The sequence below is a fragment of the Phalacrocorax carbo genome, chromosome 7 (genome assembly GCF_963921805.1).
Source record: "Phalacrocorax carbo chromosome 7, bPhaCar2.1, whole genome shotgun sequence".
Classification (NCBI taxonomy): domain Eukaryota; kingdom Metazoa; phylum Chordata; class Aves; order Suliformes; family Phalacrocoracidae; genus Phalacrocorax; species Phalacrocorax carbo.
Genome location: NC_087519.1, coordinates 20,847,275 through 21,091,067, shown reverse-complemented (window position 1 = coordinate 21,091,067; position 243,793 = coordinate 20,847,275). Strand labels below are relative to the sequence as shown.

The 243,793-nt window shown below is 39.7% G+C and overlaps 5 protein-coding genes across 17 annotated transcripts; 2 read left to right on the top strand and 3 right to left on the bottom strand.

The window, feature by feature from the left end:
* Window positions 1-844: 844 nt before the first annotated feature.
* ETFA (electron transfer flavoprotein subunit alpha) lies at window positions 845-33,717 on the top strand. Its single transcript, XM_064456753.1, has 12 exons — window positions 845-919; window positions 8,064-8,213; window positions 10,001-10,082; window positions 10,183-10,265; window positions 11,752-11,851; window positions 13,070-13,180; window positions 14,389-14,490; window positions 15,288-15,356; window positions 16,401-16,483; window positions 29,039-29,104; window positions 32,691-32,771; window positions 33,613-33,717. The coding sequence occupies exons 1-12, from the start codon at window positions 878-880 to the stop codon at window positions 33,649-33,651; spliced, it is 1,008 nt and encodes a 335-aa protein (XP_064312823.1). The 5' UTR covers window positions 845-877; the 3' UTR covers window positions 33,652-33,717.
* A 129-nt stretch (window positions 33,718-33,846) lies between these two features.
* Window positions 33,847-121,513, bottom strand: TMEM266 (transmembrane protein 266). 7 transcript variants are annotated; one of them, XM_064456742.1, is made up of 13 exons: window positions 121,313-121,513; window positions 97,041-97,070; window positions 95,672-95,764; window positions 94,497-94,602; window positions 92,059-92,247; window positions 82,347-82,501; window positions 76,781-76,854; window positions 66,491-66,547; window positions 64,620-64,758; window positions 62,988-63,103; window positions 53,181-53,367; window positions 40,467-40,517; window positions 33,847-34,936 (listed from the first exon to the last, which is right to left on the bottom strand). In XM_064456742.1, exons 4-13 carry the CDS (start codon window positions 94,508-94,510, stop codon window positions 34,341-34,343), a joined length of 1,578 nt encoding a protein of 525 aa, XP_064312812.1. In that variant the 5' UTR covers window positions 94,511-94,602; window positions 95,672-95,764; window positions 97,041-97,070; window positions 121,313-121,513; the 3' UTR covers window positions 33,847-34,340. The 7 variants fall into 7 exon arrangements, with proteins under 7 accessions (XP_064312812.1, XP_064312811.1, XP_064312815.1 ...); XM_064456741.1 differs by lacking the exons at window positions 97,041-97,070; window positions 121,313-121,513 and adding an exon at window positions 96,923-97,013; XM_064456745.1 differs by lacking the exons at window positions 82,347-82,501; window positions 97,041-97,070; window positions 121,313-121,513 and adding exons at window positions 71,914-71,969; window positions 96,923-97,013.
* Window positions 97,034-150,708, top strand: NRG4 (neuregulin 4). Of its 5 annotated transcripts, none has more exons than XM_064456754.1 (7): window positions 97,034-97,143; window positions 121,915-122,058; window positions 127,502-127,567; window positions 131,631-131,724; window positions 139,087-139,236; window positions 143,957-144,036; window positions 144,124-150,708. In XM_064456754.1, exons 3-7 carry the CDS (start codon window positions 127,558-127,560, stop codon window positions 144,138-144,140), a joined length of 351 nt encoding a protein of 116 aa, XP_064312824.1. In that variant the 5' UTR covers window positions 97,034-97,143; window positions 121,915-122,058; window positions 127,502-127,557; the 3' UTR covers window positions 144,141-150,708. The 5 variants fall into 5 exon arrangements, with proteins under 5 accessions (XP_064312824.1, XP_064312826.1, XP_064312825.1 ...); XM_064456756.1 differs by lacking the exon at window positions 97,034-97,143 and adding an exon at window positions 121,594-121,677; XM_064456755.1 differs by lacking the exon at window positions 97,034-97,143 and adding an exon at window positions 121,680-121,741.
* A 467-nt stretch (window positions 150,709-151,175) lies between these two features.
* On the bottom strand, window positions 151,176-158,417 carry FBXO22 (F-box protein 22). Of its 2 annotated transcripts, none has more exons than XM_064456750.1 (7): window positions 158,238-158,417; window positions 158,003-158,135; window positions 157,676-157,763; window positions 157,205-157,300; window positions 156,037-156,201; window positions 154,917-155,082; window positions 151,176-153,812 (listed from the first exon to the last, which is right to left on the bottom strand). In XM_064456750.1, exons 1-7 carry the CDS (start codon window positions 158,357-158,359, stop codon window positions 153,386-153,388), a joined length of 1,197 nt encoding a protein of 398 aa, XP_064312820.1. In that variant the 5' UTR covers window positions 158,360-158,417; the 3' UTR covers window positions 151,176-153,385. The 2 variants fall into 2 exon arrangements, with proteins under 2 accessions (XP_064312820.1, XP_064312819.1); XM_064456749.1 differs by having other exon boundaries at window positions 151,176-153,815; window positions 158,238-158,416.
* Window positions 158,418-159,194: 777 nt separating this feature from the next.
* On the bottom strand, window positions 159,195-208,540 carry UBE2Q2 (ubiquitin conjugating enzyme E2 Q2). 2 transcript variants are annotated; one of them, XM_064456751.1, is made up of 13 exons: window positions 208,072-208,539; window positions 191,695-191,799; window positions 185,109-185,213; window positions 183,396-183,452; window positions 181,163-181,303; window positions 172,975-173,059; window positions 167,644-167,704; window positions 165,492-165,582; window positions 165,113-165,171; window positions 164,014-164,062; window positions 163,011-163,106; window positions 161,955-162,021; window positions 159,195-160,221 (listed from the first exon to the last, which is right to left on the bottom strand). In XM_064456751.1, exons 1-13 carry the CDS (start codon window positions 208,255-208,257, stop codon window positions 160,190-160,192), a joined length of 1,134 nt encoding a protein of 377 aa, XP_064312821.1. In that variant the 5' UTR covers window positions 208,258-208,539; the 3' UTR covers window positions 159,195-160,189. The 2 variants fall into 2 exon arrangements, with proteins under 2 accessions (XP_064312821.1, XP_064312822.1); XM_064456752.1 differs by lacking the exon at window positions 191,695-191,799 and having other exon boundaries at window positions 208,072-208,540.
* Between the last annotated feature and the right edge of the window lie 35,253 nt (window positions 208,541-243,793).

Genomic DNA, 243,793 nt, shown 5'->3' with positions numbered 1-243,793 from the left:
CTGGCGTTACCTGACTGGTCTTTGAAGCTGTCAGACTGTTTGGACAACTGGTGGGTTGTGACATTTGGAAAGCACCGCCGTGACATCTGGCCTCCCCCATGCACCACAGGCTCCGTCCCCATGTTATCTCCTTTGCTCTCACTGTGTGTTTTAATGTTGGGGGGATCTGGCAGTGCATTGGCAGCCCCAGGCCTGGGCATGCCCCAGGGTCGGGCTGGCAGCCTGCCTGTGCTGGTCGTGGCCTCCCAGGCTTCTGCTGGCTCCACAGCCACAAATGAAGACTTTTCCCTTCTTTTTCTTCACGAGGCACATTTTTATTGGCTTGGGATAAGATTTGGTCTGGAGTGTAGGCATTTGCACGCGTAACTCCACTTCCTGTTGTTTTCTTCTCTGTAAAGGGCTTTAACTCTTCGCAGAAGCAGCGCAGGGGTAGAAGAAAAAGGAGGCCGGAGAGGTCCGGCGGGTCAGTCCGGGCGGACAGGCGCACGTCCTGCGGGAGGGCCCGGTGCTCCTCGAGCTGCTCCGCCGGCGCCCTACGTGCACCCTCACGGCGGCAGCGGTTTTGCTCTGCCCTCCGGTGCCGCCCGCGCAGCGAGGGCCCGGTGCCAGGGCCGGGTTGGGGGGCGGCCGGGTGTGCGTGGAGGGCCACGCGCAGCTGGGGGGGGCAGCGGGGCGGGTGGGTCATAGAGCGGCCCGTAAGCCCTGGCTCTCCGCTGCCCGCAACACGCACCCGCTAGGCAGGGCGAGGGGGGCGGGCGTGCGCTCCCACCATCCCGCTGCCCCATTGGCCCACCGCTCCATCCAATGAGGGGGCGGGGTGGGGCGCTGCGCGGCTCTCGCGAGAGTGGGGGCGGGGTCAGGCCGGGGCGGTGGAACCATGTTGCGGGTGGCGGCGGTAGCGTGGCGCGTGCGGCGGGCGGTGAGTGCGGGCGCGGAGGGTGGGAAGCGCGCGCGCCCCTTCAGCCGCGGGCCGGCCTCTTCCGCCTCACCGCTCAGCTCCGCTCCGGTGCCGGACATCCTTCTCCCCCCCCCCTCCCCCCCCCCCCGACCGTGTGGGGTAGACGGGGAGCGGGGCCGAGCTCCGCCGTCGGCCCGCCCGGCAGCGGTGGGCGAGGGGGGGTGCGCGGGGGCGAACGACAGGCGCCGCCGGGGCCCGGCCCCGTCGCTGGACTCCGCTTGTCTTTCGCACCGTGGCTGCTTAAAAATAAAAGTTTCTGAGCGGATGCCGGGTGTTTAACAAGCTCTTTCCAGTGCTCGCTGCAGGCGAGGGTCGAGGATTGTTGTCCTGTATGAGGGGCTAACGTAGCTATAAGGGAAGTCTGAAGTTTCTCAGAGTGCTCGCTCTCATCCACCCCCGTACAGGACTAACTGAGGAACGGTGCTTCCCTTACAGTTGCGAAAGACTCTTGGAGTTTGTTATTGCGAACTCTAACAACGTTAGAAAGACATTTCTAACTCGAGAAGCTTTCTGGGGTTTTGAGAGGTTAATACAGTGTTTCTCAGTCACATGAACTCAGCTGTGCAGAAGCGTGATTGCGTTAACCCTCACAATCTGTGGACCGAAGCTAATGGGAAACACTTGTTTCTTTTCCATATTGACCTTCATGTCGCTCAGCTGGGAGGGGTGCTGGACTTTTGGAGGCTGTTTGCTGCTTGATGTGTCGTGGTGGCTATGTTACCAAATTTAACGACTAGGTGAACTCAAGGTTAGTTGGAGTAGATGATTCATGAAATGTCCCTGAATGTCTGTTCGATCTTGTAATGCGCACTAGGAGACACTCCCTCTACTAGGACTGTGTGTAAATAGCTCTCTAAAAGAGCTTTAGATATCACAAATGTCTTTTTGACCTCTACAAGGCTTTTACAAGTATTACAGTTCTGTACAGCTCTAAAATAGGAATTATGGGTATATTAGTTTCAGGTACTAGGAAGGGCTTAAAAGAAGAGCAAAGGTAGATTAGGACGTACATGATTTGGTTAATCTAAAATGTATAACTTATAATCATGGACATCTCAGTTATTGTTAGCTGTAGGCTTCTGAGGGCAAAGGTCCTGATGGTCTCTGGACCTCCTGGTACTGCTGTGTAAATAATACTTTAGGGATCACTGCACAATTCAGTTTCATGTCCCGGGAACATGAGGTTTTCCAGCCATATGCATCGAAACTCATAAATTTATGAAATTTATACGCTTATAAAATAAAGCCAGTAAAACACTGTGTGCATCTTCAGTGTGCGGGTAACAATGTAGTCTGCAAGAGAAGCAAAGCAAGCTCCAGTTCAGCACTGCTAATGCTCATGCAGTTCAGGAGTGAATAGCGTCTAGGGAAAAATGGGATGCGAGACACCTGTAAAGTACGAGCAACAAGGAGAGGTTGGAGTTGCATAACTTGAAGATGGGAGGATTGAGGAGGAGTGTGAAACTGCAAGTACACAAAAAAACTGGTGCAGAGGTGGGAATAAGCCATTTCACTGGTCTGTGGGTGATAAAAGAGTAACAGTTGGCTTAAATTGCAAGAAGGCTCTTTATGATAACCACAAAGAGCTAAGACAGGCACTAAGAAATGCTTTCTAGTTGAAAGGATAGTAAGTTTTTGGAATAGGTTGCCTAGGAGTCTTCATTATTGAAACACGCTAACAAGAAACTAGACAGATATGTTGGAGATAACATAGACATGCTTGCTTAGCATCTGATGGAGGATAGCTTTGTATGAGCTCTTGAGGTCCCTTCCAAACCTGTAATGGTAGGAAATTGTGATCATCAGGATTGTCTTATAGACTTTTAGTTAAGGGGCATTTTGAGGTCACACATCCCTACCTTTCTAAAACAACAGATAATGCATTCCCTTAACATTCTCCTTTATCGTTTTTATCAGCTAAGCAAGTGTCTGCCTATTTGCTATGCTTACACAGTGGTCTGGGGCCAAGTAAGCTGTAGGTGGATGTAATACCAATGCCTTTAATTTTGTGTCCAGTTGTCATTCAACCTGTGTTGAAGTTAGAATTTATCCTAAGGAGATTCATGAAGGGTAAGCAGTGCTAGTCTTGACTATTTCAAGTCATAAACGAAGCTCTTGGTCTCCCTCACTTCTACTTCCACACTCCCTCAAAAAACCCCCAGTGATAGAGTGAAAGAATGGAGGACGTTGTGTCTCTCTGTTTGCTTTGTGTAATATTTCAGGGCTCAGCTGTTGTTTTAAAGCTCCAGATAGAATAAAAGTTGCATTTGCTTCTGCAATATGTGTTTTTGGAGGCAAGAGACGCTTTAGAGTTGGCGTGCACAAAGTAATAGGCATGTTCTTGTGAACCTGTTGGGGATCTTCAGGTGAAAGTGGTCAGGTTTTCTTTCTCAGTTGGTAGTGTAGTATATAATAGCTTTTGAATAAAGTGAAATGTCAGTTGCTTAATTTTAGTGATATTGAGTGGTACTCTTGTTTTGTCTTTACAGTGTTTTGCAGCACCCAGTTTTCACAGCTGTTGAGTCTTTGAGTTCCTGTTGATCTGTTCAGAGCTTTCTATTTCCTGGAGTTTCTGAAAATGGTGGATTTTATTTGTCATATATCTCATTATGCTTGTGTGGGTTCCTTTATGGTGTTTCACCCTGAGATAGTTCAGATAAATAGGTTTAATAGCTTGAAGCACACCTCACTCAGAAAGTAGTGGGCTACATTTGTAGCCTTAGGGAATACTTTGTATATATCCGTCAAATGTCATTGATAATATCAGGCATTTAACTTTTTAAATATATTCATTTATCTTGAGTTCACTTTTAGTAGTGTTGTCTGCATTTCAAAACAGCTTTGCTTTGATTTTTATTAATGGTTTGCATGGGATATATCTGGAAAAGTTTCTTCTGTATTACATCTTTCTATTGCTGCTTCTATTCCCTTTTAATTTGAAGTCTTTATTTTGATTCCTAAATGAAAACTTTTTACAAGTGTTTTATTTCTTTTGCTGTTCTTTCCTGCAGTTATAGCTCCTTTTCAGTTCAGGTGCCTTTAGTATTGTCTTTCTAGTTAGCGTTTCCTGGAGTTAAATAGCTATTGCTCAGACCTCTTCTGTAGCCAGATCTGTGGTTCTAGAAGAAGCATAAGCTTTATTGCTAGAGCTCTCCCCTCTCCCTGAGCTTCCCAAATATTTTTTCTTTTTTTTTTTTTGTTTTGCAGCTACAAGACTGTCTATTAATAGAATTAGGCATTGTTTTGTTGTATAGGAACATAGCCATTATCTTTAGTAATACCCCAATTCCTAGTTCCTTGAGTCAGTTCTTGGGAATTTTGCCCAGTGGTAATGGGTCTGTACAAGATACATAATTCCTACCAAGCAGTTTTAAAATTTTAATTTCTGGCTGGTTTGCTTTCACAGCTAGGAAAATCAGCTCTAGAGATACCTTTGCAGATCCAGTTGTTAGGTGCTTTTTCCTTGTGGATTTCCATTTTGGTTTAGTTTCCAAAACTTCCAGTGGTTCCTCTGAAGAGGTTGGGAGGCAAACTTCAGTTTCCTGGGTGAAGTTTCTAACAGCCTGTTTTACATGCATGCATATTTGGAGTGTGGGGCTATGTGGAATACATCTGCTGGAGCTTTTGCATTTCTGGAAAGACATTTTGGCTGTCCCATCATCTGTTACTGTGCCTGCCACGTGTGTTACTTCCAGAGCCAGTTTCATAACTCCTGCATTACAACAGCGTCCTTGGAGCAGGCTGCAGGCAGTTAGCTGTTGACTGTTGAAGCTATTGATACCTGTACGCTCACCAGTCTCACCAAACAGCAAGCAAAGATTTACCATGCTTTTGTCTGCGGTTTTACAGCTGTTAATGTATGTGTTTGGTAGCATATAAGCAACAAATCCATGTTTAAGAACTGCTGGGCCTGCTTGTGTGCTGTTCAGGTGACCTGTCTGTGTGCTGAAAGATCAATATATGTTCAGTTTGCTTTGGTGTTGCTGTGAAGAGCAGATCACCTGTGCGAAATGAATGAGTACTTTAGCTGTATGGGGTGTTGGCCTTAAGTGTGGGTTTATCTGTGTACATGTTCTGGGCAAGTCCAGGTTTCTAACATTTGGCTGGGACAGTAGCAGTGAGCAGTCTCAGTTATTTTGTCTGAAGTCTAGAAATTCAGATATTATTCTTAGGTTTTCACATTCTGCTTGGAAAATGTTGCTGGGTTTCTCAAGTGGGGAACAAAAAGATGCTTTGGGAAAACTTGAGATGATAGATTCAGAGAATCCTTTGGTACTTTGCAAGTGGCTTAATTGATGTGTACTGCGCATCTATGTTAAGCTTACCAACTTCTAGATATCTGGAAGTCAGAGGCCAGGTTTGCTCTATAGTGAATGGCAGGGGGTGGGAAGTTGGAAACTCCAGATCATTTTCTTTCATAAATGTTTGTTTTAGTACAAACTGAAACACTGTCTGGAGTTTACACCAGAGAGGAAATGTAGATGCTTCTGCTATAGAGGGAACATAGGTGCCCAGCTTTGATTTCTATCTAAACCTAGGTGAAATACATTTCCAGTTTTACTAGTTGCTGGCAGATGTGGTCATAAACTCCTGGCATGCCTGTGAAGCCACTCAGTTGCCCAAGTTTGTAGGATGTTTAACTGTAATTGATTTCTTTGGATAGCCTGATTTTCCAGAGCTTGGTTTTCACCAGGAACCTTCTGTGACACAAGCACTGAGTGCTGTCCCTTCTCAAGGCATTGATTTCAATAGTTTGATTATTCTGTGTGTCATGTGCTTTTTATCCTTGCTGTCAGCTGGTTAGGTTTATACTCAACCTTCCTATTTTATCTAGGCTTGAAACTAGACATCCTGCCCAAGTACAGGTGGAGTAACTATGTTGGTGAAATACTGGGCTGTTCTCGCACACATGCAGCTGGACAAGTTACTTCATCAAAATAACTGCTTGTCCTCTTCATTGACTCATTGCAGATTCTGATTTTTCAGGGTCATATGTGACTGGCTAAACTACACTTTGGTTTCACTGCAGAATCTTTGTCATAACAAAAAAAAAAGTCAGTTTGTTTTGGTTTTGTTTGCTAAAAAAAAATTATATGTGTTACTGTGTTAAAATTCAGACTCACATAGGAATCTTATTTGTCATCCAGGATTTTCACCCAAGATCTAGAATGCGATTTTTAATTTATTTTAAATCTGGTCTTGTCTTTGTGTTAAGAAATGTCATGCATGTAGGCGTAAAGTGACTTGTTGGTGTGCAGTTCCCACAAATAAAAAATGTGGGATTATCAGTTTAGAAATAATAGCTAGTTAATGCTGTAATATCCCGTCTGCTCAAGCAACGTTGATTGCTCTTATTCTTTTTAGCTAAAAAAAAAATAAAAAATATTATTTCTCAGCTTGTTCTAGAATAATTTGACAGAATGATACAGAGCTCCTTTGGAGGCGCAGTACTTACTTAGGGAAAAGATCATAATGTAGTCAGAATTAAGTGCATGTTTAAAATGCATGTGGCTCCCTTTGGAAAATTGAAAACTTCAGGATCTTTCAGGAGCATGGTCCACTTTACCCTGCAACATGACTATAAATCATTGGAAAAGTGGGCTTTTTGCCACTTAGGCATGGATTTATTCTTCAAACGGTGACTAAAATCTCATAACTTTTATTGCAAATGATGTATGAAACATAATCAAAAATATGGTGTATGATCTATATTGGCAATAAATATTTTGTTACTGGCAATTGGCTTCAAACAATCTTAGAATCTTTAATCATAACAAGTAACCTGAAGCAGAAAAGATGAAATGCAGAGCACTTTTATAAGAATCCTTAGTGTGTTAATCAAAATTATAAATTAGGATCCTGATTCTGCAAACACTTATCTTTGTATTTATATTTTTACACTGCGATTAGCTTCAGGGAAGTCCTTGGGATTTGCTTTCTCTGTGTGAAGTTTAGTATGTTGGTAGGTTCTGTGTGGTTAAAGCCCACGTACAAATGTTAACCTCTTAGATTTTCTGAAGCTTTTTCTTTCTAGTTTAAGTGATGGGTAAGTGCATATTTGGTGTGAGGGGAGATGGTGTCAGAATATAGGTTTTAAAAAATAGTATTTGTCTGTGCAGTTTTTAGCATTGTGTTAGTATTTGTGCCTTGGTGATATGAATGAATATATTTCATTTTCCATGTTTTCCATATTACATTGATCATAACTCGAGTCTCAGTTTAGGCTTTATGTAGGATAAAAAAAGACTGGAAGGATAATATTCCCATTCCTACCCTAAACCCCTTCCCTACCCTAGTATTAGTGTTGGAGGAATAATGCTTTTTCCAGGTTCACCTAAAAATCAGAGAGGAAAGTCTCAGAGCTTGGAATATTTTGGTTTGGTTTCATGGCAATTCTTTGTGTCCCCCCTTTCATTTTTGCTTTAGAAGCTGAAGTCTATGTGTGGATGGTGAATTGGTAAAAATTATTATTCAAGGACCATTCAATTGTGGTGGTAGACTAAGTGGTCAAGTGTCAAATGCTTTAAAGGAAAATAGAAAAAAATGAACCTGATGCTTATCAACAGTTCTATTAGTGTGTTTTCAAGCTGTGAGCCTTTGCTGCTTAGTTGTCATCCTGCCACTGCGTGCAACTTTGCCTTTATACATAACTAATTTAAAAAGTGTGAACTGTAGCTAGATTTTTGGCTAAAACTTATATTAAAAAAAAAAACCCAAACCAACAACCCCAAAAACTGACAACCAAATACTTATTTGCTACCCTTGATTTTCTCGTGTCTTAGTCTTCGCTCTTTAAGGTACTTAGTTAAGTTGATCAGCTGAGCTTGAATGTAATGTATTAAAATGTTTTTCTTAATATTGTTCGGTATCTTCCTGTGTAGGTTTTAGTTTAACACAGCATGTTACAGATATGCTGAAATCAAGCAAGTTTATGCCTTTTTTTTAACACCCTATGTATTCTGCCTACTTAAGAAAAATTATCCAGATTTAGCCTTTTTTTTTTTTTTTTGACAGGATAACTTTCTGAAAAGCATTGGATGCTCCTAGGAACAGTTTTTTACTTAAATGCTAAGTATCAAACTCCTCTCTCTCTCTTTCTTTAAAGGCATCGCTGCTCCAGAGGTTTCAGAGTACATTAGTCATAGCAGAACACAACAATGAGACTCTTACACCCATTACACTAAATACTATTACCGCGGCAAAGCGTCTTGGAGGTGAAGTTTCTTGTTTAGTAGCTGGTACCAGCTGTGACAAGGTAGGAAATGCTGTTTTCATATGAATGATATAATGAATGCGGTGAAACAATACTGGCTAGCATCTTGGTCAGCCTGAAAAATAATCTGTAGTGAAGAGGAATGGTGCCAGGAATTGTTAATCTGCCAGAAATGTCCTGCACTTGAACTGCTGCTCTTCTGAAGTGAAAATATGGGTGTAGATTTCATTTTACATGGGAAAATATCAATATCAGTTGTTATAAGCTTAAGCAAGCAGTTTTTTATAGGACTAAAGGACAATTAACACAATTAACTTTTAAACCAATATTTCCTTGTAAAGTTTGAAAGACAAAAATCGCAGTGGAAAGAAGCTTGCACTTGTTCGAATGGAAACCAGCAGAAGTGAAACAGCATGGTGACAACTAGGGCTTCTAAGCATCTTGCTTTTACTAGTCAAGTACAGAGTGTGTTTGCAACCTAAAATTCTGAAATTAGTGCTTCTTGAATTTATCATATAGCTCACATCTGAAAAAGTTTCTAGTATGTTAGCTGTTGTATTTAGTCTAATTTTTATGTGCAAAATCTAGAGACAATATAGTTAATACATTAGCGACACTTTTATTCCAGCATGATGTACCTTTGTGTGAACAGTAAAAGTACAAATAATTATGCCCAATATTTTTCATACTAGGCTGTTGTTTATGAATTGTTATTCTGGAAGCAATATGTAGTATCTCATGCAGGAGGCACGAGATTCTCCACAAATAGGTGGAGAAACCTCAGTGGCTATTCTAAACTGACACCCTGGTGTTCGAGGTGGAGACCTGGCAGCAAATATTTATCTAGATCAAGAAAATGGAAAAAAAAAATTAATTTTGCCTGATATGTCTGCCTTTGAGTTTCCTTATTCTTTGGCACTTGCACAGTAGAAAAATGATTGTGAATGTTTTGTTTGTTTTTTCATACTGAGTGTATGGTGTCTATTTGACAATGTATGTCATGCTGAGAAAAAGTACTTTACAAAAAATGGCGGTTTGGGGCTTTTTAAAGTTTCTTTGTAATAATCTGCATTGCTAGGACAAAAGAGCCAGTTACTCAAACAGATATTCTGTAGCAGCTATTAGGGAATTTTTGTTTATTTCCTCTTCTTAATTTTTGAGGGTAAACTGATACTCAGCAAATTCAGTAAAACTATGCAAGTTCTGGGATGATGCATGTGGTCTCCAGACACTGCTGTCGGTCCTCTTCTGTCTGATGTGCAACAACCCTTTTATCATTTAAACTTCACTTCTGCAAATTTAAAGGAAAAAATGCATAAATATATAATTGAAAATATACATCACATCAGTAGGCAGAAAGTCAGCTGCAAACAATAGATTGCTCTTAAAATTTGGAGAAAGATCATAATATCGCTGTACGTTTGTATTGGCATTGTATGCTTGTGCCGTAGATATTGACCAATTTAAAAGAAAATAGGATTGGTTTCTTAATGAATACTGAGCAATAATCCTCAAGTGTGATAGTTATTGGCAGCTGTAATAAATCATGAGATCGTTCTGTAATCCTGCATACAGGAGGCAAACTTTCCTGTGTGATTTGCTTTGTAGTTTTCTTATTCACAGAATTAATTTTCATTATCCCATAAGGCACTATGCCATGAGTCAGAAGATCTGCATTTTGTTCCATCAGGTTCATCCAGATTTTTTAATTCACATACTTTTGTGTTCCAGTTTTAACTAATCTATAGGCTGTGAGCTCCTTGCAGCAGTGACTCTCTTGTTTGTGATCCCTGTTATACAAACTAATAATAATTCATTTGTAATCATAGGTAGCGCAAGAACTCAGCAAAGTGCAGGGTGTTGCAAAAGTTCTAGTGGCTCAGCACGATGTATACAAGGGATTTCTAGCAGGTGAGGGTTGTTCTTACCTATTCACAAAAGAAATGGTATTTATATTTGTGATTGAAAATGAGGTAGTTGTAAATTTTGAGTAATATATTTTTATCCTCAGAGGAGCTGACTCCCTTGATTTTGGAAACTCATAAAAAATTTAATTACACCCACATTTGTGCTGGAGCATCTGCCTTTGGGAAGGTAAGTACATCAAAAATTTCTTGCAGGAAAGAGACAGACATTGTTGTAGGTGAGGGTGTGAATCAAATGCCTGAGAGAGGTCAGCCACGGACAGTTTTGAGTTTTCAAAAAATGTTAAAGTACTTTGCTTAAGAGGTCATTAGTTACAAACACTGATTCATGGCTGAGTTTTATTGTGGGCTGGCTTGGGCAAAGGAGCAGTGTAGAAGAAATATTTAGTGGTAGCCAGCTGGTTCTATGTACAGAAGGCAAAATGTATAATAACACAAAATAGATTAACTGATCTGAAAGCATTAAGAAAATTGTAAGGAAAAGTACAGTAAATTGAGATGAAAAATGTATGATTTGCATGGTGAAATGAAAGTGTGCAGACCTATTAGAAGCACATTTTTTTGGAGGGGGGAATTGCATCTGTGGAACTGTATCTGTGGTGTAAGTCATGGAAACTCAAATGTCTGTAAATATATATAAATAACACAGATCCAAGTCCTAGCCAAGATGCTTTTAATGAAAACAGTTTTTCAAAACTTGTTTTTTAAGGAGTGTTTTTTTAAGTATGCAGAGAGCCTCAGTACTAACAATCTGGTCAATGCTGTGGTGCAGCTAAATTAGAGAAAAAGGGTACTTCAGAAATCTTGCCAATGTGCGGTGAATAATGACATCAGCTTTCCATCTGACTACTTTCACTTCCAATCAATACGAATCCATATACTTGTAATTTTGCTAAGAGAAATCTTTGAATACCTTGTCTTATGTTTTTTATTTTTTTCTTTTCATCTGCAATGCCTCAGTAAAGGTTAATAGCTTTTGTTTTAAAGCTTATGCCTCCACTTTTGAGTGCTTAATGTGAGTAAAGATTTCAGAACTGGCTGCTTTGTGTTGTACCATATTAGGAGGGGGACAAAAAGCAAGCAAAGCCCTTGCTATCGTTAATTTCTTCATGATTTGTGTTGCTCTTTTTATCCTCCTTTCCATTCCTAAAGGTGCTAAGGAATACTTTAGAGTCAATTTCAGAGCAGGAGAATATGTATTTTAATACTAATTTTTAAAATAATAATTTTTTGGCTTTTGTGGGGGGTGTGCCGGTTTTTTTTTTTCCCAATTGACTCTGGTAACTAGCTTCCAAAAATGCTTTTTTGCCCTTGAAGTGCCAAGAGCTCAGCAATCCATAATTGTCAATTTTCTGAATAAATTGCATCTATATTCAGTTTTAAACTATCGAAGAAAATAAGCCTCCTAATTTAAGATATTGAATTAAGGGTTTACTTACGGTAAGTCTCATAAAATGTCTAATGTTATTACAGTAATGGGATTTTATTTGGCTGCTAAAGCTACATGAGTAGTCCTACAAAAATCTTGCATTTGTATGTTCCTTTTTACTTACAGACAGCATTATGTGAAGTTAAAATCGGGACAGGAGGCGTCCTTTACTGACCATGTGCGTTTTACTTATTTACTTTGCTAACTTTTCATCTTTAACTTCTAGAATCTTATTCCCAGAGTGGCTGGCAAACTTGATGTTGCCCCTGTTTCTGACATTATTGAAATTCAGTCACCAGACACTTTTGTGAGAACTATCTACGCAGGTGGGTAATCACAAAAGGGGTGTGGTATAAGCATAATAAAGGACCCAACACTGATAACTTTTCTACGTAATCCTGTTAGTACCTTGGAATATGACAGGAATTTTCACTTTACAATCTGAATTGCTGTGGTTCATAAAAATGAAACCTGGGGATGGACACAATGCTCCATGTGTGAGAAAGGAAGTAATTCCAACAACTTTGGTACAATCAGTTAGAAACCATGTCTATCACTTTAATAGAATTTGGTAATTTTTATAGGTACTGCGTTACTCTGTTAATGTACTTCTGATCAGATTTTGTAAAATGTAAGACATTACGTTAATTGTCCAGCTTTATTTAATATGACTAGCATTAGTTCTGATTTAAGATACCACAAGGTTATTTTTCCTAATTATGAAGACACTGACCTAATTATTTAAAATATTTAATTGACTTAATTTGCAATTCTTTTTTTCAGTCTTGTTTCTCTAATGCTTGTCTGACACTGTGTTTTAATTTAGATATGAGCTCATTAGCTTGTGTTTTTTAATTTTACTGTACAAGATTGTACCACAGGTACCAATGTGGTATTACGTTTGAGTTACATTACCAGAATGTGCTTTTGTGTTGCACTTTAACTTTTTAAGTTGCTTCCCAGTAATTCACAGTTTCAAGATGACTTTGTTTATGAATAGATGGTGTTGCAGCATTTTTCTCTTTTAGTGTTCTCTGCAGCCTCCAGTGTGGAGTAAATACCTTATATTGTACATTCTTGAGAGAAACGCGATCCCACAGATACTCTGGGCAGGTGTCATTGTCCTCTGTTCTGGATGAATTCATGCAACAGGATAAAAGACTACTTCAAGTTATAGACAATCTTTATGTTTAAGAATGACACTTTAAAAGTTGGGGTTTTTTCTTTCCCCTTCCGAAATTTAAAAGCTCATTCATGAGAGATGATTTGAATGCTCTGTATCATTTAAAAATAGAGGATTTGTAATCATACTTCAGAAACATGGAACTAAAAAGTAAATTAAAATATTTGCAATGTATGTTTATTAAGTGCCTAGTTTTCAAGTTTTGGTCATGTAAAACTGGAGTTCTGGGAAGTAACTTTCTGAATATTTCCTTTTCTAGTAGAACTGCTAATGTGTTTCTGATATTCATTTCCTATATTCTTGAAAAAGCATAGGACGTTGGATATTATCTTCAAAAATATAGTGTGACCCTTTCTTCCAGGAAATATTCTTTGCACTGTGCAATGTGATGAAGCGATTAAAGTATTTACTGTACGGGGAACTTCTTTTGAGGCTGCACCGACAAGTGGTGGTAGTGCCAGTTTAGAAAAGTGTGAGTATCTGGTGTTTTGCCGTTTCATGTAATGAAGTTGGTTTTGCTTGCTGAGTGGTGATGTTTTACGGAAGTATTTGTCAAAGCAAACTGTCATAATCTTAGCTTTATGCTTTTAATACGGGTACTTGCGCTTTTGTGATGTCTGGTAAGGGAAGATATGGATTATCTGCTCACTTACTACTTTGACCAGAAATTGAGATTATTTGTGCCTCTTTCACTCACTGCTTAAACCTCTGCCACTGCAATCTTGAAACTTCTCCTTATTTAAAGTTACAGCTGTTTGAATAGCCAGACTGGTTTTCAAAGCAAGATTGAGCAAAAATAAAAGTGGCTGTCTATCCACAGTTTTGGTTTAAACAGTGGTATTTCAATTGAGAGGTCATTACAGTGTCTAGGTAAATTAGTAGCAGTTTGAACTGATTTGAGAACACCCAGTTGTTTTAGATCAGTTTTAATTAAATCAGTTTAAATCATTATTTTTATGAAGCCAGTGTAGCTTTGATAATAGAGAATTCCAGTCACAGAATCACAAAATAGATGAGGTTGGAAGGGACCTCATCTAGTCTGACCCCCTTGAGCAGGCCGCCCAGGACTGTGTCCAGTCAGGCTTTGAGTATCTCCACAGAAGGAGACTTCACAACTGTTCTGGGCAACCTGCTCGGTGTTTGATCACCTCTGCTGTTTTTTTCACTGTGGACCTTTTTATAACTGTGCAGTAAATCCAGCAGAGGCAATCATTAGTAACGTGCTGCATGTGTGTGTTTGTCCTAGGCCTCATGTTGTTCTGGGTGGCCTAGTACCTGCCCCTGAACCATCCTGTATTTCCTAATGTCTGTGAATGTTAGGAAACAAATGCTACTTGATACTTAAGATTAGGATATTGCACTGTTATTGCACTACTTAATTGGCTTGTATGCCTGTCCTAATCAGAACAACACTTACTATGCTGGGTTGATGTCAGTGTATTACTTACACAACAAACCTTCGTTTTAGTGCAGCTTGTACTGTAGGTTACTTAAACACAACTAATGAAAGACACTTGTAACTTTGAGCCAAAGAGCAATTACTGAAAGTAGTTAAAAGCTTGTGGAAGAATTGGTTATAGAATGAACTTTTACATTAAGTTTAAGCTGAAATTTAAAAGGTTGAAAATACTCGCTTCATCCTTTTTCTTGAGGATATTTTTCTTCATCTGATGAATGCAGTAACCCCCCCACCGCCTGTTGGTCTGTCTGAATGGATTGAGCAGAAGCTGACAAAAACTGATCGACCAGAGCTTACTAGTGCAAAAGTGGTTGTATCGGGTGGTAAGTAGATAATATTAAAACTGTGTTATGTTGCATTTAAGAGGTGGTACATCCTCATTAAATAATATCTGTAGCAGAATACTATAATGTGACATATTTGAAAAAATGTATTATCATGTAATTCTGAAATATGGCATAGGGGCCAGTGGGAATGCACCCAATGTATGTTTCATGAAGAAGCAAAACATGAGTTTAACATATGCTAGTAGGCTCTTTAAGAGCATTGTCATATTTGGTGAGTCCCTTTAAAATTATACCGCTATGAAGTGGTTTTAGATCCAAATCTGTCATGTTAAACATTATTGCTAATCGTTACAGGCAGTCCAAACATTATTATATAACGGCTTTAATGATTTTTAAAAACACTGTTTGTATTCTGCTCCTCAGGCATAAAATGATGAACTATGATTTTTACTGTATGCCTGCGGCTAAAAAATGATTCCTTGGTTATCCCACTACAGAGTTTTGTCCCTGAAGCCAGCAGAGGGAGCACAAATTAGTAAAAAAATCCTGTTCCTCTGATTTCAGAGAATGATCTTGATGGTGCTGTGTGCAGGAAGTAAACTAGACTGAGTGATGTTGGTTATACATATGAAATAATATTAATTACAAAGATGAAAGCTAAATCTCCAAATATTAAATACTATTTAGTAATAAATCCAAAAAGACCCTATGCAAGCGTATATTTGTGCCTTTGCAAATACAAATACTCATACAGAAGGCAATAAAAAGGCAATAAAAAAATCCTAAAGCATATTGTGTTCTTTCTTTACCTCTTTTTGTTCTTAACTTTTAAGGGAGAGGCTTGAAGAGTGGTGAAAATTTTAAGTTGTTATATGATCTTGCAGATCAATTGCATGCTGCAGGTAAACTTGTTTTCCTCCTTTTTTTTTTTAACCCTGGTTATTGTATTTTAAAAGGTTCCATTAAAAACAATGTTCATCTTAAGTCTTTTATGTCTCTATCAAAAAAAGTCTTAAAATCCTGTTAGTTTAGTCCTAGATAAAGTTTTGTCTTGTCCTTGTGGTCAATGTGTATTTAAATGCCCATGTATGAAGCAAAATACTGAACTGTAATATTCCCTGTCCTTCTCGAATGTCCAGAACACAAGCTCACAAACGAAAAGTGAAATTGTATAAATTAAAAAATGGTCTTAGTTCACTTTGAAGAGCTGATATTTTCTTCATATGCCCTTATACTACTCCTTTACAGAATCCTTTTCCCATTTCCTGTAGTTTGAGTGGCTCTGTCTTTTTGCTGGGCTTTTGTATTACCAGGAGAAAACTGGCCACGTTCAGTGTTTCAGCAAAATATTTTAAGTGAAGGTTGGGGGATGAGGAGGAACTGTTTGCATTAACATTTTAACTACATTAGTTTTAGATTTCACATGTAATAATAAATTTATAGTTTTACATGAAAGGCTTTGTTTTTAAATTGGTGGCTTCTCTAACTAAATGTCCACGTGGCATTTTCAAGTTTACTTTGATATTTTTCTTTACTATGTCTGACTTTTATGCTCCACAGCAATATAAGATGGCACATGTGTTCTGTTCAAAACTCGGAGGAACATTTTGGGAAGGCATTTATGGGAAAATCCTCTTTTGACAAAGCAACAAGAGAAAATAATGGAAATATGCCAGACTGAAATCCTCGGTTTTAAATGTATGGCCCTTTGGTGCTGGGAGTAAGGATTTCCTGTTGCTTATGAAGTGCATTAGCACTTAGTATTTGGAAGTTTCAGCCAGTGGTACAGAGAGGGATTACTATAAGAGCTTTTAAGAGGGAAGTTTCTTAATACATGCCCTTAGAGTGTGGGACTCTTCAGTAAAATACATGTGCTTTTATGGTGATAGAAATTTGGCTCGCTAATATTTTAAAAGAAAACACTGGAAATATTTTCTTTCAACTAGTTGGAGCTTCCCGTGCAGCTGTTGATGCTGGCTTTGTTCCTAATGACATGCAAGTTGGACAGACGGGCAAAATAGTAGCACCAGTAAGTATGGAAATATCTTTCATAAAAGAGCTGTGATGTTTTCAAGCATGCATTTTCCTTCAAAGCAAATGCTTAGAAATGAGCTAAGTCTTAATACTGAGCCTAACAGGAAAATCGTAGTGTGCCTATTGTGATATTGTCACTTGACCATGCATTTGCAAAACTACAGCAGCAAGCTGTGATGTAAATCTCTACTTTGGGTCTATTGGAAGTGTTCTGCAGACAGTTTTGTCAGAGGTTTTGCATGCTGGTTTTTTTCACAGTCACCCATGCTGAACCTTTCTTAGTTTTCTAACAGCCATCATTGATATGCTAAAAGATGTCATTGCCAACATAAACTTGAAATTATATTGATATGCAGCTTGATCTCTGGGAATGTGTTTTTTGGGTTTTTTGTGTTGGTTTTTTTTTCAGGTGATGATTTTTTTAGTTTTGGTAACTGTAACTGGATTTTTGTATTACATTCTAAGCAGAATTTTTTGTAAGAGATGAAAGTGTAAGAAATTTAAGAGATAAATAATCTACAGATTGGCTGTGGTAGAGTGAAATACCAAGAAGGGCATACTGTAATAAGTGCTTAACGTTGGGAAATAACCTGCTGTGCATCTTTTCTGTTACACATCCTGGTATCACAGGGGACTGATTTCTGTCTCTGTCTTTTTGGATCGGGGTGGGGGGCTTTCTCTCATGTAGAAGTCTGAGACTACTTTCCCCAGGAACAGTAAGGAACAATGAAAGTGGTAGATCGATAAAGCACACTCGAACATTTGTAAGTAAGAAGGTACAAATGTGGCTCATCTCAGAGTGGGATAGAATGTGCGCTAGCACGTACTGAGATGCGATGGTCACGGACTTGAGTAGGGAATTGTGACTAAGAACATGGACATGTATCTGTCAGATGTATGCTCTGAGCTACATAACTGAGTAAACAGCCTTTCAGTAAGCAGTTCTCTCTAATGAGTGTGTATGGCAACAGAAGGCACCAAAAAGCAGCTTGTTGCTTGTTAATGGTTTAATGAGACCAGAAAGGGAGAGTGAGCTGGAACATAGTAGAGAAACTTTGTCATATTTCAAATGCTGCATTTACCAAATGACAATAATTTAAATAATACTAAAAAGCTGTACATGTCCAGAACCTTGGTAGGATCTGAAATATTTTGCCTTTGTACCATTAAGATCTGCAAATGCGAGAACTTCAAACTGTGACCATTATTTTTCCAGTAATACGTCCAGCAGGGAAGAGCAGTGCTTGAAGGTATCAAAGACAGGAACTTGTGATTTCTGGAGTCTGTTGTTAGTTCTGCCTGCTGAGTTTTCTTGAACCAAGATACTTTGTGCTTCTGAGTTCTTCTGTCTTGAAATGTGGGTAGAGATGTTTGCTGCTTTTTTTTTTTTTAAGTCCTCATTAGAGGCCTTCTGATGATAACCCTGTAGGGATAAGTGGAGTTTTTTCTAGGCACACTAATGTTTAACCTGTAAATTTATATGATAACCAACTGCTGGAAAAAACAGCTTCTGAAAAATAGACCTATTGATAAGACTTAAGGTCCATCTGAGGAGAAGTATAAGATCATGCACCTGGGAAAACATAATCCGGGAGTGCAGCACAGACTGGGATCCACCTGGCTGGAGAGCAGCTCTGTGGAAAGGGACCTGGGGGTCCTGGTGGGCAGAAAGCTCAACGTGAGCGAACAGTGTGCTGCTGCGGCCAAGAAGGCCAACAGGATGCTGGGTTGCTTCAAAAAGGGCATCGCCAGCAGAGAGAAAGAAGTCATCATCCCACTCTACTCAGCGCTCGTCAGGCCACACCTGGAGTACTGTGTACAGTTCTGGTCTCCCCTATACAAAAAGGATGTGGACAGGCTGGAAGGGGTCTGGAGAAGGGCCTCCAAGATGATCAAAGGACTGGGAAGCCTGCCATATGAGGATAGGCTGGGAGAAGTGGGTTTGTTCAGCCTTGAGAAAAGGAGGCTTAGAGGGAATCTCATCACCATGTACCAGTACTTAAGGGGTAGTTACAAAGAAGATGGAGACTCCCTTTTTACACGGAGTCACATGGAGAGGACAAGGGGGAATGGACACAAGTTGCTCTTGGGGAGATTCCGATTGGACACTGGGGGGAAATTTTTCACACTGAGGACAGTCACCATTGGAATAATCTCCCCAGGGAAGTGGTTGACTCGGCCACATTGGACACCTTTAAGAGTCGTCTGGACAGGGTGCTGGGCCATCTTGTTTAGACTCTGCTCTTCCCAGAAAGGTTGGACTAGATGATCCCTGAGGTCCCTTCCAACCTGTGATTCTGTGATAATGCACTTTTTTGATCACACAGTAGTCATAAGGTCCAATGTATTGCAGCTATAAGTGTCAGCAAGCTAATCAACACTAATCTGGTAAGTGCAACTGCAATATAAATGGAAATTGCAGGTTCCAAAGAGGGCAGAGTTGGTTGTCATAGGGAGGCAATCTTTTGTTGGTTTGGCATACCCAAACCTTAAAAACCAGGGAGGAAGCTGAGTGTCCTTTAACTGTGTATTTTGAAAGGGCATGAGATCAGGCTGACCATCCTTAGTTCTTCAGTACCCAAATATCCATTAATGAAGTGGAAGACAGCTCAGCTCTGGTTTGTGTTTCTCGAGGCTCAACAATGAACATTCTTTCCAGAGTCAAGGGCATATAAATAATTACACTGAAACGAAAAATAGCCTTTTTTTGATGAAGATACAGTGCTATAACTGGCCACAGATGGCTCATAGCAACATGTGAAAGTCTTAAGAACATACAGCCACATCATAGGATCACACCACTCTCATCATTGTCATCTTCTAGAGGATTGTAAATAGCCATTAGACAGTCAGGACTGACTAATGAATGTTTAACTGTTGTGTGAATAAAGGATCCCAACTGGCACAATTGCATGGCAATACATCTTCTTGTCAGCAGGTCGATGTGTTTCTCTCCCATCTCCCTTCTTAGCAAATATTTATTTAGTGGGTTATGCAGAGTACTGAATATAATTTTATGCCCCTTCTTTCAAAATGTTCAGATATTTTTATCTGGATCTTAAAATACATGCAAGGACAGCATACACTGGCTGAGAAGATCAGAAAATATTTTCTGTTAATTGTAAAGAAAGTGCAAGTTAAGTTGATACTGAGTCCTCAGGGTTGCTGACTAGAGGAATTAACTGTTCAATGGGCTAGGTAGCTATCTTAAATATGAGGCTGTTTAAAGCTGCAAGTTCTTGGCTTCACATTCCTAATTCTGCTTGACCGTCTTGTTGGTGCTTTAGCTAGAAAATTATTCTGTGCAGTGGAGGAGAGTTCACTTAAAGAAGGAGTAGAACTGAACTTTCTTGACTGGATCAAGATTATACTGGCTATTTTAACAATCCTCTAGAAGATGACTGCTTTCTCTTCCTATGAGGTATGCTTCATATCACTAGCTCAGGGAGAGCTCATGACATTTTATCTGGAAAATTACAAGGAAAATTACAAAGGAGCTTTGTACATTGGTTAGTTATGTTAGCTGAGTCCTGAGACAAAAAAACTGTGTTTAGTTTTGAACTCCAGTTGACATGGTGCATGCCCTCCTGGGCGTGTGGGTTTTAAACAGGGGAAGAATCTTGGATACAAGAAACTGTTGAAGTTTTGAGACATACTTGCTCTCCTGTGCAGCTGTTAGTTTCTGATGGGAAAGTATCTTAGCGTATGCTCTTACTCTTCTATTAATAGTCTCTTGCCCAGTCTCAGTGGAGGATCGGAATGCATTGTTTTTAAAGGGCTCTGGAATTGGGTCATTTTTGAGACTACAGTGCGAGAAGAGTTAGTTGCAAGCTCAGGAAGAGGGGAGGTGCTTCTCCTGCTGCTTTTTCTGTATGCCTGGGGAGTGTTTCTGTGGTGATCATTGGGTAAGACAGTAGTAATCTAAAAGATCGGCTTATTTCTTCCCTTGTGCTTTTGATTGTGGATTTGGTGAAGGAAGGGTAATTTTGGTCATTGGTCCTTCAGTAATTCTCTGGCTTGCTTTAGTTGTTAAGAGTGCAACCCAGACAGTGCCATCACAGGACACGAGAGCCTCACAGCCCCAGCAGCTTTCCTGAAATGCTGATGTATTAATACATGAACAAATTGCCAGTCAAGAAACAATTGTAGTTCATTTTGCTTAAGCAATGAAAGAATGCAGTTAATTAAGGAATACAAATTTCACCTTTCTGTTTGAGAATTAGTTCTATTCAGTACATCTATGCTTCCAAAACAGCCTTGGATCTCTAAACTTCAAGCTTGTGTTATAATATATGCATTTTATTGTGGTTTTTTTTGACTGGATCTTTGGTAATTTTATTCCAGTTAAAATGTTTGGTGTATTATTTTTGTTTCTGTTGGTAGCATTTTTTTGCCCATTGATTTCAGGTGATTGCAGCTTCTGTTTGAACATTCTGTCTTATGAAAGAGAAGGCTGATTTGTATTATTTGATGAGATGGAAGGAAGGAAATTTTTAGGCATAAGTGGATATATTAAAATATAAAATGTTACCTTCCTAATTAAAAAAGTAATTTAATATATTCAATGTGTTTAATGGGTGACAACCATTTTAGGAGTGTATTTTTTTAAAATTAGAAGCCAGTTGTTTTCCACTGTTCCTTATATGCAGGTGTTCTGCAGAAAAATGAAATTCAGTTCTCACATTAAGCACTGTATGTGGTTTCTGTTTAAGAAAAAAAAGCCCTAGTAAGAATATTCAAAATAGTTGGTTTTGGATAAAAATATCCTTCCCATATCCTCCCAACAGAGTGCCTACTGTTAAGTATTAGTTAAGGACATCCAGTTAGGAAATACTAAATTCCCTGCACAAATCAAACCTCCCACCACCACCCCAGAGTAACTGCTATTTTTAGATAAGAAATTTCAAATAATCAAGGGTGTTAGTTTTCACAGTAAAAATCTTCCCACTTCTTTTTGTCTTGTTCATACACACACACAAAAAAGAAACAAGAACAAAAGGGGGGATGAGAAGAAAGGAGGTAAATAATGTTTTTTAGTTATTTAAAACTTTTATAAATGGAACATGAATGCTTCATTTACTAGTTCATTATTAGCTTCCTTACCCTAGGTATAATTGGCAACATTTCTAACATACAAAGTAGTATGTAATCTTTCTCATGAACTTGTGTGATTTGCCTAATATTTAAACAAAAATATTTCGACTGTTGTGAGAAAAGGAAAGCAACTGCTCTAAGCCTTAAGTAGCTTCGGTTAGTTTCTGAACTGTGACCTTTGCAGTACAGATTTGCAAGGAAGGGGGCATATAGGGGAATGGTCAAATGCCTACAAATAGGTGTCTAATGCCATTTTAGCCATCTGGGGTATAAAAAGTACATTCACAGGGCTGGTAGTCACCGTGTGGGACCTGGAGACTTCCTTCTGGAGCAGCATCCATGATTCAGGTGGGAAGTCCTACAGTGCCACTAGGCACCTGTGTTTGGATACCCACATTGTTCCCATGGTCTCCCAAGTGTTCCCTTGTGTCTTACTCTAATTATATTCTTCCTTTGGCTTTTGAAAGAAGATGGGGTTGTATGGAGGTTATCTTGTTTTCAGCTTCTTCCCCCTGAAAACAAATAGAACCTCAGTGGTGCTGTTAGCTGCTTTTTTCCCAGAAAGTATGTGTCATTTTAGGCTGTTTATTTTGTTATCCTCTGACCTTGTGAAGGATCTGCTGCTGCCTGAAAGGCATCCTTCTAGTTTAATCTCTTCAGAGTTTAAATGTTCACTTCATTCTTTTTTAATTTACTTTATTTTCCCCTGTTGAAGTCTGTGTCCTTTCAGGGTCCAGTCCTATAACCACTTTAGCTTTCTTTGTAGGTTTGCCTAGCTGGCAATAGGGAAGATGTGGCCAGACCAGTATTTCACAACTGTAGGACTCAAGGTGTCCATCTGGAGTTAGCCGTCAGTGGACCACGGCTAGAAAGCTTCACCTTCACCACCTCAGACTTTATCTTGAGGTTTTCTTCTTGAAGAGGGTACAGTACAGAGGGTCCATCGAGCAGGGAAAGCGCAGCAAGGCATAACTCCTGGTTTTTAGGTGTTCAATTGCTGTTGTCTTATTTCTTTGAACACTGGGCACAAAATACTCACAGGTGACAAGAAACAGATGGAAAACTCAGGAAGGCAGAAGTTAGGAAATATATGATGTAGTAGTAATTCACACTGGATTAGATGATTGTGCTAGAAATGTGATATGATTGCACAGAAGGCAGATGCGTGTGGATATTGCATGTGCTGAGAAACCTCAGGTGGGGAAGGCAGAGGGGAATTCAGTGTAGTTCTGATACAATCGCCCCAAGTAAACTTGCTGACCTGCTTAGCTTCAGTGCTTAAGCTTCGATTTCATACCAGAGGGTCTCTCTGGATGTCAATGGATTGCAGCAGCTTCAAAAGGGAGGCAGATTTACAACTGTCAGGAGTTGACAGTAATAATGAGGGGAAAAGAGGTATGTTAAAGAAGTGCAGCTTCAATTGAGATGCTGAAAAGCTAGATGTTAGTTCAGTTGAAAGGCACCAAAGCTATGGAAGAACAGGAACAACTTAAGGCATTATATTGGGTAGAAAATGCAGGAGTGGGATGAAATTAGAAGCAGGAAAAGGAAAGCTGAATGGCAAGGAAGCACGTCCTGGCAGAGAGATACATGAAGGTGCAGAATGATTTCTGCAAAGCGGTGGAATTCCTATTGCTCCACTTCTTTTACAAGAGGATGGGACGCTTTCTGAGCTTGTATATGCCCCAGTATTTTACTAGGCAGTCCCTTTCACTGCAGTGAGTGGCTTTTTCGCACTTAGTAGTCATCGTCTTGCTTTGGGAGTAGGAGGAAGGGAGACAGACAGTATCACGTTATTGACACTATTCCTATATTTCTTTGTATTCAGTTGCAAAGCAATCAAATACTTCACCTAGCCTGGTTTTGTCTTCTCTAAAGTGCACCAGTAACTCTTCTTCAGTGTTACTTCCCACCTCTTTCTTAGGGATCATTTGCTTGCTCAGGTTAGCACATCTGTTAAATCTTGTTTCCCTCACTCTCTTGTGGGGAAGTGTAGGGAAAGTGAAACAGGACATATTTTATTCCAGTATTTCTGTTCCTTTTTGCTCTCTGGCTCTTACCTAAAATTACCAACAACAGAATGAACTAATTAATTCCCTTAGCTTCGTGAGAAGTGTCACTCCTGTCCTCTTGATTTTACTCACTTTAAAAATGTTCTGCTCCTTGCTTAGCAATGATAAGATCTTCATTACTTCCTAAATTGTTACACAACCAAGAGAATATTGAGATACTAAAGTTTCTCTATTCAAACACATGGTACATTACTTAATTTCTCCTATATTCAGCTAGCTTCTTTGTAGGAATGTGTTATTTGTACATTACGTTTGTGGGTTTTATTAACAGACCAGCAGGTGCACTTCTCATTGTATAAATGATTGAGGCTGTTAGGTAGCTAGCAGATGGGAATAGCGTTGGGAAAACTGACCGAGCTTGGGAAATTGTTTTTGGAATATCTCCTCTGATAATTCACTGTTGTTGAAAAGTAGCTCTATAGTGGCAAACTTCAGAGAGCTGTTTGTATGCAGCTGGGACCGAATTTACAGTCTACCTTTCTCTGACTTGCTAAAAAGCTAAGGATTGACAACCCCTTTCATCCTGCATTATCCAGTGTAGCTTTTAACTCCAAGAAAACTATGTTCACAAATTGATGCTCTGCTCCTTTGGGGTTGGTGCAGAAACATTAAATTGTACTAAAATATTCATATGTGAGTGCATTTAGCTGAAAGCAATTGATGTGCTTTTCCCTAGAGAGAGAGAGAGAAAAAAATTGCTGTATGGCCCTGCACTCCCGCAGACACCCTAACCATGCTTAAGAGTAATTACACAGTTTGGCTGATCAAAGGTTCTTGAAGTGAAAAAGAATCTGTAGTTGGGATATGGTTTAATAACGTGTGCTTCTTGAATGGAACATATTGAACTGCATCAAAGCAGTACGTACTGGATAGTTGTTTGTTACAGAGTGTAATACATACGAACTAGTGTCAAACCAGAAAATGTTTTGTTGGGTTAATAGCTTCTAATTGGAAGGAATCTCTTGTATGAAGCAATTTTCATTACAAAGATTCCTTTGTAATTTCATTGTCCTTTCACTCTTGCAAAGAAAATAAAATATCTGAGCTGCCTTTAAAAAGAGTACGTGTGCCAAAGTGGTTTATTAAAGTAGCCTGTTTAAAAGCATGCCACTGGTAGGATGATAAATTGATGTACACTGAAGGTTTTCAGCGTAATTCAAAAATTGGCATAAAAATCGATAGTAGCTGACGGCATGCTTGCAAAGTAACTACCTCATCTCATGTTACACCTGTGGAAGCACAGTAGTCTCTTATAGCAGCATTCAAAGACACTGTAAGTTGCAACTGAAAACTCTTCTTGTTGCTCTCTTAAGCAAATATACCTTATTAACTGCCCCGAGGCAGCCTAAGGCATTTTAAAATATTCTCTTAAATGAAAATGAAGTAATATTATATATGCCACAAATTCTTTTGTAAATAATTGCAAGAGTCAGTACACACAGGAAAATAACTGTGTTGGTATATTGGTATTTACAGTCATCCACATGCAGCACTCTTGTGACATTTATCCAAACGGCGTGTAACTGGCTATATGGATTCAGGAGCCAGCTGTGCAAATTCATGCATGTGAAGTCTCATGGACTTGCTGTAGATGCTAATATGTAAGTTGGGTACATTTAAAGCAGAAATGGGAGTTTAGGTGCTATGGGGAATTTTTTCATTTTAATGATTAGCATAAAATGACACTCTCTACAAGACATACCAGGGTCATGTTTGTTGAAAAACAATACAAGGCTAGATTAATACTTTAAAGAGCAAATGATAAGTTGGATTCCTGACTTGGAATCTTGCCTTTGAATAGGATAGATCTGGCACTTGGAGGTTTTTTCATTTTAGGGTTGTTGCGATGCAAATCTGTGCCTACAAACCTTGAGGTCTCTGTCAGGGTCCTGGCTCCTACTGGAGTCTTGTGGGATATTGTGTGGCAGGGCAAATTAAAATACTCTTAAAACAAAGAATCAGCTTTGGCTGCTGCTGTAGCCCTTGTGAGAAGCCTAATGGGTATGTTAACGTGCTGATGCTCCCACCTTCACGTGTTCCTGTTACTGATGTACCAAGCCCTTTCTGCAATAGCACATCTTTAAGTTCTTCCTGATTGTGCCTCCCTGCCCTCTGCCTCATATGCTCTTAGGCTATGCGGTCCGTGCAACTTCCTGTGCTGTGTGTTTCCTCCATTGTGCTCGCTCTTGCCATTAGCACTCTTACCTGGTGTCCCCCTTCGCTGATGTCTGCTATCCACTTCATAAAAAAATAAAGGTTTGTGGCATGGCTGTGCCGTATGTACAGTAGTTATTTCCTGTGGGAAATTAAGCTACCGTGAGGCAAGACAATTGTCTAATCTGATGCCATGCCCTTACACCACCAAAACTTTCACTTTCCTTGACTTTAATTGCTTTTGGACTTCATTTGTATCAGACAGTGTGGTAAGCCCCTTGGTACAGAATCTGAGATGTTTTGTTAGGCCATTCTCATGTGGCAAACTGCTGGCAGCAGCCCTTCAGTGAAAACCTGCCTGTGCACAAGCACCAGGGAGTTGATAAATGCCACTCCATGTCGTGGACTTTGACGTAAGTGCCTGTAATTGTAGACTGTGGATCAGCCACCTGACAGCAGTAATTAGAGCAGCTTCCAGGGACCCAGAAAGCAAGAACTTGAAGTCAATGTAAAGCCATCTTTGTTGGCACCTGAGAGGTGCCATCCAGACTCTGATTCATGCTGTTTTGTGCCTTGGCATGGATCTCCTGTGTAGATGAGCTCCAAAGAACTGAGATCTCCTTCCAGACCTTAATGTGCTCTCTGCTGTGATGGCAGGCATGTCATGTTGCATGACGCATTTGGAAGCGATGCTGCTCTGTGGTACTGGTCCGCTTTCTGTTTTTCCTCCCTCACTTACTTTGTAGTGCTTGGAGCTAGAGTCCTGACTTGGGACTTTGAATGTTAACACAGTAGAAATGATGGGGCTCAGCATGATAGAAGGTAATGATTTTAGGGAAAACATCAAAACAATCCTGAAAAGAACATAGAGATCCAAATTTCTGAGTCTCTTATGACCTCTCTGGATGACCAGTTGAATTTTTTCCTTGGAGAGCACTTGGACAGTCCTGCATCTTTATCATTCAGACCTTGTGGGTCCTTTTTTTCCCTCCTACTAAATTGTAGAACAGATTTAACGTAAGATTTAGGCAGTCAAATCTATTTTCCAATATGGAACTATTTATAGGAAACATGCTGTCCTGTGTGTTGTTTGTATGAAAATGTTACTGGGGTGGTGATCTGCCGTGTTACAGCCTACTGAATGGACCCACTATCGTAGCCGGAGAGCCAAAAGCACGTAATCTGTAAGGTCATGGCTTAGATGCATGGTAAAGGCTTTTTAGGCAAGCCTGGTGATTTAGAAATGCCCTTTTAATGCAACAGCCTTGTCTTTCCTAGATATTTTAATAGCATATATAGATAGGCATCTGGCTCCTGGTTAGCTGGATTCTTTCCAAAGACTGAACTTTGCAATGGTAAACAGACTGATAAGAGTATCTGGTAGTCTGGAAGACTGGCACTTAATGAATTGCTCTTAAAAAAATCAAATTACAGTAATGTATTTTTAAAAAGAGCTTGTATTAAAGACGATATGATGTTAGAATAATTTTTCCTGTAACATCTGTTCTTTTATTTGGTATAATTAAAATACTGCATTCTTACCATGAGTTCTTACACGGACATATTATATTACATTGCAGCTGTGGTTAAAATGGATTGACCTCCAATCGTAATCTACTCAGTAAAAAGCTATTGAGGCTAAGAAATTTCTGAGTGTCTTCAACAGCTGCGTGAGTTTGTGGAAATACGTAGACTAGATTCTGTGTTTCAATTTCAAAGCAAGCCTTTTTAATAGAAAATACTTTGTTCCTGCTCCATTTTCCCTCCCCTTCAATTTTTACAGGAGATAGCTTTTGTAGAAAAGTGTAGAAAAGCTTCATAAATTTTATTTATCTATTCCTATTTAAAACCCAATGTAATAGGTGAAATCTGTAGCTGTAGAAACATCAGAAAGCAACCAGATTTTTCCCTTTAATTGATACAATGACTATCAGGCCTATATGGAAAAAGCAGTCTGCGTGGTCTCTGTAGTTGAACACCTGCATTTGCCAGCCTCTTCTGTAGGTCCATGCCTGTTCCACAGCTGTGCTTTGTGCTGTCATGTTAAAAGCCACTTAACTGTAATGCACATCTTCAGTTGCACAGGGATAAGGTTTTTTGACCCTCTTACCCTGCCTGGCCCCAAAAATAATTTCTTGAATTAGATTTGTATGTTCTTAAATATGGACTAACCATGGTATTTTTTAAAAAGAAATTCTGTTAGTATTTGAGATTGCATCTTTTCTAAGCGTGTATAAATATCACCTTCTAACTGGTTTTGACAGATGATCCCCTAACTACTTTTGTGTGCTACAGTTTCCTCTTATTGAATGAGTTGGTGGAGAATTCTTTCTTTGTTTTTCTTCTGTATAATCTGGTAGCATAATAAGGACAGGTTTGACTGCTGCTTGGACTTGTGGTGGTGGGAAAACTGTCATGGAGCTGAAAATGTACTTGGTTTTGCATAGATTATAGCCTGGAGGACTTTCAGCCTGAGAGAAAAATACTTTTCTGCTGTGAATTAAAACTATTGATATCAATCTATTTGCCCATAAATTTTAATCTACTTTGAATATGTGTCTCTTCAGAGATGCTAGATTGGAAGCCCCAAAGTGCAAAGACCTACTACATGTTGGTGCCTACCTGGGCAGCACTTCTTTATTTGTCCTGTGTAGGACTTGATAGTGAACAGGGGAAGAAAGGCTTTAGGGCATGTGCACATTGAGGGTTGGAGTAAGTAATAGAAACTGTCGCTACAAGTGTGTAGTGCACTAGCCCACTTCAGTATCTGAAATGTTCTATCCTGCCACATATGAAACTTTTTGAAAGTTTACACACCTGAATTTCAGCTTCATGTGTTCTGTCTTAATTAAAGGATCCTAGAGACTTCAAACAAAAAAGCCTAGGTTTTCTCATTAGGCAACTGCATTATCCATTTGTAGGTTCTCATGCTTAATATTTGCATTGGGAATCTCCAGGGTCACAGGTAACACTGATTGCCCTGAGCTGAGCAGTGTCTTATTTTTGATCTCTCCCCCCATCTGTCTTTGCAAGATGCTCCTTTGGGACTCTCCTTTTACAGTTACATTGCATCCCCTGGTGGGAAAGGGAACCAATCATCAGCTGCCTTTAATATTGAAAACTACTGTAATGTAAAAACTACCACATGTAATGGGTTTTGAGTAAGGTTTGAGAGCTTACTGAAACTATGTCATGGGTACCAAAGATGTCTTGTTTTTGTTTTCTTCTAGGAACTTTATATCGCCGTGGGAATATCTGGAGCAATCCAACACTTGGCTGGGATGAAAGACAGCAAGGTATATAAAGATGGATGTGCTAGAAAAGATTTTTGAGGAATGAAATGAGTTGACTTCCTTGCCTTCACATCAGTACTTTCCAATTTTTTTTTAATGTTAAAATTGCCGGTTTGTCTGCTTCTTTAAAACACGCTCGCCCTCTAAGCCTTGCCAAAAAAAGATACTGTGGGAAGACATCTAACACAGTAGAAAAACCATGGCACCATGACCCAGAGTGGTAAGGAGAAGCTGCTAATTGACTCTATTTAAAAAAAAAAACAACAAACAAACCCAGCACATATGCCTGAATTCTATACAATAGTTCCTTTTGCGTTTATTTCAGAGTATGACATATTAATTCATGCATAACAACATGCAATTTGAATTATGAACTTACTATTCCATAAAGTAAAAGATGTCTCTGACATTCCTGTATTTAGCCATTCAAATGGAAACCTATTATAAAATGGCAGCAAAACTTTAAAAGGTTTAACTCGTTGGTTGCCAAAGGAAGTAATCCGAGATGCGAATTGCCAGTCTGGCCCAGAGTGCAGTGTTTGGAAAGAGGAGCGGAATTACCTGCTGAATCATACTATCAAATGCCAAACATTAAAAACCATAGGTTATCCTGCCTCCCCGCAAGTAATTTTTAGAAAAAGAATATATATATTTTTTTCTATTTCCAGGGAATGAACTTATGCTTTCTGGCACAAACCAGAACCAGAAATTTGAATAGCTTATCAAACTGAGGAAAAGGCAAAACTTCACAGGCAGATCCTCGTGTTTAACCAGTGACAGACTAGTAAGCTTGTGTGACTGGTAATTGTCCTTACAAGCCAGCCTGCGTGGTAGGATGATCTGTGCTTTCTCACAATTTAGTTCTTTTTGCACATATTATTTAAATGTGTTTTTTTGGAAAATCATGTAAGCTGGATATGGGATGCAGCACCCTTTGGGGGGCCTCAGTGTTCTGAAGTCAGGGACTCAAGTGGTGTTAGCGTTAGTCGACACAGTAGAGGAAAACCAACCACAATTAGAAATTGAGGATGATTGATGAGCAGGGATGAAGGTCACTATTGAGAAGTGTTAATAACAGTATCTGTATAGCGTATTCTCACTGGTCTTAGTGGAACAGCATCGCCGTAGTCTCCTCTACTCGCAGTGTGTCAAGAGGGAGACGACAGGGATGGTCGGACAGTGGGAGGGTCTGCGAGAGCAGCACTGGTGCGGTACTACCGTGGTTGTCCTCGGCTCCCCCGGGACTCTACGTGTAGCCGATGGGCCACAGTGTCTTTGTTTTGAGGCGTTTAGTCTCCAGCTGTGCTTTTGGGTGAGGGAGAAGATGGGTGGGTGGGATTAATATCAGCCATTGACCGAGAACTGTGTATTTAAAGATGCTTAAAGCTTGATCTGACCCTGTTTGTGTTTATCTCCTGCTGTATCACAGTTAAGACTACCAGCAATACTGAGAACCTGTTACTTTCAGTGCCAGAATTTCCTTTGATATAAAAATATTGAGCAGCAATATTGTCCTGTAACGTAACAGCAAAACCTCTGCTTTTTTGGCTTTTCCAATGCTGGGTTTGATATTTTGAGATGTTCTTTTACAGGAAATAAGGACAGATGAAATTTGTCAATAGGAGATGCCATTTTACTTCTCCCATATATTGTAGTTTTTCTAGTGTAAACAAATGTCTACTGTAAAATCCAGTTTTACTTACTTATGTTTGAAATATGTTCTGCTTTCCTTTTAGCCAAAGCATATAGGTGGATATATATAGCATATATTTTTCCTTAATGAAAAGATCCAATTTTTACAAATGCAAAGAATTACACAGCCATGGGAACTCTCTGGAGCGTCCCCTGTCTTCCCTCAGCACTGTGAATTACTGGCATTGTGAACTTGTATGCTTCAGGATATGTTTTCCAAAGTAGCCAAATGCTTTCTACCAAGTGAAACATATAATTTATTTGTCCTCTTACAGCAAGGTAGAAAATGCAGCTCTTGAGGAGACCTGGAGTATTGTTGTTGCTTTCTTGTTTTTAATTCCATCACAAGGTAGCTACAGTATCTTTTCTTTCTAAGAGATTTAACTTGCAAAGGTCAGTTGCGAGCAGGGTGATGCTTTTGCTTCTTACCATGGAAAGTGTGATTTAGTGATGAGTTAGAGAACCACATCTTACTAAGAAGTTACTTCAGCCAATGGAGCCAGAGGAAGGACTTAGACCACCAGACTAAAGCTTAAGAGAGTTTTGCAAGCAACTGGTGTTAATTATTTTTGTGACAAGGACAGAGACGGTAGCCCCCAAGGTGCTGGGCTCAGCCAGCCCTCAGTGTTAGCCCCCGCAGCTCATTCCCCTGAGAGCTGTTCTGCAAGCATGGTAGGGCCTCAGAGTACAGTTAGAGAAAGTCTTTGTTGAGCTAATATCCTCGGGTATCGCATCCTGGATTTTGCTTCCTGCACTATAGAAGTGTTGGTGGAGGCTTGCATTTGCAAATGGGGGAACTGGAAGAAAAACAATAGAACTTTGGGAAAAGTATTTCAGGGGAAGCATTACTGGAATGCTTGCAGGTCTTTGCTTATGAGCTGGCAAGAGGGCAGCAGCAGCACTCTGCTGCAGGTACCTCCTCCTTCCATGTGTGACGCGGTCCTCCGTTATAGTGAGTCATGGGATACAAATGACCAGAGAAGAAAAAACATTTCTGTGGGCCTAAAACCACAGGATTTGCAAACATGTTATCTTTGAGTTCTGCTGCTAGGCCTGTGCTGCTGAGCCATTAATTCTGTCGGACAAGAACATTCAGTAGGGGGAATGAACCAGAGTCACAAGAACTGTGGCTCCCTGGGAACGGCAGGTAAGCGTATCAAGTAACTGTTGGGTTAGAGCTGTCCTGAGGAGTTTCGTTGCCCCGAACCAGAGCTCACACTGGTGGACTCTAGGTGGAAGGGCAGTATTGGAGTGCTGTGGTTTAGACCGTGCTTTTGGTGCAGAAGGTTCATTTTATGAGCTGTTGTCTTTTTTTTCCTCCTTCTTCCATCCTTCATGGAGCGCTCCCCAGCTGGTGTAGATTTTGATGTGGACACCTGCACTTATTTTGCTGGAAGCTGTTACAGACACTTACAGAATGATTTACTTGTATGGCAGAGTTTAAACCAAGAAAGACATTTCCTGGACTGTTGTGTTGGGCTTTCGCTCATGTGCATTTTTCTACTGTGTGACAAACTAAATGATAAGTCCCACAGTAAGTACAGAGGCCTTTAGGCATGGCTTTATTGTTTTAAATGCTCCCTCTGATCTATTTCTGTAATGGTATGGCTTACATCTTGCAGGTAAACTTCTGTAGTAATTTTTTTTCCCCTAGACTTTTCAACAGGGAAGGCAAGCCCTGAAATACACAATGAGCAGGGAAAGGAGTTTTTGGGAACAGGGGGTATTTGTATTTGAGGTGGAAAAGAAAAATGTTTGTTAAATGCTGTGATCTGGATCTGCTTCTAGGAGCTTGGAGTGAATTTAGCCCATGTTTTCTAGATAAGACCTGTTTCTGTAACCCGGCCGTAGACATTAATCAATATATAGTCACATGGTGCTTTACTGTTGCTTGCAGACCATTGTTGCTATTAACAAGGACCCAGAAGCTCCAATTTTCCAAGTGGCAGACTATGGACTGGTGGCAGACTTGTTTCAGGTGAGGCTAAACTTGGAGACGCACGGGATAACTGAGAGCTAATGATTGATAGCTTAGCTAATATAAGCCAGTCAGTCTGTATGAGAGTGCTTTGGGAGTTCAAGCATTTGCTTTGATTTATTTTCTTGCATAAAAATTAAATCCCAGGAAGGAGAAGCTGTCCTGTGTTGGGGCGGGGGTGTCGCAGCCTGCCTTCGAGCTAGTTTCCTGAATAGGAACAGTTTTGAGAAATAACTACATGGGTGCTTATGTGTATTTTTAAGCTTCATAAAGTATGAAAGTACAGAGTTGGTGGGAGGAGTTATTTTTGCCTGGGCTTGCTGCCTTACAGTGCCCAGGAGGAACCTGCAGTTCTCACTGGGCAAACTGAGCTGTGAGCTTAGCCCACCGGGGCCCACAGCCCATGTGCGCACACAGCCACACGTGTGACTGGTGGGCGCTTGTAGTGGCTCTGTGGAGAGGCATGGGCAGAAATGCTGCCAGCACTTACTTAATGCCATTCCTGAACTAATGCCCGCTGGCTCAGCGACGAGCGCAGGCCTTTTCGTAAGCCAAAGTCACATTCTGAAGAAACACCATGTAGACAATTTCCTTAATAAATTTTGTACGAATGCATTATTTCCACCTAATGGAAATGTAGTTCTCTTAAATAATTAAGAGGGCTTTATTCAGCAGGAGGGAAGCAGGGGGCGGGTGGTGCTGCGAGCTGGGGTGACCCACAGCCCCTGGAGTGGTGTGCTGGGCAGGAGGGTGGGGGTGTGACTGGGGGTTGGGTGCTGCAGGTGGAGAGTGTGGGGGTGTCAGAGGGAGACACGCACTACCCCAGCACTGGTGTTTGCAGGTGGTGCCTGAGATGACGGAGCTCCTGAAGAAGAAGTGAGTGACGGTGATGGACCCTGCACAGCACCTGGGGTGTGGGGTGGCAAATAAAGGCTTGTACTGGAAAGAGGTGGGGTCACTGTGGTGTTGGGTTTGGGGGGTGGTGTTTTTTTTTTTGTGGGTAACAGGATGGCACATGGCGGGGTGGAAGGAAGGCTGGAAAAGGAATGAGTGGGACAGAAGGGAGGAGGCAGCATGGGTTTGTCAGAGTTTATTCCTGTCCCCACTCCCCGCTCAGCCCCCCAGGTAGGTTCAGGCTGGGGGGCCAGGCTGGGCCCAAGCTGTCCAGCAGCTCTGTCCTGCCCCCAGGCACAGTGGGTCTGTGGCCAGCCCTGTACTGGTGGAAGGTACATGGTGCTCCTGGGTACTGTTGGGCTGGTGGCAGGACAGGTCCATAGTCTGCCTGTCTCACAAGGTGCTGTGGGGCCATGGTGGCCTAGGACTGCTGGAAGGTCCCTTGTGGCCCAGAGGACACCGCCGGTCTCGGCAGGCCCAGGGCTGGTGGTAGGGCAGGTCATCATGCACTGCAGGCACTGGTGAGCAGTGGCGATGCTGGCGTGGCCTCAGGCTGGTGGCTGTTGCAGGAGGTGCCACGGGTTGTCTCCAGCACTGCCCCCTCGCCTGCGGCAGCCTCCAGCCCCAGGGTGGTGAGTACATCCCCACAGCTGTCTGCGGTCTGGTGGGCTGTCCCTATGCCTCAGGAACCCTGCCCAGCCGTGGCTCTGGGGGACCCAGCACCCCATACTTCTCATCAATCATCGGGGCACCCTGTGGGCAGTCGATGAGTGGCTTGAGCTGGAAGACATCAAGGCTCTCCTGGTTCCTGCAGTTGTAGACGCTGAGCCGGTGGCCCAGGTTGGGGCTGGCCCCCGTGGAGCCTGCTGGGCTGGGCAGCTTCAGGTTGACAGGATCAAGCCCCTTCTGTGCCAGGCAGGCCTCTTCTGATAGGGACGAGAGCAGCTCCTGCACCATGGCATGGGCCGCCCGCTGCCGGGTGGGCGCAAGGCCAGCCCGTGGGCCAGCACCGGCCTCTGCAGCAGCATCCTCGCAGGGTGTGCTGCAGTCCGGGGAGGAGCCCAGCGTCTGGCTGCTCTCACTGCAGGCCTGGGTGCCTGAGCTGACGGTCGACCGCGAGGCGCTGCCCGAGGTGATGCTGGCGGATGTCCCGGAGCTGCCCAGGCACATCGGCACCTCCACTGTGAAGAGGTCGGAAGAGATGTTGGGGCGGTGGACGTCGATGGCGGCGGTGGTGACCACGCAGATGGCTGCCTCAGCAACGGCGCTGTCTGCAGGGAACAGAGCAGAGGGGCAGGTGACAGCCCGGGAGGGCCCCGGCAGCTGGGGGCAAACAGTTTCCAAACCTGCTGCGCCTCCCCAGGGTGCGTGTGCGGTGCCCTCAGAGAGCTTTTGATGTAGCTATTTCACAGATAGATACATAAAAGATACTACCCATCCCCCTTTATTTATAGAGCTTTTTTTATAGACACATATATAGATGCGCACATCTTTATGGACAGAGTTAGCTCTGTATAAATAAAATGGGCATATATCAATAACACTATATATAGCCAGATGTGCCTACATATTATATAAAACATGTATATACATATCTATAATTACATATTATCTAAGTTTACACACCCACCCATACCCTCTCTATGTATATTACTCTGTGTGTTTATGGAAAGAGAGAAAGAATATATATAAAATGGCATACATATGTGAAACTACCTATCCACAAACATATCCCTGCAGCTCTCCAAACCCTTTATTTATATAGTTTTTAAAAACTAAGATATATCTCTATGTCTAGATGTACACATCTTTTATGTGTCCACATATATAATCAGGGTGTATAGAGGATGCTATTTATTAATATATAACTAGTATTGCATACATCTAGATATGTATACATATGTATTATATGTGTGTACACACACTCTATATATAGCCTTATCCATAAAGATACAGTGGGGCAGGAGACAGAAAAAGTGTGTCTGTGTAACGCCATATATAATACATGATACCTCTTTTGCTTGTTCACTCTATACACACACACAGAGAGGCATTTCAGGGAGATCTATACACGCGTACACGCTACTACAGGCCCCCCCTTTAAATACATACATATAATTACCTCTCATCAAATAGCGTACACTAACACTGTCCCACCCTGCCTTGGCTTTGTCTGTATATATCTATGCATCTGTGTGTTTGTCTATTTGTGGGGAATGGATACAGACAGCTATACAGACATACTCCTTCCACATATATACGCCCTCCCCCACCCCCTTAGTTATATATTGCTTTTATATATAATGGGACTGTATATAGAGGGATACATAGCTATAAATAATACTGTATATATGTGCACACACAGAGCATATATACTATGTAGATACACACACAGTTGCTCACACAAATAAACTCTATATAGATTTACTCATACGGGGCGTGTGTGTATGTATAAGGACCTGCACATATATCTATAAAATACATTATACCTACCTACATACACACAAGACATTTGGTACAGACACCCTGCTTCCAATGCATGTAATTCTCCACAGTTAAAACAGAATATGAACAGACACACACACAAAAAACCAAAACCTTACTGGGTTTAGCGACAGTGTGTGTAATGTAGATATAAGGATAGACATACATAATACATTATGCCTATATATGGACATCCCCCTTTAATTTTTTATATATACACACACTTTTAAAATATATATATAGTGCCCTATGTATATACTGGGAATGTATATACAGTTGTAAATAATACTGTATACCTATATATGTGCTCATATGTACACATACATTGTATAAACCATGGTCTTCCCCCAACCCCCACACCCCCTTTTATATACACATAATCTTTTTATATATAGTTAGCCATATAGATACAGGGAATATGTGTATGCATTAGAGCCCCATATACAATACATGGCCCCCCCCTTTAAATATATAGACACACACATATCTATGTATATAGCTCGCTGTGTCTGTAAATATATATTTATGGGAGAGGGGTGTGTGTATATATATGTATAAAATATACACATTATACCTATACATGAACACATACATGCATAGCTACATCTTTATATACATCGCCATGTATATAAAGGGGATTAATATAGCGGGATATCAATCTATAAGTAATACCATATATCTATATACATATGCGCACACATTCTATACAATATATACATGTGTGTATACACACTCACACATTTATATACACATATTTACATATTTATATCTAGGGTTATCCATATAGATATGGGGAATATGTAAGAACCCCCCATATATAAATACAGTACATGTACATATATGCACACAGACATTTGATACATATACTATGTAAATACATAGTATACATATGCACACATAGTATACATATTAAAAACCGATAATTATCTAGCTTTAAATAGAATAGACACACACATATTTTTATATATAATTATATATATACACACACACCCCTTTATATATAAATATATTTCTTGCTGTGTGCATACATACATGGGGAAATGTATATATAAGGATATACATATATAATACATTATACCTACACATGAAAACACACGCATATAAAATTATATGTATATACACACACTCATAGCTCCCCCTCCTTTTCATGTATCTTTTTAAACATACATAGACATTTGTATAGATTCATACATCTTTTTTTCTATAGCCATGTATATAATGGGGATGTATATAGAGGCATATACACAAATAATACTGTATGCTATACGTGTACACACATTTTTAATAGATATGTATATTATTTGTGTGTATAGATAGTCTCTCACACATATATACAGATTTTATATACACACATACATATCTTTATACATACATTTATCCATATTTAGATCATATCTGTGTATATATAAGTATCCACATTTATATTACACCTATATATGTAAACAGATTTAATATCTATTATATGCAATATATAATACATGTGTTATATACACTCATATATTTTCTAATAAACTATATATATATATAGACTCCCACATACCCACCCACATATGTCTCTACATATATTTATATATATAAAATAGCTATGTAGCTACACCTATCTTTACATCTGTCTACACACATGTGCACGCACCTGCGTCAATAGCTTTATATACACATAGTTTATATATAAAATATATACATAATTATACAGATTTTACATAATAATATAGCTTATACATAATACAAATGAAAAAGATACGTGTGTATATATATACAGACAGAGTCTCTCTCATCCCCTTTTAAAATATATATAATTACCTATTTCTAAATAAAATAGATACTCACTCATATGTACACCTTTCTTGCTTTTTTCTCTCTCTGTAGGTATATGGGGAATTTATATATAGGGATATAGGCATATAATACATTATACATTATACACACACAGAGCTATATATTAAAAGTATACGTACATACAGTCACACGTTTTATATATATTACATAACAAATCTGAAATACAGTTTATACAGTTTTTCTCACATATATTTATATATAAAGATATAGATATATGTATTTATATATCCCCATGTATATATATGGGGATAGACATATACATTATCCCAATATATGTATACACTTGTATACATACTTTATACATACTATAGAATACACAGAAAATCCATATAAAATCGGTGACCTTATACACACCTTTTAATAGATATTTATTATATACAACCACCTCTCTACATATGCAGTCATACACACATACACCCTTTTATGATCTTTAGATAGACTTACATATGTATACACACAGGCATATCTTTATATATAAATATATATCTAGGTATGTGTATATATATGGATATAGATATATAATACATTATATCTACATATGCTCACACATTTGTATATTTTTATATATAACAAAATATATGTCTAAACACACAATCATCTTCATAGTTATTTACATATAGAGAGGCATATGTAGACATATATTCATATGCGTGTACACGTATACATATATTAATATATAAATATGTATATCTGTGTGTGTATATATGGGGATATACATAAGATGTATATACATTCATACTTTATATAGTACAGAATACATACAAAATATGTATGTATATACAGACACTGCCACACACATCTCACATTTTATATATATACATATCACACATACATAAACACATATAGTTTATATATAAAATATATACATAATACATATTATACATAAGAATACAGCTTTAACTGTTAGATCTTTAATAAGCATATATCTCTCTCCATGTATATCAATGAGGGGTGTACATATATACTACATTATACACAGATATATTTACGACCATACACTTACACACACTTTTATGTATTCTTGTTACATATACATCTGTATGTATGTGTAGGGATATACATAGATAATACATTATACAGATATATTTTTAATGTCTGTAACATATACACATATGTTCAGAAGCCATCTCTCACCCCAACCCCTTTACATATATCTGTGTATACTTCTACATATTTAATATATGTATTTAGATAAAATATCTCTCTATATACACGACATAGCCTCTCACACACATAACTTTACATATAAAGACATACACATGTATCTTCATATATGTATATATATAGCCATACATACCTTTATATGTATATAAAACTTATCATATGCATATATATATGAGGATGTATATATGTTTGGAGATACATATATGATACATTATACACATATATGTATGAACATGTATATATTTTTACTTATGTCTTTTTTATATGTGTATCTGGGTTTCTGTGCATATATGTGGGATATACATATATAATACATCATAGATTTATATGCATACACATATATACACACATTTTATATATATAATGTATACTCAGACACATCCTTATATAGATATATGTATCTTTTTATATATGTCTCTATTTCACTGTGTATGTACACACTATATATAGGGATGTATATATGGGATATATGCATATAATACATTATACTTACATGTGTACACACATACATCCACACCTTCCACATATGATATGCACGTGTATATGCAGACACACATCTTTTTTTATCTATTGCCACATATATACATAGGGATGTATATACTGGGATACGCATATATAATACATTACACCTACACACACGCGCTTTTTTTTTTTTTAAATATATATATGAAGTGTCAGATACATAAGGGGTGGGGGGTGCGGACACCCCACCCGCCCAGCCTCACTTACCATGCCATTTCAAAGCACGCCTGTTCAGCCACCTCCCAGCACTGGCACCTCTGTACCGGGCAGCCTGCGCCCAGCCGCCCGGAGCCCGGCAAGGCCCCCACGCGCTGACAGACGTGCAGAGCGGGGCCTGCCAAGCTCTGACCACTGGCAGAGAGCCCCCGCGGACCTCCATTTGAAGCCTGACCTCAGTTCACAGACGGTGCCTGCCGCTGAGGTTTCTTACTGTTCAGTTTAATCTTTCTGAAAGGTTCCCAGCACGGTGCTGGGCTAAGCTACTTCCCACTTCTCTTCCTTTATTTTGCCCACGCTGTTCCTCCTCACGTCCATTTAAACTGTGCTGCAGACTGGACAGCCTAGCTAGGGGGAATTAACCTCTCCCAGATCTCCAAACTATTACGAGTGCCTCCAGCAGGTGCAAACCTGGGGCCCTTCAACCTTTAGAGAAATACTGCTTCGGCACAAACTTCCATGGAGCGAACCAAGAGATGCCACAGTCGGTTTAATTTCCAGGATGGACCTACACCACTGTCCAGCACACCGCGCAGTGCAAAAAGGCAGTTCACATTGATATTGTCAAGAAAAACTTACCACTGCTAGGCTCACTGCGATATCGACTGATGTAGTTATTCATGTCATCCTCTGAAAGAACAAAAAGGCAGCCATTAGAAGACCATTTCTTTGATTAAATGGTTGAAATTCCACCCTGTGAAAGGCTCTCCTCTGCCCCGTACGCCCAAAGGACCACCTTTTGTGTATTTTTAGGCCAGTAGATTAGGCAACACACTGCGCAACCCCATCCACCCTGTGGCTGCAGCCAAAATAGGGATTATCATTTCTTGCAGATTTTCATGGCACCAGCCTGGGAATGAGGTATTCTAGGTTCCAAAGGAAACCTTTCCAGAGACTGACACAGGGCTGACCAGTTCCCCAGGCCCATCTCCTTGGGGCTGGTAGAGACAAGCATAACGCCGGCCTTTTCCTGGTCGGCAGGGCCCTCCCCTCCCACGTGCGGCACAAGCTTGTGCTTGTCCCAACAGGCTGAACTGAGGGCACCAGCACAGCCAGCCCTACTTCTGCTGTACAGTTACACCACTGAGTTACCTCCTTCTGCACAGTTACTCTTCAGAAAGAGAGGCACTGTGTGTCACTTGTGGCCCCAGCTGCCTCGTCACTCACGTTAACCTTAGTCTCTCCCTGGCTAGACCTGGCACTCCAGAGAGAGCCCAACCCAGCTCCCTACCAGTCTGCAGCCATCCCCTTATTCTGCCAAGGAGTTCTCCAGGTAGGGGCACTGGGAGGGCAGGTTTTATTTCTCCTATAGAGATATGTTTATTTTCTTTCAATATATTTTTCCACATGGCCCAAAACTGCTCCTCATTTTATTTGAAAACCCCTCCTGAGACCTCTGCTGCTGCCATGCTGAACAGCAATGACATAACCATTGCTCCTGAGCCACTTCCCTGTGTTTCTGCACTCCCTCTTTCCTTTTAAGTGTTTCTAACTTGTTCCTGTGAAATGCAGTTGGCTTGAAAAAAGTGAGGAAATGATATCCAGTATGTTTCCAGAAGAACGGCTAGAACTTCCCTTGTTCTACTTTGGATGACATGGCCAATAAAAGCCATGCAACGAGTTTACCAAAACAAGTGGGAATGCCTCTGCAGCTCAGTACAAGTGCTGCTGCTGTGGGAAATGAGAAACACGGCCAGATGAGCCAGCTCTCTAGCAGTTCTAATCCATGTCGTTTTAATGTATAAACCCCTACTTCTAAAATAATGCCTTTTTAAAAATTGAGACTGAATAGAGTTATTTTGTTGTATATTACATATACATATATAAGATACAGCATAATATTAACGTTACATTATCCCTTGGCTTAAAAGATACTATAAAGATTTTTACAGCTCAGGGGTGTAGAACTACGCTTGTAGTACATACATGACAGCAATGCCTGAACTTCAATAATGCTAAGATAAAAATGAAGACACAACCACAAAAGGGCAAGCAGCAGCTATATCCCATATACAGATATTTAGATGCTGCAGATGACAGTGGGATTTCCTGTTATCGTACAGAAAAGCAGAACATTTTACAGTTGCTGAAAAGAGAATAACAAACCCCTCCTGTTGCAATTCTAAGCAGAGCACAAATATTGCTGCTAAGAGAACAGTACTGGCAATCCAGGAAGAATTTCAAGCTTACAAGCAACGTGACCTGCCCAATTTGCGGTGTATCATCTGCTCTAAAAGCATTCTCTCCTTTTAAGTGCTCTTTTTGATACCGTGTTTCAGAAAACCATGCTCATCCCTTTGAGCCAGATTTCCTTCGTCCCCCTGGGTCTCTGTGGCTACAGTCCCGCCTTTTCACAGCACATTGCGGTTTGCAGGTGAAAGAAACCGATGTTTTCTGGGGAACACTTTCTCCACACAACAAGACCCAAACCACTAAGCACTCTGTACCTGAAATAGCCGCACTCATAAGAAGGCAAATCTAACCTGACACTGAAAGGCAACATGGTTGTTTTCCTGGTTTCATTGGATCTTAAAAGCTTTTTTGGCCCTTGTTGATCTTTAAATGCCTGCAGTCAGAGGTGTGCTTTGTGCTAATGTCTGAGTTTAAAAAAGAGGCCTCAGAGTAGCCCAAGGCAATGCCACTGAATTAGGAGTACATTGCAAGGCTTTTCAGCTATCTGCTACTAAAATACATTTCATTTCAATCATGCATGATTTATACTCTATAAATGCCACCAAACCTGCCATCCTGTTAGATCCAGGTTCTTGTTCAGGCATGGAATCTTTATCTACAGTCAGAAAATACCTGCATGTCTGTATTTCTGGTAATGCACTTTCATCATATTTAACTTAGAGTCTAATTCTAAACAGAGAGATGAGCAAAACCACACTACAGTTTGGCCTGGACAAGGGCAAATTCTGCACATGGGGGCCACCCCTCCTCATCATATGGCAAGAGCAGACGGCCACGCTCCATGCAATGAATGGGGGACCGACTCAGCCGTCCCTCAGCTGTCATTAAAGTCTGCCCCAAATGCCAAGACACTTTGCACTGAAGACAGAAAACAACTTTGAGAAGTTTTTCATTTGCTTTTCATGTCTTGTGGCAAGGCTCAGATGGAGCCTTCTTTAGGATTGCATATATTTACTGCCCTGGCCATCTGTCTATCAACTAACAGAATGTACCAGGGCACTAGGTACATTTTCAAACCAAGCGGTTGCTTTCAAACCAATTTAACAAAGAGATACAGGCTACTCTTTATATCAGCACAGGCCAATGCCAAACACCTGAAAAGGGAATCCTGTAATGCACTCACTCAGATCCCTTTGTGCAGTGAGGAAAATCACAGATTGTCCTGGCTGCCTGTGTGACCACTTGCACACAAAACTGGGAGAGCTGCCTCACTGTCTACTTTCATGTTATTATGTGATGGCCTTACTAACATAATTGTTTTAGATGCCTTACCAATCTATAGCAACATATAAATGTATAAATATATACACATGTGCATGTAAAGTATAAAATACATACATATTTACCATGAATAATTTCTTATGAATAAAAAACAATTAAGAAGAATGGAATAACAACAGAATAAATATTTCAAGAACAGATTAAGCTTCTGATTTATTACATTAAAGCAAACTGACAATTAACAAACTCATCTTAGTTGTATTGGGATTCTCAGCTGCTTTGGGCACAAAAGGCTATAAACAATTCCAGTTATCTCTCATGATATTCTACATAGCTGAAAGCAAGATGTTTTAAAAAAAATGCCACAATTATACAACTTGTGCATATAAACCATATACACAGATAAAAAGTATGGCACTGCGCATTACTATGGAACACTGCTTAAGTACTTGGTAGTGATTTACAATGAGATGAAGTCCCCACTGCTCAGCGTGTGCAAACAGGATCAGCAGCACAACTATATTTGCAGCTGGTGCCATGGAGGAAGGTCATATGAGTAAGTAGGGGAAACCAGATTTTGCAAGAGGGGCAGATTGCTTATATTATTTAAATTCTACATAGCGTTTTCTGCTGTCAGTGTATTTTAGTTTCAGCTCCAGAAAGGCAGTTGTCTTAAAAAATACTTCAGTCTCCACTGTTTCCCTGGGTTTTTTAAACTTTTTTTTTTCTTATTTCTGCCACCTTGGAATATTCAGGATCCAGAAGACTTAGTTTTCCTCCTTTCCTAGAAATAAACCCATCTCTTCAAATAGACAGCAATGTTACCCACACTTCCTTTTCCAGAAGATAAACTTTCCATTTAGAAGTCCTTAGCCATAACAATGCCCAAATGGTATTTATAGCAAATGAAGGAACTGGCAGTAAGCAGAAAGAAAAAGCATCTCTCTCTTATTTCCCCTGGAAATGGCAACCTTAGGAAAATGTCTGTGGATGGTGATTGGGATCATCTTGCTAGATGCACCAGGAGGAATCATAGAATTGCTTAGGTTGGAAAAGACCTTTAAGATCATCAAGTCCAACTGTAAACCTAATAAGGCCAAGTCCACCAGTAAACCATGTCCCTAAGTGCCACATCTACACATAACAAATGAAAGCCTTTACCCCCAGGAAATCGGGTGACAAATCTAGTGATGAAGATACAGTAGTTGTGAGGTGAGAAGGGAGAATGGGAAGAGTGAGGCAGCTATTCCCCACCTGAAAACCCATCCTAACCTGTGATAAACAAGGATGGGTCTACAATCTTCCCTGGAAAGCAAGAGTTCTGGGAAGTAGTAAGATATGCAGCAGCACTGTGGAGGAATTCAGCTGAGAGAAGGTTTTGCTTGGCAGAAGGAACGAGCAGAAACAGGCTGTTTTCTGTGGTCCATGAGCATTATTTGCTCAAGTAGTGTGGGGTGTGAATGCCAAAAGAACACGACAAAATGAGACACCTGGATCTGCTTCACCTACTAGTGGAAGACGGCAACTATGTAACTGTACAAGGTGAGGCAGCAGAGTAACGTGGGACCACAAATAGACAGCAGGGCTGACTCCAGCAGGGTCAGGACTTCTCACTAGACAGAAGGGAATGTCTAGTGGGGAAGGTTGCTCAGCCTCCTACCTATCTCGCATAAAAAAACCTGCCTTCCCTGACACTGTAACCAACCACTTCTGCAAGCCTGTAAGTGCAGCCAAGTCAAATCAAGAAGGGGAAATAAGTCTCATCTCTTAGCCTGCTACCCGAATCTCTGTTATTGAAAAAACGAGCAGTTCTTGGTTGGGATCTGTCTGACAGATACCAGATTTTTGACTGATGAAGGTTTTCAAATTATCTGCCTGTTCTTTTCCTGCAAGATTCAGAACACATGCTAAAATGAATCAGGGAATAATAAACTATTTAGAGTACAGTCCCATATAATCTCATCTGACCCAAGAAACAATGTTGTAATCTCTCTCTCCTGGCCCTTTAAAAACCTAATAAATTTGGTGAAACACAAAAATGACATTCCACCCAAGGCAGATGTCTCTTAGTTCTATCATCCCTCAACAGTGACCTTTAATTGTTTCATCAATGACTTTAGTGAAATGAGTCTGCAAACCCCCCGCATACAATAAATACCATTTGCACATCTTTTAGATTACAGGCCTTCAAAAGGGATTTCTTTTTAAATATTTCATTATTAAAGTATTTCACTTCGTATTTTTATTGCCATTGATAGTACTGCCTTCTGTCTCTCAATGCTGAAATTTCTGAACTGGAAGGTTATTTTTTCTGCTGGGTTGCCTCTCACTGAGGATGTGAGTCCTTAGAGTAATGTCTAACCCTGACTTTCCTCCAGAAAGCAATCTTCACTAGGTTTCTAAAGCAGCAGATCTTTCATCTCCATCGCTGCTATCTGACACCTGCGTCTTCTTAAAGTACTGCTACCACTTAGAAGCATTTGGGAAAGTAGGATGAAATACGCTTTGCAATAAAACCCACTAAGATACACTCTGAGCAGGGAGGTTTTTCAAGGCACAAGTTATAAGACCAATTTATTGTCCCCTAAACACTTTCAGAAATAAGAGCGGTGATGACAGCTACGCTGCTCTGACACTAGCCGATAACACTGCCACAACCTGACTTTGCATGAGAATAACGTAGCTTTATTATGACACTGTAGTGCAGTAAGAAAGGAAGACAAAATGTACATTAGAAAAGGACATCTACAGCTGTTTCTGAGAGCACACTGGCAATACATGGGGGAAATTCCCTAATGAAGCTGTAACCTTCCCGGGGAGTTTCCCCCTGCAGATTGCTAGGCAATCCCTGGCATTCCAGATCTGTCTGACCTTGGCCATCTGAACTTCAACATCACCAAACTCTCAGCCAGTCCTAACCTCCTCTTCCCCTCAGCAGTCCAAGTATAGCTCACTGCTCACTTGTAAATTCATTTATTAAGGCATACGCATGCTCCCTAGGCTGTGCTGTGCTGTCTAGTTCACCTTTCTGGTCTTGTGCAAGATGACCTGAGCAGAGTTTTTTCCCCTGTGCTTTGCTGGCCCTAGAAGGTCTCTCTCCCTTTCCCTCTAGAAACATGGAAAGTTTGTGCCAAGAGGAAACATGAACAGCCAGCTGGCCCTTTCCAGGAGTCTTCTCCTGCTTTTCGAATGAAGGCAGATTGCCACATTAGTGCAAGCTGCAGTACTCACAGGACTGTTCCATTCACATGGATATCCACTCCCTGCAGAGGCTGGATAGATGCCTGAGCATGTGGATAATCCACCTTGAGAGGAACTGTCAAAGTTAGCTTGCACAGAAAACAGTGCAACAGATTCAGCCTGGTTCTGAGAAATCAACCTAGATGAAAGTAATCACGCAGAAGGAAATCCTGGGATATGGAACAGGCTCTGTTATCAGCAGATAACCAAAATCCTTAACTGACAACAAATTGGGTTGCTTTGGCCCTCGCTTTAGCAGATCATGCTCCAAGAGGACTGCACGCTGAGCTGAGCATGGCTGAGATGCAGGACGTCTGTCTGTCAGCATGGCTGGTGGCTTTGGGTAGAGGACGGCCTGGGGGACCTCCCAATGCTCTTTCCAGCCTTGTTCTCTATGACTATGGATCAGCAGATCCACATCTGGGTTGGCTTGTTACAGTCAGCCCAAAGCAAACACAGAGGAACTTGGATCTGTCTCTGCAAAATAGCCACATTTGTTGAGTCTAGAAAAAAAAAAGTTGAGAAAGAATATGGCTACCAACAAAACAAAAATTTACTGTGTAAACATCAGGGAAAGAGAATAATAATTTAAGTGAAAGGATTCAAGAACAAATTGTTATGAACCAGCAATGAATAAATGTAGACTTGGAATTAGAAAAAGATTTCTAATCATTTAGAAAAGTGAGATGCTAGAACAGCATCATAATGGTGGTAGATGGCAAAATACATCACTGCTGTCACATGGAGCACGATCTGTTTATGAAAGGAGTTATTATGAAAGGGCTGCATGCTTGGACAGTGGAAAACATTCCAGTTCTGTGTTCCTTTACCCATCGGCAATATCTTCACACCTCTGCACATTAATAATAGGAGACAACTTCAACCTCACACGCGTGACTGTACACTCGCTGCCTCTGGAAGTGAAAAGTTTCTATTCCACCCATTTGGTGAATATGAAATTCAAGAGCCTAACTTCACTAACTACACACACATTTATGTAAGTGTTGCTTAAGGTTTAATTCCTTTGATTCCTGCCTGCATGATCAGTGCACAGAGAACCAGAAAACCTGAAAGAGGCACCTACAGAGAAGCCAAATCCCTACTCTTCCACAGATATATGGAATTTAACCAGGAAGTGGAGTGCACTTAAGATATAACCATTTCCAGGAGCATGCTTCAAAGTAGATACATTTCAACATTTTAAAATAACCATAAACTATTTTTTATCTATTGTTCTGCAGTAACACGCCTCCCTTAGAGCACTAACAGATGATCACCAAAGGAACTGGCTTAGAGATTAAAAGTGTTCAACCAGCTCAGACTGCCTTGCAAGGAACAACTGACAAAATCCTTTCCAGTGCCCTGCTTTGCCTTCTCAGACAGCTTATGAATAATCTCAAGGGAAGCTCTCTGAAGCTCCAGAATTTTTCACTTTCCCCTCTCAACATCCTACTATTTTCACTTACAAAACAGTGGGTACCTATGGGGAGAGTAAGCTTTACTTTACTCCAAGTATGGTCATAAATTGCAGCAGTCCCGCAAAGCAAACCCATAAAAATGGAAATTTGACTTAGAATAGCTAAGTTAAGCTTTCTGTTATGCAAAGTAACAGAGCTAGGAGCTGGTTCTTGCTCAAAGGAATAGGTGGCATATTAATCTTAAACTATGGCAGTACTGTAGAATTCCAAAAACTGAAGTGATATATGCAGGGAAATGAGGAATTTCCACTAGGGACTGTAATTCATATATTATGGGAGAGATTAAAGAATAATAAATTTTGGAAGGAAGTATTAATGGCTATATGGGGCACTGAGGACCTGGCATTCCCTGAAGCCTGGAACTTTGTAAACCAAACACTAAAAATGATTTGTGCAGGAGCAGAAAACATTAGATGTTATTCTGACCATGACCAGTTACAAACTGTAGGAAGTAAGAGCTCAGCAAGACAAAAAACTTTCTTTATAATGTAGAGATGAACAGATAGGATAATATTTGCCATTATGTCAAATGGTAACCATCTCTGGGAAGAAGAAACGGATGACAGCACTTAGGATATTTCCCTTGCTCTTAGAGAAAGGCTGACCACAATGGTCCTGAAAATCATTAGCGATGCTGCTGTGCATTCACATGCAACAGCTTTCACCCTAAGCTCTTTACAAACTGAGGCAGAGAAGCTAAGTGCTCACAGTGCAGCAAATGTCACAGCTTTGCCCCAGGTTTATTGCTCCTAGAGTCCTGCCCTTCTCTTGAGTCCCTCATCTTCCCTGGTGTTGATAATGGCACCCTTTGACTTACATGCTGAAGCCTGTGTTTTAACCTTCATGTTTGTCCTTTCTGGAGATCAATTTTTTGGCAAGACAAATAAAACCTCCATTCAAAGAAAGTTAAAGGTGAAAAAAAAAATCCTGCTTTTCAGCCAAATTAATTAGAAAAGACCATATATCCATAAATTTTCCACAGAGTTATTCCTCCCATGTTAGGGGGTCTCTTGGTGAACTACTCTAGGGAGACAGAAGCATACGAGGCAGCAGCTAGCTCATTATCCAGAGAATTAGCACAGGACTGACCAGACCACAAACAGCTTACAGCTCTACTGCCTCTAGAAGTGGTCCTTCTAGAAGAGGCATGAAATATTAGCTGGGGAGCTATGGGACACTTTCAGAGCCCATTGACCATCTGATCAGAGCTCTTGCCTCTCCCAGTCTCTTACCAGCTGTTAAAGCATTTCAGATAAAAAGAGAAAGAGGTCTGCAGAAAGAAAATCTAGGTAAAAATGTGTACTGAAAGCTACCAAATCTGCCAGGACATACAGTACTCTGCCAGTGCAGGCCACCGTGTGTGTCTCTACACAAATTCCCTGAGGTGCTGTGTGTACCATGTGATGCTGGGATTACCTGACTTACTTCACTGAATGCTGTAGTAAATGGTTGCACAAAATCCAGTGTAAATACCAGAGTACAAGCTACAGCTTCCCCTGAGGAGCTTTAACTTATGCACTATCCCATAAAACTCTCAGGTAGGGAAATGAGTCTGAATGCTTTCTTATTCCATAACCCCTTTGTGGTAAAGTATTCTGCACTGAATGTTTCCATTGTTCAATATAGACGGGGGAAATAAGATTAGCTTGAGATGGAATATCCCATTTTCTCATGCAGTGTGTTCTCTAGCCAACTCAAGCTTGCTGGTTTGGCAGAATTCATGGCTCTCCAAAGACGGTGATTTTTTTGAAGGCTGACAAAGTTAAGTTTGGCACAAACACATGCCTTCCATGCCATACCCTACCCTCAGGTGTTATATGTAGGGCTAATGTCCTGCCAGAGCATAAGAGAACAGCACATCAGAGGCTGTTTTGCCTAACAGCTGAATTGTGGCTTGGAACTGTAGCTCTTCTTTTAACAGTATTAGAAACCTGGCTCCTTATTTCTCCTCCAACTAGTCAGTTTAATAGGCAACTGCAGATATTTTTCAAAGCTCACAAATGCCATGTGGCACACAGAATGATTAACTGCAGTCATAACTCTAGAATCTTTAAGGAGGAAAAACAAAGCTTAGAGAAAAAATGGATACAAAATTATTCCTAATGTGGTCTGACACAGAGGGTAACTTGCAAAAGTCAGGATTTAATACACTGGTGGCTTACAGTTCCAGGCAGAGCAAGTGGTGTGGAAAGCCCTGAAGATAGCATAGCTAGTGTAACTACAGCATGTGAGAAGTGGGAGGATACAGAAATGACCTACAGGAAACTTCTTAATTGTCTGTGCTCTGCAGAGCTAGGTCTCAGGAGTATTTCACATGCCTGAAAAGGTGGGGAGATCCTACACCAACCAGATATATTCTTTCCACACTGTGCAAATAGGCATCTTCAGCTGAAGACATGCTCTTCTTCCATCTAACATATCGCATTTAGATTTTCCTGATATATGTATTGGTCAGAACAGCGGTGATGTAGATGAAAATGTTGGCAGCTTGCTAAAGTGGTAATGGTGAAAGCCGCTGCAGCTCCTAGTGTATTACTGGGAGTGTGAGTTGGTGCTGGGAGAGCTGGAGAAGAAAGACCCAGTTAAGGTGAGGAGGGAGAAGAACCAGGCAGGGCTGGCTCATGAGCTTTCTCCCCTGGGGGTAATGGCCTTCTCAAGCTGTTAGTTCAGGTTTTGAAGTCCTGTAGCTTACACAGAAGCAATCTCTAAGCCAGCATTGTTAGTGCAGGATTCAAAGCCTGGGTAGATTAATACTTATTTCCTTTGCAAAACAATTCAGGAAACTACATGCAAAATCCCCTGCCTTAATTGACTATTCCTGAATTGTGAACTAACACATGGGATGTTATTGCTGGGCTTGTGGTTTCTCATGTAAGCTTAACTTGGTCCCCTTGTCAGTAGTCCACCAGGATGGTAGACTATCATGGGTGGGTGTCCCTTGCTATAAGACCAAAGGAAATATTTTCCGTTCAGCTCCTGACTCATTCAACATCACGGAAAATTGCTTAAATGGAGTCACCCAAATTTAGCCTCTAAGGACAAGCGCTCAAAATAATGCATCTACAAAAGCTTTGTATGTAATATATGATACAATACACAATAAATATTTTCTCCTGGATTTTCAGATGACTTCTGGGAATCAGAAATGAATTCTGAATACTCAGTATGACTGTTTAAATATAACATACCTGCACCTTACCCAATATGTAAAGTAACACGTTTTCTTGTTTGCTGAACATCTTTTTTCAGTGAAAAGCACGAATCTCTCTAATCACGTAACCTAACTAAATGTAGAAATCAGTCCTGAAGATTGTGAGTCTACTTAGTTGCATGTGTGGCCAGCATTTTACAGGGAAAAACAAATAATGAGTACTCGTGTTATCTTGTATGATGGAATGAATACCTCGGACAGAAGAATTTTTAGATTAATCGTCACAGCACTAAAATTTCAGCAAACCTCCTTATAATGTGCACAACACTCTCCAGTTCCAAATGTAACCCTCAAGGAACACATGCATAAATTATAATATATCCACTGGGGAAAATTCTGAAATCCTGTAAAAAAGGGGGAAATGCATTTTAGGGGGCAGTCTGCTCAACTGCCTGCTTTTAAATACAATTTGAAATCAGGAATAATTAATGGCTGAATTGTGGTTAGTGCTTGGCTATTACAAAGAGGAAAAAACAAAAGCAATTTCTACGTGCATTCATTACGGTGTAGAGAATGGAAAGGATTATAATTTGAAAATGTCTGGTGAGCTTCTTCTCTTAAACCTTTTGATAAAAATACTTCTGAGCCTTGAATCCTAAGGAGTTTGACCAAAATAAAAGTATCATGCAAACCTCAAATTCAGATATATTCGTATAGTGTTCATCTATTAAAATAATCAAGCTAAGGTGTCCAAGCAAGACTAACATATCATTAAGGTAGAAAGTGTTGTTTCCTCTGGAATATTATGTTAAATGTTACTGAGATCAGGACACATTCTGCACTTTATTTTAAGGGTTGGGGGACCACAGGAGAAAAAGCTATGTCTTTTCCAAAAATACTTCTGGTCTAGAAACTGTATGAGGAGCACCTAAAGTCACTTGGTTTGTTCAGCCCAGAGAAGAGGAGACAGAGGGGTGACCTCATGGCGGTCTGCAGCTTCCTCACAAGGGGAGGACAAGGGGCAGGTGCTGATCTCTTCTCTCTGGTGACCCATGACAGGACCCGAGGGAATGGCAGGAAGATGTGCCAGGGGAGGTTTAGGTTGGACATTAGAAAAAGGTTCTTCTCCCAGAGGGTGGTGGAGCACTGGAACAGGCTCCCCGGGGAGGCAGTCATGGTGCCAAGCCTAACGATATTCAAGACCACTTGGACAACACCCTCAGACACATGGTGTGAGTTTTGGGGTTGTCCAGTGCAGGGACAGGAGTAGGACTCAATGATCCTTGCAGGTCCCTTCCAACTCAGGACATTCTATGATACCATGATTCTATGACTTGTGTGATAAAAATGGATCCAAGTAAACATAACTGTTGATATTCCCCTGAATCACAGACCTGCCCAACAGACAGCTCACAGATGACAGACTGCTCTTCACCAGTCATGTGTCCCTTAGACATCTGAGCAGGAACTGCCTATACAGTGCATCACTCCTTTTCTGGCACCAGAGCTGCTCTGTCCAAGCACAGCTAGGCTGTCCAGCATTGGCAGTTTTAAGTAACCTGGTGAGAACATAGGCTATAGGCAGGGCCAGCTTCATAGCTGATGCACTGGTCCTCTCTAATCCACAGAAATGCAAGTGGCCAAAGACTGAAATTGTTTTTCAGTATTCTCAATTTCCCTGCTTTTACCTCTGAGTGATTATTGCTTTGCCAATTCTGATTTGGCTGCTGCTTCTTTAATGTTTGATGGATATAATCATGAGGACACTGGGAAGGTACATCACAGTCATTTTCTTCCTGAGTCATTTTATTGGCTCTGCTCAGGATCTGTTCACAAACACAACAGCTCCTGCCACTTCAAAGCAGATGCAGCCTATTTGCAAAATTGGGAAAATAGGGTCTCCGGGGAAAGTAATCAATTCATTGGTAGAGTAAAAGTATTTGTGGCTTCAGTAACTCCGTGCAAGGGACCAGCTGTGCCAGCAGGTACCAGCACTCAGGCAGCACTCACCTCGTGGAGGTCGCAGCTCAGTGATGTTCTCGGTGGCTTCATCATCCGAATCTTCAGTTGCTACCACCTTGTACCTGTTGCTGCTCTGTTTGTTCAGTACATGTGGGACCTGTAGAGCAGCCTCTCTCTCTGCAGCCAGATCCAAATCCTGCTGAGCAAGGTGGGCCCTCAGCTGCCTGATTTCAAACTAGAGGAAAAAACAACACCACATACTGATATCATATAAGCATGGCCAGACGTCTATATTCTACAGTTGGGGACCTATCACTCATTTTATCACTAAACCACTACAAACTGGTGACAGTAAATACAATGTGGTTGAATCAGGATGTGACTCCAAGCCACTGATGCTCTCCCAGGGCCCATGTGAGCTGGACCATTGTTCATATTAATTTAAAAATAATGACTGCCTCATGTTGGTCTTCTATTCTGTACATGTCTTCACCCTGAAGATATTTGACAGCTTCTGGACAATTTTGGACAAAATCCTGAAGATTTTGGACAATTTTTAACATATCTAACTGTGAAATCAATTGAAATCTTTATAGAAGACCACTCTTAACAGGCATCTAGGGATTTAGGTTCATGAAAAACATCCCTAATTTGCTAGACTTTGTAAAGAGGATTTCTGTGGAGGAAGGTTCTGTAAGCAGTACCTAGAATGGTCCTCCCCAACTAACTGGGCAAGGGGGAGGCACACCACAGTCCTCTTCCAGCTTGAAATCTTCTGTACTCAACAGTGTGCAGAAAACCCTGGGGAAGACTGCCACTTTTCTGGCCGCTCCCCTCAAATATATGAGCTGCAGCGGTTAATGACTTTCTGCAATCAGGAGTGTATTTGCCTCATCACTGGTGTTACAAAGCAGACACTGACAAAAAGACAGAAGCTACCAGGTACAATCTGATTGATAGGCACAGCATATTTCTCTTGTGTTTGACAGCCATAAGTCTTCCACAACACAAGAAGGAAAAAAATTTTTCTGGAGAGGCTGCAGAGACCCTTTAAACCCTTAAATAGGCACTACAGGATCCCACTGTCTTTCCCTTCTGCCATCCAGCAGAGCCATGGGATTGTGTGGCACAGAGTTTCTCTTTTTTAAACTCTTTCTAACATCAGTAGTACAGCAATGACCAAGTCATATCTAATTATGGAGAGTCTGATAGGAAAAAGCAAACGAGGCAAGTAATAGGCTAAGGCATTTAAAATTTAGCATTGCTGGGCCTCCTGTAGTTCAAGGCCTGAAAAGCCATAGGAAAGCATGATGCTATGGTGAGCCACACTGCACCTGCCACTCCACATTTACAAGTGAGATGGAATTAGCACCTCAATTCTTGAAAACTGGTGGCTAACAGCATGTAGGATAAATGAACCTAGTTCTGGCTTTTGCCTCTCAGATGCTGACTCAAATTACTTTGTTGTGAGATTTTGGAATCTGTAAGCAGACCTAGTTTGTTCCACTGTGGTCCACATCAGACATGGTGCAAACCCCAGGCATGCTGCAGAGCACCAGCAGTTCCTCCAAGCTGTGTAAGTGACTGGAGGGGAAACAAGACAGAGTTTCCACAGGTTTTAGAATAAGTAAAAGAGGAAAGAAAAAAGGTATTCCAGTTTGCCACATGTGGAGACTATCTGCTTTCCAGAGCATAAGGGAAGGAACTACAGTGACTGGAGGGCCCACTGCAAGACTCAAATCTAGAGCACAAAAGGGCACTACAAGCTTTCCAGATCACATTCAAACCATCTGATATAGGGATCTAACAAAGCACGCAGCTTTTTCTCTGTCTTGAATTGAGTGGAAAGAGGTCTGGCAGCTGCAGACAGCTGGCCACATGAATTGCTCATTGCTCTTAACCAAAGGACCTCTGGCAGTGGCAGTCAGAGGAGTCAGGCAGTATCAGCAAATTTCAAAATATAGCCCTGCTCCTTGATTCCTTCAAGGAAACCTCCATGGCAAATCCCAAATGGTGTTTTTTGTGTTAACCTACCAGCTAGGAAGAAATAGCAAACAGCTAGTGCTAAGACTTTTCCCAGGCAGCCTTGAGCTTCCTGAGGCTTAAGGCACCTGTGCCATGCCAGAGGTACCATGAAAGCACTGTCTGGAGTTCAACTTTACAACACAGAGAATTTCAGGTTTCACCCTTGACTTGAAAATCCCCAAATATCTTACATCTCACCTTTAAAGGGACAAAGGTACCTTTCCAGACACTCCCTTGGTTTAAAGGAAGAAATGCACTCAAACATGACAGACAAAAAATTAATTACTGCCTAACCATGCCTGCTTGCCTAGCTCAAACTAATAGGCAGTAAGAATTAGGCACCATTACTGTTTTTCTACATTTCATATTTCATCCTTCAGAAACTTTCCTGTCTGTCAGAAAAAGAAATATTGCCCCTAAAATGCTTAATTCTGGCCTAGAGGCAGGATATAATTTCTTTTTTCATGGAAAAGAAAAAAACTGGCAGGTGTTTTATAACACAAATAGATAAAACTACCTAGAAGTCAGGTATTTAACCAGCTTAGGCATTTACAAAGATTGGCTGAACCTTGTAACAATCAAAAGCTTGAAGGGAATCACTGCATTTTACAGATGTGAAAAAGGAATCTTACAGTGAGCCTACAGCAAAAATGAGGGAATAGACCAGACTTTCTGGTGCCCACTTACATGTTCCAATCGATAAAGCAAGCATTTCCAAATATTCAGATATTACTGTCAATCTTTAAAACTTCCATGCTCAGTCACCATCCAGTTTTTAATAGATGAGTTCATAAATTTTATTGCTTAATAAGGCTCTGCCAACAGGCGATGAACTACTCAGCCTGGCATGCTGGACAAAGTAGCAGTCTCAAGCCATTGCTTGAGGGGTCACCATGCTGGACAGCTACACTTTGCCCGAACAAGTCTTTATTTCCTATTTACATGGCAAAAATTACTATCTTGGATGAATCCCCACCACACAGACAGCATGAGAAACTGGAAACTACGGCAAAAATGACTACCACAGTTATTCAGGTGAACAGCTACTACTGCTGGTAATGTCAAAACCAGAAGAGGCTTTGCTGCCATCTTACGTTTGAAAGACAGAAATACATGCTTGTGCCTACAGCAGCAGCAGAAGCACCTGCTTAAGAAGATAGCCCAAACATCACATGCTAGCAGAAACCAAAACCTAGACCTGATGTCTTGGCTTGTGCAACACTTCCCTCATCCACTGCTTCAGGATGATAAGTGTATGCAGGACTTGCAACTTTTTAAGTGATATGTGAACCCTCTTCTATTGCTAGCTGCAAATACAATCCACATGCTTGTCTTATTTTCAGCTCTTAACACTGAGCTAGTTCAGCTGGTCTAAAATCCAGAACTGAACATAAGACTCTCAAGCAGATATGAGGATTGGATTCCAAGGCACAGGAAAGCAGCATAGTGCTCTGGACTTCAACAGCACGTGCAAGGTGAATAATAGCACACAGAGATGTTCAGAAAGATAACAGCAGAAACTGATGCTGCCTACAAAACCACGCAGCTGCAGCTGGTTAACACAGGCTCTCCCTTCCACTTTTCTGTTACCTCAGATGATCAGCTTCCAGGTCCCATTCATGTTTGCCCTGAAAGTCTATGTAGTCATTAAAACAGTGGAAAGCTAGAATTAAATACTGTTGTGTGTGTAAATGTCATTTTTTTATTGACAGAGAACAGGGCATTCATTGTATTAATGGTGTCCCGCATTCACTGTTACTGATGCAAACTGATCCATACGTGTTCCACAGAGATGCAGAGAACCACTCTGTTACAAACACAGAGCATAAGACAAAGCCAAAACCCAACTCAATATATTGCTTCCAAATGCAAACCCAAACTCTAAGTCTCTAGCATGTTCAAAAAGGGACTGGGTGGGATGGAAAAATCACCATTTATCATAAGGATTGATTTAGGAAAATGAAAGTACATTCAATAAAATATCTAGGAAAAGTTAAACAAGAAACAGATTTTTTTGCTCACAAAAGGCATGCATCTACTTCAGAGATCAGTTCAGTATTAATTGTTTCCAATTATTACTTCAAAATTATCCCAAGATATTGCAGAAGCTGGAATACAGTTTTGGCCACTAAAAGCAACCCACTAAAAACATAGGTTAAGTCTAAGAGAAGTGGGTGTTCCTTACAGGTGTAATTCAATGAGAAACTATATGAGCAAATTATGTTGTAGGCGCTTATATTTATTGAACATTATATTGAACACTGACCTCAGGCAATTCTAATGTGTAAAAGAGCTAATGAGATTGCTCTGACTGCATGTCATGCAGTCCAGGGAGAGTTAAATAAATCATTAAAAGGTATAAAATATAACAGCGTTTTTAAGTAAAAATTCTGGGCCAAGTTAAACACATGAAATTTCTATTTGCAGTAGGAACTGATGTAGCTATCTGCAGACTTGGGCCTCTCTAATACAGAGTATTGCAGGAGTGCTGTACCAAGAAAATTATTTTTCATATTTTCAGGTGGACCATCCTTCCTTCAGCCTATAAGGAAGGATGCATATTACACATATAATGAGAAAATAAAAAAGAAAAAAAAAGTCATACAAACTTATACTTTGATTTGTTTGAATTAAGACTTACTCACAGGTATCAGCTCTGTGTTAAGCATCTTGTAAATCCCGCAGAAAGCCAGTGGGCAAATAATGCTGTTGGTGTGGAAGATAACTTGATGTGATCGAGGAGATTAAGGCAACCCATCTCCTGACTCAAGATAATTACAAACTGAGCACTGGTCCACTCAAAACAGCTAGTGACATTATTTATCAGGACCTATGATATTATCATTAATTACGTATACTTTGGTAGCTTTTGGTGGGTTCTTTTATCAATAAGTTCCTAACGCACTTTGCAATGAAAAAAATATATTTGAAAACTTCATAGAACTACAGCATATTGCAGGCCGAAATGGAGCTGTGAAGGTCATGTAGTCCAATACCCTGCCTAAAGCAAGTCCATTTAGCTCAGGGTGCTGAAAGCCTGTCCTGTCAAGTTTTGAATATCTCCAGGGTTGTATATACCACAACCTCCCTGGCAATCTGCTCCAGTGCCTGGCCATTCTCCTAGTAAAAATGTTTGCCCCTGTATTTAATAGGAATTTTGCACATTCCAGCTTGTGTACTGTCACCATGCAGCTCTGAGGAGAGCCTGGCTACACCCTCCCATGAGGGAGTTGAAGACAACAATAAAGGTGCAATACACCTCACTAATGTGAAAAAAACACTTACTACCAAGAAAAAGGGAGATACAGACCTTCTCACATAAGAATGAGTAACTAGGTTGTCAGGCATGAAGAGAGTTCATTGATAGTAAATTTATGCTTACTTAGTGTTTTCAAAATTTGTTACGTGTTATCCTCTCATAGCACTAAACTTGGAAATATTTTGCCAGGAAACAAACCAGAAAGAACTATGGGGCACACTTGTGTACTTCCTCGCTTAAAGATTAGGTGATTATTTATAAGCAGGTAAAATGACAGAGACATACCCAGAGCTTCAGATAACATCTCAGTTTAGATGCCTGTTTTATAAAATGTGCCACCCATCCTACCTGATTTTTACAACATGCATGTAAAACTCAAAAAGGGACAGACTTAGCAGTGAATCATATAGTACTTCCCTTTAATGGTCTAGCAACAGAGTACGACTGACAGTTTCAGAGAGATCAATGAACATTTTAGCCAGAAGCTTACTCGTGTCTAATGCAGGAGCAATAACTTTGCTCAATTCTATTAGTGCTGTCTGTACAGAATGCCCTGCCCTAAAACTCATCTGCTGCTGGGATACAATCCAATGTTTATTTCCATTAGTTTAGCCATTGTTGGTAACAATAAAAATCAGGAGACAGTTGCAAACTAATGATTTATGGGAAGAATGAAACACGGGATGACCTTGGCTGCCTTCCATTCATGAAGAAAATGACTGGTAGTTAGAAATAAGTTAAAATTATTGCAAAAGGATAACATAAGTTATTTCTCCGATAGGTAATTTTACCAGCTAAATAGCCCTGTCATTAAACTAGCAGCTGTTTTACAAATTATATTCCAAGATAAAAAAAGAAATTATAGCCTCCATAGTTGTTGCAGCTTTGAGCATGATGAAAAACCCACTTCTATAGGAGCTGACAGAAAAGGAGCTCTTGTGATAAGGCTGAATACATAGTCTTGGCTGGACTGTACTCAGCTGAATAGCTCTTGTGGAAGTTAAGCAGAAAGGATCATGTAAGTAGATGTATTATCAGAAATGGAAATTCCTTTTCAGGTGATGCCAGAGGAAAAAAGCAATCTTCCCTGACTGGAATTTGCATGTTAATGAAACTTTGGAACTTTGTTTTGCAATTTAAGTTTTTCTGATAAAACAATACCCTCAGCAATATACTCTGTTCATATTTTTATAGTAATTGCAGAGGTACTTTTTTACCTTTACCCATTGCTTGAAATCCCTGTTACTGTGATTGTTAATGTTTCTCATGTTTTGTGAAGTCCTGTACAGCCATCTCAGCCCTTTCAGTGTTTTCTGCCTTGACTGCCCTCATATTCCACTCCCTTTAGATAACTTCTTTCTTGGCCAATGGAGAATAAATAAAACAGAAAAGTATTCAAACAGTTTCAGTGGGGCACTACAGAGAACAAAGCGGTGGTCCATGCAACTATAATTTATAAAATATATCCTGGTTTTCAGATGTATGGCTAGCCAAAAATTAACATCTGGAAAAAGTTTTTGTGTTTGCAAAAGTATGTCTCCAATGTCATTCAAGGATGGAAATGTACTTTATAGTTGTGATACCTTATCACTGGCCAAAAGAACATACAACTGACACAAGAAACAGAATTCAGAAAGTAAGATGAAGGGAGGTTGCATCTTTCCTGCTTTTATTTTTTTAAAGCAGGAACTCCATTTTGCCTGTCGTGTGTTGAGTACCAGCTTCAAAACAGGAGGGCATCGGACTTCTCAGAGAACTGGCCACCAATTATTTTTGTTTTAAATCTCAAACAAAACAGGTTATTTTTTTCCCCAATTCTTCTTCAGAAATAATGAATATTTTTTCTGAAACTTTCATAATAATTTCATCTGCAGAAGATGCCAGACCTTGAGGATGTCAATCCCAATTGCCTGACAAGCGGCAAAGCAGTAAGAAACTGAACACAGGGTCTCAGAAAAGGAAGCGCTGGGAAATCTTTCTAACAGGAATGTTTTCAGCCCTGTCTATAATTAGTAAATAAACACAAATCATCAGTGTGGTCACAAAGATACACGCTCAGGATGACTAACTATCTACATCCACTGCTGGGATGTAGACAATCATGGTGGCTTGCCCATTCTTCCCACTTGGGCTGGCACTGGTGAGCCCCAGCGTGTATCTGAGGCAACAGGCCAACCCCTATGGGCAGTTCCCAGCTATCCCATCCACCTGTGCCAGAGGTGGTGCTATACGGACAAGGCAAACTGGGACCCCTCCCTGCCAGTGCTCCAGATTTGAGAGCAGCCAGACCACCATAGGCAACCCTTCATTCAAAAACACACACATGCACACTTAAACTCCACAAAGGACCAATCCTTTAAAAAGGTCAGGAAAGATGATCAAATGAAACAGCAAAAACCTGGCAGAATTTTAGACATTAAATACCATTAGGAGTCATTTGTCCCACCAGATACTGTACACAGTGTTAATGTGGATATTATAATGCTGATGACTTGTTCTCAACTGAATTACGAAGCTATTAATTTACGAAGGAAGGATGCAGTACTTGTGTCAATGTCTTATGTTGCTAACTGTAGCAAATTAGTACATTTACCTCATATTATACAGCTGAGACATTTCTTTGGCAGGAAGTCAGGACAGTAAAATAAGAGGGATTAGTATGCTGTCATTTTTCTGTAGTCCATATTTTTCCATAGCTGGTGACACTTGAAAGCTAGGAGAGAGCCTGCTGTTTTCACGATTTACTCGTCTACCAATGCAGTATCTCTTTGTGCTTGATGCACAGCTAATGCTGTAACCATCAGAACTCATATGAGGGCTACTATACTCACACATTTTGCAAGCCAGGCATGCATATATGGAGTACATGGATCAGAATGGAGAGTGGCAACAGCTGCTCCTGAACCCCACTTGGGAAAACAAACCCATCTTTACTCAAAGACTATGAAATAGTAACACCAAAAATTGTTTAGAGATTGAGAGTTTATCTGGCTGCATAATACATTTACAAAAACGAATGTTTTCAAATTTATGATTGTAAAGAATTTTAGCCTAATAGCATGGTCTGACAGACTACTGCAACAGGACTCAAGAAATCACTGATTTGCCTAATGCGTTTAGTCAATGGATAATCTCTCCCCTGTAAAATGGGGTATATACCATTTCCCCATTTGTTTCACAACTATGACAGAAGCATTAATCACAATATCATTACGCAATGTTGTGATGAAGAGGACTGTACTTTTGCCACTGAAGATACTTACATAGTTGGAAGTAACTCATTTTTGGCAAAAGTCAAACCTAAGGTTTAGAAATTTGTTATGGTTAATACAAGAGACTGTCAAAAACAGCATTATGAAATGGCACACACTGTCAACAGGTCTTCCAAATGTATCCCATAGATGAGGCAACATAATGCCACCAAGACTTCTTTGCAGAATCCTAGGTTGAGATTCAGGAGACCTGGAACTAAATCTAAAAGGCCATTTGGGGACCTAAATACCAATGGTTTCACAAGTATTTTAGGTTCCTCGGTAAAAGATGGGCACCTAAATCCCTGCTTCAGATTATGTACCTTTTGGACAGTTGGTCTGTTCCAGGACAAGTTCCTTCTCCTCCTGTCTGCTCGGTCCTTCAACTTTTTGACCGATTGAGACATTCAGACTTACAGGTCTCCTCATTTTGTATTTGAAAAGCACCTACCACAAGTGGGGAGTTGAAGCTAGAAATCTCCAGGCTTTATTTGGACACCTTATAGTTATCCTTAGAACTGAAACAAGAAGTAAGTCACTTGGGGCATCATTTCATTGTGGCTTGATGGTCACCAGAATGCCCCACTTAGCCTGGGTCTTAACATATATACCTGGTTTCTACTTTAAAGGAGATTATTCAAGAACTCATCTGCATGAAACAAACTTCAAAAACTCCTGGCTCATTGTCCAACCAGTGATTTTACACCTTTTTCATGTAAATATATTCATTTGAGATATTTTAAGCATCACGTTCCCTTACCTCAAGACTGAGTCACTGACATTTCGGGGCCTGGGAAGAATTTTAAATCTTTACTTGCTTCCTGCAACTAGAAGCTTCTATTGCAATACTTTGAGTCTGCCAAAAGAGTCTCTGACTGACCTACAGAGAAGCTGCCTTCTGCATTTAAAGCAGGGAGATTCATTAGCTTTCAACTGCATATACTCTTCCTAGGAATATGGCCGTAATATAACTGCAGCCTCCAACCATGGCAATAACTTTTGCATGTTCTTAATATTATGTTAAGCTATTTGTACTCATTCAATAAATTACATACTGGAAGCGTTCTTCTTCCATTCTTCACATTTGTTTTCTTCCGCTAAAAAACATAAGCACAGCAGCAGAGGGAGACAACTACTGTTTGACAAATAGCATGCTGATAATATCCTGGCTGCAGCTAATACTTCCTTAACTCTGAGACTTGCCACCTTACAGCAGAAGGCCTAGTGATATTTCTCAAACCTTAGCTTGCAGCGAAGTACATGAACTGTTTGATTTGCCATGACAAGCTATGCGTAAATAAAGACATAACTGAACTTTACCCCTTGTTCTTGGCAGATCTGGGTTAGTCTTTCCAGCTGTTCATCTTGAATAACCTTTGCCTTCTCATATTGCTGAATCATCATCTCCATCTCCACTTTCACTGGAAGGACATAGGCTGGAAAACACAAATAAGCACTTAAAGTAACCCAGCTTGATTTTTTTTTTTTTTTTTTAATCAGAGGGAAAGCCTTTACAGACCAGAGAATGTCACCCCTTTCACTTATATCTAGAGAACCAGAGTATTTCTTATAGAAAGAGCACTAGAGTATTTCTTCTGGAGCAGGATTTCTAACATGTGAAATGCAAGTCATCAGCAGGGTCCAGATCTTGTTTGGTCAGATCTCTATTTGCCTGGCCGAGATGAAATGCATTCCACATGCTCTTCCTAGCTTCTGCTCCACTAATACCCATCTTTTCCAGTGTTTACCACAGATTTCCTGAACTGCTGGTAGGATTTTCTGCTTAGAGTTAGGCCCATCCCCTCTAAAACTGAACAGCAGGGCTTCCTTCGGAAAAGAACTATTCCAGAGCCCTAAGCATTTAATTCCTAGACTTTGTGGTAAGAAATAAGTCCTTAATGGAAATAGCAGACTAAGAAGGACATTTTTAAAAAACAAAAAGTCATTTATCTTCTATTGCTTTTCAAGCTACAGCCCAGTTTTCAATAGGTCTTCTGTATGTCTCTGGAAATTTTCCTCTTGTCATAACTATGGCACACTCAGACTGATCAGCAAACCTGTTGAATGCATATTCCAACACTTGGTATTTTCTGAAGCCACGTAAGATCCTGAACTTTTCTTGTACACTTCAATCAGAGGGCTATGAACTTGCCTCAACTCAGAATACAGTGTATTCCTGGGCATTTAAACCCGAAATAACAACTTGACTCTGATCTTTCACACATGAACAAAGTTACCCTTCATTTATTCCTTTTCCACCTCTTTTCCCTGTAACCTGCAATGCCTGAAATCACTGAACACAAAGTAGCCTACACTAAAGTCCTTGCTTCTGGCACAGTCACTGGTTCTGCTGTCTGCAACTTTGACTTGCTGGGGTTTTCTTATCTCCCCTGGTGCTTCCCCACAGAGGTCTGTGCAAAATAGTACCGATACATGCCTCATTATTATGCTGTACAAAATGCCAGCATTGCAGAAAGCACCTTCAGCATGGAATCACCAGGGTAAGAAAATGCTCCTGGGATCAGACATAAAAATTATATTAAGACAAGAACTTGGAAAATAAAGCCCCAGGACAGAGCTAGCTGTATGGAAATGGAGAGGGTACAGCAAATATCAGAAAAGCAGATTAGAAGCAATTATTTTGCAGAATCAAATTACATCTGGTGGCAAAAGACAGGAAGCAGGTCAGGGCATTTACTTTACAGGATGTGAAGGTGTGTAACAGAAAAACAAACAGAACAATTATAAAGGCTTGTAGTAAACAGGAGATACAGCCATGAACTTGAGACTTACTCTCCTCCATGGGAGTCATAACTCTCTTCTGTTCAGTACTTAATTTAAAATGTAAGAGAAAAGAGAACAATAGAAACAGTGGTGGCAGATTTTTAAAAAATCTCTTTTTTCTCAGTCTGCCAGGTAATTCTTGGAGTCACAAACTGAATCACCACTTACCATCAATGATCCTCTTCACTCTCCATATTCGTAGTGTGATAATAAGGCTGATAGCATCCCACGGGCTGCTGGGGCCATTAGCAACTGTTGAGGCCACCATAGGTGCCAAGGACAAGATTATGACAGCACCATCAAACACCTAGAGAGAAATCAGTTTTTCCAAACTCTTCCAAAAGATCATTACCCTGCCATTCCTGCTTGGGGTCTTGAAGGGCTCCCACTTTGCCCAAAAGAAATGCAATTATGGTACTTATTTGGAAGGGATATGAGAGGTGGCCAAGCCCCAGAAAGACTGCATCCTTTTTAGGTAGCCCAACAGAATTCCTTAGTGCATTTTATGAGGTGAGGAGAGACAAACTGTGGTGGGAGGGCAGAGAGAGAGAAAGGTATTTGGAAATGCTGGCCAAAATCCCCAAGCAGAGTGATGGACTAAATACTATTACAGCCAAAGAGTTTTATTATCATTGGTATTTATTACCTGTTACTTGGCATAATGCCATCCCAAAAAAGGATACAGTTCCTGCTCATAGATATTACTGTCTAAATGAAGAGATCAAGAGACAAGTAGAAAAAGATGGAACAAAGAGGCTTGATGGCTCTTGGCCATGTCTTGACTACAACATGTGTGTGGGAACAGCTGTGCATCAAGACAGAAAGACTCCCTGCTCTCACCTTTATTGGGCAGCTAGGTTTTCAAGGGTTTTGACAACTGGGACTATTCAGAATGATTTGTATAACACTGGTTGCATTGTGGATTAGATCAGAAAAGGCCATCGTGCAAAATAATAGACAGAAATGCATGAGTACATTTCAGAGCAAACTGGCAATAGTGTTGTGTCTGTCCTCCACCTGCCTAGCAGGGTAGAACAGAATACCATGTTCTCATTCCTACTGAGACCCGTCCCAGCTGCCAAAGACCACTGATTAATGCCTTGCATAAGGAGGCAGGACATAGATTTTAGCAGCATCACACATTCAGAATTGTGCATAGCAATTCAGTGTATTGCAAAGAAACACTTCTTACTGCCACCATTTGATGGGCAGTGAACAATATCACTCCATTCCAAATTACCAAAATAAATTATCAGAAACTGCTGCATTTAGACTCAGCAAAAAGAATCTCTGGATTGATAATTTAAATTTCACTTCAGTTTTTCAGCAAAACAAGTTAAAAGGTTTATAACTTTATTACAAAAATGTGCAAGCCTGTAGACGCACTTAAGCTCTGAGAAAACCCAAATTTTCTTCTGGTGCATCCTGTGCAGTATTAGTCTACCAGACAGTAACGAGAAGGAGCTTTTAATTTCCCTGATCTCCAGATTTCTGCTCAGATTGCGATTATATGTTACTTACAACACATGCATTTCCTTATCTGTCTCTGTAATAGTATACACATTCTACCTCATTTTTGAGGTACAAATTACAGTGTTTATCATTTTGCCAAACCATTATTTTCTATCAGAAAACTGCATACAATTTTTTAAACCAGTTCTAATTTAAATTTGATTATGGCAATTGGGTTACACAAGTCACATGCCAAATTTTACTCGTATTGCTCGTTATCTCAGGGTAACAGTATCAGCAGTTAGACTAGCACAGCTCTAGCAACAAAATAGACACGTAGAGCAAAGCCCCTGCAATCCCTTCCTTAATAAAGTATTTTCAGATGTTGCACTCCTCTGAGTCTCTTACAGAAAAAGGGACTGCATCATACAGCTATATATACATGCACATAATGAGAAGAACATGCATATTTATCTGAGTTAAAAGCTACTGTATTGCCTCAGGTCTATAACAAATCCACCCAAAGCAGTTCTTAATATTCGTACTGTGTCTGCCTAGAAAACCATACAAAGAGTAAGACTGCTTACCTCTACTTTGTTTTCAATGTAATCCCATATGCCAAGGACCACAATCCTCAAAATAGTCTAGTAAAATAGATCGGGGGTGGGGAGGGAGATGATGAAGGTTATTGTAATTTTAGATATCATTTAGTCCATTATCTATTTAGGGGATCATTTTTTGTCTTATTTAAGCATTACGCATTTCTTCTGAATAATAATGAGGATCTAGAAATAGCTACACTTATGTATTATGAAAGCAAGTATTGCTTTCCAACCACTATATTGACTCAGTGAAACTTCCATGAACAAGTTCCAAGTTCAAGTGTTCATCAGTCTTTTCATCCTCCTAAAATTTCTCTTTTAGACTTGTGATATGTAAATTACCAACCCTCCCTATCCCAGCCCCCTGACCCAAGCCTATAAAAGATCCACTGCAGGGCCCCCTCAGTTCAAATGGGGGAAGATTATCTTTTCTTGCCATCTTTCATGTGCCAGTGCTTATTGTGTTCTAAGAAAAGAGGCACTGCACCCCCTTGATGCCTAAAGATACTGACATTTCATCAGTCTAAAGAGCAAAGGCTCTTTTTCTCCCCCTCTGAAGTACAGGGCTGTTGTCTTACTATAAAATCCCAGAAAGTCATACGATAAGGGAGAAAAATATCCCTGTGATCCTCCTCTATTAAGCAAAACAGCTATAAGTAGCATCAGTAGCTAGAAAAGAGGAATAAAGAAAGAACACAGAATGAACCAATGGTGAATTCCCATTTAAAAAATCCAATGGCATCTTCCCTAGTTTTTAACCTGGCTTTCAGAAGACAATAAAAAAATAAAAATCAATCAACCAATTCATGACTGAATTCACATAAGAGCATAACTGATAGGGATGTTTTCTGCCAATGGCAACATCAAAGTCAGATTTTGACAGACACTACAGTCATGAAGAGTCTAACTGCAGCTGTGTGCCTTGCAAAGATCAAAATGCTACCTTCTCTGTTAAAGAACAGTCCTAATGACAGAGATCTCGTCAGGCCTATGCATGAGGGATGACCATGCCAAGAGCTATGCAGAAAAAATTGACTGTGATGAATATATGTATCTCCTCTTCATTACAAATGCAAACATATTAAATCCCAACCAACTCTGAATTTATGCCAAACATACCGGCACTAACCAATTGCAGAACAACACTGGATTTTTCAGTACTGTTCCTATGTGTGGTTTTGCCAAACCCCATGAGCCCAATTGTCTCACTTGGCCTGGGATGACTATGCTGAGCTCTATCTTGGCACTCCAAACCTGGATAACGGCACTTAATCCTGTTTTGCAGTGGGAGTCATGGTGCTTTCAGAGTCCAGCCTCATACCATCAATGAGCAGGAAAGTGAACCAGCCAATGCTTACTCAGAAATGGCGTATGTGAAGCGTTGGCCAAGTCTGGCTGTGAAAGGGAGTCGCTAGCCAGAAGAGAAAATGCAGCATACTCTTTCCTCTACAAAAAACTATGAGACTCTACATAGACACCAAGAACTGCTAATGCTGCTGGTCTGTACTCCTAAAAAGAACATTTTACTTCCAAAGCATTTACAAATGCAGCATAAGAATAAGGCTATTCACAGTAATTTCCCTATTAACCTATATGCTCAAGGTTTATATGCAGAGGAAGAAATGCACAACAGCAGCTCCTCAAATCCCTTAATGACTCCAAATTCACCAGCATGATGTGATGTAAGCGTAAGGAGTAAGCACACACTCTGCTGTACAACCAAGGCACTCCTGCAGCCTCAACTCAGGCCCTGAGCAGAATACTTTCAGGCAAAATCATCCTATCTCCTCCCTAAGCACCTCCCTCAATCCCCATTGAGAAGCTGCACAAAATGCTTAAGTACAAGTCACTCATGAGCCCACAGGTTCAGCTATACAGGTTAATCTGGGGTCTGCCACAGCAAGTTCCACAACAGGTAACCGTCGGGAAATGCATGAGGAAAAACAGTGCCTGCCCTTCTTTAATGCTTGGGATGTTACTGTTCCTACAGCAACCCTGTAGACAGCATACAGAAATCAGGCTCATTTTCTTCTACAATTAGGCAGCACTTATGAAATCTAGGTCAATGAGCAACTAAAGGATGTCTGAATACTTAACACATTTACAGTAACTGATGGTGAAAATCCTTCTTCCTTTGGACAGGCGTGCACCAAGGTATTTTCACTTAAATAATAAGGCATATCTGCACAAAGAAAATAGAAACACTGTCTCACAACCCTAAATATGATTTAACATGGTGCTGTTGAGGGAACATAAAAAAGATTTCCCTTTCTGCTTTTTCAATTCCTAACTGCAGTGTTTAAATCAGACTGTGCTACAGTCATATTAATGGGTCTGAGCAGTCCCACAGGCTGAAAGCTAGCACAAGTGTTTTCATTTTCAGTCTGCTGGTATGAATTGGCACAAGTCAGCAACGACTGGAAGGCTACTCAGCAGACATTTAATACAGTAATGGTTGTTGGTGCAACCTCTAGAAGATAGGTCTCTTCACAAAAAACGCCTTGATGATTAGCATCTTTGCTCTCAGTTAGAGCAGACACACTGTAGGACGGGAGAGCGTGAGGGCGGAATGAAACCAGAGATGCACTCTCCAGAACAAAGTGGGCACAACTGAGGGTTAAGCTTTAAAAACATTTGTTCTATATTGAAGGTCTTAGAGCTATGCACCACTCATTATCCACCAGCTTACCACTCTTAAGAAAAAACCCACATCACCACTGAAGTTGCAAAAGCCATGTAAGGCTTCCTTGGTGCCCTGAGTGAACCAGGCACCCCAATAAAGTACCATGAGCGAGTCACAGACTGTGTGCATCTGGAGGCACAGATGCTGTATGCTTACTGGCCAATCTTCACCAGTGGCAACTCCAGACTAGGTTTAGCTTTCTCTACTCTCCCTCTGTACAAAGCACAAGATCATATTCACTGCTGCTGCCATAACGCTTACCCAGAGGAGTCTGAACCAAGTAAATTTGGACTTCACTGGGCAAATCTTCCTCACTGTTCAATATAATAAATACTTTGACTGAAATGAAAGTATTGGTGTTACTTATGAACAACATTTTAGTACTTTTACTAAGCAATCAAAAATATATTCTAAACAAATACATATTGTATTTCATTGTGTACTTTCTCTGTACAGAACTTAAAAAATTAGAACCTGTAGCAGAATCTGAAAAAAAAACCAGACGGAAATTAATAATCCAGGGAAATTCCTACATACTGTACATAGACCAAACTGACAAATGTGTATGAATTAAAAGAGAATTTCAACTGTAATATTCATCACAGACAAAACAAATGTTAGTCATGACTCTACCATTTGTAGACACAAGAAACTAAGAAATAGGGGGAAAAAATGGAGCAGCACTGCTGTTTCCTACTGATGTGTAGGCGTCTTTCAGCACCGCAGCAAATGCACACACATAGTTTTGCACTACACTACAGGCATTCTGCTTTTTTGGACACATAGATATGAAAGCAAAATATTAAATATCAGCATGATTATTATTCTGTTAATGGCCATTGCCAGCATGTTTTTTTGTGCTTAAAAAAAACCACTTTAACTTCCCTTGACTGGAAACCTTTTATTTAGAATGTCCTTAACATATTGGTTTTTTAGTTATATTTGAAATATGTTTTTGTTTTCTGAGAAAAAGCTGATTTATTACATAAAAGCCTGTCCACTGCACTAAAAGACAGTACATGACTGAACATATCTGTTAACTTAAGTTGGAGTAAACCCAGATAAAAGTAAAATTTTAAACAATTTTAAGACAGAAATGTAATTTCAAAGCTGACAGCGTCCCTTGGTGATACACAGTTGGTTGCACAACGTTAACTGTCCGCAGTGAAGTTTATGAAGAACTGTGTGATGCTGCAGGTTTTCTCTCTAATTTTGTAGGGAAACCTGGCCAAGTCCTTTGCTGAGACAGCCATGTGAATTCCCACAATCTGCATGAGCTAGCTACATTTGTCAGCTGACTGCAATGTACATTAGGTCATTTTAAATACTTTTTTGCTTGCACAGTTAATATACAATTTACTATTCAGTGACTCGCTGTGCCAACTTAACCTGCAGTGTAAAGAAATCAAAAGGAGGCAGCACAGGAGGTGAAGCTAGCCCACCAGGTTTAGCTAACAACAAAGAAAAACTCTGCCTTTCAAGATGGGGTAGCAATAGATGGGATGGAGTGGCGTGGAAAGAGTGTCTTTAGAAATGTTCTTCCTATCTTCCACTGCCATACAACTAGTCTATCTGTTACAGAGGGTCTTTACCTCTGGGTTGTACAGAAATGCTTGAAGACTAAGCTTCTGTCTTTTGGATATTATCTCACAAGCCCAAATATTTATGGAAATCTTTCCCAGTGTCCCAGTTTTGGCTGGGATAGTTAATTTTCTTCCCAGTAGCTGGCACAGCACTGTGTTTTGGATTTAGTATGAGAATAATGTTCGTAACACACTGATGATTTAGTTGTTGCTATGTATATGTGTATTGGTCAAGGACTTTTCAGCTTCCCATGTTCTACTGGGTGCACAAGAAGTCGGGAGGGGGCACAGCCAGGACAGCTGACCCAATCCGGCCAAAGGGATATTCCACACCATATAATGTCATGCTAGGTATATTAAGTGGGGGGAGTTGGCTGGGGGGCAGCGACTGCTGCTCGGGAACAGGCTGGGCATTGGTTAGCAGGTGGTGAGCAACTGCCTTGTACATCACTTTGTATATTCTTTTATAATCATTATTATTAATATTTTCTCTTCCTCTGCTGTCCTATTAAATTGTCTTTATCTCAACCCATCGGTTTTACTTTATTTTTTTTTAACCCTATTCTCTCCCTCATCCCAACCAGGGAAAGGGGGGAGGACGAGCGAGTGGCTGTGTGGTGCTTAGTTGCCAACTGGGATTAAACCACGACACCCAGAAAGAATACCTTGTACCCAATCTGTAATTTATAACCTCTCCGGTTTGGGCCACAGAGGCCTTAGCTCATTCACTACTTAGAAGAATCTTATTTTTCCATCTTCTGGTGTGCCTGTCCTGACATTCTGCATCAGCTGTTCTAGTGCACGCTACCCCCAGGCCACCAGAGCATGGAGGAACATGTTAGCATCTTTAAACTGAGACATCCTTCTGTTTTGAGTGCATAGGCATCCTCCTCACATGGTTTCTCTTCAGTCAAGGCTCTGAAAGGAAATATGTAACTACTGACCGCACCTCACATATTACCGAGTACAAAGCACTCCCCACGTACTGTACCCTGTAAATGCTGTGGCTCTATTAGCACACGCGGTTACATAGGAATAATTAACTGCAAAAGCCTGGTGATGCTAACAGACATGAACGCAGTACATTGTTTTTCATTGACTACAACTAATACTCCATTATATCATACAGTATCCAAACGCACCTTTGCATAAACACTGCAGTTATATTTGTTCTTACGTTCTCCCATAATATTTGTTCCTAGAGAGAGAATAAGAATGAATCTTAAAATGACAACTCTGGATAGATTTGAAAGGGCTTTTCAGGAATAGAAATGGCTTACTACAGATGCAGTATACTACCATAAGGTGAAAACTAGTCTTAAGCAACCTTGCATCAGAAGTTCCCTCTGGGCATGATTACACTAGTGCTAATTCTTATATTTGAAATGCACCATGTAGAAAGTGCTGGACTGTCAGTAGCAAGAGGTGAAAGCACAGATGAAGCAGCGATAGAGCACACCATGTAAGTCAGGTATATTCTTGGAAATGAAATGGGCAGATTGGCATTCCAAGAAGGTGCCTAGCTAAATTCCTAGACCTCTACAAAACCATTTTCCCTAGCAAATACTCTTTTTTTTTTTGTGAAGCAAGAAAAGTAGTTAGAAAAGAAATTTCACAGTATATTAAATATTTCGGTTTTTGCACACTAGCAAAGACGCTTAAATTTACCTCTATGAATTATATCACCGTATAAAATCCATATGTTTTTTCCTAGATCCCACCGATCAATCCCTTTAAAAACCAAAACAGATGCAGCCAGCAATGCAGTGCATTTATGCACCATGAGAAAATTTTTGTGTACATGAAATGAAAGCAAACATCCAGAAAAGAAGTCACAGCTTATGGAAGATTTATAGAATTAATAAAAAGATTGTTTTCTTTCTGCTTAGCTGTTAGAAGCTCACACACACAAAAAAATGTAACAAAAGTAGCATAACTGATTTCTCTAATGTAAAATTATCAATTTGTTATGAAAAAATACATATGGGAAGGGCATTATTTTCTCTTAGTTCTGTTATTTGGGATGTTTTTCCTTTTTAACAGAACCCTAATAGTAGGGTCTTCCTTAGTAGATTTTATCCCTTTCGAGGATTGCTATTAACAAGGAGTAAAGTATCAGACTACTATGAACACTTCCTTTTAACATATAGGATGAGGAAAGTCTTGGGGTTTTTTTCCCCTCCTAGAAATTAAAATCTAAAATGCACGTCAGCCATAGCTGATGAAACAAATTATCAGCTAGGACCCCAGACTTACTCTACTCACTTTGAGAACTCGTTTCTTGGACACAGACACCAGAAGACTTCATTACTCCCAGGGAAACACTTGAAGTGCTGAAAGCTAGCAGAATGCCTGAGTGCTTGGCTGACTGAAGCACATACAGAGCAATGCAAACAACTTCAATTCTTGCACGCAGTCTCATCAACCTTAGTGGAAAAGCAGAACTGAACAACAGCTACATAATCACATATTTGTGGCAATGTGATAAGACTATTAAAGTACAGGCAGACTCCAATCCACTTACCAAAACACTGTGACATTCCCCATCTTCCTTTTCTCAGCCAACTATTACCAAGGCTGAATTTGCCCTCTTGACAGGGTGTAACCCCGGCCTTGCCTTGCTGTTGGTACTGGGGTTCCCCCCAGTGTCTTTCTCTTCTCTTCTGTCTTAACATCTGGGTAACATTTGGTGCACAGACAAATCATAGTGATGTAGGTAAACAGAGACAAACATACAGAATCATCACCACTAGTAAATCCTGTTCAAATACTTGGAAAAACGCAAAAAGAGCTGATGTGCACTTCACTCAAACACAGATATTTTAATGTGGAAAGTCACAGATCGTGACAGATAATATAAAATTAACAGAGTGCAATAAATTCATTTAAGGCTTGTGGCTATAACACAAGCGTAGAGAGAGCAGGACTATCCTGTGAGAGTAGCTACTTGATTTTGTTGGCAGCTGTTCTGCTGGCATTTGCCAGCCGCTGGCATGCTTGTCGCTTTTGTTTTAACCAAGCACACAGCCAGTGCCTGTTTAACTCCAACATGATAGGACTGTAATTACTTGTAATACCTTTATAGCACTAGCTTTTAATTGTCTGTACTTTTCCAAAACATTCAGATTTTGTGCTGAAAGCTTTCTGGTTTTTAACAACTTTGTATTATTTGTTCTCTAAGTCTGAGCTGAGGCCTTTCTGAAGAATTATGTATCCACGCTCAAAACTAATGCAAACCAAACTACAGAATAAACATCCAAACTTAGGACATGGTAACTGGCTATGGAAACAACTCTTTCTGAACGCCAGAAACCCTGATGCCTTGCTTTGAGGAAAAAGGCACTGACTGAGGGATTAATCAACCCTCAGCAGTTGCCTATTACATCCAAGCAAACTAATTAAACCTGCTCATCTCTGGAAAATCATCTTGGCATGTATAATCACAGACTGCAAAATCTCACTGTAACATGCAACCTTATCAACAAATAATTCCAAACAAAGTCAGCTGACCCATGGTATTGGGATTCAGAGGGCAAAAAGGCACCAAAAGAGTAAGTAAATAAAATTAAAATGGATTTAAAAAATATTTCTGTGATCTGCAATTTTTGCAATATTTCATAACCTCTTGAAAAATCAAAAGTTTTTTATTTGGATGAGAAAAAAATTAAACCTCCTATTTTTCCTCTGATGAGATGCATTTCAATACAAACAGATGTGCTGTTGCTCATTAAACCAACCTGGCACAAGGCCAACCCCAGCAAACCCAGTAAGAAAGGTACACCTTCATTCTTTTACAGATCTGTGGTCTTTGAAGCACATCCCGTTGCTCTGTGGAGCTACCTCTGTTGCTTTAACCAAGTGAAGCACTCTGAGCTGCAAAAGGAATCAATATCCAAAAAATCTACTCCCCTTTTGCGCACCTTATGTGGCTGCCTTGTGGCATCATTTTTCTCTAGTGTAAATTCAAACCATAATCAAATAGGTGAAGGAAGATACTTTGGAAGACAGAAAGAGATGATAAAGTGAGTGGTAAGAAGTTTATTAAAAAAATAAGAACAACAAGTAGACAAAGAAAAGTAGTTCCAAATACCTAATACAGAGAGGAGAAAAGCCAACACAGATCCAAGAGGAGGTACACACCAGTCAGGCAACCAGTTTTGGCTCTGTGAAGTATTTCTATTATTGTTTTCCTGCAAAACACTTCTGAACCAGTCCATCCACCTATGTGGGTACTCTGTCTCAGCAGACCTGAAACAACTAGCTTCTTCCTTGAGACAGATGAGGCCTTGAGGGTCTGTCTGCTCTGCCACAACCAACCAACTAAAAACTGTCAGCCTATGAACTGATGTATGGAAGGCATACAGGAGCAAGGCACTGTGTCCGGGTTTGAAAAGAATGGTTGGTGGTATAAGTGAATGAAAACAGAACCTGAGACTACACCCCAGCAGAAGGAAACCAAGGACCACAGGAGAAGTTTTTTGTGAAACAAGCTCCACAAAGCAGCAAAGACCCTGTGAGCGTGCATGTGCAGCCATGTTGCTAGCAGCAGCGTTACAAACTGATGCTGTTGGGAAGCTCAGGATTACAGGGAGCTCCACGGTGCTAATCCCCACTGAAGAAAGATTCTGGGGGAGAGGGGAAAGTACTTCTTTACAGGGAACAGACTCCATCTAGCAAACCTGTACCTTTGAAAATTAGGATGTGCAATTCACAAAGGAAAGACTGCAAAATTTTTTAGGTGTTTAGATTTTTTTTCAGTCATTTTACATGTATCCTACAAGCCACAATCACCCTCAAAGGATGGGGAAAGTAATCATATCTATTTGTGTAACTGCAGCACCAGAAGACTAGGATGCAAAGCATTCTTGAAACTCCTGACTGTTATCAAGGAATCCTTTAAGAAAGTACTCACTGACAATCTGGCAACACCAACTAGAAAATCCTTGTTATGAGCAAAAATACAAAGTAGAAATGCAAAGTGATGTATGTAAATAAATGTATTTCATTAATAGAAACATTGAAACAAACTGTGGTATAATACGGTGAGTATGAATTCAACACAAGCGATCTATCAATCATTTGCAGATATCAGAGCTTCCTGGGGTTTTTTTTGTTTCTTTGTGGGCTTTCTTTGTTGTTGCTGTAACCTTCACCTAAATTTACCACAGAGTGAACACTTTAACATCTGATCAGATGATAATATCTTCTCCTGTGGAACTAGAAAAAAATATTTTCAAATATTTAAGTCCAAGCTGTCTTCCAATTTAACAAACATGAAATGTTTTTTTGTGACACATTATGACCTGAAAAAAATAGCCTTAAAAATATTTTGGGATATTTCAGAAGTAGTCTAAATGTCTCAATACCAACAGCTTCTATTTGAATAAAGCTGAAAACTATAACAGATTATCCCAATTTGGTCATTTGTTATATCATGACTACAGACTTTTCCAGTGCAGACATTCAAACAAATTTTTGCAAAGAAATTCACCATTTGTTTCATTCTCTTACTGTGTCTATACGCACCAACCTAGAACATCTAAACTACCTACATAAATTGTGAGAGGAGATAATTCCATTCTTAAAACAGATCTTTTTGTAATGAAAATAATGGACCTTTATTCCTGAAGAATATCTTATTCCTATACCTTATACCCAGTGACACCGATAAGATTTCTGTGAGAGCAAATGGATTAAACTAGTCTTGTCCTCTGTCTGTAGTGCTTCAGATAGATTATTTCTTTTTGTAGTTTTCCAATTATAATTTGTGAGACAGTCTCTTCCATGCTTCCTTGCCAATTCTAGGCGACTGACAAACAGTGCTAATCTAAACAAGATTCTTTAGTTTGCTCAGTAGAAGCAGCAACTATTAATTTTTTTCTTTTTTTCTTAAAGTACACTGTGCAACATTTTTTCACAGTCAAATTACTATTAAACTATTGCTAATTCCAGTGACAGCACAAAAATACTTTGCAGTTCTAAATGTGGTGAAAGACTGATTATACATACCTCTGAAAAGAAAACAGACAGGATGACTAGGCTGATCCAGTGAACTATTCCTGCAAACTGTGAAGCACTTGAAACTGCAATTAACACAATACAATGAAGCATCATTATTAGTACTGCTAAAACTTATATATGGGTGAAGCTTTCTTTATTAAATTTTGTAATGGAAGTACCAGAAAGGGGATGGGATGTAATGGGACATAAAACTCCAGCCCTGTCAGCTGCTCACCCTAATTCAGGCCAGCATGTTAGCAGCTGCAGCAGCTGTTTATTGGAGCTTCTACAGATAAGACTGCTGGTAATCACTGACATCCACATTTTAGGTCTTTGATGCTAGGTCACTGCTGCATGCTTTCACTCCATGCACTGCTTTAGTAAGAGATGTGTGACTAAATCCTGTATACCTAAAAATCCAGTTAGAATTCTGTAAGGAAACAGAATGCTCTACTATCCCCCCATCATTCCTTGTATTCAGTCTTTGACAATTTAGCTCAGATGATCAGTAATTATCTGGAAAAGGTGCTTAAAAACTAGTGCTCAAACAGGGCTTCAAAATACGTTTCTATAATCTAACTAAATAACCTAGATAGGTAGACTTTTGCACAGCTCTCCAGATGTGACATGAACAGCCATGACTGGGTCAGAATCCCATTCCTCTCAGAGCCAGATTTGACTCCAGGAAAACCAGAGTGAGAGAAGCAACAGAAAGAACCAACGTCATTGTTAATTGTCAATAAGATCAATTCTTAATAATTTAATTTTAAGGAGTTTGTGAAATGTCAGTAATTCTAATTTGTACAACAAACTTAACTTGACTATTTTTGTACAGTCTATTTCAGGAAACGTGGCTGTCATTTGGACAGCTTTGCCTTTAAGCAAGTTTCTATGAGAACACTCAGGAAAGTTACAGTAAACAAAATAAAATTCCAGTTTAAGTAATTGGACACACAATTTCCTTTGTAAGCACTCTTCAGAAAAACAGTGACCATTCAAATCACTTATGTTCACTTCATTTTAAACTCCTCTATAAAGTCTGTAAAGGGTAAGTTAATAAGGTAATTTATGAAACTCTGGATTCTACATGCTAACTTCCCATATAGGTACTCCAAGCATGCAGATTGTTGAGGTAGTTATTCCACTTTCAAAGTGGAATGACTATAAACAAAAGTCCTTTCAGGAACTGACTCAGGAAAACATATCTGAATTCATTAAAAGTATGATTTTACAGAGTACTAAAGCCTTGCATGGACACTCACTGGCATTAAATCAGGCTTTCATTTGATTCAACTTATTTTGCTTGCAAGTAAAATTAAACAAACTCAGGCAAATTAGTTTGCTGCAAGACTACATAAGAAGCTCTATGATATGGGCTGTCTTTATGGGTTTAAATGAATCTCTTGAAACCTGGAGGATTCCTTAATAAGTAAGTTCAACTGAAATTCTGTGATCAAAGTTTCCTTCATTGCTGACAAAACAAAGCAGAAAGCTAAAAGGGTCCAGTATCTGAACTGCTGGCAACTCGTACTCTGAAGGTCACATGCTCTCAAGTTTGGAATAAGGGAATGAAGAGGAAAAAAAACCTCTTTACTTCAGGGTATTTATCAGTCTACCATCCCTACAGCAGACTTTAAAATAGTCTGTGTGGTCTTGCAGTTTCAGAGAACTACTGTATAAGTTTAAGGCAATCGATGACTGTGTGCATAGAGATTCAAGACTGTGGCAGAAATAACTAAGTTCCAAGAACATATAGGGCAGGCACTAAATAAAGCACCTTATTTTAAAATTAAAACTTATTTAAATGAGAAGGAGAGGTTGTAAGAAGAAATCAGGATATGAAGAAAACTGTTAGTATGGGCTGCCACTGGAACTCTCACAGCTGGGGCTTGATGAGAGAGAGTTTGCTGTGGTGCAGCGAAGGAACTACTTATAGATGAAACAAATGGTCAAAATATGATACCTTTAACATTCCCAAGATACCATCTTTACAGGGTGGCATAAAGAATAAAAAATTGAAACCATTTGTAAGCTATTTTTCAGAGCTGTCGATTGACATACAAGGCTCCAGCTGCCCCTTAGTGGACAAAAAAAGATACAGCAACCACGAATTTGAAAAGAAAACCAATTTCTGACGCTGTACTACCTGTAGCAGAGTGCTGGACACGCTGCCAGACAGTGTGCAATTAAATTGCCAGTAAAACAACGAATTTGAAAAAGCCGTTCAAGCAAGAAGCTTTTGTACGAGAGCTGAATCACTAGCCCATACACTGAATCTGGATATTTGCCTCTTCCAAAACACTTCATTTCAAAAATGCAGTGAAAAACTACAAAAACAGGAGAAGGGTCTTCTCCAAGAGGTGCTCATCCCTGCTCTGTGGTGGTTTGGATACATCACTAGGATTCAGTTTGAGGCAAAGCACCTAAGCTGTTCAGCTTCTACTTTTATCTGGAACAGAATTTCACGTTTGTTGAACTTGTAACCCTTTTTTCCCAAAATTGTAGTTAAAAGCCAAATAGTTCTGCTTTATTTCACGTTTTGCTTGTCTGTTGCTATGGGGAAGAAGTGAGTGCAAATCCAGATGCTTTTTAGTCACAAAGAAGATGCTTCAGTATCAAATATGGAGTACTGCCAACCTCAGACTACCTCCTCCCCCCTTCCCATCTCCTCAAAATCTTCAGGAGGGGTGGGATGAGGAATACATCCTGACAAACTCTGAGTGGCCATTATAGAAGCTTGTACTACCAGCGCTTCCCTTCGGCAGATGTTGTTCTTGGTGATGATTTCCTGGCAGATACAAACTACGCTGCTTCTGCAAGGAGCAGACAGCAGATACTCACTGCATGTTTTAGGCAAGCCCTGAACCCATCCTTACTGAGACACTGCTGCACTGCAACGGGCATTTTCTTTGTACAGCTATGCATGCACTCAGACAGGGCCCTGATCCAGCAACCAAACAGACAGGAGCAGAGCTTTTCAGCTTCACAGTTTTCAGGAAGGCCTGATGCCTTTTACAGACACACCTGCTGTACCTGATTGCAGAGGGAGGACAATACTAATATGATTTCCTGAGTTGCTTTCCCCCAAAACTACTGAACACGAGCAAGGGACAGCATGCTCTATATTTCTGAGGAGTGGGGTTTGGAATCTGCCATGACCCTCTTTTTTTGAAATCAGGTGCAAGTGGGTTAATATACATCTATTTCTGCATTTGCAAAACATCACAACATATTGAAACATTATTTTTTTAATGCATGTGAAGAGCATTGAAGATAGGACTAAAAAAGCTTATAATAAGACAGACATATATAATAAAAGATCTATTATATGCCCCCTGCTTTCTGGGGTTTCTAATTCCAGCATGAATATGCCTTGTGCTAAAACACCATAAAAGGTCTCTGTCCTTTTCATGTGTGTGACCTACACATTTGCAGATATGGTCTCCATCAGTGACACTGACAGTTCTGTGTATGGCAGAAGTGCACAGTACAATGAAAGACTGCACTAAAAATACGAGAGGAAAACTATGCTCTCAAAATGTCACAGCCAAAGAATACACCAGTCTTAAAAAAAAAAAGGAGGCTTCCTAAGCAATTACAGTCTATAACATGGATTAGCAGTTGTTATTATGAACAAAACTGGCAGTGATGTGCCATAACATATCCTAATGAATTGGTTGATTTCACATAGAATAAGGAATAATTTAAAACCATAATTACATTTTTTATAAACAGCCTAATGGCTCTTTAGAACCTTAACGTGTCACACATTCCTCATATTACACAACTGCAATACTTATATCAGCCCCACCAAGATGGCCTTTATCCAACTTAAAAAAAAAATAGAAGGCATTCAGCTTAACAAAGTCAAAAAGCCTGAAGGGTCGATTCATTAGTTAAAATGCAAAGTAGCAACACAGAGTGGAATGGGTCCTTTCTCAGGTGCTGAGAAAAATCCATACAGGAAGGTGCAGCCTCTGACAGTGAAATCACCTGGCTCAACCAAAGATCCATAGATCATGCACAAGGTGTAAGCTGCAGAGCTTTTAGGAGTATCACATGCACTAGACACAGAGCAGGAACGATCCCTAAATAAAGGCTTCTTTAGAAGGTTCTTCAGAAAATAAATGGTAAGAAAGCAGGTACTGCCAGAGAAGAGTCTCCAAAACTGTGTCAAAAATCTAAGAGAAATTAACAGAAACAGTTTTTAAACTCTTTGGCTCTACAGGAAGTAACAATTCTCTACATAAACAGAAAGATGTGGCACCCCAATAAATATGTTGAAAGCTTCTTCTTCATTCAATATTTAAGGACTTACATCCAAAATTAGCATTCCTGACCTTTTTTGAAAAGAGCAGACTTGTCCAAATTCTGGGCTTCGTCATCGAAAATGGTAAGTCACCAGAGACTACAGAAATTAACAACTGTAATGGAGTGGCTATGCTCAGAACAGCACGTACAGTATGGACAGACAGGGGTGTAAAATGGTGGGCAACAGTGTGGAAAGACAGCTTAGTAATTTATTCATTTTACAGGTTTATAAAATGGCTGCAACTATCAATAGTCCCCTAAAGTAATCCTAATATAATTGCAATACCTCTGTCTTTACGGTGAAACCTAAATTCCACTAATTATCAATTGACAAATCACAAAAATAAAAGGATTTCAACAGAATAAAAAGTTCATTTGCTCAGTTTAAAGTTGCCATAGAAGACACCAGACCATGACTCTCATGCTATGTATTCTTGCATTTATGGAATTGTCTGAACCCCATCACTGCCATTTCAACATACCGGAGATTGTATGGAGATGCTAGAGGCTGCTCTTCTACATTTAGCATAGGGAAAAATGTAGCTGCTATATGTGTTCATGTCAGCTTTGTATCATAAAAGAAAAAAAAAAAGAAGAAAAGGGATAATGGAGGAAAAGAGCAGTAGAAAAAAAAAAAGATTAAGAGGCAAAAGAGCAGCATTAGAATTTCCACTGTGGAACCTGCGTAGAGTGAATTCAGGTAAAGCAAAACTTCATTTAAGCTATTATTTGACTCCCAGAGTATTAGCAAAGTAGAATGAAAATCTGTATCATTTCAGTGCATTACAAGATAGAAACCCATAATTTCAACTCCTACCCATCTCAGCAGAAGTAAACTAATAATACAGACAGCACTAAATACCCTAGCAAGTTCACCACTTCTGTCTATCCATATGCTTGTGAAAAGTATCGGAGATTAATGATGCACAAATGATCTTTCTTCTGTGTATGCAGAGGATGTCTGTAAAGGACAGACCTTTTTAAGTACTAATGACAATACGTACAGATCTCTGCATGTACACTCTGCTTGTATCCGTTGAAAGGTTGTCCTATACTGAATTTGGTCAGCAAAATACAGAAGAGACTGACTTCACTATACCAGGTTTCCACAAAAACGCAGTTCTTGCCTAGCCTAGTAATCATTTAAATGGCAGGAAAAAAATCCCCACCATCCTCCCCCTTCAAAAACCACCCAGCAAGTTAAGCCTTTATTTCATTAAAATTATATTTAAAAAAAAATATTAAAAAAAAGACTCCTACTCACACTGGAGAAGCTTTATATCTATCAGGAGCTCCAGAGTCAGAAGAATCACCACCAATACTACACAGGCTACCAGGAAACTGTTGAGACTTGCACTGAGCAAAAATACCTGCCACACAGCTGCTCGTCTCCCACAGCATGGTTTTAGCCAGTTAGATCTAAGGAAATAAAATTAAGAGGAAAAAACAAGAAAAGAAAAGAAGTAGTGAAAAAGGAAAAGAGCTAAAAAGCAGTGAACTCAAAATTACCAGTTCTGCTGTTATGGATACCCTCAGCAATAACATACAAAGACTTTGCAAAACTCACTTTTTTGGTTTCTTTACCAAGAAAATCACTTCACAGAGCACTTCCCCCTGGGGAACTCGTGTGTCTTTTCAACCCTCTGGAGCATGGGTGTTCAAATGCCTTCCAATGCACTGAGTAATGCAACCCTAATTATCATACATACTTTTCTGTTTTCTTCCTATCTCACCCTTTCTCACGTGGGGCTTTTTTTGACATACCCATGTTTTCAAGTTGGTTGTTAAAAAATAATTTTTTTCTTTTGAAAATATTTGTAATGGGAATAACAGTAGCATTGACTTCAGGAGCTAAAAGCCCATCCTGATACCTTTTTTTCCTAACATCCCCCCGTAGTTTCACTTTGATACAGTATGGTATCATTAATACTCTTTTGTAATGTTCTTGCACTAGCCCACCTCTGAAAGTTCTGATGTTTGTCTGACACTTCATATTTTCAAAGCACTGTAAATACACATTAACTAATAAAGAGCTGGCATGATTTATTAACTAGGATTTAAGAAGCTGCAAGCATACAGAAGTGTGGTGCAGTAACTCCACTGTCTGAATTAAAATATCAATACACAGAAATCACAGAATCATTTAGGTTGGAAAAGACCTTTAAGATCACCAAGTCCAACCATCAAATCAATGGTATACAAGAAGATATGATGATACTGATCAATTCCAAATAAACAGCTCTAGACTCAATAACTCCTGTTATAATTGAACACTTGGAAAAACATCACTGAACACTCCTGACATACCCACACTCAAAAATGAGGGAGAAATTGATGCTAAGCGGTGCTCAGAGACTTGACACTTTCAAGTAGCTTCTCAGAATTAAGCATATCAACTAAATACTTGTACTCAGATTGCCTGATTACCTGACCTTAAAAGACTCCCTCAACTGACTCTTAAAACTTCAGAGATTTGACAAGTGTTACTATCGAGAACTTGCCCTTAGTTTAACTTCGTTATGGTTCTAGTCTGAATACAGAATACCCTAGATTTTAAATAGGTATTTTTAAAACATAAGGAAAAAAAGGCAGTGGGATAGGGCCTTTTTGCAAACTTGAGCTGTTAATGGATTTTATTTTACATCATCTCAAAACAGGATAACTTGTCTTTACCGCAACTGTTATTTTGGGGTTTGTTTTTTGAGTTTGGATTTTTTTTTAAACTTTCTAATAATAATGCTAGGGAATAGCCCTGTTTAAATAGAACAGGTTTTAGTTCTATTCTCTTCCTACATTTATCCTCCCTTTTCCCAAAAGACCCGTTTTGCCAACATTTTAATATTGCAGGGCAGATTTTCCTCTTTCTTATTCTCAGAATGATCAGTAGAGGGCCTAAATACATTCCTCTAAAAGCTCTGCATAGTCAAGATTTTCAAATATACCAAATGTACCAGTAAGAATAAATCAACTGTGATAACCAGCACACATTACATATAGTCATAATAATTTTTATTCAAGCTAACTATTACTTAGAGAATGCTAAAGAATGTGGAGTTATTCTGTCTGTGCAATAGTAATATTCCACTGATTCCTAAAAGCTTCTGAACAAAACTATCAGTTTACAATTAGAAAAGCAATCAACTTAAGAGGTCAAGAGCAGATCATCTGCATGTTTACACCTATATATCACTCAAAATATATAAACTTATTTCCAAGACACAAAATTATTTGAAATTTAAGCACTGAAAAACAACATCTAGTTTCACATCCTAATTTATTACACCAAGGTGCATTTGTTCAACACTTGTCCTGTGAACAGACAGTGAGTAGCAGCTTCACATCACTGCCTAACAGACCTCCTCCAAGTCCTCTGAATCCACTGACACTAACAATCACATTGTGCTCTAAAAGGAGCACTGGCTGGTTTCTTTTCTGGGTGCTGCTTAGCTAGTTCATTCCCTGCTACATCTATGCTCCTTATAGTAGAGTCCTGATCTTGTCTTTGGGGGTTGTTCTTTTGGGTTTGGGTTTTTTTTTTTTCACTTCTTACCTCTTGTAAGGATGGATGTAAATAATAAAAGGAACAATAATCCAACTAGAAATATAGAGAAACCTGTTGACATGCTAACCACACTGACTTCTAATACACAAACCCTCCTCATCTTCTTCAATGCTGTAACCTGCCTTAGAAGACTAGTATTTCTCCCTGCTGATGTGTAAGCGCTTGTCCATTCAACAGATGAGAAATCTGGTATTTGAGAAAAAAAATTCCTACCAGAATTAGTGTGGGGTTAAACTTACCTTCCAAATCCTGGGCATTTCCCCTGCAAACCTATGTTAAGTTTAAAGCTCAGATTAGAAACTCGGCTACACAGAGCTTTAAAAAAACCAGTTAACCAAGGCAGCTCATAAATTTATGAAGAGATTACATACTAACCTTATACAAGTAAAACACCTTTTTCCCCTCACTGCAGACCAAAAAAAAAAAAAAAGTGCTCTATGGATGCCATGTTCTATATGGATACAAGTAAAGTATGACTTACATCTTCACTGTGTGACTTCAAACAGGGTCATGAGGTACCTTGGTTTCTCAGTCCCTACAACAGGAATATTATTTACCTTTCTTACAATACCTGGATGAAGTAAATAAATGTACTAGCATAGGAATTTCTTGGTTGATGGTGATTCAGGCTTGTAAAGTTTTGTTATGAGACATTTAAATATATCTAGTGGAATTTTATAAGGGGTAATTCTTTTTAAGGGTATTTTCATACATGGCTTTGTGGAAAACCAATCTGTCATCATTACTGCTGGTTTTGCTAATAAACAGCCTGGAAAAAAGAACACAAGGCAAAACTGGGAAAGGTTTAACATATTTATTTGGTAAGGAACCACTACAAACAATTTGTGTAAGCTGTTAACAGCTGTCACTGTTTGTTTTCTAGTCTTGCAAACAAACACCCCAAAATCTGCATTTTACCTTACCCTGTCTGGTTTGGGTTTTGGTTGGTTTGTTGCTCATTTGTTTGTGGTGGTTTTTTTTTTTTGTTCAGGTTTTTTTTGTGTGTGTGGTTTTTTGTTTGTTTTGTGGTGGTTTTGTTTGGTTGGCTTTTTGGTGTTGGTTTTTTTTTTTGTTTAACAGGAAGTGTTTGCATGTCATGAGATAGCTACGATCAGAAAACAGAAGGATGGATGAGATCCCAAATCACCATCTGAAGGAATAGAAAGGCTGTGGTCAGGAAGTGACAGGATCGCAGAAAGGCTAAAAAACAATACAAAATCTGGATGAGACAAAACAGACAGCAGAGCCTTACAGCAGGCTACAGATAGCAGCTGGAGGCCTTGAGCAGTTCCAAGGAACAGATACAGCTCTGCACCCCTTTCCTGGACTGCTCCCCTAAGCTTAGTTTAACCACAGAAGTTCAACTATTGAGAGCACCCTCATCCTCTTTTTCCCCTAAAAATTTTACTGTTTTGATCCCCATGACATTTCTCAGAGGACTGCTGCAAAACTCTGTTGCTCAAATGGCAAGAAAGATTCCCTCAGTTTTCTGCCTAAACTCACACATGGCTGGTTTATACTAGGGACAGGGACCAGAACCACACTCGTGTTCAAGATATGGGCAAAGCTTCAATATATAGAGAGGCACAATGGCCTCTCTTTTATGTTCTACTCTTTTTCCTAATGAATCCTAATATCTGATCTGCTTTTAGACTGCTGCTCAGCATTTAGCTGACCTCTACATGGACTCTCCTTCCAGACTAATATTCCTCTTTTCCACATTTCTCCTTTGTCCTATTGCTTATCCATCTTTCAATTTTTGCACCAAGCCATATCTTTATCAGCTTAGACAATTAATTCCAGTGTTAAGCAGATAAACTAGATCCATATCACTCCTGCTCTCCAATAAAGATCTTTGCGGGCTACAACTACTACACTTTTACCCCAAAAAATACCTGGGAAAATCAAGTTCTGTTGGAAAAATACAGAAAGTTCTACAAACCAAAAAAGTCTGAAAATCACTCAGCTAGAAAATTAATTCTGTTTTTTACTTATAATAGCGCTCCCTCTATCAATTGGTGTTACTGATAAAAGACATTAGAGAGACACACTCAAAGGATTTAGGTACTAGGATGAACACAGTAATGAGCTATTGTGGAAAACAGTTACAAATACAAACACTTAAAAGAATCTGTACAGAAAAAGAAGTTTCTAAGTCAGTGAATATTCCCGTAACATAGCCCAAAATTTCATGTATTCATTAATGAAGAGCTGGTCACCTCATGGGTTCTGTCATGCTGAATGTTCATTTACTGCTGCAGTGCAGCTCTTAGTTCTGGACCAGAGCACAGAGAGTAGCAGTGATATAGTACTGCACAGAGAACAAATCAGCACTACAGTCTCTTTCCCTGTATTCTGCTGTTAAGATTTTGCACCATCTTTCTGGTTTCAGACTGCGGCTAGCAGCTAAAAATAAATTAAAAGTCACTTTTGTAAATACAAGGAGCTTGCTCACTACATGAAATAGTTCTGCCCTCCAAAACCTTTGCACTTTATTTTGAGCTTGGACCTCATTATTCACATGCTCCAGGATCTGCATGAGGTGCGCAGAACTTTGCTGAAAAGGGACTAGTTTTTAATTATGCTGCCAGATAAAGACACGAAAAGCAGAAAACAAAGAAATGTGAGAACTTTGCCCATTTGAGTTCTTTTAGTTAAAGCACCTTTAAGCTTTTTAGCAAACACAAGTAAAAGACCTCAAAGAGATCAAAATAAAACCTGAAAGATGAATATGAAAACCAGAAATAATGGCATCTACTTGAAGCAATTACAAAGACAGACTGAAGGAACAGACATACTTTTCTCGCAGGATGGGTGAATACATTCATCAGTGAAGGCCTTAAACCAATTCAAAATTAAAAGCTCATGACTCTTTCCTGTGTTAACTTCTGAATCTCTGTACATCTCTGTTTAGTTTTGGCTTCCTTTCCTTCTTATCTCTTTCTATCCCTTCCTATAGCTTTCTTTTTTCAGACATTCCTACTGTTTAATGCACTTTCTAGAGGTGGCTACAAACAGATGATCATAAATTATTAAATTACAATGGCATGACTATTTACCACTAACATCAAGTGGGTCATATTGACTGTATGAACTCCCAACACCTTTACAGCCATTGACATAAAACATAGTATTTGAAAGCACCTGTGTATTTCAAATCTGTTTAACATACAAAAATTCAAGAGCTGCAATCTAAAACAAATACAACAAATACTTTAAAGTCGGTGTATCTCTCTTCTCTTGCTTCCCCCATTAAATAAAGATCTTTATCAAGAGACAGGCTCACTGCCTGACTGCATATTCACACACACAAAAAGTACAGCTTGTTGTGCAACTGTCTGTAAATTCTTTTATAATTATGAACGATACCTCCTAGCTGGAACTTAAGGAAAATACAGGAAGGAGAGCTTTTCCCTATCTCCACCTGTCTTTAGCACACATGTACCACTTTCTGCGCGTTGTCAATTTTCCAGCTATCCCCCATCATTTTTATTGGTCATTGATGCAAAAATAGAAGAGAGTAAGTATTTTTTTGGAAAACAGAATACTTTCTTGGAAAAAAAGACATTAAGAGTGGCACTTAAAGCTAATGTTAACATTTCACAGAATCACAGGTTGGAAGGGACCTCAGGGATCAACTACTCCAACCTTTCTAGGGAAACCACAGTCTAATCAAGATGGCCCAGCACCCTGTCCAGACAACTCTTGAAAGGTGTCCAATGTGGCCGAGTCAACCACTTCCCTGGGGAGATTATTCCAGTGGTTGACTTTTCTCAGTGTGAAAAATTTCCCTCTCATGTCCAATCGGAATCTCCCCAAGAGCAACTTGTGTCCATTCCCCCTTGTCCTCTCCATGTGACTCCATGTAAAAAGGGAGTCTCCATCTTCTTTGTAGCTACCCCTTAAGTACTGGTACATTGTAATGAGATCCCCTCTATGCCTCCTTTTCTCAAGGCTGAACAAACCCACTTCTCCCAGCCTATCCTCATATGGCAGGCTTCCCAGTCCTTTGATCATCTTGGTGGCCCTTCTCTGGACCCATTCCAGCGTGTCCCCATCCTTTTTGTATAGCGGGGACCAGAACTGTGCACAGTACTCCAGGTGTGGCCTGACAAGCGCTGAGTAGAGTGGGATGATGACTTCTTTCTCTCTGCTGGTGATGCCCTTTTTGATGCAACCCAGCATCCTGTTGGCCTTCTTGGCCACAACAGCACACTGTTCGCTCATGTTGAGCTTCCTGTCCACCAGGACCCCCAGGTCCCTTTCCACAGAGCTGCTCTCCAGCCAGGTGGATCCCAGTCTGTGCTGCACTCCCAGATTATGTTTTCCCAGGTGCACGACCTCACACTTCTCCTTGCTGAACTTCATAAGGTTCTTGTAGGCCCAGTCTTCCAGCCTATCCAGATCTTCCCCACTCAATTTGGTGTCATCAGCAAACTTCATGAGGCTACACTTGATCCTGTTACCCAGATCACTTATAAAGATGTTGAATAACATTGGGCCCCATGTCAATCCCTGGGGACTCCACTAGTGACAGGTTGCCACTTCGAAAAGGAGCTATTTATCACCACCCTTTGGGTGCGGCCTGTCAGCCAGTTCCCCACCCACTGCACAGACCACTTGTCTAGGCCATAACGCATTAATTTCTCCAGGAGGAGGCTGTATTTAAAAATCTCCTTAACTTTCTGGGTGCTTAGTCTCCTTAAAGAAACATTTACATATTCTTTTCATGCAAACTGAGTTCAATGCAGACACAGCCACTCCAATAAATTCACAGACACAAAGAAAATCAGCAACTTTGCTGCTGCTTTTTTGTACAAAAGTATATATCTAATCTGTTACAGATATATTAGAAGTGTACATCACATGTTGTTCTTGGCATCCAAGGCATATCGTTTGAATGAGTTTATTTCTCATATACATGTCTCCAGCCTATGCCTCAAGCATTTCTGCAATGTCTAAGCATAAAGTACAGTGCAGAGCAGCGATATCTAAGGATAAGTTGACAGCAGGGCAGAACTCATATCTCATATTGGATCTGAGAACCAAGCTACTGTTTCTTCACAGTGCTACACAGGGTGAAATTAGCAGCATCTTCTGGTATCTCCTGCAACCTGTAGGGCAGCATTGGGGTAACAGAGCCTGATTTCAGCTTTTTATTGCATCAGTTATGAATATGAGTGTGGGCAGAAACTACAGGGAATTAGACATTTTCTGCCACCTCCTGTGCTGCTCATCCCACATCACTCTCTTCAGACATGAGGGAGATGTAGCTGTCAGTTCCTGTACCAAACTGATCTGACCCACCTTATCTCTTTCTTACTCAGGTGGAAGCCAGTCACACATAACAAGACCATGAGAAAGAAATTACACCACATTGATAAAACCAGACATATTCCCAACCAAGCCACGAGGCGGTATAGTAAAAGTATTTTACTTTTACTGCTGGGCTTCTTGAGCTCAGCTCTGCTCCTAAATTTCACTGGGCATCAGTTAGTTGCGATCACTGCTTCTGAAAGGAAGAAGCCGCCATTCCCACAAAGCAGTTACAGTCCTGGGACTCAGCTGAATATGCTCAGCCAAAATGCATTGAGACATACAAACTAAAGCTCTAAATTTTCTTCAGAGAATTCATTCTACAGCTGGGAGGTCTGGATGGCACCTGCTTATTTCCGTTCATACTGATAAAGCCACAAAAGAAGTCTGTGTGAAGGAAGAGATCTCTGCTGAGGAAAAGAATGACAAGTCTATTTCCACGCTTAAGACCGCAAAGCTGCTCAGACAGTTACAATGAGAGATCTGTGCACTTTGGCACAGTGAAGAATTGAGTTCCAGATCATAAAAATCTATAAAAATGCATATTTGAATTAAACCAGTATTTACTCAGCACCAAAATAGCCTGAGGGTTACACCTGCATACGCAAATTAATTTTCAAGTGCCTCTTTTGCTATGCAAGGTATTTTATGTTACAGTTGTACTATACTTATATAACCTACTTGAAATATATTTCCCCTTGTTCAGAGTAACAACTTTCTGGAGATGTCTCATAAAGTCCAATTTGGAAAGAAATTAAAGGCAAGAGCCTTCCCTGCATACTGCTTCCTGACTACCGTACGGAATACCTGCTGAGCAGAGACCAAGCAAGTGTCTCTGCTGATTTCAGAGCACAGGTTTAAACACATTGAGCTGTTAATAAATGGAGGCTTATATAAAGCCTTTTAATGTCTTCATCAATGAGAGCTCTATATGACTTACTGTGAAGTGCTTTTAGATGGATCTTACTGACAGTGGAGTATATATACGTGCAGTGTGACACACAGTGGAACAGTAATCACAGAATCAGAGGGGCTACGCACAAGCACTGACCTAATCTCTGTCCCAAGGGATGTTAAATTATAATGTTATCATTCCTGACAAATGAAGACATTCAGTGATTGCAACTCTATTCCCCTCCTCCCCATACACACTAGTACTTGACCCCAGCACTTTTTTACCCTCATTACTCTCTCTGCTGCAATTCAAGCATTTCCCTTCTTGTCCTAAACATCATGGAGAACGGTAACACACTGTTCTCTTTCTCACTGAAGTCTCTTATAAGCTCCCCTGAAAGTCCCTTCTTCACATGAAACACAAACAGTTATTTCAGTCACTACTCCACCGCAGGTTTTCTGAGCCTCTAATCATTCTCACTGCCTCTGGATTCTCTCCGGCTGACCCAAATCTGTCATAAAAAATTTAGTATAGGAGTCCACCTACAGCGACTTCAAGCCTGAACCAGGCATAAGGATGACTTATAATGTCCTGTAGGACAATAACGCTACATAATCTGACACTCAGTTATGCTTGGGCAAATGTTATGAGCCGGTTAAGATCTTTTATTCCAAAAAAACTGGAACAGTTGTTGTACGAAAACAGGAGTAACATATATATATATTATCAAAGACAGTGTTCTCACATAAGCAAACTACGCAATTCAAATTATTTTGAATTTGTACACAATCTGTCCAGGAATCAGCAGTACTAAGTCTCTCAGTCAGGAGATGTACAACTACGTACAAACATCACAGTAGCCAACTCTGTTATCCTGAACCCTCCTGAAACATGTTTTACAAAGAGCTTTCACCAGGCCATTCTGCTTGTCTGACAGGCTAGGTGCTTGGTCTAGTTTTCCCTGACAGGCAGCTTCCAGACCATGGTCAAATAGCAGTGATGAATCACTTAAAATTACGAAGAGCCCCAAACCACCAGCACAGATTAGTTATATTAGAAAAGTTCACTTCCATCCTGTGACAATGGTTGAATGAGTTTGAGGACAACTGGCTGTACTTCTCCAGCTCAAGGTTTTCTTTTTTGCAGGCCACAAAATTCCTATAACCTAAAACTACAAACCAAAATTCTGTCCTTTGTACTTACCCTTCTCTTTGGTACTCCTCATCCAAGTTTGACAAAAGCTGGGACCCAGCCACAGACAAATCAAGTGCAGCTAAAGGCAGATCTCGATAAGCAAAATTAACAAGCTGTACAGGAGCAATGCTTTTGGTCTCTTCCTCCACTTGTTGTGAAATTATCTCAACTTCTGAAACACCACCTTCTATTGTAGGCCTGAAAATGTAATAAACAAAATAAAAACCCCTCTCTCTCCACACACACATATAAACAAATAAAAATAAATAAATAAGCAAGCAAGTAAAAATAAGTTAGAGACAAGAACTTCACGGTATCCTAAAAACCCAGCAACCTAAAAGGCCTTTGCAAGGTCATTGAGGCAGGTGCACTCACTGATGGGACAGACTAAATCTCTCTAAACTTGACTTTCGTAGATCACACTGCAATCAACAGAAACCTCATGGACAATGGAGAAAAGCATTTTACTCTGCTGAATCTGCTTCAAAAGCACTAAATATAAATGCATGTGTTATAAACAAACAAACAAATACCGAAACAATGCCTGAACCCAAAAGCAGAATATTTGTGCAAAGCAGAAAGAAGGCACGTAACTATGCCAACTAAAAACTTACTGATTTGTAAGTTAGATCAGTGAGCAGTGAATAGCTAAGCTTATTAGTCACAAGATACAAATCAACTGTTAATTAATGGATGCAGTTTGACCCCTCTTCCACTGTGGGTAAATATTCAAATAGGTTTGACAGATGACAACTTTGTTTCATTTAACTAGAAAGGATCATTCTGTTACAAGTTATTTCAAAATAATTCTGAAAGGAGAAAAACGATTCAGAAGAATTACAGACTCCTCAATAAAGATTATCTTAACTACCCTTGAGCACAGCTTCTAAACCTGAGCGTGTATTCTTCTACCACCCCACTAACATTAATGGGAACTCCATGCAGGTAAAACCAGAGTCTATGTACGTGTCTTCCACATTTATAGCAAGATACTACTCATCTAGAAACTCAAACTTTGTCAGCATATTATCTATTGCATGCAAAGGATTACTTCATTGTAGGAGAGAGCTTGCATGTAAAGTCCCAGCAGGGACTGATCCTTGGCAGTGCGCAATCCTTTGCAGTGCCCAGTGAAAGCTGCTTTCTCCATTTGATTCAGAGTTGGTGCAAGCATAAACTTCCCTAGCTTTCATCCAGGGGAGCTTGTTAAATTCTGAAGAAATGTCAGGCTACTTGTCAGAGGTTTTCAACAGCAGGTGTGAAGATACTCTTTTCCTTAGGGATAGTTAAAAAGTGCTTAGCAGCCAACTTTCCTCTGCTATTTGACTGCAAAAGTTGCATTGGTGATTTTGTTTTAAAGAAGCTTATTAAAATCTTCCAGCTATTCAAGAAACCTGAATAACAGGTTTGTTTGTTGGTTGTTTGTGTTTTTTTTAAGAAAGAAATGAATAATTTAGAAGAGTTCTTAAATCATATATATTTTAAGTCTAAGGATGTGGGTGAAGGAATTAAAATTCCATATTAAAGAGAAAAATTCTATTGGTCAGAGCCTCACCATTAGACTAACCCTTTCAAACAGAAAATGTTATTCCTAAATTAAAAGCAGATAACTGCTGCCAGCATTACACAAGAAAGTAATTTTTAAAATCAGAAGATGCTGTTATATCTCAAGTATTTGGCAGGGAAAGGCTGCAATTGTGTCATACTATGGCAGAAAGTAGAGGTAAAAGGAAGTACTATTTGAACAACCTAAAGGCTTGTTTTATTTTTTCCTTTGTCTAACTAATAATGGAAAGTAATGAGATTCATTTCCAACAGAACTGAATTCTTCTGTAAACAATCTGAAAGCAGAAGGCCAGAGGGAGGAGCTAATTTTAGCACAAATTTTCTTTCTTTGATTTTCACCTTTAGTGCCATCCTGTGGACATTTACCTTAACAAGCCCAAGCTGGTTCAGGTCTGCACGGAAGAGCACAGAATGATCCAATCTGCAGTATTATAAAGGAAAAAGGAAACGGGGTGGTGCAGCCTTCCCTCTCCCAACAGTATTTACCTTCTGCATTCTTGGACAGACTAAATGACAGACATTGTCTGATTTGACTGAAAACAAAAAAACCCCAACAGACTAGTGTTGGCAAACAGCTTCAGGACAGGTTTGGTGGCAGGAAAGAGAAAAGGCAAACAGATCTGAAAATAATATGACATACCAGTTTTCATCCACTGGCTGTTAGTAACACATCACACATGCTTACAGCATTCATGGTTTTTCTGCTAATTCATACTCCTTAGACAACTGACCAAATCCTACTACTCCTTCTCAAAATATCAACTTCTCCTTCCAGTAATACTGATAGAACCCTCTTGATGTCACAACATCATTCTCCTACAGGTAGCAACTTGTTCCGTTCTGCTGAAAATAAGCTACAACTATTCTCACATAGTACTTACCGAGGATTGGTCATGTTGGAGGATGCAACCGAATCAGCAGTGGTTCCAGTATTTAACGAATTCCAGCTCCTCGGCGCAGAAGTTCTAGCCTTGCAAGATTAGGTCTCTGCAAGAAGCAAAACAAAGTTATCTAAAATGCCATTGAAAGATCTCCAAAGGGCTGTGTTGACGTTTGTAGTCATGTTGCAAGTTTCCCTAATTATTTTATTTCCCTCATGATTCCTTTTCAAAGTGGTTTTCTTGCAGGTTAATTCCTCCATGTTATGGAAGCTGTAAAGACACCGTGCATTTACTTATATAAAGGGATACCTGCTCACATATATACTTCCATAAGAACACAGGTCCTGCCTTAAACCATTAGATTGTTGAGAAAGATAACCAAGATCAGAGGCAGGGAAGCAGATTTTCAGAGAAAGTTCACGGCTTCAGGAGTGCAAATTCTATTGGAAGCCAATTGTTTAGGTATTTCTGTTTTGTTTGTTTTAAACAATTTAATATACTTTATAGAGATGAGATTAGGTTTGTTAACAGAGTTTGGGGTTTTGTTCTCCATTTTCCAATTTGAACTGTATTCCTGACTCTGCTACTTTAGATAGTCTCTTCCGAGAATTAACTCATGTTGTCAAACATTCTAGATGGGCTGTTATCAAGACACAACTTTGATCAACAAAACCCACTAACACATTTGGAAAAGGTGCCACATTTGTTTGTGGCAAAATCTCCATTTGTATTGTACCTGGACCAGTGCATGGGAACCAGAATGGAAGAGGACAAGCCTGTGGGAATGAAACCTACTGTTACATAGGTTTCGGTAGCTGAAAAAGTATAAACGGAAGAATACCATATAGGAAACAAAAATTCTCAGAAAAAGATATCATGAGAGACTTTGTAAAGCTACTGTCAAGATTATATGCTAAATAATTTTTAAAAGTAACATAAAAACATACTCATTTTAACTAAACAGAATAGTTATTGGTGTTATTCTCCATAATATTCTAATTTGCCAAAAATATTTCATTATATGAAAAATTGCTTTTTATACTAAACTTTATACTAGAGCCACTTTCAGGCTGAATTGTTAGTATCAGTCAAGTATTTACAGCGGAGACATATGAATGTAGCAACAGTATGACCCATAACAATCACTTGATACCAAATAATAAAATTGAACTTACATCTCTTGTAGAGTCAGGATTTATTTCATGTCTTGTACCTTATAATAACGTAAAACGTAGTCAATGTATTCTCAAATTTTCCAGATAATGCATCTGGGTATGCAAAAAGAAAGTGTCTACGCTGTGATCACCCTCCTTGGGTAGATAACTCAGCCAAAAGCAACTTAATTATCCATATGAAGCAAAGAAACACGACCAACTTCAAAACAGAAAAATACACATATTCTAGAACAACACACACACTCCATTTATCTATAACCTTGTAATATTTCTAAAGTCAGAGTAAGAAGCGAACCTTTTTCAGATAAACCTTCCCTGATACAGCAGAGACTTGATTCAACATCTATTTGGTATCAGTGGGAATCTCTTCTCTGGCCTTTGTAGTCCTTGAAATATTTTATTTATTATATCCCTAAGGTAGCAAAATACTAAAACATTTGCCTGAAGTTAGGCATATTTAAATCACACACTGAAGGGATTTGGTGAATCTGTCCCCACAGCAGCTTTATGATAGCAATTGTTATACCTACCAGCACAACAAAACTCAAATATCAGCCTTGTTTTGCGATGTCAGCTCCCTAACACCTCATTTTGGGTTGACATTTTACAACATTAAAAAAAAAAAGTTTAATGCAAAATTTTACCCAAACCAATTGTTCAAATTGTTCTCAGCCTGAGAAAATGGTAAAGGTACTGTGCACCTGTCTTGCGAGACTGAGGAAGTTGAGAATCCTGCTACAACTGCATTTGCAGGCCTCAAAAATAAAAGGTAAATGGGGATACAGCTGATTTATGAAATGGGAATAAAACTGAGGGAAACTGGCCTCAGAGGACAGGCAGACAGATGTAGATATGGGAATTTCTTAACATGATAAAAAACTCACCATTTATTTGGGAGACAGCACAGTGTGAATACTTACAACCTTCCTCCCAAAGGGGGTTTAGAAAACAAACCAATGATGAAAAATGTACAGCTAGATTTTAAAAAATTCTTATTTTTTAAATTAATCTCAAGATTTTGAGGGAACTGAAGTTGTAACAGTGGGGCCAGCAACACACAGGATACAAACCTAAAACATTTACCTCTCCAGAATACAGACTCAGTCTCTTTTTTTAAAGCTGGAAATACATTCACATTCATAGAGAATTTTGTTTTAGTAACTCAAACAGATCTGACCAGTGGCAACACCAATAAACCAGACCTGTTCCCTGTTACTGGAGTTGGCAGCTCTACAGATAAAGTTTGCTCACCACCAGGACTGAAGTAGTAATTTGCAGCTGGGCAGCAAGCTCTTCTGATAGCTCCACAGGGAGCAGAGTCCAACTCGCCTTAGCTGAAGGGGTTGTTACCATGACATAAGGCACTCACAAGGGTGAGACGAGTAACGTGGAAAGAGACCTGAAAAGACATAGAGGGAGTCAAGTCTCCAAAGAACTCAGTGGAGCCTTCCTGAGAAGAAAAGTGGCAAAAAGTGAGTAATTTCTGGTGCAGATGACTAACACATTAGCTTATTTAATGAATTAAAAAGACAAGTAGTTAATATGTACAATAAGAGGGCAGCACAACTTAAACCTTCAAAATGGATGTAATAGGTTGTGTATATCTATATCCTAAAGGGATTACTATGATTCATGTTTCTTTCTAGGCTTTATGCAAGCAATAGAAATATCTTAACGTATACTGAAATTTTGCAGAGACTTATTATTTTCATCCACTGCACCTCATATATCTGTTATGTTCAAAAATTCCTTTTAAAAAAAAAACACAACAAACTTCTGTAGCAGCATGAAACACTTCCAACTTCCATAGGAAATGTCTGTGCAAATGAGTGGTGTTTAAAGGCAACAAGGAACAGCAGGGAGATTTCATTCTTCTGCACTTATCTCTTGCTTGCTTTCCTATAGGACATAGTCTAGGCAAACGGCAACGATGTGGCGCTCCTCCCTACCAACAGACAGGCAGGGGGCAGAGGGCAACCTTTAGGTATTGCATCTACCACCCAAGAGTGGAAATTTTTCCATACAGCCCTTTCCACACCTATCCCACTCAGTGCTCGGTAGACAAAAATGCCTCATCTCTAATGGTCTCATTCGAGGGAATCAGTTTCCAGTTCCAGAGTTGGGGTTTGGTTTTTCACTTCTTAGAACTGAGACCAGACAGCACACAGTGCGTGGTAAGTTGCCATATGAGTACGAGCAATGCCCATTTTGTAACAGTTCAGCAATTCTATTTGTTCTGTGCTATAAGTGTTTTCAAGGTGAGATGGCTATAGGAGCACAGTTTCCCAAGTTAAGCTGAATTAATTTAAAAAGGAGGTATGACAGGAAAGTATTGTCCCAAAAAGTTTCTAGTGCAAGCTTTGAAGGCATGTAAAAACCAGAAGTATTCACTGGACTAAATGACTAAGATACTGTCTTGTATGTACCAAGAGGACAGTGCATCTGATAGGAAGCATATTTCTGCATGTGATTTTCTGTATAGAAAAGTTTGCAGACTAATAGCCTAACTTAAAACGTGCAGGATCACAGTTCAAATCTCAACAAAGCTGACTCAGCTCTTCACCCTCTGCAATAGGTGAAGGAAGGTGCACCCAGTTCACTGAGCTTTTTCTGAGGCAAGACCTTGAAAGTGCTTACGAAGTGCTGTAGTTGCCTTCCAAGCCCTACAGCTTTCCTCTGTTCTTTACATGGGTATTACACATGCCAGTGTTCCTCAAAGATTTTGCAAGGTATCCTTTGCTTCATTATGATTTTTCACCCCCTCCTCTGTGAAGGCACTGGCAAGCAACTGCTTCACAGTTCATGGGTTATGCTCAGAATCATACAGGTTGAGAAGTGGGGTCATGCACTACACTTGAGCAAAGGTTCATGCTGCTGCCCTTGGCCAGCACACATTCTGCCTTAGTTGTTAATGTTTAGATCAACCATCTATTGTCAGTCACCACACCTTGGCTGTAGCTTGCTAATAAGGAGATAAAGTCCAGCTTAAAAAACACAAAGCATAGAACAGTTTGGAAAGCATGTTAAAGCACAGCTGAGAGATAATAGCGTAGTGAGTAACGGGATAGAGGTTTTTGTTTGTGTATATACTCTAGGGTTAAAAAAAAATCTGTACTCCACTTGTGCATGAAAGCCATGACTTTTAGTATTGCTTTAAGCAGAGTCTTGCAAAAAAAGCTGCCACTACGTAGTGTGCCCAACTGGGGGTAGGCAGGTGATTAAGTTTAACCCTTTTGCAACAAAGTCTCTACTAACTTGCACCCTGTAGCTGAGCTGAAGTCAAGATCACCTGGTTCAGAGCAGTTTGTTGTATTTGCTCATGTTCTGAGGAATGTTACCATGAAGCTGTAAGCTCCTGTACAAAATATAGACGCTTAACCGAAACATCTGAGTTTATGTACTTACAAATAGCTACAGAACCAAATTCTGACATGCTCTTCTAACTAAAAATTATTCTACACAAGCCCCCAACAGCAGTTTAAACACGTGAACAGGCTCACAGTTTGCATTCAAAGTAAATACAACATGCCACACTTTAAGGAAACATTGCTGTTAGCTGCAATGCAGATTTTAGGTATTCTTGTCCAGCTCCCGCTCCTTCCTCTGCCCATACCATAGCCATGTTCCTGCACATGGACAGTTATTTTAAGCTGGACCAGGAGACTGATTTGGCATTTCAATCAACAACAACAAAGTTATTTTTCTTTTCCTGCACTTCCCACCCTCCCATCCTCCCCACCAAAAAACCCACAAAACACCCCAGGATGGCTTCTGTGATACAGGTCACAGTACAGTTCCAAAAATAGTTATGTCAGCAAAACTGAGGGGGTAGGGCAGTGCACTGTGGGCACAGCCATAGAAATAAACAGCACAGTGGAGAAAGACTTACGATCAGAAATACTCAAAGATGATGTGTTGAGCCCTCCCGATTGTCAATATTCAACTGGAGTAAGCACCCAGCCTGAAAACACTTAACAGACTGGGGAAGGGGTAGAAATGAAAAGGGCTTCTGTGGGTTTTTTTTTTTTCCTTCTGTGTCACACTGGAGCTTTTTATTCTGTATCTGGCACACATCACACAACAGGAGATGGAATTTTGTTTAATTCACGCAAAGAAGTTACGTCTTATTTCAGTCTATGAATTAAAATTCTTATACAGTCTGAAACTCAAATGCAAATGATGGCTATTAAGATTCCTACTGGGCAGTCCTGAGAAGGTCATGGAGCTATCCAGATAAACAGAGCTAGAGAAATTGAATAATTTGAAATAGGAGTTGGGGAAACACCTAACCAGACATTACACTGAAAACTTTCAAAGAGAAAGAGGAAGTGTGATTTAGGGGTAGGCAACATTTAGCTCTTGTGAATTAGACTAGCCAAACTTCTGTGATTAACACCATTGATATCACCCTGAGGATCAGCATGAACATGATGTCATCCCTCATCTCTATTAGTGCAAGTCACATTTCTTAAGGAACTGAAACTAGGCTCTCTGGGGTCACAACCTGGCAATTCTGACAATTGTTTTTATTTCAACCTCTAAGAATTTTAACCAGCTCCACACATATGCATTTAGAAAGTTTTATTGGTCATGTATGTTAAAACTGTTTCCTTCAGAAATCCAGCAACCAGCACTTTTGAAAGGGAAACCCTGAAAATCTCCTGCAGTAGAGGTCCCAGCACTTCCTTGCTTCAGGTTGAACAAACCTGTTTTTCCTTTTTCCCCTATTTGATACATATTACTTTAACACCACAGATTCCCAATTCCATTCATAGCTTTCATATTCCCATGCAGTATCCAGAAAAAGAAAAAGGTTCAAGAGATAGAGCTTTTTATTTCAAGGCAGAAAGGACATTGAGTTTTGCATCTTTTTTTTATGGAGGGATCTACAGTAAAGTTTAAATACATCATATCAAAAAAAGTAAAAGCCTCCATCACAGGAAAGGTATTTAGATCGGAAAAAATCAGGCATTCAGAAATTAGGAAACAGCAGATTTGAACTTGCTCATGCAGCCGTAATTCTATCCCCTTGTGGGATCATCCTGTATGCTGAAATTAAGCAGAATGCTGTTTGTGGAAAAAAAGAGCATGTAATCATGTAAATAAAGACTGCTTCATTATTTGTTAGTATAGCTCATCCTTTCTAGAGAGAAGTTTAGACAGGTCAAAAAAGAGGAAAAAACATCTTGTGCACAGCCATAATCATGTCTCCACAAATGCATCATGATCATTGGTCGAATCTTGAACTTTTCAGTACTGCAGATCTGGAGTACAGGACAAATAACACTAGCTGGAAGAAAGCCTTCAGAGGATGATTAGACCAATACAAACTCCCAGGAGAGCCCAGTCAAGCCCACCCTCTTCCAGAGAGCTTGCAGATGTGCAGCACATGGTACTTCCAGACAGAAAGAAACAGAAGGAACTGCTCTGTTTGGGATGGTTATGAAGAGATTCCATTCTCCTTCCCTCTGCTACCTCTCCACCTAGAAACTGGGGTGAGAGTCTACAAACAGGGTTCTGTGACATACAGACACTCCAGCATGAATATGCTTTCAATGCATAGCGGTGTTACCCTGACAGCTCCTTTGGGCTCTCGTTTAGTTCATGCTACACAATGCGATACTGGCACTGCTGAAAGTCAGTTGTTCTGATACACCACCACCATCTTCCAGAAAAGGCACGTGTCTAGCAGGTACTGCAGCAATCCACGATGTAGCTAGTTCTGAAGATGTCATGAGCAAAGAAAAGGTACTTATCTGAACTGACAGCCTCCTGCTTGCCAAATTTTAACACACTGTGGCAAACAATGGGAGCAATAGGGCATCTCAAAAATCTGGAAGAATTGAGTAACTGTCAAGGCTATCCAAACAGAAGGTTTGCTCTTAGCTCCTTAATAAAGAGCATGCATTCATTCAGCAAGAAGATTACTCATTTGATCTCTTACTCTGGAGTAACTCTCTAAGCTTGCCATCTACCTTACTTTTACAAACTGTCCCCATTTAGCTGTAATAAATTGGTGATCCCAACAGTTGTCCTCTATAGCTTCACCATGCAGTTAAAGTGGAAGAAATAGCCCCCTACACTAGAGCCCTTGAGTCTAGAGAACAAACAAAAGAGAGCAATCACATTTAAAAGGTCCCTTTACATATTTGTCTAGTTTTCAAAGTTTGGACCTGCTTAATAAGCAGGGAAATCAAAAGCATGTCACGAGCATTAGGCACAAGGCAGCATCACTTCGACCAGACGTGGCTCCTAGTGAGATGATCTCTCTTTATAGCTGAGCACAAGGACACTAACAGGGACCACGGGCTTGGATAAATAGCTCTGGCAGGATGCTCTGTTGATACTGCTTCTGGGCTCACAGTTGGAAAACTCAGTATTAGTTAGCTTTTTGTAATGTGCCACTGCACATGTTGATAGGAACGAGCCTGGCATCAACAGCTCCACTGGACTGAAAACATCTGGTTTTTTCCAGTCTGGGAACTAAATGCACTGGGCTCAGCCACCACATGGTTAGAAGATCATTTGGACACATTTTGTAACACAGACATCCCACCCCAACCTAACAAAGGTTGAGTGTGCCACAAATCCTGGTCTCAAGAAAAAAAACCCAAACCCCTCCAATATCCCTTGGATTAAATATTAAATTTGAAACCCAAACTTGGGTTTATATTTGCTTGGCTAACAACAATTCCATTTCTGCATTTACATGTTTGGGGATGACACTAACCTAGCTGAGTCATATGAAGCCAAATTATTAGTATTAGAAGCAAATCAAGTACCAATTTATTTTCAAAGTTTGGTTTGCTTGTGTCTGTCAAGAGTCAGCTCTTGGATTTTGCTTCCAGTTCTCTTTCTTACTCCTGGGAACTGCCCTGAAAAGCCACTAGAGACCTGGAGCCATATCCTTAGTTTTCAAGCCAAGCAAGATAGGTCCAGCCACTCTTTAGAATAGTAAAGAAAATACACATACCCTTTTCAACGTACTAGAATGAATGTTTTAGTTCTAAATAGATCCCTGGCATGTATTCTGTGATTAGAGTTGATCACACATACACTTAATTTTTGCAGTCTGCTAATGTTTTTTGAGGTAAAAATACAAGTCCATTTGAATCCAACAGCAAAATTTATTGGGACAGAGCTGGAATTTCAGTCAGGCTTTGAACATTAGCAACAGAGTAACACAAATACTTGAGTCAGCCTGCTTTGAGATGTCCCTCAGTACAATGTGCATCTCAATTCAGGGGAGTGACGCTTTCAATCCTTCTTAGGGGAGACTTAGTCATGTGAAAACACAAGGGTCACCCTGTCTGCCACAAAAATGTTAAAATTCACTACATTTTGATTTCCATCCACAACATCTGCTGCTCATCTTACTTGGAGGTTAACCTTCTAACAAATACAAGCTTGAGTATCTGCCCAGACCCTTAGATTAATGTAACTTGAAGACTGCCTTTCAGCCATTATACTTCAAGCTCAAGACTTTTCCTCAAACTATTAATTCTTATATTCTTTAGAATCCTAGGCCTAACAGATTCACATTGTAATGCCTTTAGAAAATTTCAGAAGTATTCTCTAATTTTCTAGAGGAGCTAATGTCAACCAAAATACAGAAGATTCACAACACTACAATAAGAATGGGGGAAGTACGGAGGAAACATGATGAGAAATTCTTGGCATTTATTTATTCTCTTGAAGCTGAGGCTTTCAATGCATCTTACCAATTATGGCTCTGTGAGGCCTGTAAATATTATAATCCTATATAAGAAGGAGACTGAAAGAATTGATCTGAAGAACTTCTTTATGTCTCCAATAATCAGCAGTACAGAATCAAAACAAACCCAAGCAGACTGGTACTAAACCCAGCCAATCTATTAGATAAGTCAAAACCAGCATCTGGAAGTAAAGATTTTATTATAAGCACCAACTATTCTACAAATATATTTGAGAAATGTCTAGGTTCTGTCATTCTTTATAAGTATTATGGGTAACATCCCAGAGAAAATGTAAAAAATATGAATTTATGGCTTTACTGTGTATCTTAAAAGCAGATATATAATAATTAGCCCACTGATGTGAAATACATTGCTCTTCTCCCAGACAGTGCTATGCTTTGTAGTTCAGCTTTTGGAAACAAGTAGCCCAGCTGTTTTGATTGCAAATTTATGAATAGCTGCAATATATAATCCTGGTGATACATACAGGGTAAACCTCACTCTGCAAGATCAGACAGCTAACAAAATTCTTGAGTTCACATCCTGTCTAGTACTTTAGAGGGAAGTTATTTCAGACAGTGCATGTGGACACAACAGCTGTACTGTTTGTGGCTGGGAAAAATCTTTCCTGACCACTGGGAGCCTAAAATGCACGCTTTAATTGCCTTAGCATAGCATACCGATAGTTACTATTTTGATATACAGCTAGTACATTTAACTGTACAACCCTGGCTCCCTCAGCAGGTGATGGGATGCACTTACTACATATTATAGACCAAGTTTCTGACATAAAATACTGATGGTGAGGGACTCAGTCCAAGCTGTAAGCAAGCAGGCCCAGCACTGACAGTCGTACATACGATCTGGAGAAAGCAGCCCTCCCAGTGCAGCCATGTCAACTGGCCAGTAATTTCCACATTCAGTAGCCAAGCCTGCACCTTCCCCCCTCACTTTTAATTGAGGACTGGAAGACAACATCACAGAGGAGAGACACATGGTTAGCGTATGTTTGGAGTCTGCCTAGACTGTCCGCTGCAAACTGCGTAGGTAAGAGAACAATTTTTCCCACTGGACCTGGAAACAGGATGGGAAGTGTTTGCTCTTTGTCCTGCACCAAAAAGTAACTACAGTGCCAGGGCTAGCATAATTTCCCTGATACTACCAAGTATAAAGGGGAAAGAAAAAGCAGAAACTTGAACAATCTCTGCAAAAGTTCATCTAGTTGAAGATGTCCCTGATCACTGCAAGAGTGTTGGACTAGATGACCCTTAAATTTCTCTTCCAACACAAATCATTCTATGATAAGCAGCACAGCAACAAAACTCAGAGAGAGAAGGGACAGGATCATGTTTGACACCTGTTACAGCCAAATCCCAGGATGTGGCCTGGTGAAGAATTCATACAGCAAACAGCCAACACCCCCAAGGTCTGATTCAATATACAACTACAAGTTATATGCCTCATGAACAGTTACACTTTTACTTCTACCTCACACTGTGCATTTAAAGTAGATATTTTTGGGCTTAGAAAATAGTATGTTCATTTTCAAATAATTTCAGGCACTATCTGTACCTAAATATATGCTTTGGAACTTTGAAGCTTTAGTTTTTCTACTTGGGAAAAAGAAAATTCTATTTTTTTTGGTAGAACTTCAAGTATTAGATTTTCAGATCTTTTTTAGTAGAGGTAATTGATTCATTAGTTATTTTTTATAGAATACAAGACAGATCAGTGAGGTATGCAAAAGGAGTAGGTTCTGAAAATGTTGAAAAGTATTTGCTCTGCACAGGCACACAGAATTTATCCTGCAGGATGAGGTTATTTGCTTATTCATATAAATACATATTAGAATGCATTCAGCTACTGGTCATGTAACACACCACATATGAAAAGGAAAAGCACTAAACTGATCTTTTTCCCCCTTCAAGAATACCTAACTAGCATCCTCATCCCTGTCCTCATTTCTTTTAAACCCTGCAAGAACAGAAAGGACTAATACTCTTGTCACATGAGTAAATGGAGGGTACCACAAGCTACTGAATAAATTCCGAAGAAGAGTGCAGAAACAGCCACCCATGAACTCCCTTTGTTTCAAAGTGGAGAACTGTCAGTTTGTGCTCTTCCATTGATAGCATCAGTATCACAGAGAAACTCATCATTAAATTCTCAATTGCTAAGGGCTCACAAAGTTTACTCTTCAATAGAAAGTTAATCTTACTATGACTTAACACTGTGAGCAGAGAACCAGTTGTCGCTGTGGCACACTAATTCAGGACTATTGCTAACATCCTAAGAAATCCATGTTGCAAAGCAATGAGAATGGTACTCTCGGATTTAGATTTAAAATCTACTTCTGTAGTCCCTCACAGGCTTCTGTAATGCACTTTGAATCAGGGCCTTAAAGACACACAGTAAAACTGAGCACCATCACAGCTGACCATGCTAATCAATTAAGAGCCCAGCAGAACATTAGTGAGAGGCACTGAGCAATAAGAACAATATTTCAATATGTTAGAGGCAGATAAAATTCATGCTGCTGTTCAAAGGAAGTGTTAACACTGTGATGCTGCTTCAGCTGTTTGGACTTTGGTGCCTGCATGCCACTTTAGGTGTCCAACTGCTTTAATAAGACTAAACCATGACTTCCTGAACCACAGTTCTCCCTTCAAAGAAGGGGAGTACAGGGGTGGAAAGAGTACTTCCCTGCCTTGGACAAGCTGTAATCAAACTTGAAGACAGCACAGTGATAAGATACAATGATAAGGGAAATCAACCGATGAATCTATCAAAAAATGCAGAGGACCCTCACCTTGGAGCTGGTCTTCCTGAAGTGGCCCCAAGAACCCCAGAGGTGCTGCAGAGCACAGTGAGGCTTCTGCTGTCACTGACAACACAGCAAGGAAGTACAGGAGACATTGCATGGATAGGGACCTGGGTTCAGCTTCTCTGGCAATTCCAAAAGTAAGTTTTTCAGGAATTGCTCTACTCAATACTTAGCAAATCATATCAAAATGGGAAGAAACAAATAGCATATAAAATACATGTCGTTTCAACTAAAAGTAACATATGTTAATTCCTAGGCCGCTCTTTAAATATAAAGCCGTAGTTATTTATTTACAGATTTAAAAAAGTTGGGGAGATGAACTGATTGAGAAAAGTTATTTAAAATGCCTGGCACTAACTCTGATTCAGAAAACAGTTGCTTTTGCCTGTGTATTAAATTATAACAAATATTTATTAAAGCAGATACAGTAACTTTCTGTGAACACTTACCTCACACATGACCACATCTGCTAGAGAAATGTAGTATAATGGACAAGTTTATGCAACAGACTGCTACCATGGAGTTCAGTCCAGGGAGTATGCAAAGGCAGATGTATTTGAAAAAGCTTTGTTTGGTCACTATTTTCTTTAAAACAGAAGATCATGAAGAAAACAGGACAATGCAACCACAGCGGCCCACAGAAAAATGTTGTTTTTCAACGTTCTGTGCTGTTGCTCCTAAGCATCGACCAGAGCAATAACCAAATGCAAAGTCCAGGACCACATAGCAAACAGGTGCCAGGGTCTGGATTTGAACTCATGTTTCTGACTTTTGGTCTGTCACTCAGTTGGGGAAAAATGCCATTTCCCAATAGAAAAAAAGCCTCCAGTATTATAAGTGTAGGTTGTAGGGGTTTTTTGTTTTTTGTTTTTTTTTTTTTTTTTTTACACACACACATATTAGATCTTCCAAAAATATTAACTTTGTTTTCATGTCTTGTTTGATTCAGAAATACAAAAGACTGCAAAATTAATATAAATTTTCCAATAGAACAAGAATAGCAGCAAGGAATTAAGATTATACTGGCCTCAGGTCAGAGATTTACTGCACCTGACACTAAAAACAAGCAGTAGAAATGAGAAGCTGCTTGCTGCCAAGACCAGTAAGGGGTTTAAAGAGGCAATACTTTGTGATCATTCATTTCTCATCTTCATAGCTCCAAAACACCGTTCCTTAATAACACTGTTATTCTCTTGTGTTATCCTTCTCACTCTCAATATACTGATTTCAAACATTTTTGACCACTGGCAGTTCATGACCTGTTGAGTTTACATTTGAAAAATGCAGGCTAGAAAGCAGTTAGGTAATACCAAGCACCTCTTCTCAGGGGAGTGGTCAAAGGCATCCACTGCAAACTTCACTGCAAGATTGAGATGGGAAAGGTACCAAGATGACAGTCAGAATTCTATAGCTTTTAAGGTCCTAGAAATGAACAGTCTTTCAGGGCAAGAAAAATTGGCCCATACTTTTATTATTCACATGCTAGAGACACATCAGGTAATTTAGAAGGTTTTTTAAAGTGACATAAACCCTGCTCCAAAGTACTTAATCTAATTTGAGACAATGTTTGCAGTAATAGGATCACACAGGTTTGAACAAGTATATACTGAATAGCTTATAAATATAGGTTGGTTTAACAGACATATCCTACTTATTATGATACTGAAGATAGGAATTTTTAGGAATAACTAAAGGATGGATAGTATGAGAAACAGGGAATGCTTCAGGACAGGATAACTTCTGGTTTGCATCAAAGATGAACAGTTTTTGAAAAAATAACTCACTTAAGTAGTAATTTTTTTTAATGCACGTTACCCCTTTTTAACAGCTGGTAATACAGAAACACTCTTCTACTAAGCACAGAACAGACATGCATCCAGAACACTACTCAAGTAGTGTTAGGCAGCATCCAAAGGCTAGGAAACTAATTTGCCAATTACAGGCAGGCCAAAATACAGTGCACCCTCATCCAAGAGCAGAGGGCTTCTAACTCCTTCAGTACTAAGAGAATGAGTTTAGGTCAGTTCAGACAGCTGTACACTTTTAAAGCATCTTACCTCTAACTTGTGTACTGCTGCAGATGACAGCACACATTTATAGGGCAGAACTAATTTCTCCTACTTTCAGCAAGAACATGCCCCATTTCAAAAGTTCCAAGGAATACCCATGCTATAGCATGATACATAATCATAGCACACATCAAGCTTTCACCCATATAAGGGGTCAACCCATTAATTTTTCATTAAATTACTATGCCTCCCTTTGTTCTTGTAAAAAAAAAACAAGATGGTAAACCATGAGCCATAAAAATTAAAACCACACATTTTTCCCTTCTTTGCTTCTATAGGAAATGGCTTTCTGAAAGAAAAGATTGCTTTACTGTGTCCAGGCCAATAGTTTTCCTCTTCGGATTAGAGAGGAGGATTATACCAGCTCATGCTGAGCTAGCACAGCTGCAGCTGGACTTTGATACTAGTTGCCAGGCTGCCTAGTTTAAAGCTAACTCAGGTATAGCTGTACAAACTGCAGTCTGCAATGCAGCAGCAAATTAGCTATTTAACTCACACCAAAATCCTTTTTCCCTACATACTGAAAAACAGCAGCTGACAAACTATGGATTTGGCATTCTTTCACATGCAATAAGATTTGCTGCAAGTATCTAAAAATATACTTCATGGCTGACAACCCAAGGAACTGATCAATGAAAGTTCAAGAGGTACATTTTACAGTCCAGATGTTCCCAAACTATGCTCCATCGACAACTTAGAGATGACTGGTCACATTATGCTGACTTTTCCTCCCTTTGCTGTACCAGTTTAAGTCCAAAAGATGAAAAGTACATCTTCAATTCTTAAAATATTTGTCCTTACACATTTTCTCATTTTGCTACCGTTAGCATAAAAACATCACAGCAAATCAATGGGATGGGAGGCTGCACCAGAGACAACTTGGTATAAAGGATGAATCAAACTAATTTCTACAGCAGGATGACTTTAATGGGAACTCTGAAGGCATGAAAATTACAGGATCCACATATGCATACATACACACTAGATAATGACAAAAATTCCACAAGGCTAACACACTTTTCCTAACCTCACCTACACACTTTAAGAGTGGATATGGTGTCAAAACTTACACAAAACCAGGCAAAAGAAAGAGATAGTACTTGCTTATTTAAGAAAAGAACTGGCAGAATCTTCTAGGCAGATGGATTGCAACAGTGAACAGTGTTACTAGATATTAATTTATGAAATACTCATGCCTGAAAGGTTTCCTCCAACACTTCAGTTATAAATTATTATAAAAATGCAAAACTATATCTTGGGAAAAGATAAGGACTAGTTTAGACATACATTTACACATGCATTAAAACAAACACAAAACTACCTCAATATAGACCAAAAAATCTGAACACAACACTGTCATACCCCTTGTATAGGGGATACATATACTCTAGCTATGGACATACCCGTATCTTCATCAGTCTTTTGATGTGGATGTTAAATTAACCATTAGCATGACATACCACCATGACAGGCAAGAAAGGGAGCAGCTAGGTCCAGCACGTAAAATCAGTAGCTGTTGCTACATGTATCTCCTTGCTCAAATCGCACGAATCTTTATTGCTTGGTCCTCTGGTGGTCAAAGGAAGAGAATTCATAGCCTGATATGGAGAGAGTCATTAGAAATTAAGTACCATGTAGCTTCATCACCCATAGCAGAGAAGTGAAAAATCAGATCATGTATGGCACCTTGATATATAATTTTTCATTTTGATCTTTGCTTGCAAGTCTTTTCTTTCTCCTTCCCTTGCAAAAGCACATACTTCTCACAGGAGCGCAAGTCTCTAAGCATCCGCAGAGCAGCTTCTGAGGCGGTTTTGCTGCATTTCCCAGAAAGCAGCCTTAGTTTTGCCAAGTCAGAAGAATCACCAATCCATCATCTTTGCTACATGTTATATAGCACAGAGGACTAAAGCAACTTTCAAATGTTCAGTGGTTTTCCTTGGAAGAGTATTCTGCCACTTCAGCCTGCTCCATCTTTCTTCCCATAAATAGAACTTTTGCCCTTGGTTTCAAGTCTCTGCTCCAGTCACAGGGCTGCTTGATGGTAGCAGAACATGCATTACATTCTGGGTTTGTTTTTTTTCAATCCTAAATAATCCAAACTAACTCCCTGCCCTTACTAACACACTGTTATGCATTTGGATTTTTCCTTGAACACCAACAATTCAAACTCTTGCCCATCATTTCACTTCATTTTCAAGTAACCATTTTTAATGTAAGCCACAGCATTCTGTCTGCGTACTTAATTTCTTCAACAGCTTCATGCACAGACCACTACACCAGTATTTCCGACAATATTCTGCTATCAGGTTCCTTTACAGACGTGCTACCAAATCAGACCAACTTGTAACTATTGCTGAGGCAAAATATGGGGTCCGGTGAGAAGTTGGGAAGTGATCCGAGTTCGCAATCAGTTGTTTGAAGGGTTCCCGAGATCATGGATACTGCCTTCTTTGTCCCTATTTTTCACATGTCTTTTGGTAGCTATATACAGCAAGACAGATTCCTTTATGTATGATAAATGCTACAATCACTGCCATCTCCTTAGGGAAGGCAAAGAGTGCTGATCACAGCTCAAATGGGTATATAGCTCATACTGAAAACACAACTTCCTTACTGCAAGGCAGACTGATCTTCTGCAGGCTAAACAGTCACATATATAGAACACATGTTTTGATTAACTGAGTACACTGTACTTGATACAATAAAACCATTACTTTGAGTGGTTTTGATCACTTTTGTGGTCCTTTAAGGCAACAGTTTTATTACCTTATTGCTTCTCTCAAACTCCAGCTTGGGAAAACAAAATAAGATGCTTGTCTTAAGCAGGATGAAATTTAGAGGAGAAAGGCCTGTTCATCATCATCTGTTCTCCAGCCCTTCTAAAACAGAGTACTGAAGCAAGTGGGGATTTTACCAAGCTGATAGTTACCTCCAAGCATGAGTTTACATAAGTAAGTGCCCAGAGGAACCTTCAAACTTACCTTAGATCATACTCTGACATACTTACAAAAATTATCAGCTATTGACACTGCAGTCAATTTCCTATTCCACCTTGGGATCTTAAAGCATTAAAGAGCCTAACTAATTATTCGTAAGGTAGAAATACTTGTTATTCTATAGGTAAGTAAAATAAGATACAGGGTGTGACAGAGAAAGACACGCCTTTCTTTTGTGACTTCTACTTGCATGTGTTAATCATACTTCTTCACTATTTACTTCCTTTCTGCCCTCAAGCAGTTTGGGAAGTTTCTAAACTGTTTTGTTCTTCAAGGCATTTGTTTTTTTAATACAGTCTGTATGGTCCTAAGTGTTGCTGCAAATACCCATAAAAAATTAAATTCAATAAACAAAAAAATCTCAGAGACTTGCAGAACTGCTGGTAGCATAGTGTAAGCAGAAGTATAAAGACTCTTCTACCAAGCATGTCACTGTTGCAGAAGTTTTCACTGAACTCTGTTCTATTTAGTTCCTACATCATCTGAATAACAGATGATTTAAAACACAAATATTCCATATCATATACTTCAAACCTAGGCTCTGAATGCAAACAGTGCCATTATCTGCTTAACAAAGACCAATTATTCTATGAATAATCAAGCTACTGTGCAAGTTCTGAATGCCTATAATGTTATTTGATAATATGGTGTCTTCTGACCTAGACAGAGCTGCCTACAGCATACGATTAAAGGTTTCAGATGCATTATGTTCTTCTCCTGCCAAATGTTGTTCATGCAGTATGCTTTATATACCCAGTGAAACTAATAGAAAAACAGTCTATTTCAGACTGAAGTGCTTTGTTAAGCCATTTAAACAAAAGCAATGTACAGCCTCAAGTTCAGATGTCCTTCTATGGAAGGAAAGTACCACCACCACCTGTTTTTCCTGTGATACCAAATTCTCTATTGTATAACTTAATATTTTGAACACTGGCCTTCCCTTTTTCTGTCTTCATTGTATGATAAAACACTCTGCATTGCCTTATGATAATTATTTCATTATATTAGACATTACCTGGAGAGAACGCTGCTGTCCCACACAGCCATCAACAAAAAGTGAGCATGTTTTAAAGTGTTTTTTAAAGCCTGTGTAATACACAGGCACTAGGGCATGAAGTCCTACCTCTCATGACAAAATGAACTGTGCAAGCCTGTATTTCCTAGTCAATTTGTCCCATGCACCTTAATCCTTATTTGAAGGTGTGAAGCAGAAGAAAGCTCACTTCACATATTCACTCAGTCTACAAAGTCTCTCCAGCAAGGCAGTCTGCAAAAGTGCTAGTTAACAGTGGGTTTACATGCAGATGTGGATCATTTCTCACTAGATTATATACTTACTTCATTTAACCCAGCAACTATCAATCAGATACAAGCTGATGCCAGTCACCTAGTCACTCTGAGAACTGGTTGCATTTCCAAATATGTCAAATAACCAATTAGTCTTTGTTTGCTAGTTACTATATCAGTGCTTCCATATTCTGGCCTTTGCAGACTACCAGCTACTTTGACTGCAGTCCCTTCCACCCCAAAAAGGGAAATAATCTTAGACTGAAAGAAGTTCTTCAAAAGCAACAAGCCTGCCTAACTTTCAGACTGAAACAGGGCTTCAGATTGGGAAGAACATCTAGCTACTAAAGGAAAAAGGACCCAGTTTCTTTCCATAGCTCCCAAATTTCAGAATAGCACAATGGAATTGCTGATGAGCATTTTTAATCAAAAGAGAGATAATTAAAAAACCACACCCTTACAACTGGACAGTAAGTACCTTTGTTTACAAAGGGTTGTAAGAGTCCCTGAGCTCCTTTTCCCCTGGGTGTTGAGGGAATCCTTTGCCTGGCACTCCTCTGAAGTGCTGGAAAGGCCTGAATACCTTAATTTACACATCCAAACTCCTCTACTTTCTGCAGGATATGAAGCCTGGGTACTAGCCTAAAAGCAGCGCTTCAGAGTAGCTGTTATAGTCTCTTGCTTAGCTAGAACCGTGTTATTTTACCTGCACAACGATTACTTTTTCTACAGCAGAATAATGTATACAAGAACATAGTCAGTATCTTTAAAGATCTTTAAGATCTTTAAATAAATCTAAGCTTTTCCTAACATTAGTCTCAAGAGTCATTATAGTGACCAGTTCCTGACTTTAAAACCATAGAGAAACCACCTTATCAGTTATTTCTGTGTCACAAGGAACAGACTACTAAAGGAATTCTTCCTCATTTTGACATTAGAAAACAATAGTGGTAAGCCAAGTTTCGCAAAGATATCCATGAATCTGAGCATGTTGCTGTTACATCCATCACAGATTTATCCTTCAACAGAGTCCTGATTATTTAAATAATATATTTCTAAATAGTTCAATGCAAGTCATACAACACTCTGCACTTAAAAAAAAGAATTAGCTCCATCCAAAATACTGCAAGATGCAGCTCAGCAGTGATTTAACATATGTTACCATTTAGTTTTAGACAGCAGAGTTGGCTGTCCTCAGTGATACCACTACTACAGATACTCAGCTATAGATCACCAATAGATAGGCCACAGCTGTCATGAGACTGTAATAGAAGCCATTAAATATTTCCTTCTCCCAAAACCTACTCAGTATTCCCACTGTCAGCCTGGTTTCACAGCTGTGTACTGGGGGCTGGATTTCCATATTAAAATACTTAGAAGATATACTAATGCACAGAATACCTGTTCAAAACCCAGTTCATTGAGAGTAAGTATCAAACTCAGGTTTTCTTAGAAAACTTAAAATTAACTTCTCATTGCCTGTTTCAGTACAGGACAAAAGATTTCTAGAAAGCTATGTAGTCTTTTAAATTGACTTCTGCAGGAAAAGGGAAAAAAATCCCAAGGCTGTTTTGAAAACTTGACTGCACTACTGTTCAAAACAAAAACTTTAAAGAATGCAGTGAACAAACTCTAGCCACTCTCCTCCCCAATGCCAAAACTATTCTTACCAGTCCACACTTTTATATCACAGCAGGTTCACTGCAGCACTGTCCTACATAATAAATCTGCATGTAACAATCAACAGTGAGGAATCCTGATCTAAACAGCAAGAAAGATTGTTTCAGATAAATGACTTGCTTCTGATTCTCCCACTTACTTTCTGGTTTTATAACCATCTCTTACAGTTTAAAAAAAAAAACAGCATTTTCCATATGGCTATGTGAAAAATAAACTATTGACTGATGAAGCAGAGAGTGTACGGAAGTTAGCTGTCATACATAGAATATAACTCAATCTAAAAATCAGTTTTTGGAGGTACTCTTATCTGCAGGTAAGATCTCAGAATATTATAGTATAAATCGTTTACACTATAATTTTTTTCAGTGGTACTCCTTTCCTTTAGATAACTAAAAGAAAGTTAGGTTATTACAATTTCATCATTAGTAATGTGAAATGTGATGACAACAAAAATGTATACATACTTATGCTGCCAAAGGCAATAGGACTTTTCTTTGCCAATGTAGATCCTTGATACGTAGATAAACAGAAGCATCTGGATATACCCAAAAGGCACAAGTAGTAAATTAACAAAGATTCTTAAAAGTGTCACAGTTAATCACTTCAGAAAAGAAACTGCTACTGAACAACGAGTTTAGTATCTGCTATGCATTTAAGAGACTATGTTACAAGTTTATACTAGGATGCAAAAACATCAACAGAATTTTTAATGACATATATAGAGTACTAGCTATATAATTAAGGTTTTCCTAATCATCTATCACCATTCACAATATTGTCATTAAATTGTATTTAGATTGCAAATCCTCTGGGACAGGACTTTTCTTGTATCCATACTCGAACAGCACAATGAGGGTCCCAGGCTTTTTTGCTTCAAATACTAGCATAGTACAAGTATTTTTTTTAAATGTAGGAGAAGATTGAAAATATTCAGAAAGCACCCTTTGTGTTTGCTCTCTGTGCTTAATTCCCATTTACAGTTCAGAATAAACACTTCAGCTGTCATTCTATTAACAGTTTTACCTACATAAATTCAAGATGGGGCCAAATTTGCCTGCATAATGATTTCACAGTAAGTGGCAACCAGATGGACAGCACACTGCCATATGCTCCCCTTTGCTGAAAGGTGGAAAAGTGAACAAATATGAATCAGAAAAAAGGAAGAAGAGTGGGGAGACAAATATCTCTGCAGTATGCCCATTAATTCATGCACATACACTTTCCTACCAGAAGCAAATGCGAACTTCTCTGTTCCTTGTACCTTAGGATCTGAATTGCAGGGAAGCAAAGGCAATGATTAGGGGACAGCAAGGGAACAGCTATTGTCTCCCGCAGAATCCTTGCTAGGCAGATACACATATATCTGTGCTGCATCCAACAGTACTGCATTCCAAAGACGACCCATTGTACAAGCATGGGGAAAAGAACCAGCATCACCATGGCCCTAATAAAGTGAAGGGAAGGGAACGAAGACATCACTTCACAGGGTCAGCCTCTCTGGAAGCTGACACTTTTTCCAATGTGGCACTATGAGCTGAGAGGCTCAGAAGCTGTGCCCGCTTTTCAGCCTCCTCTGAATTTCTTTTTGCCCAGAGATAAAATGTGTCAAAAACTTTTAAGTAAACCTTGATGCTACTCAAGCTGTGCATTGCTCTTTCAGTTGGAACAGACTATCTGGCCATATTAGAATGTCTCCAAGGAGTACCTGCCCTTTTGAGCTAGTCCTAAAAATAACACCTTTCAAAGTTGAACATATCTATTTAATTACACTACTGCTCCCTGCTCAGAAAGTCCTTCTTAAGACCAAACAGGGCAGGGGTGGGGGGTGAAAGAGCATTTGAATTTCTGGAGGTGGCAGCTGGTAACAGAAGAACAACAGTAAATATGTACAAGAAAAATCTTTTGAGGTTGCTTTTTTTTTTTTGAGACACTTGGGCAAGTTAACATGTGAACTTTGACCCATATCTCACTTTCCTGTTTAAAAGTTGCTTTCAAAGCTGCCTAATTTTATCATTCCGGATAAGAATGTAATTATTTACTAGATGTGGGTTGCAAAATCGAGGCAGAGAAAAATAATGGACTGCTTGCTAGCTGAGACACACCACATGCCTCATGTTTACATCCTATATATTTGTTAACTTAATTATTACAGACAGGAGCTCTGTAGCTCACTTTAGCAACAGCTTTCTTTAAATTTGTACCATTGGCTAAATCGACTGGTAGTCCAAATGGTATACTTTTCTATAAGAAATTATTTATAGACTTGAACAAAAGTATTTAAGGCAAAATACTAAAATAATTCAACAGCAAAAGGCTCACCAACTTCAGTAAAATTTCTATTTTGCTATTTTTATATATGAATTTTCATTTTCTATTAGTGGAAAAAACTAGTAGGCACACTTAAATACCAGACACATAACACTTTCCACTACAAAGACTTCTGCAACTTTTCTGAGAAGCTCTGACACTTCCGTTGTTTGCAGGCAGCCTTTGAAGTTCCCTGGAATAGCAGAGATGCTTTGTCTCATGGCAATCATTCAAGTTAAAATGAACTGTTTTCCTATGCCTGCTTGCTTTTTTATATCAAGTATTTGGTAGCCTAAAAAAAAATCAAACAGACATGAGCTCCATGTACACAATGGCTGGGCAGCTTACACCTCTGACAGAACAGTGGCAGACAGCATGCTATGGAACACATTACAGGCTGCTGAAGCAAAAAAGCAGAGTGGCAGGACGGACAGCAGAAAGGAGGACAAAATAGGTCAGAATTTACACATTGTTTCCCTAAACAAAGCACAGACCCCAACGTTTCTTTCTCAGTCACAAAACAACCACCTTACCAAGTAAGGCAATTACCTGAATTAGAAATCACTACTGAAGGCTCAAATCCTGCTTAGGAATTTGTTAAAGTCAACAAGGGAAGTGCGTCTCTCCATACAATATTTTACAAAAAAGAAAGCTAAACCCCACAGTACTAAGAGGTTCTGTGTTAGAAACTAATTTACAAGAAGGCTATTTGGGTATAAAATTAAGCTTTTGAAAATTAGGAAGCATCATATTTAAAACAGTATATGACAAGCTCCATTTGCATTAATCATCTTTTTAACTCTTAAGATCACGTCCTATTTCTTCTGCAAATCATTGGCTCATTCAGTGAATGGGGTGGCTGACAACATAGAACTACATCTGCTCAACCCTAAATCTGACATTTTCCAGCTTACAAGTCTGACTTTGCAACCAAAATATTTGAACATATATTTTAAAAAGTGTTATTTCTGTGTAATGCTATAGATGCACATGGTGCTTTACATGATGCAAGGAAAGATAGAGTAACTGCCACAAAAAAATAATCTTACAGCAAAATATATCAAAGCAACACTGAACCCTAGACAAGATAAAATGAAAGTGAGAGGGAGAACCTCTTTATGCTGGAACTACCATGATTTCGAACAAAGCAAGAAATGAGCTAACATTGCATTTTCTAACAGTTAATGACAAAGGTATGTTTAGAAAATTTGCACTGCTACTTGAGTTTACAAGGTGTCTTTCATTATACTCATGCAAAAACAGTGATTTCAACAGGATTACATGGATGAAACAGAGCTCATTATCACCTTATAACTACATTAAGAATTAAACCCTAATACATCACTCTTGTCAAACCAAATCCTAAACCCAGCAGATAAGTGCACTGAAATATGACAGAGAGACTGAAGTAAACCTTCTGCCTTCTTTCACCCAGCCTCTACCCTCACTGCGCCATCTGAGAATTTAGTGGACGAAAGTTTTTGATTCACCTTGGGCAGGAGCCTCAAGAGCCAAAGAGTGTACAACAGCCAAGTTCTACCCCACAGTGAAACAAACCAACATTTATTATTTTTCCCTTGAAGATGGAATCCCACCAGGCACACTCATGTCTGCCTACGCTAGAATAATACTCCTAAAAAGTACTGACAGAGTTCATAACTTTTTTCAAGTCAAAAAACCCACAAACTCCCCATTTTCCAGCACTACAGATTCCAGACTTGCCCTTCATATTATTACACCTAACGAGTGCACAGCAAACGAGTTTCAAATCATGGTCTTCCTCTCACATACCAACTAGCAATGAAGATATTGCAAATAGCACTTAGCTGACACTTTTGATAATAAACACAAGGCAGAAAGGACTCCAGCTCACTCTCTTATGTCAATATTGGTTCTGCAGTGTTCATAAGGATAAAGTATTTTGCCTGTTAAGTAATCCCACTGTTCAGGAAGCAGATGAGTTGAGCACCATTATCCTGACACAACACCCCATTTACTCTTAGAGAGCATACAGACAAGTTTTATACTGAATAAGACAATTCAGTTTGTTGTTGTTCTATTCCCAGGTAATGCAACTAATTTAAATGAATACTAATGATATATTATAGGTAAATTTTAGTCATATCAGGATCTCATAGGGCAATGCAGTTTCACCTCCTAATTTGGATGCAATCACATGTAGTAACACTGAAACCATGCTCTTGATCACGCTTGAGGTTTTGCTAGTTCTGTCCCTCTGTGCTGAAAGTAATCTGTGATGCAATATTACTGCAGAGTCAGAAACTGCAGTGTGTAGACTAGAGACAAAACAGCAAGCTGCCAGGTAGCCAAGTTTCAGGGAGCCACCACTGAACTCAAGCTGGAGTAACAGCACAACAGGACCTGGAGCTGGGCGAGGGCAAGTATAATTAGCTGTGTGCATCTTTTACAGGGCACCTTCAGAGCTGTAATCACGCATACACCTAACCGACCTTTGGGAACAGACACAGTGATAGGGAAAACAGCTACACTGTGCATTATGTTCTGCATTTATGCTGTCAGTCACAATCTGAAAATACTTTCACTTGAGTAGCAGGCTTGCACTAGTACTTGCACTGGAAGCATACATAGCTCACATCTCCAACCAGTTTATGAAAATGTCAGCAAGAAAAGATTTTAATCTCACCTACTACCCCAGCTCCAAAGCTAGAAGGGCTGATGTGTACTCTGGCTACGTGTTCTCTTTGCCCACTGTTGTCTTTCACATAGTAATGACCTGCTAACCTAACTTTTTGTACAACTCACACCTCTTTCACCCTTCAGGCAAAAAACCCACCTTGCACTACACTGAGGATACTCAATTTTGCAATCCAATGGGTAGCATCAGGACAGAGCTGCAAAAACTCCACTTTGTTCAGAAATATACATGAATGAGTACACATATGCAGTGCTTCAGGAACACAGGCTCTTGAATACAGTCACTTCACTGACTGTAAGCATATTCTTCAGTGTTGAGGAACCATAACACGTTTGAAGCAGTATACACTTGCTTCTTATTCCACACCCTCTGTAAAGAAGTATTGCTTCCTCTCTCTGCACAGAGTATACTGCCTCGCAATACAGAGATTGTTCACAAGACCAAGTAACAGCTTTTCCCGTACAAGATAACTGCTGTGTAATGTTAATCACAACATCTTGTTGCAAAGCACTTATGTGCTACTGCTGCACTGTCTGCTTTATAATACCCCACTACTATGACCATGCTATTAGCAATGCTTTTACAAATGACCTGCAGGAACTTGCAGCACCTTCACAGGCACTACCAGAAAACCATTAAGTATCAATAGGGTCTCACTCAATCCATGTTTAGATAGTACAGTTTTACAGCACATTAAAAATATACAAGTTGCTTACCCTTCATAGTTGGTGCAAATTCCCATGATAAGTCTTGCAAAAAACCCTAAGAATCCTGACCTTTGCAGCACAAACAAGCAATTTCTGACTCTGTGTGCCTATAACATGACAGGTGCCCTGTGTTCAGTCAAATGAGGCTTCTCCACTGATTGCATTCACAGCTGTAAACATCCTACATCATTACTGATTTTACCCCCATTATGTATACAATCTTTTCCAGCTGTGACAATGGTGTCAGGTGCATGCTGTATTTAACAGAGCTTGTAGGTTGGTTTACTCTCAAGCCTGCCTGTAACAACCAAGAAATTCTGCTGGAGACGCATTTAGCAGATCCTTTTCCTAACTTCAGCATACTAAAAAACTTGGAAACCACGCGTGTTCACGTACTATTTTCCATAACTAAAGTTACTGTGACACGCTATCCTGTTACAGCACAGAAATCCTCAGAGTCTACAGATTTTGCCTCTATAGACACTACAAAAAAGGCCTATTAAGTTCACTACAGTTTGCCTTCCATAAAAATGAAAATTCCCTGCTTCAGAACAGTCTAAATGGATTTCAACTTCAGAAGAGAAACTACTGTTCCTTTTCTTGTTGTGGCAAGCAAGGATGCTAGCCTAGGGCAGCAGGTTTCCAAAAAGAGCTGCAGCATCTTATAGATGGATAGCACTCTCAAAGAAGATATTGCTCAAGCGGCCGTATCACGGAGATTTTTACACGTTAGGTGGGTTTTTCACACAAAAAGCAAATAAAAGCGACTTTCACGCTGAGGCATTATTGAGGTTTTTGATATTGGGGAACAGCACGCCAGAAGTTAGCAACCCGCGCCCCTCCGGAGGGGCAGGACCCGTAGGGGTCTGGGGGGGGGGGGGGGGGGGGGCGCGGACGGACGCCGCCGAGAACCGGTGGCGGCGGGGCGGGGGGCACCCGCCGACTCCCAGAGCCGCCCCTGCCCTCCCCCTCGGGAGTAACGCTGCTCCGGCGCGCCCCAAGGCAGCCGCGGGCCCCGCGCCAATTGCGGACACGGCCCCAAGGCATCCCCCACCCGCCCCCGCCCCCTGACTGACCCCGCGGCCGGGGACTCCGGCCCCGCCACAGGCCACCCTAAGACACCACCCCCCACCCCAGCCGCTGGGAAGTTGGCGAAAGGCGGCGCCCGCCGCCAAACTTTCTCCGCCGCTGAGGGTCTCCCCGCGGCCCGTCCGCCAGCCCGGCCTCGGGACCCCTTCGGGCCGCCCCCAGAGGTGGGGGGGTGCGAGGAGGTGGCGGTCCGCCACGGCGGCAAGGCGTACGGCAGCACCCAAAAGCCAGAGAGGGTTGGGGGCTCCCCAGCGCCGCGCAGGGCCGCGGCGGGGCACGGCACATACCTGCTGCCCGCAACGCCGGCTCCCGCACAGCCCCGCTCTGCTAACGGGTCGGCGCGCGCCTCGCGCGGAGCCGGCGGCGGGGGAGGGGGAATGCCTGCGCGCGAGCCCGCCCGCCTGCGCGCACCCTCCCTCCCCTCCTCCCGGGTCGCCTAGGAAACAGCGGACCATCAGTACGGGGGGAGGGAAGGGGGGGCGGTTTAAAGGGGGCGCGCGCGCGTGCTCGCCCCGCGTCACGTGGGCCCCGCCGACCCAATAGCGGCTGCGAAAGGCGGGCTCCGTAGTACTACGGGCTAGGGAAGGTGAGGCGCGAGAGGGCGGGGCGGAGCCTGTCCCCCGCCTCAGCCACCGCCCCCCCGCCTGCCCCGGTAGGTCCCCTCTCGGCTGGAGCCGCCGTGCCGCGATCGCCGACCCCCGGGAGAGGGCGGGCAGGTGGGAGCCCCAAGCGTGAGTGGCCGCGGTGTGAGAGGACCCCACTGTGAGGGGGCCGCCGCAGCCTGGGGGCGACAGGGGCTGATTTCTGTCCTGTGAGGTGCAGCGAGGTTTTGACAACGTTATTCTTAAAGTTCTACCTCTTCTTTTTGTGTTTTGTTTTGTTTTTCTAGACACCAGGATTACATAACTGCGTACGAAGCGAGCAGCTGCAAGATTACACGATGCAGATTAGAGATTACGTTGATTCAGCAGATTGTCCTGTGCGTGTCTGAGAAAGATTACACCGGCAGAGTTAAGAGTACCCATTTGCTGTGGTAAGCTGTGGTTTAAGTAAAACAAATTAACTCAGTGCAAAATTAAAGAAAAAAAAAAAAAAGGACGCAAAAAATCCCCAACGTTAAGGATGCGCTTAGAATGGAGAAAATTTAAAAAAAAAAAAGACAGAGAGGCTGCAATACAAGTTTTAACAGTTTTCTTCTATATGCTGAGCTGCTGTGGAATAGCTGGCACTGGCAGCAATCAGTTATTATTGTCTTGATGATGTTTAGCTTAAAAAATGAAGATCAATACTATGAAGACTAGTTACATTAGCTTCCTGATGACTAAATATCTAAATATCTAAACTCTTACGATATGTATTTTTTAGTATCTCAAAATTATTTATGTGATATTGGTCTATTTTATTAAATGTCTGTGTGTGAAACTGTCTTCTCATATGTCAGTTTGTAATACACATTGAATTCTGATTTTTGGATCTGAGATTACTGACATTTGAGAGCTGACATTCTGATGGACACTATATCTACCACTAAATTATGAATAAAAATTAATCATGGAGTGAGAACCTTTAAGTGTATTACATGTCAGTTGATTTCTTAGAGAGTTTAGGGATGAAACTTGGGAGCAAAAGTGCCACAGAAGAAATCAGTGAACTCACAGAATGACAGAATGTGTTGTGAGGTTTTTTTCCCCAAGCTTGGTTGTGGTTTTTTTAACACAAGACTCTTCTAAAATTTGTTAATCCACCCTGCATAAGCACACAGAAGCTCACGACTGGAATCTCTATCTCAAAATGACAAATATGTAGTATGACTGTAAGTAGATACATTTGACAGAAGCCTCAACTGAAATGTACCTTTGCCAGCTTCTGTCTGAATATCTCATCATGTAGAACTGGGGTTTCAGATTGGCATTTGCAGTTGGTTGCAAACTGCTTATGAAATTTTAGTGAATTTCCCTTAAATTTACTGTAGTCTCTCAAATTGTTATTTCAACATCATGATAACAGTTTTACCAGCTGTTTTAGTATATAATTAATCCTAGAAACACTTCAGTCGATAAAATAAAAATGTAAACTAAGATTTTTCTGTAGGCATTCCTAAGACAAGATGACTCAGTCATCTGTTGTCATTTCAGAAAACTGTAGTGGAAAGAATTTCAAAAAATTCACCTGTCAGTCACAAGCATGTTGAGACTTGTGAGCTATTTGGCATTTGCCTTCACTTCTGTGTTTTCATAGAGTTCCTTCAAGTTGTGGCTATCCCATCTTAAAAGAAACCGTCAGCGTGTAAATTTGAGTAACACAGCGTCCTTATACAAATCTGTTGTAATATCTCATCTTGAATTCTTCCTTATTGAGATCTCCATTTGTTTCAGGCAGTTTGATGTTTTTTTTTTTCTGACGGCTGATGATTTTCTGTGCTAAAATCTGTTATGAGCTTCATATGGTAAGGGCATTAGAAGTTCTCACCTAGATAGGAAAACAAACAGACTCCTTTTAATAAGACTTCAGGATAGTTCCTGGCTTTTGAGGAAGATAAGAGGTGTAGAGTACTAACTGCTTGATAGATATCAAGGACACATCTCAGAAGGAAATTTATTTTTAATTAGCCTACTACAGATAGCACAGTTTAAAAATTTTTTTCCCTTCATTGTTTTCACAACACAAATATTTGAGTTCAGTATTGGGGCAGAATGAGATTTCACCCTTTTTGGATTTTAAAACATAATGTAGTAAAATCCCATTCTTGAAGACAGCTGTAAGGTGCAACTTAGGCTAAATGGACAAACAGCACATATTTGAAATAGCTATGTGACTGAAATGATCTTTAATTTGGGGGAGAGTTTATATAGAGATTAATTTTAAGAATGTTTGGATAGCAAAGAACTGTAAAAAAATCCAAATAATAATTCAGTGCTTTCTTTTTATCTGCCTGTGCTCATTAAGACTTACAGTTATCATCTTTTAGGGATACTGCATCTCATGGATGCTTAGAATAGTTAGCCACAAAAGTTAAGTGGCAGTAAGGATTCTGTTTTAAGTATATGGGGAGTAAAGCACACAGTTTACACAAACACTTAAAGACAAATCATGGCCCACGACATAGTTTTGCTAAAGAGCTGAACCCATTGTAGTTTTGTGTCCTAGTGCTCAATTTGCCCAGAAATCCAATAGCAGTTCCCAAAAAAGAAAAAATCTATTATTTCCCCAAGTGTTTTAGTGCCCAAGAAGCAGGAGTATATGAATTTTCTTGTGTGGTTCACTTTTATCTGTGGTTTCTCTGCTGCAGAATAGTAACCCAGTATTTCCATCACATCTGCGGCACTCAGCATGATGCAGACATACACATAGAGTTCATGCTTTATTCAGCAAAGTACTTGAACATGCTTTAACTTAGTGGTTTGGGATATGGTTAACTCTAAACATATGATTTAAATCCTTTCCTAAATGGAAGCCCTTGTTAAGGGATTCAGACTATGACAATAAAGATGCCAAGGACTTTCAAGTAATTAAAGAGGCTGAAGTAGTATTAGTATCTATCAGTATACACAGGTGACCAAACTTCAATGTATATCTGTAATATCTACAATGTAATGTAATCTTTCAAACAATGTTTTGTTATTAATATCACTTTAGATGACAAAGATGTGGGGACAAGGGTAGAACTGATCTGATTTTTTTTTTCCCAACAAGCTGGCACAGAGCATAATAAGCTGTATTTTAAATTTCAGATTGAAGTACTCTAACTTGATGCACAAAATAATCTTTCACAAACTCCCAAGACACATGCAAGATAAACATTTGAGCAATCATAGAACTGGAGTCTTAGTTTCTGTGAGCATAAGCTACAGCTGTGTCTTAAAAGAAGGCATTGAATTTGGAAAGTGTTAGGCAGATGCACAAATGATCTCTTGTGTTTCTAGCACCAGTTCAGTGCACAGGTAGATGTAAGCAAGCTAGAATCGAGTTTAGCAACAATTTCTGCTATAGCATTCCATTTTCTTTACAATATAACAGCTTATTTTTTTATTGAGATAGAGAGGCTGATTTATTCTTTTTAGGACACTGGTACATACTTTAACTTCTGTTCAGAGTGCAACACACACCCAAGAGAAAGATTTACATATAAATACATGACTACCTAATGATTTACTTTTCAGTCTTAAAAAAAAAAAAAGCCTCAACTGTGAATGCTGTCAGCAACATCTCTTTTGAAAGTGATCTTTAGACCCAAATTGTGATACTTATTATCAGAACTTACAGAACAGAATTATGTGTACACACACACATCCTCTTGGATTGTTTAGGAAGTATTTTCACCCCCTTCCTTCACCACCCCATTTCCTTGAACATGCAGGCAATAACATGTGAAAATGAACAATTAGGAGTCCCATAGCCTTCTTCAAACTGCCTTGGTCTCTCCTGTCACCTTATAAACAGCTTGTAGTACATGTAACAATTAGTGCTAGTCCAAACAGCTGATGAGGTGCAGAGCGTATCCATTTAACAAACTGATACAGTAGAAAACTGTCACCTTCCTTTAAGGAATTTTCTGCTGGATGATTGGATTTAAGCATCTCCTGAAAAAGTTCAACCTATACCAGTAGCAGCACCAGAGTGACAGTGAGATGCGTACTGGCAATAAGAGGAAGGAAAGGAGATGTGAGATCTCTTTTTTCAGTAGCCAAATCAAGTTATTTTGTCTGTTCAAGGACCCCCACATCCTAACTGAATCTGGAAAAGGAACTAATCTGAAATTTAGGTTATATATCCTAGTTATATTTTCTGTTATGAGAGCTATTGAATGTTATACAATTTTGTTGCACATTTGAGAAAAGGGAAAGTAAATTTAAAAGGACTGCTTGCACCAATAAAATACAAATTTAAATTAGATTTTTGACTGCTGCATATTATATTTTTATGATGCAATTTATATACACTACATTATGTGACTGTTTTGAATTCAGAAATAAATTGTAGTACTGGTAACCCTAGAAAAATATGCAATTCTGTGAGCATAATGGGGTGTTACCCTATTCTGTATTTGGTCTCTGTGTGCATGTTTGTCTTTGTGTAACCTCACCCACATTACAATATATGTAAATTTGAAGCCTTTTTAACAGCACATATAGAATCCAGATCCTGGCTGCTAAAAACAACCATCTCCAGGATGATTTATTTCTTTTAAAAATAGGATTTTAGTTCTGAAGTGAATCATGTCGGTTTGTTTCTTTGTGCCGCATGCTATGTGAATTGTACTTGGTTGTGTACACAAAGTAAGCAAAGTTGCGTATCTCTGAGATAGCCCAAGAGGACAGCCTTTGGGTGGGGACCTTGCTGTTACAGCCCAGTGTCACAGGGAACTGCCATTTCAGATTTTCTTGTATGGACAGGACACACAAAGTGCTAGAGAAGCCATTCGAGGTCCCACAAAAAAACAGAACTATCTGCTTATACAGTAAGTACAAATGCATTATACTTTTTGAAATGGGCCTCTACAGAAAGTTGCCTTTCTACTACTAAAAGCTGAAAGACAGGCAATTATTTCTGGTAAAGATAACTTATTTTATTTCATCATTTAATGGGCCAAAAATCTTTCTTCCAATATAGGACAGTCTGCTTCAATATTTACTTTATGTATGTTTTAAAGTATAATCAAAAAGAACAAACATTAAAAAATAAGAACTATCATGTTAGGCTTGTTCAGTAACCTATTTGGTACAGTAAACCTTTACTATACCTTACAAGAAAACAGAATATAGCAGTGTTAGAGGTTTATAGAGTTGGCATGTCTACAGAGCAAGTTTCTTTTTAGCAATGTCAATTTCAGATTGGTTTCTGTCCAGGCAGAGAGTTTCTATTCCATATTTTAAAAATAAGTGTTCAAGCCTTCACCTTGCTGAATTCTGCTAAATTCACAGCCTATATTACTAATTTCACCTGACATCCAGACATGAGAAACACTCGAGTGAAACACACACATTCTCTGATAAATTACAAATTGGGAAGTTCTTGTTTGTGAAATGGAGGAGTTCCACCACCAAGATCTTACCTGACTGAATAATTATCAGCCTAAAGACTGGTTCAGTTGTGTGCACTGACTTTCAAGGTACAAATGTCAATTTAATTTGCTAGCCAGAAACAGTAATTTAGATTGCCTAAAAGCATCGGGTATTACAATTCTGAACAAGCATGGCAGTTTGAAAAAAGTGTTCATTGTTCAAACGTGCTTTAGTGTAAATTTGGTTTTACCGTGTAGTACTGCCCTTAGGAGCTCACTGAACTTGACAGCAGACTTGAATGTTTGCCATTAACTGTGAATTAATGGAACTTACATATATAACCGTATATTACTGTCAAAGTACAACAAGTGTCTTAGCAGCAACACTGAAAGATGCATTCCAATAGCTATTTCTTCAGGGAAAAAAATCACTGGGATTACAAATGACATGCTAAATATAGATGTTTGTCTTTAGGTGCCGTTTTAGAAGAATAGCCTCTGACCAAGAATAAAAATTGTTGTTGGAATAATATGCGAACAGGTAATTTCTTCCAAGTCTTTACTTGGATGTGTATACATATATAATTAGAATTCATTAAAACTGCATTGATTTTGACATCTACCATTGGGATTGTCACATCTGCTCCATAGGGCTGTCTTCACTTACTAGCCAGCACACACAAGTTCACCAGTCAGTGGTACAAATTCTCTTAAGGTGTTTGCTTTGATCAGTCCTAATATTTCACAGTTCGTGATTGGTTAGCACGCAGTCCAAAGTTGCATGTAAGTGAGGAAGCATGCATCAGCCCCTTTATCTTCTGTCAACATTTCCCACTCCTCCCCCTTCCCTTTTTTCTTTTAGCAGACTTCAGGATTAGACAGTCTGTAGTGTTTTAGCCTCTGGACTAGGCAAGACAGCTGAGTCAACATGGATTATCAAGGCTGGCTTGGTTCTTTGGGGGTTAAGGTGGTGTTAGGCCTTTATTTGTTTTTCTTTTTAATAGATAGGACAGTCAGGTTACAAAAGTTGAAATGCCAACAGACAAGATAGTTTAGGGACAGGTTTTCATGCATATCCTCGGAAAAAATAATTGAGAATCAGTCTATTTAGAGGCTGCTATTACCTCTACCAGTTTTAAGTATCCACAGTCTGGCATTAGAAAGAACAATCTTGTTTCATTCCTCTTCACTCCTCCTCCCACCAAAACCTAACTTTTAAAAAAAGTAACTTGTGTGTCCTACTTCTCTTTATTTAATATCTCACATAGAAGGATATATAGAAAAAAATATGTATTGTGTAGAACATATGTTGATAGAGTTTCTACAGTTGTATTAATTGAAAAGCTAAATCTTCTGTATTTTTTTAATTGCCCATCATCACTTGATTTCTTAAACTTTTCTATCTTGATTATGGTAGTCTGAATGTAATACACATCTGACCTTCAAAGCATAAAATTTGCATTTTTAGATTAATATAATGTATTGACTTACCTCACGAAAAATCATAACACAGTCACTGATGCTAATGTAATTGGGTTTTGGCTTGTATTGAACCCCTTCTGATTCTCCACTATACTCTTTTGCATCATTGACTACAAATGTAAAGGGATAAACTGTTGCTTTCCTACCTTCTTGTCTAGAAATACTGAGCTGTAGCTTTCAAATTTGATCCAAACTACTGCATTTCAGTAAAGTGGGTATGGAGTGCAATAACCTATATTCTTGTGGTGTAGCAAACCCCACTACTACTAGTAATTAATATTTTTTTTATTGTTAGAGCATCCTGAATTTTTTTTATTCTCTTTCATCATTCTGTCACTTTATGCTGTATTACTCAGTACTTTCAATTAGTAGTAGCAAAGTACTAATAAACAAAATAGAATTAATGAAAAGCACAACTGGATGGAAAATGGGGCATCTGGTCTACATGGACATAGAGGTTTCTTCAAACATCTCATTACTGGTAGAATTGAGGTTACCGTTTTTCCCTTAGCACTGGAAAGTAGTCTAGCTCTAGAAAGAAATAGCCTATAGAGAAATTTTCTGTAATTACCATTAAAAAGGTTTCAAAGGCTTCCTAGGCACTTTTTTGTTCTCTCTCCGTCCAACCCTCTCACTTTTCCCTAATAGGCCTAATATAGCATTCCTGAGTTATTTTGCCAGAACAGAAATGTCTAGTTGGACTGCAGAGCTGGTCCTTAATATACAGATCACACCATAACAGTAAGAGAATCATTCTCCCAAATATTCTGAGACGTGAATGACTTAAGGCATTTAGTTTTTTTCAGTACTGTACCACTATGCCACTGTGAGACAGACCTATTTCTGCATAAAGATGACGAAAAGAAATAGAACCATAAGGCAGGATTTTTAAGGACTTTAACAAGTTCTTATTAATTCTCATTAGAATTTCTTTGAAGGCTTTCCACAAGCTGTCTGAAGGGATTTTTCTATGGGGCCTACCTTCTATCATCTCACTTCTCCATCTGGTGGAATTTCAACAACTCCCTCAGATGCTTAACAGAGTTGAGAGCAGGTCAAAGTTGAGAGTTCTGCTTTTCTCTCTTGATTCTTATAATTGTATAGATAACCTGATACACTATTCATGTGTTCAGTATCCTCTCTTCATTTAAGGAAGGATGTAGCCTTCAATTTAATTACACTGTCATAGAAGTTCCACTGTTATGTTTGAATAGACTAAAATCAAATAACTTCTTGTTTAAAAACCTGCTGGATTTTTTTCTGCTACCATTTCATTCCTATTACAATTATACTGTTACCCATGCAAAATAATTTTAAAAGTCTTTTCATAGTGAACTTGCAGTAAATGAATTGCCAGTAGACAAGCACAGAAAGCTTCAGAGTCAACATAAATTTCCATTTCACTTCTAACAAGGTAGGGCAGAACACACATTTCTGTTACACCACATCCTGAGCCAATGCAACGAGGTCAAACATGAACAATCTTTCCAGCCTTACCTCCCCACTCCTCTAGCTCCCCAATTTATCTGCACACATGGAAAAAGGTCTGGTTACCATTTGGACACTAGCATTTTGATAACATGAACATGAAACTGAATTCCTGTTGAGCTCTGTGGTATAACTACCTTTGTTTTAAAATAATATAAGGACTTGACTCACGCCTACTTCAATATGCCATCATAGGAATGGAAGAACGTATGAAAAGATGGGAGAGTGGAATTGCTAGAGATGGTCTAGAGGATAGCAGGAGGCACAATGGTTTTGTTGCACAGGATTAGAAGTAGCTGAGCTTTTCTGTTACTCTTATAAAAGTCAAGTTTATTTTATATACAAAGCTGTAGAAGCTCCCTCTAGGGTAGAATGTCTTATGGTCACACTTCATTTTTTTTCTGCAGGAATAAAGGGGAACCTTAATTCTTTTTCCTGAAGGACAAATAAGAAAATTAAAATCTTGATTCCTCTTAAACAACACTATATTTTGTACAGAACATATCTTTTATACATAAATATTGAGACAGCAAAATTATTATTTTTGGAACTTCTGGGAGAAATAACAGCAAAACCAACACCTAAAGTGTGAGGTAACACATGATTCTCATGCTTGTGATGTCAGAAGACTGCTCTATTTTTCTTTTGATTGAGATATTGTGGTTTCATGAGATTGAAAAAATATTTAAAATATATATGAATATATAGAAAATTAGTTACTGACACATTAAATGTATCATAAATATATGCAGTTCAACTTCCAAATTTAGACTGCTTTCAAAAAAGAGTGAAACGGTACAGTTAGATATTCTATTTAAGCATAAAATGGACAACTGCTGCCACGAGTGCCAACATTAGTATCCTGTATTTGCGGTTTTATTACAATGCCCAGTTGTGTTTAAAACACTAACAATTCATATAAGCAGCCTATTGGGTTAGAAAAAGCCCTTTTTGAGATCTGTGGAAATTACATTGTAACAGGCGGTCTTCTACATAAGTGACACTTCATGGGCTGGCTCCTCCACTGGTTGTTAAAAATTGGGCTGGGAAAACCTGGTGGTATCCAACTGCACTGTGATTCTACTCTTAATGCAGCTTGAAGCAGGCTCAGAATGTCCTGGTCCACACCTGAGACTATTATCCGTTTATCTATACTTACTCTGGTTCTCTCACAGAAGCTAGTTAAGCTAGTTTGTGCCACTAGAACAGGACAAACCAGACTTCATATAGGTCATCATGTGAATCACTGGACTTGTAACAGTTTGTGGTCATGAAAGGCAAAAGAAGTAACAGAGAATTCAGAAGTTCCTCTCACGGCAAGAGAAATTTTGTATCTTTTCATATAATTAGGGTGCTTTATGTCTGATATGGTGATAAAACTGTGATCTTTTTGCATATTGTTACATGAAACAATTCTGCAAGGTGTGCTATATGTTGCTGGCCTGCAAGGCAAGACTGCTACCTTATTTGTTCATAGGCTGGTTTTGTTTCTGTGTGGTGGTTTGTTTTAGTGGGTGGTTTGGTTTTATGAAAGCCACCCCCACTCCCCAAAAGCATAATTAAGATATCCTTTTATTGATAAAAATACAGAAGTCTCTATTTTTCTCTGTGTTTGTTTTGGTTTTATTTTTAAGATCATGAAGAACTCTGTGGCACCAGTTATGGATCTTTTTGTCTAAATGGAGGGATTTGTTATATGATTCCTACTGTATCCAGTCCATTCTGCAGGTCAGTAAAACTAAAGTTTGTGTGTTTAAGTATTGGACAGTAGCTGTCTAAAGACTCTTTCTCCATTTGCTTCTATAAGAAATTACTGTTAACACATTGTATAAAAGAAAACACCTATTACTTAGCTGGCTTGCAGACATGTGACAATATGAGAAAAATAAACGTGTATACTTGTTTGACAGATGCAACAGTATTCGGTTACATATGCATTCAGGATGATATCTATATTTAGAGCCATAATTCCTCCTCTCATTACAATACAGAAAGGAACAAAATACCCTTTGCCTCATGGAGTATAGACTGTAGGAAAGGCATTCAGAAAGACAAAGTACATTCCCAAGTTTTTTTTCAAGATTAATCATATTGCATATCATATAACGTAAAATGTCCTGACCTAAACAAAATGAGGAGACACAAAAAGGAGTGTAATGTTTTAAGGAGAAAAAAGAACATAATTCAAGACTTACTGTGTTCTCTGAATCTCACTGAAATACTCAAAGGGCAGTTTTGCAGTGACAGCCAAAGACCACTTGAAAAAGAAACATCAAGGTAGCAAATATAGATACTTATTACACCATTCGTTTACAGGACCATTCTTTTTGAAGCCCATGTAGCACACTAGAAAAGAAACACTTCCTATTTTTGCGTGTGGATGTTTCCTGTGTAAATACAGCCCTATCCTTTTATTTTCTCAATTACTAAGACATAAGAGGATGATAAATTAAATTCTAGGTTTTAATGGTTCTGCATTTACTAATTCTAAGTTATCATTCATCAAAATAAATTACAGTTAATTTAATGGGCTTTCTTAACATAATAATACGCATTCAGACACCTATTACATAGGCTTAAGTATATTACCTTTTCTCTTCCATGGCATATTCTGCTCTCTCTTCAGTCTTGAGCTATAACTAATGATAACTGGGGAAACAGTTGAAGGAGGAAATAAAATCTTTTCTAAGATGCCTAACTGAAGTATTTTTTTCTTTTGTTTGGGTCAGTTCAGTTTAAACATTTAAACTCGAGCATGTAAACTCATCTAGTAGATGAGGAGAAAAGAGGTAATTTTGTGGTAAATGCTCATTGAAAAATATACACAGCATAAATCTGTCATTATGCAATATCATACAATGAATCAGATCCAGATGTGAGGATAAAGCTTGGAAGTGCTGTATGATGATGATTTTTTCTAACTGCTAAACCTCGCAAGCTTATGCCATGTGAAATGAATACTACACACACAAAAACTAAAACGTTAAAATACGTGTGTTTTTTTTTCTAGGAGTCCCATATTATTGCTTTTAGATTACTTAAATGAAAAAATAATGGTTCTACTAAATGGCATCAGTTACACAATTTCAAAACACCCTCTCAACTACTGCTAGACTGTGTAACGAGGAAGGTGTATTTGATGCAATAATTGTAAATACGAAGTAACAAATACTCAGAACAATTCATTCTTCAGGAGTACAAGCTAGTCAGCCTAGATAATTTCCACTTTAAAAGGGGTCCAAATTAAGTAATTTGTAATTCAGGTACAAGAGGATTTTACGATCTGCTGAAGCAAAGTAACATCTTAAGAACATTTCTATTATACTCACGCAATCTTTTGCGTTTAAATTATCAAGTATTTTTCTTCCATATCTAGTAGTTGATTATGAAGTTATACGGGTTTAAATAGAAGCATTCTATTTAAGCCTGTCCTTATTCTAAGCATGTTCCTTAATCAGTCAGAGAAGGCTAATTATAGATGAGAAAGGTTTTGTTTACACACAGATATCTTAGTAATCAGCAGTGATGTGAATAGAAACAACAGAAAAAAATGCATCACTATTCAGCAGAATTCAGAAAAATGTTTGGTGCTTTGGAACTTCAAGGCTGGCATCATCCCAGAGTTGTGCAAAGTTTCTTTGATGCAGGTTTCTGCCAAATCCCACCTAAAGCTTCCAAGTGTGCTCAGATGATCATCTCCAACCAACAGAAAAATTGTATCCATTTTAGAATCAAAGGCTGAATGATTGTTAGTACAGCACTGAATAAAAGGGGGAAATGGAGCAAGAACAGACTAATAAACTGTAAAAATACCTTAAAACACATTTGCCTTGACATGCTACGTTTTTACGCAAATGTGTTGTGCTAAACATAGTTAGTCCAGATTACCTGATGCAACATCACTGGAACTAATTTCACAATGTAATGAGGAAAACTGGATCATTCTTTAGCAATACGTATTTTGTAGCATGCTAACAAACTAAGAGCCACAGGTTACTTTTGGAATTTTAGTTATTTTTACCATTCAGAAATGGATATATATACAAGGTAGAGATTTAGTAGAAACAAGACATTAGCTGAGTCCCTCCCCTGTGCCACATTAGCAGATTTTAAATACAGCTGTTTTGTGTTAAAACACAAAGTTGCTCAGCTGCCATCTTCCCTCATTCCTTCCCTAACAATGAGTTAATATTCTCCGCAGCAAAAGGTACACCTGTCACCGTAACCAAGATGAGCTTCTAACCCAGGAATGCTCAAATGTACTAAATAAACATGCAGCAGAATGGACGAGGATAGAAAAGAAGCTACCTCAGGTGTATCACAAAACATGAGGCTGAAAGCTGTTTGCTTCAGCTCCCAATGTGCAGCTATCCCATAATCATTAATTAATGCAGTGCAGAATTAAGTTAAGATTTTGTTGTCTGAAGGGAAGCTCTGGTATTTCTGTTGGTTTACACATGACAGATTTCTGAGAGCCTTCTTCCTGTATTTCAGACAAAATACAGATGGTATAAGGCCACACAAACACAACTCCTCTGCTTCTGAGGGCAGTACACAGAGAAATTGACAGTGAATGCTCTTCTTTTGAGGAAGGGATCATATTCTGCAGAGGGCAGTGCGTTCAGGCTGAGTACTGTGAGGGATGGAGGCAGACCTTAGAGACCATCTCCTTGAACTTCTCGTGTATGGTTAAAGGATATCTCGTTTCCCCTTCCTTTGCTTCTACCCTAATCCAATCTCTCCTCCACCTTTCCTATACTAATCCAATAAATCATGTGCAAATTCCTTCTATCACTTCCTGTTTACCTCATCCTTGCCTGGCTTTTTGTCTGAGCTGGGTCATTCATTCTCTTTTTTAAATGTCCCCACAAGTGATATACTTGCTGTGCCTTCATAATATACACAGTGCAAGCTGCCAGTGAAGGGCTTCCCACTCATCTGGGCTTTTCTGCTTTCTCTGCCTCCAAAACTACGTTTTCGCATACCCCAGGGTCTTCTGAAAACACTGTGTCCAATTAGCATTTTTCAATTCTGCTTTTAGCTTTAGAAGTAGGAATAAAAATTAGAATACACACCAAAAGTGTAGCAAAAGAAAGTTAATAATTAAGACTTACTTTTAATGGGACATAAAATATAAAATACAACAGTATCGTATGTGTTTGAAAAGTATTAGCGATCAGAATTCATATCGTTGCCAGATATGGTAAAGCTTGCCATATAAACACATAGATAAGGGAGTTCTAGAGGAAAATAATCCATTCTTTCAACTTCTCTCCAGTAGCAGCAAGAGTTTTATTTTACTCTATGTATATTAATACAGCTTCAGAGAAAGTTTTGAAACTCCTCTGAACATAAAACTTTTTAAAAAGTTGCTTAGGGCTTCCAGTTAACCTTGCCATTGCTTGTTCACTTTGGCTTTAAATTCATTTTCATACCTACTAGATGCCCTTATAGTGTATGGGTTAGGACAGCTTTTAGGAGCCTGCTACACACTAAAGAGACTACAGTGATTTTGAAGCTATCAGCCATGTAATCTGAATTGCATTGTCCAGCAGATAATTTTTAAGCTGTCTTTTTCTGCTTAGAGCTTTGTATCTACTTACATGCAAGTAATTTTTATACCAAGAAGCATCCTGCTTTTTCCTGACTAATGGAACACTGAAGTCAAGACTCCTATAGTATAATACTAAGCAACAGGAGCCTGTGTGCATATTTGACTCAAATCCTACTTCCATTTTTAAAGTCTGTCAGATACTTGCTTATGATGCCCACCTTAGAGTCTGGAAGAGAAAGAAACCTTACCTTCTGACCTAAATCAGACAGGCAGTAGATCACTTGTACTGCCTCATGAACTGCATCTGCAAATGAGACAGCAGTAATGCCTTTTGTTATTGGAGGGCTGTTATGCTTATATTTAAGTTACTGATCAGATTGTCAAGGATAAATATAATTCCAGACCCGCTGGTCGTCTCCTGACATCTTATCCAATGCAGTCTGTTTCCTTCCACCTCGTATTGATGCTGATATGGGTAGTTTTCATTAATATCCTATGTTGAAAAATTCTGTGGGTTTATTTACATATGTTATGTTAGTGTTTTGTCTCCAGCACAGCTTCCATAGCAAATTTGTATACAACAGTTAAGGCTGGCTCATCTCATCTGACAAGAGGGGTGGGCATGTGTGCATGTGCGTGCAGGCATCTAGCAAAGCAGAAATCTGGATGCTATCTGAAAATGGGAGTTTCTAGTCTCACAGCTTTTTCTCAGACATTTGAAGGCTGTTGTCTTTCAGCTCTGATTGAATTGGAAATTCTAATTTCTTAGAGGAGGAAAGACCTTTTTTCCATTCTAAAAAAATCAACTTTGGAATGCTGCATAGTAGGCCCATTTAAAGCCAACAGACAGCATGTGCTAACAGCATGCAGATGATGTGCAACAGCAACACCTGGCCTAGTGACCACAATGCTTGATTAGTGTTATCCCCTCCTACTATAGCCTAGAAGCAGGCTTCTCTGTCTTTTGCACTCATTCATTCATGTGCAGAAGCACAGTTGCCTGCAATTTTAACAACTGCAAGCGTGTCATGCTTAACTCTTGCTCTGCTTTTAGGCATCCACTACAAGCAAGATAAACTATGAGTTGCTGCTGGCTTTTAAGGCTGTGTATAGTAAGACTGACTACTCTAGGAGACACTATATAGATACCATCAGTCTGGTATCTATAACAGCCCACATGCTTGTTAGAGACTACTTCTCTGTCTTGCTTGCAATCACTGTATATATAACTCCCCTGAAATTATTAGAGCTCTGCTAATGCAACAGGATAAGCAGATATTCTGAGTGAGGTCCACTGCTAATCACTGAAGTCTGCTTAGTTTCTTTCCCACCAATTTTAGGAAAGCACTTACAGTAGAAACCTTTCCCTCTCCTGGTTGTCTTAAAGCATCAATTACTTCTGTATTTAACATAGTCCTTCACCTATTTGTACGTCAGCATCGATGACTTCATAAAAGCTTGTGCAAGCCAATATTGGAACATTTGGATTTTCAGAAATGCCCTAACTGTAGCAGAGCGTGTTGGTAGGGTCACATTAGCTATAATTTTGTTTATTTAAAGGTAACCAAAAGATATCTCCTCTTCATTTTTCTATTTCCATGAAAACCTCCATAATTTTTAGGTTATATGAGAGTATTTTCTACATCACAACAGTTCTCTAACCCTAGCCTTTTAGCTAATCCTATATGCAACTTTTCTGCTAGGACTGTCTTTTCTTCCTCCTGCTTTATTTTTCTCTTTAGGCTACTGATTTACTCCCTTTACACTCATTCTCTAGAACTTTTCCATGAGTCTCAGTTTGAGGCCAAAACCTATTTAGTTTTTCTTCCTGTATCATTTTAGCCTTGCATTATTCTCTGGTTTTCATTGGTATTCAAGAATACTTCTATGAATTTTATATTCCATTTTCCATCCCTGTTATTCTATTCAGCTCTCCAATGCATTTCTCTCAATTGCTAGAGAACAATGTCCCACTCAAACTACACTTCTATTCTTAAAGTATTCTACAGTATTTCAGAAATAGGCCACTGAAATGCCACTATACTTGCAGTAAATATCTGGAACATTATCTCAAGCAATCAGAGCGGTCTGCCTACCCTTCCTTCTCCCAGCAGTCAAACATAGTAACTTTGAAGTCTCCCATTGTCCTCAGTAAATGATGTGGCTGTTTGATCAGTTGCACAGCTTTAATATATGCTGATAATTGAATCTTTTTTTCTCATGTCTAAATCTTCCATTTCATTTCCAAAGGCAAAGAATTAAAAGAAACAGTAGTAATTTTTGTGCAATAGTTTAGACCAGTAGTACTGAAATGGTGGTCCATAATCGACAGAAAGCAGTGCTGGGAGCCATATCAAGCACGCATGGCGGTACGCTCACCAGTAATCCATTTTGTCTTATTCAGATATGCTAGACATCTTTCCTTTTTGGCAGTTCCTCCCCACTCTGCCGCCTTATCCCTGATCTGGAATTATACCTTGCAGCTGCCAATGGCAGTCAAGAACTTCAAGTATGATACAGAGTTCAGGCCATGTTTCTCAGCTGGAGCCTGAAACTGCTTATGTCACAGATTATTATTACTTCAGTACCACGAGTAGCAAGAAGGAGCAAGATCTTTAGCAATACAAATAGAGAGAAGCAAATTTACATACATAAAAGATACATACAGAATGTCATCACTGAATGAATTGCTTTCCATTTTCTGTAATGCAATAAATTCCTTAAGAAAACTTAGCAGAATAAGTGCAAAATATAAGACAAAGATTAGTTTAGCTTCAACCTGTCTGCTTTTGACTCAACATGAATAAGCCATTCATTTTATTTATTGTTAATAAAATATCATACCATTTTACCACAGTAAAGTACCATATTCATTTTAATGCTTTCTTTAGAAGTTTTCAGAAGCTCAATACATAAAATATGCATAGTCAAAATACTTTTAGCTAGGTCTCCCCAAGAGAGGGTCATTCACCAAGCATGTAACACGTTCTGGCATGAATTATTACACTGCATAAACTACTATTGCAATTTAAGGTGTACCGTGTCTCAATGAATCCCCATTTCCTTGATCTGTTTAGCTGACAGTACTAGCACTTCAACAAAGCAAGCTAGAAAGTTTCATGAAAGGGGGAAAAGAGGGCATGACTATGGAGTGAGAACCAGTGGGATGACACAGTTAACACTAAAGGGGTGGATTTAATTAATTAAATCTGCCAGTGGAGAGGGAGATTTAACTGTGAAGTACACCACTGTGAAGTATACGGCTAATTCAATGGATGTATTAAGAAATATATGGCTTAATACATAAAAGCAGTATGGAATAGAATATGAACTTGATGCCCAACCTGCCCAATTCCCTTTATTCCAGAACTGCAAGGTGAGCGGAAATTCCATAAGAAAACTTGCTGTGAAGGAAATATAAACCTTGAGTTATGACATAACAAGTTCTCTCCCCACTTCAGACCAAAAGAAGCCTTTGTGCTTTTTGTATTAGGCGAAAAGTTACCATCTAATCTGAACAAAACTTGGTTTCCCAGGTGTATTGAGAATTACACAGGAGCCCGTTGTGAGGAAGTGTTGCTGCCTAGCATCAAGTCCCAAACGAAAGGTGACCTGTTTGGAGCTTTCTTGGCTTCACTACTACTTCTAGGAGTTCTTGTAATTGGAGCATTCTACTTCCTTTGCAGGTAAAAGTGCTTCAGAGTGCTGAAGCTATTTAATCAAGTAGAAGATTCTTCTGGTAATCATGTACTAATTATTTGAATGTAGAAGTGTGTAATGAATAATCCATAAGGTTTGTATGGTTATTCAGCATAATTAATGTGGATGTCTCAACCTGTTGCTTGTAATATTTTACTTCCTGGCTTGTAGTTGTCTCAGTGTCTTGTCAAGCTATTACTTGTAGTTGCTTTGTAAAAAATACATGTATTACACCCATTTCTGAGGGACTTTACAGTCTACCTAGAGTTAGTGCTTACATTTTAAAATGTTAGTCAACACTTAAGTTGTCCGAAGACGGAGAAGTAGAGGCAAATTACCAAAGTACTTAGGGATCAGAAACTGTTCCACTGCATTGAATTGGCAGCCAAACCAAATGGTGTCATTAGCTGCCAATTCCTTGACAGCTTCTGGTTTAAAAAGGAAAACTAAGGAAGGAATCAAATTCAAGAATAATCCCAGGTAGATGCTTATTAACTAACATCTAGAACAAATCAGAGAGCTAACTCATTCATCCAGGATGATCCATGTTTGAGTAGCATGAAAATGTCAGTGCTAGGCAGCACATGCTGCAGGTTTGGTTTCAGTAGCATTTCAGGCATATGATGACTTCGAATGAAAGCATGTAAAGCCGTTACTGAGATTAAGTCAACAATTTGATGCTGTACATATATCAGTGCAGTACATCAGTACACTGAAACCAAACTGTCTTCACTCACTCCCTGCATTTATGTATGCAAGTCAACCTCCTATGTCCCCTCTTGTTTTCAGAGTATGGCATTTTTTGTAAAAGCTTATTTTGTCATATACTGTTCATATGTATTTATCCCTTCATGAGGCAGCTTACTAGCCCCTGCAATTCTTAGCCATCACAGACTTGCAACCTCTTCCTGTTACTCCTGTGCTGCATTTCTCCTTGGTTATGATAACCTAAGGTTCTTGCAATTCTGTTCTTTGCTCTCCCATAATCTCATTGCCAAATCAGCCTCTCTGTTCAGTGACTTTAAATGAGTGACCTTTGGAATAGCTGGTCTAGTTTTACCTCAGCTGCTGTCATAGAAACCCACTGAATGCTACTTCTTCCCATAGCTGAATATATTTAGGAGAGATAGAGAGCATTTGATAAAAAAGAGTTTGTATCCAAAAAAACTTGTTGTAGAGGATAACCCCCACCTTAGTAATTTTAGTTAGATGAATCCTGTCTTAGCAGTGAGAAGCCACAGCAATTGTTTGCTAAAGAACATTTGCACATTACTAGAGTGTTATTAGAATATAGCTTTAACTAACTAAAGAAAAATTCATTCAAGTCTCAGATGTACGGAGAGTATTTCTTTAGATGTAAAGCTTGTCTCTGAAAAAAGTCTTCAGAGCAGAGAATTCAGAGAGTGATCTGTTAAAAGATCCCTTTCCTCTTGCATACAGTAGAATTAGGGGAAGGCCAGAGACACAATCTACTGAGTTTTACGGTCAAATAGCCTTGCATTGCAAATTACAGAAGCTTAGAATCTAACTGCAGTGACAGGTCTGTGCAAGTCTTTTATTAGTTGGAAAATGAACCTCAACTACTCTGTTTCCTTACAGAAAATCCCTTTACTCAAGCTTTACCTAACTGGCAGAACAAGTAGGAGGTCCTCTTTATTAGAAAAATATCAAGGGCAGCAACTCACTCTTAACATAATTGCCCTTTAACCTATCTTAAATAGCAGACTAGCTTAGGACATCTCATCAAAATCATGGCCAACTTCTTTAGTGTGAAAAAAGAACCTACCTGGTTAAAAATTGTCTCATCTTACCTTTACACTTCAGAGGCTGATGAAGCACAATCATCTTCTGCTGGAGAACTCATCTATAAAAGAAACACATCTAGAAGTCCTTATCTCTTGACTGAAGTGACCAACATACCAGAGGAGTCTCAAGTAGATACTTTAATCTGCTCCCCTCTTTTCAGCTGTTTAAACAAGGATTATTACTAGCAGCTGCCATTAATATTATGATTTTTTTTCCTAAATTTGATCTACCACCTTTATCATAACATTCTGGAAGAGGGTGGAACTGGGGCTTGTAAGGGTTAGCTCAGTTTGCATCATCCTTAACTTGTCCTTTTGTCAGGATATATTGAATTCAAAATGTTAAGAGAAATATTGTGCTATCAGATTTCCACTATTACACTTTATTAACAAATATGTTTGATCCATAATCAGAAAGCAGAGCTTTTTCCTCCCATATTGTGTATTAGTAAACATTTCTGTGGCTCTTTCAGCAGAGGATTCTAGTGTGGTTTTAGTATAAACAGTAATGAAATCGAGAGGGATGCAGAAGAGGAAATATTAATGGCAATTTAGGATGCAGAAGCTCAATCCCTAAAATTAGACATCAAATCTTTTAGAATTTAGGAAATCAATATTCTCTTTTCTTGTCCGTATCTTCACTTGAACCCCCTTTCCTTTCCAAGTTTTCTTCCTCTCAGGCTGCTTGGCGCAGATTTCAGGACCAGGCATGTGCAACGTGCATTTAATGCTCCCTACAAACAAATCCATTCAGCATACAAGGGTGGAGAGAAAGGATTTCATTGCCCTGCTTCTAAAAGTAAATCATAAGTAATGGTGAGAGTAACCCATAAAAGAAAAGGGCTGCATAGGAAAATCTCTGGGTGAACAGTGGGAAATAATTGTCCTTTTATATATAGCCAAGTCATCACATTTTTATCAGCCGAGGATTTATTTTTTCCAATCTGCTGCTAAGCTGATTTCATGCTGTATTTGATTACGTAGTAGGATTCATCATAATGGTATGGTTTGGGAAAGCAAACCTAGAAGGAGGAGGAGGAGAGAGAATCAGAGATGATGAAGAAACAGTATTTGAAATGGCTAGAGGGTGAGAATGATGGAAAGTAGAACAAAAGAGAGGAAAGGAACTGAAGGTCTGAGTGAAAGAACTGCAGAGAATGGAGGGAGGGAAGAGGGAGAAGTGACCAAGGACTGCTGATGGGAAAAAAAGCAGCTTAGAACTGGAAGATAGTCTAGGGTTAAACCTCCCACCATTGCTGGAACCTGTAGGAGTCTCAGGTTGATAGAACAGAATTAGCTAGGTGGTAAAGTGAGTAGCTTTAATTTACTTTCAGAAAACGTTACGAGTAATGTTGTAAAGAAAAGACTATGCTTTTACATCTCAAAGATTAGTCTTGTAAAACAATTTTATATCGTGTTGTAGGAATTCGTAAGAACCGTACTGTCCACACTCTAAATTAATGTGAAAACCAGTTCAGTACATTAATTTCCTATGCTATTTTATCAAGTTTTTTCCAGGAATGTGTTGTTTCTTAAGTAGTAATCATCACTTCTCTGTCAAAGGGGGAATCCCGATCTTTAAAGAACATGCTTAGCTCTGTTTTACATTTCTGTAAAAGCTCAGCACATATAGCTATTGCTATTTTATTGGGTTTCACTAAAAGATATGGCATCAGGCCAACAACTGTATTTTAGCAAAGATAGTAAAATATTTACACTGTGAATGTAAAACTTATCCATATATATCTATATTAAATCAGAACTTGTTTTATGAGAGTGATTTGCTATTTAAAAATCAAAAATGTCTTGGATTGGAGTAGACTTCTGTGTGGCTTTAGGCCCAGGAGCTGTATAACCTGGTAGCAGAGCAGAGTGTGTGGAGATAGAGCAAATCCAGTTCTAGCTGCTCTGTCTTGAAACAAACACATGCACCCCCTGCCAACAAATGGTACCGATAAAGCTGATTGTTTTGACCTGGGCAAAACAGGAAAGTATGCAAAAATCCTTGCTATTACACTGTTACTGAGGTAACAAATGGCATATTTTGCCACAAGCAATTCACCTGTCAGCACAGGTCCATCTGGCCTTCTTTCTCCAGAAACATATTGTACAAGGGTTACAGGAAAAAGAATAGGAAAGGTAGCTGATTAGTATAGATTCCTCATAAGCCAGCTTAGAGGAATAGAGAAAACCCTAGGGAAAACTAAAATAAATCTGCAGTTCATTTCTATACTTTATTATAAGTCCATGTTGAAATCCCAAATTACCTGTAAGATAAGTGTATATTGATAAACAGGAGCTCAGCCAGCCAAAACAACAGGGTCTAGGAACAAAGCCATTTAAGCTATCCAAGACAACAGACTTCGCGGAGGAGTTATATCACCACAGGACACAAACTGGACAGAAGGGAGAACAGCTCATGACCCTCCTCAAGAGAGCAGATGTCTAATTACTATTAAAAGAAAGGGAAAGAGACAGCAAGAGATCAGCTCTATTTAAAAGATCTGTTTCTCCTCAAGAAAGAGTGGAAAATACCACATTATTGATATTTCACTTCCAAATGCTAAGAGAGTTAATGATAAACTAAATAACTTCGTGGTATCTACTAATTGCTTAAATAAAGACCTGAGAAATCAGACAAATGGGAACATTAACTTCAGGAGAGAAGCCATGTAGTTCTAAGTGCTGTTTCTGCATCTGATCTCTGTTACTCTCCCTCAGAGAGATGCTTCTCAAAATTGTTGAGTATTAATTAGAAAGTAATTGCAGAAGATCCATGTAACTTTTCTTTAGTGGAAGCATCATTCAATTAATTTGTCTCTCCTCTGGTAACTTTTTTCGCTCTGTGTGTGTGTTGTTTTTTTTTAATCACTATTGTGTCTTTTCTGTTTCTTCTGGTCAGGAAAGCTTCCGTTCCAAGGACAAGTTCTTCAGAGTGTGGTGCCATCCTGGTTGAGACTACAACCAGCAATGGCTGCAACAGTGAGTACATTTAAAGTTAAACGATTTGGCTCCGTAAGGGGAGGAAGTTTTCTTCAATTAAAAGCATGTGTTTTGTTTATTTTTCAGAAACAATAACAGAGTAAAGTATTAGAGTGGAAAAATGGTGGGAAAACAACATGCAGAGCAACCCTAAGAATACAGTAATTATAGAAGATGACGTGGTAAGCAAGATGAGAGAAGGAAGTAAACTGAAATAGGAGGCTTGCTTACGTGTTGAAGACTGCAACTAAGGCATAAAGAGAAACAGTTGCGCTTCTTCGTGTTTCTATGTATTTTTAAAGGTGTATCAAATCATACAGAAATCACTGTAATCACTATAATTTGTTTGAATTTTGTGAGATTTTTCATGACAAGTTACTGTTTTCAGTAATGCACAGGTAGAAGCATGAGATAATTTCAGTTTTTACTGCATGGGAAATAGGAAATAATCTTTTTTTCACTGCACACAAAATATGAGATAATCAGAGGGGTTTTAGCATGAGGTAATACTATGAATTTTTTATAGGATTTTCCTTTTAACAAGATTGCCCCAGAGGAGTTGAGGACTATCTTGATTAAATAGTTTCAAAATTTATACCTGTGATACATGTCCAGAATTTGCCTTGTTTCAGATACACGTACCAGATGTAAGGGGGCGGAAGGTACCTTTCTCCAGTTAATACTGATTTTTTTTTTTAATAGTAAGACAACATGAGGATGAGGTACCAGTGCTAGTGTATTGGCCAAATTCCTGGTACAGTATTTTAATTCAAACAAAAAGAAAATATTAAGAGATTGGTGATGGTTAGAAGTTTACTAGGCAGAGTATTTACCCTTTGTTTGGTATATGTCCCTAATATTAAGCAAGACACCTTCCTCAATGGTTTTATTTTTGTCTTGCCTTCATCTGAAAATCTCACTACTGAGAGAGATTTAAATCTTACCTTAAATTTTCCAGTTGATATTTCAGATACTAGAAGTCAGGAATTTTATTCAGCAGTTCCCTTCCTGACGCAAAATATTATCCAACCAGGTGTCTTGGCTGAAAAAGTGCTGCCCTCTCTTAAGATTTATTTGTTTTATTCACATAACCATTTGTTAATCACACCAGTATATTATATATCACTAACTGGTTCCTCACAGGATTCTCTTTCTCAGACAAAGAGAGGCCAAATGACATGGTCTGTCTCTCTTTCTGTCTTGACAACACAAAGAGCCTGTCTGGTTAGTCAGAGACATAGAAAATGTGAACAGAACAATTTTATTTTCAGCAAATCTCTAGCCCTGGAGGTTGAAACCAGCAAAACTCAGATATGTTTCCATGATGGCACATTACCTAGCAGCTCACTATGCAGGATTTATAAGGTTGTATTGAAGAGAAAGTTAATTGAGAAAACTTCAGGAATTGAAAGGGTAGAAAATGCAGAACGCAGATTTCTTATCTCTGAAATAAAAAATCTTGAGGTGTATAAAAATATAGGTGCAAAGAGAATGTTGAATAAGCTTCTATTCCTAGGGTGTCTACTACGCACTCTAGTGTCAGAAAAAATAGTGTGTATTTTATATCAATGTAGACAAAAGTACAGCAAGACAGAGAAGGAAATACATGCTGTTACAATGTATAAAGTAAGAGGTCAAAGAGAAAACCGTATTATAATAGCTACTAGAAAACAAAACAGAAAAATACATTACCTTCTAAGGACTCATGTCAGCGAAGTTAGAGTCCAATTTAAAGCTCAGCATCTGAAGGGAGAATCCGAGGGCACCAAATCAAGTGGAGGACCTGATCCAGAGAAGCTCCTGATCAAGTTACATAAAGCACTAAAAGATCACTTTCTTCCCACATTAACTGATCTTATATGTTATTTTCTGGACTTCAAACCTTTAGCAGATACTCTGAAGGAAGGCGATGACATTATTTTAAAGGCTAGGAAAAATAAAGGTGATTTCACGTCACACAGGGACGTGCCACTGTTAAATACAGAGTTTATGAGATCTGTATCAGTACTGACAGCTACGTTAGAATCATTATTACCTAAAGTACTTTGCATAGCCTCAGTGAAAATCAGTCAGAGACGACTGCTGTTAGATAACTTCCACATGTTATTGCTCGTGAGACATTCAGACTTAATAATGTTGACATTTGGTATGCTAGTTTCATTGAAGGAGGAAAAGGCTTACAGTCACCTTAACTGGAAATTCAGGGAAGAAATAGTAAGAGAAGATGCAAGAAATAAATGGACTGAAGTTGTACTCTATAAACTCTTAGAACAGCTTTCTAGACAGACGTGGAACAATCATTCACTGTTACCAATCTTGTTTGCATTATTTGGGAAACACTTTGTACGAAAAGTGAGGATGAATAAAACAAAACTATGTTTAAATGCAAACAAGTTGATTTATGAAACAATGTTACCTTTGAATGAAATCCTATTAGCGATTCAGACTGCTTCAAACCCACTGCATCTGAGAACATTTCAGCTTCTAAAAAGAATTATTTCAATTCACAAACTTTGTGACACTGACATTCAGGTCAAAATGAGATCAGGCTACAAATTAATTTTAAAGTGGTCAAATGCCACAGAAAGTACAGGGTAGCCGACATTAGCTATAATAAAATAGTACAACACACACTAGCAATGCTTGCTTACAAAATTAAGCAAGTAGTCCCGTGAGCAATAAAGCTAAGGAAACACCCGTTCCAATGGATCAAATCTTGCTGTTGGAGTCACTGGAGTCTAAAAAAGCATTACGTGTATATGCAGGGATAAGTAACAAGGTCTCTCTTCTCTGCTTGACTCCTGTTCTCATGAAACATAAAGGCTTATGTCTTTGAGATTACCCCTCCACCAGCTGAAAGGTTATGCAGGGAAGAAAAGAGGAAAAGACTAATTTCTTAGGAACCTCCACTAATATGATTACACAACAATTTATTATAGTGTTATGGCAAAAATTCTTTTATACCTGAGGATCATGTTTTCCTTCCAGAATCGTTTCTTTCCAATAAAGGTCTCTTCATAATATGTTGCAAAACCCGTTTGATCACGTGCAGAACAAAATGCCAGCTATTAGCAGGAATCTCTTTGTAGCCCTAATTAAGAGGTTGCTTGATGTTACTCAGTATATAATTTTTTCTTCCATTAGTAGCCCAAACACTGGGGCAAAGTACAATGAAAGGAGAAGGAGAAATGGCTGTTCAGAGAAAACAAGAGGATTTCTCTGTGCTGCATTGTCTTTTTATTTATATTGTTAAATATTAAGCAGGAAGTTGACCAAGGGGAAGTCCATCTGGTAGCACTTCCCGTTTTAAAAGGTACCTTCAGTGTTGTGCCACCCCTTCGCAATTTACTGCACTAGAAAAAATATTTTCCTCCTGGCCCTGCATTTTTAAAGAGCAGCAGAGGGACTCCGATAGTATGACTCACTTATTTGAAAATGGAAAGCAGAGAAGAAATGGGGGAGCAAACTTACCACAACAGAAATGGTCTCTCTGCCATTGCTTTGTTAGGAGCTACTGAACTGACTGGAGTCCAGGCAGAAGGGGAAAGCAGTGACCTTACCTAAAAGGCTAAAAATTCCTGTTACATCTTCAGCAGATTATCTGTCAGGAGATGTGTACCTAGAAAGGACTTCCCAAGGAGAGGGAGGGCTTTAGCCAAAGGTGGTTATGGATTTAACATGGGACATCCAACTCTTCTACATGAAAAACCAAACCAAACCCCTCAATTATGTTCCTCTGGCAGTTAGCAGCCTTTCAGATGAAAAGGACATCAAACTATTTCCAGTAAAAACTGAAAAGAATATGGATTAGTTTGGATAAGAGTTTTCACTTGCATTATGACCATATTCAAACCCAGATATATTATCGAAGACTTATCTGTATAAGTTAGGGAAAAAACTAGAACTAAATTGTGTTAGGATTCTCTGGCAGTTATTTAGATTACCAGGATGCGTATGTTCACTGTACCTCTCTCAGATATAATGCCTTCTGCTGACATCTATGTATTTAAATGAAGAGATGTAATATGCCTATATCTCAGATTATATGGAATAATCAAAAGAATCCAGATATAAATTATTGGCTTTTTGTGGTTAAGATTAGTGAAAAATGTGCTTCTTTCAAGAAAGTACTGCAGCATTTCCTGCGCTTTGGGGGAAAACAAGCAAACAAGAAAACCCAAACATGTACATGCCTAAAGATGTTTTTAAAAATCCAAAAATTTTTTCATTATTTTATGTAACATTACTTGCTTGTGCTCATCGAAAAATCTGTTCTTGATTTTCTTGTGATTGTAACCTGTTCAACATAGTCTGTGTGTAACGTGAGAAAGCAATTTCTTGATAGTGAAGTACCAAATGCAAATTTTGTGAAATACCGACAGGCAGGCTGGCACTCAGTTCCGTCTTTGGGACTGATACGCCACAAAACCTTTTACCAGGAATTATTTCTATAGCTAGCTAAGGGAGTGTAACAAAACCTGCAGCTCTAGAACCTGAACTAACAAGACGACATTCCTGTTTTCATCCCCAAAATTAAAACCATAACCAATTTCTAACACTCCTAAACATACCACTATGTCAGTTCATGTAACATTTGAACATTCTTGTTCAGTTAAGAGACTGTTTTCAGATTATCCTCTTGATAGAAGTAATATTTTGACTGCAACTTTTGTACAGGCAAATGATGGGCTGTAAAAATGTAGCTGAGCATCAAATGGTGGCATTTTTAACAGGGCTCTGTAATTTGAACCTATGTGGTATGTTCTCCATCCCAGAACTTGCTGCTGTTTCAAACTATTCAGTCATGTTCAGCAGTTCTGGAGACTCTAGGAGAGTTCCCATTTTGAGGGAATTAGTGCTTGCTCTCACTGTTGCCATACTGACAACTCAGCTATGACAAGCTTCTTTTAAAAAAGCTGTTTTTAACTGTTAAAGCTGTGAAAATTTATCTTGAAAAGGTGACATGACTGCCACTGATTCAGTGATATGAATCACTCTGAAACATTTATTTTGAGAAGTTTGTGCTACCTGCTAATCTCAGTGAGGTTCTAGCTGTGAAATATAATGATGGCAATTTATAAACTGTTTCTAAAAACATTTAGAAGCACAAATCTCACTGTTTTGGAAATAAAATTTTCTCTCCTAAATTATTAAAGCACTTGAAAAAAATTCCAATTAGCTATTTTATTTCTCTGCTGATAATTCTAACATAAGTACCAGGTAATATAATTTCCAAATAATTCAAACCTATCTTATATCTCCTTTGAAAAAAAGTTTCCAGTTTTTCACCGTAGCTATGTTGTCTGTTTAGAACAATACCCCACGTTGTTACGAACTGCTGGTAGGCACAGAATAATCAGCACAAGTGTCCTACAATGTTTGAACTCTTATTTGTTGGACCTAAAACTGTGGTACAAGACCGAGGCACACCGCCACCACCACCACAAGTGAGCTCAGTTTACCTCACTGCACATCTCTGAGCCTGTAGTTCAGGAGACACTGATAGGCAGAACACTCTCAATGCTCGTCCAGAGCCCCTCGGAAACGACAGCCTCGTCTGGAGCCTGTGCCTGGCTGAGAAATGGGCTTAGGAACAGGAAAAATTTCAAGTAAGAAATTTGATAATCAGAGTCTAACATTTATCTTATCTGCTTCATGTACGCAAAATAAAACTGGTGTATTAAGATAGAATGTATTTTAGAGATCCACCACAGACTTACACAGTCAAGAAAAGAAAAAAAGAAGAAAAAAAAATCTTCCCCCCAATATAATAATGAAAACCAACCAGACAGCAGGGGAAACAATTATTTTCTTAATGTTTGCAGAGTGCTCAGAGATTATAATATAAAAGACTTTAAATTTACCTGTTTACTATCTTTGTAACTTCTAACTATGCAAACTTCCAGACCTCAAACTTTACTTTCCTGTACCATTCCATTGAGTAAAACAGAAGTGGGCATCTGAATGGCAAAGGTTTTTTAACTTGTTCTCTCATTTGCCCAGACACTAAGAGTTCAGAAAACTTAGGTCAATACCAGAGTTAGTGTCTTGTAAGAAAGGTAATGAACACCACTGCAGAGTTACTTCTAGTAGAAAGAAGTTCTCCATTTTTAGAAAGACAAACTAGGAGGGGGACAGTGACACCACGTAAATTTTGAGGTAGCCTTTTAACTGAGAATTAAGAACCATATGTAACCACTTGTTTCTCCCAAATTTAGTCTGAGGTTTAACATTCTTATCAGCCTTCTCTGCTGCACACCGTAAGTCAAAGTTTGGCTGTATCTTGGTTTATGTATCTTGGTTTATCCTGCGAAGGGGGCATGATTCTGTCTCATTCATCTGTTAAAATAAGGCTTGTTCCAATATTAACTTGGGCTGAAACAAATCTGGCACAGAGTAACAAAACCCAAGTCCACTATCTTTGCAGTTGTCTGCAGTTTTTAATGGAAATTGCTTTCTGGCAGTACAGTTGTGACAATTTAGCATAACTTGGCTCCTCTTTACCAAATTTTTCTTGCTTTTGTACAACTGCATGTTATAGGAACATCCTATCATGAGGGGATTTTTGGATTAGTAATTTTGAAATCAAAATTGTAGTTACAGCTTTGTGTTTGGTAATTGCTGTTTTGGTTGTGCAAGTACGAGGTTATACATCACACAGCTTGCCTGTTACTCTTTGCACTTTTGAAACCTACACTTCACTTAATTGAAAGATGCATTAAGGAAAAACATGCAGCGAAACATGTTTCATATTCAAAACATGGGGAAAAGAATGTTTTTACCTTTTGTCAGCAAAACCATCACCCCTCCCTGCAGCTCTTGTGACTTTGAAGGTTTTCTTTTTTTTCTTAACAAAACCAAAATCCAGTTGTGGTCACTTAGGGACTATATTCTCTTGCTGGAAACACATTCTGTCAGCACTGTAACTGTAGAGAATTATCTTTAGAGCAGTCCTGCTATTCACAATTGCCTCAATATTCATTTAATTGACTGTCCACTTTAAAACCTCATGGTTATCTTTTGAGTGACAGAGAGATAAGTTACGGCACTGCCTTTTGGTCCGTGCACCTTTTAAGCAAACATATTTTGGTTTCACTCAGTTGTCATCATGAAGAGCAAATGACAGCGTGGAAACAAAATGAATTCGGATAGAAAAACATTTTAATCACAGATGTTGCAATTTCATCAACTACACCGCTTCCCTGTCACTTGGAAGACGTGATGTACTCTGGGAGAGAATGCAGTGGTTCCAGCCATGCAGTGCACAGTTCTGGGGTCCCCTGGGCTCATCCCCACTCCAAGGTTGGAAAGGATCCTGGACTCTGGTGCAGGCTCTGGGGTTTCCTGCCCCAGCATCTTTTCTGTACTACATTTACCTCTTCAGTGTCTGCAGCTGCAGGACTCGGGCACCTAAAGCACCTTGTTGCTGATCATCCCCTCCAAACCACACTCTCACTTCCCATTTTGCTCCATCCTTGGAGCTCACCATCTGCTTCTTCAGACGCTTCTGGACAGGTTTGCTCTGTAGTTCAGGACAGGTGGTTGATCACACTTCATCATCTACTATGGCAAAAAGTTAAAGTTCATGGGCTTACGCTAGCAGTGATGCTGAGTAGCCCTAACTCAGGCTCACACCTACAGGAATCTGAGTTACAGAAAGAAAACATTTTCTTTGCCTCCTGTTAGACACATAGCTTACACGGACAGGAAGGGCCCAACATGACATTCCGGTTATGCTGAAATGAGAAAACATGTATCCACCTCCCACGCAGAGGCTTCTCTTAAAATTCAAGCATGCTCCTTTTCCAAACACCTTTCCTTCTAAATGCAGTAACTAAACATTTCCCAATTCACACCCACACTTACTCATCTCCTGTCCCTAGAAGGCCACTGGGAGTTCACAGCTCATCCTCTGTCTTATAATTAAATAAACCCACATCATCAACACAGCCACTGGGAAGTGCTGTCTCTGCCCAGCACCCACTGAAACCACCAGTTAGCTCTCAGGAGAGACATGCCTATACCTGAACTCGTTAGGCCACCTTCGGGAAGTTTTAACTAGGCATGGGCAAAAAGTTGCCAACTGTTGTCTTGGGTGGCACACTTAAAGCAAAATACCGTTATTTTGTTGTGTAACATACAGCCAAGCCTTTTACTATGCTGAAAATGGGCCAGCTGCCTGATTTGGCATTCAGAAGTGTGGTGAAATGGTGCAAAATCAACCTTATTTTCTTCTCATTCTACTACTAAGTGAAAATGGAAGAGAGAATTTGAAAGTGAGCAAATATATTACTAGCTATACTGAGACTATATATTACTTATTGAACTTTGCAATACTGCATTCCAGCTGCAGCAGTCAAAACAGGTGGCTGATGTAAAAGCACGAGAAAAATATGCAAAGGACAAGTCTTGTTTAAAGGCTCTATATAGAAAGAACATAGCCAGATCTTCCTTGCCCCACAATTTCAAATTAAAAAGCAAAAAACTTTTAAAAGGAACTTAAAGATACCAGGTAGTCTTAATTTTTAGCACTCTGGTTTAAAGATTTACAACAGAGAGCATCATGCTGCAAGAGAATCTAAAAGAAAAGGCAACCTCTGCATTTTGATTGTGGAATCTTAAATACACAAAGGCTGAAACTGCTGGTACACACCAAGTATCCGATATTATTCTAAAACAGTTATTTAAGACAACTGAAATTCAGTTCAAGATGGTGAGACAAGTTGAGCTTGAACTGCACACCACCTCTTTAAATCAGAGCTTTTTCTCTAAGAATAGAGAGCAAGGTACTGTTACATGTTTTCGTCTTTATTTAATGAGCACTTTGTTACTTTTCTCTAAAGATTTTCACTCATTTTGTCTAGTAAAACCATCCAGTTCTGTAAATAGGACTCAGGTCTGGGCAGGTTTTGCATCTCTCGAAATAAAATCCAGGAAATGGTGGATTTTATGCATCAGTATTTCAGTATGCATCAGTAGTTTTTCTAGACTGTTTTACATACACAAATAGAGCACATCAAAGCACTGTTTCTTTCTACATGCTTATATTTGGACTCCAACTGCCATTTGTGCAAACTGCTCTCATTTGGGAAGAAAGACACCTTCTTCAGTTGCAGAATTCCATCAAATATAATTTACCTGCAATTCCGATGTGTACAGGGGATTACACAGAACACAAAGCTTTCTTGCAGCTATTACATTAAACTCTATTCCAACTACAAGATTGGATAATATTACCAAAATGATGTTTACATTTTGGAAGGGGCTTTGACTGCAAGATGACCACTCTTCCAGACTTCTCAGCTTTCTGGAATGAAACAAACAGCTCACTGAAGCATTAAAAACATATTTACGCTTGGTTTGCTTTAGTTGAACCAAGATGAATAAGAGTCATAACAGTAGTATAACCATGAAGCAGATCATCTTTGATGTCATTACATTCTCTTAATATGAAATTCCCAGTAACTATTCGATCACATCCTATTTCCCCATGTCCAAAAAAGCCAAAGAGGGGAATGTTTGGAAAAAACTTCCTAAATGCATCTGCTTCCATATTCCTCTTGGTTTTATAATGCCGATATCCTCTGCCAACACACGCAAACATGAAACCGATGGTGTTATGTTCAGGGATGTTTGCCGCTTTGAGACGCTGCATGGCGGCTTCTGCTGTCCTCTCATCAGCTACGTCCTGGTCTAACAAAACAGTGGCACTCTGAATCTGGGGACCGCTGAAAGCCAGCCCGACCACACCGCAGGCATCGCCGGGCTGAGCGCTGCTACTGAAAGGCAACAGGCACCGAGTTAGAGAACGTTCTGGAGAGACCACTTCTGACCTGGACGACCTCTGCTGTGGTGGAAGCACATTTCAAAGCAGACCAACATCCTAGTGGTTCTGAAAGCCACCCGTAGTTAAAAAACAAGCCAAAGCCTTCCAATTTTAGCAACCTTTCACATGAGGGACTTTCAGATCCACTACCAGGGATTAAGCCCAAGCCCACCTTTCAAATACATGCCAAATTCAGCCGTTTGTGTAAGCCACAGCTCTGTAATTCCAGTAAGCTTTTAGTTACGCTTAGGACAAGCAAAGATACTCAGCATTTACATATCAAACCAGGGCAGCAGCCAGTAATGGCTTCAGATTCACATTGCTTTATGTCTCCTTGGTCGGCCAGGACACATTGGTTTTAGTATTTACCTACTTAGGCCTTATCAGCAATAATTTAATAGCCAGTCAGCTCTCTTTTCTAGAGTAATGGTTCAGCTAGCGTACATCAGATGCAAGAAAAATGCTGGTATTGCATTTTTAGTCCAGACCTACGCTGGAGCCCAGATCTGCCCTGCATGGATCCAGAGGGAAGGGGTTTCAGCTAGACAAGATCTAGCCCAGTCCTGCGACTGCTGTGTCCTTCAGCAGCAGCAGCATATTAGGTGCGCTCCTGGGGCGCAGTTCTGTTCATGTGTTCATCTACGGCTCTGTAATGTGAGCCAAAAGGAGGCTGATACAGGAAAAAAAAAGTTCACATAAATGGTCTCTGTCGCGATAAGTGATAATATATCTGCAAGCCAGAGTAAACACTGACAGACTGCAATAAACACACATAGGGTATCTGAAGCTGGAAAACTCCTTCGCAGAGGGCTTCTCCTAGCTGGGTTTCCAGAATCCCATTTGTAACAAGGTCATACAAAGCTACCAGCTTTTCTAGCTAGATCACAGTGTAGCACTTGGACTTTATTATATTTAAAAAAAAATATCATTTTACTGTGTTGTGGTTTGGCATTAATGGGCACTTCTAATATGACATAACTAAAAGGCTACGGCTTCAGCAGCATTTCTCCCATTTTAGATCTTCTTTACAATTTACCTTGAAAAAGATACCTACTTCTCAGAGGTCAGTGATGTAAAGCTCTCAACTTGTCCCCCAGCCAGGATGATACTTTTCTCATTCAAAGGATTGACTATTTGATGAAGAAATCGAGTTGCTCCAGACTTCCAGGAGTTGTAGCCAAACAGAAGAACCACCCGGAGATCTGGGTTATTCTTCAGACCTACAAACAAAACCACAAACACCAGTCCTCTTATTTTTAAATCCTGACACCGTAAGTCCAACCATCCTAGTCTCTCCTCAAATAGTATATCACACCTTTAATAATGGCTTTCCACTGCTGCAACTGGGAAACGACACGAGTTGCCCAGGCATTCAGGAGCTGGGCTGCATTCCCCATGTAAGTGAGAATTTCTGAAAAGAACCTATCAAGGCAAAGAAGACTGCATCCACTTCCTCCAGCTGTCAACTTCTTTAGCAGACCACATGAGTTTTACCACAGCCTCTGAAGGTACAGCATTCAGTTTTACTTGGCAGACTTAATAATTGTTTTACAGATCAGAACTGAGTGTATAGGTTATTCAAGAAGAACCACAATGCAATAAATAGCTCTACCTGAAAAGTAAATATGTTACATCAGCCTGTTGCTTATCCCAAGGCAGAAACTGCCAGGCTCTGAGAAGACTTAAAAAACCCTCATTATACCACTCTTCATAAATGATCGACCCTGCTGAGGACACAACGTGAGGACTGTAAGCTGTATTTACTGAAATACCATGTCTTCTCTTCTACCTTTCCTTACTACAACACCTGACTTAGGATCTAAATACAAAGTTATTTTGAGTAAGAGGAGCAGCTCCTTCCAACTTGTTTCTAAACTGCAGTGATGGAAATCTGCCAATGGCACAAGCTCATTTATTTTTACTTTTAACCAATTGCTCAAAACCTAACTGCTTCCTCTGAACAGCTCCACTTGGAACCTAACTGAGGTAATCTGAGATCAACACTCAGTATAAGTGAATACTCCAGAGAATGGGAAGAACAGAGATGCATAATTACCAGCTGCAGCCCTAGAGAGCCCCAGCCTAGCACAGAAGCTGTTGCTTCCACACTGATGCCTAGAAGAGCAACACAACACTTCACAAAAGCCCAAATAAAGGGGAGAACAAGAACATACCTGCTTCAGCAAATTTACTTTCATCAAAGACCCTGTTCTTCAAGTCTTTTGAAAAATGGAAGGTATGAATTTTCACCCCATCGATTTTGGGAAACAACAGAGCAAATCCAGCTTCACCCTCTTCAATTTCTTGAGGTTGATTGCTGCTTGAACCCATAGGGGTAACTACAAAGACACCAAACCAAACATCCCGTGTTCAGTGATTCCAATGCTTTTGTGTACACCGTAACACAGATTAAGAGGCAGAACAGCTTAGACGATGTGAAACATGACAGTTCATTTCCATAACATATCTAATTCACAACTGGTGTGATTTCTTTGCTGATATTTTGTAAGATGAAGCATGTAGGAGTCCTGCTGGCTATAGATCATGCTGAAGTCACTTCAGACAAGGAGACATGGATATATTTCGACATTTCCCCCCAGCCACACCAAATATAAATCAGTGGGAAAACAAGCACTGTGCAATATGGCAGGAATGATTGAGACAGCTAACTTCTGCAGGCGTGAAAACATACTCAGGTTTTCAAGCACCACAAGTGAAATGCATTATACAAGCGTGTGATCATACAAATACTGGGAGTGTATTGAACTATGCTAATGACAACAACCAAATACCCTACTTATGCTGTGGGAAGAGAATTTAAAGCAAGAAACTAGGAAAAAACTTTCTAATGATAAGAAAGTGAAGCACTAGAAAAAGACTGCCAAGGATGGCTGCGGATTTTCCACAGTTACTGCATTTGCCTCCTGCTAGCCACAGCAAACAGGTACATACTGAAGGTGTCCTGTAAAATTAGTCACATGTGACTCCAAAAAATATAGATAAATCCAAGAAACATTCAATAATTACATTTAGGTGCTGGGAAAGACTGCAGTAAGCTGCCTGCTCAATGAAATCAACCCTTTTAATTGTAACAGCATTACATGAAGTACGAAACTAAGCTCCACGTGACTTAGCAGCGACACTATGGACTCCTTAAAATTTAAACTAGTACTGAACAAGGTGAGAGAACACAGTAATCACTGTGAGAGCTCTCCTGTCAGTCTGCAGGACTATGCTTTCAAAAACTTCTGAAACTCTGATATACAGGAACCCGAAGAGATGCGTGATACACTGGACACCTTCAAGCTGATCTCTCACAAAAATCACACATTTTCCTCCTACCTACAATCCCTGGGGTGACCAGTCCAAGAACCTGGCATCGCTTTGGCAACAATTTTTCGAGCGCAACTGCTGTTTCTTTACTGTTTCTTTTCCTGGCTATTAAAAAAAAAGGGAAAAAAAAGGGAAAAAGAAAAGTAAAAATTAGTTCTGAACAGTACTGGAACAAACCTTGCAGCCAATCCTGTCCTATTTAACCAGTGCTGCCGATCAGTGGCTGCCCAGCTAACAACGCGGCAAATCTGTACTGATAACAGCAAGAGCACAGGACTAGAAAGCTGTCTTTGTAAAATAACATACACCTACAAGCTGCGTTCCATACCACAGATGTAAAACTACGCGGTTGTGCTTTTTACAAAAGCTATACTTTCCCTTGAAGTTCAAATTCAGAGAATTCCCTTTCAGCTGGCCCTCCTCCACGTGCCTACATCCCAAGCGCTTCCTGAGGTGGGAGGGAGTTCGTTCGAGGTTTACCTTTCTTTTGCTCGTGACACTCCTCGTGCCCGCTGAACGTTTCTGCGTCGGCTATGTAGAGCACGGTTTGCGGCAGCACGTGAACCTTCTGCGAAAACACGGGAGAAGCAGCGGGACGGTGCAACAGAACCACCGCTCCCGCAGGGCCCCATCCCGGGGTGGGAGGGAGGGAAGGAGAGAAGGGAAAGGAGGAGGGGAGGGAGGGAGAGAAGGCAGCAAGGAAGGAAAGAAGGGAGGAAGGAGGAGAACGGAAGGGAAGGAAGGAGGGCGGGAGGCTCCTCAGGCGGGCGCGAGCCCTTACCGTCGCCTCCCCCCGCCCGCACCCACCTCCAGCTCGCGGGCCAGCGCGCGCACCAGCGCGTGGCTCTCGGCGGGGCCCGCCTCCAGCGCCGACACCCAGGCGACGCACTGCCGCCCCCGCAGGATCCGGCGGGCGCACTCCCTCCACAGCCGGCACACGCTGCAACGCACCGCGGGCAGAGCGCGTCGGCGGGGCCGCACCGGGAGGGCCCCGCCCCAGCGCTACCTCGGAACCCAGCACCCCCGCGGCCCCGCCCCTTACCAGGCGGCGCGCAGCAGCGCCTTGGTGGGCAGGAAGCCGAGGACGCGCTCCACCACCTCGGCCAGGTTGCCGAGGACGAAGGCGCCCTTAGCTGCGGCCTCCGCGGTACCGGCGGCCTCCATGTCGCCACCGCCCCCCGCCGCCTCCCCTTCCCCGCCGCTTCCAGGGCGGGGTTCCGGTCGGGTGGGGTTCCGGTCACGCGAGGGCGGGGACAGCAAGAGCAGGCACACGTCCGCCCCCCGGCGGAGGGGAGGACCCCATCTCCCCCTCCCGCCTGGTCCCACTCACCCCCCGGCGCCCCAGCACGGAGACAGCGCGCTTCTTAAAATGGTTTTTATTCATAAACTTGATGCAAGTTTACAAATTACTGTACATTGCCAAGTAACTCCGCAATGAGAAATGGAACCCAAACCAAAGCATGTGCCGAAGGTGCGGGGTCCGCCTGCAGGCAGCCCCCACCAGCCCTCCGGCACGCACCTGCCGGGGTTTATACAAATGCTGGTACAACCACACAAGCAGAAAGGCCGGGAAGTCACCCACTGTCCATTTGAAACGACACGTTATTGGAAGTAGTGCCAAAATTCTCCCCCATCGTTTCTTTCGAGCTAAAAACTGCATCTAGAAGCAAATGCACGAGGACTGGGGTTGGGGGAGGCGCCTGACAGAAAATAGCACAAATTGGACAGTGAACTAAAAAAAAATATAACAAAAACATGCTTCTGCGCTTCTAAAAAGTGCTTAAACCATGGTACAACACCCTTAGCTCAGCCCCAGAGTGGGGCAAAGGCCTAATGACAAGTACTACAACCAAAATAGAATTGATGTAGGTAAGGCAATGAAATATGGTGTAGAAAACAGACCCAGATTCTTTTGCTAATAAAGAAAAAACAGTTCCCATTAGTCTCTCAATAACAAAACCACCATCCTGACTATGGCAACATTTCTTAAACCTCTGAATCAGATCACGAGTTTTTGTACTTTATTGTGGCTTTTATATAAAAATTTTTCATTCAAGGAGGTTCATCTCAATTTGTGCCAATCACTTTATAAGTTCATTAGTTTACAAATGATTGCAACAACCCGTTAATAAAATGGAACACCTAAAAAGGTTTTTAGTACTTTAAATAACTTCAAGCTTCATACTGCGGCTCTTCTTGTTAAGGAGGTTGAGCCAACAAGTAGCAGGAACAGCCCAGCAAGTTCCGATGCCCCAGTAGAAGTGACTAGTTACAAGGTTTTATCGGCACAGCCTTGCTTTGCTTAAAAAACAAAACACCCAAAAAACCAGAAAAACCAAACCAAAAAACTAACATAATCTAAACAAAGAGCATCTTTTCCAAGAAACAGTTCATATTCTCATACAGCCATGAAAGATGTTTAATGACTTAACATACATGTGTTTTTCCTATATCATTAATTTGGAAATTCTACAAATGTTGTCATTTTAGACCAGAAAAACTACTGTGATTTGCAAGACCTGACATTTCCTAAAACAGTATTAAACAACGTATTAAACTTCTTGGCTTTAAATGAAACGATACAACGCAGTCTGCATTTTGCAAAAGGTAAGAAATACACAGAAGTGTGTGAACAACTCACTCCTATTGAATGATCTTCAGTAACTCAAATAGCCTGCTGTAGGGAGCTTATGCTTTCAAATAATAAAAAAAACAAACAAGGGAGAAGGGAGGGAGTGGCCCAAATATGCTTAATCCATGAGAACAAATATGGTAAAGGCCCAAACTGCTCAGTCCAGATACCCAAGAAGAGCAGAATGGTAAGGCTGTAACTTATACTTTACGTGTCAGTTGACAGATTATCCACTAATTTATCTAATAGCTAAAAGTCATCAGTATGGCTGTTACAGGGGCACTCATAGCTTGAGCCTGTGTGTTGGAAAACATAAAACTTGTTTTGTTGACATTGGTCCAGGTATCCACCAGTCCTCAGTATTAGCCATCTTCTTTTGGAGGAGTGTACCAGCCTATGGAGAACAGAGAAATGTGTTAGCTACGGACACAGCTACCTCAAGACAATCCTACCATCTTACTCTGAACTTGTGCAAGATGGAAGCCTAGTCTAGCTCCTTCCTTCCCTCTTAAAGCAGGCCAGCTCAGTGAGACCCAGTGCCCTAAACACTTGTGGTCTGCAGTGGAAGATAAAGCATGTGGCACATTCCAGAATCAGATTTGGGCGTGAAATTTAAATACTTCCAAGTTTGGGGTTTTTTGTGGCAGCAGCTATCCCGAGTTGGACAAACTGGACATCAACAGAGGAAGCTGGTGAAGGAAAAACATTGCTGTAACAAAACCAAATGGAACACAGGTGAAACCCCCAAGTCTTCAAGCCACAACACACAGACACAAACATGACTGCACTGGGATACCTGCATATAAATCCCACCTCACATACTGAAGAGTTAGGCACGCACAAGCGTTTGAATGGTTTATCCTACTTCTGCAAATCTTGCTGTAGGAGTGGGCTCAGAAATGTTTCTTCTAGCCACCTCCAGATCTCCAATCTGAATTATCGCAGCCACTATTGCAAAAATATCCTCTAAATTTCTGTACAGTGAGTACAGGGCCTATTTATGTTGTCCCAGAGAACAGGCAGCAGCTATAAGTTAAAGACACCTTTCACAGCAGCAATAAATGCTGTGAATGCTTTGTGTACAGCTCCTGATGCAGCAATAATCACTGTAGTCAAGGCTAGCATATAGCTAGAAGTACACAGCCAGCCATGCTGGCTTTTGTAGCAAACTCAAAAATGAAGAGAGTCAGTTAATGGCAGGATGCAAATATAAAATTGGAAAGCATTTTAAAGTTATTAGCTTTGATCTTCCTCCCAGTAGCAGAGAAGGCATTACGTTCAGTGTTAGAGGACGGGAAACTCAGGTGCTCACTACAGTCACCCTGAAATATGTTCACAGCAACATGAATCCCCAGAGGAGACTATGCCCAACCCGGACCACAGAACATCACGGAAGTGGTAACTGGGACTAACTTCCTCATCACCAGACCAGGGTACCAACTCTGCTGACTACTTTTACACAACATGTAAGCCACTTAAACCTTTTAAAGCCTCAGGTCATTTGTTGTCTTCTCATCCTGGCACAATGAATGCAATTATACCTGAAGCACTTGAAAAAGTGTTTATGCAACTGAGAGACCGTTTACTGGCTTTAAACGGAGGAAAAAAAAAAAAAGAAAAAAACAAAAAACAAACAAACGCGTCTCCCATTTCTATTGCATGGTTTTCCAGCCAGTGCACTTCGCTTGGACTTTTTGTATTTTTTTAGTCTCTGGTATTTCTTTCCACTTCATCTCTTTCTTAAGGATTACTGCCACTAAGGTCTTGCCACGTTGAAACAAAGTCTTTCAGGGAAAGGGATGAACTTTCAGCTGGTACTTCACTAACATACACAACACTTTAAGGGCTACAGCAACAATTAAGTTTCTAGATCAACTGGCTGAAAATGAACTACCTTTTAAAAGGCAATAGGAAGGTTGCTACATCTGGAAAAGTTGCAGTGATTGTTAGTTGTCACGATACTTTAAGCACTATTGTCTTCCTAATGCAAGATGAGAAAAAGGAAACACCATTTACGGTCTTCCCAGGCCAACATAAGACACTCTGGCACTTCAAGTTTTACTGCGGCCAAATACCAATTCCCAGGTCGTGGTGCAGACAAGAACAAAGTCACAAGAATATACATACCATTTTTCTCATGTATTTGTACTAGTGACTTATAGGACTGCTGCGCTCTTGCTAGATTATATTGATTCTGAAAGGAGAAGAAAAAAAACTAAAATAAAACCCCTGCATCTAGACATGTAAAACTTAAAAACAGTTTTACGATGAAACTCTACAGTGGGCTTAGAAATAAAAACCATGCATGATGGTACAACATTCCTGGCTTCAGAGTACAAGATTTTCAAGACAAATACCCTTGGTTTTTGATTTCTCCTCCATAGTAGTGAAAGTAATTTGTATAGCCCTGCTGCTAGAAAAGTCCCTCTGATGGAGGGTTCAGAACATGAGGTAAGTCAGAAGCGTGTGCAACTGGAAGGGCAGGCTTGAGGCAGTCCCCACCGCAACTCTGTCTTGCTCAGCTGACCAGGTAAGTCCAGGCTAGACAGAATTGTGATCATAAACTTTTACATCTTGCCTAGTTCTCTGTACTCGAAACACTACTTAAAAAAAGGCATCCAACTGACAATTTCATTGACTTAAATATTTAAACATGTTTTGAAAACAGCATTTGGTACTTCAAAGCCTTTTAAGTTATGGTACGTTACCAGCATGCACAATTGAACTGAATTATGATTTCGACTAATGCTGAATGGCTAGCTTGCAAGTATTCGCACAGTATGATTCCTCACCCTCTCATGAAACTTTCCAGGTGTCTACTCCAGCATCAGTGTATGCTATCCTGGAAGTGAGGCTGTCATCTACAGCCCTTCTCAGACATAGCATTTCCAAATCCTCCCGATTCCCAGTTCTGAATCCTTCTTGCCAATACAGGGATAATACAAGTCCAACTACTTACACACTATGCCCATCCCAAGGTTTTATCCTATTTATACATGAATGATTTCTTAAACCATAGTTAACTGCCAATAAAATGCTCATACATACACGAGTCATCAAGATAAATCAAAATGCAAATATATTTGCAATGACAATTCTGTCATTAAGCATCTTCTATGCAAGTCAGCAAAGAAATGGAAGCCTAAAAGTAATTTGTGTAGTTGATATACACAGCACATTTACCTTATTGGCTCCAAACTGTACTCTGGCTTTTCCTTTGACTAAAGTGGCATTTATCTGCATGATGACTGATTCTATTGAATAGGCACTGCTCCAGCCCTGAAGGAGGAAGGAAATATTTCCATATAACATGTACTTGCTTCTTGCGCTCACTTTGCAAATCTATTTTGAAACGTGTATTTTGGCGTCCTGTCCCAGTCCACCCCCTCCAGTTTTAGTTTTAACTACTTGGTTTTAGTTAACTTTTATTTTCCAGAGAAAATCTGGAAAGTGATATACACTATTAGTACAAACAACCTGTAGGGAAAAATGAAAAGGCTGAACCACACATTTCTGAAGTGTAGCAAGACAGAAACAAGAGCAGCTCCATTATCACACTATTTACACATTCTCAGCAACATCACAACAGAAATTACAACTTCTTGTTGTAAGAAGCAGAAAAGACTGCTATCTAATGAAGTCATTGAGTGAGCTTAGACAATTTTGGTCCCATGCAAGTTACTGCTTCTCTCTGGCATTGCTTTACCTTCCAGGGTTCACAAAAGTTTCTGCCAGAGCCTGCAAATAGATTACTTCATTCATTTATTTAGGTTAGGAAGAAAACCAATCACTTCTGTTTACACAGGTATCATCTATGCCTGGAGTCTTCTGCACTCGTCACTTCTCCAGAGCTGACTTTGTGCAGTAGCAGCAGCTTCTGGAAAAGAAAATGTGTCTTGCTCCTCCAAACTCACTCTTTACACTGGCTTCTTCCCAGAAAGTCAAAGTTGATGCGCTCTCACTTCTTGCCTTTTCCTCAGACCTCTTGTAAGCCATCCCAGGCAGAAAAGGTGATCTTAGACAAGATCAGCAATGCAAATCTTGTACAACTGAGGTTTATAGCACCATGTTCCCTTTGGAGTGTGTGATTTATTCCACACAAGGATTCTTCAGCTCGGGGAAACACCTGTTTTCATTATTTTAAAGCATGGTTTGTTATTATCCCAACAACAGAGTCTGTGTTCACCTGTTTAGTAAGAAGTTCCATGCATAATGCACCTCCACCTAGGACATATCTGGAAACAAATGTGAAAGAAAATATACTTGACATCAGCAGTTAGTAAAAAGACTAAACTATTCCAGCACTTTAAGCTCTTGCAGGCTAGTTTGTTAAATTTTTTATTCACATAAAGCTGAAATGCCCTTTAACCTGTAATATATTGAAACTAGTTAGCTATATTATACTTATGCAAAGAATAGCATTGTGAGAAACCCCCCCCCTACTCCCCCAAAAATATTTCCTCTGCTAACTACACTTAAAATCAGTGCCTGAGCTAGTCTGCACAACCGCTTATACAGCTGTACGCAGATGATAAATTGAGCAAGGTTGCTTTTTATGGCTACACTACGTATATGTAGTACTGATATGTAGTTATAAAAAATAAAAACCAAATACACTTCTGTAAAGAAATTTAGCGCAATTCCAAACAATGTAGGTGCACCTATAAATCAAAGTTGTAGACAAATGAGCTATCTCCATGGATACACACAAGTTTCCACTCCAGAGACAGGACTTCAAAATTGTTTTAGATGACTTTTGTAGAATGATGTCCATTAAATTTAGTACCTTTAGATTAGCATTTGAGGAGACAAAAACTTTATGGCAGTATTACCACTAACCAGTCAGTTAAGATTGTACAGCATATTTAAGGCAACACAGGGATCAAGACCCCTTCAAAGCACTAACTCAAAACACACTACTATTCTGAACAACAGGAGAAGTAACAGTGATGTTAACTGTGCACAAAGAGGCCAATTAATTCAGGCACAGTGTCTTTCAAAGCTGGACACAAACTAAGCAATACAAAGAGGAACTGCATCTGGTTGGAATATGCACCCAGCTGTTTGGCTTAGTGCATGAAGCTTAAGACGCAAGTTTCCATATCACACTTTCAGCTCTTCACCAAACTCAATGTCTACAGCTCATGAATATACATTGAGGGGAAATTTCTTGATGTCTACATACATGGTAGTCTCAAAATGTTCCCTGAAAACCCAGTCAACCAATCCCAAGTTGTAACATTTTCACTGCAAAGTAGGATTTCTGTAAAGCAACTCAAACCTACCCTCCTGTGAGCACAGGAGATACCACTCGCACAAAGGGAGGATCAAAAGGGAAGTTATCCTGAAAAGCACAACAAACAACAGGTTAAGAACTATACTGTGACAGTATTTACCTAATCAGGAAGTACTTCAATAGCATTATTGGGCATATTTGATTTAAAGCAGTAACACTTTTCAGTTCTGTAAGAGCCACATTTCCACAGTACTGACTAAAAGCAATCTTTGGGAAGCTTGCGTGCCACACTTAAAGTCGCACTTTTTTTCTTTTTGTTTTTATGCTACACCTCCATCTTTACCCAAGTAACAGCTGAGGGTTATTTCAGTCACTTTCTACAGCAAGCAACAAACTTAACCCCAGCATTTCTTCTCACAGACACATACCTTAAAAGAGAAGTTGAGTAAAATGTATTCTACACCTTCTTTTTCTTTTAAGACCTGAAGATCACTGTGCAGTGGGCTATCAGGATCAACTCTATAAAAGAAGCAGGGGGAGATCCTGGATGAAGTAAATATTTTCACTACCTGTAAACAGTCACTACTCTTAAAGAGCTCCTTTATATATTTGTAGCTTACAAACGGTACTTTGAAGTGAACTGTAAAAAACCTCTTACTCCCTTTACAAGGTAAACGCTTTGCCATGAGAATAGCTTGCTGCAACGCATGATGTGCTCAACACCATCATTATTTGAACATAGCATAAAATAACCTGTTTATTTGAAAATAGTGATTTTAATTCTCTCCAGTTCAGTGGAAATGTATGTCCCAAGAGGGCGGGGGGGAAAGATTTTAACAGGAAGACTGTAGTGGTCTAGTTTTCAGTACACAGTTAGTAAATCCTTTACAGAATTTGTGGTCACAGTTCTGTATCAGCTGTTAAAAGTAACCGGCATCAGCAGAAGTACTAAAGCCAGCAGCTTCTGCTCAGCAGAATTTCAACAATTGTTTATTGCAAAACGCTGGTGGTGAACAGCCTAGACATTAATTTAGACACTACTCGGTAATCCCACCCAGGCTGTGATACCCCAGCAGCTTTTAAAAGAGACAAGTCAAAAAAATGCCTGCAGCAAGCCACATGCTGGTGTTAAAATGAAACAGTGGGCTATTAAATCCGATCCTCTGCTACAGGTGAAACCACAAACTTATTAGACCTCATTTCAGAGTTCCTTCGATGGTCTGTCCCCATCCTACCAACAGGAAGCTGTTTCAGAAGAAAATCTCCCAATATTTAGAAACTTATAATTTCCAGCCTAGCTTGTGTTCAGCCAGTTCAGAGTTACTTGTTCTAGTAACAAAAATTTTCCTTAGGCAAATGGGCTCTTTTCTCTCTCATTTACCCCCTCAACTAGTCTGTACACAGTTCATTTTCTTCCAGACACTCTTTGCTGGAATAAACAAACACAATACTACTTATCTTCTCTTAGTCATTCTAGAAGCCATCCACTGCATGCACTTCATTTTTTTCTTTCTTGAAAGCAGAAAATCGGACCTGTTCACAGCACTTGAAAAGCAGGCTCAAAATGCTGCACAGTGGTTTGAGCACTTTGTTACAGAAGTGCTCAGTAGACAAGATCTCCTGTAATTTGGCACAGATTTTCCGGTTTTGGATTTTATTTTTTTTTTAACGTCATTCCTGCCATTTTCAGTTTCAAAATGTTCACATGCCTATGATTACACTAAGAAGGAAACAAAACTGTATTTCAGCAGCTGGTGACACAGTTGTACAAGTCTTACCACTAGGACAAGGCAGTAATTCCTACGGGCAGGTCAACTATTGTGCTGAAACAGCTTATTGTCCTTATGCCTATTCACCATGACATATCTGAACTGATGGAATTTTTTTCATCTGTTGCCATCTTTTGCAGCCACCCAGCCCAGTTTGGATAGGCTTTTCCTTCCTACGGGTTATCTTGTAGGATGATGGCTCATGATCCCATTACCAGGAATCTTTTCAATATAACACCTCTAGAATTGAAATTATTGGACTATGGACACAACAAGATGAGTTATCATCTAGTACACACAGTGAAAAGCAGTACATAAGAGAAGACAAGTTAGTTATATAATTACGTAAGTCATAATTGTGTTATACCCAAAAGTTTCGGTCCTATGTGTTTGCTCAACTGTAGAAGTAATGACACTAAGACAGTTCTGTTCCTTGTTATATCTTGAATGAAACTAGAAGTTGCATTTCCTTGAAATGAAAAACAAACACAAAACCAAACCAAAACCATCCAGACAAAAAAAATTCATCATTGAAGGTTTCACATTTTTGAGTAGTTTTGGAAAGAGAACTGAACAGTAATGAAAGTTATGGTAATACACACTGTGTTGGCTATGCAAAGAGAGTTTGGTGTTTTGCCAGCTCAGTTAATACAGTTCAACCTCTATATGCATTTCTGTATACCAGAATTGTAGCCACCACACACTATTTTATATGCTCTGGCTAGAGATTCTCGTTTATCAACAGTAAGAATCTCTGCAGTAATAATAAAACAGATTCTTCAGAACATGAAAAAAAACTTTAATAACTTACTTTAGAAGCTTAACGTGCCATTCATACAAGCTGTCATTTACCAGTTCCACTGAATATATCCCTGTAGAAATATTAGATAGAATTAATTATGTACTAAACATTTAACAAGGTAAACTTTGTTTTTAAGTACAAACACTGTCAGTAGATGTAAGCAATAGATAAGATACTGATACCGAGGCACCTCCTCCTTCCTCCAGTAACAGAAGCACTTCTGAGCTAGTCGCTTTTGAAAAAAAAAATAATAAATTTTCACTTCTATAAAAAAAAATTTACATCAAACTGTTTTTCTCCCCCATCTCAAGTTCCCCTTCAAACTTTCCACAGCTACAAATCCAGCTTGCTTAGTACTCAGTGTATTTTATATCCAGTACATGACCAACATGCTTTTAAAACACTTAATACACAGTCTGAGTATGCAGCATGGCATTTCACAGGTTCTCACCAGTACTGGCAGACCAGGACAAGGCACTGGACAGTGTATGGAGTAGAAATAATAAAAACGAAAAAGATAACTGCAATAACTGCATTGAATGAAGCACATTCCCAACAGCTGACAAAAAAGTCAGAAAGATGCATCAGAAAAAGAGCTGTCTCTGGAAGCCAGCTGGTGATTTTCAGTGATCCATTTGTTTTAAGCATGTTAAACAACAGTTATGCATTTCACTCAAAGGGAAGGATGAAATCCACCATCTTCTTGTATATTCAAGGTTCTGTTCTGCAGAAGTTCACACACAGCCCAGGAAAAAGCAGTAAGTCTTTAACCATCAGACAAGATTTAGAAGAAGGTATCAGTGATGTTCAAAAGTCTAATCTCTTCCACCACAACTATTCATGCATATACACTAAACAGCTATGATTAAACTTGTTTCCTGGGCTAATATTTAATGACATATTTGTTGCTGACGTAATTATTTGGAAGACATGCAAACAGGGAATCTGCCTAGGATTTCCAAGGCTATACAACCAACAGACCGCAGTTACCACATTTTCTCCAAGGATTTACAGTATTCATGTCTGAGTTTTATTATTCTAGAATACATTATCTTGCAGTTGAAACTTCTAAGTGTTAGCATTTGAAGTACAAATGACATTTCAAGCTGTGCAGACACCTTTATTTCCAAAGCATTCCAAAACTCAGTAAACAAGGTAAAGAAACCATGCTTGTTTCTCCTCACCACAGTGCCACAAACAAGTGGGTACTGCAGCCAAAATAATGATTTCAAATTTTTCTAAGTCTAGGACAACAAAGTAGGTCTGAAAACTTACTCGCTGTGCTCTCAATGTCCCTTTTAATCAGCAGCTGCTTCAGAGATGCCACACTTTTCTGTTCGAGGATGAACAGAGGGAGCTATTATGGGCTTTTTCCAATTTTCCAGATCCAAGGACACCATTTTCTCAATTACCCTTAGTATAAGTGGAAGTCACAATGTGTAAGAATTTCAGTTTGTTCTGCTTTGATGTAACAACAAAAGTTGACATTCAGAACTCTGCTCATTGTCAACTCCTATCAATGATTAATCTATTCCACTGCTGCATAGAGAATATTTTCTTCCTCCTATATCCAAAAGGGAGTAAAGACTGGAAGAAGCAGCCTCTCAGTATTATGTCTTTGGCACCTAGAATGAGTGTAAAATAGTTCTTACAGACAACAGGACGAGTTACAGTAAGGATTCTGGCAATATCCTAAATAATGGAAGATCACAAGAGAACTTCCATCAGCTTGTTTAGTCGCTAAGCTTCTAGCCCTATTCCTGCATTCTTCCCATCACCCTAAAAGTCCTGCTCTTACCCAGAATTCATGTACCAGTCCTTCAGCTCCACGATTTCATGATTTATCAAGGTCCACATGTTTTGCTAGCTTCCCCAGAAGAATAACTTTCGCTGGTCTTAAGAGCTGTACTATACCTAAACCAGAAGCTGTAAAAGGATTCTTCAGAGATATGCACAGTTCAGGACTGACTAGAATGTGCCTTAACAGAACAGGAAGCTACTTAATCAACCTTTCAAGCACCCAGATTTTGAGCTGAATAGTATCTGCGTGTCCTCATGAATAGCAGCAGCATCAGGGTTGCTCACTGTCTTGAGACAGGGGCTTCTTAACAACACTATCCAAAGTTGAGGGGGATTTTTGTTTGTTTGGTTGTGGTTTTTTTGTTTTTTTTTTTTTTTTTTTTTAAATAGTCAAGAGATGTTATTTGGGACCAGGTCATACACTTTTTTTCTTGATTTAGGCAATGAGAGGAAAAAAGTTACTGTCAGGAAGAATTTATCTGATTAGTATCAGTTTCTGAGGGATCCTTAAGGTAGAGGAGGGAATCAAGTTATGTTCCCCTCACTTAAACACAGAGATTTTTTGTTTTATTCCTCTAAGAGGTGATCCATAGAGGCGATGAAGTAAGAGCAAGCACACAGAAGAGCGAAGCAAACAAAAAATTATGAGATTAAAAGGTAGGAAGAAAAACAACCCCTTCCAAAATAGAGGCAACATCTTACCTATATCAACTTTACTACAAGAAGTAAATCCCATACAGTCTTTCAACAAAAGCAGTGAGTTGAAGACACTATATATGAGCAACACCGCCGCTAAAGGTACGAACAGAAAATATTTCCTTTAATATCCCCAAATTTTTGTTCCTCCCCCTCCCTCCCTAACCCCTCCCAAATTATGTTAAGACCTTTGTGAATTCTTCCATATGAACTAACCAAATCTCCAACTTGGTGTTTGGGAATGAGATAATTTAGTTTGGAGGACTTGTGACTCGTATTATCAAAACAGGTTAATGAAATGCTGTCTAATTTAGGGCAGAATATCTTAATTTGCTGGAGTATTTTTTCTTCTGTTAGCTCCCAAGAAAATGGTTTTCTGTTTTATTTAAGAATAGTTCTTCACCTAGATTTTTCCAGGTAGATAAACAACTGTCCTGTTGACAGCAAGCTTTTGGACATCTTTTGCTTGAACTCCAACAGTAATATTTCAATCACTAGAGGAACTACTTTGAATAAACACACATAGCTGAAGCCCTAACAGTGCTTTTTAATGCTACTTTTTTATAAAACAGTTTAACAGAAAAGAAGTCACTTCAGAAGTCCCAGTGTTGTCCTATTGTCAACCCTGAAAACATGTAACCTCACACACACTAAACAAAGTGATTCTTATGCAACCAAAAATCAGGCTTAGATATTCTGGCTTACAGTACAAAAAATAAAAAATGTTAAGTTACCTTGCAACAGTTACTAGAACCTTTAAGTTTCACAATGGTTCCCTTTCTGTGTAAATATTAAAAAATTAAATTAAGGAGGGAAAATGGACCATGGAGCAAGTACTCAGATCAAAGATCACATTTTTTAAAAAAAGTCAATTATCTACCATGCTCCTGCTCACACAGTGACATTTACCGAAAAACAAAAGACAGAACTAGGCTATAAAAGCAGGAGTTTTGGGCAAAGGAGAGGAACTGGTACTTAAATTCACTCAAATCCTAAGACTAAATGAAGCCATATGGAATAAATCTAGCTAAGTTTTATAACAGCCAGCATAATTTACTGCCAAAATTTAATACATGTATCAGTATGATGGTGTTTCAAAGCAGGACTGTCATCACTTTTTGTAGTGTCAACCTCCATGTGCCACTTCATTAACATGTTTTAGAGATTGACACGAGGCATCCTGTTGCTGCCTTTTTACATATTCCTGTGTCACAAGCTAATACTAAGTTACTATACTCATCCTTTAGTATCTCAACTTTCTTTACAGTTTAGCAAGATTTACTTTTCCTCATCATTTAGAGTATGCTTTCCTACAACAGGAGTTCAGTCTTTTGCAACTACTTAAGACTTGTTATTAATCTAAAACTAAGAAATGGCATTATTAAGCAACTCAAATCCTCACTCACACTACACCTATTATAGGGGGTCCTGGTTGTGCCTCCAGCAGTACCACTATGGGATTAAGCACCATACTGTCTTTATAGTCAAGCAGGTTTGTTATACCCAATCTTTGTTCTAACCACAGAAACAAGCCCTGAAGATTATACATGGGCAGTAAAGCATCCCCCATGACTTAATACAGATCTATTTCTAGCCTCTTCCTTAGATCCACTAATCCATTCTTTACCAGATAGATGGTGATTAGGGCACGCTGGCATGCACTCAGTTGCAATAAAGCCTAAAAGAAGTAGGCTACATTAGATCAGCACTAGGCCACCTAATCAAATTTATACTTCAGACATTTTAACATTCCCCACAGTACTTCAGCACATAAAACTACCCAAAAGGTAAATACAGCAAATCAAAACAGGAGTCTGTTGTCTCTTCAACCCTGCCCTTTTATGCACAAACTAAAATGCCATAGCCTCCAAGTGAGACTTAGGCCCACTAGAAACAGGCTAAGGGAGAAGCTCAGAAAAGTAAAAGATTAAAGTTTAGGCTGACTTTCTAATTTAGCATTCCTCCTATTCCCACCCTGGCCTGCACCAGGTTCTCATACCTGGCTGCAGTGATGGAGCTCTCTACTCAGATGGCCTATAGGAATACAACTTGCCTGAAACCTACGTAATTTCCACTTCTTGTATGGCAACACGCAGACAATTCAATATACTGATTCCTTTGCTGAGCTAGTTTAGATACAGCCCTTATTTGGAGAAAACAGAACAGCGAACCACCTACCTAAAGCTCATCAGTAGTTATTATTAAAACAAATTTAAAAGACAAGCTTGCTTTCTATTGCCATTTGTATCCTTATTCCAAGAAAAACATGGAGCTCAGGATCAGATTAACACCCTCACAAAATAACAGAAGTACAGTAGTGTCACTGAGGTTAAATCCTGTACAATAACAAAACCTTCCGTTATCAAACACAAATCCCTCTACAGCAAGCATATTATTGTGAGCAGTACTACCCACCAGTAGTGGCCAAAGCCTTTGCCCTGCCTACAATTTTAGCTGAATTTCAGGTAGTTCTGAAGACTCAAGAAGTCCCACAGCAGTAATCTTGAGCAGTTTTTTTGCAGACATCCACCCCAAGACCATTCTCATAGTTACACCAACCCTATTAACTCGTATGAAGCTTTACATAACAAAAGAGAAGAATATTTTAAAGGATATGCATCCTGGCTTCCTTTTTCTCCACAAATACACTGTTTTATATCATGAGATTATGTCTAATGTAGGTATCTATGTATTTTTATTTTTTTATATATGTGCACACACATACACACACACACACGCACATATATACATACAAAAAGAAAATACAGAAGGAGCAGCCGGAAGTATTTGCCAAGAGAATTCTTTTGAAGTGTATTTTAAGAAGGGAAATCTGAAGCATTTTACCTGTTTTATAACTCTGTGATCTATATATATCCCTGAGTTCTTTCATAAGTCGATCTGAAGCCTGAACTGACCCAGAGACTGCACCCTGCAACAAAAAAGACTCCAAATAAGTGAAAAGTAGTAACTCACATCAAACAGCTTTATTTCCACTATGAAGTTACACTAACTAGAAGGTATTTGGAATATATGAATTTCTGTATTAGATTTCTGAAAAGTTACATATTCTAGTGAGTGAAGACCAGTCAAAAGAAACAAGACGCTCCCTCTAAAGCAGCACATTAATATAGAATACTACATTGTACAGGTGACACAAACTTTTAACCAAGGTCCAACAGACATATTTTTCTGTAAAGGAGTTTAATATCTTTGGCATTTTGATTTCCAAGATGGATCCACAGTATGTTTCTAATAGGGAAATATTTCCTTTTACTTTCTGCTCTTATGCACTGGAAGGAAGAATAAGACTAATCCTAATAAAAAGATTCTGCACATAAGGTTTTGCTGTTTTCTCCAAAGTATGGTTTTATTTGGTTATGAAAAAAAGGTACAGAGTTGGGAAGCATCCACTATAGAACACCAGCTTCTGGATGAAGTAAGGCCAACCAATATATTTAGAAAAATGCAGAACAAAAGCAACACTATTATTTGCAATAGAGTGAAAAAATGAACGCCTAGAGAGGTAAACTAAGGTAAGTAAATCTTAAAAGACCAAATACTTCATTGTGATTTGTCATAGTTCTTGGGGTTTATGCAACCAGGGCAGAAACCTCTTCTATTCTTTTAGAGCTCAGTTCTGTATTACTCAGCATCTTAAAGCAATGGAAAACTTAGCATACAATTTCTGAACCTGCTTTTTCAGCCTGAGATACAGTGCTAAAGGAAAAAACGGAACAAAACAAAAAAACAACAAAAAAAACCCCAAACCAAAAACCCCACACAAACAACAAACTCAAAAAACCCCGACATAGCTTTAAGTGACATGCATTTAAAATATGACTGGCTCTAAAAACCACCAGTTATTGACAAACTAATTAACACACCATTTATGAAGGAACTGATGTTTACTTACATCAACAACTGCTCTACTAGCTGTATTCTGCACACATCCACAACGCTGACAGTTCTGGGTATTAACTTTTGCCTCGATTTTCTGAGCTTTAAAGTGAGAACAGAGCTTTTTCCTCTTAAAAAACTAAAGTGCTTATTTAGAATAACATGTTCACCAAAAGCATACCTAGATTACACTCTCCAATTCAATGCCAATGCTAACAGGAAAGATTTTGCTACTAAAATTTAGGTGTACACAATTGCCCTGCTTATATATTCCACCCAAAAAACCATTTTACATTCAAGATTTTTTGGAAAACAGAGATAAAAAACTAGCATTACAAAATTCAAAACATGGAAAAGGAATGAAGACTCCAAACAAGGTAAGGGAGCTACCAGCCCGAACCCTAATGCTGTGAAACTTCAGTTTTCACCAACAGTCAGCTTCTCAACAGCAGATTATTTTATGAGACCCATGCAGTTCTCTGTTGCTGCTTGGTCTTCAGTCACTCCCACTGAAATCCAGGTTAATACATGTGGCTCATCAGCATGCTTTTGGGACCGGGGCTGTGGAAGGGAAAACACCCCAACCAACCCACCACCAAACACAAAAAAAGCCCCCACCTAGAATAAAGTTAACTTCAGCCTCCTGTATGAAGTACAGTTTATGGGTCTGTTTTCCTGCACCACCTAAAAATTGGAAGACATTTTTTCTTCAGTTTCCTTTCAGCCACTATGAATATCTACAGACAGATCCTTTTTCAACAGAAGTGTCAGAAGTATTTCTGGAGGAATCTGAAGCAGCTATGACCATTGTCTTAATACCTGAAACATCATCCCTGTTTGCCTGAAGTCAACAGTCATATTATATATTCTACAAGGTCTTAATTGTAGGATCAAATTATTTCTTTACAAGGATTAAATATCAGTAATAGTTACCTGATGCTAGTCTCCACATACTCTTTTGTCTTCTCTGTTCAGCAGCATCATGTAAGATACTTAACTATCATCTGTAGACTATTCTTTTAGGCTATTCATTTTCATATTCCACTGGATTTAATTATGCAGATTACTGAAATTCCACAAGTTTTTCTTCACGGAACAGTATGAAGAATGACCTTTGTAATTAAATATGCAAATAAAAGGCAACTCCTTTCATCTGATTAAACAAAAGCTACATAAGGACAGGGCTCCAGACAAGTAATTTCTCAATTTACTGAAGCGTCTGTCTATAGAGCAGTATCACACAAAAAAGGGATTTCTCTTCCTTTAACAACAAGTGAACGAAGTTTTATGGAAAAAAAACCTGTTTTTTTATAGAAGTCATTTATGGATTACTACTATTTATACCCACTATTTGCAGATTAGCTGAAAAAGAAATCATTACACTTAACAAGTTAACACAATTCAGTGTTAACCACCATTCTCTATAAAAATTGCTGTGCTTTTTCAGACCTCTACTCTGAGTGTTACTGTTAAGACTCACAACTGTTGAGTCGGGAGGAAAGAAACTTTAGAGAGAAGTGTCAAGATTTTGGCTTTCTTCTGTGCAGAGCTGTGCAATATCCTTGCCTCATCTGCTGTATTGCTTAGTGAAAGAAGGATTCTTCTTATATTTTTCACTGAATATCAACCTCTAAATACAGGCAATTTTAAAACAACATAGGTTCTCAAAGGCATCCTGTGGAAAACTAGTTTCTTCATTGCATCTTTATTTATATCAAATTAAGCTACTAAATTTCAGTATATAATGTTGGAAGCTCACCTTTGCATATGAAAATTTAAGTGTCTTCTGTAGTGTAGTAATTTAAAAACCAAAACTTAACACACCCGCATACTCCTGAGTGCCATTGTAACTGCTGAAAAGCTGCAGTGGTATTTAAAGGGGGCGGGGGGGGAGGAAAGGTTAATTTTAGTGTGTGTAAGCTAGCCTCAGTAGACTTTGTCTACAACAGTGTTTTTCACCCTTTTTTCCTAGGAGGTTCTAGTCAGGCTCACCACTCCTTATATAGCAGTTTTAAATATAGTTAAGACTTGCTATTCTAAAGAATCAATAGGCTGCAAACCAGCAACCTGAGATCAAGAGAAAGGCTAGCAAGCTTAACCTAACAAGTTTAGCACACGACCTTACTTTACATGCTCTGGACTACCCTTGGAAGAAATCAAAGAGGAAGCCTGCAGAGATTAACTGCTATACCTGATGGCAACCTTAATGCCAAACACCACTGCTCTGAAACACAAAATCTTTAATTTTGGCGTCACTTTTTTTTTAAATAACTACTGTTAAAGTGTCATTTAGAAGAGAGTACTACTTGAATCACACCATTGCATGATGTAGTGGAGCAGTGAGTTCAGTTTGACTATAATGGTACTAAAAATGAAAACTTCAACTTTCAATACCTCGCTATATGCAATTATGATTTCAAAGTCTGAACTCAGATATAAATAACTGAGTATCCTTCTGGAAACATGGGACTTACCACTCCAAGGGGGATAAAGCTCCCATTTCTCCAGTTGTGAGATCAAGACCTACAGTCACAACTGCCTTAGAAATAACTAGTCAATAATGGGATCTGACAGGTATCTGTCATATGGCACTGATGCCAAGAGCAGAAAAGCATAGACATTTGATTTGTAAACTGAAGAAGTTAAAAGAGCTTCCAGACAAGCCTCAAGTGACTCTTTCCCTATTAAGTAATCCAATAGGCACAAAAAGTCTCACTTGATCATCCTCTCCTGTACAAGTGTACTTGTGGTTCTCCAGAACAATGAGCAGGTAAAACTGGAGAAATCCCTGCCACAGGAGAGCTGCAAATAACAAACACCTGGTGCAGGAATTCCCAGGGCTAGAACTGTTGGAAACGAAAAATATTCATAAGATGCACCAGTACAAGACTGTCCTGATCTCAAACTCTTCCCCTAAGGATGTGTTTCTGCCACTGTTGGAAACATGAAACTTTGGTCCAAGTCGGTGTATGCATTGTACTTTTCAGAACTGTTTCTATCCTTAATTAGTATTTTAGTGTGAATGTATAAATTAGAGTAAAATACTTTATAGAACAGTTCAGCAACTTCTAAGAAAGCTAGGACTTCAGAACTTCTGCATTTGTAAGACAGTAGGACCTGCCCAACCGTGCAGAAATCAGCACAGCACATGCCACTGCCCTAGCTGCCTGCTGCACTAAGTCTCGAGATAGGTTTTGCAGCCTCAGCTTTTGTCCTTCGGACATTTTCTCCTCCCCTTCAATCCCTCCAAACACAATTACAGTCCACTCCTTAAGTGACTTACGAGGTAGAAGGTGAAGTTCACTGCAGTTTTAAATACAAAGACCAGAGAGCCTGTTTTCCATCTGACCAGAAAAAAACCTGTCACACATCAAAACAGTACAGTAAGTTGCCTCATTCATCATACACTTCAGACAATCTGGCCACAAGACTAAAAGTTATCTGCTAAAAAATACCCACAAAGAATGGAAACTCCTCCACAATAATAAAATAAAATCTAAAGTGACCGAAAAAACTAAAGAATACCAGTTTGCTCCTTTGTCACTGAACTTTCTCAGTATTTCTGCAAAAGTACATTAATTACCGGAAGTTAAAATAGATTCATACTCACTTCAAGGATTAGAGTGAAAATGGAAATGACACCTTAGACTTCAAAAAATCTGAAGATGAAAGTGGAAATGTTTGAGACTTCTAAAGGAAAGTGCATAAACTCCTCAGTAGGAAGTGGTAAAAGCTAATAGCGTTATCTAAATCAGAAAAGCATTAATCTCTAAAATGACTATGTGGGGAGAGACCTCTGAAAAGCAAGCAGCAGCAAGTTGTTAAATATTTGAAGTTAATTACTCCAGTTCAAAGACCTTTTTTTATTCCCAGTAAGCAAGTGGTTCTTTGAAGTTGTTATAATGTTAAGAGAAGTATTAATTCTTGCTCCAAGTTATGTACTGTACAGCAAGCCAAATTTAAGTTTATTTCCTGATGCCGGCAAGAATAGGATTAGGAATACTGCCAAGGAAGTGAGCTAGTTTACAAAATTAGTAGATACATATTCTTAACTTGTATAAAACACACAAACCCTAAAAAGTCCTATGACAAAAGTCTTGAGCAGCAGAAAACTGACTTTAAGCTGTTAAGAACATGTGAGAACAGGACTGCATACACTTCTTTCCTATGAAAAAACCTTTAGTGTGATCCATGGCTTCAGCCTACATTTCAGCCAAAGGGAGAGAGAATGACCTATGGACTTGGGCCAAAGAAAGCGTAAAGAAACTGAAAAGTCTTCTGGTTGCATTGGGTGCTACTCAAAGCCCTAGATTAGGTTTCAACGTTCTCTTTTCCAAGAACAAGCATGTAAATGGCATGGCTTTGTTTTGGTATACTTTGTTTCCTCAGTCGAGGAAAGTAAGAGAGCCCTGTAGTTTGTGTGAAAACCAGACTATGTTTAGCCACTAGATTTATGTTTGTGAAACTCAAAACTGTCCTTTTAAAAAACCCACTGTGAAGGGCTGAACAGATTTAAAGTTTGCTTTATGTTAGGATACTGAGCAAACTTCTGCTACCTTAAAGTGTGTTTAACATGTTCTATTTAAAAGTCCCATGTTTTGGCAGCATAAAGGGGCATTTAAATGCTACTAGGTTAGATCTTTCCTAGGTCAATAGTGCAGCTATTATTTTCAGTTCTTCAGCACTTAAGAATAAACCCTCACAAGTCCTTTGAGAAATAATTTAAGCAGCGCAGCTATTTCTGGTGACCCACAAAAATACCACGATTCCTCAGCAGCAGCAGAATACCCTGTTCCCTGTACTCAGCTGACCTTGTTTATGCACCAGCATCAACGAGAGTGTCTTGGCATGAGAAACAGCTATTATGTAAGCTGAATCTGCTCTTGTCAAACAAAAACCAGCAGCATTCATTTCAGCTCCACTAGACATGGAGGAAAAAAGCAAAAGGAACGGCAATATTTGCCAAATGGGAAAGAACAGATAGCAAAAGAAAATCTGCAGTTTTAAGAGGCCTTCCACACCTAGGAGTAATGTTGACACTACAAAAACCTTTTCTCAACCAAAGTTTTAGATGACAGTAAAGACCATGCCTTTCAGACCGAAAGAGAATTTATTTTATTAAACAATTAAGGAGTCTTTACCATTAGGTCTGACTAATAAATACAGAAATAGAATCTCAACAGGCATCTTCTCAAACTCTGAGTAGTTAAGTTTAAACAAAAGCAGTAAGTGATCATTGTGTTCATGCTTAGTCAAGTCTTAAAACAGACTTGACTATACAGCAAAAGCAGTTTGGCACCTTATGTTTACCTGCTTTTAAATAGTGACATGCTGATCAGGTTTTGGGGTGTTTTTTTGCTTTGTTTTGGGGTTTGTTTTTTTTGGGGGGGGGGGAGCGGTGTTCGGTGTTGGGTTTTCTTGGGTTTGTTTTGTTTTGTGTTGGGTTTTTTGTTTTTTTTTGTTTTTGAAGGGGTAATGATTACTGCCCACTTTGCTTCAGACAACCTGAATTGATACACAAATCAAAGAGCAGTCTCTGCCTATTTCAGCAGAACATAAAAGTCTAAGGAATTTTTGACAAGTTTGCAGTCAGGTCATATTAGAGGATCACTGGGACAGAAGCAGAAGACTTGTAGTTGAAGAACTCTGATAAAAGCATTTCTATTTTATTCTCTTTGCAAACCAAATGGCTAAAAACTGAATCTCTTTTCCATATTAAAGTGTCACTAACTAAGACCAAGAAGTTTTTAAAATTATTTAGGGCCATTAATTCATGACAAGAAACAGACAAGATTCTGCTTTCTTGGCCAAAAATCCAGGTGTTCCCTAATACCAATACTAAATCTTAGTCCTTCCCTAACTACTTACAGGTCCCTCCCCTGTACCTAACTACTGCTTCACATGCTCAACTATTAGCTTAATAATAAATAGCACTTCTTGTGTTTGGACATGATCTACAGATGTCTGCTGACTTGCCAAAAAGCATGCAAGAACTTATGAGCTCACACAGTAGAGGGCACCTTCTTTCTGTACAGGTGACTTATGAAAGTTTTAGAACCCCTTACCTTTGGTTGACATTGGTCATGAACAGAAGTAATGAATTTCATGCATTACAGATTTCAAGCCTCTGTGAAACAAAGGTTTTGATTTCTTTGGAAGCCAGCCTAAATAAAGTTAGGGTTGTATGACATCATCATTCCCTCCTACATGCACCTTGGAGAAGTAGAAGCTTCTCTGGAACTTGGCACTAGTGACAAAATGTTTCTAAACCTCTGGAGAACAAACAGGTTTTTTAAAACTGCCTGCTGGCAGGATCACTCAGAAAACTATGATAATAAAGCCGCAGGGCTGCTGAAGGTCCCTTGCTTTACGTCTGGCAAAGAAAAAAAAAACCCTTCAGTAATTTCCAAGTGGCCTAGATATTACTGAAAAACAAACTCACTCATAAAATGGATTTAAAGCACAAATTCCTGGATTTACTAAGTATGTCAGGTCACCCATGACATTTAATGCAGTTTTTTATATGGCTTTATTTGTTATTTTAGTAAGAGCTCAGCCACAAAAGTCATGCTTACAACCTAGATGCTTTCTGCTGATTCTGCAAGGAGGACTACTGTTCATAAAGGCATCAAGCAAGAGACAGGGGAACAACCAAATAGATACCTCTGGAAATTGGATGACCAGTTAAATATCACTAACAAGTATGAAACCTGGATTTACAGGTAAGACCTGACCCTAGTGAAAAACTAAAAGATACTTCTTCATCCAGAATGTCAAGAATACCCCAACCCAGTTTGACAAAAGAAATTATGACAGCATTCTCCCAGGCTGAATGAGAGTGCTTTGAAGTAGTTTTTGTGCCTCTGTGGGATATGGGCTGACAACTAACTTCCTGTGCCAAAGATTTTCATGAAATATGAGTCCATTTACCTTGGAATTTTAGCTGGCCTATTCAAACTTCTCCAGAAAGAACTATTTAGGTCCCAAAACTTGAGACGTTTGTCCTATATATGCTGGAAGTCAGCTACAGGTTAATTTATGTCTGGGTGCATAACAGCAGGCTTTATTTACTGAAAACCAATTCAGTTTTAAAGCCAGAAGTATTGCAAAGAAAAAACACAAATCATTAACTCACATTTAAGTGATCTTGCCTTTGATTTTTTCTGATTTTTTCTAAGATTTCAAGGTTCTCTTTTTCAATGCCTTCATCCTCAGATTTCTTCCCATCAACTGGTTCCTCCTCCTTCATATCATAGTGATCCAGATCTTCAATGTCCTATGGGATAGAGGAAAATTCCCTGTAAATAACTTAACTATGCTCTTTGTTCAATGAAACACACTCCAAAGGCATTTAGGGATAGTCACATACCACACAGTGCTATGTATTAGTGACTGTTGGATGCCATTTCTGTTTTGTTCTAACTGCACTCTCTCAAGCCACCAGTATTCCCTGGAAGCGTAGGGACCCATCACAATACAAATGAGACCCAAATTCACATGTTTCTGGTCACATAAATGAGCACAATAAAACCTCTGTGAGAAGTTAGGATTGTAGTGAATTAGCCTATTAAGGTAGGTAGAAAACAGAAAATTAAGGCATTTTGAACAGAGCTTGAGAATTCAAAAGTACAAAAATTTAGGGTGTCTCCAAGATGTTTCTAAAAACAGACTCTTTTTTTCGATTATCATCCTGGCTATATTACACTTCTGCCAAACAACGATTAACATAGCTCTCAGGGCTACAGTACTCCTTCAAGAAAGTTAAATATTAGAAAGTTACATGTACTTTATTTAAGGTGAACAATTTCAGCTGAAGATTAGATGCAACATTAGAATATGAAACAAAATTATGTGATCACATATCTCGATCACACAAGCCAACATCTCAGTTCTGAGTTCTAGACTAAGACACTGAAAAAATCTTCCACCCTGTGTTCTGAGACCAGGTTATCCTGTTGCAGAGGAGCACTCTGAACTTAAGAGAACTGCATGTAAGGTGATTCAAGTGCTATTTGTGGAGAGGAGGGGAAGGATGTAAATACCTTGAGATGAAAAAGGAAGCGCTACAGCAGCCACACCGGCAAGCTACGAGTACATGACTACCAGATACGCTCTAATATGCAGTGCTCCACCACACCTGTGGGTACTCTTCATGCACCATCTGTTTACATAGCAGGAAAACCTGGCCATAAATGCGAATTCAAGGATGTCTTATGTATTACGAAGTACACCTGTCTGATGCCTTTGACAACACTGTTTTCTCCAACTGTAACAGATTTAAGACTCAGTATTCTTTAAAATGCTCATGTTTCTCAAAATAATGATATAGCCCTATGAACCCTAAGCTGATTTACAATTTAGAAATTGGACTGGATTACAAGATATGAGTGCCATATACAATGCTACCTGACAGCTTATTAATAATGACAGACATGACTATTTTTTTTTGTCTAAAGTGACCCAGAGCACAAAAGGTTACTTACAAGTCTGCAAGCAAAAAGAGCCTTGCGGCAGCAGGATACAAGAGTGTACATATTACCTTTACAGAAACTCTGGCTCCAACAAATGTGGTCTGGGTCAGGCAAAATATGGTTTAAGAGAGAGTGTTTCAGATTAATTCCAGAACACGGGTAAAATTTACATCTTTTCTAAAGGAAGACCTTCTATTCAAAGAATTAAGTTGCTCATTCTTACTATACACCTTCTTCATTAAAAATCTAAATGAAGTAGTCAGGACAGTTCTATAAGGCTATCTATAGTGGTTTAAAAAGCAAGCATCTTGGAGCTATTCTACTATGTTGTAGAAGAAATTGAAAGGGGTGGTTCTCACACAGTAAAAAGCTCATTAAATGGAGCACCGTATTGCCAGACAGTGACATACACCCCTTAAAGTTTGGCATATCTCTTTCACGTGTCCTTCCATTTTCTGCTATGTATTATAGTTAAAAACTAACTCACCTGTTCAATAAATCAGCAAACTGATTTATTCTTAGCCAGTCTGCTTCGATTTGGGAGGCACTTCCAACTGTATCTGAGCCAGTTCATATGCTGCTTGAAATAGGAGTTAACTATGCAAACTTACTGATTTGGCACAATGTTATGTACCATTTGACTAAAGCACAGATGTCCAATGCTCTGTATCCAAGTACCTCGCAACTGAGATCTAGGTTTACAAAGAGAATTTCACTGGTTTTGCTGGTTGAAGTGAAAGCTGACATTAAGGTAAACATCCAAGTTTTTAATTATCTTTTCTGTTGAACTCTATGGAGATTACATTTTACAGTTTGGCTTAATAATTAGCCAGCCACTGCAGAGCAAAATGCCAGAATTCTACTAGATTAGGATAACAACCTCATATATACACATACTTCACCCATATCTTCCTCCTCCTCCTCCTCCGATGTAACTTCTTCTGTTGTTCCATTCTGCAACAACAATGAGGTTTCTGCATAAATTGTGCATATGTTCCTTCCTTTCAAAAACAAGAAGTCTACTATCAAAGAGAAAGCAGTATATACAGAAGTTACTCTTATCAAGGTCTGCAAAGGACTGAAGTTTAATGTGAAAGATATATAAAGATACTTTCCTAGAGTATGACAGTGAAGAGATATTTGCAGGAAGCAAAGATAAACAGAATGTCACAATTAATTTCACATTAAGTTCTAAGTCGAAACTTAAGAGTCAGATAAGGATATCCTATCCTGAGACAGTGACAAATGCAATAAACAAGTCAAGGGGGTTATAACTCAAGATCTCTTAACCATAAAATGAGATCATGGCTCTGCTAGAATCCATATGCATGCTAGACCTCTAAAAAGAAAAAACCCAACAAACTTTAGACCTCTAAAACTTAATGGATTTTTGCCTCACTACCTAGAACTTCGACGCAACAACCACTAGAATCATACAAGCCATTGTCATTAGATTATTTGATAAAATACATTGAGTTCATTTTTCATGGCTTTCCATTTCAGGATACCACTTCAAGCTCAGGAAGTTTGAGCTGCAGAAATACTCAGGCGCATTCTAATATACTTCTTGTCTGCTTACTCTTCCTTTGGCAAAGAAGGAATGCCACTGCTGTAGACAATGCAGGGGACTAGGTGGGTCTTTGGTCTGACCTACAAAGCCACTCTTATTTAACTTGCAAATTATCTGCCATTTCTAACTAAGAAACCTTCCATGAGTTTGCTTTTGAGTTTCAGAGCATAAGCAAAACTCTTCAAAGCTACTTCCTAATATTATGGGCCTATTGCTTTACAGTTGCACTACTACGTGGGTGGCTGAGGGAAAAGACCCATAGGATTACAATTTGGCACATGACCAAATTTAAGCAAGTTATTTGTCATTACTATAGTACTGTCCCCACAGGAAAACCATCTGTTACGCTACAGTTTTTAGAAATCATGTCATCTTAACAAGTACAAGCAAATGAAGTTATCATAATCTTATTAAAAATACAAAAAAGAACAGTTACTGTCAGTTACTAGTTCTGTTTTCAGCACAATACAAAACATTGTAGTTAACCAGAATGTTTCACAGCCCTTCATAACACTTAATTTGTCAAGAGCCCAAAAAGTAAACAAGGCACCTCAGATACTCCCTATCCAAAGTAGCATATGGTCTTGATATCCCATGTCTCTGCAAGGGACTGAAGAAGAAGGAAAACATCAAGAGTAGTTCATCCAAGTGCACGCTGTAAAACATACACTCTTCAAGAAAAAGCAAACAGTGTTCAATCACATTTATATTTCGGAAAAAAGTAAATTTGGGAAGCAGTAGGAATGCACAGCAATTGGCTTGAACAATATTTAGAAGGGAATTAAACTGACAGTGCTGGCATCACATACACACCTTTCAATGATACAGAAACTCCAAAGGAAATTGTGTAATATTATCACACCATTATTAAATGGATTCTGCAAATAAAATTCAGATTGAGGACGCCATAAAGCAACAGTGCTTCATATGTCAGTTCTGGCTTACAAAGTGTTTAATCATTCTCACCACCTTGTTTCTTGGAGTTGAAAAAACCAAATCCTCCATTGCCACAAAGAGGTGTCCACAGCTTTTTAACTTACCTGTCCAGCTGGTAACGGCTGATCTAACATTTCAACATCTGGATGCTGAGGAAGATTATATAATCTGCAGAGGTCACATATTAGTCTCTTCAGCTGTTGAAGAAGCTATAAAGGAAAGAAAACATGGAAACATCTATTTAAACCAAAGCACAGAACAATATATTCTGAATTTTCTTCACCTGTTGGTACTGAACTTTCAGTCTGTGTACAGCATTTAAATCTGCACTCATTGGAATAAAGTTTAAAGACCCCTCTTTTTCTCTGTAGTCACTGTAATAAAATCCCCACAATAGGAAACCAAGAACACATGGCAAGCTAAAGAAGGCTCCTTTTCATCTCCTCATGTCAACTGAAGAAAGTCATGAGGAAAAGAATGATCTGCTCTGGCAGCATGATCCATTCCAGGTGTGGGTGTCTCAGCCACAGATCACTAGGGAATAATCAAATGGTCTTATTCTATGAGACAAGTTGGTCCATTCCAGTTTCCTAGGTTCAAGAACCAAGTCTTCAAAAAACCAAGGAGGAACAGTCTGATTTTCCACATCCTGAATACCTTTCTAGCGTACACCATTGAGGTATTAGAAGTAAGACAAACACCACACAAGGCATAGAAACTAGCCAACCTCTGAGCTAGAGCCCAAGTAGTCTGCTTGCTGTGTTTTGTATCAGGTTGAGGCACAATCTGTTACTATCACTGATTTCTGTTTCCAACTTTCAGTTAACTGCAAAATATGGAATACCTTTCACTCACTGTAATGCTATCCAGAAAATAAATTCAGTTCTGGAGAAATAGAGAAACACTAAGTTTGTTTCTTGATCACCATGCTAATTAAGTGGATTTCCACCACTTTTAACTTTCCCTAGGCAGCCTCAGATTCCTAGTTAAGGCCAAGACCAAAAGAGACTGTACTACACATTTCCTAACTTTTCAAGGTCTTTGCATAGCTATGTCAGAAAAACAAAGAAAGGACTGCAGAAAACATTTCCAAAATGGTCAACACTTCATTATTTGCAGAATAATACCCTAGAAGAAGCTTGCCAAAATTATACAATCATTTATCAACTTTTATTCTAGATACCAAAGGGATTTTGTCTCACCACTTATAGAGGTCAGCATGCACACCACTTATAGAAGGCAGCATTGCAAGACAGCCATTTCTGTACACATATCCTTCAACACTACCCATAGTTAAACTTAGAGCAGCAACCCTAACTCCCCTTAAGTATCTCTCCACAAAGGAGGGAGACTCAGGCAATGTAGCCTCAACCAATGTACACCATAGACTGTATTATCCTGAATGATACCTCAAACCACACTATTTGGTGTTTGTATACGGTATTTCTTAAAATAGACAATAAATTAAGGTATGTAAGAAAAATCTAGTCACTCCAAAATATTCTACATGTCTAAAGCCTTGCTATTGGCCAGTTTAAATGCTCTTACCTTACCCTACTGCAAGTGAAAATTCAGCCTCTCCAGGGTTAAGAACTCATTCCAAGCCCAACTCACTAGCAGGGAAAGGCAAATGCTGCCTTTCTTCTATCTGAAAGCTTCGGTGCTTTTCCCTTCTCCAGTAGAATTCAATGTTCCTGTTTAACAGGAATGTTATTTATTCATTGAAGGCCATGAACTGACATACGAGCCTGCATTACAAGAATTATGACGTTCTCTATCACACTGCATTTGCTGTTTCTGCATCATTCGTGACTGTCATCCTTAACTCAAAAATAAAGCAGATGACACCAGAAGAACTGGTGTTTCAGCAACACATTTCTTGTGAGTATATATGTGAGATGTGATAGTTTATGTTGCCAGGAGCTTTCTGTAACAATCACATTTCTCAGTGTTAAGACTCTACACCTGTTTGAAACTTCCTGGGTATCTGAAACAACACGAAATCTTTTAGCAGGCAGGAGGCAGGTTAATCAATCAAAAAGTTTGCAGATAGAACCACAGGTCTTAGAACTATTATTCTCAGTACGTGCAAGATGCCTAAAGTTGCACTGCTACACATTTGGTTGAGAAAATTTTCCTCTGCACAAACAACACTGCCTCATGGAGAGTTGGAGCATAAATTATAAAATTGAGGAATTGTAATTTTTCCTCACGTAGCTATGTAAAGCCAGGCAAGCCATTAATTTGTTTACATCTGTTGTGAAGTGTACAAAAAAATCTGAATGGTGGAAGAATACCACCACAGGCATTTGGCTGGTCCAAAGCTTGGAAAAGCAGTTGAACACAATATTAAATGTGTCTCTACAGAAACAAACAGTTAAGGGCTGGGAAAAGAGTTAATAACTGCTTCCTGGCCTGCTTCCTCCACTCCCCATCCTCTTCATAAGAAGTCCTGACACCTGAACTGAAATCAGACAGAATTTTTGCAGACAGGACCTAGCACATTATAAGCTTCCCTCACTTCCTTCTGAACACAGCACCACTGTGAGGTAGGTCCACAAGCACTCTCAAAGCAACAAACTGCTGGCACAACCAGGACCAAATTACACAGTGACTGTGCCTGAAAACGTGTCTCCCTGCCTCCAGCAGCACATTTTCACCTTCTCATTTGCACTGGCACCAGAGATCACACAACCATGCAGCAGCTTGCAAACTCTGAGGCAGATCAATTCCTGATATGCTTCAGCACACAAGCACCAATTTCACCATAAAGGGTGAGGCAGGAATGTGCAGCTGAGAGCCGGGACCCCTTTCCTTGGCAGCCGTCTGCACCTCAGGGGTAGCTTAATACATCTGAGCTGTCAAACTGCAGTTTCATTTTTATAGCTAAGTTGTTTTACTTGACATCAGTTTCTACAAAGGTGGTCACAGGGTGAGAAGCTGATCCTGTCTCTACAACTCTTCTTCCTTACTGCTATGTTTTTCCTCCACAGGAATTCATGTCATACCCTTGATCCTTCTGCCATGGACCACCATCACCACTATCCCTTATGCTCTGCTCACATGTATGAAAAATCATAGCATAATTTGGGCTGAAAAGCATATCTGGAAGCCATCTGATCCAACTCCCTGCTCTAAGGAGGGCCTAGCATGATTTGGTATGTGTTAATGGTACATGAATAGACTGAATAGCAGATTTCTGCCACGTATTAATTAATTTCCAAGCTAACTTCAAATGTTTGGCAAATGTAAAATGAATGCTTAACACACCTACTTTGCTGCTACTGAAGAAAAGTGGGCTATCAGTATACCAATAGTTTCCGTGGAATACAAACTGCCTAAAGCAGAAATTATACAGCAACTAGAATGCACAGGGTATTAAACGAGCAATGTAAATAGCCTGCATAAGGTAAATGCTCAAGTGACCAAATACAAAGGCAAATTTATAAGTTAATAATATTTAATATAAAAACAACAAAATATTAACTTCTAATAGATAAATCTGTGATATAACTTTTAATGCTTCAGGAGTTCTGATAAGTTGGTATTTCTTATGGACACCATAATGCTGTTTTAGAACACAAAACCACCTCTTAGAATTTTTTATTTCCTATGTTAACATCTTACAAATCTGAAAACAGTTTATAACAATTTTTCTGAAACCTATCCTACATTAGGCCTTTTTATGCATGAAGAGATCTTTCTAATGCAGTATGAAAGCATTAACAGTTTTAGGATAACTTTAATATTACTATAGTGCTGGGTTCACTATGAAGCACCTCTTTTTCTGACTACCAAGAAACAGGGACTGAGGAAGTACACACATACGTATGTATACACATACGTATTCTTCTGCAAGTGTCTATATACATATGTATATACACACAGAGTCTGTATCTATATAAAAATAAATGAATGAATCACTAAGTCTTAGCCTACCACTGAAGGAAAGTGCTGATGAGAAACCAGAGGGAAGAAATAACTGTCATTTGGAGTGGGGCCCCTACTTCTCTGTCAGGTAGTCTGTGGCAGTTGTTGGCATCACACACATTCAGCAGCCTTGGGCAGTTTCACAAAGTAAAGCAAAGCTTCTTCCTGCATTTTGCCTCTATGATCCCCAATACGTAATTAGTTGCTGCCATGTTTGTAGTTTGCAAGGGCCAACATTCTTTCCTAAAATGCCATCATGTGAGAGTAAATCTAAACTTTTAGTACAGAAGTAGCGTGCTCACGGACAGCAGCTTATCCAAGCTGTACACTTATGCCAGGAATTCTATACTTTTTAAGCCTTCCACACAAGTTTAAGTGCTCAATGTTTGGAAAGTGTGAGAATTAAAGCTGCCCACCTGAATTTAAGTCCATTTCACTATTGCCTTTAAAATGCAAACATCCAAATCATGTATAATTGTATTTAATAACCCATGAAGTAAGGTTTGAGACATTAAACAGAACGAAACTGAAGCAGGATTTATCTTTTGCATTGCACAACCGCTGTCTGTTTCAGCTACCCACCAAGTCTAATGCAATGATGATTTTCAGGATCTGAAAGGGAATTCAGGAGACACTACGAGTCAGACAGAATTCCATAGCCCCTTCATCTGCTGACTGCAACTTGTTCAATATGAACAGTCAAGCAGCTAAAACCTCCAAACCTAATGTTAGCTCTGCTGATTGTGTTCTTGTTAAGAATCAAATAAGTGCGTATCAAAATAAGTGCGTTTTTTAGGAGATAGTGTGATAAATCAGAAGTCTCTGAATTTCTATAGGTAGTAGTTCCTTATCCTTTTCTACCCTACTCCAAGAAGTGTGTGTGCGAATTGCTCCAAAGCCCTTGAAGGGGAGGGAGTTGCAACACAAAAAGCTGTAGGGAGGAAAAAACAAACCCAAACCACACAAAGCCAAGGCTTTTGAGCAAAACAAAAAAGTCAGATTTTGTAGTATAAGTATCTGTTTCTTCAACCACTCCTGTCTGTCTTCATCTTGGCATAACATGATGTGGGGTGGATTCCCAAGAAACCAATGGGCCATTCACAGGTGTTTATTACATCAATCCATCAGCTTTTACATGGGCAAGTACAATCTTGATATCAGAAGCTGTTTTCTTACAATGTACATAAGCAGTCTATGTGCATATGTAATTCAAGACAGCAAGTCCTATACATGTTTGTGATAAAGCTTTCTACCCTATTGCAAGCAAACCTGTAGGTAGTTAAACACAGGAAATACCTTGTTTAAAGTCTTCAGTCTGAAGCTACTAGTCACAGCTTCAAGCTGAAGAACCTTCCGAGAAGTGTATTTAAGAAAAAAGTTGGTTTGGCCATATTTTCTGCTATTATACTGTCATATGTCTTTCTAGGCAGAAAGACTAAGAGGTCTGTAACATTCTTCAAAAAGTAGTTTAGTCTAAAGTTTAGGTTATAAGAAGAAAATACACATATGTATGCCTCCAATTGGATCCAACACAACATATTAAAACACTCATGTTCCTCTGCAATGCCCCTTTGTTTTTAATTGTGGCAAGGCACATGAAAACTCTCACTTGGTTGTTAGTTTTCTAATTATTTCTGCTAGAAGTCAAACACATCCTAAATATTCTTTAGGAAAAGAAATTTATACGTCCTTATTTAAGGCCATGTATGTTTAACATTATCCCAGTAAACTATACAGGTAAGTGATTTAGTGAGAAAGAACATTCCCAACTTTTCCAAAACCAGGCAAATAGTAGGCCCAGCACATAATCCATGCAAGCAGCAGTATTCTGCAGCTTGATTTGTTTTGTACACATCACATGCATGCATTCCTATACACACAAAAAAAAAAGTTAAAATTTTCTGTTAAAGATCATCCTTAAGGGCTATTTAATATCCACAAAGCTGAATTTGGAGAGGAAAAACAACACTTTTAATCACTGAATTTGTCAGCAGGCTACAATACTGCTCTTTGTGGAAGAAAGTACATTTGTACTGAGACTTTTCTCCAAGTAATATTCACAGACACTTACTTTCCTGCATAAAAAGGGAAGTTAATTTTGTATATAGTATATATACACACAGATATATATACACACTCACATACACACACAGAGCTCCTATCACCACATCAAAAAGGTACTCAAGAAAGATATAATGCCTGACAGTTTTCTGAAATGCAAAACTACCATTAGAATCTGTGCAAAGATTTTCTTTAAATAGCAATTGTCCAAAGTCACAGCACTGTTCAAACCTATCACTATCTCAGGAACATTCTGGTGAATCAGAAGCTATCAGGTCTAGTTGTCTTTACTGAAACCAGGAATTACCATTACAGCCATGTTTCAGAGAATATACATTCTCAAGAACACAAAGCTTTTGCCTCTGTAATTGACGTCTGCGCAAAGAAAACACTACAAGAGCTGTTTTATTCAGTAGTTTGTTCTACATTCTCATGCATTTCATTGTTTAATTACTTTCAGAAAACCTTAAACTGTGTAATTATTGAGGCTGAAACCTAACTTCTTTTAAAGAGCAAGCATTTAAGTCATCATCTCCTCCTTGACTGAAATCTTTTGGATTACTTTTGGTTAGTATGTTTTTGGAAGATAAGCTTGTGTTTACAAAACCCCAGAAATAACCCCAAAACTGAACTAATTTAATTGCCTGTTAATGTGACAAAGCTAAACAAACTCCCAAAACAAACAAAACACTTGCTCACCAGTGTATTGCTCTTCTTAATATCTTCTAAACGCTCTAAGACTGAAGTCAGGTTTGGGTCATCTGATTCTACAAACCATATTGGTGATGAAGAGGGGTAAGACTCCTGTTAAAAAGAAAAAAAAACACACAAAAGACCCCAAAAATAAACAAACAAAAAACACAGCACTTTTAGGCAACACAAGAGAAGTTCAAAGAAATCCAGCCAACTGGTTCTTCTAAAATTTCATCCTATTTTCATCTTGATCAGATGGTGGACATACATAAGAAACACTGCTGAAAAGTTTAGAACCCTGGAGGCGGGTGGAACAGGAGGGCGAAGTTTAGAAGTGCAGTACAGGTGATTATTACCAAAAAAATGGAATCACAAGTAGTAGATGTCAAAGAATAGAACTATATCAATGTCAACAGTAAGCATTCCTTCAATATAATCGACAGGTTTGGATTATTTTGTTTTGGTTTTAGTTATTTAAGGCCTTCTCCACTTCTTACCCATTCAATTAAATTCTAGTAGCTGAGGACAAATTGCTAAACCTCAGTTTTATCACCTGGATATTATCTTCATATCCCCAGGTCCTACAAAATGATGTGAGGGAATTTCCACTCACTTCCCTCTCTGCAGTTTAAAAGGAAAATATCTCTCATTCCAGAGACAACAGATCATGCTTCATTCTTCAATACTTAAGAGTCGAGGTTCCTACTGCTACTCTAATAGATGACTCCAAAATGTGCACCACACTTACAAATTCATACTCTTTCTTGATTGCATTGTATATTTTTTGCTTTATAGTTTTCAAGACAGCAGTAAGCAGCTTCACAGAAGGAAGATATCATAGCTGCCTGTCAGTATTACTGTCTGGTCTTTAGTGATTCCCAAGCAAACCTAGCCTTAGCAAGCTCTCAAAGTGTAAGTCCCAAAAGGAAAACCCAGACCTTCCTAACTTAAACTAGGTTCTGCCATTTGAAAGATATTGGCTTTATTAGAATGGAGAACACTATCCATTTGAAAACTGGAAAAAAAAGATACAAAGATACAAACATGTTAGAATTGGCTTTTAATAATATGAAGCTTACTTCCTAACTGACCTTGTAGCTGAAGCACTGAACCTCATAAAAGAAACAATATTACTAGATAAAGGACATCAACTTTGGCAAAACAGACTATCACAGCAGAGTTCCCACCTGGCAGCATACTCAAGGGAAGTTCTAGTTCCAGGTCTAAAATTCCCACCTGTAAACTGAAGCCTTTGCATAAACTTATTTTTAAAACAAACTCAATCCCCCTCCCAAGTTTATATTTCTTTAAAATCATAGCTAAAGGTACCTTAGAAGAACACATGATATTTCTAGTATCTTTATGAAAAGACAAACTGTTTACATTTTTCAGCTTCACTTCGAAACATACCATACACAGAAACGTTTATCTATGCTAACATCTCAAATGTCTATCAAGGAAGTCCAGTGCTCAGCTTGCCAAGATTTTAAAGGCTAAGGAAGGCAAACTGATGGGTAACTACGTGTGGTTTAAGCACTTTCTTCCTTTACCAAATACAGGACCTTGGAAAAGAGTATTTCCTCCTCAGTTTCACTTAAGACACTCTTGAAAGACTATCCCTGCTGGAGAAACAAGTTTAAATTCACAGCTGCCACTGGGTTCCTAAACTATTATTTTTAGGAGCTACCCTTCACAAAAGATACTCCAGGTTTTGTACTGAAAACATCTGACTCATTTTTAATAACGTTCAACCTACCTGTAAAGCCTTCTGCAACAGTACAATATTCTTACCTCTCAAGACTTGCACACTGCACACTGGATCTTTATGCACAGTGGGGAATATCCGAAGGGAGACTGCTAACCGTGTCCCTACTGCCTGAAGATTTGTTTGAAAGATCAATTTCTGAGACCAGTCTCTGGCCAGCTCATTAAGTTAAGAGAAAGCCAAACACTGCCACCATGACTTTTGATTATGCCAACATTCCCATCAGAAAATACAGAGAACAAGCAAAATCCCTTCCAAGATTCATTGAGCCATCTGCTTCTTAAAATCCTCAGACTCATTAGAATAAAAATATTCTCCAGACACAGCCAACATTTGGACTGTGTATGCACATTCTCCTAACAGGTATTTTTGGCTTTTATTTTTTTTAAATATCAAGCATTTGTTAATTATGTTAATCCAGGCCTAAGCAAGTCTATGAATTGCAATGATTTATAAAAGATAAATGTCTATCAGTCCACTCTTCTAAATTTTATCTGGAATCTGAAGACTGCTTACAGAATGAAGGTCAGCTCTTCACTGTCCATATTCTCTTTTGACAATTCCATTTCTCCTTTCTCCACCAGAAGGATGAAATGACAAACCCAGAGTAGGACATTTGTTGGCTGCAATTAGTATCTCTCCCAGTCTTGGGAGCCTATACAAAAATCTTCTCAAAAAATCTTGCAGGAAATCCTTTGTCAGACAGGGACATGACTGAGAGTGCAGATTTGATGACTGAACAAACCCAGTATGTGTTCAAGTACATTACAGTGGTTACTTGAACATGCTGATGGCCTTCTATACTGATTGACAGCCCTTCCTCATTCTTTGCTTTCATTCCAACCCATTCCATTTTTTGCAATGAAAGCAAGTCCTGCAGTGTGTGAGAAAACATACTAAGATTTCATAATGCCTGCATTATTACTGTATAGCACATATAAATTACCATACCCTAGAAAGAATTAAGTATTCAAATTTTTAGTCTGCTTTAGCTTTTGAAATATGAATGGGAACAATTCATTTATCAGAAAGGCTTTTCTTAAACACTGCGTGAGCATATTCACTCACCTGCATCAGAAAATATTTCAAATTTTAGACTTCTGGAATATGGATACTTAATTGCATATTCTATCTTTTCAACAACAGATGCTCAATTTTAAAATGCAAGTTCATCAAATATCCAGTTCATTGCAACACTTCAATTCTTCAGACTTACCAATAAGTATGTTCATTTAATTTAAAAACATAAGTGGCACTAAGTTTCTCTAGATCTGTAATAATCTGTATTTTTGGAACAGCTGAGTTTCATGCGGATATGAGTCACTATATTTTGAAATACAGAATTCACACACAAACTTCAAACATTCTGATCTTCAGATATAAACAAGCTCATGAGTTTGTAACACCGTAGCATGCAATTAAAAACTAAGCTTGTAGTTTGTAAGGTCTAACAAAGTTCACATGAGCTAATTCTGTTGAGAAAATTAAGTCAGCCTTTTCTTCCATATCGGCATCCTATAGAGAAGAGATGGATTTGTGTTATGGCATGTAAGGAGCACAAGCTTCCCAAATATGAAGAGAACATTTCATGAAAGGAACTTTAGAATAGCAGTTACTTTAGTATTAATTCTCAGCAGCTAAAAGGCCCCATTACTTTGGGCCTTTCGCTACGCAGCTGACATACAGTGATTTTGTATAATCTAGCTTAGTTGCACAGGTATCATCCATATTAAGTGTTTGTAACTACTATAATGTGACATTTTACTGCTCTCTACAAGCAAAAGCAAAAATTAATCACAAAAGGCAAAGGCTACAATGCTTAGATTTGGGCAGCTTTCACAAGCTAATGCTTGCTGTACAGCTTGGAAAGCTAATGCAATTGCTCAGTAAGACATGACACACTGAAATGACATCACACCTAGCATGTACTGAGGCCTGAGGACAAAGGCTGAACGTTTAGCGCCAAACCAGAAAAAATTACAATTCACGGGATCATCACTTCCAGAGAATCTCTGTATTAACACCAGGACAGACTGGGAGCTTTGTCAACAGAAACGCTTCTGTAACAGAATGCAGCAACAGAATTTAGCCTACTAATAAACATAGAAAATACAAACAGAATAAAGCCCCACACTCCTGCCACTGGAACAATTTCAAAACCTATCAAAACATTTAGGAAAACCACAGCATATTAGAAGAATACACACAGGATCTCACTGCTCAGACATTCCACTGCATCTTCTGCAAGAGGGTCTACTTATATTTTACTAACAATTTTGCTTACCAAAGTTAAAAAAAAAAAAAGGCAGCAAAAAGCAACAGAAGATACCAGGAACACATACATTAAGACAGCTTTTCCTGGGTAGAGATCTGTCATCTAAGTATATCCTATCTAAGTTTTCTCATCCTTAACAATAAGGCTGTTTCACTTGCCATGTTATATAATCTTTACCCTGTTCTGTAAAGCTACAGCAACACAATTTTGATGTCAGTAAGAGACTTTTAAATGAGATATTTCTATATTACAATACTGTTGGAATTGTGAAATTGCTAAATTAAAACAACACATCTTGCTCACATTCATAAGATTAAACAACCTGAAGACACAGTTTGCTATGAGGTAATAGAATAACCACATCTCCTTGTATACAATGGAGCCATTTTATCACGGCCAAATGGTAGGAAAACACATTTAAACACATGCCTTCAGCATTATGACTTAAAAATCACAACTACATGCTGACAGTTCTTAATTTTCTTTAATTTCCAGATCATCATAGATTGAAAAAGTTTTTTTTTTCTTTTAAAACTCCTTAGCATACTGGCTGAACAAAATTCAGAAACAGAAAAAAAGTCAAATTGTCTAAGTTTTTGCAAAATCTCCATCACTGGCAGAACCTGGTTCTGTTCTTTTTACGCCAGCTACAGCTACTACTTCACTGATTTTTATAACAGCACTTCTGACTTATCTTCTCAGTGCAAAAATTTTTTGTCCACCCCATTTTACTTCCAAACAACAGAACATCAAACCCCCAGATCTTTTAAACAGCTTATTGCTTTGAGAAGCTAGCAAGAGACCATTCTAGCTCACTCAAATCTTGGTAATGAAGTAAGTAAATCCTAATGCAACATGACATTTCAGAGGGATAATACAGTCTTTCCAGGGTGACTACATTTGCATCTATAAACACACATCGAGTAATCGATCTCAAATCATAGATGGCTTTCCCTCAGCAGACACCTTAAGACTACCAAGTTTTTAGCTTGTTCATTTGAATTAAGTAAGAGAATTAGATAAATTTTTTTTAATAAAATCAAGTCCCACTAGTTAGGGATCATATACACAACCTACACAAATGTTAAAAAAATACTGAAGATGAACTGTAGAACTAGCTACAGTTAAACACATATTATTTGAAATTGTTCATCATTCACTACTTATGAATTTTTCACCTGTGTCAACCTGTCTTTAGAGAAAAGAAAAACCAAACCTGAATTAATACTAACAGAAATATCAGGACTTGTGAAGATATTCTTAAAGCTCAAGTTTAGCTTGATGACTATAAAACACTAGTACTTACAGCTTCTTAAAAGAGTATTAGCCATGATTACACAACTGACAGACTGCTTCCAATTATTTGGGGCCAAATTTTCCAAAGGAAGCTTAAGACACAAGTAAGCATTTTCTACCACTAGGTACTTGAGTACCCACGAAATCTACAGTCAGCAGATAGTCACTTGCCCTCCATCCCATTCTTTATAATAATAATAAAAAACAGAAGCACGAAGGGTCACTTTCAACTCAGGTTCTTTTGAAACTTCATTGGAAGTAGCCCAAATAAAACTATCTCCCAGAAACCTCAAGTTACTGAACCCCCCAAAATTTGTATTTTCAAACATCCAGACATCATCATTTGCTCTGTTGTACAGACTGAGGTATTGAACACATTACAATATTCTAACATTTAAATTCCAAGGTCAAGTAAAAAATTTGCACTTCCTTAAAGAAATGACAGTTCTTTCATATCTGAATCTAACAGTTCAGCAATCCAGAGTTCGAAAAGATAGGAAAAGCATATGCAGTAGGGTTTTAAAAATAAAATTTAGTACTGGAGGAGAAAGCAAAGTGAATTTTAACTGCCTCTTCTGAACGAGAGGAAAACTTCAACCTGCTTTTCCTTTTGGATTTTAAGATTGCATACAACATACTATTAACTTGCTCAACGCATATCAACAGAAGGACATCTTTCATTTACTAGAGTTTGGTTAAACAGAGATCTTGAACTGTTTCTATACCACAGAAAGCAAGGCTGTGTTAGCTTTACATTTTCTTACACTATTCCTGAAGTTGAAGCATGACATGCTCAGTTTGGTGAGAACACTTGTAACAGCTCATGCATTCAGTAAGGCCCCAAGTTCAACTGGCTAAAATACATGTATCTCTTTTAAACATAGAAAATTACTGCAATTCTACCTCCAAGTTTAGTGACTGTCTTGACAGTGACAGTCCATACAAGACAATCCCAGGTGAAGCAGAATGCTTTGGTCAGACCCCTGGAGATGACAAAAGCTTAATCATCTTGCACCTTTACCGTAGGTGAAAGAATCCCATATCCTCTTCTATGTTGGTCCTGCTAATGTGCTAATCACTGCAGAACCGAATACCTTCAGGAGCACATTAAAACAACACAATTAACAGAGTCATGGTTCTCCTCTCCCACACACTCTCCAGGGAACGATGCAAGTGTGGCAGAGTATCTTGCTTTATAATTGTTTATGTTATTAAATACAGCCAGTGTTAGAGAAGGGAGGGTGAAAAGCATGTGCCTCACAGAACAGAAAGACCATAACAAACCACAACTCTATAGGTGCCTGAAAATTCACTCTACAATCACAAATTATCCCAAACCAAAATAAATATAGTTCTCTGGACAAACAAGTTCTACTGATTGTAGTAGGCTACCACAGAAGTAACCACCACGAAATGTTTCTCTTATGAACATACAGAACCAGTATGGACATCACTTTTGTCTTCAGAGCAGACATCCTATTGGGCAGAGCAAAGCAGTCCCCCCCGTCCTGTCACATGAGGCTTTTACAGACACACGTGCGATGGTCTGCCACTTCACTTGTACAGAAAGTGGCTGTAGAAGGTGCTCACATGGACTAGAGCATGTTTTTAAACAAACTGAAAGCCTAGATTATGGAACACATTTTGCAATATAACGATTCAGCAGCAACTGCAAGTGCCAATATTCATAAGATGGTGACCACAGCATAGCTAAATAAGTATGATCAGGGAGAGTACTGCAATAGCAGTTCACTTGTGTAAAAATTATTCCAAAACCCAAGAAGCTTGTAAGTTGCAGCTTCATCTGCACAAATTAATTTTTTTTCAACCCAGGCTCATAGAATTCTCTTGAAATTATTACGGAATCTAACTTTTACTTTGGATACACTTAAGACAGAAAATAACATTTTGAGGAAAAAAAATACCCTGGAAAAGACTTGAGCAAATGCTGCTTTCAGACAGGCACATATAAAAAGCCAATAATTTCTACGTTCATAAAATAACCTAAGCTACTTCTGTATTTTACTTCCATGTCTCTATCCAGGTACACGCATTTAAACCTCTCACTGCTCAAACATCACTACCTTAAAATAACCCAAAACACATACAACCGATGTAGCAAAGGCACAAAACATCACTTCAAATGGTCACAAACATGAATGGAGATGCAGCATCATAGCTGTTACACTTCTTATGGCCATGTTCTTGGGGTCCAGTTTGTACAGCCAGTCATTCTTCAAACTACATAATCTACACAAAATGCCCCAACTGCCAATTCTGATATGTGAAATTGCACATTACCCTTGGAAAATTAGGTTTATCAGATTCTCTTACCAGTTGCCACAACCTCGTCCGCTCCCCTTACCAAACAAAAGGCAGCAGGTTACTTGTCCAGTGTAATATAACTACACGAAATTAAAATACGAACTTTGAGCATAAAAGCAAAAAAGGCACTTTTCTGATTAAAAACACACAGTTATTGATCTTCACTGTAAAGCAACATTTTATTCTCTAGGTCATCATCATAATGCAGCATGACATCTATCCATTCAAATAAATTCACAGAAAAGACTAACACTCTAAACACTTTTGTATGGACCCAAAGTAAAATCCACCAAATGTTTATGTACTGCTGCTCAAATACAACTCTTAAGTTAACACTAAGCATGGTTTAGCTAACAACACAGCAAGTGACAGTTGCTCAGGAGCAGTGTGTAGTCTCTGAAAAATTAGAACTGTTGTTGAGGGCCATCCCAGTTAAGTGAGCTGAGAAACATTCCTTTGCCAATACTATTAACAGCAACAAATAAGGTTACAGATCATCCATGCTGAAAATTGAGCAAAGAACACAGCATCACTGAAGACTAAGTGACTTGCTTATCAGTAGAAGGCTGTAGAGCTGATACTAGTATCCAGATTTTCATCGTAGCATCTTGCAGCAGTGGGATCAACCTATCATCCTCATACACAAAAAACCCACTGTGTGCTTGTCATATTGACAGTTGTCAGAAGACAGTTGTTTTAGAGCCCTCAGCCACAAGGGGTTCTTTTCTATAATGCACGCGTTATACATGCACTCAAGCTGGCAATGGTTTATCTCATAAGCAGCTAGACACGTGCACTACAGAGAAAGCTATTTTGCAAATCTGCAAACTCTTTCCTTACCAGCAGCACAGGATCTTATGTGCCTTCCTGAAGGAAGTCCGACTACTTGAAACAAATTATCAACTCATTCTAATCATCAAGAGTTATTAACTACCTACTTCTGCAACTATACAGACAAGTACATTCAGAGAAGGTATCATCAACATTGGCTTCACAAAGCCAGAGTAGCAAGAAATGGCTTCTAACGTGGCTAGAACTGAAGAAGTGGTTGTAACTAACTTGCAACGTGTCACACTCTCCCTGACTTAACTTGAAAAATAGAAGTTTCCCAGAAGACCTGCTCTTGCTTTTATCACTTAGTTACTCCTCAGCATGCAAAGCCTGATCTCACTTCTGCTGTCACCCAAAAATCCAGGCTTCCCTTCCTCCTCTTCGTTCTCTCTACCTTCAGGAACTTGCCTCCACATTGCTCACCCCCTCTTCCATCAAAGCGTCTGTGCCCTTTCCCGCTCCCCGAGAGCAACTTTCTCCCTTTCTCCCCTCTCCCTTTACAAACTTGCAGTGCTCCAGACACATCTGCAGATACAAGGATTTTTCATGTTCACCCACTGCTAACAGAGGTCCTGCTGCTCTACTGCTCTTACACCCAAGCAGCACTCCAGCCACCACCTGCAAGGTTCTGGAGCTCTCCCCTCACAGCAACATGAACACAGCTGGCCTGACCGCTGCTTAGTCACTGGCCTTCATATTAGAGCCATTTATGTGGAACTTTGTCCCCCCCACATAAAATTTCAGTATTATAGAGTTCAATCAATGTTTACCATTAATAAGTTAAATGCCACACTCCTACCACAGTTTTTTCCTACTTCAAAAATTCAAGGAAGCCTGTGGTAGCTTGAACACTGCTGCACAGGAATGCTTGAATTTGTTTCTAATGCCACTATACAAGTTCTGACAGAGTTTATGTTTCTGTCTTTCTGAATATACACTGAAGAAGCTACTGCAAGATCTGCAACTGTATGAAACTTTCTTTCAAAGGGGTTAAAAAATTAGAGATCTGGGAGAAACGAGAATACAGTCCAAACTAATTCTCAAGAAATCACGCACTAACTGCTCCACAGTACTTAATACAGCACGATATCTTGTACGGATGAGACAGCAAGAAAAGAAAGAAAACACATAAGGTCATTATTTTAATACCACACTTAAAGATTACAGTTAGAAGCAAGCAATCATTAAGACATACCTCAACTGGTATGTTTCCTTCCTGCAAAGATCACCTGAGAACTATTCTGATCATATTAGCTTCAACTGTACTGAATAAAGGCAAGCTGATATAAGATCTAAACAATAAATAGCCTCTCCTTACTATAATCAATATTTAATTTTCCAGTTGTCTTCTATGAGCTGGTGACAGGTCATTTTCACTTCTCCTACAGAGCTTGCAGCCTGAAGAAATCCAGTGGAATCCATACTAAATCATGAGCTATCATGTCTCAAAAATGGTATATCACCATTCATAGTCTAAAGGAAGAAGGAAAAAAAAATCTACTTCTGCCAGGAAATCAAGGTTTTAGAACCTTTCAAAACTACAAAAACGCAAACAGCCTGACAGTACTGAACAGTAGCCCACACTGAGGTGTAACTAAAACAGTAGTTGTTTCTGTTAATCAGCTTGTGTTCCCACAATCCCCTTTTCCCAATACTACTACTTAGAAAACTGTCTCCATCTTTGTATCTTCAAATTCCTTTCAGGAGAATGGATTTTACAAGTAAACAAACAAACTACTTCCAGTTAGACTGGTCCAGTTGTCACTACCTAGCTATCACTGCAACAAAGCAGACACTCATGTAGGCCCACTGGACTGATGCCGGCTCAGGTATTCTGCATGGGAGCAATCCAAAGGGCCACTGAGGACTCAGCCAGAACTTGGCAAGCAGCTCTCTGTTGGCAATGCTGGCTTCAGCAGTCTTCCCCAGCACTCACTCATTCCTATGCCCTCTGTTGTGATGGTACAGCTGTTTGTGCAGCCACACAGTGAACCAGACTGGGAAACGATCCAGATTAACAATAACCCAGTAAAGAATTTTTACATGCCAGCCAGGCCATTAATCTAGTAAACTCAGTTTTGGCCACCCCACAAGGAACATAGCCTTTGCTGGTCTGTGAGCGACAGCAGCGTTACAGAGTGCATAGGACACAATCATACTTTGTTCTTCCCAGCAATTGTAATTCTTATTTTTGAGGATATCAGTATGTCATCAATACAAAATATCCCCCAGCATAACACAGAAAAAAACACCTGCAGATTCATTCTAGTCTGAGTAAGCCTGACAGAATGAAGTCACTCTTTTCTGGGAACACACTTGATCAACTCCATTAATAACTTCTGATTTTTACAGTGTTCCATTGTAGACAGAGTGCCACTATGAATTTAGAAGTGCAACCTTATTTTCCAGAATAGAATGCACTTTCTACAGAACTCCTTTATTTTTCTCATTTCACTGATAAAAATCTTTGAAAGAAAAACCAAAATCTTATCCCCCCCCGCCCCCCCCAAAAAAAAAAAAAAAAAAAACCAAACCACAAACCAAACCCAAGAGTAGCAGTACATACTCTTGCTTCTTGGGGCTCTGGTAAGGTCAACTACCAGTACTCCAATTTTGACACAAAGTAAATATTGTCCGTAACACAAATCAAAGGCAGCCATCACATACCATCAAATGCCTGTTACAAAGTAGCCCTACTTTAAATAGGCCTCCTTAAAATCAGTGACTGTGAAGAAAGGTACAAAAATTACCAGGTATTTTTCAGTCTTTTACAAAACCTTCTGAACAGTTAACATGAGGCAGCATGCCAACTAAAAATAAATAATCCTTTTTATAAAATTGCTTTTAATTATGAAAGTGCAGGGACAGCTCTTTTGAGGATCACAACAGTCCCAGTTCTGAAATAATTATATCCTTAATTCACATGAGTAACCCATCTGAAATAAGTGCGATTTCCTATACATTAAAACCTCAGCATAAGCCAGCATTTATATTTGAAGCCCACCATTTTGGCCTTCTAGGATATTTTTGAGGCACTTCATAAATTATAGAGGGGACAGAACAACTGACCTGCAAAATCCTGAAGTACCGGTTACAGCCTTTCATATGCAGCACAACTAGGCTGTGATGTCAGAAAGCAAGATCCCATGTCTTCCAGACACTCCTACTCCTTTTTGAAATATTACTTTTCCAATTACAGTCTTGGCATGCAAAGAAAAGTTAAAATCCTCACTCTTTTACTAATTTTTGTTTGCTTAATTTTGGTTTGCTAAATAAAAAAAATTCTCAATTTCTATTGCATAAATTACATTTGATAATAGTTACTTGAGTATCATGTTTAAAACTCCAAGTATATCTACTTCTAGTTAAAAAAAGCATCTATTATCAAGATAAAGCTGTGTATGCTTTTATCTAGTCCTGGTATCCATGTGTTGCAAGACAAAGGTCTCACCCTCACGACAGAATGTTTAGTGATCAAAAAAAAATCTGTGGCCTCAACTGAACACCTCATTTGTTATGTGGTTAGTTCTGTGTACAAATAAATAACCTTTTTAAAAGGTTATCAGTTGTCTAGGCATTAGGTAGGAGTGCATTTAACATGAAAATCTTATGCCATTGGAAAAACTATTGCATTTTGTAACACACTCACTTTCTGTATATACACCAACTTGTCAAAAGCTTCACAGGTGATAACTTTTCACCCATTCTGGTTTAGAAGGGAAAATAAAGTCTTCTCCTATCAACTGCATTTATCTGTAGACAGCAACCTTTTCAAGTCTTTCATAGTAGCTTCTAACTCCAAGTTAGCAGCAGGGTATTTTTCAGCAAAAGCAGAAGATACTTCTTTCCAGAAGAGAAGCAAAATAATACTGGAGTCAGCCATTTAACGTGAATTGAATTGTTAATGTATGAAGGATATCACTGCACATCAGAGCCCAGTATCTGTTTGGGGCAAAATCTGCTCCCACACAGAGCTGGCACAAACCCCGTTCTACCTGCAAGCACTACTTGAGGACACAGAATTTCAAAGGTAGTTTTGCACATGGGTGAACAGATATTAATATCCAGGTTTTCTCTGAAAATATTATATTAAAAATATGAGATATTTTACAGAAGGCCAAATCAGTCATTTTTCTTGCAATAACAAAAAAATTAAATAATTCTAACACACTCTTTGCAATACTATGACATAAGTCTGACAAGGTACCAAATTGAAACTACAGTTTGCATTGAAAGACACTTACCTAAAGTCATGATCAATAAAAACACTCCTCTAAGTAGGGCCGCTGTTTTGATACTATTTCAAAGAACATACAAAACAGGACCTGAATAAATACATATACATTGTAAAGGACACTGGTTTGCTGACCTTGATTAATTGGCATGCTGCTGTTAAATAAAAATGAAACCTGAGAAAAACAGAAATAAAACTCCAGAATGGAGACACTGCTGTTGGCATAACAAAATGGGAATGTGAAGGTACACAGCCTGAACAAGTTCAATAATTAGATAGTTCTCAGGAATAAGGAGCAATGTTTCTGACAGAGATGACTCCACCCTGAACTGCCTCTTTAAAATAATCTGATTAACTATTTAAGTTCCAATATGGGTCACTACCAGAAATAATGAAGGACAGACCTGGATAAAGTTTGCCTGTCACTTTATGAAACAGAAGTGCTATCAAGTAAAATCTATCTTGCTTTAATTTCAACCATTGCTCTGTATCAAGCAGGTAGGCTATTCTTAGGATGCTGCAGCAAATGCTTAACTTTGGCAGTTCTACAAGTTCATACTGCAGACAATCAGAAAATTATCTCAGTGAGAAATTCCAGGGCAGACTTCTAATCTAACTGTGGAATGTAGTCTATGAGACTTGTGGAGATCCATGCAATTCCTGAGCAGACATTCTCCCTCACCTCTCCAGCAGAATGTTTCCCCTTTCCTTTCTAGATTGGAGGAAAGAAAAAGATCCATTCTGAAGATGAGAGCCACATAGTTATCAGGTCTCTTTTCAGACTTAGTGCAGAAGCCACTGGAAGCTTCTTTCCCTACCAGATTTTTCACCATCCAATAACTTCAGCATCTGTACACACTGCTAGACAGCTTTTGTTTCAGGTAAAATATTGTGGTACCCAAACAGAACCACAATGAAAAAAGTGATTATTGAGCTTTGTGCTTACTTTTCCCCTTTACAGGATTCTTGAATGTCCAGATACACAATCTACTGTAAGCTTTTGTTGAGTAAGGGAAATATGCTGCCTTGATCAGTATTGTAGGGGGCGAGTGTCCCAGGAAAACATATTTACCAGCAACTTGATAGCCTTACCAGTGTTTATATGCTGCTACCACCATTTGAAGTTCTAGTTCCCACAGTACCTGCAGATCCTCTGAAGCACAGCAAACAAGACTTACACTTTTCTAGTTCACAGTACATATAGAAAAAACTGGAGGCAATTAGGAGTTAATTCGGGGGGGGGGGGGGGAGAAATAACTTCTGTCACACTTTGGAGTTCTAACACTTGTGTCAAAAAACTAGGACAGAAGTCCAGAGTTCAGCTTTCTCTTTCTGGCTCTGTTGTCTGCTGCCCACTTGTTTCAAGACAGCCACCTCTGTATCTCAGGTTGCCTTCTCCCAGTTATTTTTAACAGATGGGAAAAATAGCCACCCACCACAAAGAGCCAAAAATTACTGAATATTGGAAATCACAAAGCTGCTCACAAACAACCGAAAAGAAGTTTCAAGAAGCTCGAACGCAGCCTTTTTTCAAAGCAGAAGTCTCAGCTCTAAAGTTTGAAAAGTCTCTTTTCCTGTTCTTTTTGCAAGTTCATATGCCACAACTCTATTGGCGAGGGAAAGACCTCTTAACCTTTAGGACAAGTGACTGTAATAGCCGATTGCAGACATTATTTCCTCAGTAATACATAAAAATGCCAAGAGTCACCTAAGCCTGTTTCTTACTTGCTCAGACACACCTCAACCAAAGGCCTACAAGTAAGCGGGCATATCTCTTTGCAAGTTAAGAAAGAATTACTATCAGAAGTAGCTATGGAAGTAGATATACACCATAGCACAAATCCAAGGCACCATAAACCTCAACCCTCACTACTGACTTCCCTGTTAGCTGTCACCTAACAATGAATAAATAACCTGTCAAATTCAACTGGCAACTGCAGGTGCACAATCATCAGACCTTTTATTAGACTCTTTAGAGAGAGAGACTTATGATACAGAGCATGTTGTGTGGAAACAAACAGCCAGACTTATTGGCATTGAAACACTCTCTACTGAATAAAAAAAAAATACTTAAAGGAAGTCACACCATTCATCATCTGATAGGTCATGTCTAAAAACAAGAACACCAAAGCATCTTGCTTATTTTACTATAAACCACATCTTATGTCTTAAAGGTATATATAAGTGTCCGGTCAAATAAACATCTGTCCCACGACCACGGATCTGACTTCTCATAACAATTAACTGTGAAACCTGAAAGATCCTCTGAACAAGTCTCATTTATTTTCATAAAGTTACTTCAAGGCAAGTAAGGAGCCAATCGAGATCATTAAATCTGTCTGGTTTGCATGCACGTTTTCATCTCTCAGTACTCAAATATTTACACTTACATGCATGTTTCTGCCTCCACATTATCTGCTTGAAACTTTCATCCTTTTATAGGCAAAAGACAAAAAAAGCTATAGAGCTCCTCAAACCCAAATGTACTAACTATTTTCACACAGGCAGTTTTTCAATACTCTATTGTCAAGCTGAATCTTGATATGGTATTTAAATTCACTTACAACTATGGCCAACCTAATAAAAAATGAACAATGAACCTCCAGCACTTTCCTATACATATGTGAGTCACAGACGCCAATATATTCAAATCCTTTAGGCAAGTTTAGGCCCTAAACTTTTAAAAACAGAGGATTTTTACTATGGCGCATAGCAATGAACATTTTACTCTGCTTCCCTCCCGCTCATTTAAAACAAACCAACCCCACAGAAACGAGAAATCCCCAAACGCATCTCAAGTAGAAGTCCCTCAGATTCGACAAAGCTGCTCCCAACCTCTTCACAAGTGTAAATGCTACCATTACGATAACAACTATTCGCCAGGAGACCAGAAGCACTATTTTATCCCTCCAGGACGGCAAGAAGAAAAAAGTTTCCCTGTCCCTCCCACCGCCAAGGCCCCCCGGCTCGGCCGCCCCCACCGAGCCTCCCGGGCTGCCCCCAGCAGAGGGGAAGGCCCGCCCGCCCGGCCCTTCCCCACCCGCGGCCGTGTGGCGCACTAACTAAAGCGCTCGCCCTGTGCCTCCCTCCCGGGCTCCCACCGCTCGGGGCAGGAAGGAAAACACTCCCCCTGCCCCGCAGAGACGCCGCAGGGACGGGGGAGGCGGGGAGGCGCCCCTCTGCTCTCCCCATCGCCCTTCCGCTGCTCCGGGGGACGGGTGCCCGCGGCGGGGGGCCGGCCCGGGAGGTCTCTCTCCCCCGCTGCCCCGGGCCCAGCCGCCCTTTGTTCCGGCTCCCGGCCCCGAAGCAGGCAGTGGCAGGCGGCGCGGCGGTCCGCGTCCGTCTTCCCCCGCACCCACCGCTGCGGCTCCCCCGGAGGAGCCTCGCGAGGGGCTGCCGGGCCCCCGCCTCGGCAGGGAGGAGAGGCCAGGGGCGCCCGCTCCCCAACTTTTGTTACGGTCGCGGCGGGGAGAGGAAGAAAACGCAGAGCCGGGGTGGGGGAGAAAGGGAGGGGGACATCGGGCCCGAGCGCCTCGGCAGCCCCCCGGTGCTGAGTCACCCCGCGGAGGGGCTGCGCCCCCTCCCCACAGACAATAGCGAGGGCGGGCCGTGCCCCGGCCCTCCCCCGCCGCCCCCGGCCCCGCTCGGCCCCCGCACCGTGATGTTGCAGTGGATGGTGAGTGGCGGCGGCGGCTGCGGGCTGGAGCCCGGTGGCGGCGGCAGGAGCACGAACTGGCAGTGGAGCTCGTCCAGCTTCCAGGAGACGATGCGGAAGCGCTCGTGGTCCTTGTCGAAGATGGACTCGAGGAACTTCAGCTCGGCTTTGAGCCCTGACACCGACATCCTGGCCTCATCTCCGGGACCGGGCCTGCGCCGCCTCGCCCGCTCTGCCGCCGCCTCCCTCCGCCTCAGCCCGGCCCGACCCTGGCCCCGGCCGCGCCTGCGGGGCGGAAGATGGCGGGGGGGAGGGGGGGGGGGGGGCCGGGGCAGCCCTAGCCGGCGGGGGAACGGCGAGAGCGGCGGCAGCTCCCTTTGTATCAACCTCCTGCACCCACTCGCCACTCGTTTAAAAAGGGCAACAGCGCAGCCCGCTCCCCCTTCCCTTCCCCTTCCTCCCCGGCGGGCGGGCCAGGCCCGAGAGCCGCCCCGCCCTCGCCCTGCCCTCCACCCGCTAGGCCGGCCCCGCTCCCGGGACACCCGTAGCAGGGCCGAGCCGGCCCCTGGCTCCGCCCCCGGGGCCGCCCCGGCGCCCTCGGTCAGCCCCGCCGCCGCCCCCGCCCCCGCCAGGGTGCCCCGACCCCTGCCTGCACGGGCACTGCCGTCTGGTCTCCCCGCGCTTCGCCTTCTCTCCTACAGCTCAGCCCTGCGGAAGGGCACGCGCTCCTCCCTCCTCGCTGCGCTTTTAGTTTGCCGAAAAAAACTGCGGTTTGCACTTGTCTCAGAGTCCTGTAGTCCTCGAGGTCAGCCGACATCAACCAGGAAATCCTGTCCCGACATTTCCGACGGACCAGTTACAAGTAAAACCTGGTGTCGATCTTCGCAGGCTGAAAAGAATACAGAGGCCAAGAAAAATTGTTAGCATTAAGTTCCTCTGTAATTGTACACGTTTTACCCCCAGAAAAAGCACCACGAAGCATGAAAACAGAGTACAGTGAATACTTGTGACGTTCAGGGATCAAGAGATGCTGCCTCTATTTCTATCACTTCCTGGCACTGGAAGAAAACATCTCCGCAGCTTTATTTGTCCCTTTCCATCTTGGTTTTGTCTATAGACAGTTGGCAGCTGTTTGGGAACAAGGATCAGCTCTTGCATAGCAGAGAGAGATTACTGCGACCAAGTAATATTGTTGCAGAGCATCATTCTTGTTTCGCAACCAGCTTTTAACTAATGTAGTACATACATGCGCACACACAAACCTGAAATAGGGAATAGCCTTTTTTTTTTTTTTTTTTGAAATTGATATTTTATATAAATCTTTAATTCCAGAGGAGCTGGCAGCACTTCACAAACCACAAGCTGAAGCCTGTCAAGTGGTGAGAACTCTAATCTTGGTCCAGAAAAACGGTTATGCACATGCCCAACTCCAAGCATATGGAAGTCTCATTGATTTGTGGGCTTGGAATCTCCTATCCTTCCAGTAGAGAGAGCTGCAAAGAATATATTTTGCTACAAAAGAAGCCAGGAAGGATTGACACTAGTTAAAGACTCTGAATGAAAGATACCAGAAAGTCCACAGAGTTGAAAGACTTGTTTTCTGCAGGTATCATTTGAAGGACTCCTACTATACAGTGTGTGCAACTCAGCTTTCCTAGAAGGGCCAAACTGTCTGTTGGCTCAGACCCTATGGCCTGCAAAGCAAAGACAGAGTGGATATAACTGTTGCCTGGTGATGCATCAATGGGCAGGGCAAAGACCTTCAAGAGATAAGGGAAGATTGAAGGGCAAATTAATTACAAATAAACAGTAGAAAATTATGACTTTACCTATTAGAAAGGGAGGCCCTGGCAGATCCTTTCTATGGGAATACCAGAGACAGAACTGAACAAATCAGACTCTGTCAGGCATTACATGATGTGATGCATGAAACAGCAGAGGAATGAATTTGGTGACTCAGCCCTATTTCTGTCATATGATAGGATTCTGGCCTAGCGCGCCTCACTGCAGCAGATAGGTGGGTAGGCTTAGCAAGTTCAAACTGCACCTTTTGCCATACCTTTACCAGAACTGCCTCTGTCACTACCTCTGGTCTACCATCCTCCTTGCCTTCTCAACTGCCTTCCCTCTCCTCTTCATTGACTGTGACACCCCATTTATTTTTTTTTGGCAGCTGCACAGCTGAGAGGTGCATACATGCTGGCTGGGGGGATGCCATGCCTGCACTAGCTGGCAAGCTGGTGGAAGGCATAAGAACCTCTCTCAGGCACCCAGTGATCCAAACATCATGGTGTCTCCTGACTATCTGGCAGGCCAAACAAATTGCTTAATCAGCCAAGTGTGTCCTGCAAGTCATATGCTGTCTAAGTCTGGTCTAGAACTTTCCCCAGCTCCTTCAGTCTGCCTTTTTGTTGCTGGCTTCAAGAAGGAACACGCAGCTGCACAGCCACCACTCCCCTAAATTTCATTGCACTTCTCTGTATTTAGTAGGCATTGTGCAAGCTGCAACATCACCTGTGAATTCACTTCTGTGATAAGACCTTGAGAACACATCAGGACTGCCTTGCCCTCTGGAATACAGAGGCTGCTTCAGAGGTGTAGAGTTGTTCGTCATGTCTGACTCATTCCTGTTTCTTCCTTCAGGGACTTGCCATGGGGCTTTTATGTGAATCTCACGTTGGTCACAAGATGACTCAGGAAATCCTGAGTCTCCCAAAGACCAAAATGAATGCACACAGAGAAGACCTGACATCTCTTGGTAATAGAAGAAATCAACCCTGGTGAAGATCCTCAGGAGCACTGTTTCAGAGTCTAGTAATTACAGATGCTCTTACGTTCCCTTCATCTACATTGCCTCTAAGCACCATATTTTTTATACCTTTCATCCTGTGTGTACATCTTTAACATCATGGGAATCTCTCTCAATCTATCATACAGCTAGATTTCCTCTTCCAGGGATCTGAACTTTGACTAAACCTCTCTGTTATGAAGATAACATAATCTTTGGTTATTTTCCCTCCCTTTCATTTAAAATATAACAAGTTTGGCAAGAGTCCTCAGCTGAAACTCTCAGAAAAAACAGCAGATTCCTCATTCCTTTCTTGGGTAGAACTGCCAAGACAAAAGGAAGCAAACTGCTTAGACAAAAATTTTGTTTCCCGTTAGCATTTACTGCCAGTCCTGTCTCCAACACAGAAGCTAGGCATGTCCCTGGTGAGACAGAACGCCAGCAGCAAGGGGTAAAGGGAACTGAAGGAAAGATGAGTTTAGGATGAGCCATTAAGAAGGCAATGAACAATGATGTAGGAGGGATGGACTTTGATGAAAGCAAGAGCTGTTTGGGGCTTAAAGAAAGGATGTTCCAAAGCACAGATTAATTTCATTTTTTCCTTTTCTTCCTGTGAATGCCTTTTCCAGGTCTGCTGTATTTCCAGCTTTACCCCTTACTGAAGCTGCTTTACATTTAGTTGAGCTTGTGCCTAGCAGAGGATTGATTTGTTTCTCTGAGAATAGCGTATGGTTTTGTTTTCTGACCTCACTCATTCACAGCCTAGCCCATAGAAAGGGTCTTTCTGTTTAATTCGGATGTCACTTTCCTGAAAGAAAGGCAGGAACCAAAGGAACGAACTGTCATTTTAGAAATAAGGAAAGCCCAGATCTTTTGTAACCTCAAACCTCAGCAGAAGGAGAAAGAAAAGGATAGTTAATGAGATGGGAGGGAGTGTAAATTGGTTTCAGTGGTGGATGATGCAGTTTGATAATAGCTGATCCTAGAGTAGAACAGAGAAACTTTTTTACCCGTAGCAGCAGAACCTGAGAATAGAAAAGACAAATAATACCCATAAAGAGAAAGATAAGGCAGGAATATTACCTGAAACCTTGGGCAAAGGCAGACAGATTCAAGAGGATCCTGCTTTTCCAGGATACAATCCAAGCTGCCTTGCTCACCAAAGCCTCAACTTCTGAGCTCACAGCATCAAAGTCACTTAATGAAGTCACTTTTAAAACACTTTAGAGAAGCCATACATCTGTGCATAAAAGCTGATGAAATGGCTGGACAATGTAGTTTCAAGAAGCATGGCATGCAGCAGACATGGGATTGCTTAGTCCCTCAAATACCTATTTTACTTTTAAAGGCTTTAACAATTAAGGAAGGGCATTTCAAAACCAACCTATCCTAGAGTAGCTTTGAACAGATAGTGACACTGTTGGCCAGATGTTCAGGGATAGAGGTCAAGGAGGTGTCTGCAGGCACTCAAATACCACAGCCACGAGTTTAACATTATATATTAAAAAAACCCAAAAAGTAGTATGGCTTTACCCAGGATAGTTAGAGAGTAGTTTTCAGTTACAATTCTGAGTCCACCTCTGTGGCTTTCAGCAACTGAGTCAAACAGGCCCTGTCTTTAGGGTGTTTTTGTTCAGCCACTGAAGAGTGTTTGTAATCCTATCCAGGAAACAGCAATAACCTTTTGGTGAAAACTTCATTACTGTTTGTGGATTTGTAGTTCTGACTATATTTATTACTGAACAGTGTATATTTCAGAAGAGTCAAAAGCTGAATAGTGTCTGCAAAACAGGGTTAATGGTATGTTTTTGTTCCATATGAAAGTTGTGGGAACTAATTCATTAGCAGAAAGGTGCCACAGGAAAGCAAAGCCATATTAGTCACAGTCTTGCAATGTTGCAGATGGGGATTAGAATCCAATGTACAGACATATCTGAAACCAAACTTCTTGCACATACTCTAAATTGCACAGTGAGGGAATACACCTTGTTTTCTCCTTTATGGCTCACATAGCTTCTTAAAAACAGATGAAAAGTACATCTGTGAAAGCAATAAGGAACTATACAGCCATATCTGAGGTACACCGTTTAATAAAATAACAGAACAAGGTAGAGATGAAAGGAAAATGTGATACCATTGTTCCAAACCCAGCTGGCTGAGGGAGCAGGTAGCTGCATGGAATACTGTTCAGAGCATAACAACACACCTTCCCTGGACTCCCTAGGACTTGCACCCCTTCCTTGGGACCCATGCAGTCATAAGCCTCATACGGCTCAGCAAGCTTATCTTCCCTTGCCATCAGAGAAGCTTAAAAGGGATGGACAGGAGCAGAGGTCAGATACCAGGCTCAGTCCTGCTAAATACATTTCTGGCTGGAAAGGGAGGCAGGGAAATGGGCAGATCCCCAGGTCAAGTACTTACAGTTCTGAGATGCAGCCTTAACCACAGCTGAATATGGAGCTCCTTCATCCCCTTTCCTTTTTCTTATTTTGATAGGCAGTGAAATAGTTAACTTTCTCTATATTTAAAATACCAGCACAGAGCATCTGAGTTGGCAGGCACTGAGATGAGCTGGGCAGGTCAGAATTATTGTTTCAGATTCTGCAAGCACAGCTAGACATCACCATGTCACTTAGCCTGGAAAAATCAAATGCATCTCAGCAACCAGGGCTCCTCATCTAGAGCTTTCATTTACTCTTATTACTTTTTGTAGATAAGTTTATATTTTGGGGAACAAAGAGGTGATTGTGACAGTACTCTCCCTGTTCAAACCCTCAACAGAATACCTGTAGTGCTGCACAAACACTAACCCTACCAGCTCACGACAAAATAGGCATAGGGTGCAGCCTCATTTTATGGGTGGGGAAGTCACATACATTTTGGGAAGCAGTGTTTTTGCAGAACTGGGTATATAGACAGTCTTAGGACCCAACCATGGTTTAGCACCGCAGCAACTCGGCTAACTTAATTTCTGAAACAGACTTGGAAAAGGCTTTATCAAAGTATACAGTGAGCCGGTGTCAGTGCTGGGAATTGTCCTGCTTATGCTGTTTATCAATGGAATCCAGCTGTCTTGAGAAGAGGCAAGACACCTGGAGTTTGGGGCCAGTTCTACAGCAGCCCTGTTCACAGACTACTTGGAGGCTGAAACAGTCACCACTCCACTGTGACTAGCCATGTCCCATCCTTCCCTAACACCCTCCTTGCTTGAGTGAGCAAGCAAAGTGCCGTTGAAGCTGTCAGAGCTCATAGTTCAGGGGTTGTCCATCTCTGTGCTGAGAATGCTCACAGGGGACATGGAGCAGAGGGGTGGCAGAAGGAGGCTCAAGGCCCGCAGTTCCTAGAGAAGCAGCATGAGAGGTGGCACATCTGTTTGAGCTGTTGCTGAAGGCTTTATGGGAATCAGTTAATCTCAAATCTTAAATTACTCCCTAGTGCACATCACAAGCAGTTTTCTCTCACTATCACTACAGCAGTACATGCTATGCTGTACCAAGATCACACAGTACTCATCAGAGTTAAAATATCAATGAGCTACATCAGTGATTTTCAATCATTCTCTGATTTGGAGGTCACAGGGGTCCATAGACAAGTCAAGATCTACCAAGCTCTAGTATGGGTTTTGGTTTTTTTTTTGTTTGTTTGTTTTTTTTTTTTTTTTTTACACACCCTGCATTTAGCAACTTCTAAATATCAAACACACAAAATTGAGTTTGGTAGATACAGCAGTGCAAAAAGAGTGAAGTACATCTGGAAAATTAACCCATTTATCTTTATGAGTAAAAGAAGGACAGAAAAGATGAGACATCTTTTTCCATTATAAAGATGACTTGAAGCATGAAGAGTTGCCTGAGAAAAAACCACAGCAATCAGCAGTCTCAGAGAATCAAATGCAAGACCAAACCTCAGAAAAGAATGGTCCCAGAAATTACCATTCTGTAAATCTAACTCTCTTCTTGCTAGAAAAAAAAATTACAAGCACAAAAAGCCACTAAAACAGATGAAGGGTAACAGACTCACAAGCAGTTATATTTGCCCTGAAGTTTATAAGCAAGGGAACCTCCTACAGATTTACAACATCAGTGAGTAAGAGTGAAGTAACAGAACCAACATACTTGGCTTTAAACAAACATTTGAAAGACTGAGTCACAGAATTCTGAATATAACATTAATTCACATCTCTTTTGACATAGCACTGACATAGCTTGAGAACTGGCTTAAGAATTGTGAACAAGGAATAAAAATAGTAAATTATGGGGCAGGGAAAGGTACTTAGTATGTTTAAAATTGATCATGGTAGTGCTGTGTTTGCTGATCTCAAGACTTTCATAGTGATCTAGAAGAGACTATCATTGTTGAAATTATCAGATGACACAGATCAGCATTTTGAATAACAATGAGCACACGGAAATAATTCCAAGAGGTGCAGAAAAATCAGAAATGGTAAAAAATCCCAAAACTTTTGATCTACAAGCCACAAACCTAGTGAATCCTGGTTTTCTGTATGTTGCATTTTTATACCACCATCACATTGCATCTCACTTGGTCTCATGCTATAAATCCTCTTGCCCTTTCCCAGTTCCTTCCCATGTTTCCACACTTCTTACTTCCCACAGGATTCTCCATATTTCCACCCACATAGACCACCTGTTTTGGCTAGGGGAGACAGAGCAGATGCTGTGGCTGGTTTCAGAATCTATCCTGCCTGGTATATTCTATTGTATTCTTTACTTCAATCTGTTTGTTTATTTAAGAAAATGTTTTTTTTTTAAGACAATATTCCATCTTTTTGTCCAGTATATTTTATGTATGTCCAGATGAGCTCTGGTTTGTGGACAGGGTAAGACCAGGGGTCTTATCAATATTTCCAAAAGGGGGAACACTTTCTTTCCTCTAGTTGGTCACTAGTTTTTAGAAAATTTGTAGAACATAATATTTTACTCTATGTTTCTACCAAATGTAAACAGTCCAACAAGCTCAAGATGCAGTTAAGAGCAAGGTCAGTATAAAGTTAGGTGGCGTTTGCCAGTATAGTGCATGAAGCAAGGGAAGCTCCTTACAGGAGGCAAACCTGCACCTAGAACACTGGAACTGTGATCTTAGCAGAAGATTATAAAAAATCAGAGCAAAGTGTGGGACTTGGAGGACAGACTTCTAAACTGGAACTTAAAAGGACTAAACACCAGAGCTAGCTTCTCAGATGCAGCCAATGTCCATTAGGATCCTCATTTACACCTCCCAGTCCTAGGGGACCTTGCGCTCACTTTAGTTCCAGGCAAGCTCAGAACAACACAGCATCTGTGTGACACCTGCAGGAATGCAGTGTGGGGCAACACGCTCACCAGGGTGATTTTTTTTTTTCTCTAGACAAGAGTCTTAACTTGTCCCCTACCTGGCTGAGGAAGATTTATCAGGCTTGAAGAACCAGTTTCATATAAACACTTTACCTAAAGGATAGTTATATAGGGAAACACTAACTTCCCACAGAGACGGGAAAAGAGGAACAGGACTGGAAGGAATGAGTTAAAGGATCTTTATCATCCCCTCCCCGCATTAGCACATGGTTGTATCATATAACCAATAATATAGCTAGTTACACAACCCTGCATTTGTGTTCTGGCTCCCAATATCTGCAAGCTGTGAGCACTAAGTAAAGAGAGGGATTATTTAGCATTGATATACAGAGGAAGCTGGGGATTTAAGCAAGAAAAATGAAATTAAACTGGGAAGAAGAAAACACAATCTGAATGTTGGCCCAAAGCTTCCTGTCACCTTGACATAAGAGTGTCTAGAAATCTCGGAGGAACCAATGCTGTAGTGCAGAAGAGCTGCCATGAGTGGCTATTCAAGTGGGGGGCAAGGGTGGCCCAAGGTGGGCATGGCCACAGGAAAAGGCTGTGATTTCATGGTGGCAAGGCAAGCTGGATAAGGTGAACTGTAGGAAGGATATATTGATTAAAGACTGCTTAGGAACCTCCTCTGGCCCAGGCGTTTCAAAGAACGAAGTCTTGCCACACCAGTAATCCAGTTTTAAATTTCTGCTGCACTCCTGACAGCATTGAGAGCCCTGACGAGGCTGGGCTCAGTGAGCATTTTCTGCCAGGCCCTGTTAGCAACACCGGCATTTTTCAGTGAGCACATACTACCACCTAGCGCCGAGAGATTTTGCTGCAGGAAGAGGACTCGGGTGTTCCCCAAAGTGAATTTGGTCCCTGCAGCTCCAGGGCTCTCCCGGGCCTCGCAGTGCTCTTCGGTGCAGCCTGCCCGACTGCACTGACATGGGGGGAGAAGCAAGTACAGGTTTACCGAGGCTGGCAGGTTTTAATAGTTTGTGTGCTTGAGAGGAGAAAAAAGCCCCTGTGAAGTCAACAACCCTGAAGATAAAAGAAGAGATACTGATAAAAAAAGGCAGTGGCCCCTTTCTGTGCTCTGAAATTGTTTTCAGGCATTCAGGACAGTGAATCCTATTTCTTCCATTGCCTACAATGGACTGCAGGGAATGCACAGTGCAAATTCTTAGACTCAGATGAGCTATGTCAAAACTGAACATAAGCCCTGTAAGTGCAAGCGAGAAAAGTGGTTTACTGTCCCCTTTCCCTGTCACGCTCAGCTTCTTGTCAGCTGACCTGGGCTTAAATTAACTAAATTTGTACATTTCCCAAACAACTAATCTGGGGAGCTATCCCTCTGTATGGCTCTTGGCCTTGTGAGCAAATATGGCTGACCATAAATTCTTACTCATTCTTCATGTCAATCATGATATTTAATAAAATGTTTTTACAGATGAGACTCTTTTTGTCCAGGTACTCTAGAATGAGCAAAATCAACAGCATACTCACTGATTTATCCTTGCAGTTGTATAAAGGCTTATACCTTCCTCTCCAGGCAAGGAGATTAGCCAGTAACATTTTCAAACCCTTTTTCCATTCACAAAATTTTAATTTTTTACAAGAAGAGCTTTTAGAAACACAAAATGATTTACCAGCTGGTGGAGCTCAGCAAATAGCAGGAAGATTTGTCCACAAGCATTCTCTGATGTAGAAGTGAATTTTGACTCAGCTACATTTACTAATATTCTGTTTTCATTTCCATGCCTTTGGGATCTTATTGTTTTTCTGCTGGCAGAAAGCATCATGAATGCACTGAATTCATTGTGGAGTTATTACCACCTTTATCTATTGAAGATCTGCAGAACAGGTCTCCTTGGCACAAATACAGACAAGATGTGAATGTGTAACTTTCTAGAAGAGCTGTAACAATTGTGGGTAGATCCAGTTATCAACTGCTGAAATTAGTCAAAGCATTAACTTTTAATTGACCTGATTTTGCTGAATTCATGCTTCTCACTGTTCTGTTACCCAAAAATGGCCACCCAGAGCAATAGCAGCAACTCCATACAACTTGTGCAACCAATAAATACGAATTATAAACTGGGAATATACAGACTAAACCACCTGTCTAATTCTGACAATCAGCCATTGAGCTCCAGTGGAAGCCTGCCCATCAAGTCCAGCAAGCTTTCAATGAGGCCCCATCTAGTCACTGAAGAGATACTCTGAGTATTTTGTTCATAATAGGATGTGGAGAACAAAAGACTACAGTTAATGTAAATGATTAAAATATTTCATATTATCTTTCAATCGTATTTGCATCAGGAATTGAACATGTAAAACTGACACCTCTTCAAAGAGCCATGAATAATGGAATACTTAAAAGATGTTTTAAAACCCCCAAATCTTTGAACTAAAACACATGTTGGGTTTTCTTAATTTGTCTCCAGTTTTTTATTGTTTTCTTGGAGACATAAGGATATTTTCATACTTTTCTCAGCCACTTTGACTGCTAAAACATACCTTAAAATGAAAACAGTACTTAATCACTTAATCCAGAAACTGAGCCTTCAAAAAAATATTACAAATTACCATGTGAGCAGCTTTATTAAAATAATTTGGGAGCATGAATGCTTGTGTTAGACTGAAATTATGATCAAACTTCTATATTTTCTAGAGTCATTATAAAAAGTTATTATCTTCATACATTCAATAGAATTAAAAAGCATTCAATGTCCTAAGTACTGGAAGAAATTATGAAAAGCATTGTTCTCATGCTTTTTCAGGTTGCAGAAGCAGAGGCAGTGATGTGATCTAATCAAGCATTCAACTTCCAATATATTCTCTTAAAAACTTCTGTTTGGAGTCTCTTTAGACCATTCATGTACTGGTAATTATGATGATTGTGAAACACGCATGCTGTTTTGGCTTAACTAAAGCAACCAGAAGGTTTTATTGGGCCACATCACTCTGATCTAGGAAAAAATTAAAGCGTAGGCTTTTTTCTAGGCACACAAGCAGTGCCATAGAAATAATTGGGATTTATGCATACACTTTATATTAAAAGCAAATGCTCAACTGGTTTGCTGGCTCAAGAACTGTAAGTCTTAGTGACGCCATGGTTTCTATGACAACTAATGGTGATATTACATGAAGGATTATGATTTAAAGGAACACTATGACATCTGGCCTTTTCAACTGACATGGTCCTAGCTTATCCTGAACATACCTTATGTACAGATATGCTTGTTTTTGTGGAATCACTGAGCCCATGACTGGAAGGGGAAGGTCTCAGCAGACCGGGTTGAAAATGAGCGAAGGACACTGCTTCCCTCTCTATTCCTGCAGATTCTGAGGAGAAAAAAATAAATTCAGACTCAGGGCTGCACTATCCTTTCAGGCATAGCTGCAGCTCAGGACCTTGCTAACAGCCAAGGGATACTACAGCTACAGTGCAAGACACGAAGAGACAGATAGAGAGCACCAGCACAGGTGATGTGAGCCCAGGCTCCCTCTCTTCAGAGCCTTCACAGCCCTGGCACTGTTCTCTGCACCTGCAACCTATGCTATGGGGTTGGCTCAACATCCTGTTGAAGACTTGAGTGAAATTGCTAACAAAATCCTAGTACAAGCAAGTCTCACCTCCAGAGTCTCCTTCCTCCATCCCAGCAGCGATCTCTGCTGGGTCACTGCTTCTCTCAGCCCTGAAGACTGCAGAAACTCCACCCCATCCTTGCTTTCTGATTAACTCATTCTCCATTTGGCTCAGCTGCAAGCAAGTTTTATCTCTTGGAGACGTCCTCCAGCTAGCTTCATGGTCCTCAGTGATCTCTACAAACATAACCAGAAAAGTATTTTCATCCCTTGGGAGCAGGTGCCAACAACAAATACATACTACTTAGTACTAAAAGCTACCCCAGACTAGCTGGTTTGGAACAGGGTAGGAAATACCTGAGAAGCAAACTCTCTCACTGTCCTTGATGTAATAACAGCAGCCTGCTTTTTAATTGAGAACTGTTAAACCCACACCTGCAGACTTCCAGCAGCTGGATGGCTCCAGCACATTCTCAGCTGCTCATATGATGTTGCCTATATTCATCTCAGCTAGTTACAGCCATTTTGGGTAGGAACATTGTCTTCTTTGTCTCACTGTCTCATTTTCAGAGAGCAGTCTGGCTCTCGGGCTGCTGTGCATTCAGGGCACACTAATTCACCTGCTGCTTTTACAGGCGAATGAGAGCCAGCGTTGGAAAGTTGTTCAATGGCCCTTTTAAGTACATGGCTGGCTTTGTAGCCAAGAGCTCCCTTTGGATTAGGATAAATGCTTTACCAAGGAGATTAGTGCCACTGCACTTGTGAAGTCATGATATTCCTTACAAATAAAATCAGTGACTATAAATAGCCAGCACATTTTCCATCCTATGAGATTATGAGTTTCTTCCTTACAAAACAGATGAGCTCACTGAGAGATAAATTTCTGATGGCCAGATAGCTTCAACGTAAGATTGAGCCCATCATCATTAGTCCAATTAAAGCTCCTTTTTATACCAGTACAATAACTGATGTGCTGATAAACTGCCTCAGTTCATTGTTACTGCAATATCCACAGCTGCTCTGAACATATCCCAGTAATCAATATGGCCCACTAAAAGGTTTCTAAATGAGTTAACTCTTCCAGGAACCATCCAGATTTCTGAAGGACTACTTGCTTATAAAATCTCAAGCTTTTTGTTCTGTGTTTCTTTTATTTACAGAGGCATTAACTCCAATCAGCAGCTGATCACACACACTTGAGCAGAGCATAATATGAATGTCGCATGCTATTATTGTAATAGAAGTTGAGGGAGGGGACCTGGCCTTAAGGCTACTTTTCTCATGTAAAGAAAATACTTAACCTAACCTGCATCATTCTGACAGAACTAGGTTAGGGAGTGACTACATGCAGTTACAGTGGCAGAGCACAATGTTCCACAAGGGATGTGAGAAAGGTAGCCAAAGACAGTAAGCTCTTACTCCAGTTCAACAGCAGCCAGAACAGCATCTCCCAGAACAGCCTCAGTAACATGATGAAAAGGGGCCTATTTTGTCACCATGCTAAGCTTCAGACCATCATTTAACACACACTGGGTCTCTAGTGTCCCTGTTCTTTTTCAGTGGCATTGCCCTGGCTCACTCCACTGCAGCTGCAAACAACAGTGCAGCTCCCAGGGCAGCAGAGAACTGCATTCTTGCTTAAAGGATGCCATTGTAGCTACAGTCATCAGGTTCCTGCCGTTTTCTGGGATAGATTAGAAACATTCCCAGGAGCCACACAAAATCTCTCTGAATGCCTAATTTTACTGCACGTCCAGGAGAAACAAATCTCTCAGGGTCAGCTTCTCCGTGCCCTGCTTCAGGGAAAGGATTGGGTGGAAGACAAGCCTGCACACGTTTCTTAGGGGGTTTGGAGCTGTTGTTGTTGGCTCCAATTAAAAACCCCAACTAAAACTGGAAAGCCTTTTAAAAGCTTTATTAACCTTCTATGAGGCAAATGCTCGAACCTCAGACTTATTAATCCACAGATCTCCTTTCTGAATCCAACACACTAATTTAATGTATTTGCTGCATTCTGGAGATACAAGTTTTCTAGCAGCTGGAGACACCCACGCAAAAGCAATCACTCCTACCTGATGCCTACAGCATTACATGAGAATGTCAAGCAACTGCTGAGTTTCCTCTGAAAGTTAACTTCAGGCAGCCACATACCAAGCAATAATGCTGGGTGCTGTATATGCATTAGAGAAGCTACATAGAGGTATTTTTTCACACTTAAAAGTTGCCATCACATGCTTATACCCTATTATGGGGGCTAGGCACTGAATTATTCTTGACCTGAACAGAGCTTTTCATCTGTTCATTGCTATCTGCTGCTGATGTTACCACTAGAAATGCAAAAAGGCAACTCTGTGTTTCCCATGCTGAAACACAGTCCTTTAATGAGTTCACTTCGTATTGTGCCTCAAACACCAGAGATGGTAGTAGGAAGCATAGCTTTCAATAACTTGTCAAAATCCTTTTGGGAGACAAAATAGCGTACATTTTTTGAGGGGTTTCCATCTGTCTGAATTTCTAATTTGGTTTTTTGCAGCTAAGAGAGCTCAGATGGGATTTAGCTGAGAATACATATCCTGAAGCTGGGTTTCTGAAGTTTTCTTCACACCAGGATACCAGGATGGTACCTGCATAACAAAATTCATAAGCTGCAGAGCTGCAGCTCAGGCCCAAGATCTCTTCTGCCTTCTTCAGATAAGGAGGGTCACCCAGACTCAGATCCCGGAGACAGAGTGCTCCCGAATGGACCTGTAGCAGTTCCTCAGCGCCAGGTACAGCTCCAGGGGAGCAGCTGGTGACAGGGATAGAGCACTCAGCTTTCTGGACTGGCTCTGACTGGTTGATGCCTCTGGGCACCTCAACACTCTGTCATTCCTGTTGACCCTGGCACAGCTCAAAGAGACCCTGTAGCTACGAAAGGCCCAGCTCTCACCTGGCCCAGGTGGTCAGCACCAGGTTTTGTTTGTTGTTTGTTTTTAAATCCCTTTGGAGGTTGTTTACAAAGGCTTTGCAGTCTACAAGGGCCACTTTGAAAGGGTGGTATCCCCAGAGGCAGTGAATTCTACATTGCTTCAGTTGTAGAACTCTGCCTTACAGACCCTATCCAGGGAAGTGAGCCAAAGATCTTCCAAATAAAGACTTTGTGAGGACGGCATCACCCTCTGATGTGTTGAAGCTTCAAGTGGACTGCATCAGTCATGGTGAAGTGAGAATTGGTGTTTAAACCCAACCTTTCATCAAGAAGTAGAACCTAATCTGTGATGGGGATAGCATCTTCTTGTTTCAAAAAATCACACATCCACCAGAATCCTTTTGGCTCCTATTACAACATACATCACCTAAAAATAATTGCTTGTTTTCTGTTTTTTTCAGTTAGTTTGCTCTGTGTGCCTGGCAGCATTTTGCAGAGTTTCTCTGTTTCCCCAAGACTGCCAATCAGTTCCCCCTGTTGTTTGTGTGGTTTTTTTCACACACCACACAGAAGAGGAATACATTAAAAAAAAAAAAACGGGGGGGGGGGGGAAATTTATTATAATCCACTTAAAGCAGGCGGGGGGTAGGGGATGTGTACTACCAAGAACTCCTCTACCTTTTTTTAAAAAGTGAATGCATTTAAAATTTACTATCCCTATTTAGCTGTAGAGGACAGTCTCTTTCTCTAACAAAAGTACAGAGCACAAGTTCTCAGACTATCACTGTCCACGGCAATTCCAAAATCAGCTGAAGAAACACAATTTCATCTCTATTGATTAAATGATGCATGGATACATTGATTAAATGAGCATAAGAAGTCAGTGATCAACATAACTTCTGCTTACTACTAACTTATATTTTTAGAAACACGAAGTTGGGTAACTTCATTCTTTTTAGGATGGAAAAACAAGCATGTAGTTATCAAGAGAAGAAACCCAGAACTTTGTGGGTTTTTTTTCTCCTGGTAATTGGCAGTTGGTTCTACTAATTACAATTCTTCAGTTCTATTTTTGTTTGTTTAATCAGTTGTGGACTCACTACTCCTCAGTCCCCAAAAGTAAGACCTGCACCCCTCCAAAGAGACGCACCTACTTTTAACTTTTCTCGCCCAGCAGCTCAAGATGCTCCTCTAGAAACCAGTCTAATCCAACAGGCTGCATCTGAGAGTTGTCATGGGAAGCTACATAGCACTTCAGTGTGAGCAATTATGGAGAAATTACCTCCTTAAGCTCCTTGGCGCTAATTATGTGTCACCATTTACAGAAAAGCCTGCCTCAAGAAAGAGGCTATCCAGCACATGTAGAGTTTCTATCTAGATGAGGATGGAGCTCATACTATTTTCTGTGACTTTTTATCTGTGAGCAGACTTGATGTTTAATACAAACAGCTTCCTTCAATAGACTTACACATAAGCAAGTGCCATTTGCATCATGTGCTTGCTGTTCATCATAAGCCACGGAAAGCAACAGGAACAAGAAGGAAAGAGCATGGTAATGCTTCCACCAAACAAGGACATCTTATCATATTGATTCACCTCCTGTGGGCAGCAGACCAGGGAAGGGTCAGGAGGAGGATCTTTCAGACCCAGGTATAGTTAATCCCAAAGAGCTGACCAGAAGATGGCGTGAGAGGAACAGTTTTCAAAGAAAATCACCAACTGAGGCCTGCTGTCTGCAGCTGAGTCAGCCATAGTGGGACCCTGGCTCTCAGACACTCAGTAGCTCCCGAGGGGCTGAAGCTGGCCTTGAAAGCAGGGGATGTGTCCATTCATTGGGAGACATGGGCAGAAGGTGGATTTAGCTGGTTAATTAAAGGGCTGATTTTATTCTCCAAATTCAGTTTTCTCTGGAAATTTGACATGTTCTGAAAATCTGTAAAACAACTACAAAAAGGAAATAACATCAGAAAATCTTTTGGGGGAGGAGGGAAAAAATAATTCTCTGTATTCTTAAGACATTATGGTTGGTTCTCAGAAGGCTGTGCAAACACTGTGCTCTTTGGCAGCTACCTCCACAAAAGAAGACACTGACAATCAGGTAAACCTGGAGCATTCTTATTAAATCACTGCAGCTACTACAAGTTGGCATGCATCCAGAGGAGATTGAAAATCTGGATCTTCAAAGATAATTCCATAGGATTTGCTAAAGAATGGTTCTTCTCCTACCAAGCTGATAAGTTAGTTCAGGTAATACATCTTGAATTAAACTGAACTATAAAGTTCAAGCAAAGAGAACTATTTCTCGACATCTGCTTCTAATAATTTAAATCACACCAATTTTCCTGTTCAACATATTGGAAAAACCAAATGGTATTTCCAGTATGGGATTAAAGGCCCCATATAATTTCACTCTACTTTAAAATCTACAACATGTATTATATTCTGAAAAAGCATCTAGAAATCTTTCTTTCCTGAGGTTCATACAGCCTTCATCTGTTTTCCAATATTTGCTTTAGCTCAGACTTCTGTGGACCAGGGAATTCATTTTGTATGATACCCACGCAGAGTTGTGGTGAAGAGCTTCACCACCTGAGTACAGCTCAGGACAGTTTGATGTACAGCTTCCACGGCAGATCCATTGGCAATCGTTACAATTTAATGTTGTAAAAGTAAAATACGTTCACATTAATGTTCCAAATCTAATCTATTCCATTTGATTAAACTGCCATGTTTTCACAAGGAAAAAAACTCACAGTTTTGAGAAGCAGAGACAGTAAGTAATTATCCATTACTTCTTTCCTCTTCTAATATTCCATTTATTTCACTTTTCCCAACCCATTTTCAACTAGGAATCCTGGGAACTGTTCAAATCTGTCCCGATCAACCCTATGTCCCTATCTTATACATGCTACTATATTAAATGCTCAAAATAAAAAGGGCTTTATAAGAATGCTCCACATTATCTGTTAAATTGGGATCTCCAACATGGTATCATAGAATATCCTGAGTTGGAAGGGACCTGCAAGGATCATTGAGTCCTACTCCTGTCCCTCCACTGGACAACCCCAAAACTCACATCATGTGTCTGAGGGCGTTGTCCAAGTGCTCTTGAATATCGTTAGGCTTGGCGCCGTGACTGCCTCCCCAGGGAGCCTGTTCCAGTGCTCCACCACCCTCTGGGAGAAGAACCTTTTTCTAATGTCCAACCTAAACCTCCCCTGGCACATCTTCCTGCCATTCCCTCGGGTCCTGTCATGGGTCACCAGAGAGAAGAGATCAGCGCCTGCCCCTTGTGAGGAAGCTGTAGACCACGATGAGGTCTCCCCTCAGTCTCTGCTTCTCTGGGCTGAACAAACCAAGTGACTTTACCTGCTCTTCACCAACATCACCTACTTGTTAGTTACTCAACCTCTCATGGCACTTCTACTCCTTCTAAGCCCTTCATCCATCCATCCATCCATCCATCCATCCATCCATCCATCCATCCATCCATCCATCCATCCATCCATATCCAAATGCCTCAGTGTTATTCACAGCCCAGACCCTTGCACTCACTATCACTTGGTTGTGCACATGGACACTGGGGGCCATACAGGGTGCCCGGCTCTGTAGAGCAACAAGTCCAACAACCACTGGAAGCTCACTCCTCTGCACTGGCTGCATCAGATTGTTCTCAGCCCATCTGACACTTTGGGAGGATGCTTCCTGATTGCAAGTCCTGGAAGGTCCTGCTCTGACTAACTTTGCAAGGGTAGCTTTGAGTCTCTTGGAAGCTAGGCAGAGCCACTTATCTTCAGAAGGAAATTATATGACAAGTAAGGCAGTGTTACAGACTATGTTTTCCTCTGTATGTCAGATGTTGGCTTTGGTACCTGGGATCCATCTGTCACACTCATAATGAAGCCAACTTCTTGGCAGACTGCTACAATGCTCTTCACATTTGTTTGATATTAACCTTTCATATTACTGATTTAGCTGTCAATGACTACTGCCTTTTTTGCAGAACATGGTAAGAAATGTTTGGAAACACCCTGCCAATGACCTAACTACATACCATTCCAAATGTTTTTTGGCAGTACTACCTTACGTAAACAGTCTGCAAATATCCCAGTCTTCCTCCGCAAGGAAACTCTTGTAACAGGTGTGTATTGGTAGCCCAGGGCCCCTAAACAGCAAAAATGAGAGGGGAGACTCATGCTAAAGACTTTTCAATCACACACTAGCAAACAACTAAAAAAGAACCTCTCTGAACAACACAAGGTAGGTAATCAGTGGGAGAAAAAAAGCACATGATCAGCTGTGAGTTACAGAGCAGGAACAGATGCCAAGAAAAATGACTGGAAACAGTCTCCAGGTAGGTTCTCTGGAGAGGTTCAAAACTCTGTCCATATTAGCAGGCACATGAGCACCTTTAAAACTCAGGCTCAGAGTCTCCCAGTGGATCACCACAATCAACCTGTGGTTCTTCTTGGCCAGTTCTTAGTCATGAGGTTCTTTCCCCCTCTGGCTCTGATTTTGCTGCTCAGTGGTTAGCATTAATACTTCATAGCTGTATTGGTCACCAGCCATTTCTCATGCCATCCTCTCCTGGCACTCTCCCCAATAAACTTTAACAGTATTGTAAGGCAGGGGTGAGAGACAATCCTGCATAGACTCAGCTGTGTGGTTTTTCTATTGCCTGCACAGAAAAGGCAGCAGGGACAGTGTTTCATGGTTTGCAAGGCTCACTAAAGCATGCAGCATGCCTCAGGGAGACAGCTGGCTATGTCTCCACTGATTTTTGCCTTTTGACAGCTCCCCTCCTGTAAGTCATATAGAGAAACAGCTGGTTAGGGAGCAGCTATGAATACTTGACAAGGGGAACAAACACTGAGGCATGCTGAAGAGCACTTGCCCTAAGAAGTTCAGAAAAACAGAAGTACAAAGGCACCCTCCAGTAGAGCAAACACAAGATCCAGTGACCTGAGAACTACTACAATATATTGATGCAGCAGTGAAAATTCTCTAGTATAGCTGATAATCTCTTCATCTTATCTGAGTACGAAAGCATTCAATTTCCTTAGAAACAGGTGATTTCAACTCCACCTATTCCCTGTATAGCACCTCTTTGCCACAAGAGTGCATCCTTGCAGTTTGTACCGGGTGCATCCCCTCTTACTGCAGTCTCAAGGTAACAATACCTTAAATCCAGAGCTGCCTTGTGCCAAATGCCTTTATTGCAGCCTTAGATAACTACTTACTTGCAAATGCTTAGCTTGGTATTAGATCTGGTTTATAGCATACCAAATCAACGGGATCGTAACAAAATGCCTTTTAATCAGATTTAAGGTAGGTATTGTGTCTTAGTGGACTAACAAAACACTGCTGAATATCTAGAAAAACTGTCTCCAAAGCAATACTGTAGTTCTTTCTAGCCAGCTTTCTTTAGTTTCCTTACCATAGTACCCTTTCCCCTATCATGCTAACAACAAAGGAAAAACCATGCTAGTAGTTTAACTCACAATTCCTTACCAGGTGCTGGCTATGTCTTAGTCAATATTGTGTAAAAATTATTTTGTAAATTAATCTTTCCAGCAGATGATCTCAAAGCATGTTGCTAGGGGTAGGAAGCTAGGTATATATAAATAATTCAATATCTGAAGTATACACTTGATATTATGCAAACTCTCATGAAACCAAGACTTTGAGCCTCATGTAAACTGGGGAAAGGGAAAGCTGATAGAAATAGAAACCTCCTCTAGTTCCCCTTTCTGAAAGAAGCTGTTCCATCTTTTTGTGGATTTTGCCTTTCCCAGCTGTGCTTATTCACTCCTGCTCTTGCCCTGCATAGCTGGGTAAAGAGTGGGGAACCTAAAGGGAATGATGATCCGAGTGTTTCCTACTTTAGTCAAAGAATATTCTTGCTGAGACCCTATCAACTAACAGAGGCAGTGTGGCTGATCCCCAGACAGGCTATTTCATTGCCACAGGCATCTTTCTGGAACTTTAATGCTGCCTTCCCAGAAACCACTCCCTCTGGGAACAATCTTGTACTTTACAGAAGTAGATGCATCACTGCTGGTATTTCCACAATTTCTCAATCACTGCTACCCTTGAAAGAAGCCAGCATAAACCCCTAGTAATCCCATTTAAGACACAAAGGCTCTACAAATTATACACTTATTCCTGATAATTTTTCATGGGCTGTCATATATTTGCACTATTGATTTATAGCCACACTGGACTGGTTAGACTATTTGTAAGGTCTGACTCCTGATACTCTGGGAAACTGACTAGCGTAGAAGTACTGCCAGAAGGACATGTCAAGGGCAGAATTCATGACAAGTAAGATTACTCGTCTGAATGTCTAAAAGCAAATGAGAGAGCACATTACAGTCATCAAATTCACTTGAGAAGAGACAGACAACTAACATGTGACACACTGCTATAGACAAAGGACAGTGTAGTCACTAAAATAATCTAATAAATACTGGAGGCTGATCTGGGAACAATCCAGTTTCCCGATGACCGCAAAGGATTTTTTTTTTTACTTTCTTAAAAAGGGAGGAAGGAAAATTTCTTGCAGAAGAAAGGTGGATTAAACAGGCAGATAACTTATCAATGCCTTTGGTTAAGTGGACATGTCAGAAAAAAACACTTATTGTGATGAGGGGTGGTTATAAATACGGAACAGTCTGGGATGTGAAAACAGAGGCAGGATGTTGATATGAAGTGGTCCCATTCCTATTAGGAAGCAGACAATCAAAAGCTTCTGGATAAAAAGGGAAGACAGGGCAACAGAGAACAGCACTTTTTAGAAAATGCTAAAAACACCCTTCTCACAGGCTGCAGAGGCCAATACTAGGAAATATGAACAAGAGTCTGATCCCAAAACAGATAGATATATTTATATCCTAAATCTCACACAAGAAGCTGATTAGTAACAGCCCTTACCAGAAAAGAAAGTTAGACCTGAATATAAAGCTGGCCCTGGGATGGAGAAAACAGTAGGGCAGCAAGCCTTAGGCAGGCCAAGGAAGACCCAGGTGCAGTAGGTTTAATTAATTTTTGAACTGAATATCTCAGTTCAAAAACTATAAAACTATGACCTTTCACCCATCAGCTGCCAGATTCTTCATCAATGAATGGAGCCAGTAGAGAATGATGAGATACTTTAAGTTTAGAGTAGTCTGATTATCAAAAGGAGGATTTAGTGCATCTCAGCAATTAAGATACAGCTGCTACAGCTGTATCTGCCGGTCACTGGGTTTAGACTTCTAGGAATTTTCTTCCACTTTGAAAGCTTTCTGCAGTAGAAAAGAACAAAATATCTGCCAAGACCTCAGAGACCCTCCCAGCATGAGTTCATTAAGTGCAGCCCTAAGACGTGTTCAGGCAACACCCCTGGAACAAGGAGTGGGATACCTGGCATTTTCTTCTCTGAATGTTTTTTGTTCTCATCTGGGTTCTTCTTCCTTCTCTATTTCTCCATTCTCTTTTCCCCTGCCCTTTTCCACCATTCCCTTCTGCAGTCTTAGCTATGGTATTATGGCATAAAGGAGACATGTGGTATGAATTTTAATGCATGTCAATGACTCAGAAGTCATTAATATAACTAAGCCTAACCTCACAACACAGTGCTGTACACTGCTTGCTGAACAGCCACATGCTCTGAAATACTGCGTTTCTATTACACAGTAAAAGAATAGGCTACCTCCCAAATTTGGTGCTCTTAGCAGTTTTACTGTTTACCATAGAATAAACCCTGAGAATTACTTATTTACACAGCAACTTCAACGAGCTAGAAAAATGCCAAAGCACCTATAGAAGAAATGAAGTCATGCAGTTCTTTGACTGTTCTGAGTCTGGTCTCTCAGTGCTATGACATTACAAATATTAGACTAACTTATTGTTCTTTACTTCTACCTCACATCACTAATAAATCTTACATATCTGAAGTCAAAGCTAATCCAGAACCACTTCTGGTTTTATGTCTGAATAAGCACTCTCAAAATGGAGAGGAAAGTTTGCAACAACACTAAAGTTGATCCCTTTGTTTTGAAGAAAAATTCCCTACTACAAGAAAATGCAAAGCTGCACAGTTATGTCCTCCCAGCATATTATCAGGCATTTCTTACCATCTCTTTTCAAGAATTTCAGGTGATATGGTCAAATCCTGCTTTCAGGCATATGTGATTAGCTGTGGATTAAATTCATCACAGGTGAAAGCACAGCTATGACAATCACATCAGTGGATCTGTGCCTAAATCTGTATTTAGAAGTCCAAATATAGGCCAAACTGCTTGCAAAATACTGCCTTAGCTTTCCTATACTTCTAATAAGCTGAAGTATCATCTGCTAAGCTATTTTCCACAATTTCTGGTGGAATCACTTGTAAAGTAAATATATATTGCCCAGTCTGCATTGTTCTCCCCATGGGAAAAAACAGCATCCAAACAGAGCAACAGGTTTCATCTTTCTCACTGTCCTCTTCTCTGCTCCGGACAGATCTGGGAAGGGGTTGACCGATTCCACTCACCTTCTGCAATATTGCTCTATGACTTGATGGTTGGTACTTGCATCAAAATCTCATTCAAGCCTCCCTCCAAAGAGCTGAGGACCTGCATTTGTTCACCATGCTCATTTGTGAGCAAAGAGAGACACCCAGAAACAGGAAATCAAAGGACACTGGTGCATGAGAGAGGGACCACTGCAACCTGTTCCTTGGTCTTCACATCCTGCAACACCATTCTGTTGCTAAAACAAAATTTGCTTTTATACATGCTGCTAAGAAGCTTTGAGCTGCCCCTAACATTGGACAATGGAACTGGCAAGGACTTTGACAGTAACAATACCAGTGGAAATGTCAGCTGGAAATGGCTCCTAGTTTTCTAAATGTCAATGCTGGGGAAGGAAACTGAAGACTTCATTTTTTACTATTTTGGGCCTAGGCAAATGGACAGAATAAAGGGGCAAAGCATCAGTTTTTTTCCAGCGCCACTACTAATCCACACATAGCAGCTGGGTACCTGAGTCAGTGAATAAAGGGGCTTTCCCTTGGCAGAAGTGTTCTGTCCCAGCACTTTCCTGGGCTTTTGCAAACAGGGAAGCCCTTGGCACCTGCTGGCACAAGCTCTGAGAAACAGGTCTGGAGGGCTTCATGTCACCTTCCTGCTTCCCTGGTTTCTAGGAGCGCCAAGGAAGACAACTTGTGGCTCCAGGTCCTCCATTGCCAAATAACACAGAAAGACAGAATTTGTTCTCCTTGCCCAGGCTACCTCTACCAGTAATTGCTGTTGGTATCTTTCATATCCAGGTGGTTAAGGAATGACCAGGCAGCAGTCAGAGCTCAAAACCCAGCTGGTTTTTTTTTTTGCAATGCAGGTTTAAGAGACTGCCCAGTCCTCCTCTGGCCCCTACAGCAGGTGGTTAAAAGAGACAGCAAGCAATGAGTCATACCACTAACTGCAGAAGAATTGTATTCATTATTTACCAGTCTCTGGGGTCTCTGTGCTGCTTGGAGACAGCCTACATCTCCTATCAATCATTTAACATGTTCCATCCAGTTCAGTGCAGTTACATGCAGCTCAGAGCACAGATCTTGTCCAGAAGAATCTCTCAGTGTTTTTTTTGTGCAGCCTCCCCCCATATTTCATGTACCTTTCCAGCCTCATAACTCCTTGGCAATGGTTCAGCTTTTTCACTTTAAAATTTAGTGTTCACGACAGGTGGCAAAACTGCAGCCTGATGTTTGCCCACAGAGCAGGTACTGCCCAAGCAACAGGAGATTATGTTGTGTGACACTGACCTGGTGATGCGTCTCAGCCCTTTTTATGCAGTGCAGTCTTTAAAGGTCAGATAGTTACATTTAGAAACTAATTCACTTCTCACCTTCTAGCTGAGAACATGGTAGGTCCAGCCATGCAGAATTGGACTAAATATCCCCCTGGCTCTAGTACCCTGCCTCTTGCAGTGACCAAGCTAGACGCACAGGGGAAAAAGCAAGAGGAAAAGTACAAGCCCCAAATACCCTTCTACAGATTGCAGCTCATCTCTGAGCTGGTTTCAACGTGTTTAGTGGTGCATAGATAGTATGAATGTTTCTTCCACAAATTCGTTTATGGAAGTCTTTGGCATCTGCAATCCTATGGCAGTAATTCCACAGCTTATCTACATGTTGCAATAACCGTCATATTCTTTTCCCTCTTTTGAACTTCCCACATGCTGGTAGACCAGAGAAGATACTGATTTTTGTTGCCTCATCTGCCATTGATCTATCACAAGATACAGGACAAATTATAGCGTCTCTGCAACTCTGCTTTACCTGGTACAGAAGAGGAGTAAAACCAAGTAGTCTAAGCGATGTCCAGACATCTCTGGATAAAGAGCTCTGTAACATGTATGGTGGCTATGAGGCAGATGATGGTTATAGCCTAACAGATAGGCAACCACAAGGTGATTAAACGGTAACTTTTGGGTCACAGGTAATCTGGAACAACTACAAAACACACCCTTAGAAATAAGCCTAGAGGTCTTTTCTGATCCTCTGTATCGATCCAAGAGTAACTGTTAATGCAACAGTGCTGCTGCAACACAGTCCTCCCTCAGGGGAACAGCTAAAACCTTCTTGTGTCCCCATTCAGCATTTCTGGAGGGAGGGTGTACACTGAATATTTGCAGCGACAGTTTAGCAAGCAGTGCAAGGTGGAAAGGATTTAGAAATATTCAAAAGTAAAGACAGCTGGAGAAAGATTTCCATTAAATGTTTTCCAAACACAAACAAGGTTTCCTGTGAAATGTTTTGAGTTTTCATTGCAAACCACAGTTGTTTAAAGTAAAATTGTAAATGGGAGACTTCAGAGTGTTTCCTCTCTCCATTTTTGATAGAAATATGACTGCATTAATAGAAAGCATTTTTTTCCTTAAAAAATTAATTCTTTGGCAAAACCAATCTTTGCTGAAACAACTCAACCAACCCTTCTTAAAAACCTTTAACAAATGGAAATGCCAACAGGTGGCAAGAGAGAGGCAAATAAAAATGAAATTTTTGGCACTAAGAAGACTTGGCGAGCTAAAAAGAAGATAGAAAGTTACTTACAGCAGAGAGAAAGAAATCAGAAGAATTTTCAAAGACAAAATCCTATAGAAGAATCTATGTCAGCCACCAGGTTTCAAAGAGACAGTTATGTGTCTGAGCATCTTGGCATTGATTTATGTGTACAAGTTAAGTGGCTGTTGCTCCTTCTCCTGATCCAATTCCAAATTGCGTAAGTTCACTGAAAAGATTATTAGTTGGGTTTTATCTAGCCAGGTCCGAGGAAACTGACAGTGAGTGTATTTATTCTTTAGGGCTTTGGACAAAGCCAAAGTGCTTTAGTCTGTATGAGAATCAGGAAATACATATTTTGTAGATCATGACTTCTGAAGAGTCATCTCAAAAGAGACAAACATGAAATACTCCCAAGGACCACATGACCACAGCAAGCCTCAAAGGCTGTTTCTTTAACTCATCTCTACAACACAATGCAGCAATGAACTTCAGGCAATGCCACGGATTGGTATGTGCCTGGACTAAGTCTATTAACCCTGGTTTAAGCACTATCAAGTGTTACTACTTGTGCCAATTTTCTATCAAAATATTTTATAGAATTTCTGGGATTCTGGTCTGTATCTTTTAAATTACTTTATGGAAAGATAATATTTTTCTGGTAGCTCTGGCATATTCCTCCACACTACCACTCATGGCAGGAACTTTCAGTGGTCTCCCAGACTTTTTCACAACTTATTTATGAACAGCTATTCTTAAGTCAATGCATTCCTCATGATTACACAGGAGACAGACTGGCAAATATACTATATGAAGTAATGAGTAGCAGTAACTGTGCTCTTAATGTAACATGACAGCTCTTCACTCAGCGACTTTGCAATAGAAGCCCTGGTATTTAGAACTGTTATTTTTATTTTGAGTTTACACCGTAAGACATTAAAACTGAAATGCCCTCAGGCAAAAGGAACAGAGTCTATGTGCAGTTGTAGTATATTAAACTCTGTGGTTCTGTTTTCCTCTGGGTGAACTGGGAATGACACTTACCTAGCCAATGGAGTCTGGCTTGGGCAAGATCAAATCTCTCATGATTTTACCGAACTTTAAGTTATAAATATCCAGAGTACTCAGATGGCATATTTCACACAGCATTCATGAGATACTAGTCAAGGAGTGTAAAATAGAATATATTTAAGTCAGCTGTCAGACTGTTTACTTGAGATTACAATAACTTGTAAGAAGTACTTTCCATATGCAAGCACTTTCTAGGAATACCTAAATCACGTTTCAGCTGTAGAAGAAAGGGGCATGTCACACCCCATACTCCATGCATGAGACAAATTCCTACTGTGGATCAGACCAGCTTGGTCTGCATTCTGACGCTTCAGGCAGGAGGAGGCAGTAAAACCTCACTCCTACCCTTTTTCCTCTCCCTCAATAAACCACCTCTACTTTTAGCAGTAAGAGCCAACATACCATATATTCTTTGTGCTGTTAGCTAGGCTCATTATTTATATGCATTAACTATTTGTGAATATCTGAGCAGGAAGAAAACATGGGAGTACAATTTAATTTAAGAAGCCCTTGGAACATCTAATTTAGACTGTCACCTCTAAATCTGAACACTTAGATTCAAGTTTAAGTACAGGACAGAGACTAAGGAGGTAGCATCACACACATGATACAGATGGAGAACTGAGGTCTGTAAATTGACATGACTTCCCGTAGCCACACACAGTGGCAGTGGGAAAGTCACAGACCAGTTCCAGTTTCCTGGTTCTCAATCCATTGACTTAAGGATAACTGCCTTTTTTTTTTTTTTTTTTAAACCATGGACACAAAAGCTTTACTGACTTGGATCCAAAATTATACCACCTTGCTCCACATGCAAAAATATAAATGATGTCCTATGGTCTTCTATTATGTAGAAAATACATATGTAGATATCTTTTGCACAACAAAAGGAAGGGGGGAGATTGAGCAGAATGAACAAGAGCAAGATACTGAAGTAATTGAAAGAGAGGAATGAACCTCATTGCACTGAACACCTGTGATAAATGCAAGATTTGAATGCAAAAGAAAACACCCTGCCACATAAGGCTTAAACTGAGCTGCATCTGCAGTTTGGTAACTGAGCTTCATGTTACCTCCAGGAAAATTCACACTGCACTTTCATTCCACATCATTTATTCAGGGCAACAGCAGAGTGACAATACTCATTATCATCATTATGATTATTCACAGCTCTTTACATGCACCTGCCTGCTCTCACAGCACTGCTCTGAATCAGCACACTGTTAATTTTTACAGATCCAGAAACATACAGAAGTTTCTGAACAGGGCACAGCAACCGCCCTTGCTGCTGGGTCAGCACTGATTTCATGGGGTACATTCATCCTGCAGACCAAGGAGCAGTGCAGTTTTCTCAGCTAGCTTCCCATGAGCTAGCTTTGGTACCCACAGCAGTATGGAACCCTATATAAGCTGCAAACTACCTAGAGAGCTCTGTGCCACCAGACTACAGTCCTACCACAACCCACTGGCATGTACTGAGAGCCAGCCTTGGGAAAGGCCTATGGAACAGGTCTGTTTTGGTCCCCAAAGCTAGGGGAGAACTGGACTGGACCATGAAGCTTTGGCTGTGCCTGAGCTGCAGCTTTGCTTCTCAGTGGTTTTTGCTGCCCCTGTGGTTCCTTAGAAGCTGCTCCCTGAAAGCTGCTCCATTGAGCGCTGTTCCTGCTGGCTGCTCACTTTTGTTACCTGCCATTCAACATTTACCTCTGGCTTGATGTTCCCCTGAGGAGAGACCCCTCTCTCCCCATGTCTTACTCAAGCGTCTCTCTGCTCTCCTGCAGACCTGTGTAACAGGCTGCAAAGCAGCCTGCACTGTAAACATGTCTGTATCTACAATGTCTAAGTGATCTAATGCATATATACTGTCACTCAGCTTCTCTAGCACTGTGTAAGAACTGAACTTAGCAGACTTTTTAAAATTGCATTCCAAGTTTCGATACCTTACATGAGTTTATCATTACATCAGCACAAGAGTATTTGCTTGACTGATAGCTGAACTGAAATTCCATACATCTCCATTTTTTAGGCTGCAGGACTGTTAAGAAAACATGAATACTAATACACTTCATATAATCAGAGTGCGTGGACAAACTCACTTTTATGACTCACCTAAGACACTATTTAAGTGTTCTAAAGAGTGGGAAGATAGTATTGCACTGAACAATGCACAGATGGCCTGCTTCACATAGGAAAGAAATTAGTATTTTCATACTTTATGACAGTAGATTGAAATTCAGTGAAGCATTGTAATAGATAAGCTAGAACTGCTGATATTTGCAAGCAGTTAAATGGTTCAGTATCTAGCGCTGCAGGCATAAAGTCAGGCTGACAAAAGAGTTTCTCTCTAGTTTATTGGGGGGTTAACACGGGATGGATTGAGATGATAATGGTTTTCAGGTTCAGCCCTTTACTGAAAGGTCACAGCCACAAGCACAAATATGCTATAGACCCCATGCATTGCCAGTGTCGCTGCAATTTAGCAGCAATGATAATTACAACTGTTGCATTTTTACAAGTAGAAGTAGAGGTCACAGGTAAGTAAAACAGTCTCTCATGAGTTCTTGCTGAACATGCTATTTTTGTCCTTTCAGAAGCCAGGATTAAAACAAGAACAGAATGCAGCCAGGCAAGCCTGTGCACAGGTAGATGTTTTTCATTTTGATGTTTGTTTGGTTTTTTGTTTGTTTTCAGACAAAATGCACCTCAGAACTATTAGCTACAAGTATTATTCAAGCCTTTGCCTACCTAGCGTATTAAGGATAATGTTTCTTTGCCATACCTGGAAGAGAATCTCATGATAGCCAAGAGAAAGAAAAAAATATTTTTTTATTCCTCTCCAAAGAAAAGGAAAAAATCTTGTTCCAATCACCAGGTATATACATCTTCCTAATTCTCACTCTTTCTTCACTCTTCCACTCAAATGTAAATAATAAGCATTTATTTTAATAAATGTTATATATATCGTACATGTATTTAACACCACACGGAAGTTAAGATATGGTTTCCCAATGGATTCTACTGATTCTGCCGGCAAAGATCTGCAGAAAAGGCAAGGTGAGACCTGGGAAACTCGGACCTTTGGTTCTGAATCATCTGATTCAGATGGATTCTGAAGTGTTGTACATATGGCTACTGGTAGGTCATTCCCCTTTAATCAGTTCTGAAATGCATAACCGGGTTATAAACGACACCACTTACAGAGCAAGACAGTCAGTTTATCTGACTATTACACTTATTCAGATCATCACCTTTATTTCAAAAGTCTTTGCTCAGACTAGGAATGTGGGAGAGACATTAAATATCTGCTCTAAAAACACTAGGATCTTGAACCCAAAATTCTCACATCTGAACATTAGCGTCTTAACTATTATTTGCTTTTGCAATAATTTCCATCTGTGCCTGAGAAATTTCCTGACAGATTTTGACCAAACTGACACATTTCCAATAAAATGCAGATATAGTCAATATTTTTGAATGAGAAAATTTTCATCAAAACATTCACAGCCAGCTCTCCTTTTAATACAATTTGTTCAGTAATGATCCTAGGGTCAAGCGTTTCTTGTAACTCTAGAAGCAGACTGGTTGAAAGGCCCAGCCACACTCAGACTGTTACTGTCATTCTTTCTACCTGCAGCCACAGTTTTGCAGCTGTGTCCAGACAGGGGCTCGAGAAGACCCCAGGCCCAAGGAGGGTCCTGGAGACAGCCTGCTTCGAGGGACTGAGGCAGAAGCATCCTTACATATATTTAGGCACAAAGGCAAAGGCTAACTGGGCCCCCAGCTTCTCTCCCAGTGTTGGCCCTCATACAAAAAAAACCAACAGGGCAACAGCCATACCACAGGTCCACTCAAAGAACATAAGGTTTCTTATTTCTCTTGGAGGTGCTGCCTTGAAGAAACACAAATATTAATACGACCATTCTCTTATCAACACTCTGATGCAGGAAATCGTCATTCAACTAGCAGGAGACACAGAAGGAGGAACAACATCATGAAAGCAACACTGAGCAAAGAATTATATCCCAACTATAAGAAGGTACAACATTGTATTAGCACACAAACCCTCTACATTCTCCAAGATCTACATGCTAAAAAGCCCCTGAAGAAAATGAGTGAGAAATATTCCTGCTCATAACAGTGATGCGTGGCTTCTGCCCAGCAACAAGGGAGAGTTAACCTCAGTGAACTGCCCAGTTTAGTTTGTGTACCTCAGTGCCTACTCAGCTGTGTACCTTCTTGGCAACATAAATAAGAACAGAAGGGTGGACATTTGAAGATGTCACACTCTTATGCTGACTAAGTTAAAAGTGCTTTCACTTACTGTTGTAATGACACTGGCAGAGTACCTAGACAGAAAGGAAAGACAGACATAAGGACCACAGGAATGCAGATTACAAGGCAGGAAAGCTGGGAGAAGAGGGAAGCATATAGCCAAAGCAGTATCAAAAGTTTGTTGGGCCACTCATAAAAGTGGCCAGGAGTGATATTAATATAATAATTCCGATGTCCAAACTCAGAAGCACTTGCTCAGTCCCTTATAGTACCCATATCTTCTTACCAGGTCCCAAACTGGAGTCAGAGTAAAAGTAATCTCAGAATCTGGAGTTTGGCCATGTGACTCAGAACAGAACAGCATTTGGGATCAGGGGAAGCTTGCTAAGATAAAAGTGACGGTGAAAATGCAAAGGCAAACCTCTGTACAACAGTATAGAAAATAGATAAATGAAGCATAAAGAACAGTCCATAATCTTCTCCTGGGAAATGGAATTTCCTGTAACTCTATGACTTGAAATGATGACAGCCTGAGACTTGCATTTAATGAACAAACTTTAGGATATTTACTAGATAGACTTCAGCATGCCTCAGGCCTTGGGCTAATACTGCTGGAGTCAGAAGGAAGTACTAGCAATTCTCTTATGGGTTTTAAGAACACAATAAATAGAAATATTTGAGCCAAGAAAAAAAAAATCACCTCTTTAGTTCTTGGCAAAGGGAAAGCAGAAGAAACAATTCCCCTGGAAATCCTTGTAACCGGGGAAAGGCAAATGACACTGGAACTGAAGAAAGCACAATTTCTTTTCCACATAAACGGTCTTCCAAAGACCAGATTGCATTGGCAGTTGCTCTCAGCCAAAAGGAGCCAAAACTCTACAGGTATAAAGAGAAAAGAGATAACAAATATAAACTTTACAGCAGTAAGCACTGGACTTCCAAGGAAAATGAATGCACAGCCTTCACACAGAAATGGCTATAGGGAATTTCTGTTGAAATTTTAAGTAAAGAATCACTTCGTCTTTGTGAGTAAGAGTTCCTTACAGAAATTATGGATGACAGAAAGCATAAACTGGTCTAGAGACTGAATCTACCTCACAGTATATAGGAGTAGCTGGCCCCTACAGCAGCCAGAAAAACATTTTCTTTAGCTACGCTTATGATAGGTATATCCAACACTGATATTCTAAAACCTGTATGCTACCACACTTGCCCTAGTGGCGTCTAATAATTGTTTTCCTAACGGTTCTTCTGTCTATACTTACCTCCAACCTATCATCCTTGTATTTGCCCTAAAAAACCCCAGCTAGGGTCAATTCTGGACGACTGAACAGTATCAGATACATATCTTCGCCTACTTGCAACCCTGCAGCTTCAACCACAAAGTACAGAAGACAAAATGAAACTCCATCATGTACAATCTTGAAAGTTTGTGAATGCCCATAATTCCATTTGGATTTCCATTTAGGATTAGACCACTGTTCTGCAAATTATACCACCTATCAAATACACAGGTTTTTTAAAGTGACACTAAATCTAGTTTCCTAGTACTATCTCAGTAATCCCGCACTATAAGTACAAGGCACAGAAACTATATAACCAGAGAAAAACAACCGGGAAGGAACTTTTTGAAACCCTCGCAATGACTCCATTATATTGCTTCTTCTGAGAAAAATATTACAAAGTTGAAAAACAGTGTGCATCCTGGATGTCTATTAGCAAAGTCATTAGGATCCTGTTATTATATAAGATTACAATGGAAAAACAACTTTAGTGCAATGCAGCAGGGACCCACTGATGATCTTTCAGCACAAAATTGTAACAAAAGTACATGTGGCAGCCTCTTCTGAAGATGAAGTCACAAGGAAAATGGGACAGTTTTAACACAACTTCTGCAGCTTTTAAAAATAACATAAGGAATTAAAGACTGTAATTTAAACTAATACTGTATTATGGACAATAAAGCCTACAAACAAGTGAGCCAAGTACTTTTGCAGTTCATTGTTTTCAGCCTGCACAAGTGTTACCATTTAAGCGTCCGTTATGTAGTATATTATAACACCTCAACAAAGCAGATCTCATTTGAGCGATGTGAACATATGGCTGGAAGTGAACTACCTGTGTCACAGCACTCCAGTCCAGACAGACAGGAGTGCATCACAGAAATACTGCAAGGCCCTAACAAGCAGAGCTTGTAGTGGCAATACAAAAAAAGCACCGGTATGAAAGGATGTTCTACAATACAACATTTACAGTTCCCCATGGATCACCTAAAGGTTTAGTCTCCAATTAGACACACCTTCTAAAGAGATGTTTTGTTCTAAGCATGTATCCAAACTTTAGTACTTTTCCAAAAGTGGGTAGACATTTGTACCAGATCCTAACACAGGTGGAACAAATTCTATACTGACAAATTACATCAATCTGAGAAGGCAAACAACATTTGGGTGATTTAACCAAGGAAAGATTGTTCTTGATGAAGTATTTTTCTTACCCCTTTTGAAATAACCCAATCAATAGTCCTTCCATTTCCTCTCTGTTCCACTGGACTGCAAAAGCAAGATGATTTTTTTCCCTGATATTCATCCTAGTTTTTCCATTTGCTTTACCTTCATCCTCTGTCTAATCCTTGAAATAATCTACTCTCTTCTTCAGTGCTAGTATTCTCTAAAATGCTTATATGACAAAGCACACTCCATATCTGTTGTTTATATATTGTGGATTGCATCTTTTTAAAACAATAAACCCATGATAAGGCCTGGATACTGCCACTGCTGAGGGCAGGGTTAGATGCACAGAGCTCAAAACAAAACTAATTCTTATCCCTCTTTTTTGTCTCAGTCCAGCTTCCAATCAATGCAACAGGACCATCCACTGGCCTCAAATACAGCAGAACTGGGCCAGCTGTTACCTGAAATGCTATAAAGGAGCAGAGGTGGTGAACACAAAGCAGTGACTGTAAAAGCTACATTCACTCCACTGACTACAGAGAGAGAAGGTTTGTTTGAAATTACAAATGCCCAGATAACCATCTTTTATCCAACCATAAAAAAGAACTTATGCCCAGATGCAGCACCATCAATAAAGAACATCAGTAAAGGCCTGAAAGGACAGCATCGTGAACATTGCTAAGAAAATGCTTTGTGCATTTTCAGATAAAACATCTGCAGCAGCTATATAAATAGAAAACACAACTGAAGCTTGAATGATTATTCCAGAACTATGATTTGTTTTTCCAAACTATTTCTGGAAGAAATTGCTATATGAATATTATGTATATACTTAAAATATAACCCAATAAGGTATGCAGGGATGAATTCAGCTTCATATGAATATCCAGACAGCTGCTTCAAACAGACCACAGACTTAAATAACTTACTGCACCAGAGTTTGTCAAGAAATCCCTTAAACGTTATTTGGAAGGAAGCAGGTATTTACATACCTGTGACTCTGTGATACATAAAAAGGGCAGTGCACTACCACTGATGGAGCTATAGCAGGAAATCAAACCACTGAAGTCAGGGCAAGACTTCTAGCTTTCTGTATGTGAGAATTTCATTCTGTACCACACAAAGTAACGTGCCTTTGTACAAGGCATTTATGTCATGGTGTGTAACAGTGGATCACCATGCAAGCCAGAGGTGCATTTTGAGACTTACAGATTTCCTTTCGAAAGCCCAGCAAGTCCCAAGCTTTGTGCATAGGTGTCTGTCTGTACAGGACATTACAGACTATCTAACATTACAGGACAACGAAAAAGTGCGCTCCCTGCTTGTCAAAGTTACTTAGGTGCAGTCCTTATCACAAATCCTGCAAGTCATCAGATCTAGTGTTATATTCTAGACATCCCAGATAGCTTCAGACACTTGTTCTGAGCTTCCTGAACAGTCACTATTTCATTTCAACAAGGAAGAAAAAAAAATTTAATGGAAAGGTTAAAATTGCAAATCATGTCACAGCTGAATATTTTACTGAGATGGTCAACTGGAGTGCTCAAACCCAGCCCCAAATCATCACGTACAAGTGCCAAAAAATCATAAAGTGTCCCATTCAGCTGCCAACAGTTTCAGCTGGCACTGCACATCTCAATCATAATACATACAAAAATCTGTGGCATGGAAAGTGCTGACAGTGCAGTACAGCCAAAATAATAACATCTACCAGTATCACAGGTCTAGCAATCTACAGAGGGAGTGGTATTTCTTTGGCAATCCTCATACTCAATATCAGATTCTGATTATTAGAACCCAGGCCAGGAAAAGGCTAGGAAGAATATCGTTCAGTACAGAAATGCTTCCTGATAGTATGGAGCTACAAGGAGCATCACAGATGTTTCATCATTTTCTATAAGCACCCCATACTCAGGAACACTGCCCAGATTAGACAGTGCTACAGTTGCTAAAGCCTCATTCTCTGCTCATGTTTAAGGTCCCAGTCCTGCATCATTTACTCTCATGCTCATCCTTATTTCTATGAACAGTCCAGGCAAGTTCAATAGACCTGTTTGCATCCAAACCCCAGCACACACAGGAATCTTTGCAGGACCAAGGGATGAGAAAGTACATTCCCACACTCCCAAAATACGTACTGTTCTTGGTAACCCATGGTTTTTTTTTTTAACTGATCTGGCCCAAAGCTATGGAAAAACCAAAGAAGTCTGAATACCGTTTTCAGTGTCACACATCTGTCACTCCTCAGTGCATAACAAAAAGTCATGCTAGGAATCCATGGAGAT

What these genes read in the sequence shown, in the direction of transcription:
- FBXO22 (XM_064456749.1), bottom strand. Translation starts at nt 158,359, where the DNA reads ATGGAGGCCGCCGGTACCGCGGAGGCCGCAGCTAAGGGCGCCTTCGTC. An exon ending in GTGTCACGAGCAAAAGAAAG is followed by an intron (nt 157,301 to 157,675) that starts GTAAACCTCGAA and finishes TTTTTTTAATAG; the next exon opens with CCAGGAAAAGAAACAGTAAA. An exon ending in ACATCACTGACCTCTGAGAA is followed by an intron (nt 153,816 to 154,916) that starts GTAGGTATCTTT and finishes GTTGCCTTTCAG; the next exon opens with TAGCAGCGCTCAGCCCGGCG.
- NRG4 (XM_064456754.1), top strand. An exon ending in GTATCCAGTCCATTCTGCAG is followed by an intron (nt 131,725 to 139,086) that starts GTCAGTAAAACT and finishes TTGGTTTCCCAG; the next exon opens with GTGTATTGAGAATTACACAG. An exon ending in GCATTCTACTTCCTTTGCAG is followed by an intron (nt 139,237 to 143,956) that starts GTAAAAGTGCTT and finishes TCTTCTGGTCAG; the next exon opens with GAAAGCTTCCGTTCCAAGGA.
- ETFA (XM_064456753.1), top strand. Translation starts at nt 878, where the DNA reads ATGTTGCGGGTGGCGGCGGTAGCGTGGCGCGTGCGGCGGGCG. An exon ending in AAAAGTGGTTGTATCGGGTG is followed by an intron (nt 14,491 to 15,287) that starts GTAAGTAGATAA and finishes TTAACTTTTAAG; the next exon opens with GGAGAGGCTTGAAGAGTGGT. An exon ending in TGGTGGCAGACTTGTTTCAG is followed by an intron (nt 32,772 to 33,612) that starts GTGAGGCTAAAC and finishes TGGTGTTTGCAG; the next exon opens with GTGGTGCCTGAGATGACGGA.
- TMEM266 (XM_064456742.1), bottom strand. An exon ending in GAGGAGTACCAAAGAGAAGG is followed by an intron (nt 82,502 to 92,058) that starts GTAAGTACAAAG and finishes TTATTTCCTTAG; the next exon opens with ATCTAACTGGCTAAAACCAT. An exon ending in TGTCTGTTTTCTTTTCAGAG is followed by an intron (nt 66,548 to 76,780) that starts GTATGTATAATC and finishes CTATTTTACTAG; the next exon opens with ACTATTTTGAGGATTGTGGT.
- UBE2Q2 (XM_064456751.1), bottom strand. Translation starts at nt 208,257, where the DNA reads ATGTCGGTGTCAGGGCTCAAAGCCGAGCTGAAGTTCCTCGAGTCCATC. An exon ending in AGGAGGAAGATATGGGTGAA is followed by an intron (nt 181,304 to 183,395) that starts GTATGTGTATAT and finishes TCTATCCCATAG; the next exon opens with GACATTGAAGATCTGGATCA. An exon ending in TGGAACTTCTTACTAAACAG is followed by an intron (nt 163,107 to 164,013) that starts GTGAACACAGAC and finishes TTCCTCCTTCAG; the next exon opens with GGCTGGAGCAGTGCCTATTC.